This window comes from Mobula hypostoma, chromosome 5, assembly GCF_963921235.1.
Source record: "Mobula hypostoma chromosome 5, sMobHyp1.1, whole genome shotgun sequence".
NCBI lineage: Eukaryota > Metazoa > Chordata > Chondrichthyes > Myliobatiformes > Myliobatidae > Mobula > Mobula hypostoma.
In genome coordinates this window covers 135,737,259-136,022,866 of record NC_086101.1, presented here as the reverse complement: position 1 = coordinate 136,022,866, position 285,608 = coordinate 135,737,259, and the positions used below count along the sequence as shown (strand labels likewise).

At 41.7% G+C, this 285,608-nt stretch overlaps 2 protein-coding genes across 2 annotated transcripts; one reads left to right on the top strand and one right to left on the bottom strand.

Moving 5' to 3' along the window:
• The first annotated feature begins 25,369 nt into the window (after window positions 1–25,369).
• gng10 (guanine nucleotide binding protein (G protein), gamma 10) lies at window positions 25,370–42,230 on the top strand. Its single transcript, XM_063048981.1, has 3 exons — window positions 25,370–25,623; window positions 39,514–39,654; window positions 41,250–42,230. Exons 1-2 carry the CDS (start codon window positions 25,543–25,545, stop codon window positions 39,637–39,639), a joined length of 207 nt encoding a protein of 68 aa, XP_062905051.1. The 5' UTR covers window positions 25,370–25,542; the 3' UTR covers window positions 39,640–39,654; window positions 41,250–42,230.
• A 17,335-nt stretch (window positions 42,231–59,565) lies between these two features.
• Window positions 59,566–205,171, bottom strand: LOC134347004 (protein shortage in chiasmata 1 ortholog). The gene is made up of 28 exons (XM_063048979.1): window positions 205,071–205,171; window positions 203,857–203,942; window positions 190,619–190,748; window positions 187,610–187,700; window positions 185,708–185,901; window positions 178,034–178,196; window positions 176,087–176,189; window positions 172,679–172,829; window positions 170,809–170,928; window positions 160,663–160,789; window positions 158,189–158,283; window positions 153,655–153,897; window positions 151,726–152,040; window positions 149,947–150,066; window positions 145,954–146,130; window positions 142,974–143,081; window positions 137,780–137,964; window positions 136,277–136,349; window positions 134,165–134,231; window positions 128,185–128,369; window positions 126,665–126,782; window positions 119,799–119,910; window positions 110,592–110,713; window positions 108,844–108,937; window positions 94,803–94,934; window positions 93,556–93,705; window positions 76,820–77,999; window positions 59,566–60,713 (listed from the first exon to the last, which is right to left on the bottom strand). The coding sequence occupies exons 2-28, from the start codon at window positions 203,902–203,904 to the stop codon at window positions 60,613–60,615; spliced, it is 4,704 nt and encodes a 1,567-aa protein (XP_062905049.1). The 5' UTR covers window positions 203,905–203,942; window positions 205,071–205,171; the 3' UTR covers window positions 59,566–60,612.
• Between the last annotated feature and the right edge of the window lie 80,437 nt (window positions 205,172–285,608).

Below are 285,608 nucleotides of genomic sequence, written 5' to 3'. Positions count from 1 at the left end.
TCTTAAAGTGATTTCTCCACCTGACAGGGAATTTTGGTGTAGGAGTGTTATGATAAATATGGGTATAAGGTGGATGGCAAGTGTGAGCAGGAACAGTATTCTGGGATGGCTGTGTCTATGCCAGAAAGTATTGTGAATGTGGGCACTGCTGGACACTGAATTGCACTGACTGGATTTGCAATCCTTAGGCTCCCCATAGGGTGGTGCAGGTGATATGTGGTGCTGTATGTGGTGCCCTAGATGAGCACTTTGTCCATGCTGGTCAGCGTAGTATGATGGCTATTACAGAGGAAGGAAAGTTTTGGATGATAAACTGTTCCAGCATGGTATGGCCAGAGTGTCCCGGGAACTGATATCAATGGCCTTAGATTACCTGCTCACAAAGAAACGTGGCACTTGTGCGGTTATTGATCAAGAATGTTGCACCTATGTTCCTGACAGGTTGGGGAACATCACTCACCTGGCTGATCACGTCTGAGAGCTGGTGTATAAGATTAAGTGAAGGACCAGCTCATTGGCTATTACACTTCACAGGATGGCTAGTGTTTTTTATAGGGTGGTGGACTACTGTAGTACACTGGGGGGGTGTGACTATTAGGTTTAGAGTACGGCATATTGTGCTTGTGTTCTATACATAGCTTAGTACAGAGTTTCCAAGGATCATCCTAGTCTGACGTTCAAATTGTCATGATATTGCAACTTTCGAGGGGTGCAGTGTAATGTGGGGTTGTGGCTTATTTGCCCGTCGAAAGCCAGTCCGCTGTATTGATTGAGATTGGTGCATTTGAAAACTCCAGCTGCTCTCCCATTGGTTGGCTTGTGTGCCATGACACCTAATGTCCAGTTTCAAGCAACTCGGGGGAGTATAATAGATTCTGGAATGGTTTCAGAAGGCTGGAAAATTGCAAATGTCACTTCACTCTTCAAGAAGGGAGAGAGATAGAAGAAAGGAAATGATAGGCCAGTTAGTCTGACCTGTGATTGAGAAGATGTCGGAGTTGATTATTAAGGTTGAAGGATGAGGTCTCAGGGTACTTGGAGGTTCACGATAAAATAGGCTGCAGTCAGCATGGTTTCCTCAAGGGAAAATCTTGCCTGACAAATCTGTTGAAGTCTGAAGAAATAATAATCAGGATAGACAAAAGGAGAATTGATTAATGTTGTGTACTTGGATTTCCAGAAGGCCTTTGACAAGGTACCATACATGAGGCTGCTTAACAAGCTATGTTGGGAGCATGGTATTGCAGGAAAGATTCCAGCATGGATGAAGTAGTGGCTGATTGGCAGGAGGCAAAGAGGGGAATAAAGGGAGCCTTTCCTGATTGGCTGGCGGTGACTAGTGGTGCTCCACAGGGGTCTGTAGTGGGACTGCTTTTTACATTATACGTCAATGATTTGGATGATGAAATTGATGGCTTTGTTGCAAAGTTTGCAGGAGATATGAAGATAGCTGGAGGGGCAGGTAGTTGAGGGAATAGAGAGGCTACAGAAGGACTTAGACATTAGGAGAATGGGCAAAGAAATGGCAGACGGAATACAGTGTTGGGAAGTGTATGGTCATGCACTTTGGTAGAAGAAATGAAAGGGTAGGCTATTTTCTAAATGGAGAGAAAATATAAAAAAACGGAGACACAAAGGGACTTGGGAGACCTTGTGCAGGATTCCCGAAAGGTTAATTTGTTGGTTGAGTCTGTGAAGAGAAAGGCAAATACAATGTTAGCATTCATTTCAAGAGGACTAGAATATAAAAGTAAGGATGTAATGTTGAAACTTTCTAAAGCACTGGTGAGGCTTCACTTGGAGTATTGTGAGCAGGTTTGGGCCCCTTATCTCAGAAACGATGTACTGAAACTGGAGAGAGTTCAAAGGAGGTTTACAAAAATGATTCCAGGGTTGAATGGCTTGTCATATGAAGAGCTTCTGATGGCTCTGGGCCTGTGTTCACTAGAATTGAGAAGAATGAGGTGTGACCTCAGTGAAACCTATTGAATGGTGAAATGGCTTGATAGAGTGGATGTGAAGAGGATGTTTCCTATGGTGGGAGAGTCAAAGACCAGAGGGGACAGCCTCAGAATAGAGGGGCATCCTTTTAAAACAGAGATGAGGAGGAATTTCTTTAGCACAAGGGTGGTGAATCTGTCAAATTCTTTGCCACAGGCAGCTATGGAGCCAAGTCTTTATGTATATTTAAGGCAGAGGTTGATAGATTCTTGATTGGTTGGGGCATGAAGAGGAGACTGTGGATGAGAGGAAAATTAGATCAGCCATGATGAAATGGTGGAGCAGACTTGAGGGGCCAAATGGCCTAATTCTGCTCCTATATCTTATGGTCTTGTAAAGAATAGCATGTGTGAGAGGTTCTCTTTTTCCCTTTGGCTCTGAAGCATGCTTCACAGAACCATTGGGAAGGTATGCTTCACGCACACTTTTTAACTAAGCATCTGTTTGTTGAATATTTAGTTCTGTAGTTTCTGTAACTTAGAGGAACTTAAATGTTTGGTCTTTTTTTTGTTTTTATAAATAAATGATTAATATACATTCGCAGTCAGTGTTTTCTGTCTCACTCACCAACCCCATGAACCTGCTTTAATGTTGTAGTGGACCAGAGAGGATATTTCAAAAGTGGGAGCATCTAAGACCAGAGGGCCCAGCCTCAGAATAGAAGGACATCCCTTTAGAACAGAATTTCTTTCACAAGGAGGGGAGCGGGGTGAATGTCTGGAATTCATTGTCACAGATGGATGTAGAGGCCAAGTCATTGGATGTACTTAAAGTGGAGTTTGATAGTTTCTTGATCAGTAGAGGTGTCAAAGGTTACAGGGAGAAGTCAAGAAAATGGGGTTGAGAGGGGAAATAAATCAACCATAATTGAATGGCAGAACAAACTTGATGGGCTGAATGGCCTAATTCTGCTCCTATGTCTTATGGTCTTATGCCATCATAAAACAGGCTTTCTCGCTTTGAACAGTCACCTGACAGATATTTCTGGGAGTAACTAAGATCCTCTATTCAAGGAGGCTTTGAGGATATCTTTGAGTCTTTATCTTAGTCTCCTGGGTAATTCCTTCCAGGTAGACGCAAGAGCAGGTTCTTGAATCTAAGAATCCAGGCCATTACCTCCTCAAACAGGTCCAAGACAAGACATGATGGATTATACGTGTTACTGCATTCACCTCCTTTTCAATCTGCATGGCATTCATTGTAACAGTCCTCCTGATTTTTGGATCATCTAGTAGAGGTTGTCTAGAACAATTGGGATTCACAGGCCATTCCTTTCCAGGCTAAAGAAGATACTGAAGCGCTGACCTTCGTGTCTTATTCTTCAGTGATGTGTTTACCTTCAACCCTCTAGAAACCACATCTGCCAAGTTGCTTGAGGTGATTAACATGCCTCCATTGAGTTGCTTGTGAGACCTTGAGAATTTTGGAAACTCTGTTTGCAACAAAGATTTGGAACCTGGAAGTTTCATTCTTGATGTACTTCAGCACAATGGTACTATCAGTCCAAAACACTGAGTCTGGTGGCTGCATGTGCAACTCCTTCCACCACAGTGTGACCATACAGCTTGCCATCATAGTAGCGATGAGCTCCATAAAAGGGATGGAAGCTAGCTTCAATGGAGCTACCCTAGATATTCCCATGATAAAAACACTGTGCACCTGAGAATACGTGTTGTGCAACAGCAGCTATGTCACTGTTCCATAGCCACCTCTGCTTGCATCCATAAGGTGGTGCAACAGTGCGGTAGTAACATCTCCAAAATCCAAGGGTATCAAACATCTAGCAACCCTGAAGTCTTCCAGCTGGCAGACTTCTTCCAGTTGACTTGTTCACTCATGAGCAACTGAAGTGTCATCCCAGCCAAGCCCTTTCTTTCATAAATCTTTTAGGATCTTCTTAGCAGATGACATCACTGGACTCAGGATTCCTAGGGGATCATGGATGGAACTAACTGTAGAGAGGATCTCCCTTCTCGTGAGTGATCTAACTTGGATCGTGATCCTAAACTTGAAAGTATCAGGCTGAATGCACCATTGCACACCCAGTAGTCTCTCCACTGAAGGTATATCTTGATCCAAATTGAAATCCTTCATTCTTTTGCTCTTTGCACTTCTGGTATCACAACTACAATGCTTGCCACTTATCCACTTTGTGAGTCAAAAGCCACCTTAAGCACAAATGGAAACAAGGTCACGATAGAGAAACACCACTTCTTTCTCAGAGGACACTGACACAAGGCAGTCATCAACAGAGGTAATGCAAAATCTTATCACCATCTTGAGGCTAAGCAGTTCTTCACTATCTTTTGCATACTTCCTAAGCACAGTTCACTGATAAAGTTGCTGCAAAGAGATGTACCATCATTCCAAAGTCCACCAAATCACGGTCACCAGAGTAACCTCAGCAGATCCATATCTTTCATTAGTACTTTACCCTGATGAAACATTGATTCAATATCTGCCATGATCACCACTGGTTCTTTTCTGAATTTCGTTATGACTCCAGTCAGTGAGCTAGTAAGATCTGGTCCCTGTAAAAGCTAAACATTACAAGATATTCTCTGAAAAGTCACTGCACAGTCAAGTGAAGTTTCCATTTCCTGGGGTGGTAAACACCAAGATGTGGAACATACCAGACTTTACCAGCACTACATTCCAGGTCCTCTGCTGGCACACTTTCGGCATAACCTTTGGAGATGACATCCTTCATGAAAGCTCTGTAGCCAGTATGAGATGACAAATTCTTCATAAACCCCTTCCTTAGATTTAGCAATCTTCCTGTTATTTGGCACATTAACTTCATTCTTTCTCAAAGGTAAACTAATCTGGTAGTGGCTACCAACCCGTTTTGCAAAACTTGTAACCTGCTCCATGAATTTGTAGTCCTCTCTTGAGAAACCAGTTGTTCATCCTGACTGCATTCAGGAAGTCTGCCTTGAGCTGCTACTGCCAAAGCTCATCCAGGTTCAAAACTGAGATCCTGTTATCTGTCTCCTCAGGCTGAGCATAGGTTCTCCCAACACCATGGTCAACTTTCAGTGGTCTACTCACAGTCCAACCCAACATTGTTCTGTTTACATAGGGTCCATCATTAACACTGCAAATCACTTGCAACAATCCAATGCTTTAGGCACATTTGTCCCTATCAGCAGCTCAATTTCTGAATCAATCTCTGGCAATTGGACACGATTCAGGTGAGACCATCCCTGGAGATACCTCGGTTGTGGAATGTTTCCTTTGTGGACAGGTGTACTTTCCTGCATATAGGTGCTAGGTAGCTCACAATAGTTTTCACCATCAATCCTGAAACAATGTAGCTACTCACAGTCTTCTCTTGACCCATGGTGACCATAGGGAAGTGAATGCATGTTTTCTTCCCTGTGAGGTTCAGTTTGCTCATGAGGCCCACTGTGCTTAGAACAGCTATTTTGTTACATCACTAATTTAAGTTTTATTAGTTTTTATTGCTACAAGATTGCTCATCTTCTTAATAGAAACATAGAAACATAGAAAATAGGTGCAGGAGTAGGCCATTCGGCCCTTCGAGCCTGCACCGCCATTTATTATGATCATGGCTGATCATCCAACTCAGAACCCCGCCCCAGCCTTCCCTCCATACCCCCTGATCCCTGTAGCCACAAGGGCCATATCTAACTCCCTCTTAAACATAGCCAATGAACTGGCCTCAACAGTTTCCTGTGGCAGAGAATTCCACAGATTCACCACTCTCTGTGTGAAGAAGTTTTTCCTAATCTCGGTCCTAAAAGGCTTCCCCTCTATCCTCAAACTGTGACCCCTCGTTCTGGACTTCCCCAACATCGGGAACAATCTTCCTGCATCTAGCCTGTCCAATCCCTTTAGGATCTTATACGTTTCAATCAGATCCCCCCTCAATCTTCTAAATTCCAACGAGTACAAGCCCAGTTCATCCAGTCTTTCTTCATATGAAAGTCCTGCCATCCCAGGAATCAATCTGGTGAACCTTCTTTGTACTCCCTCTATGGCAAAGATGTCTTTCCTCAGATTAGGGGACCAAAACTGCACACAATACTCCAGGTGTGGTCTCACCAAGGCCCTGTACAACTGCAGTAGTACCTCCCTGCTCCTGTACTCGAATCCTCTCGCTATAAATGCCAGCATGCCATTCGCCTTTTTCACCGCCTGCTGTACCTGCATGCCCACTTTCAATGACTGGTGTATAATGACACCCAGGTCTCGTTGCACCTCCCCTTTTCCTAATCGGCCACCATTCAGATAATAATCTGTTTTCCTATTTTTGCCACCAAAGTGGATAACTTCACATTTATCCACATTAAATTGCATCTGCCATGAGTTTGCCCACTCACCCAACCTATCCAAGTCACCCTGCATCCTCTTAGCATCCTCCTCACTGCTAACACTGTCACCCAGCTTCGTGTCATCCGCAAACTTGGAGATGCTGCATTTAATTCCCTCATCCAAGTCATTAATATATATTGTAAACAACTGGGGTCCCAGCACTGAGCCTTGCGGTACCCCACTAGTCACCGCCTGCCATTCTGAAAAGGTCCCGTTTATTCCCACTCTTTGCTTCCTGTCTGCTAACCAATTCTCCACCCACACCAATACCTTACCCCCAATACCGTGTGCTTTAAGTTTGCACACTAATCTCCTGTGTGGGACCTTGTCAAATAAAGGATCAACTTAGAACTTTGTCATTGTGGATAGTGTCAACGCCCATGCTTAGTCTCTGAGCAGTTTTGGGTTGTTTTCAAATAACTGTTACCTTTCATCAACAAAAAATAGTTATACCAAATTAACACCTGTCTACAGCCAAGGATTGCCATGGACCTGTTGGCAAAATTGAAATCGCAGCTTTGAGAAGCCAGAACAGCTTGCGGCAAGTAACAACTTTTTGATGATTCGTGCCGTGTGTTGTGGTTTGAATAGAGTTTGGAATAGTCAGCACTGCATGTCCACTGGGGGCCGTTGCTCAATTATGTGGTGCTTGTTTTGTTTTATTGAAGTGCTGAAATATTCAGGTTGCTAACATTAGAATTGAATGCTGTCTGTTTGGTCTGGTTTAAGAGCTGTAGATATGCACGCAGTCTGTTGACTACATTAATTGAATTGGAATATTACAGGTGTTGTGGGCAAACAAAGAGTTAATTGCAAGTGGTGCAGCTAGAAAAAGTAACACAAGTGAATTGGAATTTGGAACTTCTTTTCAGTGACTCTCATATCAGGCCCTTCAAAAGAGAAATCAAACTTATTTAAAAGCATTAGCCGGTAGAATCCAAAAGTCTTCAAAAGGATTGTAAGACAATTCTGAGTAAAAGTAAAGATTTAAAGCCTTCAATTAAGGATATTATGAGAAATAAGGAAAATGCCTTAGAAGTGCAATCTTATCTTGAGGACTTGACTAGTCTCCATGAAGTTGTTGCTAAGCAACATCACGTGTTGTTGTCACTAATTCCCAACGCTGAACAAGCTAAACAAAACGAAAGTTTTGCAAACACTGAATGTCTTAGTAGTGCAGTCATAGGGGATGTTAAACAATGGTTGAACTAAACATGCACTATTGAAGGTCATATTGTTGAGACAAGTGAAAATGCTTCTCAAATTCCAAAGCTAGTTTTGACTACACATACAGTGGAGGACCCACAGGATGTGGGTGTCCGTGTGTCAAATGTCCGTGCTCCAAGTACTGCAGGCAGAGCATCTTCTGTACCTACTACCTCCTCTGTACACATTAAAATGGAGGCTGATTTAGCTGCATTAATTGCACAACAACAATTGCTGAAGGACAAATATGCTCTGGAAGTGCAAGAGAGCAGTTATGGAAGAAGAAGTTGCAAGAAGAAATGCCACGCAGATAGCCAAAGTTAATGAGCTAAGGTCTTCAAGTGAGGAGAGTGCTAAAGTTGCTCAAACAGGACAGCCTGTGGTGTAAGTTCGTATATTGATAAGGCACAGAGAAAAACAAAAACGCTCAATGTCAATGTCGATTCATTTGTTCCTCAGATGTCTGTGAAACATGAGTTAGACCTCCAAGCGGTTGTTCAGGGTGTTCGAAGGAGGAGGCACTGTGAAGCTATGTCATATCCACTAGCTCTGAATGCTCACAGGGACATTAACTTACAGCATGGAAACACTCCTGTTTTAGATGGTAGAGGTCTGAATAGTACAATGAATGTCATGAGGAAGCAAAATGAAATAACAGCCTTATTGGTACATCAGCAATGCATCTAATCTTTGCCTTTAAGAGAGATTCAAACCTGTGATGATGATCTATTGCATTCACGAGGGCTTTTGAAATAAATGTTGAAGGCAAGACTGACAAATATGGTGACTATTTCTACACTGGAGGTTGCCTAGAAGTTGCCCCTACGTAAGGATATCTAAAGACCAAGACTTTACTACAGGGACATTTTAGTAATGAACAGAAATTTGCATCTGCCGACATGCCAAAGGTCCTTTCTTGGATACCTATCAAATCTGAAGACATGAAAGCTCTTCAAGACTACAGTCTTTTTCTTAGAGGCTGTTGTAATGTCATGGAAGAAGTGCAGTACATGTGTGACTGCACATGCCTGCCAAAATGTTGATTGTCATAAAGACGTTGCTCTATCTGCTCCGGAATAAAAGGAGAATGGTGGTCTGTAAACTGCAAGATGGGTGCAACTGTAATACTACTTTTGCTGACATTGTTGATTTTATTGAAAGGCAAGTAAATATTATTACAAACAGAGTATTGGGGAATGAACAGGATGCTACATCACCTGCAATAAGCAAAAGTGTGAACAAAACTAAGTCACAACTTTGTTTTATGGATAAATTTTGCAGCTTTTCCACTACTGTGGCCACTATGAGAAGTAAAGCTAAAAGTGAACCTGGAGCTAAAGGAAGGGAAATGGGATTGTCTGTTCTGCAAGGGTGAACACAGATTGGATTCACGCCCTCAGCTGGAGAAAAGGGCTCACAACTCGCCCCCCTAAAGGAAAATGATGTCTGCTTTGGTTGTTTGTGTACAAGATACATCAGCAAGGATTGCAGGAAGTGTCTTTCATGCAAGGCAAGCAGTGTCAAACATCCCAGTGTACTTCACATTCACTCTGACAAAAAGAGTGCAGAATCGAAACAAGCCATGAAAGAATCAAACATAGCACTGAGTAGTGTCTTGGCATCTAAAGACCTTACAGGAGCTGGTGATTCATGCTTTTTAACATTCTTAAGCCTTGTGTGGAACCTTGTCAAGGCCTCCCGAAATCCAAGTAACTAATGTCCACCAACTCTCCTTGTACAACCTTCTTGTTATCTCCACAAATAATTCTAAGAGATTTGTCAGGAAAGATCTCCACTTAATGAAACTGTGCTGACATCATCCTATTTTATCATGTTCTTCCATGTCCTCTGAAATTACATCCTTTATAATGGACCCAAAAATGCTGCTCAGTAGATCAAAGGTTTGACAGTTTGATTATCAAAGGCCTCTTTCCTCAGAAAGCCAAATGTAGTGCTGCCACGATGAAGACCATCAACATCTGTCTTCACTGTGAATTAACTCCCAAGATATGGGAAATGGTTCATTATGTTGACTGAGGACCTTTGTTTCATGGGTCATTCTCCATAATGCCTCAGTGAATAAGTCTACAATGCTTGCAACTGGGCCTCCAAATATATGCAAGTATATGTGTCACCTCAATACAGCAGCTCCACTGTTAGGATTAAGGTGGAGGTAACTTGGATTAGACTGTTCCCCATGAGGCTTGAGTACTACGTAAGATTCTAGGCACCACACTTATGGTAGGATATATTGACAGATAGAATTTAATCTCGTTTTTCCAGAATGATCCCTGAACTTTAAAACTTTCAGAAAGAGATTGGCTAAACTACAATTGAAGGCCGAATTATCTAGAGTCTGGAGGACTCAGGAGTGATCCATTGAAGTTGGCAAGGTTTTAAGAGGAGGTGCTAAGTAGATGGAATGTAGATAATCCATGATTGGATTATTTATTTATTGATATACGGCACGGATTAGGCCCCTCTGGCCCTTTGAGCTGCGCCACCCAGCAACTCTTGATTTAATCCTAGCCTAATCACGAGACAATTTTCAATGACTGGACTGTGGGAGAAAACTGGAGCACCCAGAAGGAACCCAGGTGGTCACAGGGAGACATAAAAACTCCTTACACATAGCAGTGGGAATTAACCCAGGTCGTTGGTACTGTAAAGCATTGTGCCAACCATTACGTTACCGAGCCACCCCTGGAGGCCTGGAGAATAGGCTTTTCTGTGGTTATGTTAGAAAGCAGTTTTATATGCAGAAGATGGTGGAGATTTGTAGCATTCTTTTGTAAGTGATAATTTATGCTGGATCAATGTTAATTGTAAATTTGTAGCTTAGTGGATTATTTTAATCAAGATATTAGTGGATATGGATTTGGGTCTCAGATCAGCTAGGTTCTCATTGAATAGGGTAATATTTTAAGCAGAGGTTAAAATATAGGTTCTTGATTAGTAATGATATCAAAGGTTATGGGAAAAGGCAGGAGAATGGGATTGAGAGGGATAATAAATCAGCCAAGACAGAATGGCAGAGCAGATTCAATGGGCTGAATATCCCAGTTCTGCTCCTATGCCTTATGGTCTTATTAATACTACAGAATGGTTTCCATGAATGCATCACAACTTAATGAGTGTTTTAAATTTGCAAATTTAGAGCTAAAAGTTGAAAGATCTTTGGAGTTGTGCCATCAATTATTTTTGAAGCTCCATCCTAACTGATCTATCTGACAATTCAATACTTTTGTATGTGCTTTGATCGATTCTGTGGAATACTTTATAGATTTGTCACACACTCTAATAGTTAATAAATATCAACATTTCAGTGTGATTATGTACTTCTAGGTGTGTAAGAGGCTGTGATATTAAAAACTATCTTATGAACCGCTGCTGTGCTATACCAGTATGGTTGTGCTCTTCACGTTAACCTACAATCCACAATTCAAAATGGGCAACCATATCATCTCACAAGTGAAAATTTTGTGGATACTTATGTTCTTATGTTTTCTAAAAATAAACTATGGAATAATCACAATCATGTTGATTTTCTTCCAAGAAAATGATGTCTTCAATTCTGTTGCTCCATCGTAGAAGGATGTTGAGACTATGAAGAAGGTGCAGGAGAAGTTTTCCAGGGTGCCACCTGGATTAGGTGGCATGTGGTATAAGGAGATATTGGAAAAATAGTTGTTTTCTCCAGAGCAGTGGAAGCTGGGAACCTATAGGAGTTTATAAAATTATGAGAAGCATGGATAGAAGAATCATGGAGAGCTACAGCACAGAAACACACCTTTTGGCCCATTTAGAGAGTTGATAACTTTTTTTCCCAGTGTTGAAACATTGATACTATAGGGTATGCATGTGAGTGAAGTAAATTTGAAGGAAACAACAGAAATTCTGCAGATGCTGGAAATTCAAGCAACATACATCAAAGTTGCTGGTGAACGCAGCAGGCCAAGCAGCATCTGTATGAAGAGGTGCAGTCGACGTTTCAGGCCGAGACCCTTCGTCAGGACTAACTGAAGGAAGAGTGAGTAAGGGATTTGAAAGTTGGAGGGGGAGGGGGAGATCCAAAATGATAGGAGAAGACAGGAGGGGGAGGGATAGAGCCGAGAGCTGGACAGGTGATTGGCAAAAGGGGATACGAGAGGATCATGGGACAGGAGGTCCGGGAAGAAAGACAAGGGGGGGGGGGGTGACCCAGAGGATGGGCAAGAGGTATATGCAGAGGGACAGAGGGAGAAAAAGGAGAGTGAGAGAAATAATGTGTGCATAAAAATGAGTAACAGATGGGGTACGAGGGGGAGGTGGGGCCTTAGCGGAAGTTAGAGAAGTCGATGTTTATGCCATCAGGTTGGAGGCTACCCAGACGGAATATAAGGTGTTGTTCCTCCAACCTGAGTGTGGCTTCATCTTTACAGTAGAGGAGGCCGTGGATAGACATGTCGGAATGGTAATGGGATGTGGAATTAAAATGTGTGGCGACATGTCAGAATGGGAATGGGATGTGGACATGTCAGAATGGGAATGGGATGTGGACATGTCAGGATGAGAATAGGACGAGGGAGATGTCTTCCTTTTCTAAAGAAGGGGGCTTCCCTTCCTCCACTATCAACTCTGCTCTTAAACGCATCTCCCCCATTTCACGTACATCTGCTCTCACTCCATCCTCCCACCACCCCACTAGGAATAGGGTTGCCCTGGTCCTCACCTACCACCCCACCAGCCTCCGGGTCCAACATATTATTCTCCGTAACTTCCGCCACCTCCAACGGGATCCCACCACTAAGCACATCTTTCCCTCCCCCCCTCTCTCTGCATTCCGCAGGGATCGCTCCCTACACAACTCCCTTGTCCATGCGTCCCCCCCATCCCTCCCCACTAATCTCCCTCCTGGCACTTATCCGTGTAAGCGGAACAAGTGCTACACATGCCCATACACTTCCTCCCTTACCACCATTCAGGGCCCCAAACAGTCCTTCCAGGCGAGGCATCACTTCACCTGTGAGTCGACTGGGGTGATGTACTGCGTCCGGTGCTCCCGATGTGGCCTTTTATATATTGGCGAGACCCGACGCAGACTGGGAGACCGCTTTGCTGAACATCTACGCTCTGTCCGCCAGAGAAAGCAGGATCTCCCAGTGGCCACACATTTTAATTCCACATCCCATTCCCATTCTGACATGTCTATCCACGGCCTCCTCTACTGTAAAGATGAAGCCACACTCAGGTTGGAGGAACAACACCTTATATTCTGTCTGGGTAGCCTCCAACCTGATGGCATGAACATTGACTTCTCTAACTTCCGCTAAGGCCCCACCTCCCCCTCGTACCCCATCTGTTACTCATTTTTATGCACACATTCTTTCTCTCACTCTCCTTTTTCTCCCTCTGTCTCTCTGAATATACCTCTTGCCCATCCTCTGGGTAACCCCCCCCCCCCACTCCTTGTCTTTCTTCCCGGACCTCCTGTCCCATGATCCTCTCGTATCCCCTTTTGCCAATCACCTGTCCAGCTCTCGGCTCTATCCCTCCCCCTCCTGTCTTCTCCTATCATTTTGGATCTCCCCCTCCCCCTCCAACTTTCAAATCCCTTACTCACTCTTCCTTCAGTTAGTCCTGACGAAGGGTCTTGGCCTGAAACGTCAACTGCACCTCTTCCTAAATTTGAAGGAGATATGCAGAGTAAGTTTTTTTTACACAGAGGGTGGTGGGTGTGATGCATATATGATAGAGTTTTAGATAGTCACATGAATGTGCAGAGAATGGAGGGATATGGGTGTTATGTAGGTAGAAGGGAATAGTTTGGTTAGTGGTTGAATTACTGATTTAATTAATATGGCGCAACATCACGGGCTGAAGGGCCCATTCTTTGACTGTACTGTTCCAATCTCTTGAACAATGCAGGAATCAATACCATTGTTACTTGAAAAAACACTGGTGGTTTTGCAAAGCATTTAATCTTCTAAGTATGTAGATAGAGCCCATGTTGATGGTTAACAGCAATGTCGAACTGTAAGAAGAAAGGAAGCAGCTGTTAATTTTGTCACTGCAACCAGATTACTTAATATAATTAAAATAGATTGCAACCTTGTTGTCCCCTTCAGCAAAGGTTTCACCAAATATATTTGTTTTTTAAGTAGCAAGTAATATTCTTAAATATATGTTAAAAATAAAAAGAGTAGATAATATGAAAATATAATTGGTTTACTAAGCTGATAAGGGTTAGGAAGGGTAAAGAGATCAAATTCTAAATGATTGTAAGGGATATAAAGAGTAACACAGTTGGAGGAACTTAGCAAGTCAGGCAGCATATATGGAGAGGAATAAAGAGTCGACATTTTGGGCTGAAACCCTTCAGGACTGGGAAGAAAGGGAGAAGAAGCTAGAATAATAGGGGGAATGGGGATGGAGTACAAGCTGAAAAGTGATAGGTGAAGCCAGGTGAGAGGGGAAGGTAGGTGAGTAGAGGAGGGGGAGTAGAGAGAAGCTGGGAGATGATAGCCTGAAGAAGGAGGATTCCGATAGGTGAGGAGAGTGGACGACAAGAGAAATGGAAAGAGGAGGGGCACTAAAGGGAGATGATAGGCAGGTGAGGAGAAGGGAAGGGGTAAGAGGCGATCCAGAGTAGGGAATGGAAAAGGAGAGAATGAGAGGGGGGAGATATTACTAGAAGTTGGAGGAACCAATATTCATACCATCAGGCTGAAGACTACCAGATGGAATATGCAGAGCGACATACACAAAATGCTAGAGGAACTGATCAGATCATGTAGCATTTATGGAAATAAATAATCAGTTGACGTTTCAGGCTGAGACCCTTCTTCTGGAATATGAGGTGTTGCTTCTCCAACCTGAGAGTTGCCTCAACATGGCAGTAGAGGAGGACATAGACCAACATGTCAGAATGGAATTAAAATGGTTGTCCACCAGGGAATTCTCCCTGTTGTGGACAGTGTGAAGATGCTCAACAAAGCAGTCCCCAGTCTATGCAACATCTACGGAAAAGAATACAGTCAATGCTTCAGGCTGAAACATTGACTGTACTCTTTTCCATAGATGCTGCTTGGCCTTCTGAGTTCCTCCAGCATTTTTGTGTGTGTTGCTCGGATTTCTAGCATCTGCAGATTTTCTCTTGTTTGCGATTGGAGTCTCCAGTCTATGCCAGGTCACACTGATGAAGAGGTGGCTACAGTAAATTAGGGGACCACTTCGTTGAGCTCCATCTGCAACAGGAATGATTTCCTGGTGGCCATCCAATTTAATTTCACCCCCCCCCCATTCCGACATGTTGGTCCATGCCTCCTCTGTTTTCATAATGAGGCCACTTTTTAGTTTGAAGAGCAACACCTCATTCCGATTGGGTAGCCTCCATACTGACGGCATGAACATTTAATTCTCCAACTTCCAGCAATTTCTTCCCACTTCCTTCTCTCTTTTTCCATTGCTCATTCTGGCTTCCCTCATCCTTTCTCTGCTCCTCACCTCCCTATCACCTTCCCCTGGCACACCCCCCCCTTCCCTTTCTCCCATGGTCCACTCTTCTGTCAGATTTCTTCTTCAGTCCTGTGCCTTTTCCACCTATCACCTCCCAGCTTCTCAGTGTCACCCCTCCCCCACTCATCTATCTTCCCCCTCACCTGGCTTCACCTATCACCTCCAGCTTGTACTCCTTCCCCTCCGCCCAACTTCTTATTCTGGTGTCTTCCCCTCCATTTCCAGTCCTGAAGAAGGATCTCAGCCGGAAACGTTGACTGTTTGTTCTTCCTCATAGATGTTGCCCGACTTGCTGAGTGCCTCCTGCATTTTGTGTATGTTACTCTGAATTCCCAGCATCCGCAGAATCTCTTGTGTGTAAGGAATATAAATGTTATTTTTTATCCTCTCAGGAAGAACATTCTAGAGTTTGTATATTCATAAGCATGCCATGTTTTGCAGCAAGAATGAGTCAAATGATAAGTTTTATTAATTTAAGTTTACAGATAATATGTGTAGCCCCCTGGTAAGCCTCAGGCTCGCTCAGCTCGCTTTTGTCTAGGGGGAGCAGCCTTCGCCCCGCCAAACTGGGTAATCAAGTTTGTGTGGATGCTGTGTGATGTTCCCCACCACGCCAAATAACAGACAGTACATCATATATGATTAAATGATTACACATTATAAGTATTTACTGGAACTGTGTAATTAATAGAGATACAATATAAAAGGAAAGTAAAAGGCGCCAAACTTATCAAAGTTCAACCACTTCGTGTATAACCGTTGGAGCTCAATTAACGGGGTCTCCCTTTCCTCCAGTCGATGTCCTCCAAACTCCGCCAACCCTCAGTGATGGACCAAACACTCCACATAAGTCTGACCTCGTCTCCTCTCCTTGCCGAAGACCCTGGGCCTCAGACTCCCACACGGGGTCCAATCCGTCACCACGCTTACAGCATCACACCTCCTCTCTCTGTCCCCATCGCGCATTCTCCCCCAAAGCCCGCGAAAACAATAGCTTACAGACACACAAGGAAGAATAACATCTATCCCAATTGGTTAGCAAATGAATACAATTCTCGTTATCAGTAATTATAACCCAAATAAGCTGCTAGAGAGAGAACCACTGTCTCAGCAGTTAACATCACAAAGAAGCCATTTTATTTTTAACATAACAAAGAAGCCATTTTATTAGCCTTAGCAATAACATAAAAGAAGAAACCCCTTACATGTGCATGGGAAGTTACTGAGTGCAAGCTGAAAAAGTTGCAGTGAAGGAAACTGGCCACAGGAGGGTGGACTGAAGAAGGTGACCAAATGTTTTCCCTCACTCAACCACACCCTCCTAACATCTACGTATTCTCACTTCTGCCCCCTTTTTGTCCAGTCCGAATGAAGTGTCTCAGCCCAAATCATCAACTTTTTATTCCCCTCCATAGTTGCTGCCTGACTTGCTGAGTTCCTCCAGCATTTTGTATGTACTGTCTGTCAGTCGGACTGTTTGCCTTAGGTTCTGACTTAAGTCCAACCAATTGCCTGACATAATAGCCTCAAAATATTTTCAAACAGTGGCAGATGTTTGCCGCTTGCACACACTCCAGTGGCATTTGCTCTGCTCTTCACTGCACTGAGGCTGTGGCTATGGCCTGTTCTGGGCTTTATGACAGCGAGCTCTGCGATGTTCTGCTGCGCTGTGTGATGAACTGAGGCTGAGGCTTAGCTGTGGCCTGCTCCGGCTGCTCTGGGCTTTACGACAGCGAGCTCCGCGACGTTCTGCTGCCCTGTGTGATGAACTGAGGTTGCTCTGGGCTTTACGACAGCGAGCTCTGCGACGTTCTGCTGCCCTGTGTGATGAACTGAGGCTGAGGCTTAGTTGTGGCCTGCTCCGGCTGCTCTGGGCTTTACGACAGTGAGCTCCGCGACGTTCTGCTACACTGTGTGATGAACTGAGGTTGCTCTGGGCTTTACGACAGCGAGCTCTGCGACGTTCTGCTGCCCTGTGTGATGAACTGAGGTTGCTCTGGGCTTTACGACAGTGAGCTCTGCGACGTTCTGCTGCCCTGTGTGATGAACTGAGGTTGCTCTGGGCTTTACGACAGCGAGCTCTGCGACGTTCTGCTGCACTGTGTGATGAACTGAGGTTGCTCTGGGCTTTACGACAGCGAGCTCCGCGACGTTCTGCTGCCCTGTGTGATGAACTGAGGCTGAGGCTTAGCTGTGGCCTGCTCCGACTGCTCTGGGCTTTAGGACAGCGAGCTCCGCGACGTTCTGCTGCCCTGTGTGATGAACTGAGGCTGAGGCTTAGTTGTGGCCTGCTCCGGCTGCTCTGGGCTTTACGACAGTGAGCTCTGAGACGTTCTGCTGCCCTGTGTGATGAACTGAGGTTGCTCTGGGCTTTACGACAGTGAGCTCCGCGACGTTCTGCTGCCCTGTGTGATGAACTGAGGTTGCTCTGGGCTTTACGACAGCGAGCTCCGTGACGTTCTGCTGCCCTGTGTGATGAACTGGCTGCCCTGGGCTTCGTGTCCACGGACTCACTTTCATTTTGAACGCTGCTTGCTCACTTTTATCGGTTGCACAATTTGTGTCTTTTTCTCCTTTTGCGCATTGGTGTTTGTTAGTCTTTCTTTCAATGGGTTCTTTTGGGTTTCTTTGTTCTGTGGTGGCCTGTAAGGAGACAAATCTTAAGGTTGTATAAAATATACATACTTCGAAAATAAATGTACTTTCAATTTGAACTTTGAAATCTTATTTTCTATCAAAGACATTGATGTTCTGAACTTGTACTACCCGATTTGTTGATTTTCTAGCAGAGCTAATAATGCATTTTAGTAGGCAAAACAAGGGCAGGACACAGACAGTGAATCACATGGCTCTGGGAAGATAGAATGATAGATAGATCGATAGATAGCTACTTTATTGATCCCAAAGGAAATTACAGTGTCACAGTCGCATTACAAGTGCACAGATATATAAATATTAGAAGAGAAGTAGAAAGAACAAAAAATGAGTTACCTCAAACAGTCTAACAGTCATCACTTTGCCGGCTACAGATTGTCTCATTATAGAGCCTGAGGGTAACAATGACGTCGTATAGCGCTGTTTGGAACAGCGCCATTGTCTTGGTCTAAAAGTGCTCCTCTGTTCAGCTAGGGTGAAATGCAGAGGGTGAGAAACACTTTCCAGAATTGCCAAGTCATTGATATATAACGTAAAAGGAATCGGTCTCAACACAGATCCCTGTGGACAACACTAGTCACCAGCAGACAAGCAGACAAAGCTCCCTTCTGCCAATCATCCAATGCTCTATCCATGCTAGTGTCTTTCCTATAATACCACAGGGTCTTAACCTGTTAAGCAGCCTCATGTGTGGCACTTTGCTAAAGGCCTTCTGAAAATTCAAGTACACAACATCCACTGATTCTCCTTTGTCTATTTGGCTTGTTACTTCTTCAAAGAATTCCAATAGATTTGTCAGGTAAGTTTTTCCCTTGAGGAAACCATGCTGACTACGACCTATTTTCATTTGCCTCCAAGTACCCTGAAGCCACATTCTTAACGATTGACTCCAACATCTTCCCAGCCACCAAGGTGAGACTAACTGGCTCATAGTTTCCTTTCTTCTTCCTCTCTCCCTTCTTGAAGAATGAAGTGACACTTGCAATTTTCCTGTCTTCTGGAACTATTCCAGAATCTAGTGATTCTTGAATGATCATTACTAATGCCTACACAATTGCTTCAGCCATCTCTTATAGAATCCCATGGTGTACACCATCTGGTTCAGGTGACTAACCTATCTTCCCAAGAACCTTCTCCCCAGTAACGGGAGCTTCACTCACTTCTAACCCCTGACACACTGGAACTTTCACCATACTGCCAGAGTCTTCCACAGTGAAGACCGATGCAAAATACTTATTCAGTTTATCTGCCATTTCCTTATTCCCCATTACTAGCTCTCCAGCATAATTTTCCAGCGGTCTGATATCACTGTCGCCACTCCATTACACTTTATGTATCTGAAGGAGCTTTTGATATAGTCTTTAATATTATTGCTAGCTTACTTTTGTATTCCATCTTTTCCTTCTTAATGACTTTTTAATTGCCTTCTGTCAGTTTTTAAAAATTTACCAACCTTCTAACTTTCCACAATTTTTTGTTCTATTATATGCCCCCTCTTTGGCTCCTATGTTGGCTTTGACTTCTCTTGTTAGCCACAGTTGTGTCACCTTCATATCTGAATGAATACGTTATCCATGGTTGATTCACCTTTGTTTCTGAATGAATGTGCTGCAGTTGTCACTGACTTCATCAAAGCCAGCGTGGAGGAGTGTGTGCCTTCGAGGACATATCAGACATAGCCAAACAAAAGCTGCGGATGAACCAGGAGATTTGAATTCTGCTCAGAGTGCTAGATCTGTGGATTTCAAGACCAGTGATCCTGAACTATACAAGAGGCCCAGGTATGACCTATGGAAAGCTATCATCAGAGTGAAAAAGGAATTCCATGCAGTCAGAGACAGAATCCGATGCACATCAATTACAGCAGGGCTTGCAGGCCTTTACTTCCTGCAAGGTGAAATCTAACATCATAACGGCTGTTTTGCTTCACTGCCAGATGAATTCAATGCATTTTATACACGTTTTAAAAAGGAAAATAAAACTACACCTGTGTGGATCCCTGAAGCATGTGGCAGCCCTGTGATATCTGTCTCAGTGGCCAACGCCGGAGCACCCTCCAGGAAACCCTCACAAGGCATCAGGCACTGCTGGTGTACCTGGCGGGACACTGAAAACCTGTGCTAATCAACTGGCAGGCGGCCTGTAGTCAGAGGTTCCCACCTGCTTCAAAAGGACATCGATCGATACCGGTGCACAAGAAGAGAAGGGTGAAACTGTCTCAATGACTAGCACCCGTGGCACTCACACCTGCTATGATGAAGTGCTTTGAAAGGTCGTTCAAGGTTAGAATGAACTCCTGCCTAAGCAAGGACCTGGACCCGCTGCAATTTGCCTATTGTCACAATAGGTCTACAGTAGATACAACGTCACTGCCTCCCCACGTTCTGAACCACCTAGACAACAACAATACCTATGACTGACTGCTGTTTATTGATTACTGCTCAGTGTTTAATGCCATAATCCCCTCAATACTAACAACAAGCCTCAATGGCTGGATCTCTGCACCTGGGTCCTTCATTTCCTTATCAGGACACCCACAGTCAGTGCAGATCAGAAATAATATCTTCTCCTCAAAGAACGTATTATGTCTGATCAAAGATGTGGGCCTAGCCCATTGCCCTACTCTATCTACACCCAAACAGTCCTTCCAGGAGAGGTGGTACTTCACCTGGGTCATCTACTATATTCAATGCTCCCGGTGTTGTCTCCTGTATATCAGTATAGAAGTCGGCTTCATCGAGCATCTTCACTCCATCCGCCACAAAAAGCAGGATCTCCCAGTGGCCACCCATTTCAATTCTACGTCCCATTCCTCATATGGCATGTCAGTCCATGGCCGCCTCTACTGCTATGATGAGGTCACACTCAGATTGGAGGAGCAACATCTTATATTTTGTCTGGGTAGCCTCCAACCAGATGGCATGAACATTGATTTCTCAAACTTTTGACCCCCTCCTCCCCCCTTCACCATTCCTCATTCCTGTTTCCCTCTCTCACCTTATTTCCTTACCTGTCTACCACCTTCCTCTGGTGCCCCTCTCCCTTCCCCTTCTTCCATGGTCTCCTGTTCCTCGCCTATTAGCTTCCCCCATTTCCAGCTTTTTATCACTTTCACCAATCAACTTCATCCCTCCTCTCTCCCGGTTTCACTTACCACCTGCACCTTCCTCCCCTTCCCTCACCTTCTTATTCTGACTTCTCCCCTTCTTTTCCAGTCCTGATGAAGTGTCTCGGCCCAAAACGTCGACTGTTTACTCCTTTTCATAGATACTGCCTGGCCTGCTGAGTTCCTCCAGCATTTTATGTGTGTTGCTTTGGATTTCCAGCATCTGCAGATTTTCTCTCACCCCTTCTCTTCTCCTCCCTTGCTCTGATGACCTGCCCATCACTTCCTTCTGGTTCCCCTCCTCCTTCCATTTATTCCATTGTCCGCTGTCCTCTCCTGTTAGATTCCTTCTTTTTCAGCTCTTTACCTCTTCCACCTATCACCTACCAGCTATTCACATCATATCCCTTTCCCCACCCACCCACCTTCCCCATCACCTGGTGTCACCTATCACCTACCAGCTTGTATTCCTCCCCCTTCTTCCACTTTCTCATTCTGGCTTCTGCTCCTTTTCCTTTTCAGTCTTGATGAAGGGTCTTGGCCCGAAATGGCACCTGTTGATTTCTCTTCCTAGATGCTGCCTGACTTGCTGTGTGTGTGCGCGCACGTGTTACTCGATCTCCAGCATCTGCAGAATCTCTTGTGTCTCTATTACAATCTCACTGGCAATTTGATACTCTTCCACCTTCTAATGATGAGCACAGCTTCTTTGGTGAATATCGTAAATCTCTAATAATCCGCCATCTGATTATTCACAAATCTTTATGGTTCGGCAGAGTGTTTGTGGGTAATCCAAACTACAGGTATAATGTGTGGCTAGAGCTGAGGTCACTCTGGAACATACAAATTTAAACCTGCAAGCTTCAGGAATGCTAATAGTATTGTCAATGTTTAGGAACAGTGCCGTGCTAACCTTTCCCCTTTCTCTTTTCTACCTTCTGGGAGAAAAAGATTGAAAGCCCAGACAACCATTCTGTTGTATAATATGAAGGGAATCCATTTATGGTGAGAGGGGATAAGTTCAAAGGTGATGGACAGGAAAAAAGTTACACATAGAGTGGTTTGTAACTTCAGTGCATTGCCAGAGGTTGTAGTGGAGGCAAATACAACAGAGGGATTTCAGATATTCTTAGGTAGGCACATGAATGTACAGAGAATGGGGGAATATGTACACTGTGCAGGCAGAAGCAATTCATTTAGATAGTGGTGAGTTATTGGCTTCATTAGTTCAGCATAATATCTTGGGTAGTTAGCCGGCTGGATTTCGAGGCGGGTGGTCCAGGGTTCGAATCCGGCCGGCTCCTTGCATACTTTCCATCTGTGCTGGGTTGAGTGTCAAACTAGCAACTCGGCCTCATAAAAAAGATAAATCCTCAAAAAAACGGCAAGTTTGCTGCCACAAGGCATGGAGAGGAACAACAATATTATGGGCAGAAGGTCTTGTTGCTGTGCTGTAATGATCTATCATCTTCCCCACTGTTTTCAGACTTCCAAAACAATCACCTCTTTTACTCTCACCTCACAATGGTACTATCAAACTCATAATTCTACCTCTGCTATGCCTGCCTGTTACACCACTGGTGTTTCGGGCAGCAATGAAGGTCCTCTATCTCTGGCGGTGTTCAGGGCTTCCTTCATCATGTCAGTCTTCACTACTATTAGCCATGCAAGTCCAGAGTGGAGATTCAGGAACACCGTCGCACTCAGATGTAGAAGGATTCTTCGTTGCTGCTTCCATAGCAACTTTGTTTGACCAGTCAGGGTTGTTAGCCCTGAGCTGAACCCCGAATCTGGAAGACTGGTGGACCATTCTTGGTCTGGCCTCTACCCTTTGACTTGTTTGACATAGGTGACCCTACCAACAGCCAAAGCACAAGATCCCGACTCCAGCCAACATACGAAGCTCTCCAGGTCATTGAGGCATGCACACCTCCAAACCCTACAAGATTGTGGTCCTCTTGGAGGTGTTCCCCTCAGTTATTCTGTTACTGTCACTTTGGCATCTTTCTTATATTACTTCAGCCTGCATGACCATCTTTGCACTATTCTGTGTTTTGCACCTGTTGTTGTATTTATTATTACATACTGTTTACTCTGTGAGTTTTAACTAAGTGAGGATTTTCATTGCACCCTAGTGACAATGACAATAAACTTACCTGAATCTGAAATTTACAGGGTTCTATTTCCTTTATTGTAACATTTATTATACCGCTGTGTAATGAAAAAAGTGAAATGAAGGTCACTTTGAGTTGTTCCCTTTTCTCCCTCCCATCAGGCAGAAGAAATTAAAAGCTCGAGAGCAAGCATCACAGGCTCAAGGACAGCTTCTATTCCACTGTGATAAGGCTGTTGAACAGACCTCTCATATGCTACAGATGAACTCTCTTAAAAACACACACACACACACACACACACACACACACACACACACACACAGAAAAGAGCAGTGCAGGAACAGATCCCCTCAAGTTCTGGCTGCACCTCAGCCGCGTACTCCTGATGTATGGTCACCCAGAATGGAGGAGGGAGGGTCGCTCGGCAATCTACTAGTGGGGTTGCTCCTGGGCCTGGCCAAGATGACCGTTCACAGGTGCAGGCGGCAGGCAGTTGAGGGCTCAGCCCCAGCCAACTGCCTACCTCTCTTCAGAGGTTACGTTTACATACGGGAAAAGAAAGAATCTCCTATATTAACACACTTGATTGATCTATGGAATAAGATAAATGTTGATAAGGAAACACAGAAATCTCTATTAGCAAGGAGACCTTTGTTTCAAAACAGACTTATTCCTTTTACAATGGACAATCAACTTTTATATAATTGGTACCAAAAAGGGATTAAATTTATAGGAGATTGTTTTGAGCGAGGTATATTGATGTCATTTGAACAATTAAAGGATAAATATAAAATATCTAATAATACTTTCTTTTGTTACTTTCAGTTAAGGGCTTACTTAATAGGTAAGCTGGGTCAAACAATGCTTTTGCCAAAAGCTAATGAAATTGAAATTTTAATTCAAAAAGGGAAAATTAAAAAATGTATTTCTTGTATGTATAATTTGATTCAAGAACAGACAATTAAACAAGGAACCCATAAGTCAAAGCAAAAATGGGAAACAGATCTGAATATTAATATTGATGAAATAAATTGGTCAAGACTTTGTCTGGACAGTATGACAAATACAATAAATGTTCGACTTAGACTAGTACAATATAATTTTTTACACCAATTATATATTACACCACAAAAAATAAATAGATTAAATTCAAATCTATCTGATAAATGTTTTCGGTGTAATCAAGAAATTGGTACTTTTTTACATTCTACTTGGTCTTGTTTTAAAATTCAACCCTTTTGGATAAATTTAAGAGTCTTATTGGAACAAATTACTGGAATTCAACTTCCACATAACCCTGTATTATTTCTATTAGGTGATATTGAAGGGATAAAACCTAAACTTAAATTGAATAAATATCAGAAAGAATTTATAAAAATTGCATTGGCAGTAGCTAAGAAAACTATAGCAGTTACTTGGAAATCTGATTCGTATTTAAGTATGGATCGTTGGAATAATGAAATGGCTAGTTCTATTCCACTTGAAAAAATTACTTATAATTTAAGAGATAATTATGTAACATTCTTGAATATTTGGCGCCCTTATTTACAAAAGATAGGATGGCATATTTAAGTGCTCCGACAAAGAATTTGGTTACTTGGGGAAAGTAACGAATAATTATACCAAATTTATTTTGAATCCCATGGAGCGTGTGGAAACCTTCCAATACCCAGGCGGCTCTTTTTTTTTCTCTTTCTTTCTTTTAGGTAGGACTATATATATGGGGGGGGGTAGATTTTATCTTTTCATGTATTCTTTTTGAAAATTTAATAAAAATTATATTAAAAAAAAGGTTACGTTTTCACTTGAGTCTCCTTAGAAAGGAAGCATGCATGCGTCCACCATGGGTACGGGGGGGGGGTAGTTCCGAGAACAGTGCCCCCCACAGGGGGTATTTTAATTTGAAATTGTATCTAGTCCCTGATCGCTGTGTGAATTTTGTGAGTGAATAAACTTTTGTAGTTTAGTTTTTTAAAAAAAGGTCTTTCGGCCCACAATGTCTGTTCCAAATGCGACACCGTGGTGATCCATGTCCCTCCATTCCACATACATTCATCTCCCGATCTACCTTATAATGCCCTTGCACTTTATTTATCTGGCTGCACTGCACTCCCTGGAACTGAAGCCCTATACAGCATTCTGCATTTTTTTTTACTATCCTGATGTATGGAATAATCTGTTGCATGGCATAGCTTTGCACTTTATCTTGACACGTGTCACTATAATAAACCAATTTCAATTATTTTTAATAACATCCATTAATTGGGGGAAAAAAATTGGTACCACCAAGTCCCGAGTGAACTCTGGTACAGTATTATTGTTAAATAATTAACATCTCTTCCCCAAGCTTTCACTGCTGCAAACTTTGCAATCCGCCAGCAGGAGACAGAGTGAGCGCTCGTGTTGAAGTAGCTCAGCGCTGCCCCATCTTCCGTTCACTAGCAGCGTGGAACATTGCATTTTCTCTGGAAGTCCTTGCCCTGTGACATCAGTTCCGATAGCGGGAGCCTGCCCTGGGTGGAGTTTTTCCTCAGTTGCTGATCAAGAATCAAGACAGTGACATTTGAGAGGAAGAGGCAGTAAAGTGTATTTCTTAGTAGCTAATAGGGAGAGGGGAAAGTAAGCATGACTTCAAACTCGAACCTGTCGAGCTTGCAGCGGACGGTGGAGCAGCTGAAGTTTGAGGCGGGAATCGAGAGGATTAAAGTGAGTTGAATGGGGCGCGTGGACACAATGGATAAGTGGCTCCCGTTGTTGGGCTTCAATTCCCGGGATTGGCGCACCCTGAGATCCCCCGCCACCCCCCGGCTCCGAACCCCCCAGCCCGGCGGCTGCGAGACCTGCCCCCCACCACCGGCCCTGCGGCTCCGAGACCTCCCCCCTACCACCGGCTCCGAAACCCCCACCCCGCCACCCCCCGGCCCTGCGGCTCCGAAACCCCCACCCCGCCACCCCCCGGCCCTGCGGCTCCGAGACCCCCTCTCCGCCACCCCCCGGCCCGGCGGCTCCGAGACCCCCTCTCCGCCACCCCCCGGCCCGGCGGCTCCGAGACCCCCTCTCCGCCACCCCCCGGCCCGGCGGCTCCGAAACCACCCTCCCCGCCACCCCCCGGCCCGGCGGCTCCGAGACCCCCTCTCCGCCACCCAGCGGCCCGGCGGCTCCGAGACCTCCCCCTCCCACCGGCCCGGCGGCTCCGAAACCACCCTCCCCGCCACCCCCCGGCCCGGCGGCTCCGAGACCCCCTCCCCGCCACCCCCCGGCCCGGCGGCTCCGAGACCCCCTCCCCGCCACGCCTCGGCCCGGCGGCTCCGAGACCTCCCCCTCACCGGCCCAGCGGCTCCGAGACCTCCCCCCACCGGCCCTGCGGCTCCGAAACCGTCCCCCTCACCGGCCCAGCGGCTCCGAACCCCCCCTCCCCGCCACCCCTCGGCCCGGCGGCTCCGAACCCCCCCCTCCCCGCCACCCCTCGGCCCGGCGGCTCCGAACACCCCCTCCCCGCCACCCCTCGGCCCGGCGGCTCCGTACCCGCCACCCACCGGCCCCGTATCCGCCACCCATCGGCCCGGCTGCTCCGTGCAAATAAGTCCCAACGCACTTGTCTGGAAGGGGGGACTGTTATGGGTTGGGCGCCGGAATTAACGGATTCGCATTGTGCCGATGTAGGATCGCCCTTTACCCCTCTCGGGGCATAGGCCGTGGACAGCAGCTCGCCAGTCCTCTGTCCGCTAGGCGAAGATCCTTCGTCTCCCGGTGATGAGGTCTCTGGAACTTCTGTTGGCATTTCTGTAGTGGTGGGTTTTTTTTTACACGAGATGGGGTTGCTAGCACCATACCCAGCCCTCTTCCTTTCGCAGCCCGTTTTGGGACTGTCCACGGCGGAGTTACTGCGATGTACTGCCCTTATTAAATTGAGTCAGAGTATGTAGATTCAGATGTTCCGAAGTCGTAGAAAGTTAGCATCGCCAACGCAACCCGCGGTGCAGATAGAGTCAACTGGTTCGCAGTCTCTGCGTTTGGAAGCTATAGCTGGATAGGATACCAGTATAATATCGGTAAGATTAGCCGGGCTGATCCGAGCTGAATTCGGAACATCCCGGGGTTTATACAAGTGCACGCTTTCTTCCAAAAGTTTGTAACTTCATTAAGTAAGGATGTAGTAAAAAGAGAAACTTGCATTTGTATTGCTCCTTTCACAACGTAGGACGTTCTGTGATTCACGGAGCACTTCATACAGCGTGATGGTTGTTGCCCAGTCCTGTTTTAGAGTGATGAGCAGTTCTGGTTAATTGTAAATGATACAGGAACTGCGTAAGGAAGTCTTGGGGTTTAACCTTCGTCTGGAAACTTTAAAAAAGATTCAAATAAAGGCTTATAATGGAAAATTGAGCTGTTGGAGAATGGGTCGGAAAAAAATGGAGACACCAGCTTGAGGGAGCCAGATGTGCAAATGGCTCTGCCAGTTGGGACAGTGGTTTACATAGAGAATTTTTGTCCCAAGTGATGAGATAGCAGATGCTTACTACAGGACTGTGTGGGTGGAAAATTAAAACCCAGGTCCATTTAAAGTCAATTTGAGTTTATTGTCAAAAGCACAGTTAGAACTGCTAGAGACACAGGTTCAGACCCAATCTCAATTACTGTCTGTGTAGAGTTTGCATGTTCTTTCCATGATTGCACACGTTTCTGCCCACATCCCAAAGATGTGTGGGTCGGTAGATTAATTACCTGTTGTAAGTTGCCTGTAGTGTACAGAATCTGGTTGGAATTTCTAAGTATGTGTAAAGAATAAAAATTGGGACTAATGCAGGGTTGTTGTAGATGGGGGTGGGGGGAAAGGGTTGGCATGAATGTGGTGGGCTGAAGGGACCATATCTGTATTGCACCATTGTATAACTCGAGTGTGAATGGTTGGTTCATGGTCAGGGCAAATTTGATGGGCTGAAGGATCACCTATTTCCATACTGTGTCTTTCTATGAGATTTATTTATGTAGAGACATATCATGGAATAGGTCCCTTCAGCCCTTCTAGTAGTACCGCCCAGCAACTTCCAACAGCCCTGATTTAATCCTAACCTAATATTCCCTTGGTTCCTCCGCCCCCCCCCCCTTCACAACTGAAGACCAACCCTTTCAGTTTGGTTTACTTGGTCACGTTCAACAGTTTCCAGCTTGGAGTGTGCAGGTTCAAATCATTTCACAGGTGGTCCTTGATAAGGAGCACAATCTAAATATATGCATACATGTATCTGTCTGTCCTGCCACTCCTAAACACCCCATGCTCTCATTTGCCTGCCCCCCCCCACCCCACTTCCAGCTTCTTGGTTCATATGTACAAACTTTTGCATTGGAGTCAGCACTTAACTTGTGACAGAAACAGCTCGTATTAGCGGGCATATGTTGAGACTGCAATCCAGCAAGGGAAATTCTTGATTTGTGTGGTGCTCCAGAGCAGGGGTTCCTAACCTATTTTGATGCCATGGACCAATACCATTAAGCAAGGGGTCTGTGGACTCCAAGTTGGGAACCCCTGCTCTAGAAAAATACTGCAGCCGCTGATAATCTGAAACAAAAGCAAAAATTGCTTGAAATAGAGGCTCTGGCAGCTTCTAGACACTGCCTGCCGAGAAATTACAGCATTTCTTGAAGCCTATTTTTGTGTTGCCAGCATCTTAAAGAGCAGAGGTAGGATTTAGTTTTTACATAACTAAAGACCTGTAATAAAATCATGCAGAATAGAAAGCGGGACGTGGAATGTCTGTATTAAGTATTAAATTGCCAGTTTGGAATGTAGAACAAGAAGTAGAATGCCCAGAGCCTCAGCCCAAGCCGTGTTACTTGACACGATCTTGATGAATGTGTATTTGGTCTCTCCCTTGTTCTGCTTTGGGTTGGATAACCTTTTTTTCCTGGTACGTAATCTCGTTGTGTTTGTTTATCCTGTAAATCCAAACAGCAAAAGACGCTACAAATCCAGGTACTAAGTAGTTTATGAATGGTGGAAGTGAAAATATGTGCACAGACCACTCTCGGCCAGAATTGCAGCCTGGTTATCCACGCTCAGCATCTTCACTCCTGCCCGAGATAGCTTCATCTCCCCAGCCAGCTGCCCCAGAAAGGACCTGCCAACCAACCAATTACATAGAGGACCCTGTCACTCTAATATTAGACATTAATTTTCTAATATGCCATCCTGTGGGAATGTTGGTGAAATTTTTAGCTGCTGATTAAAATATCACCCAATTTGTGATGAGGGAAGCTCTCAGTAGGCCAGCAAGCTTAGAAGAAGAGAATTATTTCCAAAATTATAAGGTTGACTTGTCATGTCTCTTAGAGATACTATACCCACTTTTGGCTTACTAACTGGAGGACTCTTGAAATAGAAGCTGACCTGAAAACTAGGCATATGGAGAACGAGGCTTCCTGTGCATCTGTGCACTAGCATTGTGCATGTGACATTTTTGCATAACAAAACACTGGGACTGGGTTAACGAAAAAAATTGCGTTTCCTAATCAGCCATTTCATAGGAAATAGAAATATTTTCTGGCAAAATGCAAATACTTTGTCATTTTGGTGTTTTTATTTCTATTTTAGATTGGTGGAATTTTAATGTGTATATCAGGGGTTGACCTGGCTAGTGGCGTAGTGGCATCAGCGTCGGACTTCGGGATGAAAGGTCCCGAGTTCGAATCCAGCCGGCTCCCCTGCATGCTTTCCATCCATGCTGGGTTACAAGCTGGTGATCTCTTTGGAAACTCACCCGGCAGAAGGCAATGGCAAAGCACTGCTGTAACTTGCCTCGTATGGGGTTCCCCACTATGTCAGAGAGGTGTGGAGGGAAATCTTCCGCTAAATGAAGAAACTCCGGATGCAACGTACCTTTCCTTTTATATCAGGGGTTTAAATCCATACCGAGCACAAGATAGCTATTTTGGGCCTTTGTGTTGGTGCTGGAAATTTTGCAAGAGTTGTCCAATTAGTCCTGTTCACTGTTCTTCTCTTCCACCCCCCCCCCCCCCAATCCTTACCCTTTCATTTTTCAGCTTCTATTTGAAAAGTTATTCTGGAATTACTTTCCATTGTTCTTGCAGACAGCTCATTCCAGGTCAGTTCAGGAAAAATCTTGGCAATAATTCATATTACTCCAACTTGCCAATCCTCCTTCAAGGGATACTTTCTCCATATTTACACTTTTGAACACTTTTTTTCAGATTTTCCCTCACTTTCTCTGTTCTGAGCAAAACATTCTCAATTTCTCCAAGTGCTAAGCATGACTGAACCAGGTTTCGTTCAGTTAAACCCTCTGAGCCCTCTTGACAGCATTGATCTCTCTTCAAAAATGTAGAGAGTTGCTAACAATTTGTAAGCTTTAACTTAGTTAAGCCAAGAGTAGCAAAAGTGGCTTATAAGAAGGAAAGTTTAAAGGAGATGTGGTAAAGGTGCCTGGAATGTACTTTCACGGTTAGTACTGGAAGCTGCTAGAATAGCGGGATTTACAAGGCTTTAAGACAGGCACATGGACATGTGGGGAATGGAGGGATATGCATAACGTACAGGCTGAAGGGTTTTAGTTTAATTAGATATTGTGTTCAACACAGACATAGTCGACTGATGGACCTGTTCCTATGCTGTTCTGTTCTATGTAAGGCAAACTTGACCTGGGACTTTCAAAGCCTTGTGGATGGACAACAGCAAAATTAGTTCCCTTATTGTAACTGGAGCCAGAAACCCTAGTTGTACAGCTGGCTGAGATGAGAGAATCTTGAACTTTTGTAGTAGCTTTTGCAACTTCAGGTGCTCTCTATATGCTTCCCAGTCAATTAAGTATTTTTGAAGTGTGGTTATTGCTGTAAGGAAGGGAAGATTGCACTCCTACAGCGGGTAGTGTGTTTGTCATGTTGATTGGTGATAAACTTTGACGAGACATTATGGAAATCTGCCCTGCTCTTTGAAAAAGCAAGCAGGGATCTTTGCTCAGTTGGGAAATCTGGTTTAATGTCTCAATGGTTATCATCTCTGGTGTATCATAAAGTCTTGAAAAGTACAGCACAGAAACAGGGCCATCTAGTGTGTGCTGGACCATTTAAGCTGCTTACTCCCATTGACCTGCATTGGCCCCGTAGCCCTCCATGCCCCTTCTGTTTATGTACCAATCGAAAATTCTCTTAAACTTTGAGATCGAGCTCGCATGCACCACTTGCACTAGCAGCCCGTTCCACACTCTCGTGACCCTCTGAGTGAAGAAGTTTCCCTTAAACTTTTTACCTTTCACCCTTAACCCCTAACTTCTAATTGTAGTCCCAACCAACCTTTCACCCTTAACCCATGACTTCTGGTTATAGTCCCACCCAGTCTCAGTGGAAAAAGTCTGCTTGCATTTACCTTATCTATACCCCTCATAATTGTGTATACCTCTATCAAATCTCCCCTCAATCTTCTATGTTCCAAGGAATACAGAATATGTTCCTAACCTATTTAATCTTTCCTTGTAGCTCTGGCCTTTCAGTCCCAGCAACATTCTTGTAAATTTTCTGTGTACCCCTTACTTGCATCTTTCCTGTAAGTAGGTGACCAAAACTACGCACAATACTCCAAATTAGGCCTCACTAATGTCTTAAACATCATCAACATTACATCCCATCTCCTGTACTCAATACTATGATTTATGAAGGCCAAAATACCAACACTTACCTTTACAGCCCTACTTACCTGTGACGCCACTTTGAATGAATTATGCACTTGTATTCCCAAATCCCTTTGTTTTACAGCACTCCTCAGTGCCCTACCGTTCATTGTGTAAGACCTACCCTGGTTAGTCCTGCCAAAGTGCAACATCTTGTCTGTATTAAGTTCCATCTGCCATTTTTCAGCCCATTTTCCCAACTGTCCCAGATCCTGCTGTAAGCCATGATAGTCTTCCTTGCTGTCCACTACACCCCCAATCGTGGTGTCATTTGCAAATTTCCTGATTAGTTAACCACGTTATCATGCAGATCATTGATATAGATGTAAAGCGACAAAGGACCCAGCACTGATCCCTGTGGCACACCACTGGTCACAGGCTTCTCGTCAGAGAGGAAACCATCTATTACCACCCTCTGACTTCTCCCATAAAGCCAATGTCTATTTCAATTTCCTACCTCATTTTGAATGTCGAACGACTGAACCTTTTTAACCAACTTCCCATGTGGGACCTTGTCAAATGCCTTGCTAAAATCCGTGTAGACAACATCCACTGGATTGCCTTCATCAATTTTCCTGTTAACTTCCTTGAAGTTAGACATAACCTACCACTCTCAAAGCCATGCTGACTATCCTCAATCGGTCCATGTCTTTCCAAATACTCATATCGGATCCCTTAAAACAACTTCCAATAACTTTCAGGCTCACAGGCCTATAACTTCCTGGTTTATCTTTAGAGCCTTTCTTAAACAGCAGAAGAATTTGGCTCTCCTCCAGTTCTCCGATACCTCACCTGTCACTAAGTATGATTTAAATATCTCTGCTAGGGCCCCGGTAATTTCTGCACTTCCCTCCTGGAGGGTCTGAGGGAACACCTTGTCAGGTCCTGGGGATTTATCCACCTTAATTTACATCAAGATGGTAAACAACCTCTTCCTCTGTAATCTGTACAAGGTCCATGAAGTTGATGCTGCTTTGTCTCACTTCTGTAGACTCTGTGTCAGGCTCCTGAGTAAATACAGATGCAAGAAAAAAATCATTGAAGATCTCCCCCATCTGTTTTGGCTCCACGCTTGGATTACCATTCTGATCTTCCAGAGGACCGATTTTGCTCCTTGCAATCCTTTTGCTCTTAACAAATATGTAGAATCCCTTAGGATTCCCCTTCACCGAGTCTTCTTTTATTCCTCCTGATTTCTTTCTTAAGTGTTCTCTTGCATTTTCTTATACTCCATAAGTACATCATTTGTCCTACCTGCCTTTGCACCTTTTTTTTTTCTTAACTGGATCCTCAATATGTCTTGAAAACTAGGGTTCCCTAAACACATTGTCTTTACCTTTTATTCTGACAGGCACATACAAGCTACGTACTCTCAAAATTTCTGAAGGCCTCCCACTTACCAATACTCCTTTGCCAGGAAACAGTCCGTCCCAGTCCACACTTGCCAGATCCTTTCTGATACCATCAAAGTTGGCCTTTCTCCAATTTAGAATCTCAGCTTGCAGACCAGACTTATCATTTTGCATATTTACTTTGCATCTAGTCACAATGCCATTGGTTTCAAAGCGTTCCCCTACACAAACTTCTGTCACCTGCCCTGTCTTGTTCCCTAATTGTAGATCAAATATCGCACACTCTCATTGGGACTTCTATGTACAGGTGCACATTCCTTTATCCGAAATTCTGAAATCCAAAAAGTTCTGAAAACCGAAGTTTTTCTCACCAACAGCTGACGTCACTCAGGTGTGACGTGGCAGCACTAACAGAGGCCGCCAGACGTCAGTTGTGGCTCAGCGCTCGTACTGGTTACACATGCATTTGCTGTTTGCTGATATTTTGTGTTCACTGTTGACTTTGTGTTTAATTTCACTGTGAAAATGTCAAAAAGAGCTGCAGATACCCCTATGGGTACAATGACAAAAAGAGAAGGAAGCATCTATCATTATCAATAATGCAGAAAGTGGAGTTATTGCAGAAGCTTAATGGTAGTGTGTCTGTGCAGCGTGTTACTGAAGAAAATAGTGTCAGAACTACCACTGTATGTATGATTTAAATAAACAGAAGGACAAGTTACTGAAGTTTTGTACATTAAGTCATTTACCATGTGTTTGATTTGGTTTGTTTGAAGCTGTATATTTTTATGTTTTATTGAATGTTTTTGTTGGAAATAAAATTTCTTCCTGTCATTATTCCCTAAACAATACAGTATAACAATTATTTACATAGCATTTACTTTGTATTAGGTATTATAAGTAATCTAGAGATGATTTAAAGTATACGGGAGGATGTGCATATGTTTGGTGTGCCGCCGGGTCCTAAAGTCCACCACACTGAGACAGGTGTGGGACTTGAGCATACGTGTTTTTTTTTGTTTTGGGGGAGGGGGGTCTGAAATCCAAAAAATTCTGAATCCTGAAATGCAACTGGCCCCAAGGATTTCGGATAAGGGATTGTAGACCTGTACTGGTTAAGGAAATTTTCCTGAATACATTTGACAAACTCTATCCTGTATATTCCTTTTTACAGTATGGGATTCACAGTCAATATGTGGAAAGTTAAAATCACCTACTATAACAACTTTATGTTCATTGCAATGGGGTCTGTGATCTCTCTGTGAATTTGTTCCTGTAAATGGCTTGGACTGTTGGGTGGTCTGTAGCATAGCCCCATTAATGTAGTCATACTTTTCTCATTCATAACGCTTCACTAGCTGAGCTCTCCGGGCTGTCCTGACTGAGTACTGTTGTGACATTTTCCCTGACTGGTAGTGCCACCCATCCCCTTTAATCCCTCCTGCTCTGTTGAATACTGAGCTGCCCCTCCTGCAACCAAGTCTCACTAATGGCTACAATACCATAATTCCATGTGTCCATCCATGCCCAAAGCTCAGATACACTTCCTACAGCTCTTTTGTATTGAAATATACGCAGCTCTGGACATTAGTCACACCACGCTCAACCTTGTGATTCCTGACGACTTCTGAGGTCTTAACATTTTCTCCTGAACCTTGCCACAGTGTGTTCTGCCACTTTGCTTCCCATCCTTCTGCAACTCTAGTTCAAAACCCTGTAGGTGTGGTGATTCCTTGGTGCAGTGCTAGGGGGCTTAACTGTGTTTTAATGTCAGTCTTTGGAGTGGGGTATAAGATCTCTGAACCAGTCTGAAAGTAAGAGGTTGGAATATCAGCTGAGTCATGGCTGACAGCTGAATGTTTTGTGAAGAGATAATGCATCTTAAAAACAATAGATTGCAAGGAAAAGGTTCCTCTATCATATAAATTCCAGACTGTCGGAATCATACCACACTACATTTCAGCATGAACTAAGCCTTATAACCTGAGTACTATACATCTTTAGTACTGGTGTGATACTGTACTCTTTATAAGGCTGAAAAAATACACATTACAATTATTGCCTTGAAAGAGTTGAAAGAGCTCCCCTACACAACTTCACAAGTCAGATATTCAGATACATGGGCTATTTCACAGTCTTTACTGAGAGTCTCTGAGAGGACAGCATTAAGTGTCAGTTCTTAATGGAGAGGGAAGAAGTTGGTTTGAAGTTACATACAGACAAGACTGGATTTCTTTCTCTGAAAGAACCAGGTGGGTTTCCACATCAAAGCAGCAGTTTCATGAGTTTAAATTTGCATCTGGTGGGATTTTAGTGTGCCTCTCGGTTAGCCCAGGTCTCTGGGTAACCCGTGCTGTTGTCTCTCGGTTAGCCCCGGTCTCTGGGTAACCCGTGCTGTTGTCTCTCGGTTAGCCCCGGTCTCTGGGTAACTCATGCTGTTGTCTCTCGGTTAGCCCAGGTCTCTGGGTAACTCGTGCTGTTGCCTCTGGGTTAGCCCCGGTCTCTGGGTAACCCGTGCTGTTGTCTCTCGGTTAGCCCCGGTCTCTGGGTAACCCGTGCTGTTGTCTCTCGGTTAGCCCCGGTCTCTGGGTAACTCATGCTGTTGTCTCTCGGTTAGCCCAGGTCTCTGGGTAACTCGTGCTGTTGTCTCTCGGTTAGCCCAGGTGTCTGGGTAACTTGTACTGTTGTTGCCTCTGGGTTAGCCCCGGTCTCTGGGTAACTCGTGCTATTGTCTCTCGGTTAGCCCCGGTCTCTGGGTAACCCGTGCAGTTGTCTCTCGGTTAGCCCCGGTCTCTGGGTAACCCGTGCTGTTGTCTCTCGGTTAGCCCCGGTCTCTGGGTAACCCGTGCTGTTGTCTCTCGGTTAGCCCCGGTCTCTGGGTAACCCGTGCTGTTGTCTCTCGGTTAGCCCCGGTCTCTGGGTAACCCGTGCTATTGTCTCTCGGTTAGCCCCCGTCTCTGGGTAACCCGTGCTGTTGTCTCTCGGTTAGCCCCGGTCTCTGGGTAACCCGTGCTGTTGTCTCTCGGTTAGCCCCGGTCTCTGGGTAACCCGTGCTGTTGTCTCTCGGTTAGCCCCGGTCTCTGGGTAACCCGTGCTGTTGTCTCTCGGTTAGCCCCGGTCTCTGGGTAACCCGTGCTGTTGTCTCTCGGTTAGCCCCGGTCTCTGGGTAACCCGTGCTGTTGTGTCTCGGTTAGCCCCGGTCTCTGGGTGACCGTGCTGTTGTCTCTCGGTTAGCCCAGGTCTCTGGGTAATTCATAAGTTGCATACTCTCTGTCGCTCAGTTGGCCTTAATGAGCAGCATTTAGGGGATTTCATTATGAACATCTAGTGTAGTTCCTTCAAAGTAGTATAACACTTCAACATGTGTCATGGGACCAGTTAGTTAGGCATTTCACACCAGCCCTCGGGGCTGATGCTGGCTCGATGAAGGAGGTTATACGGAGCATCTCGCAGGAAGAAATAGTGATCGTAGTGGGAATTCTGAGAGCTGAAATCGCCTTCCTCCATTGAATTATTCTCATAGACCTCAATGATGAATTCCTAATGCTTGGGTTTGAGTTTGCGACTTTCTGTCCTCATTGCCTGTTGTAAACAAGTGTTCAAGTGATTAAGCAGCAAAGGTTAGCTTTATTTGTCAAGTACATCAAAATTTGTTATTTGCATTGAATCAAATCAGTGAAGATTGTGCTGGGCAAGTGTCACTGCATTTCCAGCACCAACGTAGCCCGTCCACAACTCAGTGATCCTACCTGCATGTCTTTGGAATGAGAGGGGAAATTGGAGCACCCCGGCCGTCACAGGGAAATGTGCAAACTCTTTACAATCAGTGGCAGGAATTGAACCCCGGTCGGTGATTGCTGGCTACTCTGATGCTCCGTGTGGTCCCTGTTGCATTGTAGAAAACTAGCAGTCAATTTGTGCATTGCATTGTAAAATTGCACAATCTGCAGTGTCCTAGTGCCTACCTCATCTGTGTTTGACCGTGGTGTTGGGAAGGACTGGCTTACTTCCAGATAGAATTGTGGGAGCTTTTGCATTGAGCCGAGAGGGGTTTTGCTAAGCGCCCACTAGTTCAGCAGACCCGTGGTGAGGTATCAGCCTACGTTTTGGCACTGGAGTGTCGTGGGAGGACCTGAACACAGGCGTTGGTGATGCAGAATTAGGAGGCTTCCTGTTGAGCCATAGCTGACTCTCTGGGGGAAGCAAGAACCCAGAAATGTCACTGCCAAGAACAAGACTGCCACAACTACTTGCTGAAGTTTAGTTTTGGGAAGTGAGTTGCTGGAGATGACTGGGATTTGCAATATTGAGCTTCTGAATGAAGAGATCTAATAGTTTCAGTGAATTATGCCAGCTCTGGTTTCTGAGAATTCCTGTAAGGGAAAGCAGAGTTGATCAGAAACTGACAATGTCAATTTACACTGCCTGCACAAAAAAATACAGTTGGAAAGTAAGTGGGACTGTTTGGATGTTCTACAATGGGCCAATTGTCAAAGAATGACCTTTACTTAAAAATTTCTTCACAAAATGTAAGTGATCGTAGACTGCTGGTAGTGTAAACAGTACCACAGGAAGAGATTGGCACATTACTTACTAACTCAGAAGGAGATTCTGACTCAGTATTTTCAGTGAATCCTGTTTTGTTCTGAAATTTATTCTTGGGCCACAAGTGGATTCCTCTTGCTTGCATGCTTTTATTTTACCAACAGAAGACTTTTTTTAAAACTTTGAAATGCAGTATTTTATTTCGCCTGCCGTGTGGGAAAGGTTGAAAACTAAAATCTTGGGATATGAATTTGTATTGGTTTTTTAAAAATAATAATGCCAACGTGAACCAGAATCCTATTGTATGCCTAATGGCGTGGTATGTCAACAGCTTTGCTTGAGCACTGCAAGGAAGTTTTGGCACAGCTCGGCACATCAGAGAAACCAGTCTCCCCTCCATAGAGTCTGTCTACACTTCCTGTTGTCTTGGTACAAGCAGCCTAAAGACTCCACCCATCGCAGACATTCCCTCTCCTCCCCCCACGCTGCTGGGCATAAAATACAGAAGCCTGAAAGCACCTACCACCAGGCCCAAGGACAACTTCTGTCTTGCTATTATAAGACCATTGAACAGTTCCCTGGTGTGATAAGACCTCACAGTCTACCTCGAAATGACCTGGCACCTTATTGTTTACCTACACTGCTCCTTCTTTGTGATTATGAGACTTTTATTCTGCCCTCTTATTGTTTTCGCTTGTACTATCTCAATGTACTGTTCTAATGAATTAAGTCCAAAGTACATTTATTATCATCAAAGGATGTATACTATATGCAACCTTCAGGTTCATCTCCTTATAGGCAGCCACAAAACAAAGAAACCCAATAGAGCCCATTTAAAAAAAAAGACTTGTCAAAACACCCAGTTGTTGGGTGGGTGGGGGTGGGGAAGGAACAGATCATGTGAACAAATAACACTCAGAACTGAACTTCACTAAAGTGAGCCCATAGCTGCAACGCCAGTCGTCACTGCCGCCGGTCCAGGAGGCCATTAGTTGCAGGCCACAGCCTCAGTTCAGCACAGAGATGAGAACCTCACAGAGCAGTGAACTGAACACCGGCCCGCGCTTTGCCTCTGGCCCTGACACCCTGACCTTTTCATTCTGGCCGGTGCCTAAATTGGCAAACCTCGGCTCATTCCTCACTCTTGGAATTGGGCCTGGGCCCCGCTACCTTGTCTGAGTTCTGCTGCATCAAATCACCTCCACGTCCACTCCAGCAATGGCCAAACATTGGCTCATTTCCCGTCCTCGGGCCCGGGCCCCACCGCCTTGTTTCGGCGCGTACGCGCCACGCTGCAACCTTCCTGCCCCTTCGAGACTTCAGTTCACGTGGCGAAGGTGCCAGGTTGTACAGATGGTTCAAAATGGTTTGCAAGGCAAGTTTTTTCACTGAATTTTAGTATGTTTGACAGTAATAAATCAACTTTACCATTTTACAATTTGCATTCTAGATTGATTTTGTCCTGGTGTATTCTCCTTCCACCCTCTTTCTTCTCCCTTTTTTCCTTTCCTAGTTCAATGACAAAAAATAGATGATATCCCGTATTTATACAGTGCCTTTAATGTGGTGTAACTTTCTGAGGTATCGTTACTAATATCAAAGGAATTTTGCCACTGGGTCCTGAAAAGAAATAGCAGAAAGCTGAACAAAAATTTGGTCAAAGAGGGTGACGTTTAAGGGAATCGGAGAAAATTGGTGTGGTTTATGGAAAGACTTCCCAGTATTAGCACTTCTGCAGTTGGAATTATGATTTACACTGGTAAAGCAAATGAAGTTGGGAATGTTCAATGTTTTCATACTGAGATTTCACTGTCAATGGTCTCAAAACTGCAACTTGGTTTCCCTCTCCACAGATGCTGCCCGACTTCCTGAGTGTTTCCAACGTTTTCTGTTTTTGTTTGAGGGATCAGAAATTTGTTGATACCTTTTCCACCCCAACGTTTTTTGGTTGGAGAAATTTGTATCGCTTGTCTGTCAAGCGCATCTTCTGATGAGAAAGTCTTTGTATTCAAATCTAGGTTTCACAGGCTGCCACTGAACTCCAGCAGTATTGCATCCAAAATGCCTGCAAAGATGCGTTGTTGGTGGGATTACCTGCAGGAAGCAACCCCTTCAGAGAACCTAGGTCCTGCTCCCTTCTCTAATACCAGCCGTACCAGGTAGCCTTTTGAAGTTAACTGTTTATGTGAAATTGTATTTGTCACTTGAACTATCAAATGGGAATGGCTGCCAAAGGATTTTCTTTGATTGGGGATTTCTCATTTCTGTTGTGTTTGGGAAAATTGACTGTGGGCCACTTTTCCCAACTCAGGAAGAAAAAGAGAAATTCCCGTCAGGCGAGAAACTTTGGCACTCTTGCACATGCAAATAATATGGCACCTCACCTCATTCAAGTGGTTATTGCTCACAAACGTCTTCCTTCAGTTGTAGCTTTGAATAAAAATCCCACCATGCAGAGCTGATTCACCACTGTAATCTCTACTTGCTCAGTCATCTGCTGGAAATGAAACCCATTTCCTGCACCTTAACAATCTCTCCACAACATTGATATCTTTAGTAATATTGAAAGCTTAAATCAGATGAATATCACAGCCATATCCTTCCAACAAATTGGAAAATGAGGTTAAAACCAGAGCTAGAAATTATTTGAGTTTCTCTTTTCTATTCATCTACAGCCTATAAGGAAATGGGGACTGGGGTGTTGTAACAAAATGGAATATAAAGGGTACATTGTCTTTCCAATGAAATTTCCCAAAGTCATGGATAACTTTGTCATTACTTAGTTGTCTTTGTAACGTGGACCAATGTGCTTTGTAGTAGACTCCCTTAGTGAGCTGTGCTAAATTAAATATAGTCCAGTTGTCTATCTCCATCTTCACTTTAGTCTATGCATGTGAATGCAGGACCTTTGAGTGATTGATTTCAGACCCAAAGGTGGACATAAAATATCTGTTTGACTCCTCTCCAAGTTACTGTTTCTATTGGTTATTTCTTCCAGAGCAGCATGCAACATTCACCATTATTTACAGTGTCTCAGGTCAAAAATATATGCATAAATTAGCTTGTTTGAATGGCCTTATTTTGGTTTGTTTCCCATGTGCAAGAATGCTTCACCGTTATTTTTGTTTAGCAATATAGCGCAGAGTTGGCCCTTTGAGCCATGCCGTGCCAGCAAATCCCAACAAACCCAATTAACCCTAACCTAATCACGCAACCATTTACAATGGCAATTAACCTTCCCAGTATGTCTTTGGACTGTGGGAGGAAACTGGAGCACCTGGGAAAGCCCATGCATTCCACAGACTCCTTATAGAATGGCTTTGAATTAAACTCTGAACTCCAGAATGCCCGAGCTGTAATAGCATCACACTACTGGGGCGTTTTCTTTTTAAGTTGACTAAAGTAGTGGAGCTTCCATAGAGGGCGAATGTGGCCAATTCTGGAGTTGCTGCTCCTTGTGGGAAGCCTCCATGTCTGCAGACGTTAAAGGCAGTCAATGACCAGGTATAGCACAGCTCAGTCCATTATATTTTTATAAAACGTGGTGTACAAAGCAAAATTTATAGATCACTTACTTTTACTGAAGTTTTCCAATAGGGTATGTTATTTAAAACTCCTACAATTTTTGAAATATAGTGCAAGAACTTTTTTGTGCTTGCAACCCACATTTTACCTAAAATTTGCCAGTAATCAATTATTTATTTATCTCCCTGGGATTTGCCATTTAGTTTTCATGATCTGTTTTGTTTTGCAGGATGTTGGCCAAATTTGAGAGAAACTTGACGACAATTAACGCTGCCTTGATATGAAGAACATTTTTCTGACACTGTCACTTTTCTTTTTAGCCAAAACAAATTTGTATTTATTAATTTCTTTATGATAGTTTCTCCCAGCTTGACTGTATGCTTCCTTTGGACAACAGGTTTGTGATGAATATTGTAACTGGGTTATGACCAGAGGACAGAAGTACTTAAAAATACTTCCCTGTTAATTAGCAGTATCTTTCCAATGTTCCTGGAGCAATATGCTCTTGTAATTTCTTGGGAGTTTGTTGTAACCTGAAACAAAACAAAGAAAATGCATGCATTTAACATTTTCAAGGTTATTTCTATTACACAGAGTTAAAATTATGTTTCCAGTGCCTAGTGTTTTGGCGAGGGGGAAGATGTTAACACAATGGAAGTTTCAGCCAGTGCTTATTTTGAGTTTCCATACTGAATTTTTATTGATAAAGTAATTTTCAAGATCCAGTGTTAACTTTACAATATTTTTGTATATATCTGCAATGGTCACCTTTTAAAAAGTTTGTTTCTGTAAGGAAAGGTGGCGCTATCCTTGAATGGCTCCCTGTTCTTTTGACAGTGAAGCACTGTTGATGATTACATTTGTATATTTTCCCCTGCTTCATTTTACTGTAATGGAACGAAAGTAGTAGTTCACAAGCTCAGCTTCATAGTATTTATTTTATGTTTCACCAAAAGTAAGAAAAGTGTAATTTTACATTTAAAAAATCATGCAAAATACTCAAATCGTCCTCAAAAATAGTAAGCGAATGCTGAAAAAGTAACTGCCACTATTTCTTCTGATTGCTTGTAAGATTAAATATTGTATAGCACACCTGGATGGTTTAATTAAATATATTAAAATGTACATTTTGAAAATGTCTATCCTGTTTGTATAGATTAAATGGCAGAAAAGTAAAGTTTGGCTATAAAGTTCTGAAATCTGTTTTGAATGCTATCTAAAGTTCTGTTGCATCTTCCTGTACATGGATGCTTCTGTGTGTGTGATAGCATAATAAGCTTACTGGATGGGTATCCAGAGATATAAGTTCAAACTCCACCACAGCTACTGGGAATTTAAAATCAAAATAATAAAAAGTAATGGTAGTGTGAATGTGCAGGATATCTGGAAGGTGATAGGTGAAGCTAGGTGGGTGGGAAAGGTCAAGGGCCGGAGAAGAAGAAATCTGATAGGAGGGAAGAATGGACCATAGGAATAAGGGAGGAAGGTGTGTCGGCGCAGGTGAGAAGAGGTAAAAGGTCAGGGTAGGGAATGGGGGGAGGGTTGGTGGTTAGTTTAATGAAAGGAGAAGTCGATATTCATGCCACCAGGTTGGAGGCTACCCAGATGGAATGTAAGGTGTTGCTCCTGCACCTTGAGCATGGCCTCGTCTTGGCATAATGGGAATTGAAATAAAAATGTTTGCCCACCAGGAAGTCCCGCTTGTGGTGGATGGTGCAGAGGTGCTCAGTGAAGTGGTCCACCAATTTACAACATGTCTCACCAATGTAGGGGAGGCCATATCGGCAGCACCGGACATAATAGATCTCCCCAGTAGATTCACAGGTCAAGTGTTGCCTCACTTGGAAGGACTGTCTGGGGCCATGAATGGAGGTGAGGGAGGAGGTGTATCAGCAGGTGTAGCACTTCTGCTTGCAGGATAAGTGCCTGGAGGGAGATTAGTGGGGAGGGGCAAATGGACAGGGATCACAGGGAGTGCAGAAAGTGGAGTGAGAGGGGAGGTATATGTTTAGTGGTAGGATCCCTTTGGAAATGGTGGAAGTTGTGAAGGATAATGTGTTGGATGCAGAAGTTGATGAGGTGCTAGGAAAGGACAAGAGGAACTTCAAATAACCCATCCTTGTTCTCCTGTTGTATTACAATGGACCTCACTTTGATAAAACTAAATTATCTTCAGAAACTATTGGTAATTCACTTAAATCTTTTATTTTAAGAAATAAACTTGCACTTACAGCAGATGCTTTACTTTTAAAACGACGCATCATGATTAATGAGCGGAGATTCTGGGTCTACCAGATGGATCTCAGAAGGGGTATATGCTGGAGTCCTGATAAAGGGTCTCTGCTTGAAGCCTTGGCTGTTTATTCCTCTCCATGGATGCTGCCTGGTGTGCTGAGTTCCTCCAGCAGTTTGTATGTGTTAATGACTAATGCCATATACCAGCGGTCCCCAACGAGGAAACGATATGAGTCAGCTGCACCTTTCCTCATTCCCTGTCAAGCACTGTTGAACTTGAACATAGGGTTGCCAACTGTCCCGTATTTGCTGGGACATCCTGTATATTGGGCTAAATTGGTTTGTCCCATACGGGACCGCCCTTGTCCTGTATTTCCCCCGCTAAAGTAGAGCGTTCCTATGAAACCTTTCGTGCCGAAATGGCGTGAAGCGAAGAAGCAATTACCATTAATTTATATGGGAAAAGTTTTTCAGTGTTTCCATACCCAAAAAATAACCTACCAAATAACACATAAAACCGAAAATAAATATCGCTAACATATAGTAAAAGCAGGAAGGATATGATAAATACACAGCCTATATAAAGTAGAAATAATCTATGTACAGTGTAGTGGGGAAGATGAAGGCAAAACCGATTTGTGGGGGGAAAAATCCGCATGTGCGCGCATGCGCACACAGGTGCCCGCGCAAGGCGTCATGATCATGGTAGTCTTTACAGGGGTAAAGTGTCCTGGGATTTGACTGCTACTTTTGTCCCTTATTTGGGTGTGAGAAAGTTGGCAACCCTAACTGTAAAAGACATGTTGAGGTGAGTTTAACCCCACTTAAGCTACAAACTATAAACCACAAATCGACACCCCCCCCCCACCCCGGTCGGTCGGTCTGCGGTGCAAAAAAGGTTGGGGACCCCTGCCATATACCCTTGCAGAGATCCATGTGTGTTGCTCATGATTTCCAGCATCTGCAGAATCTTGTCTTTATGAACAGCCATTAGCATGTTCATTGTATGGATTCAGACTGCTTCCTCAGTTTTATTTGACCTACCACTGTGTCCTTGGGTGCTGTTTGATTGTTTCTTCACCAGTCAATACTGTTGTGTTTTCCAGGATAGCTCGGTTTGAAAGTGGTACCAATTAAACTGTGGAATTCATTGACTAAATTGCACCACCGATGCTATTGCTTGGCTTAGAAAATATGCAAATACTAGACAGGTAAATATAGGAAACAAGGCAATCATTTTGCACACAAAGGTCCCAAAATAGGGATGTGGAATTTACTAGATAATATCTCTTGGAGATCTTGGTGAATCATTATTCTCTTAGATACCATCTGAGAGAGTGGGTGTGGTGTGTCACAGCTGCAAAATGTGAACGTTTTATTTCTCAATTTGTAACCATGCAACGGAACTTCAACCTCCACTTTGTGCTTCTGTGTTGGGATCAAGTTTCAAGTTTATTGTTAGAGGCATACATAACTCAGCTGTAAATGCAATGAGAATTCTTTTCTTTTGCAGCACAGTACATTACAGACAGTAGTTGCATGAAATTAAATTAACAGAAATTGTTTGTAACTTACATGACACAATAAACAAAATAGACATAATAATATTAGTCAAGTTGAGGAAAATATACTCCAAGGTAGAATGAGGTAAATTTCTCTCAACAATTTTTCTTTCAGCTCCTTCCACTTTTCCAAACTTGAGGGGTAGCTATGGACCCCAGCTATGCCTGCCTCTTCACTGGCGGCACAGAACAGTCCATGTTCTGAGCCTTCCCCGGTAATACTCCCCAGCTCTCCCTCTGCTACACTGACGGCTGCATTGGTGCTGCTTCATGCACCCATGCTGAGTTCAATTTCATCAAATTTGCCTCAAATTTCCACCTTGACCTTAAATTCACTTGATCCATCTCTGACACCTCTCTCCCCTTTCTTGATCTCTCTGTCTCCATCTCTGGAGACAAACTGTTAACCAACATGTTTTATAAACCTATCGATCCCCATTCCATCTCCTGAAAAAGAAAAGAAAAGGCAAGCTATTCCCCTTTCTCAGTTCCTTTGCCTCTGCCACATATGTTCCCAGGATACAGCTTTTCATTCCAGATTATCAGAGATGTCCTCCTTCAAAGAATGGGGGTTCCCTCCCTCCACTATTTATGCTGTCTCAACACATCTCCACCATTTCCCATACATCTGTGCTCACCCCATCTTGCTGCTTTAACAGTGATAGAGTTCCTCTTGTCCTTACCTACCACCCTCTAAGCCTCTGCATAGAAATATAGAAAATAGGTGCAGGAGTAGGCCATTTGGCCCTTTGAGCCTGCGCCGCCATTCAGTATGATCATGGCTGATCATCCAACTCAGAATCCTGTATCAGCCTTCCCCCCATACCCCGTGATCCCTTTAGCCACAAGGGCCATATCTAACTCCCTCTTAAATATAGCCAATGAACCAGCCTCAACTGTTTCCTGTGGCAGAGAATTCCACAGATTCACCACTCTGTGTGAAGAAGTTTTTCCTAATCTCGGTCCTAAAAGGCTTCCCCTTTATCCTCAAACTGTGACCCCTCGTTCTGGACTTTCCTAACATCGGGAACAATCTTCCTGCATCTAGCCTGTCCAATCCCTTTAGGATTTTATATGTTTCAATAAGATCCCCCCTCAATGTTCTAAATTCCAACGAGTATAAGCCGAGTCGATCCAGTCTTTCATCATATGAAAGTCCTGCCATCCCAGGAATCAATCTGGTGAACCTTCTTTGTACTCCCTCTATGGCAAGGATGTCTTTCCTCAGATTAGGGGACCAAAACTGCACATAATACTCCAGGTGTGGTCTCACCAAGGCCTTGTACAACTGCTGTAATACCTCCCTGCTCCTGTACTCGAATCCTCTCGCTATGAATGCCAGCATACCATTCGCCTTTTTCACTGCCTGCTGTACCTGCATGCCCACTTTCAATGACTGGTGTACAATGACACCCAGGTCTTGTTGCACCTCCCCGTTTCCTAATCGGCTACCATTCGGATAATAATCTGTTTTCCTGTTCTTGCCTCCAAAGTGGATAACCTCACATTTATCCACATTAAATTGCATCTGCCATGAAATTGCCCACTCACCTAACCTATCCAAGTCACCCTGCATCCTCTTAGCATCCTCCTCACAGCTAACACTGCCGCCCAGCTTCATGTCATCCGCAAACTTGAAGATGCTGCATTTAATTCCCTCATCCAAGTCATTAATATATATTGTAAACAACTGGGGTCCCAGCACTGAGCCTTGCGGTACCCCACTAGTTACTGCCCGCCATTCTGAAAAGGTCCCGTTTATTCCCACCCTTTGCCAACCAACTCTGCCAACCAGTTCTCTATCCACATCAATACCATACCCTCAATACCGTGTGCTTTAAGTTTGCACACTAATCTCCTGTGTGGGACCTTGTCAAAAGCCTTTTGAAAATCCAAATATACCACATCCACTGGTTCTCCCCTATCCACTCTACTAGTTACATCCTCAAAAAAATTCTATGAGATTCGTCAGACATGATTTTCCTTTCACAAATCCATGCTGACTTTGTCCGATGATTTCACCGCTTTCCAAATGTGCTATTATCACATCTTTGATAACTGACTCTAGCATTTTCCCCACCACCGATGTCAGGCTAACTGGTCTATAATTCCCCGGTTTCTCTCTCCCTCCTTTTTTAAAAAGTGGGGTTACATTAGCCACCCTCCAATCCTCTGGAACTAGTCCAGAATCTAAAGAGTCTTGAAAAATTATCACTAATGCATCCACTATTTCTTCGGCTACTTCCTTAAGCACTCTGGGATGCAGACCATCTGGCCCTGGGGATTTATCTGCCTTTAATCCCTTCAATTTACCTAACACCACTTCCCTACTAACATGTATTTCCCTCAGTTCCATCTCACTGGACCCTCTGTCCCCTACTATTTCTGGAAAATTATTTATGTCCTCCTTAGTGAAGACAGGACCAAAGTAGTTATTCAATTGGTCTGCCATGTCCTTGCTCCCCATAATCAATTCACCTGTTTCTGTCTGTAGGGGACCCACATTTGTCTTAACCAATCTTTTTCTTTTCACATATCTATAAAAGCTTTTACAGTCAGTTTTTATGTTCCCTGCCAGTTTTCTCTTGTAATCTTTTTTCCCCTTCCTAATTAAGCCCTTTGTCCTCCTCTGCTGAACTCTGAATTTCTCCCAGTCCTCAGGTGAGCCACTTTTTCTGGCTAATTTGTATGCTTCTTTGGAATTGATACTATCCCTAATTTCCCTTGTCAGCCATGGGTGCACTACCTTCCTTGATTTATTCTTTTGCCAAACTGGGATGAACAATTGTTGTAGTTCATCCATGCGATCTTTAAATGCTTGCCATTGCATATCCACCGTCAACCCTTTAAGTGTCATTTGCCAGTCTATCTTAGCTAATTCATATCTCATACCTTCAAAGTTACCCTTCTTTAAGTTCAGAACCTTTGTTTCTGAATTAACTATGTCACTCTCCATCTTAATAAAGAATTCCACCATATTATGGTCACTCTTACCCAAGGGGCCTCTCACGACAAGATTGCTAATTAACCCTTCCTCATTGCTCAATACCCAATCCAGAATAGCCTGCTCTCTAGTTGGTTCCTCGACATGTTGGTTCAAAAAACCATCCCGCATGCATTCCAAGAAATACTCTTCCTCAGCTCCTTTACCAATTTGGTTCACCCAGTCTATATGAAGATTGAAGTCACCCATTATAACTGCTGTTCCTTTATTGCACACATTTCTAATTTCCTGTTTAACACCATCCCCAACCTCACTACTACTGTTAGGTGGCCTGTACACAACTCCCACCAGCGTTTTCTGCCCCTTAGTGTTATGCAGCTCTGCCCATATCGATTCCACATCCTCCCAGCTAATGTCCTTCCTTTCTAGTGCGTTAATCTCCTCTCTAACCAGCAATGCTACCCCACCTCCTTTTCTTTCATGTCTATCCCTCCTGAATATTGAATATCCCTGAATGTTGAGCTCCCATCCCTGGTCACCCTGTAGCCAACACACCATTCTTCATAACTTCTATCTCCAAATGGATCCTACCTCTAAGTATATCCGTACTTCCCCCACCCCGTCGTTGCGTCTGCAAGGATCGCCTCATCCGTAATTCCCTTGTCTAATCGTCCCTTCCGGCACTTATCCCTGCTGGGGGCCTAAGTGCTACCCCTGCCCATACACTTCCTCCCTCACCTCCATTCAGGGCCCCAGACAGTCCTTCCAGGTGAGACAACACTTCACCTGCAAATCCACTAGGGTCAACTATTGTGTCCAGTGTTCCCAATGCCACTCTTCAGCATTGGTGAGACCTGCCATAAAATTGGGGGCCGTCAATGTTTGTTCGTAGCCAAACATTTTAATTCCCATTCTGATTCCCGTTCCAACATTTTGGCTCGTAGCCTCCTCTTGTGCTAAGATGAGACCACCCTCAGTGTGGAGGAGCAACAGCTTATATTCCATCCGGATAGCCTCTAAACTGAAAGCATTGTTATTGATTTCTCCTTCCTTTTTTGAAAAAAAAAATTCCCTCCCCTTCTTTCTCCCATTCTGGCCTTTTATCTTCTCACCTGCCTATTCCCCTGGTGCCCCTCCTCCTTCCCTTTCTCCTATTGTCCACTCTGCGATCAGATTCCTTCTTCTCCAGTCCTTGACCTTTCCCACCCACCTATCACCTTCCGGCTATCTCCTTCTCTCACAACCTTTTTAATTCCAGTGTCTTCCCCCTTCCTTTCCTGTCCTGAAGAAGGGTCTTGGCCCAAAACGTTCACTATTTTTTCATTTCCATTGATGCTACTTGACCTGCTGAGATCCTCCAACTTTCTGTGTATGTTGCTTTGATTAGGTTTGATCAAGAACCTGACGGCAAAGGCTGAACCATGAGTTGTGCATTTTCAGGTACCTGTACTGCGTGTCTAAGGGCAGCAATGAGGAGGGGGTATGGCCTGGATCGTGGGGAATCCCTGATAATGCATGTCACCTTCATGGGACATTCTGTAGCTGTTCTTGATGGAAAGAGTTGTACAGTACCACTAATAGGACTGGCTAAATCCGCTATTTTCTGTAGCCTCTTGCATTCCTGTGTTTTGGATTTTCAATACCAGGCTATGATGCAACCAGTTAAAATGGTTTTCCCTGTATATCTGTAGAAATTTGTCATACTTTTCACTGACATGTAAATTGCTTTAAACCTCTGAGAAAATTGAGACACTGTCACACCACCTGCATGATTACATCTGTGTTTGGCCCAGGATAGATTCTTGGAGATGCTGACACTAAAGAACTTGAAGCAGCTCACCCTTTCCACCACAGACTGCTCAATGAGGATTGAAAGGTGAATTGGGAGTAACCTGAGAATGCCCAAATTTATATAAGAGGTGTGTATGCAGTGGGAGGTGGGTAGGTAGCGTATTGACTGCCTGCATGCAGTTAATCTGAACAATATTTAAATAGCCAAAATAGAAGTTTATTTTCCTAGGAGGAGGATGTATTAATTTCTTGGAACTGACAAATATTCTGTCTTGAGTAAAGACTGGAGTTTCCTACGTATGACACATATATATTGGGGCTTCTTTTAACATGTTATGTTCTTTGGATGTGTCTCAACTTTCACACAATATCCGCTAAAGAAGGCACACTTTGGCTGAAAGTCCAGAGGAAGTGATCTTGTTTTTAAAGCCTTGATTTTGGCTAATCTACACAAGTAACTGGGAAATGAAAACAACTGGAAAGGAAGTGGCCTTGATATTACCATAACTATTCACATCCTTCTATGAAAAACCTGTTTTAAAGCAGATGATTTTCTTTTCTTACTTTGTCATTTAGTTCTTAAAAAGTGAGGCTTGTAATCTATGTGGCACATGTATAGGCGACTACCGAGATTTTTTTTTTAAAAAAAAGGCCAGCAGTGCTAGTCTATTCATTGACAAATGGTGAGAAAATATAGAAAATTCTGCCTTCAGCTCAAGGGTAACTTTGAGAAGTTCAAATGGACATTTGACACTGACACGGTAGTAATGGGGACTGTTTCTCCTGGCTAAGCAATGTGAAGTAGGGAGTCATAATCTCAACAAAAGCGGATCGCCATTTCAAACTGAAATTGGAATTCTCTGCTTAAGAGCTCCAAAGCCTCAATCACTGAATGCACTTAAACCAGAGGATCATAGATATATGAATATTAAAGGAGGCAAGTATTATGAGGGATAAGGCAGAAAAAAATGGTGTGTGAGATGGAATATCAGGTATGATTTTGTTCTCTGGAACACACAAGAAGGCAAATCCCTTACATCAGCTCTTATTTCTAGTGTTCTTTTGATGTTAAGGATACCCAACCATTGTCACAACCTGCTCAATTCATAAGACCATAAGATATAGGAACAGAATTAGGCCATAAGACCAATCGATCCTGCTCTACCATTCTTTCATGGCTGATTTATTATCCCTCTTAATTCCATTCTCCTACATTGTCCCTGCAACTTTTGACACCCTTACTAATCAAGAACTTGTCAACTTTCATTTTAAATATACCCAATGACTCGGCTTCTGCAGCTGTCTGTGGCAATGAATTCCACAGACTCACAACCCTCCAGCTAAAGGAATTCTTCCTCATCTCTGTTCTAAAAGTATGTCTCAGGCTGTGTTCTCTGGTCCTAGACTTGGCCACCATAGGAAACACCTGGAAAATGAAATTGAAGACCTCAGAGCAAGACTGCGGTACCAGAGGGACACTGGGGACTGCTGTATACTTGGCTTCACGGAAACATAGCTCGCACCTGCCATTTCAGACGCAGCACTGCAGCCCGATGGCTTCGCCATTCTCCACAAAGACAGGTCAGTTGAGTCTTTTAAAGGTGGAGGAGGGAGAGTATGCTTCATGAGTAACTCATCGTGGTGCAGAGACGTGATGGTTCTAACTCAGTCCTGCTCACCCAACCTGGAACATCTAGTGGTCAAGTGTCATCCGTTTTCTCTGTCGAAGGAGTTTTTTTGCCATCATCCTGACAGTGGTGTGCTTTCCACCTCAAGCCAACATCAGACAGGCACTGTAGGAGCTGAGCACCATGATCATCAGTCACAAAACAGTTCACCCTGGTGCCTTCTCTATCATTGCAGGAGATTTCAAACAGGCCAGCTTGAAGAAGTCTGAATAACTACCACCAACATATCACCTGTGGAACCGAAGGAGCCAATACGCTTGGCCACTGTTATACCACCATCAAGAATGCTTACTGTACCACCCCACGCCCGCACTTTGGAAAGTCTGATCACCTGGCTGTACTTCTACTCCTGGTATATGGGCAGAGACTAAAGACTGCAGCACCAGTGGTGAGGACCAAGAAGGTATGATCAAGGGAGGCAGAAGAGTGCTTACAGGAGTGATTTGGGTTGGTAGACTGGATGATGTTCAGGGGCTTATCTTCGGATCTGAAAGAGTACACCACAGTTGTCATCTACTTCATCAAGACCTGTGGGGATGAGTGTGTGCCTTCAAGATCACGCCGGTTATACCCAAACTAATAGCTGTGGATGAGTCAGGAGATTCACAGTCTGCTGAGGGATAGACCTGTGGCATTCAAGACTGGTGATTCAGAAATATACAAGAAGCCCAGAAGGCTATTTTAAGAGTAAAAATAAACAATTCCAATTGAAGTTAGAAATGGAATCAGATGCACGTCAGCTTTGGCAGGGTTTGCAGGCCATTATTTCCTACAAAAACACAAACAGTAGTGGATGGCAATTTAAGATGAAGTATCAAAACTTGTGAAAATAATGAGAAATGGTCTAACTAAAAATAGAAATTACTGGAAAATGCCATTGAATTACACTCATCAAGTTCACTCATAGAACACAGCAGAAGAACAGCCCTTAAGCTCATAAACTCTGTGCCATCCATGATACCAACTTAAGCTAACACCACTGGCCTACATATAGCCTATATCCTCCATTCCCTGCCTGTTCATGTGCCTATATACATGCCTCTTAAACTTTGCTATCATATCTGCTTCCTCCGCTTCCCATGACAGTGTGTTCCAGGCACCTCCTTTAAACGTTCCTCCTCTCACCTTATAGCTATCTCCTCTTGTATTTAACATTTCCATCCTGGCAAAAGACTCTGACTATCTACCCTATTTATGCCTTTCATAAGTTTATGTACTCTCTGCATCCAATACTTCTCTGTAAATAATCCAAGTTTGTCCAATCTCTCCTTAGAGTCATAGCCATAGAAAGGTACAGCACAAAAATAGGCTCTTTGGCCCATCTAGTCCATGCTGAACCATTTAATCTTCCTAACCACATTGACCTGCACCTGGACCGTAGCCCTCCATATCCCTACCATCCATGTACCTATCCAAACTTCTCTTAAATGTTGAAATCAAGCTTGCATGTACCACGTGCTGGCAGCTTGTACCACACTCTCATGACGCTCTGAGTGAAGAAATTTCCCCTCATGTTGCCCTGAAACATTTAACCTTTTACCCTTAACCCATGATGTCTAGAGTCCCACCCAATCTCAGTAGAAAAAGCCTGCTTGCATTTACCCTGTCTATACCCCTCATAATTTTGTGTACCTTTATCAACACTTCTCTCAATCTTCTACGTTCCAAGGAATAAAGTCCTAACTTATTCAGTCTTTCCTTAAAACTCAGGTCCTTCAGACCTGACATCTTTGTAAATTTTCTCTGCACTCTTGCAACCTTATTTACGTCTTTCCTGTCTGTAGGTCACCAAAATGGCACACAGCACTCCAAATAAGGCTTCGCCATTGTCTTATACAACTTCAACATAACGTCACATCTCCTTTACTCAAGACTTTGATTATAATATCCCTGTCTACATGTGAAGCCACTTTCAATGAATTGTGGACCTGTATTCCCAGATCCCCTTGTTCTGTCACATGGTTCACTGTGTAAGACCTACCCAGGTTGGTCCTACTGAAGTGCAACGCTTTGTTCTTGTCTGCATGAAATTTCATCTGCCACTTTTCAGTGCATTTTTCCATCTGATCCTGATCCCGCTGCAAGTTCTGATAATTTTCCTTGCTGTCCATAGGACCACCAACCTTGGTGTCAACCACAAATTTGCTGATCCAGTTAACTACGTTATCATCCAGCTCATTGATATAGATGACAAACACCAATGGACACAGCACCAATCCCTGCAGCACTCCACCAGTCACAGGCCTCCAGTCAAAGGGTCTACCATCTACTATCACTCTCTGGCTTCTCCAACAAAGCCAACGCCTAATCCAATTTACAAACTCATCTTCAATGCCGAGCGACTCAACCTTCTTGACCAACCTCCCATGCGAGACCTTGTCAAATGCCTTACCAAAGTCTATGTAGACAACATCCACTGCCTTGCCTTCATCAACTTTCTTGATAACTTCCTCGAAAAAACTCTTATAAGATTTGTTAGATATGACCTACCATGCATGAAGCCATGATGACTATCTTTAATCATTCCCTGTCTATCCAAATACTTATATATTTGGTCCCTCAGAATACCATCCAATAACTTTCCCCCTTCTGATGTCAGGCTCACTGCATATAATTTCCTGGTGTATTTTTTGAGCCCTTCTTGAACAGTGGAAGAACATTGGCTCTCCTCCAATCCCCTGTCACTAAGAGTGATTTGATTTAAATATCTCTGTTAGGGCACCGGGAATTTCTGCACTTCCCTCCCAGAGAGTCGGACCTTGTCAGGCCCTGGGGATTTATCCACCCTAATTTGCCTCAGGACAGTAAATACCTCCTTTCTGTAATCTGTACAGGATCCATGAAGTTGATGCCACTTTGCCCCACTTCTATAGTCTCTGTGTCAGGCTCCTGAATAAATACAGATGAAAAAAAATTTACTTGAGATCTCTGCCATCTGTTTTGACTCCACACATGGATTGCCATTTTGATTTTCCAGAGGACCAGGTCCCTTGCAATCCTTTTGCTCTTAACATATCTGTAGAATCCTTTATCTTGTCTGCTAGGGCAACTTCATGCCTTTTTTTTTAGCCCTCCTGATTTTTTTTTGTGTTCTCTTGCATTTCTTAACTCCAAAATTACCCCATTTGTTCCTACCTGCCTAAACCTGCTATGTACCTCCTTTTTTAAAATCTTAACTAGGGCTTCAATATCTCTCGAAAACCAAGGTCTCCTAAACCTTTATTCTGATAGGCACATACAAGCTTCGTAATCTCACAAAATTTCACTTCTGAAGGCCTCCCACTTACCAAGTACACCTTTGCCAGAAAACAGCCTGTCCTAATCCACACTTGCTAGTTCCTTTCTGATACCATCTAAATTGGTCTTTCTCCAGTTCAGAATCTCAACTTGCAGGTCAGACTTATCTTTTTGCATATTTACTTTGAAACTAATGGTATTGTCATCACCAGATGCAAAGTGTTCCCCTACACAAAGTTTTGTAACCAGCCCTGTCTCATTCCCTAACAGCACATCAAGTATCTCTCACTGCGACTTCTATATACAGTACTGATCAAGCAAATTTTCCTGAATGCACTTGATAAACTCTATCCCATCTAGTCCTTTCGCAGTATGGGAGTCCCAGTAAATATGTGGAAAGTTGAAATCAACGACTATGATACCTCATGTTTGTTGCAATGGGGCTGTGATCTCTCTGTAAATTTGTTGCTCTAAATCGCTTGGACTGTTGGTGCTCTGCAATATAGCCCCATTAATACCTCCGTAATGCCTCATGAGTTCTCCAGTCTGTCCTAAGCACTGTCGTGACATTTTCCCTGACTAGTACCGCCCACCCTCCTCCTTTAATCCCTCCTGCTCAGTCGCACCTAAAACAATGGAACCCCAGAATACTGAGCTACCAGTCCTGCCCCTCCTGTAACCAAGTCTCACTAAGGGCTCCAATATCATAAGTGCATGTGTTTATCCATGCCCTGAGCTCATGTGCCTTTCCTATGATACTACTTCATTGAAATATGCCGCTCAGTACATTCGTGGCACCATGCTCAAACTTTTGATTCTTGATTTTGTCTGAGGTCTTAAGAACATCTGTCTCCACAACCTCTCCACTAACTGCTGGCACTTTGGTTCCCATCCCCCTGCAACTCTAGTTTAAACCCCACCATGCAACACTTGCAAATCGTCCTGCTAGGATATTAGTCCACCCCCAGTTCAGGTGCAAACATCTCTTCTGTTCAGGTCCTATCTTCCCTGGAAGGGAACCCAATGATCCAATTATGCCTTCCCTACTACACCACCGCCTTAGCTTTGTGTTGAACTGTATAATCTCCTAGTTCTGGCCTCACTAGCATATGGCATGGGTAGCAGTCCTGAGATCACAACGCTGGAGGTCCTGCCCTTTAACTTAGCACCTAACTCCCTGAACTCACTATGCAGAACCCGTCACTCTTCCTGTCTATGTCATTGGTACCTACATGGATCACAGCCTCTGGCTGTTCGCTCTCCTACTTAAGAACACTGAGGACTCAGTCCAAGAGCCTGGCACTTGGAAGGCAACTTACAATCTGTGAATTTCGTTCTTGTCCACAGAACCTCCTTTCTGTTCTCCTAACTAATAAATCCCCTATCACCATAGTTCTCCTCTTCTCTCCCACCCCCCCCCCCACCCCTTCTCTTCTGAGTTGACAGCTATGACTTTCCTCTGCTAGGTATCCCCCAACAGTATCCAAAGTGTTGTACCTGCTGTTGAGGGGGATGGCCACAGGGGTACTTTGCACTGGCTCTTTAGAAACTTTCCCCTTCCTGTCACTCATTTTTCTGTGTCCTGCACCTTGGGTGTAACTACCTCCCTATATGTTTTATCCATTACCTGCTCAGCCTTTTGCAAGATCTGGAGTTCATCCAGTTCCAGCTCCTACTCCTTAATATGGAGCGTGAGAAGCTGCAGCAGGATCACTTCTTGTGGGTGTAGTGTCAGGGACACTGGAGGTCTTCTCTTTGCCTTCCCACATCCTGCAAGAGGAACATTCTATTGCCCTGCTGGCATCTTTACTGTTTTAGCTGTGCAAATATAAAAAATAGGAAGAACAATAAATTGTGGGTGGCAGGGAGATGGGGGGAACGAAGCCCTACCTACAGCTTATCCCTTTCGCTGACTGAAGCCTCTTCTTCAATGAAGCCTTGAACAGCTAAAGCCTCAAAAACCCCTTGCTAACTCCATCCACTCAAGTGATGGTTGCTCTGCTTACCCCTGCATTATTTCAATTTCTTCTTGCCAGTCAATCCCAGATGCTGATTGGGCACTGCTCAAAGCTCCAAACTGCTGGGAGTCACTGCTTTTACTATTCAATCAGTAAACCTGAGTGAACTACATCTCTCTGATTGGGTGCTGCTGAAAGCTCTCCTTGAGCTACAAACACTAACCTAGGCCCCATTAGTGAACCTTTATTGCACCCTCTCCAAAGTCTCCGCATACTTCCTGGAATGCAGAACTGCACACATTACTCCAAATCGAAGTTTTATATAGTTGCAACATGACTTCCCGATTATTAAACACAACAACCTGACCAGTGAAGGTAAGTATGGCACACACCTCTATTACCTTATCCACTTGTGTTGGCACTTTCAGGGAGCTATGGGTTTGGACTCCAAGATCTCTTTCTACACCCCTGCTCCTAAGGGTCCTACTATATGCTGTACGTCTTCCTCTTACATTTGACCTCCCAAAGTACAATATCTCACAATTGTCTACATTAAATACCATCTGACATTTCTCTGCCTGCATTTCTAACTGAATAATTTAACAAACTTTTCTTACTTCATCAATATTTTTGCATCATCTGCAAACTTACTAATCAGCCCACCTACACTTCTGTCTATCTGCATTACTGGTCCGTCTTTTACAGATGATGGGATCTGTAGAAATGTTTCCTTTTATTATTGATTGGTCCTGTTGGAAAAGAAACATTCACACCACAGTACGTAACAGCAGTTTTGTGTTTTGATACAAGATTGTTCACCTGAAATATTAGCACTATTTTTCTCTCCAGTGATGCTATCTGACCAGAGTATCTTCTATCTTCAGTTCCATGTTAGATTGTGCTGACCTAAATTTGAAACAATTCTCTTTCCTATTAAACCATAGAAAAATAGGGATGTGTGTTATCTTCTCCAAATGTCTCCTTGTTCTATCTATGCAATATTTGTATTCACATGTTTGAAATCTACTCTAATAGGTTAAGAATACATAGGAATGCAGGAATATGACAACTGTGCAGTGGAATGTGGCCTTTAAATATAAAGAATGTGGCCTTTAAATATAAGGAATGTCTTTATATGCAAGTGGCAAAACATTAATTATTAATACTGATTCAACAGATTTAACTTCATTAAAAAAAGTTCCAAAACTGAGTTGTGTGCAGTCAGGAGGTTTTAACACCCCCAAAAGCACACTTGCTTCCTTGTATGAGTCATACTACATAATCAAAGGATCTCAGCTTTGACAATTATTTTGCATCTTATCCGAATATTAGGAAGACATTTGCATTGAGCATGGTTAATTCTTTTTTGTCATTTAAAACACTGTAAAATATGTAAGTTTTTAAAAAAATTTGCCTTGTTCTAATTTTCACATGGATGATGTGCAGACAGATCGGATTCGTTTAATTTGGCGTCGTGATCAGCACAGACATTGTGAACCAGGTTCAGGAACAGTTGCTAACCCTCAATCTTCAGGCTCTTGATCCAAAGGGGATAACTTCACTCAATTTCACTTGCCCAATTGCGGAAATGTTCCCACAACCAATGGACCCATTTTCAAGGACTTCACCTCATGTTCTTGCTATCTATTGCTTATTTATTTATCTATCTATCTATCTATCTATCTATCTATCTATCTATCTATCTATCTATCTATCTATCTATCTATCTATCTATCTATCTATCTATCTATCTATCTATCTATCTATCTATCTATCTATCTATCTATCTATCTATCTATCCATCCTTTTGTAGTTGCACAGTTTATTGTCTTTTACATGCTGGTTGTACTCCCAGTTGGAGTGGTCTTTCATTGGTTCTATTTTGGTTATTGGATTTATTGAGTATGCCCACAAGAAAATGAATCTCAGGATTGTATATGCTGACATACATGTACTTTGATAATAAATTTACGTTGAAAAGGCTCATTCCTATGCTTTACTGTTCTAAGTTTTAAGTAAAAGTTTTTTGTTTGTGTAATTGTAAAGAAGAAAGTTGTTGCTTCCATGGACACATCGGATCTGAGTGCTAACCTCACTTGAATGCTTAATAGCTTAAATAAAAAATAACACTTTACACACCTTTTTCTTGCTTTAATGGTTTCTCACTTTAAGATATTATTGTTCCGATGTGCAGTTATCACTGCTGCAACCATTTTGAAAGTAGTAAAATCTCAAACAGCAATGGCTAATTCATTTTCTGGTGATGTTTAAAGAACAAATTCTGACTTGGGCTTCAGAACCCTGCTGATTCTGAAATGGTGTCATGTGTACTGTACTGAATCACCAGATTAGGCAGCCAAGTCCTCTCCATGACCTGAACAATGTTACCATAGCCTGCTGCAATACCACACCAAACTATCACCCTATGTTGGTGCTAATTTAAACAGACAGATAAGATGGAGTTGGAGTTTCAACATTTCACCAAGACTTCTGGTAGCATACATCTGTGCAGATGTTGGGCTTGACTTCACCCGCATTTGATCCAGAATCATATTACCTAAATGTGGATAGTGTTTACAGTAAAGTTTTCTATGTACTCAAAGCCAGACACTCAAGCTGACAGAAGGAGGAACTTGAATCATTCTGGTCTGGTTTTGAGTTTGGATCATAGACATACAGTGTTTGCCTCCCTTCCAATGTGACCCTCTTGTAGTTAAAATGCATCACTATCTCCTCTGAAGTCATGAGCATTGCACACCTTTACAGTCCTGATACCAGTCAAATGCTGCAAGCTCAATGTTACAGGTCCTGCCAGTTTGTCAAGTTGAAATGAAAAGTCATTCACCTGCAACCTTAACCGTACATTCTTCACAGCAGTTGGCTGACATGCTGTGGTTTAAGGCATTTCCTTTTGGCTGAGAGCGTTTTTTTTTAAAATGCTGTATTTGATCCTTTAAAACAAAATTAGAATTTCAACTCCTAGCAAAAATTAAGTTCTTCTTTAAGTAACCCAAATTAGTGAGTAACATGTGGCAGTCTCAAAAATGATAAGGATTCTTCATTCAAATGTTTTATTAGTATTTTTCAAACACTACCTTAGAACATAGTGACCAAAATACAGATACGGAGCTATACTGTTCAAGAACTGAAAGGAAGAAAAACAACGCATAGATAGTCCGAGAAATGCTGGGGAAGCATATAACAATAAATAATCGTTTGCACTGGAATCAGTCTATTTCTTATGATTGTTAAAGAGAATAATGATTGTGAAATACAGTGTAAGTCCTTCATTTTAATTTTGCAGAACATTCTTCATTTATGTGAAGGAAAAGGAATTGGTCATGAGGGAGGAGATCGGAATGGCATTTTTCCATGCAGAATTAAGATCAGAGGGTGGAAGGTCTCATGCTATCCATTGGAAGTAGGCTGCCGTGGGTTTATTGCATTCACTTTTCAGAAGTGGCTGTGTGACCTTGGCTTCACTAGAAGAAAGATCAAGTCAACCAGCAGGGCTGTAGCTGAGGCAGCAGAAAAAGGATCAGCATGGGTGTGGACCAAGTATGTCCAGAGGGGCAGATAGACAGTGTATACATATCTGCATATCCTTCAGTAGTTGCATAGACACCTGAAGAGCAGACTATCTGTTGGATGGAAGTGACCAACAACTCTGTTCGAGGCAGACACCAAGTTTTTAAGCTCACCAATGGGAGGTGATGCTTTAGCACTGCTGGCCCACCACCTCGAGGGAGTCTTGATCATAAGCGGGCCAAAACTCTTGAAGACAGGTGGCAGATCAACTGATCATCCCACTGGTGATAGCACAGGACAGTTAACATCTTAGTCCACATGTATTTTTAACTCTAACATCAACCTGTTTAAAGGAATTTGCAAAGCTTCACAATGGTAGGAAAGGAATAAGTAGTACCAAACAATCATGCAAGATTATAATTCATATGACATTTGCTTACATATCAACTGTAAAACTTCAACAATGTTCAATACAATGAATAAAAATGATAAATATCATGAAAAGGTTCAGCATACCGTTCAAAGTTAATCTAATATTTTAACTGATAAAACACTTTTGCATATATTTTGTTGGTTAACTCTCAATTTACATCGCATAACCATCATATTTAAATTAATCGAATCAAAACTGAAGTTTTCAAAAATTGTTCTAAAAGAATCTGAGGCGAGTCTGCCCATCAGTTCTTCCAGGAACTTTTTCAATTGCAAGTCTTCTTTTCTTCACTTCTGGTAAAATTCTGTATTTAAATTCTAATAATTGGAACAAAAAACAGGTCTGAAAATTATGCCAAAGGGTACCAAAACATAAATGCTTACTCCGTACTTCAGCACTGATATTAATCTATTACATAGTAAAAAGTTTACACCCAATCTACACTTTAAATATACCAGTCACCCCTCATTCACTTGCAGCAATTAGAACATAGAACAATACAACACAAGAATGGGCCCTTTAGCCCAAAGTATCTGTGCCAACCATGACGTCAATTAAAATTGATCCCATCTAACTGAAGATGGTCCTTATTCCTTGCCTGTTTATGTGCATCTCAAAATGCCCATTAAATGTTACTTTCATACCTGCTTCCACCACCTCCTCTGGAAGGCTGTTCCAGACATTTTATACCCTGTGAAGAAACAAAACTTGTTTTGCAATTCTCCTTTCCCCCCTTCAGCTCCCCTCCTCTCACTTTAAAGCACTGCCAACCTAGGAAAAAAGGTTCTGAATAGCTGCCCTGTGTATGCATCGCATAATCTCTCAGCCCAATGTGTCAGAGGAAATTATCCAAGTTTGTCCAACTTCTTTTAGCTAACACATTTTAATCAAGGCAGCCTTCTTGTGAACTTTTGCATCCCCTGCAAAGCCTCCACATGCATCCTGTAATGTGTGAACAGAACTAAACACAATTCTCTATGTATGGCCTAATCAAAATTTTATACAGCAGCAACATAACTTCCAACTTTTGTATTCAATGCCCCAGCCAATAAAAGCAAATATGGTATATGCCCTATCTTATCTACTTGTGTTGACAAGATACAACCCTACACGTTTACTTCTAAAAGTCTTTTCATTTATTTTATACTTGCCTTTCTCAATAAGTTGAGATAGATGCCATCAGGTCCAAGGCACTTATCCACCTCAATGCTTTTCTAAAGACCCAACATCTTCCCCTTCATTTCAATATGCCATTGAATACTGTAACAGCATATACCTCCTTGATGTCACTAGCCTCCATTTCCTTCAATCCAAAGGTCACATTTAGAACCTCACCCATTTCTTCTGATGCCAGCATAAATTTCCTCCTTAGTGTTCTTGCCCTCTCCCTGGCTACCCTCTTACGTTTACTGTAAGTATAAAAACCTTTGGGTTCCCTCTTACCTGGTCAAAAAGCCAAGTCTGATTTTACATTAACAATCTAACTTTGTTCTCTATCATTCAACAGCTTGGGGTGTTGCAGAGTTCGGAGTTCCATTCCGGCACTGTTCTGTGAAGAGTTCCTGTACATCCTCCCTGTGGAATGCATGGGTTTCCCCAGGTGCTCTAGTTTCTTCTCACAGCCCAAAGACATACCAGGTTGTTTAACTGGTCACTGTAAATTGTCCTGTGATTAGTTTAGGGTTAATTGGAGTGTTGTGGGGTTTCTGGGGCAGCATGGCTCGAAGGGCTGGAAGGGTCTACTCTGCGCTGTATCGCTAAACAAAAATAAATTCTGTGAGAGTTCATTTGTAAATCTCCTGTGCACTTTCTATTTAGTATCCACATCCTTCCTGTAAAGAGGTGACCAGAACTGAACATAGTACTCCAAGTGGGGTCTAACTAAGGTCATTACCTCAGGGCTCTTGAACTCAATCCCATGGCTGATGAAGGCCAAGACATCATACGCCTTCTTAACAACACTGTCAACCTGCGCAGCAGCTTTGAGTAGCCTATGGACATGGACCCCAAGATCTCACTGATCCTCCACACTGCCAAAAGTCTTTAATCTGGGTTGATTCAAAATTATTTACTTTTTCAATGTGCTATTAAAAATATGACGTGTCAAATATTTTCTATTCCTAAATCTAACAAGTTGTAAAAATAGAATAATAGACATCATAACATTTATAGCATAGGACTTGATTAAGGAAGATCAATATTTTGCAGAGGTGGGATGATAAGATGGCAGCACGCGCAGCTCTCCAGTGAAATGATATCGTATCTGTTAAATAGGGGCTGTGCACAATCCTGATTTGATGGAGACAGACGTGAGAAGCGCAGAGGAACATCTGGAGAAAACTTCTGAAATGCCCGGTTCGCTGCCGCTGCTACTGTGCGATCGAGAATCTCCGGAGGGAAGGCCCCCAAATCCCCAGATTTGCCTGCTGCTGGTGACTGAGGCTGAGGTCGAAGCGTTCGGATAGAGATGGTGCTCAGTACTCGGGGTCAGAGGGCTGATCAGAGCTCGAAGTTTTCGGACGACTCAGAGTTGGACTGTGGTCGGGCATGGCAGGGAGAGTTTTCTTCCTTCTCCCGTCTGCGTGAGATGTGGGACTTTTGAGAGACTTTGAACTTTTTTACTGTGCCATGGCCTGTTCTTCATCAAGTTATGGTATTGTTGCACTGTTGTAACTATACATTATAATTATGTGGTTTTTGTTAAGTTTTTCAGTCTTGATCTGTCCTGTGTTTCTGTGATATCACACCGGAGGAATATTGTATCATTTCTTAATGCATGCATTACTAAATGACAATAAAATTGGACTGCATGTCCTCATAATCTAATCTAATCTAAACTAACAATTATACAGTATGTAAGTACGGAATAAAATTTGTGTATTTTCTTTTGTAATGGAAATTGCTTTTCATTCCCAGTAAGATTGGTGCATGGAAATAAATATTCTGCTGTTCTATCATTATGACTAGGTCTCTATTTTATGTAATCTTGAATGCCTTTAATATTTACAGTCAAATTCTCAAAAGTCTAGATCTTGACTGGCTATTTTTACTTCAAACTTAGAACAAAGAACAGCATAATTTAGGAGCAAACCCTGTGCCCATTGTTAGACAAAGCTTTTCACCAGCTTTGAATTCTGGGCTGAATTTCTCAACTGATAATAGGTGAACTCCAGATATGGTTTTCAAAATTTTCTAACAGTTTTGAACAGATAGTTGAGTGAATAGATATAATCTCTTTAAATATTTAAGATTCTTTATATTTCCAATAAAACTGTCCTTATTGCCACTTAATAAGAAGAAACAGAGCAATTCAATGACTTCTGAAATGGCAATCAACACGAGGGGTAATTCATTGGTGACGCAGTGTGAGGTTTAAAAGGAGCTCGGGTGTATTTCAGCTTTTTTCTCTGCTGATGGCAATCAGCATGGGGCCAATAAAAAGAAAGGAGGTGTGAACAGAGCAGCCATTGTGTGAGTGAGCTTTGTTAGCGTGGTCTGGCTTTGGCTCAACAGGTTTAAGCAACAGGCTCGGGCAAGCACAGGCCGAGGTTCTAAGTAAGTAAGGGAGTAAGAAGATTTCTGGTAGTACATAGCTAGGTCGCTGAGAATGGATCCAGAGGTAGTGGTATGTCCCTTGTGTGAGATGTGGGAAATTTAAGGGATTTCCTGTCTCCCTGATAACTACATCTGCATGAAGTGCATCAAGCTGCAGCTCCTTAGAGACTGTGTTAAAGAACTGAAGCTGTAGCTCGACGACCTTTGGCTCATACAGGAAAATGAAGAGGTGATAGATAGGAGTTACAGGGAGGTCGTTGCCCCTAAGTTGCAGGAGACAAGTCCTTCAGTGACTGTCAGGAGAGGGGAAGGGACTAGGCAGCCAGTGCAGACTGAAGTGGTTGGGAAGCTGCTGGAGTCCATTATTAAGGATGAGGTTTTGAGGTACTTCGAGGCACATGATAAAAAGGCCAGGGTCAACATGGTTTCTTTGAGGAGAAATCTTGCCTGACAAATCTGTTAGAATTCTTTGAGGAAATAACAGGCAGAATAGGCAAAGGAGAGTCAGTAGATGTTGTTTACTTGGATTTCAGAAGGCCTTTGACAAGGTGCCACACATGAGGCTACTTAACAAAATAAGACCATAAGACATAGGAGCAGAATGGCCCATCCAGTCTGCTCTGCCATTCAATCATGGCTAATCCTTTTTTCTATCTCCTCCTCAATCCCAGTTCCCAGCCTTCTCCCCGTAACCTTTGATGCCATGTCCAATCAAGAATCTATCAATCTCTGCCTTAAATACACCCAAAAACCTGGCTTCCACAGCTGCACGTTGCAACAAATTCCACAAATTCATCACCCTTTAGCTAAAGAAATTTCTCCGCATCTCTGTTTTGAAAGGGCGCCCTTCTATCCTGAGGCTGTGCCCTCTTGTCCTAGACTCCCCCACCATGGGAAACATCCTTACCACATCTACTCTGCCTAGTCTTTCAACATTCTAACGGTTTCATTTAGATCCCCCCGATCCTTCGATTTCCAGTGAGTACACACCCAGAGCTATCAAACGTACCTCGTATGATAACCTTTTCATTCCTGGAATCATCCTTGTGAACCTCTTCTGGCTCCTCTCCAATGCCAGCACATCTTTTTTAAGATGAGGGGCCCAAAACTGTTCACAATACTCAAGGTGAGACCTCACCAGTGCCTTATAAAGCCTCAGCATCACATCCTTGGGTCTTGTATTCCAGACCTCTTGAAATAAATACTAACATGGCATTTGCCTTCCTCACCACCGACTCAACCTGCAAGTTAACCTTCAGGGTGTTCTACACAAGGACACTCAAGTCCCTCTGCATCTCAGATTCCTGGATTTCCTCCCCTTTTAGAAAATAGTCCGCATGTTTATTTCTACTACCAAAGTGCATGACCATGACCATGCATTTTCCAACATTGTATTTCATTTGCCACTTTCTTGCCCATTCTCCTAATCTGTCTAAGTCCTTCTGCATCTTACCTGTTTCTTCAACACTCTCTGCCCCTCCACCAATCTTTGTTTCATCTGCAAACTTGGCAACAAAGCCATCTACTCCATCATTCTAAACCATTTATATACAGCATAAAAAGAAGTGGTCCCAACACCGACCACTGCAGAACACCACTAGTCGTTGGCAGCCAACCAGAAAAGGATCCTTTTATTCTCACTAGCTGCCTCCTACCAATCAGCCAATGCTCTAACCATGTTGGTAACCAGTGGTGTTATGGGAAAGGTTTTAGAATGGACTGAAGATTGGCTGACTGGCAGAAGGCAAAGAGTGGGAATAGAGGGGGTCTTTTCTGGTTGGCTGCCGGTGGTTAGTGGTGCGCTCCAGGGGTTGGTGTTGGGACTGTTTCTTTTCACATTATACATTAATGATTTAGATGAAGGAATTGATGGGTTTGTGGCTATGTTTGCAGATGATACAAAGAAAGTTGGAAGGGCAGGTAGTGCTGCGGAAGCAGGGTGTCTGCTTAAGGGCTTAGATTGGGGGAATGGGCAAAGAAGTGGCAGATGGAATACAGTCTAGGGAGTGTATGTTCATGCACTTTGGCAGAAGGAATAAAGACATAGACAATTCTGTAAATGGGGAGAAAATACAAAAATGAGAAGTTTAGAGGGACATTGATGCTCTCATGCAGGATTCTCTAAAGGTTAACTTGCAGTTGAGTTGGTGGTAAGGAAGGCAAATGCAATGTTAGCATTCACTTTGAGAGGACTAAATACAAAAGCGAGGATGTAATGCTGAGGCTTTAGGGCATTGCTCCGACTGCACTTGGTGTATTGTGAGCAGTTTTGGGTCTCTTATCTAAGAAAGGATGTACTGGCATTGCAGACAGTCCAGAGAAGGTTCACGAGAATGATTCCAAGAATGAAAGGATTAATATATGAAGAGCATTTGATGGCTCTGGGTCTGTACTCACTGGAGTTTAGAAGAACGAGGGGGTGGATCTCATTGAAACCTATTGAATATTGAAAAAACAGGATAGAGTGAATATGGAGAGAACGTGGGAAGAGTCTAGGGCCAGTAGATGCAGCCTCAGAATTTGTGGAACATCCATTTAGAACAGAGATGAGGTAAAATTCTTTAGTCAGAGGGTGGTGAATCTGTGGAATTCTTTGTTACAGACTTCATTGCAGGCAAACTATTGGATATAGTTAAGATGGAGGTTGATAGTCTTTTTTTATATTAATCAGAGTGTCAAGTGTTATCGGAGAAGGCAGAGAATGGGGTTGAGATGGATAATAAATCAGCCATGATGGAATTGCGGACAGACTCGATGGGCCAAATGGGCCAATTCTGCTCCTAGGTCTTATGATGTTATGATTATATTTATCTGCGAAGATATCAATGAAACTCCTTGAATATACAGCTAGTGGTTAATATTGGACATTCTGCCCTAAAACTCTACCCTAAAAATTATAAAATTTAGAAAATTCTAAAATTCTAAGTTCCAATAACAACATTCCACGTGTCTTAACCACAGACTTTGAGCAACATTGTCTGCTGTAAACAATGAGCTATGAAATATTTTCATAAGGCAGCATTGTGGTTTCTCAAATGCAAAGTATGAAATTTAAATATGTGTTTGCATAGTACAGACATCACCATTCAAAGCCACTAATAAGTTTGACATTAGCATGTACCATATGTCTGGCAATATCAAAAATTGAAGAAACAGGAGATTGACAGCTCTAGCTCTGAGTTTGAAACCTAATTGTTAAACACTAGTTCTCGGGGACTGTATTGGTAGGGGACAATAGGCATTACTATGGTTGCATATATGAATCCAGGATGGTGATATATTGTTTCCCCGGTGTCGTGGTAAAGGATATCACTGGGGTAGAAGGGTAAATAGCCAGAATTTACGGTCCATATCTGTAACCAAAACAGGCAGAAGAGATGAGATCCATCAGGGATGCTTTAAGGAGTTAGGAAGGAGATTGAAAAGCAGATTCTCAAATATGGTAACTCCTGAATATCACCTGTACCGTGTGTCAGTGAGTATAGGTAATGGGAGGACAGGACAGTCAGATGCTGGAATTTCAACCAACACACATAAAGTTGCTGGTGAACGCAGCAGGCCAGGCAGCATCTCTAGGAAGAGCTATAGTCGACGTTTTGGGCCGAGACGAGTCTCGAGATGCTGCGCTCACCAGCAACTTTTACGTGTGTTGCTTGCAACAGTAGCATACTGGTTAGTGCAATGCCATTACAGCTTAAGGTTTAATAGTTTGCAGTTCAATCCTGGCGTTCACTGTAAGGAGTCTATACATCCTCCCCAAGGAAAGCATAGGTTTTCTTTGGGTGCTCCAGTTTTCTCCCATAGTCCAAAGGCATACTGGTGAATTGTCCCATGACTAGGTTAGGGTTAAATCGGGGGCTGATGGATGCTGCAGCTCGGAGGGCCAGAGGGTCTATTCCGTGCTGTATCTCTAAATAAATAAATAGAACAGAGGGACTGTGCAGAGTACAAGACCAAAGGAATCACGACAGAGCTTTATAAAATATTAGTTTGGCCACATCTGGAATAGCATGTACAATTCTGGGTGCCACACTTTACAGATGATGCAGAAGAAATTTATTGAAAAAGCCTAAGGGACTTTCAAATGTGGATAAACTGGAGGAACTGGGAATGTTTCCCTTGGAATAAAGGGGCTGTTAGGGGATCTAATCTACAAACGTAAGTATATGAATCATGAATGATTAGGCAGAGTAGTTAGAGAAAAACTGTTTCCAGTTCCCAGGAAGATTTAAGAAAGTGGATGTATGGAATGAAGGTGAATTGCTAAAAAACAAAAGTGACATGAGGAGAAGCACCTTTACACAATGTGTGACAATAATCTAGGATGCTCTGCTAGAGATCATAGCCAACATAGATTCAATAGCATTGTTAAGGAAGGAATTGCGTGAGTATTGAGATTAAAGAATTTGCAGAACAGTAGTAGGAGATGGGGTGAACTCTTTGCTCTTACACAAACCTGATAAGGACTCAGTAGGCCCTATGTCCTTTCTCTGTGCTGTATCATTCTCTGGTTCTATGACTTCAAATATTCAGATGGAAGTCTTGTTCATTCTTAACAAACCTTTAATTCCAGAACTGTAAAATTTTAGCAATAGTCACAGTTATATTACTCTATGTTCAAGACAATGACGTGTGCATTTTAAGGAACAGGAATTTGATCAACTGAGGCAAAGCTTAAGAGATTCTTGCTCAACTGATCAATAAAACACTGTTGTTCTATATCTCTGTTAATATACAATTCATTTATAATTATACTTTATTTTTCAAATTTGCTTAGAACTCAGTACTTCGTAGAAACTATAAACAGGTAAAAATTTAGACTTCAATGTTTTAAAAATCATTTTCAGATATGAGAACTGCTGGCATTTATTGGCTATAATTAATTCTCCCTTGAAAATATTTAGTGAGCTGCCTTAGTGAACTACTGCAGTCTTCAGATCTCATCACTGTGAAGAGTTATTGGATAGGGTTTTCCTGGAACTAGACCTAATATCAATGAATATAGGTCAATAATATTTCTATTTTACTAAGCTGCAGTTGGTGGTATCAATTGAATGCTGTAGTGGAAAAGAAAGTTTAGATATGAGCTGTCCTAATCAAGCTCCACATGCTGCAACTCGTTCCTTGCAGCCAACACAATGAAAAGTTGAATCTTACTTAGATCTGGCAAACTATCTACTGTTTTCATAGGATGACAACTCCTCTTCAAAATTCCATTAAAATCCCGAGTCTAGACAAATGATCAGTTTGTTCTTTTATTTCTATACATACAACAACCTGGATAACTGGGTAGGCATGTTTATTGGGCCTTCATACTCCTCTCAAAATCAGCCTTAAATGTTTTCTTAAAAAACACTGATATACTCCTTGTAAGTGCTTCTCATCATCTGAGGAAACCATCTGCATTTGCTTCTAGGAGTTGCATAGCTAAAGTGATATCTTGTACTGAAACAAGTTCCTTATGATGTACCTTTATCAGTCCTAACTGCTGTACGTAACATTTCTAAGTATGCATGTGAATCTTTTCCTTCCATACCTGTCATGCATTTCATAGCTGCCTTATCCTTTGAGTTCACTGCTTTAAATCAATATCTTGTAGACAGCTTCAGTGCAGTCTTTTTGCACATGAATGTTGTTAAGTTTGCTTATCGAGGTGGTCATTCCTTGGTAATTCTGTGGCATAAACTTTCCTCATCATAATCAGGCCATAACTTAATGTTGTTTAGGTTTTGCTGGACCCAGACACGGCTACTTTAATTTCTGAGAATTTGCAACCGGAATTAATCATTGAACTATTCTCACCTTGCAACTGATGTAGCAGCTGAAGATGATCAGAACTACACTGCTGTCCTAAGAATTTTTTACTGCGGTGTCCTGTGGCTGGAATGATTGTTGCCAACTAACTACATTCATCTTTCTTTGAATGAAGTAAATCATGTTTTCCCAATAGTACCTCCTCAGTACTACATGGTGAAATGCTACCATAATGTCAAGAACATTAATTTTAATTCTAAATACTTCAGAATAATATGAGTCGTGGCCCATAAGTCTTTGGTCCAATGCAGTTCCCAGTTTCTTACCAATTAAAAATTACTCTGACATATTTTAATGAAGTTTGCTGCAGTTGATTCCACAGCTTGTCACATTAGAATTCAGTCTTGAACAAATATTATAGCCTACACTTGTTTGCTTGTTTGTTCTGTGTCTCTTACCTCTAATCCAAATTCAAAAGACATTTCTAAATTCATGTGCTATTATTTCAGTTTAACTATTACCAAGTCTTCAAAAGTAAATATTGGATAACCAATGCAAACATTGCGGCTACAAAGGTAGATGAGGGGCTGAGTATCTTGTGGTGAGCGATTCACATCCATCCTGACACCCTGATATTTTTCCAACATCAATGAGGCACAGAAGTGTGATAAAATACTTTTCTTTTCTGGATGAGTGTACTCCTATGACACTCAAGAAGCTCAGCACCTTACAGGACAAAGCATGAACACAAGAGATTCTGCAGATGCTGGAAATCCACAGTACCATATACAAAATGCTGGAGGAACTCAGCAGGTCAGATGCTGCTTTACCTACTGAGTTCCTCCAGCATTTTGTATGTGTTACAGGACAAAACAACTTGCTTGAATAGTACTCCATCATCAATTTAACCTACAGACATGGGCTGAGAATTGGGTAACACACAGAAAGCAATGAGTGAGAATAAATGGGTCTGTTAATTTAGCTAACAGTGACTAACAAAATACCCCAGGCATGGGAACTTCAGCCCAGGCAATTTGATCTATACCAGCAATTCTGCTCATTTGCCAAGTTTGCTGACAACACAGAACCAGGTTGGATTTTCAGCAGGGAGAAGGATATTGACAAGCGAAGTATGTGGGCAACAACATGACAAATGAAATATAATGTGGAATAATGTAAGCTCATCCAAACAGTAAAGCAAGAATATTTTTAAACTGTGATAGATACAGACACATTGATGGTAAAAAGGCCCAGCTGTCCTTGTTTACAATTCACTAAAAGCAGACAGGCAGATGAAGCAAGCGACTGGAAGGTGGATGGTATATTGGCCTTCATTAAAAGAATATTTGAGTAAAAGAATTAAGAGGCTTGGTAGAGATTTGTGCCTGGATTTGGCTTCCCTACCTGAAAAAGGATATACGTGATCTCAAGAGATTGCAATTGTTCACCAGACTGGTTTCAATGATGGTGGGCTTGCCATAACAGGGTAGATTGAGTAGATTAAACCTGTGTTGTTTGGAGTTTGTAAGAATGAGAGACTATCTCAGTTTTGGACCACTTGAACAACAACAATACCTAATTTTAGGCTGCTACTTATTGATTACAGCTCAGCATTCAACACAATCACCTCCTCAGTACTAACCAACACGCTTCAAAACCTGGGCTTCTGTACTTCCTCTGCAACTGGATCCTTGGCTTCCTCAGCAGGAGACCACAGTCAGTGTGGATCTACAGTAAATAACATATCCTCCCTTCTGACAGTTAACACAGGTGAACCTCAAGGATGCATGCTTAGCCCACTGCTCTACTGTCTGTACACGATTGTGTGGCTAGACACAGTGCAAATAATGTCTATAAATTCACCGATGACACAAACGCTGTGGCAGAATTGCAAATGGCAATGAGGAGGTGTAGAAGAGCGAGACAGATTAGCTGGTTGAGTGGTATCACAACAACAACCTCACACTCAATGTCAGTAAGACCAATGAATTGATTGTGAACTTCAGGAAGGGGAAGTTGATGGAACACATATACCAATCCTCATTGCGGGGGTAGCAGTGGAAATTGAACAGTTCAAATTCCTGGGTATCAACATCTCTAAGGATCTAGCCTGAGCACAACACATTGATGCAATCATAAAGGAGCTGTAATTCATCAGTAGTTTGAGGAGATTTGGTATATCACCAAAGACTTCAGCAAATGTCTACAGATGTACCATACAGAGCATTCTAACTGGATGCATTACTGTCTGGTATGGAGGAGCCACTGCACAGGATCAGAAAAAACTGAAGAAGGCTGTAAACTCAGCCATCTCCTTCACTGGCCTTAACCTCCCCATCAGCTTCAAAAGGCAATGCCTCAAAAAGATGGCATCCATCATTAAGGACACATGCCACCCAGGATATGCCCTCTTCTCATTACTACCATCTGAGAGGAGGTACAGGAGCCTGAAGACACTTAACAATTTAGGAATAGCTTCTTCCACTTTGCTAAATTTATGAACAATCACTGAAATTATGAACATTACCTCACTATTCTTATTGTAATTTATAGCATATTTTACAGTGGTATGCAAAAGTTTAGGCACCCCTGGTCAAAATTTCTGTTACTGTGAATAGTTAAGTGAGTAGAAGATGAACTGATCTCCAAAAGTCAGAAAGTTAAAGAAACATTCTCTTCAACATTTTAAGCAAGATTAGTGTATTATTTTTGTTTTGTACAATTTTAGAGTGAAAAAAAGGAAAGGAGCACCATGCAAAAGTTTGGGCACCCCAAGAGATTTGAGTTCTCAGATAACTTTTACCAAGGTCTCAGACCTTAATTAGCTTGTTAAGGCTATGGCTTGTTCACGATCATCATTAGGAAAGGCCAAGTGATGCAAATTTCAAAGCTTTATAATTACCCTGACTCCTCAGACCTTGTCCCAAGAAGCAGCAGCCATGGGCTCCTCTAAACAGCTGCCCAGCACTCTGAAAATGAAAATAAATGATGCCCACAAAGCAGGAGAAGGCTATAAGAAGATAGCAAATCATTTTCAGGTAGCCGTTTCCTCAGTTCGTAATGTAATTAAGAAATGGCAGTCAACAGGAAAGGTGGAGGTCGAGTTGACTTCTGGAAGACCAAGAAAACTTTCTGAGAGAACTGGTCGTAGGATTGCTAGAAACAAGTCCTGTAGACTGATGAAGTTAAAATAGAACTTTTTGGCTGCAATGAGCAGAGGTATGTTTGGAGAAAAAAGGGTGCAGAATTTCATGAAAAGAACACCTCTCCAACTGTTAAGCACGGGGGTGGATCGATCATGCTTTGGGCTTGTGTTGCAGCCAGTGGCACGGGGAACATTTACTGGTAGAGGGAAGAATGAATTCAATTAAATACCAGCAAATTCTGGAAGCAAACATTCCACCATCTGTAAAAAAAGCTGAAGATGAAAAGAGGATGGCTTCTACAACAGGATAATGATTGTAAACACACCTGAAAATCCACAATGGACTACATCAAAAGACGAAGCTGAAGGTTTTGCCATGGCCCTCACAGTCCTCTGACCTAAACATCATCGAAAATCTGTGGATAGACCTCAAAAGAGCAGTGCATGCAAGACAGCCCAAGAATCTCACAGAACTAGAAGCCTTTTGCAAGGAAGAATGGGCGAAAATCCCCCAAACAAGAATTGGAAGACTCTTAGCTGGCTACAGAAAGCGTTTACAAACTGTGATACTTGCCAAAGGGGGTGTTACTAAGTACTGCCGTGCAGGGTGCCCAAACTTTGCTTCAGGCCCTTTTCCTTTTTTGTTATTGTGAAACTGTAAAAGATGGAAATAAAAAAGTAATCTTGCTTAAAATATTAAAGAAATGTGTCATCTTTAACTTTATGCCTTTTGGAAATCAGGTCATCTTTTACTCGCTTAGCTATTCACAGTAACAGAAATTTTGACCAGGGGTGCCCAAACCTTTGCATGCCACTGTATGTACGTATTGCACTGTACTGCTGCAACAAAACAACTATTTCACGACATGTCATTGATAACGAATTTGATTTTGTAACTTAATTTTCAGTTCTTACAGGATTGACAAAGTGGATTTAGGGAAGGTGTTTCCCATGGCTGAGAAGTCTAGAACTGGGGAGTTATCAGTGGCTCACGACTAACTCTTCAATGGAAATAAGAATGAATAATAAATGTAAACGCTGCCCGGCCTGCTGCGTTCCACCAGCATTTTTGTGTGCGTTGCATGAATAATAAACGTTGGCTTTGCCAGTAATGCCCATTTCCCGAGAAAATAAATTCTAAAAACCTTTTGAATGGAGCCTAATCAAAGGCCACATGGAAAGCACCAATCACCCTTCTTTTGTCTACCTTATCGTAGACTTCTTCAAAACATTTAATTAAATTAGACTCGTGGATTCTTTTATTAAAGCCACTCTAGTTCGGTTCAAATTTACACAAATACTTAGCCATTCTTTTCTTAATGATACAATCTACTAATTTCCCCATTACTAACAGACCTGTTCTCTAATTTCTTCCTCTGACTCTTCTTGACCACTGGAGAACTATCAGCAATTTTTCAATTCTATTTTGCCGATTTCTGAACAACAAAGCTCCTTACGGTGAGAACTAATGCTGGTACAATTTTTTTTTGATTTATAGTGCCCTAATTCTCTTGTAGCAAAATCACCAGGAGATTTTATCTGTCTTAAGACCCATTAATTTCTTTATTAACATTTATTTTTACTGTGAAAACGCATGTTCTTTCCATGGATTAACTTTAAATTTCTTTTTAGCACTTATATTTTATGTTCACCTCCTTTGACATACATACAGTTAATAAACTTCCCATCACCTTGCTTTTAATCATTATTATGTCTGTCTATCTTTAATAAGTCCATGATTCCCCAGTTGTATTCATACTCTCAATCTAATCATAAAAAAGACTGTCATTGTCAAAGATGGATTTTCAGATCTGCATTTGTAAACATAATACCTGTAATAGAGAATCTCCAATATCCTTATTTATTATACAAGAACAAGAGAATTATAAAACTATTACAGGGCTAAACCTTTAGTTGGTAGGGTCTGGAACTCACTGTCTGAGGTAGAACCATTTTTACATTTAAAGCTAGTTGGATGCATCCTAAATTACATTAAATATAAAGTGAAATTTAAGGGATATAAGGAGAGATCTTGCTGTATGATTCTTGTTAAGACTCTGCACAATGGATTGCCTCCTATTCTGTGACTTTTTTTGCTCATTCTATTAATGATAGCATGTAACACACAGGGCATTGTTTTTCTGTTCAATTTGAGGTTTGCATGCTCGTTTAACTGTTTGATTTCAAGTCATGTACAGACTAAAATTGATTTTTTAAAAAATATCAAAGCTTTCATACCTTTATTAATGAAAAAAACTAAACACAACCTATTTATAATCTATTAGTTGGTTGTAGGACATTATAGTTTGTGAACTTATTGTAATCATCTGCCCTACGTCAAAAGCAGCCAGCATTAACTCAACAGGATTATTCAATATAATAATTTTCCATTTATTCTTCTTCATGGACCCTTAGCTCCTAGTGGAGCATAGGCCATTGATGACCTCCTCTCTCCATCGTCTATTTTCCATTTACATGAACATTTAATTAAGAACAAACATTCCTCACTTATCCATGGAAACTAAAATATCATTACTTAGCAGGTGTGCAGTCTAAGGCCACATCACAAAAACAGTTGAAAGCTATCGAAATGAATTTTAAAAGCCACCTTACTTGAGAGCAATGCAGACAATCCTGGGAGTAAGCCAAGCCTTTGATAGCATTGCAGTGGGCCTGTTGAAGGGTGATTTTTTTGATATGCCTTTGTTAAAGAAGGATAGCTTGGAAATTTGGAAGAATGATAGATGACATATTGAAATACTGTACTGAACTTATTTTAATATGGAACAATTCCAACTGGATCTTGCAGCACTGTTTAGAATACCTATAAAAATATTTGCAAAGACTGAATTCAGAGTCTAATAATTGGTTCATACATGAGACCACTTCTGGTGACCTATCTATATCAAATTTTCTGTTTGGAGGCATGTCTTGAGAAAGAATTCTTAGATTAAGTATTAAGCCATGCTCTTTTCTTGCTGCTGCCATCAGGTAGAAGGTACAAGTGCCTTAGGACCTGCACCACTAGGTTCAAGAACAGTCACTACCCCTCAACCATCAGGCTTTTGAACAAAAACTACACTCATTCTATTTCTGGTGTTTCTACAACTGGTGGTCTCACTTTAAGGACTCTTTATCTTGTTATTTCATGTTCTTTTATGTCATACTCATTATTTATTGCTATTTATTTATATTTGTATTTTGCACAATTTGTTGTTCATTGATTCTGTTTGCAGTTACTGTTCTATAGGTTTGTTAAGTATGCCTGTAGGAAAAAGAATCCCAGGATTGCTATGTAGTGATATAATAAATTTTAGTTTTTGAACTTTGAAGCCACAGAATGAGGTGTGCCTGGAGGTCCAGGAGTGGTGGTAGAGACTGACACAATAGAGACACAATTCTTAAATACTGTAGGTACATGGATATAAGAAAAATGGATGGTTAAGGGCTGTGTACGAGGGAACGGAGTAGGGCCAAAGGGCCTGAACTGCACTGTACTATGTATTAGGCCCATTAGCCTTGTTGTTGCTGTTTGGTCATTAAATCAAGTCCAGCTCTTCATGATATTATGGAATAATAATATGGACCCTATTATGGACTACAGGGTCCATAGGGTTTTCATGGGAAGATAAGGCAGTAGATTGCCAGGCCTTCCTCCGCGCAGATACTGCTGCTGCTCAGATTGGGACATGGCTGGGTTTGTACTCAGGACTATCTGCCTTGAAGTCCAGTGCTGATGCCACGACACCACCAACTGGCCCAATATGATTAGAGCTGTGAAATAGGGGTTTTTCCATACTCCATGAAGCTTTCTCGTTTTGGTTAAAACTTTAAAGAATTAGGAATTTCAGTTCATGGTAAAAATGAAAGGAAAATTAAAAGTAATGTTTTTTTTAAAAAGATAATCACATTTTGCTTTAAAGAGTACATCAAAGTTAGCAGCTGGCATAAAAGTAAATGAGTAGTTACCTGGTGAACTTGCTGAATGTGGAAAAAATGCTTCAGTATCTGAAAAAGATTCTTCCATACTATTAGAAAGAGACCTTGTCCACTCATTCATAGTTGTTGCTATGTACTGTCTTTTCTGTCCTTTTCTTTTAACAGATTCTTGATTGAAGGTATGCTCTTCCGCAATATCATTGAAAAAATCACTTGCTTTATGGTGAAAATAAACATTGTTACAAATGTCAGGTTTGTCAAAACTAAGTGAGTCATAATCTGTAAACTTAGGTCTACCACTTGGCAACCGTTCAAGGTTAGTCCCTTTAGCTCTGTTCTGGTGACAGAAAGGTTCATTGAATGCGTAAAACGTATCATCCAAATGTTTTTTAGTTGAGAATGGGAAAACATGATTAGAGTTCATTGGATGATATGTCTCAGTCAATTCCTTATGCGTTGTTACAAAGTTATTAGACTTGCCATTCAACCCATGGGGAAGAACACCCATATCTTGCCGAGAAAAGAAGCCATATTGTGAATTATTGCCTGTGTCTTGTAGACTTTTCTCAAACTTATTTTCTTCAGTCTGTGTGTGCCCACCCATGTAAATACAATCCACTGGAGGCACATCAGTCTTTTTAAAATAAATGTCAGTATCCACAAGATCGGAGTTATTCTCTGATACTAAATGACTCAGTGGATCAAATAATTTATTGCTCAGTGAACCTAACTGGTGAGAGCTTGCAAGTGGAAGAATGTTCCTAGAGCTGGCACTGTTTCTGTGTTCTACCTCATCATTATTTTGCAAATTTTCAAAACAATGATGTAGGTCAACTTCGTCACTCACCAGGTTTACTGACATTTCCCTGCTTTCTGACTGCTTGCAGTTATTCAACCAGTAGCTTGGTGAAACGGTAACTGTGCTGGCTTTGAAAACTGAACTTAAGTTCTGAGGTGGTGCATCCAAGGAAATGTTATCAGATTCCCACAGATTCCTTGCTCCATGAGTACTAGAAATTTTCAGACCTTCTGATGCTTTAGGTCTCTCTTTGGTAGAGTAGATATTCTTCACCATTTCATTGTCTGGATAAAACTGATGGCCAGCCATTTCAGATGTGGAAGAGCTAAAGCATAACACATTTTGTTCAGAAGATTTTCTTGTTTCCTGGGATGAGCTAAAATGATGTAATGCAGTAATCTCGCTGAAAAGCTAGAATAACAATTGTCATTACAAAAACTCAACAAAGAATGGGCATCATGAAATTAAAATATAAAATGAAACCATAATTACAACATATGCTTTGTGGTCTTTCATTGGTTTTGTAATATTACTATTCGTACGTTTTAATTTAAAATTTAGTGTGATTATATTTTCAAAAACATGTTATATTCAAAATAGTAAAAGATCACAAGCAGAAAGAAAGTAGCCCATGTAATTTCAATAATCATCACTCATGTGCCTTGTGGTCTTTCATTGGATTTGTAATTTACTATTCATATGCTTTAATTTAAAATTTGGTGTGATTATATTTTCAAAAACATGTTATATTCAAAATAGCAAAAGATCACAAGTATGAAAATGAGGCCTATGTAATTTCAATAATCTTGACTCTTTCTATAGGAAGATTATTTTTCTGAAAATAAGGAATACTTTGAGTATTAGTATTAACAGCAGTTATCGTACCCCCTAATAGTTTATGCCAGTAAAATAAAACATCAAAACCGCCAAGTTATTATGGGCTGCAGTAAGGTGTTGCGTGTGTACAATGCTGCAAGTTCTAAACATTTTTAATTCATTGTCATAGTCATACTTTATTGATCCCGGGGGAAATTGGTTTTCGTTACAGTTGCACCATAAATAATTAAAAAGTAATATGTAAATTATGCCAGGAAATAAGTCCAGGACCAGCCTATTGGCTCAGGGTGTCTGACCCTCCAAGGGAGGAGTTATAAAGTTTGATAGCCACAAGCAGGAATGACTTCCTATGATGCTCTGTGTTGCATCTCGGTGGAATGAGTCTCTGGCTGAATGTACTCCTGTGCCCAACCAGTACATTATGTAGTGGGGATGGGAGACATTGTCCAAGATGGCATGCAACTTGGACAGCATCCTCTTTTCAAACACCACCGTGAGAGAGTCCAGTTCCATCCCCACAACATCACTGGCCTTATGAATGAGATTGTTGATTCTGTTGGTGTCTGCTACCCTCAGCCTGCTGCTCCAGCACACAACAGCAAACATGATAGCACTGACCACCACAGACTCGTAGAGCATCCTCAGCATCGTCCGGCAGATGTTAAAGGACCTCAGTCTCCTCAGGAAATAGAGACGGCTCTGACCCTTCTTGTAGACAGCCTCAGTGTTCTTTGACCAGTCCAGTTTATTGTCAATTCGTATCCCCAGGTATTTGTAATCCTCCACCATGTCCACACTGACCCCCTAGATGGAAACAGGGGTCACCGGTACCTTAGCTCTCCTCAGGTCTACCACCAGCTCCTCAGTCTTTTTCACATTAAGCTGCAGATAATTCTGCTCACACCATGTGACAAAGTTTTCTACCGTAGCCCTGTACTCAGCCTCATCTCCCCTGCTGATGCATCCAACTATGGCAGAGTCATCCGAAAACTTCTGAAGATGACAAGACTCTGTGCAGTAGTTGAAGTCCGAGGTGTAAATGGTGAAGAGAAAGGGAGACAAGACAATTCCCTGTGGAGCCCCGGTGCTACTGATTACTCTGTCGGACACACAGTGTTGCAGGCACACGTACTGTGGTCTGCCAGTCAGGTAATCAAGAATCCATGATACCAGGGAAGCATCCACCTGCATCGCTGTCAGCTTCTCCCCCAGCAGAGCAGGGCGGATGGTGTTGAACACACTGGAGAAGTCAAAAAACATGACCCTCACAGTGCTCGCTGGCTTGTCCAGGTGGGCATAGACACGGTTCAGCAGGAAGACGATGGCATCCTCAACTCCTAGTTGGGGCTGGTAGGTGAACTGGAGGGGATCTAAGTGTGGCCTGACCATAGGCCGGAGCAGCTCCAGAACAAGTCTCTCCAGGGTCTTCATGATGTGGGAGGTCAATGCCACCGGTCTGTAGTCATTGAGGCCGCTGGGGCGTGGCGTCTTCAGCACAGGGACGAGGCAGGACGTCTTCCACAGTACAGGAACCCTCCGGGGCCTCAGGCTCAGGTTGAAGACATGGCAAAGTACTCCACATAGCTGAGGGGCACAGGCTTTGAGCACCCTGGTAACTGACACCATCTGGTCCTGCAGCCTTGCTTGGGTTGAGACGTTTCAGCTGTCTTCTCACCTGTTCAGCTGTGAAGCCCACCGTGGTGGTTTCGTGTGGGGAAGGGGTATAGTCATGAGAGCAGGGTGGGGGACTGTGAGGTGTGGTAGGAGGGGAGAGTGGAATATGTGTTGGTTGGGGGTCGACAACAGAAGACTCATGTGGAGGATGGGCAGGGGCCACAAAGTCAAACCTGTTAAAGAACAGGTTAAGTTCGTTGGCCCTGTCCACACTGCCTTCCCAGTAATGGTCCTCATCCCACTCCAGACCTCTCTCATGTTGTTCTGCTGGAGTTTCCACTCAGTTCATTCATAGGCCATGGACATTGCAGACCTAGATTTTCTGCCTATCCGCCTTGGGCTCAAGGAAGTCTCCATGGGTGTCTCTTTGAACAATTGTAATCTTTGTAGAATGGTACTCTCACAATGCTTTTTGAGAGAAAATTCTATTAAATATCTTTAGTGTCTTAGGTGGTGGAGGTCACAGGGTTGCAAGGAAATCTTGGTTAATTGCAGCAGTGTATTATGTAGGTGGTAAGCCCTGCAACCACAATGGACCAAACAAATGTTTAAAATGGTGATGGATATTTTGTGGAGAATAATCTAACCTCTGCAGAATATCCAGCTTTTGAATTACTCTTGTAGCCTCAAGATAGAATTCTAGGCCTAATCATTTTGGCTGCTTCCCCAATGACTTTCCTTCCATCATAAGCACAGACCTGGGATGTTAGTGGTAATTGCACAATATTCAATTCCTTCACAACTCCTCAAAGTAGCTCATTCCTGCATGCAGACCAGATAACATTCAAATATAGGCTTCAAACATTTGCATTACACATGTGGCAGGCAGTAACGATCTCTAATTTCAGTGAGTCTAACCACCTAACTCTGACATCCAATGGCATTACTTTGCTAAGTCATTCCGACTTGCATCCTGGTAAACTCATTTGACCAGAAACTCAGATGGAAACATTTAAAATACTGTTGCTACAAGAACACGTCAGAGGCTGGTTATTCTGTACTGGATGACTCATCATATTCCAAATTCTTTCCACCATCCACAAGGTACAAATAAAGAGTTCAATGTGTCATACACAAATGCTGGAGGAACTTAGCAGATCTCGCAGCATCTATGGAGGGGAATAAAGAGTCAATGTTTTGGGCGAAGACCTTTCATTGAGACTCGGCCTGAAACATTGTCTCTTTATTCCTCTCCATAGATGATGTTACGCTGGATTTCCTGTATCTGCCAAATCTCTTGTGTAATATGCTTCTCACTTGCCTGGCTATGTTCAGCTTCAACAACACTCAAAAGATTCAAAGCAAATCCACAATGCAACTTGCTTGATTGGTACCTCATCCACCATACCATTTACCTACACCACTAGAGCACCGTGGCAGTAGTGTGCATTGTCAAGGCTACCTGAACAACTCCTCCCAATCATATAACCTCTCCTATTAAGACTAACACAAGCAGCAGCCATTTGGAACACCATCACTTGTAGGTTCCACTCCAAGTCACACAGCAATCTAAACTGGAATACTTTACATTAATAAAGTAGTATGCGGCCGTTCCGAATGATATCGTATGTGTAACTAGGGGCCGTGCACAATCCGGATTTGATGGAGACAGCCGCGAGAAGCGCAGAGGAACATCTGGAGTAACTTCTGAAATGCGGACTCGGAGTCAGACTGTGGTCGAATGTTTCCGGGATGCTGCATCGGCAAGTTGGCGGTGCTGGAGGTTTACTGTCTGCATGATATGATGGGACTTTTGAGAGACTTTGAGACTCTTACTGTGCCATGGTCTGTTCTTATCAAATTACGGTATTGCTTTGCACTGTTGTAACCATATGTTATAATTATGTGGATTTTATTAGTTTTTAAGTCGGTTTCTCATGTGTTTTTCATGCTATCATTCTGGAAAAACATTTTATCATTTCTTAATGCATGCATTACTAAATGACAATAAAAGGGGACTGCGTGTCCTCATAATCATATATATTAATATATTGTCTCATTGTCATTGTTACTGGGTGCAAAGCAGTCCTGAATGCTCTTCTCACAGCACTGTGGGAATACCATCAGAAGTACTGAAGCAGCTTAAGTAGAGCTTTCCTAAAGGCAACCAAACAGATATCCCATAAACTTAACAATAATTTCTAGTCAATAATGTCTGCCTCTTCACTGTTGATGTTGAAGGATTTAGCGATAGTAATGTCATAGGACCATAAGTTGAAATTCAAGTTTAATTATCATTCAACCATACATGAATACAGCCAAATAAAACAGCGTTCCTCTGGGGCCAAAGGGCATACAGTACCACACAGCACAAGGCACACAAAGCACATTCAAGACAGCAAGCAAACATAACAGTCATGAAAAAAAATATAGCCCAGGTCCCTGAGTGCCATAGTCTGCAAATTGATGGTGCATTTCCTGCCATTCTGCAGACAAATGCACACACACAATCCAGCTTGCCAATCCACTGATCAAACACTGGAGGGCAGCATTGATGGGTGAAGCCAACCCCCAACTGAGCATGAATTTTGTGCTTCACCACCTCCAGCGTCTCCACTCCTGGACTGCAGCAGCAGGCAAGCCCACGGCTTGAGACCTAGTACTCGCCACAACCAAGGACACATAGTTCCACTGCCACTGCTACGCCAACAAACAAGGGGAAAAGGCCTGCAACATCTGACATTATCAATGACATTGGAGCAGAATTAGGCCATTTGGCCCATCGAATCCGCTCCATCAGTTGATCACTGCTGATCCATTTCCCTCTCAACTCCATTCTCCAACCTTCTCCCCGTAACCTTTCATGTTGTGACATATCAAGAATCTATCAAATTCCGCCTTAAATACACTCAATAATGTGGCTTCCACAGCTACCTGTGGCAATGAATTCTCCACATTCTCCAACCTTTAGCTAAAGAAATTCTTTCTCATGTCCATTCAAAATGTACGCCCCTCTATTCTAAGGTTCAGCCCTCTGGTCCTAGACCGCCCCTCTATAGGAAACATCCTCTCCACATCCACTCTATCTAGGCCTTTCAACATTTGATGTTACAATGAGATTCCCCCCCACCCCCCTTATTCTTCTAAATTCCAGCGAGTATAGGCCAAGAGCCATCAAACACTTTTCATATGACAACCCTTTCAATCCCAGAATCATTTTGGTGTACCTCCTTTGAACCCTCTCCAATGTCATAAATATCCTATCTATTACCTTAAACAGCTGTGATGTTTCTCATGCTGGACTGTCGAGTCATCAGCTAGGTCCATGCGTCTTCAGACGTTTCATCCCCTAACCCGGAACATCCTCGGGATGGTGGGACAGCAGAGGGTGATCAGTCTTCTACCCCCAACAGTCAGACACCCAGCTACTGTCATCCCTTTGCAGCCAAAGCCAACTGGACGCTCTCTCTGCTGCTTGGGCCATGGTGTTAATGGCTCTCTTCCTGGTTCTCCCTTGTATCCCTAAAGCTGCCATCATCTTCCAGCATGACATGACGGGAAATCCTCTTGCCCTCACTTCAACAGGGAAGTTGCACGTCTGCCAGCCTTGCCATCCGCAGTCCACCACCAGGTCTTCGTACCTCGCAAGCTTCCTCTCATGAGCCTCTTGCATTGGGTCTCCCATGGTACTGTTGGTTCTATCACCACGAGCTTTGCACTCTCTGACAATAGTAGAACGTCTGGTCGAAGTGTGGTCTCTACTATTGGTGAGAACACCAGCTTCTTTTCAAGATCGACCTTCATCTCCCGGTCCTTTGCCATGCTCAGGATACTGTCTCTACGCTTGTTTGTTGCTGCAGCATGTTCCCCTGTCCTGATGAAGTTGATGAAGTTTGGTTAGCTGTCCTTTTTGCGGTCTTTTTTCCTCTCTGTCTCCAAAGTGTGGGCAAGTGCTCTCAAAACCTGGTAGTGTCTTCCATTTGTACCGTCCCTGGGAAAGGGCAACCTGGCATGAAGAAAGAATATGCTCTAGGTTGGCTGGTTTCTGGCACAGATGGCACGTTGGGTCTTCTGTTATTCTCCCAGTTCTGCAGGTTTGTTAGAGTTGGTAATACATCGTACACAGCCCTCAGTAAGAACTGGAGTTGGGAAGATGTATATTTCCATATGTCATCCCATGTCAACACTCTCTGTTCTGTTTCCCACTTTGTGCAGGCCCCTTGACTTCCCATCTCCACTGCTCGCACATATCTAGCCTCCTCCTCTTTCTTCCTTATCTCCTGCTGGACCAAGTGCCATCTGTCCTTAGGGTTGGCCTCCCTCCACCTTGATTGTTGACTCACATCCTGGGCCTTGTCTGCCCTTACACACTATTCTGACAATGTCTCTGTGGCGAAGTCGGGACTCTGCTTCTTCTACCGCCTCTGCTGCCTTCCATTTGCTCCCTGTCTGTATCTTGACTCCTGCTTCACGGACCTTGTCATCCTTGGAGTCTTTGAGGGTCATGATGAGGTGTGCTTTCCCTGCCTTAAATTCCTTTACAACTGAGGACAGGGGCAACCAGAGCTTGGCTGACTTGCTGTAGAGCCCTGTTGAAGAGAAGCACTGTGGTACTCCTAACCACCTTCTCAGATACCGGTTTATCTTCCTCTCCATGCCCTCGATCATTGACAGGGTGATGTCATACAGCATCATTGGCCACATTAGTCTGGGTAGGAGCCATGCCTTAAACTTTCCTGGTAAACCTGATCTGTTGACCTTTACCAGCCTTTCTGTTGTTTGTTGCTCCAAGCGTCTGCTGTTGTTGACATCCTTCAGGCTGTCATCATACCATTTCCCTAGGCAGTTGAAGGAGTTTCCTATGATAGACGGGATTTCTTCATCCTGGATCTTCAAGGTGAACTTCTGGGTAAGTTGGCCTTTCTTTATCACCAAACACCTTGATTTGGCAGGTTTAAATTTCATTTGCGCCCATGTGGCTGTCTCGTCCAATGCCTGGAGTACGCATCTGGCCTGGATATGTGTTGTAGTTGTAATTGTAAGGTCATCCATAAATCCTCTGCTTGGCAGCTGTCTGATATTAGTGCTTATCTTTGGCCCTCTGGTCTCTCTTTTCCCTGCCCCTATAAGTAGATTCATGGCCATGACGAAGAGGACTGCTGATATAGTGCAGCCAGGCGCAATACCCTTCTCTATTCGCTGCCATGATGTTACGTAGTCCTGCACGCTGAACCTTAGGTGAATCCCCTTGAAATAGCTTGCCAGGATCATGGTGACCTTCTCCAGGATATGGTAGTGTTTTAGTGCTGTCTCGATGAGCTTGTGTGGCACTGTGCCACTGTGCCACAGGCATTAGCTAAATCCAACCACACAACCGTCAGGTTCCCTTTGCTTGCCTTGGCCTCCTTTAACAGCTGGGATATAACACTTGTGTGTTCCACACATTCTGGGAATCCAGGAATCCCTCCCTTTTACACTGCCATATCTATATATTGGTTTTCTACCATGTATGATGTCATCCATCTTGCTAGAACAGCAAAGGAGATTTTTCCTTTGACATTGAGGAGGGAAGTGGTTCTGAACTGCTTAATCTCAGTTGAGTTTTCCTCTTTTGGCACAAAGCATCCTTCAGCGACTTGCCAGCAAGCTGGTATCTGACCCTTCCTCCAGATGACTCTCATCAGCCTCCACATCCTCTTGAGAAGCTTTCGGCACTTCTTGTAGACTTTATATGTGATCCCATTGGGCCGGGTGCTGAACCTGCCCTCGCCTTCTTGATGGTTTCTTACTTCCTTCAGTGTTGGCTCTTTCTCGCCTAGAGGTTTCTGCAGCTGTTGCACTGGCTCAGTCCTGCTGTTTTCCCCCAGTGGCAGGTCTTGTCTTTCATCTGAGTGTGTTTCCTGCAGGTATGCCTCCACTTCCTCTCTTGGTTTCCCCAGTTTGCCTGATCTTTCCCCTTCTAACACACTTGCAGAAAAACGATAAGGGTTCCTGATGAAAGCAGCCCTTTTCCTATTCTTCTCGCGCTTGTTCTTCTTTATCCTTTCTGCATTCTGAAGTTCTTTAAGCCTCCTTCTCAGGTCTTGTCTCAACTGCCTCAGTCCTTCTCTCTCTTCTACAATGCTTCTTCTGTACTTGTTGGAGAGTGTTCTAATTTCCCGTCTTATGCTGGTTATCTCCCTCCCTCGTCTGCTAGGCTGGTAAACTCTCTTCTCCTTTATCTTCCCCACCACACCAAATCGGTCTTCTCTGATGGAGTACACCAATCTGCACATATTCTCAAGCTTCTTCTCCACAGGACCTATGAGTATCGTCTCAAGGAGCCTGTCCATGTCCTCATTGAATTTCTCCCACTAACCACTGTTCATTGGGGGCCAGTTTATTCTCTCCTTCCTCTCCTCTAGAAGCCTCACACGGGTGTCCCCCAGCCCATCAGTTGATCCCCTCCTGTGTTCCTGGGTTGAAGCAGCAGGTTAAAGGTCCTCAGTACTATGGGGTTGTTCCTGACTGTGGTCCTTCACTGTCTCACCAGCCACTGCTGTGCGTTCCTCCTGCCTCTCACCAGTCTTACACTTGGATTTTGCTTGGTGGATCCTGAGTCCCCTGAGATTCTTATAGAGTTTGTCACAGTGGCATCTTGGCTGTGTCAGGGTTGTTCCAGTCAAAGTCCGCTGTACAAGCTGTGTCATTTCCGTTTGGTCTGTCCTGTTGGGTCTTTCATCCTCCCTCCCTCTCGGAAGACCCTGAGGGTATCCTCTTGTTTCTTTCTGTACTCGTAGCTAGTTGGAGGTGCCTTTTTCCAAGGGTGTCATGTCAGGTTGTTGGCCCTTCGTGCCTCGGTTCCAGTCTTTCCTGGATGTCATCTGTCTCTCCAGATGTCACCAGACTATTCCCAGTTGTCATTCAGTCTTTCCTGAACGTCACTGGTACACCAGATGAAGCATTACCTTAAACAGCTGTGATGTTTCTGCTGCTGGACCGTCGAGTCATCAGTCAGGTCCATCCGGCTTCAGACGTTTCATCCCCTAACTCGGAACATCCTCAGGATGGTGGGACAGCAGAAGGTGATCAGTCTTCTACCCCCGACGGTCAGACATCCAGCTATTGTCGTCCCTTCACAGCCAAAGCCAACTGGACGCTCTCTCTGCTGCTTGGGCCAATAAGAGGACAAAACTGCTCACAATACTCCAAGTGAGGCCTTGCCAGTGCCTTATAAAGCCTTACCATTATATCCTTGTTTATATTCTAGTTCTCTTGAAGTGAATGCTAATATTTCACTTGCCTTTCTCACCACTGATTCAACCTGCAAGTTAACCTTTAGGGAATCCTGTATGAGGACTCCCAAGTCCCTCTGCACCTCAGATGTTTGAATTTTCTCCCTGTTTAGAAAATAGCTCATGCTTTTACTCCTTCTACCAAAGTGCATGACCATACACTTCCTGACACTGTATTCCATCTGCCACTTGTCCTATTCTCCTAATCTGTCCAAGTCCTTCTGCATCCTCCCTGCTTCCTCAACACTACCACCCCCTGCACCTATCTTCGTACAATCTGCAAACTTCGCCACAAATCTATCAATTCCGTTATCCAAATCATTGACGTACAATGTAAACAGAGGAGGTCAGCGTAAAAGTAAACAGTAAGCTGCAGAGCATTGTAACTTAGTCAGCTCCATCATGAGCACTAGCCTCTGGAGTGTCCAGGAATCTTTGAGGAGTGATGCCTCAAAAAGGTGGCTTCCAACATTAAGGATCCTCATCACCCAGGTCATGCCCTGTTCTCACTACTACCATCAGAAAGGAGGTACAGAAGCCTGAAGGCACACACTCAACGATTCAGGAACAGCTTCTTCCTCTCTGCCATCCAATTTCTGAATGGACATTGAACCCATTAACACTACCTCATTACTTTTTTAATTTCTATTTTTGCACTACTTACTTAACTATTATATATATTTACTGTAATTCAGTTCTTTTCTCAATTATATGTATTTCATTGTGCTGCTGCTGCAAATTCAACAAATTTTACAACGTATGTAGGTGATATTAAACCTGATTCTGAAATGTCACTGCCACATAATGCGACAAGACTGAATATTGTTCAACCCATACCACGTAAGTGTACAAACCGTTTCACTATCTCAAAAATTGCCGGAAATTGAGCACTGGAATCATAATATTGAAGTTCCACCTGAGTACAACGCTCCTTTGGTCGACATCTTCTGGATAGATCATAAAACCACATATTTCACTTCTTTTATGTTTGTTTTTCATCTGGAAATGATGGAGCCTGCAAGTTGCTCTTTGGAGATCGTCTGGGTGTTCCAGTGCTCTGCAGTCTCCGAGAGGATTCTGGGAGGCAGAGTCAGCGTGCGCGAACCTCATGGTGGGCAGACTGCGGGCTGATGTTTGACTCCATTTCGCCAATTAAAGTTTCCATTGTTTGCCGATTAAAGCGACGAGGGAGATCGAAACATCAAGGTGAAGGTGGAAGCTTGGAGATCATTTGGGTGTTTCAGTGTCTGAGAGGATTTTGGGAGACAGAACAGTGTGCATGAACTTCATGGGAGAAGCTGTGGCTGTGCCACTATCGACTCCACTTCACTGATCAAAGCTTCCATTGTTCATTGATTAAAACAATGAGGGAAATTGAAGCAGCAAGGCAAGTGCGGAAGGTGAGCGTCAGCTGCCTGTCTTTTGAGGGAAAGGTCTGCTGTTGGACCTAGAGAATGTTCCCCAGATTCCTGCGTTTTGAATGTGGACTCAGACAATAGACTTTTGTTCAGTCTTATAGTTCTTCTATATTCTGTGTTTTTCGTCTGATCTTTCTTCTTTTTTTTTGTGGGGGGAGGGAGGTTTGGGGGTCGATGTGCCTATTCCATTTTGCTCGTTTTTTTGTGTGTGAGGAGGGATTTGGGGGTCAATCTGCCCGTTCAGTTTTTGTTCGTTTTTTGTGTGGGCAGGGGGAATTTGGGGGTTGATGATCATGCTGCCTTTCTTTTCTTTCTTGGTTTCGTGGCTACCCAGAGAAGAAGGTTTTCAAGTTGTATGCTTTGATAATAAATGAACCTTTGAACATGAACACTTTTGACTTTAGGATGTAACCAAGTCAGCCTGAGATGGTACAGCTTAGGACACGACCCTTGCAAATTCTCACATCAAACAACCAATCCCCTTTCGCAGAGTAATACCTTAAATGGATTTGAGATTTCATTTGACATATTAATCTAGTTCAGAAAGATATTAATATATATTTAGAGAGATTTTGTGGTGTCTGTTGGAAGACCTTCTGAAGGCTTTCAGACTATCATGCAAAAAAAGCCTATTATAGTCCAAAATTCATTCAGGTTTCAAGCAAGCCTTAACAGACTGCAAAGAGCCTTGCAGTCTTAATACTACTGAATTAAGTGTTTTCCAGAAATGGTTTATAATTCTGCATCAACAATGTCATCATCAGAGACTGAAACATTTCTATGCAGGCACATCACTATTTAACTTGCCTTCTGATAAACCAATTTTCAAAATCATGGTCATCTTGAATGACAATGGGACTCAAATTTACCTCTGAACCATTCCACTGCATTGGAGCTACAAATTGCTCATTTAACATCGATTTTTGGCTTGTTTAACATAACGTCCTCCATCTGGAGAGTGGTAAGATCACAGCCTTTATCTTCAGTCCTGAATATCAATCTTGTACTCTTATGTGCAATTCTAAAACCATGTTGATCACAATCTTCACTTGGAGAGAAGAGGAAACCTGACAGGAGGATATTTTGCCCCACAATCTTTACTTCCTACTAAATCCCGATACTGAACTAGTAACCTCTTATCAGGTATCATAAAATTTACTTATTACATTTCTGTAATATTATTCATTTCTGCCTTTATCTCATTTTATCCAATGGTGAAATCCATGTCACCTATGGGAAATGCTTCCATTTTCACCTGACCAACAGTTCATCCTCATAAGTCTTAGCTCCTCACAAGTCACCAAGATGATTAAAATCTGGTTATTAAATTCATTCTATCACATTTCCAAAGCTGTGAAAAGTCTGTATATTTGCACAGCCTTAACGTCTTCCCTATTTCCTATTTGTTTCCTTCAAAATTATTTTATTTGCTTCCAAATGTGTTTTTTCTTTAAACTGGTTAAATTAGTAAGAAAAAACAAATTCCCTCTTTAACATACTTTCTACTTATTTTAGTTCCTTGGTGATAAACCATAAGCTTAGATCATTTCTAATTGTTATGACAGATGACAGTAGCTAGATTGATCATAATTCATTCAGTGTTGTTTGAAAACAAGATTAATTGAAAATCACAATATTGCAGTACTATGTCTGTGTCTGTATAATGTGTTCCAATACATTTTTCATATCCCCCATCACATACTATCCTAAATTTGGCCCCGTGCAATGAGACAGGTAAAATTAATTATCTTGTAGATAGGGATCCTCTTGGAAAGAGTGATCACAATATGATTGAATTATTCAAACAAGTGAAGGATTCAATAATTGGATCAAAAACCAATGCATTATCCCTAAACAAAGGAGACTACAATAGGATGAGGGAGGAGCTAGCTAGAGTAGACTGGGAACACATGTTGGAACAGTGGTAGACTTTAAAAGAGATTTTTTGTAGTGCTCAACATAAGTATTGTACATTCCAGTTAAGTAAGGATGGGGACAGCCAGCCTTGGGTAACTACTGAAATACTTCATACAAAGTTGCCGAGAGTAGTGGGAAACTACTCAAGAGTAGGGAAAAATTGAAAAAGCAATGAAGAACCACTTAAGCAAGCAATAAGCAAAGGGAAGATAGAGTATGAAATTAAAAACAGACAGTAAAAGTTTTTATAATTATATAAAGTGAAAAAGGGTGGCTGTAATAGGTCCATTTTAAGATGAGAAGGAGAACTAATATTGGGTAATGTGGAAATGGCCGATGCCTTGGATGGCTATTTTGTATTGGTCTTCACGTCTAACATGCCAAAGAGAGATGCTATAGATGCAATAAGAGGTGAGGACTTTGATACAATCAATACAATTGCTGTAACTAAAGAGGTGGTGAAGAGCAAATTAGTGATTTAAAGGCAGAAATGTCCCCTGGTTCTAATGGGACACCTTCCAGGGTACTGAAAAAAATGGTGGAAGTTTTGGAGGTGCGTTTGTGATAATTTACTAAAATTCTCTATACTCTGGACAAGTTTCAGTTGATTGGAGGACAGGGAATGTCACACCACTGTTTAAAAAAAAGGATGTAGGCAAAAGGCAGATAACTGTAGGCTAGTTAACTTAATGCCCGTTGTGGGAAAAATTCTTGAACCTATCAGTAAGACAGAAATAATGAGACATCCAGATAGAAGTGGCTCCATTAGGCAGACACAGCAGGGACTCATGAACGGTAGATCCTGTTTGACAACCTTACTAATGATACAATGAGCTGTTACATACCTCATGGGTATCTTGTGACTGTCTTATGACCATGATGTAATTGAATATCTGATGAGCATGAAGCAATGGTCATGTGATGGTGGGTGATGTAATTTTCCCACCAGTGTGAGGTCACGTGATGACATGTTCACCACTGGTATAAAAGGGAGACCCCTGGTGTGACACAGTTAGTTTTTCCAGTTGAGTTTTAAGTTTAATTCGTTATTTAATTCGTCAGATACTCCATTATGCTGCGTATTCATCTTATGATGCAGTTTCGTTTTAAAGTGGAGTTCTACTTTCTATTGTAAGTAGTATTGGAGAGTGAAGACCTTACCAAAGTACAGGAATTCGCCAAGTCGAGTAAAGCTAATATCGTTTGGCAGTTTTGGAGAGGATCAACCTTTATTGAATCTTCATTCAAGAAATAGTGACCTGCATTTTGAGATATCCTCTGCTAAAACAGGAAGGATTGCGCAGCGTCTATTCTCCAGAGGAAAAGGTCAATTCCTTTAAACCGTTTTATTTCTGTCGTTGTGAATCCTGCGGAAAAGGCAGGTTCTGGCTGGGATCAGCAGTAATGTCACGTCTTCAAGGAATTCTTTACTTCAGGAAAGTCTCTCCTAATTGACTGTATAAATCTCTTTAACTTTCGAATTTACCATTCTAAGAACTGTGTTCGAATTTACTACTTTAAGAACTGTTTTCGCATTTACCCTTTTAAGAACTGTCCCAGAATTGCCATATAGCAGTTAACTTCTGGTTAAGTTAGTCGTTTAAATACATTTCGCTATTTTTGAGCAGCTTTTAATAAATGTTTGTTTTTATAAAACCTGACTCAATTCTATATTCATTGTTGCCGGTCACGTGACAGAGCGTAGTGAATAAAGGGAACAGTGAATAAAGGCAATGTTGTATACCTGGATTTCCAGAAAGCATTTGAAAAGGTACTGCATAAAAGACTTATCCATAAGATGAGGAAGCATGGAGTTGGAGTATTAGCATGGATAGAGGATTGGTTAACTGATAGAAGATGGTGAATTGGTATAAATGGGATTTTCCACTGAATCAGAATCAGTATTGCAGAGGGTGGTGTCCTTGATATAAATTAACAATTTGGAAGAAAGAACTGAGTATAATATATCTAAGTTTGCTGATGACACCCTCTTGAAAAGCAAATTGTGCAGAGGATGTACTGAGTCTGCAGAGAGATATAGACAAGTTAAATGAGTGGGCAAGGGTCTGACAGATGGAGTACAATGCTGGTAAATATGTGGTCATCCACTTTGGAAGGAAAAACAGAAGATCAAATTAGTATTTAAATGGTGAAAAATTGCAGTATGTTGTGCAGAAGGACTTGGAAATGCTTGTGTATGATTTGCAGTTGCAACAGGTTATCAAGAAGAGAAACGGAATGTTGGCCTTCATTGCTAGAGGGACGTTATGCTGCAACTGTACAGAGCACTGGTGAGGCCGCACCTGGATGCAGCTCTGGCCTGCTTTCTTGAGGAAAGATATACTGGCTTTGGAGGCTGTGCAGAAGAGGTTCACCAGGTTGATTCCAGAGATTAGACGTTTAGAATATGAGAAAAGATTGAGTCATCTGGGACTATACTTGCTGGAATTTAGAGAATAAGAGGGGATCTTATAGAAACATATAAAATTATGTAAGGGATAGATAAGATAGAAGCAAGGAAGTCGTTTCTACTGATAGGTAGGACTAGTACTAAGGGTCAAAACCTCCAGGTTCGAGGAAAAGATTAGGGCAGCAATGAGGGGAGATTGCTTTTCCCAAAGAGCAGTGAATCTATGGAATTCTCTGCTCAGGGAAGCAGTAGAGGCTTGCTCTCTAAATATATTTAAAGCACAGTTAGACAGATTTTTACATAGTACAAAAATTAAGGGTTATGGGGGAAATTGGAGCTGAGTTCATGTCCAAATCAGCCACGGATTTATTGATGGCGGAGAATGTTCAATGGACAGATAGCTACTCCTGTTCCCATTTCTTATATTATGTTCATTGTATTTGTAACTTTTTAAGAAACACTTAACTTTATTAACTCAAACTAAATAAATACCTGACCTTCAGAACTTTTTCTGGCACCTCGGGAAGAACATCCTGCAGTTCATTTAAAGATGCTGATAACAGCCACAACATTGATGGAGCTCTTCTCAACATTAATTGTGCCACAAGTGAATTTAAACTAGGGAAATTAAGCAGCTGCTTCTCATCCTAAAATAAGATGCATATTTAGGAATACAAAATTAACTAAGCAATAAGGAAAATTTCACAAAACACCATTTGTAAGATTCACAAACAAGAGAAAATCTGCAGATGCTGGAAATCCAAGCAACACACACAAAATGCTGGAGGAACTTTCAGGCCAGGAAGCATCTATGGAAAAGAGTACAGCTGATGTTTTGGGCTGAGACCCTTCATCAGGACTGGAGAAAAAAAAAGATGAGAAATCAGAGTAAGAAGGTGGGGAGAATGGAGGAAGAACCACAAGGTGAGAGGTGAAACTGGGGGGGGGGGCAGAGCTGGAAAGTTGATTTGCTAAAGAGATACAGGGCTAGAGAAGGGGGAATCTGACAGGAGAGGACAGAAGGCCATGTAAGAAAGAAAAGTAGGAGGAACAACAGAGCGAAGTGATAAGTAAGGAGATAAGGTGAGAGAGTGAAATGAGAATGGGGAATGGTGAAGGAGTGGGGGGAGGCATTACCAGAAGTTTGAGAAATTGATGTTCATGCCATCAGGTTGGAGGCTCCTCAGGTAGAATACAAGGTGTTGCTCCTCCAACCTGAGTGTGGCCTCAGCGCTGCAGTACAAGAGGCCATGGACTGATATGTCAGAATGGGAATAGGAAGTGGAATTAAAATGGGTGGCCACTAGGAGATCCAGCTTTTTCTGGCAGACAGAGCGCAGATGCTCAGCAGTTTCCAAATCTGCGTTGGGTCATGAATAAGATTAATCTTATTTATGTAGCAAGACCATAACATATAGAATAAAATTAACAGCTATATCCAGGAAAATAAATCTTTCATTTAACTCCTTAATTAAGATAGATATTTCACTATGATAAAGTCAGAGATAATGTTCCCATTTTAAAAGTTATTTCCCACCTTTTCCCAATGGGATAGCATGCCTTGATCATACCAATTGTGAAGAATAACCCATCACTGATGATTTATTTTAATTCATTCAGTGGACAAGGACATTGCAGGCAGGATATAATTTACTATCGACTATTAGTTACCATTTAGTAAGGGTAGTTTAGTTTCAGCCACAGTAGCAGGGAATATGCATTAATTGTAACAGAAAGCACAGACCTCAGATGGAACAGTGGAAAGCCATGATCTGTCAAGCCATATGAATGGATCTTGGTTGCTTGAAACCAATGTGAAATCTGCTATTTGGCAAACCAACTGGGTTGTCTCTGTAACTCCTGGTGAAATTACAACCTAAGAAAATGGAAAAAAGGAAATTACTAAAATTATAACCTGCTTAGTAAACTGTTCCTCACATTTATCACCAAAAATGGCTTTGCGACACTACTATTGGTCAAGCTTGTTGAGTCCTGAAATTCACAGTTTTGTGACCAGGTCTGTAGTAGATACTGAGAGAACTTATAAAATTATCACCTTTACCTGCAAAAGATACATCTGTCCATCATATCATTGGTAGGAATGATTACCATACAGTCTTTATGGATACAAGATACCCTATTATCTGATATTACTTTCAAGATTAAAGAGCATAGAAATAGCACATAAGTAGGCATCCATGAGTTGCATCTGAGGCTTCTGTAACAGCAGAATTGCATTTCACTGTGATCTGCAATCTCATACCCTGGTACCTTTCTCATTCTACCACTATATTAAACCAGGAAACCACCACTGGTCCAGTACAAGTGCAGAACAGTTAGAAATGTAAGGGGAAATAAGAGGCAGACCTAAAAGTGAGGTGTTCACCTGGTGAAGCTACAACGCAGGGCTCAATAGGTGCTAATCAGAAGAAGCAGCAACATCCAATGTCCAGCATATATCACAGTTCTTCCCTTCTGTTATATCCAGTTATGAATGGTAACCAAAGTACTGTAAGCTTCTCAATCTCAACAGTGAAGACATCTCAATCTCAATAGTGAAGGAGTTTAGCACACGAGTGGAAAAGACAGACCTGACGTATCTACAATCATAAAGCCATAAGATATAGGAGCAGTAGGCCATTCAGCCCATCGAGTCATCTCCATCATTCAATGGTAGACTGATCCAATTCTTCCAGTCATCCCCACTTCCTTGCCTTCTCCCCATACCCTTTGATGCCCTGGCTAATCAGAAACCTATCTATCTTTCCCTTAAATACACCCAATGACTTGATCTCCACAGCTGCTCGTGGCAACTGAGGGATTTATCTCAACCTCCTCCTGAGCTCCCCACCATTATAGAAGATCTGGACCACTCAAGAAAACCAAGTGTTTGCAGTACAGAAGGATGCCTGTGTGATATCTTTGTCCTACAAAATTCAGTTTGGATTCTATTTCCTGCCAGCAACAAAAAAAGAGTTGGTGATTCCCCCAGTCAAAGAATTTATTGTACAGTATTTCACCAAGGTTTAAGGCTTATAGATTCATTAATTCATAAAATTATACAGAAACAGACTCTTCAGTCCATGCCAATCAAGGTGCCTACTTCAGCTAATCCCATATCCCTCTAAACACTTCCTATCCATGTAACGGTCTAAATTCCATTGCGTGGGGCCTATCAGTGGCAGCAACTAAGCTCAACAGAGGAGTGCTTCTTGCAGGTCAGAGTCAGTGATTTACAATGGGAGCTTCATGGGCATTAGTCCATTGTGCGGGGCCTATCAGCAGCGGCAACTGAGCTCGATGAACTAAATAAAAGTACAGAAGGGATAAGTGGAGCGGCCATTGTCGGGAGTAGACCAGTGGTGAGAGTAGAAGCGACAGGCTTTTGTTCATTCAGGCTTTGGCGAAAGCGGGCTTCAGCAAGGTTAAGTGGGTAAGTGGACTTCGTTTTAGGTTTTTCTTTGCATTTTATTTTTGAGGAATAGTGATCATGTCGGCAAGGTTAGTTTTTTGCTCTGGGTGTGGGATGTGGGAATCCTGGGAATCTTCCAGTCTCCCAGATGGCCACATCTGCGCCAGGTGCACTGAGATACAGCTCATGAGAGACTGTGTTAGGGATGTGGAGCTGCGGCTCAATGACCTACAGCTTATTAGGGAGAGTAAACAGGAGACAGAGGGGAGCTACAGGGAGTTGGTTACCTCAAGGTTGCAGAAGTTAGATAAGTGGATGACGGTCAGGCAAGCGAGGGAAAGAGCTCAGATAGTAGAGAGCACACCTATGGCCATCCTCCTCAGTAATCATTATCTCGTTTTGGATGTGGTCGAGGGGGATGACCTGACAGAGGATGATCACAGAGATCGGGTCTCTGGCACTGAGCCTGGTTCCATGGTGCAGAAGGGAAAGAGGAAGATGAGGAATGCGCTAGTCATAGGGGATTCATAGTGAGGGGAACAGACAGGAGGCTCTGTCAGCCTGATAGAGATACCTGCATGGTATGTTGCCTCCCAGGTGCCAGGGTATGGGATGTCTCGGATTGGGTGCAGAGTATTCTGAAGGGAGAGGGGCAACAGCCAGAAGTCTTAGTACACGTTGGTACCAATGACATAGGTAGAAAAAGGGAGGAGGTCCTGAAGAGAGAATTCAGGGAGTTAGGTAGGAAGCTGAAAGGCAGGACTTCTAGGGTAGTAATCTCAGGATTGCTGCCTGTGCCATGTGCTAGCGAGTGCAAGAATAGCATGATGAGGCATATTAATGTGTGGCTGAGAGACCGGTGTAGAGGGCAGGGATTCAGATTCCTGGATCACTGGAGCCTCTTCTGGGGGAGGTATGACCTGTATGAAAAGGATGGGTTACACCTGAACCCAAAGGGGTCCAATATCCTAGCAGGCACATTTACTAGAGCTGTTAGAGAGGGTTTAAACTAATTTGGCAGGGGGATGGGAACCGGAGTGATAGGGCTGAGGAAGGTGAAAACAGAAGTAAATCAAAGGTAGTTGCAACAGAAATTATAGAAAGGACAGGCAGGAGATGAGGCTTAATCAAAGCCAGTGGCATGAGTTACAGGGTAATAGAGGCGTGGTGCAGTTAAAATAGAAAGCAACAAATACTGGACTGAGAGTGCTGTATTTGAATGCATGCAGCATAAGGAATAAAATGGACAATCTTAAGATTCAGCTGCAGATTGGCAAACATGACGTTGTGGCCATCTCTGAAACTTGGCTAAAGGATGGCTGCCATTGGGAACTGAACGTCCAAGGATATAAGGTACTGTATATCAGAAAGATAAGTTAGTAGGCAGAGGGGGTGGTGTGGCTCTGTGTATAAGAAATAATATTAAATCATTAGAAAGAGATGACATAGGATTGGAAGGCGAAGAGTCTCTGTCGGTTGAGTTAAGAAATGGCAAGAGTAAAAGAACCCTAATGGCAATTGTATACAGGCCTCCAAACAGCAGTTGGGATGTGGATTACAAATTACAGCAGGAGATAGAAAAGGCATGTCAGAAAGGCAATGTCATGATAATCGTTGGGAATTTTAACATGAAAGTGGATTGGGAAAACCAAGAGAGAATTTGTAGAATGTCTAAGGGATGGCTTTTGAGAACAGCTTATTGTTGAGCCCGATAGGGGATTGGCTATGCTTGATTGGGTGTTGTGCAATGATCCGGAGGTGATAAGAGAGCTTAAGGTTAAGGAACCCTTAGGGAACAGTGATCACAATATGATCGAGTTCACTTTAAAATTTGAGAGGGAAAAAATAAAATCCAATGTGTTGGTATTTCAGTGGAATAAAGGAAGTGGCTGAAGTTGACTGGAAAGGGACATTTGCAGGAAAGACAGCAGAGCAGCAATGACTGGAGTTTCTGCGGAAAATGAGGGAAGTGCAAGACAGATATATTCCAAATAAGAAGAAATTTTCAAAGGGCACTACCGTGGCTGACAAATGAAGTCAGAGCCAAAGTAAAAGCAAAAGAGAGGGCATACAAGGAAGCCAGAGCTAGTGGGAAGATAGAGGATTGGGGAGCTTTTAAAAACTTGCAAAAGGAAACTAAGTAGGTCATTTGGAAGGAAAAGATGAATTATGAGAGGAGGCTGGCGACTAATATCAAAGAAGATACAAAATGCTTTTTTAGGTATATAAAAGGTAAAAGAGAGTTGAGGGTAGATATAGGACCAACACAAAATGATGCTGGAGATATTGTAATGAGAGATGCAGAGATGGCAGAGGAATGGAATGTGTATTTTGCATCAGTCTTCACAGTAGAAGATGTTCGCAGTACATTGGACATTCAAGAGTGTCAGGGAAGTGAAGTTTGTGCAGTGAAAATTACAACTGAGAAGGTGCTCAGAATGCTTAATGGTCTGAGGGTGGATAAATCTCCTGGACTTAATGGAATGCACCCTCGGGATCTGAAGGAAGTAGCTAGAGGGATTGCGGAGGCATTAACAATGATCTTTCAAGAATCGATAGATTCTGGCATTGTACCGGATGACTAGGAAATTGGAAATGTTACTCCGCTATTTAAGAAGGGCGGGAGGCCACAGAAGGGAAACTATGTCAATGATTTGGACTACAGTATTAGTGGATTTGTGGCTAAATTTGCTGATGATACAAAGATAGGTGGAGGAGTGGGTAGTGTTGAGGAAACAGAGAGCCTGCAGAGAGACTTAGATAGTTCAGGGGAATGGGCAAAGAAGTGGCAAATGAAATACAATGTCGGAAAGTGTGTGGTCATGCACTTTGGTGGAAGAAATAAATGGGCAGACTATTATTTAGATGGGGAGAGAATTCAAAATGCAGAGATGTAAAGGGACTTGGGAGTCCTTGTGCAAGATACCCTAAAGGTTAACCTCTAGGTTGAGTCGGTTGTGAAGAAGGCAAATGCAATGTTGGCATTCATTTCTAGAAGTATAGAATATAAGAGCACGGATGTGATGTTGAGGCTCTATAAGGCACTCGTGATACCACACTTGGAGTACTGTGTGCAGTTTTGGGCTCCTTATTTTAAAAAGGATATACTGATATTGGAGAGGATTCAGAGAAGATTCATGAGAATGATTCCAGGAATGAAAGGGTTACCATTTGAGGAACGTCTGGCAGCTCTTGGGCTGTATTCCCTGGAGTTCAGGAGAATGAGTGGGGATCTCATTCCAAATGTTAAAAGGCCTGAACAGATTAGATATGGCAAAATTACTTCCCATGGTAGGGGATCCTAGGACAAGAGGGCATGACTTCAGGATTGAAGGACGTCCTTTTAGAACTGAGATGCGGAGAAATTACTTTAGTTAGAGGGTGGTATATCTGTGGAATTTGTTGAATGGCCTACTTCCGCTCCTATATCTTATGGTCTTATCATTTCTTTGGCCCCTTTCTCAATTGATCAATATATTGTTGTAACCTTTGCCAATTTTCTTCACTATCTACTATACCACCAATTTAGGCATCATCTACAAACTAATCAAGGCACCTACATTCTCATCCAATCATTGATATACATGACTACCTTCTGTCCACACAAGCCAGGGAGTGGTAGTAGATAAGGAAGTGGAAGGGTGGGTTTGTAAGCATGTAGATGACACAAAGGTTGGTGGAAGGTTCATGGACATTGAAGGATGCAGAGCTGGGCTGAGAAGTGGCAGATGGAGTCCAACATGTTAAAGTGTGAAGTGATGCACCTTGGAAGGTCAAATTAGAAGCCAAAATACAGGATTAATGGAAAGATTCTTAGCAGCGTGGAGGAACAGAGAGATCTTGGAGTCCATGTCCATAGATACCTCAAAGTTCCAATGTAAGTTGATAGGTGGTTAAGGCGGCGTATGGTGTGTTGGCTTTCATTAGCTGGGAGTCGAGTTCATGAGCCAATAAGTAATGTTGCAGTTCCATCAATCTCTAGTTAAACCACACGTGGAATATCCTGTTCACTTCTGGTTGTCTCATTATACATTAACCCTTTCATTCCTGGGACTGTTGTTGTAAACATCCTCTGGACCCTCTCCAGTGCTAACACATCCTTTTTGATACAGGGCCCAAAACTACTCACGATACTCTACATATGTAGTCTGACCAATGCCTGTCTGCTTTGTAAAACAAGATAGACAAAGAAGACGTGAAAGTGAAAATGGGACTGTGAAATAATAGATAATTATTAATATCCTAAATAAGCAGGGAGGCTGACTCACAAATGGGCAAGTCCAATGGGAAGAGCAGAAAGAGATAAGAGGGAAAGCATGAGGGGGCTGGTAGACTTAACTACATTTACTTTAATGCAAGGAGCCTCACAGTAAAATGGATGAGCTGAGAGTGTGGATTAAACAAGGTATTATGATATAGTTGTGATTACAGAACTATGGTTCAATGTTCCAGAGTGAAGATGTTTCAGGCAAAGTGTGGTGCCAAGGAGGCAGGAATGTTACACTAATCAAGGACAGCATTACAGCAGTAATCAGGAAAGATAGCCAGGAGTGTGACCAATTGAGGCTATATGGATAATATGAAAGGACTGATCAAGAAAGTACTCTGCTCAATATATCACAAGCACATCCCTCCCCTCCATTGTAAGTCTCTGCAGGAGGCAGTGTCAAAGATCCCAACCATATGGACCAAGCCATCTTTTTGCAATTACTATTGAACAAGAGTTATTTCCACCGTGCACTATAAAATGGACTTTTTTGCTCTAATTATATTCTTCCTTGTAAAAATTGTGTATAATTCATGTATAATTTGTGTTTTCTTGTGAATGCTGCATATCTGCTGCTATGTGCCTATGATGCTGCAAGTAAGTCTTTCCTTACACCCGTGAATACATGTACTGTGCACGTGACAATAAACTCAACTTTGTTGCTATTCTACAACAGTCCTCCAAACAGCAGAAATTATAAGATCAGAAGTGTAAGCAGATTGCAGAAAAGTGTGAAAACAATAGAGTTGGAATAGTGGGGAATCTTTGGAAAGTGCCTTATTGCAAAGGGCTTAGTTGGAGTGAAATTTGTAAAATTCATCCAAGAATATGTTTTGAAGCATAACATAGAGAGACCTACTAGGGAGGACTGTACTAAACCCCAACTTACAGAACAAAGGATGGGCAAGCAATAAAAGTGTCTGTCCAGGAAGACGTAGGGAACAATGACAATAGCTTGATAAGCGTCAAGGTAGTCATGGAAAAAGATAAGGTTGGTCCTTCAGATGGTGCCCTAAACTTGGGGAAGGCAGCTTTCATTAATGTAAGACAGAACGTGTCAGAAGTAGATTAGGACCAGCTGCAGGAGAGGAAAAAAACATCCAGTAAATGGGAGGCATTTAAAAGTAGAATAGTAAGAGTTCATAATCTACCCTGTAAGGGTATGAAACAAAGATGGTATGTTTGAATTTGAGAGGGTTGAGAGCTTCAAGTTCCTAGGGGTAAACATCATCACCTATCCTGGTCCAACTACGTAGATGCTATGGCCAAGAAAGCTTTCCAATGCCTCTACTTCCTTGGGAGGCAAAAGAAATCTAGAATGGCCTTCCACCCTTACCAATTTTTAATCGATGCACCATAGAAAGCATCCTACCTGGATGCATAATGGCTTTCTTTTAGCAACTGCTACGCACATGACTGCAGGAAACAGCAGAGCATTGTGGACACAGCCTAGCCACATCACAGAAACCAGCCTCCCCTTCAGGGAATCTGCCTCCACTTCCCATTGCTTCGTTAAAACAGGCAGCATAATCAAAGACCCTACCCAGACTAGATATCTTCGTTTCACCCTCTCCCATAAAGCAGGAGATACAAAAGCCTGAAGGGATATACATCAGGCTCAAACACAGGATCTCGCCTGCTACAGTATCACCGAATGGTTCCCTAGTGTAAGATGGACTCTTGACCTCACAATCTACTTTGATATGGCTTTGTATTATTACCTACTGCATTACATTTGCAACTGTTACACTTAATTCTGTATTCATTATTGTTTCACCTTGTGCTACCTCAAAGCCCCAGAGCAAAGAATTGATCCGTATGAATATGCAAGACACGCCTTTCACTGTACTTCAGTACATGTGATGATAATTAACCAATTTCAATACCTTAGAAGCAGAAAAGGTAACTAAAAATAGAGTCGGTCTCTTGGGCATAAAAAAAAAAGTAATCTATGAATGAAGTCACAGAGTATGAACAAGGTCCTGAATTAGTGCATTGGTATTCACCAGAGAAAAGGATGTGGAGAGTTAGGGGTACATTGATAATCACACATGTATCAGGTAGGAGGCAATGTTAGAAATATTGGCACATATTAGGGCAGCTGATTCCCCAAGGCCTGATAGGATCCAACCTAAGTTGTTAAGGGAAACAAGGGTGAAAATTACTAGGGCAATCCTCGATCGCCTTGGTTGAGGTACCAGAAACTGGAAGATAACTAAAGTTACCCTCAATTAAAAAGGGCTGTAGGGATAAACCTGAAAACTACAGGCTAGGGAGCCTAACAAACAATGATAGGGAAAATTCAGACAAGATTCTGAGAGGCAGGCCTTATTTTGAACTTGGAAAGGCAGGGACTGAATAGGAAGAGTCAGTTTTGTGCAAGGGAGAGCATGCATCATTAAACTGAATGACATTTTTTGAGGAGGTAACAAAGAAAATTGATGAAGACAGCATTGTAGATATGGTTTACATGGACTTAGGAAAGGCTTTTGACAAGACCCTGCGTGGCAGGCTGAACTAGAAGTTAACGATCAAAATCTCCAGGACTGGCACTGTGATAGGAGGCAGAAAGTTAATAGTGGTGGCTGAGCTTTGACTGGAAGCCTATAACATGGTGCACTTTAGGGATCTTTGTTGTTTGCAATCTCTAAATTATTTGGTTGAGAATGTAGGTGGCCTGATTGCTAAAGTTACAGACATAATGAAAGTTGGTGGAGTCGTAGATAGAGAAGCAGTTGTCTAAGGATACAATGGGACATAGACCAGCTGGAAAGTTAGATGAAACAGTGGCAGATCAAGTTTAATCCACACAGTGTCAGGTAATTGTCTTCGGGAAATTAAATTCTGGCAGAAGCTTACAAACACTGATGCTCAGAGGGACTTTGTGGTGCAAGTCCATAGCTCCCTGAAGGTGGTGATAATGAAAGGGGCAGTGAAGAACACATTTGGTATAATTCTCTTCGTAAACTGAGGAAGCGAGTACAAGAGTTGGGACATCATGTTGCAGCAATAAAAAACGTTGGTTAGACCGCACTTGGAAAATTGTGTACAGATCCGGTTGTCACACAACAGAAAGGACATGGTAGCAATAGAGAGAATGCAGAAGTGAGTCACTGGAATGTTGCCAAAGGAGCATGTAATTATAATAAGAGATTGTATCATATGAGTTTATTGTCACTGGAATGTAGGAGTTGGAAGTTGGGGGTGGGGGTGTGACCTTAAGAGAGGTTTATGAAATCCTGAGGGACATAAATTGATTAGATAGTCAGAATCCTTTTCCCTAGAATATCTAGCAAAATAGGACAGGTGAGAGGGGAATTATATATATTTTTTTTGAAAAAGGGGATCTGAGGTGGAAGCTCTTTGCATAGAGGGTGTTGGTTACCTGGAAAGACCTACCAGATAAGGTGGTTGAGGCAGACTAAATTATAAAGTTGAAAAGGCATTTGGAAGCAGCTGTACATAGATAAGAAATGCATAAAGGGAAATGGGTCTAATGTGGGGAGATGGGATTCAGGTAGGTAGACATTACGATAATCATAGATAATTGTGCCAAAAGGGCTGTCTTGATGCTGCATCATTTTATGATCCTACATAATAGTAAGTTAACATCTGGTGTTTTTGAAGGAATTTCTCACTCTGGGGCTCTTTTGCACGGTAACATGTTCTGTCCTAATGACAAACACATTCTGCTGATGCTGGAAATCCAAAGGAACACATACAAAATGCTGGAGGAACTCAGCACATCAAGCAGCATCTATGGAAATATATAAACAAAATTCAAAGTAAATTTATTATCAAAGCACATGTATATGCTCTACTGGGTATGAGGATAAACTACATCCGGCTGTGGAGCATTTGCTTTGGGTAATGAGGTTACCATTAACCACAGCTACCTCCAGGTTACCCTCAGGCAAGGTGTAGCACCTGTTAGCCTCCCTACTTGGGTTACAGTGAAGCCACAGAATGCAGGTGGTGGATGAAGCAGAAGGCAAGTTGTGAGTAACACAATCAATGGTTCCTGTTTCTCAGACACTGAGCAGATGATCCTTTTAATAGGACAATGTTCAGGGTCACCCGTCTTGTAAAGACACTGCATTGCAAGCAAGCAAGGGGAAGCTACTTCTTGTATTTTATCCCTAGTACAACCATGGTTAATACATACACAAATGTAAAAGACAACAGCGTAAATGGCAGCCCACTTCCAAATAGTGCGGACACCTCGCTCGGTACGGGATGTCATGTAAACAGACAGGTGAGCCCGGATCGTCATACCACTACTGTCTGCAAGAACAAGAGACTGCGAATTGCCACTTGGAAGGTTAGAACCCTGCACTAAACTGGTAAGTTAGAAAATGTAAAATTAGAAATGAAGAGGCTAGAAGTCAGCATCCTAGGCCTAATTGAAATAAGATGGAAAGGCACGGGAGTATTCCAATCAGGCGACAACAAGATGATATACTCTGGTGGAGATAAACATGAAAAGGGTGTTGCAATCATCTTAGACAAAGAAACATCCAAAAGCCTGCTAGGATGCTGGCATATCTCAGGCAGAATGATGCTAATCAAACTAAAAGGACAACAAAACAACATCTGTATCATCCAGGTATATGCACCCACAATGGAAAGCTGAGGAAGAAACTGATGCCTTCTACCACTCCCTAGAAGAATGCAAATCACAAGAAGCCATCATAGTCATGGGCCACTTCAATGCAAAAGTTGGTGAGGGAAGAGAAGACCATATTGTTGGAGACCAGGGATTGGGAGAAAGAAATGAAAGAGGAGAAAAGCTTATATCATGGTGTAAAACAAACAATCAGATAATCACCAGCACTTGGTTTAAACAACATCCAAGAAGGAAATGGACATGGAGAAGCCCAGATGGGAACAACAAAAATCAAATTGACTACATAATAATCAATAACAGATTCAAAAACTCGATAACTCAATCTAAAAGCTACCCTGGAGCAGACTACGGAAGCGACCACATACCAGTCATTTGCAAAATCAAAATAAAGATGAGAAAATTAAAGAAACCAAAAAGATCACAACCACTGGGTTATCAACAACTACAAAACAATAAAAAGAAAATGCAGAGAAGCTAAAGACAGATGGCTAAATGAGAAATGCTCAGAGATAGAAATGCTGCAAACCCATAACCCTGGAACAAAGTTGATGCACAAGAAGATTAAAGCACTAACGGGGAAATTACCTTGCTCAGCAAGTGGATATATCAAGGCAAAAGATGGCAGCTTAATTATGAACAAAGAGGAAATCCTAAACAGATGGACAGAATATACAAAAGAACTTTTTGAAGACCAAACAGGAGAAAAACCGAACATAAAGAAGAATCTTGAAGGACCTAGCATTCTAAAATCAGAAATTCGAGCAGCCGTAAATAAAACAAAACATAACAGAGCAACTGGGCCAGACAACATCGCTGTTGAAATGATACTGGCCTTAGAAGATTTTGGAATAGAAAAAATAACAGAACTAGCAAATTAAATCTATGATCATGGGGAGATACCGGATGATTTACGTAAGTCAGTGTTCATCACACTTCCAAAGAAAGAGGGCGCAACAGAATGTGAGTTATATCATACAATAAGCCCGATGAGCCACAAAATATTCTCAGAATAATCATGATGAGAGCAAGATGCTGTATAAAACCAGAAATCAGTAAAGAACAATGCAGCTTTGTGGAAAACACTGGAACCAGAAATGCAATTTTCATGCTACGGATGATCTGTGAACGAGCCATCCAGGTACAAAAAGATATCTACCTATGTCTCATTGACTATACAAAAGCTTTTGACACTGTCAGACAGCAAGATCTTCTGGAAATGCTTCAAGATCTTGATATAGATGGGAAAGATATACGTTTGTTAAGAAACTTATACTGGGACCAGGCAGCATCCATCAGAATAGAAGGAGAAGTGAGTGAGTATGTGAATACCATGAGAGGAGTCAGGCAAAGTTGTGTCTTTTCGCCAGACTTATTCAACTTGTACAGTGAAAATATCTTGAGAAGTATCAAAGACATCAAAGGATTCACAATTGGAGGCCATAATATAACTAGCGCCACCTAAGCTGATGACATGGTACTAATAGCTGACTCAGAAACAAAACTTCAAGAACTACTCAGTATAGTGGCAGCAGAAAGTAATTGCAGAGGCCTCTCAATCAACACCAAGAAGACAGAGAGCATGGTCATCTCCAGAAAGACAAACATCCCACAATGTGTGACCAAGATCGGAAATACAAACATCAAACAAGTCAACAAATTCAAATATCTTAGCAGCCTAATAACAAGTAATGGTAGGTACGACATAGATATCAAATACAGAATAGCAATGGCGAAAGAAGCTTTCCAAAAAATGAAGACCATATTAACAGACAGAAAGATGAGCACATAGACTAAAAACAGAATACTGCAGTGCTATGCTACATTTATTCTATTCTGACTTATGGAAGTGAATGCTGGACCATTTCTCCAGCAATGGAAAAAAGACTAGAAGCAGCTGAATTATGGTTCTACAGGAGAATGTTAAAAATATCATGGACCATACACACATCAAATGAAGAAGTTCTCAGAAGAGCCCAAGCAGTTCGATCACTCATACAAACAATAAGGGAAAGACAACTCAAATTCCTAAGTCATATCATGCAGAAAGATGAACTAGAAAAACTCATACTCTCTGGAAAGATTGAGGGGAGTAAACCTAGAGGAAGACCTCTTTGTACATCAAAAGCATTGCCAGGTGGCTACACATCGAGGAAATGGAAGTCATCCAAAAAACGTAGGATAGATCTATATGGAAAACCACGGTCACCAAAGTCCGCATCAGATATGGTACCTAGACAGACAGACAGACATATATATGTCACCATATAAAATCCTGAGATTCATTTTCCTGTGGACATTCACAGTAAATACAAAAGACACAATAGAATCAATAGACTGTACTCACAGGGCGGACAATGTGCAAAAGACAACAAATTACAAATACAAAAATAAAAAATTTAAAAAAAATATCAAGAACATGAGATGAAGAGTCTTGAAAGTGAATCCGTAGGTTGTGGGCACAGTTCAGTGATGGGGAGAGTGAAGTTAACCCCTCTAGTTCAAGAGCCTAATGGTTGAGGAGTAATTACTTCCTGAACCTCCCGGTGAGGGTATCGAGGTTCCTATACCTTCTTTCTGATGGCTGCAGTGAGAAGTGAGCATGGCCTTGATGGTAAGGATTCTTGATGATGGATGTTGCTTTCCTGTGACAATGCTCAATGTAGATGTACTCAATGGCATGGTGGGGGTGGGGGGCTTTACCCATGATGGACTGGGCTGCATTCACCACTTTTTGTTGGCATTTCCATTCAAGGATATTGGTGTTTCTGCACTAGGCCGTGAGGCAACCAGACAATATACTCTCCATTGCACATCTGTAATAGTTTATCAAAGTTTTAGATGACATGCTAATCTTTGCAAACTTCTCAAAGTAGAGGCACTGCCATGTTTTCTTCATAATGGCACTCAAGTGCTGGACCGAGTACAGATCCTCTGAAATGATAAGACCGAGGGATTTAAAGTTGCTGACCCTCTCCACCTCATAAAGACATTATGTCATAATGAATCAACGTTAACTGAGTATGAGAGTAATTGACAGAGCTAGCCTTTGAAAATCACAGGGCTCCCTTAACAAGTTGTGGGGATGGTCAAGATCAAAAATAATTAACAAAGATTATCTATATACTTGGAAAATATTGTGACCTATTATTACTCTGTATGCACCCTGTTAAAGATACTGCATATTGCTCTGTTTGGTTGAACTTACATTTATTGCTACAAACAATACTGTTGGATTCAAATAGCTTATAATAATAATGTGCAGCTTGATCCATCCAAACTGCACAGGGTTTGCCCAACATATTAGCATTAACTTAATTCAAAGTGCTTCTTAAAATCCCAGAAAAATTTGCGTTCATGATAAACACCCATTTATCCAGGTTTCTGTGCTAGTTGAATAGGAGAACCATTTTGGAAATTTCTCTTGCACAATTAGAGAAAAAATAATTTTATTGCAAATTCTTCATCATCTACTGTTGTACCTTAATTTCAGTTTCCTCAGATTTCAGCACGAATAGTACTAATGCTGCGTAGATCAAGGTAACATTGTGAAAAACGTTCTCATTCAAACAGTACCTGGAAAGAAAGAAAATAACAGGCTACCAGAAGTACTTCAAAAAATTAAAATCAAATAAACAGTTACCACCATAGTTTCAACAGGCTCAACTACCAAATGGAATCTCATTCCTGGATGGGTAATTTGTCATGAATTTATTGCAAAAACCTGATTAAAAACAATTTTTACTTGCTTTCTTATGAGTATCCTATAAAGATAATGATGTAGAAATGAGTGTACATTGAGCATATTTTCAATGCATGAGAAAGAAATGGATGAGTACAAAAATCATACCACCAGGAAGAGAATAAAGATTTCCCTGCTGCTTACACAAATGTTGACATTTCAAACAATTTATTATATTGTTTAACTGGCAGTTTAAATTTATGTGTCAGGCCTGTGTGGACTTGGACCTGGGTCTTGGGCCTGGAAGTCCAGAACTCTATCACTGTACCCAAGAGGCTGAGTAAGAAATGAAACCAAGTGCAGAGATCATACGGGAGGCCAAAATAAATATTCAGACAGGTATTTTACTGGATATTTTGCTTTTTCAGCACAGTTCCAATACAAAGACAATAATCCAAATCAGAAGGCTGGGCAGTGGTTTGATATAACAAAATCAGGACTCAAAAATGAGCAGGCAAACAATTCCAAGACACAACAGACTGAATCCGAAGTTCTAAAATAAAAAAGGTCAAAAATACAAAATACAAGGCAAGGGCAAAACAATACTCAAAAGGAATACAGCACTGGATTACAAGATGAGCACCCTATCAAACACTTGCTCAAAGACTGAGCAATGAACAGTACAACTCACATAGCTTAAATACTCAGAATAACTAGGCACAGGTGTAGTCAATTATCATACAAATAACATAGCCAGGCTAGAATGTTTGAAAACCAAAAGCCACTGAGGGCTTCTAGTGGCCAACTGTGGGATAGACCCCAAAGTATTGACAATATGCATCAGATCTGCAAACAGCATAACAAAATACAAGAAGACTACAACATACATACAGAATGAGCAATAATTGCAAATGAATTTCTATCTAAATGAGTATGAGCACATTTTTTGATACAGGGTATAATTACGGGTCAAGGATCTAAAAGAATTTGAGGAATAAATGGATTCATGCCATTAATACACTAATCACTAACAGTAGTTGTACAAGCTAAGAGAGTCTTAAAATTACAAGCCAGACATACAATAGCAGATGTCCATTTTTAGAAAGACGGAACCATAAAGCAAGGGCTTTATTAAATTTTGACAGCACTTTGATAAACGACACTTACACTAAACAAGTCTGGTTTCCACTTTATAGAGGTGTTGGAGAAGTTAGGCTGCCACATAAACTGAGAGAATATAATTATCAACAATAACTGTGCAGACTGGTGTTTTCACTTTTGCAAAGAGAAGTGTGGGAGATGACATGATAGGACTTCTAAAGTAAGAGAGTAACTTCTCACATCCTCTTTGGTACAGGAAGTAGTATATAACAGTTTACTCACAAGTTGAAATTGTCTGATACGTATTAGAAGGTCTGACACTGAATTGATGTCATGTATTTTCATTATGGTAGAATACAACTATGTTGCAAAAAATACACAAATCCTTTTATCCAAAAATAATAACTGCTAAATTTGCAACATATTGTAATATAATGTTCTACTCACTGTGTGTCTAGGCTTTGTTTTGGATAGAAAATAAGCCAGCAACAACTGTACTGCAGTGCCAGAGTTGTGAGCCTTTGAACAATAAAGTCTGATGCTTTTTCAGTAGTCAGCTCTTCAATATCCTAATAAATATAAACAAGTAATGGACTTGAAGTATTATTAATTTAAAAGCAAATGTCTAAAATATGTTATTTATCTGGCAAGTTTTGCAATTCACATATAGTTTGTTCCAGAATTCATTACATCTTAAATGAAAATTGTTTTCTAATTTTAATTCAGAATGGTACGCTCTAACTTTATGTACCTTGACCAAGGTTATCTTGACAGAGAAACTAGATTTTGTATTCAGATTATCAAATCATTTGATATTTTTAGATACCTCAGTTACATTAACCTTCAGTTTTCTGAAATCCCCATATCTGAAGCCTTTATGCCCTACATTAGTTTTGGTAAATTAATATTTTACTACTTCTTGATCCTGTCTTTCTGTCCTGAATAATGGTGCCCAGTTTAAATGCAGAATTTCGAATGAATTCTAATAAGTAATTCTGCACAACCAAAGCATTTCTTCCTGCATTATATTGTCAATATTGTATTAAATTCTTTGATAACATCTTATGCCTGAACACTAATCTTTGTTGATTGTATATCAGAATTCCCAAATCATACTGCTCTGCTACATTTCCTGTCGTTTCATCATTAAGCACATTTCCCTATTTTATTGAATCTAATATCAGACCCATCTTAACAGGTTATTGTTTTCTAACTTGCATGTCATTTGGAAATAATCCTCTTCCAACTCAGCCAATTAATCAAAGATCTGAAAGAAAATTCTGCCACCCTTGAAAATTCTTTTCACTTTGAATTCTCTGTGGTTTTATTTTTGTATCTCTTGTAAGGACATTCATTAAATACCTTCTTGCACAGGATTATTTTCTGGTATCATGACATTAAGCAAATCTGTCATCCTTTAGTGTACATTTATTTGAATGTTTAGTTACCATGTCCCTATAACAGATGATGTCAGTTATCCTCAGATAATAATCAAACAAGTTGGCAGTTTTTTAATTTCTTACTTTTATTTAGAGATACAGCACGGTAACACATCCTGACTCAGGGAGCACACACCACCCAATGACCCCCATGTGATCAATTAACCTACTTCTCTTGTTTCATAAGTAATGGAGGCAGATTCATCATTTTTTGGCCTGAGAGCACAATTTCAGAACCTAGAGGCCTACGGATCTAAATGCTGGCTTATTGTATTTGAAACAGAGAGAACTATAAATTCTTGTACATTTGTCCATCGTAAATAGAGTTTTTTTTCCTCTATTACCATCTTTTAAAAGTCTTATTGAAACATTCATGCACTATCTTAGTTTTGTTATTATGTTGATTCTTTACTACGAACATGAATGCTAATATTAAAAAGGTCTGGCATTCTACTGTCATCCATTATAGTAACACTTTCATTTTTTTAATGCAGTTTTGACTGAAACCAAAGAATTCTCTCTCAAGATACACATACTTCACTGTTAACCTTAATATCATGATGAGCTAACAGGAAGACGAGTGGAGAAATGGGAATGTTGGAATTGCTCTGAGAGCTGCTATAGACTTGAAAGGCTGAATGTTGTATGTGCTATGTTATATGAAAATCCAGATGACCTACTGGAGTCTTGTATACTTTGGCATTTCAACAGTGGAACAGCTACTGCCTCATAGCCAGTGATACAGATTCTTTCCTGATCTCCATTGCAGTACATATGGAATTTGTACATTTTCCTTGTGACTACATACAATGGTGCTCGAAAGTTTGTGAACCCCTAGAATTTTCTCCTTCTGCATAAGTATGACCTAAAATGTGATCAGATCTTCATGCAAGTCCAAAAACGAGATAAAGAGAACCCAATTAAATAAATAACACAAAAAACATTACACCTGTTCATTTATTTGAGAAAAATGATCCAATATTACATATATTTGTTGAAAAAAAGGATGTGAACTTTTCAGTAACTGGCGTGACTCCCCTTATACAGCCATAACTTCAATCAAATGCTTCCAGTAACTGTTGACCAGTCCGGCACATTGGCTTGGAGGAATTTTAGGCCATTCCTCCTTACAAAACTGCTTCAACTCTGGGATGTTGGTGGACTTCACTGCATGACCTGCTTGATTCAGGTCCTTCCACAATATTTCTATAGGATTAAGGTCAGGACTACGACTCAGCCATTCCAAGCAAAGATCAGAGGGGTCTATTGAGGAATATAGGGTAGCAAGAAAGGAGCGTAAGAAGGGGCTGAGGAAAGCAAGAAGGGGGCATGAGAAGGCCTTGGCGAGTAGGGTAAAGGAAAACCCTAAGGTATTCTTCAATTATATGAAGAACAAAAGGATGATAGGACTGAAGATAGGACCGAATAGAGATAAAGGTGAGAAGATGTGCCTGGAGGCTGTGGAAGTGAGCGAGGTCCTGAATGAATACTTCTCTTCGGTGTTCACCAATGAAAGGGAACTTGATGACAGTGAGGACAATATGAGTGAGGTTGGTGTTCTGGAGCATGTTGATATTAAGGGAGAGGAGGTGTTGGAGTTGTTAAAATGCATTAGGATGGATAAGTACCCAGGGCCTGACAGAATATTCCCCAGGCTGCTCCACGAGGCGAGGGAAGAGATTGCTGAGCCTCTGGCTAGGATCTTTATGTCCTCGTTGTCCACGGGAATGGTACCGGAGGATTGGAGGGAGGCAAATGTTGTCCCCTTGTTCAAAAAGGGTAGTAGGGATAATCCGGGTAATTATAGACCAGTGAGCCTTACGTCTGTGGTGGGAAAGCTGTTGGATAAGATTCTTAGAGATAGGATCTCTGGGCATTTAGAGAATCATGGTCTGATCAGGGACACTCAGCATGGCTTTGTGAAGGGCAGATCGTGTCTAACAAGACTGATAGAGTTCTTTGAGGAGGTGACCAGGCATATAGATGAGGATAGTGCAGTGGATGTGATCTATATGGATTTTAGTAAGGCATTTGACAAGGTTCCACATGATAGGCTTATTCAGAAAGTCAGAAGGCATGGAACCAGGGAAGTTTGGCCAGGTGGATTCAGAATTGGCTTGCCTGCAGAAAGCGAGGGTCCTGGTGGAGGGAGTACATTCAGATTGGAGGGTTGTGACTAGTGGTGTACCACAAGGATCGGTTCTGGGACCCCTACTTTTCGTGATTTTTATTAACGACCTGGATGTGGGAGTAGAAGGGTGGGTTGGCAAGTTTGCAGACGACACAAAGGTTGGTGGTGTTGTGGATAGTGTAGAGGATTGTCGAAGATTGCAGAGAGACTTTGATAGGATGCAGAAGTGGGCTGAGAAGTGACAGATAGAGTTCAACCCGGAGAAGTGTGAGGTGGTACACTTTGGAAGGACAAACTCCAAGGCAGAGTACAAAGTAAATGGCAGGATACTTGGTAGTGTGGAGGAGCAGAGGAACCTGGGGGTACATGTCCACAGATCCCTGAAAGTTGCCTCACAGGTAGATTGGGTAGTTAAAAAAGCTTATGGAGTGTTAGCTTCCATAAGTCGAGGGATAGAGTTTAAGAGTCGCGGTGTAATGATGCAGCTCTATAAAACTCTGGTTCGGCCACACTTGGGAGTACTGTGTCCAGTTCTGGTCACCTCACTATAGGAAGGATGTGGAAGCATTGGAAAGGGTACAGAGGAGATTTACCAGGATGCTGCCTGGTTTAGAGAGTATGCATTATGATCAGAGATTAAGGGAGCTAGGCTTTACTCTTTGGAGAGAAGGAGGATGAGAGGAGACATGATAGAGGTGTACAAGATATTAAGAGGAATAGATAGAGTGGACAGCCAGCGCCTCTTTCCCAGGGTCCACTGCTCAGTACAAGAGGACATGGCTTTAAGGTAAGGGGTGGGAAGTTCAAGGGGAATATTAGAGGAAGGTTTTTTTACTCAGAGAGTGGTTGGTGCGTGGAATGCACTGCCTGAGTCAGTGGTGGAGGCAGATACACTAGTGAAATTTAAGAGACTACTAGACAGGTATATGGAGGAATTTAAGGCAGGGTTTAAGGGTCGGCACAACATTGTGGGCCAAAGGGCCTGTACTGTGTTGTACTATTCTATGTTCTAAAACATAAATTTTCTTCTTTTTAATCATTCTGTTGATTCATTATTGTCTTTTTGATCATTGTCTTGCTGCATTACCCAACTCCTATTAAGCTTCTGGTGATGGACTGCTACCCTGACATTCTCCTGTAAAATGGCTTGATACAATTTGAATTCATTGTTCCCTCAACGACTGCAAGCTGTCCAAACACTGAGGCAGCAAAGCAGCCCCAAACCATGTTGCTTCTTCCAACATACTTCACAAGTTGGGATGAGGTTTTGGTGTTGGTGTGCAATGCCCTTTTCCCTCCAAACATAGCAGTGTGCACTTCTGTCAAAAAGTTCAACTTTTGTCTCATCTGTCCACAGGACATTGACTCTGAAGAGTTATAGAACATCCAGGTGGTCTTTTGCAAACTTGAGATCTGTAGCAATGTTTTTTTTGGAAAGAACTGGTTTCCTCCGTGGTGTCCTTCCAGGAACACCACTATAAGAAAAACACTGAACAAGAATGGACACGTGAACAGAGACTTTAGGAAGTTCTACAGATTTCTGCAGGTCTTTTGATGTTACACTTGGGTTCTTTTTCACCTCCTCCAGCACTGCATATTGTGCTCTTGCTGTGATCCTAGGGAGAGCAGCAATGGTACTAAGTTTCCGCCATTTGTAGACAATTTCTCTTTCTGTGGACTGATGAACACTCAGGTCTTTAGAAATGTTTTTGTAGCCTTTTCTAGCTTTATGCATCTCTACAATTCTTCTAAGGTCCTCTGAAAGCTGTTCTGATCGAGGCATAGCGCATATAAATAGATCTTTCTTGAGAAGAGCAAGCTCTGTCAGTAACCTGACTTTGTGTGCCTTTTTTTTAAAATATACAGCAGGGCACTTATACAAACCACACCTCCAATCTCATCCCATTCATTGGAACACCTGACTCCAAATAGCTTTGGTAGAAGGATCACATAAATTTTCCGACAAATACATGTAATATTGGATCATTTTTCTCAAATAAATGAACAAGTATAATGTTTTTGTGTCATCTACTTAATTGTGTTCTCTTTATCTAGTTTTAGGACTTGCATGAAGATCTGATCACATTTTAGGTCATCACAAGATCTCAAGCCAAAGGAGCAGAACTAGGCCATTCGGCCCATCGAGTCTGCTCCACAGCTCCCCCATGAGCTAAACTATTCACCCATCTAGTTCCAATTTCCAGCTTTTTCCCCATATCCCTTGATACCCTGGCTAATTAGATACCTGTCGATCGCCTCCTTAAACACCCTCAATGATCGGGCCTCCACAGCTGTACGTGGCAACGAATTCCACAAATCCACGACTCTGGCTAAAAAAATTTCTCCTCATCTCCGTTTTAACTGGGTACCCTCTAATTCTAAGACTATGGCCTCTTGTCCTGGACTCACCCACCAAGGGAAACAACCTTTCCACATCTACTCTGTCCAACCCTTTCAACATTCGAAATGTTTCTATGAGATCCCCTCTCATTCTTCTATACTCTAATGAATACAATCCAAGAGCCGACCAACGCTCCTCATATGTTAGCCCCTGCATTCCAGGAATCATCCTCGTAAATCTTCTCTGAACTCTCTCCAACGTCAGTACATCCTTTCTAAGATAGGGGGCCCAAAACTGCACACAGTATTCCAAATGAGGTCTCAGTAATGCCCCATAGAGCCTCATCAACACCTCCTTACTCTTATACACTATTCCTCTTGAAATGAATGCCAACATAGCATTTGCTTTCCTTACTGCCGATCCAACTTGGTGGTTAACCTTTAGGGTATCCTGCACGAGGACCCCCAAGTCCCTTTGCACTTCCGATTTTTGAATTTTCTCCCCATCTAAATAATAATCTGCCCGATTATTTCTTCTTCCAAAATGTACAACCGTACATTTGTCAACGTTGTATCTCATCTGCCATTTCTTTGCCCACTCTCCTAAACTGACTAAGTCTCTCTGCAACCTTTCCGTTTCTTCAACATTTCCTGCTCCTCCACCTATCTTGGTGTCATCCGCAAACTTAGCCACAAAAACATTTAATCCATAATTCAAATCATCAATATACATCGTAAAAAGAAGCGGCCCCAATACCAACCCCTGCGGAACACCACTAGTAACCGGCAACCAATCAGAATAGGATCCCTTTATTCCCACCCTTTGCTTTCTGCCTATCAGCCAATATCTTTCCCATAATTCCATGGGCTCTCATCTCATTAAGCAGCCTCATATGCGGCACCTTATCGAAGGCCTTTCGAAAATCCAAATACACAACATCCACAGCCTCTCCCTTGTCAATCTTATTCAAGATTACCTCAAAAAATTCCAATAGGTTGGTGAGGCAGGATCTTCCCTTCATGAAACCATGCTGGCTTCGGCCTATCTTGTCATGCACCTCGAGGTATTTCATAACCTCGTCCTTGAGGATTGACTCCAATATCTTTCCAACTACCGATGTCAGACTAATAGGTCTGTAATTTTCTTTTTGCTGCCTCCTTCCTTTCTTAAATAGCGGAACTACATTTGTGACCTTCCAGTCCTCCGGAACCATGCCAGAGTCTATTGATTCCTGGAAGATCATTTCCAATGCTTCTACAATCTCCAAAGCCACCTCCCTCAGAACCCTTGGGTGCACCTCATCCGGACCGGGAGACTTATCTATTCTTAGTCCACTTAGCTTCCCAAGCACGTTCTCTCTAGTAATCTTGACTGTACCTAATTGTATTCCCTGATACCTCTGGCTATCAGGTATATTGCTCATGTCTTCCACTGTGAAGACTGATGCAAAATACTCATTCAGTTCCTCTGCCATCTCTTTGTTAACCATTAGAATTTCTCCAGCATCATTTTCAATCGGTCCCGTATCTACTCTTGTCACTCTTTTACTCTTCATATATTTAAAAAAACTCTTAGTATCCTTTTTTATGTTAATCGCCAACTTCCTTTCATCTTTTCTTTCCTAATGACTTTCTTAGTTTCCTTCTGTAAGTTTTTAGAAGTCTTCCAGTCCTCATTTTTCCCACTAATTTTTGCTTCCTTGTACGCCGTTCCTTTTGCTTTTATTTTTGCCTTAACCTCTCTTGTTTGCCACATTTATGCCATTTTTCCACTCATGATTTTCTTTTTACTTGGAACATATTTTTCCTGCATTTTCCTTATTTCTTGTAGGAATTTCATCCAATTCTGCTCTGCCGTCCCTCCATTTAGCTTACTTTTCCATCGACTTGGGCCAGTTCCTCTCTCATACCACTGTAATTTCTCCTGTTCCACTGTAATTTCCCCTGTTCCCGATACCAGCTTCTCCTTTTCAAATTTGAAACTGAACTCAATCATATTATGATCACTACTTCCAAGGGGTTCCTTTACCTCCAGCTCCCTAATCGCCTCAGGTTCCTTACACAGCACCCAATCCAAAACAGCCAGTCCTCTGGTGGGCTTCTCGACAAGCTGCTCCAAAAAGCCATCCTGTAGGCATTCTACAAACTCCCTCTCCTGAGATCCATTACCTTCCTGACTTTCCCAATCCACTTTCATATTAAAATCCCCTATAATTATCTTGACATTTTCCTTCCGACATGCTTTTTCTATTTCCAGCTGCAACTTGTAGTCCACATCCCGGCTGCTGTTTGGAGGCCTGTATATAACTGCTATTAGTGTCTTTTTACCCTTGCCATTTCTTAATTCTACCCATCAGGATTCTACCTCTTCTGATTCTATGTCTCTTCTATTGATTTGATATCGTTACTTACCATCAGGGCCACGCCACCCCCTTTACCTACCTTCCTACCTTTCCTATACACTGTGTATCCTTGGATATTCAGCTCCCAATCACATCCATCATTTAGCCATGACTCGGTGATGGCCCAGTATCATATCTTTTAACCTGCAGCTGTGCAGCAAGGTCATCCACTTTATTTCTAATGCTGCGTGCATTTAAGTACAATACATTTAGATCAGTATCTGTTGCCGATTTTGCTATATTTCTATTTTGCAGCAAATTATCCTGTATATTCACCGGCCTGTCCTTCTTGCCATCTTTGCTGCACAGTATTTTTGACTTATTTCCATTTTCCTCTTCCTCAACCCTAACACCTTGGTTTCCTTCCCCTTGCCAACTTAGTTTAAACCCTCCCTAACAGCTATATTAAACAATCCCGCCAGGATATTAGTACCTTTTGAGTTCAGGTGTAATCCATCTTTTTTGTACGAATCATACCTTCCCCAAAGTAGATCCCAATGATTCAAGAATTTGAAACCCTGCCCCCCTGCACCAATTACTTAGCCACACATTCATCTGCTTAATTCTGCTATTCTTACCATCATTAGCGCACAGCTCAGGCAGCAATCCTGATATTATTACTCTGGAGGTCTGGCTTTTCAATTTTCTTCCTAGCTCCCAGTAATCTTTCTTCAGGACCTCCTCTCTTTTTCTGTCTATGTCATTGGTACCAACATGTACCAAGACTTCCAGCTGCTCGCCCACTCTCTTCAGAATACTCTGGACTCGATTTGAAACATTCCGTACCTGGGCACCAGGGAGGCAACACACCATCCGGGCATCCTTGTCCGGCTCGCAAAATCTCTTGTCCATCCCCCTTACGATGGAATCCCATTTATGTAGAGAAAGAAAATTCTACAGGGTCCACAAACTTTCTAGCACTGCTGTATATTTTTTCAGGTTTTCCCGCAACATTCCAAGAAATGAGGGTTCCTAGGCTAATTACCCAATGTAAATTGAGCCTAATGTGTGAGTGCTGGAGTCTGTGGACAGTTGAGTGGAATATGGGGAGGTTAGTGTAAATGGTTGCAACTGACTCAATGGGCCAAACTGCCTGTTTTCAGGCTATATGACTGACTATGACTTTTCTACATGCATCTATTCATATAGTGTTTTGTTTGTTTTTTGAAATAACTCTCCCATTCTACTGGATTTTTGCTTTTCTAGGACTTTACACTGCCTGCCGATCTGAATTATAGCCGCTAGACCACAAAAATCAACACCTCAGGTGATCAAGCTAAAGAGAACATTGTGTTCTAAAATTCTACAATTCGTATTTACTAACAATACCAATTTTTCATACCTGCAATATTATTGCTGTGCGTTCATCCACGGTTATAACAGCATAGTGATCAGTTCCCCCACATAAGCGTAACGTTTCATTAGTGGTTCTCTCCAAAAGAGTGATATTGTACCTGTAATGTCAAATAATATCAGTAATACAGTTAGATTCATCAATCCAGGTTATATTTCAAGTAACCATTGTAACTATTAACTACTGTTCAAGATACAAAGCATGTTAAATTTTCATTTGTGAATTGTATGGCACTGCCTATTTATAGCCTGTAGCTATCAATTACAGATAAAACAAATAAATAACTAACCTTTTTCATTATTCAAAAATAAAACTAAACAGGCACTGTTTCTTATTTCTATTAAAATAGAAAATAATTAAATTTGTGAAGTTATTGTGTATTTGAAAAAAATACAAGCACAAAGCTGTAAATTATTACGTTGGGGATTTATCAATACAATAGCAAAGTTGATAGTTTTAAGCAAGAGACGTTAACAAAGATTTACCATATTCTAGTTGAACTAATGTTCTTCCACACTGTAGACAGGGAGATGCAACATGAACTACATCATGAAATCTGCACTTCTGCTCAGTGAACTTCTTGGCATTGGAAAGAGATCAAATAATTCTGACTACAGATTGTTTGCTCATTAATTATTTGAACTTATCTTTCCTTAATCACCACAACACTGAAATCTAGATATATGTTTCTATTAACAGTTGGCAGTTGTAGGATTTCAACCAGGCAAGAGATTGCTAAATCAGGATTGTGTGCAACTGGAGAGAATCTACAGGTGATGGTGTTCCCTTGTGTCTGCGGTCCTTGGCCTTCTTGGTTGGAGAGGTATAGCTTTGTAAGGTGCAGTCAGAGTATGTAGGCGAACAACCACAATGCACTCTATAGGAGGTTAGCTGTTTGGAAAAAAGTGCTATTCAAGCAGACTGTGTCGATTCTAGAAGATGCTGACCAAGAGTTGTTTGACTTATAATCATGATGCGCTTTGTAGACTTTGCAATGTCAGGAGGTAAATTACTTGCTGAGATCTGCAGCCACAAAACCAGTTCTTGTAACCGGATACTTTGAGTTTATGTTTAATATGGCTCACAAGGATGGCACTGATGAGGGATTTAGCAATTTAAAAAAATGCGACAAGGGAAAATGGTCAGAATGTCTCTTGTTAGTAGTAATTCACCAGAACTTCTGTTGCACGAATGATACTTGCCATTTACCAGCCTGTACCCGAGTGTTGTCCAGATCTTGTTGCATGTGTTTTTTTGAGGAATTACAAAGAAATGACAGCTAGAAATTACAGCATTTCCCATAACTACTGAACAGGTCTTGTAGTAAGCTGCTGGCTGGCCTTTGGATAAAGGGTGGGAAGAATGGGGCTAAAAGTTAAAGACTATTATGAGGGCATGAAAGCATAACTAGTTAAAGTGAACTGGTAGATCAGGTTAAGGCATTCATTAATCAAGATGCAGAGGCAAATATTTCAAGGCCTTTCTGTGACACAGAATAGATATTTTCAAAAGAGAAAGAAAAGATTGAGTGGAAATAAGGGTATATATAATACTAGAGGACATGCATTTAAGGTCAAACGAGTTGTGTGGGACAAATTTATTTACACAAAGAGATGGATGCCTAAAATGCACTGCCTTCACCATAAATGCCTCTATTGTATTTGCCAGGAGTGATGGTACTCTTAAATAGGCACCTGAAAATGCAGAGAATATAGGGATATGGACCTTGTTTAAGCAGAAGTAACTTAGTTTAGTTATGCACTTAAGTAATAGTTTATTTCGTCTGGCACAAAATTTTGGGGTAAAGGGGTCTTTTCCTATGCTATACTATCCTATGTTTTGAGTGTCAGGTCCAGCAACCTTGGCTAAATGCAAAAGTTGCAGATTGTATCAGATTTAAAGAGAAAACATATTGTACAATGACCACTGGTAGGTCAGAAGGTTGAATAGAATCTGAAAAACAGCAAAGAATGACAAAACATTAAGGAAGGGAAAAAAAGATAAAGCTAGCGAGAAGTAGAAAGGCAGATAGCAATAGCTTCTATAGGTACTAGTAAACTGAAATATAAAATAAAGCTAGTCAGAAATATAAAAGCAAATAATAAGTCTTTTTATTGATATCTGCAAAAGTAAAGAATTAAAGTGAACTTTGATCCAAAAGAATTTGAGTCTGGAGAATTAATGAAGGCAAACAAAGAAATGACAGATAAATTACAAATATTTTGCACCAGAGTTTAACGTGAAGGATACAAGTAACATCCTAGAAAAAGTTGCAAATCAGGAGCTGGAAGAAATAGAAGAAGAAACTCAGGAAACTTACGATCACTGGGGAAGTTGGACTGAGTAAACTGCTGGAGCTGCAGGCTGACAAATTTACACATCAACAAATCTCCAGATCCTCATGGACCTCCAGATTTGGGCAAGAGTTTATGAGATTAGAAAATAACAAGTGTTGCTCTTTTATTACAAAAAGGTAGGAAACTTTAGGCCAGTTACCAGTACAGTATTGGTATTCATATACCAAGAAATAATGAAAAGCTTTTGCTTGACTGCCATTAAGACATATCATTCCATATATAATGTACATTAAGGTAGAAAAAAAGAAAACAGAAAGCATAATATAACATTGCAGTTACAGGGAAAGTACAGTGCAGGTAGACAAGTAAAGGGTAGCAAAAACATGGGGATACAACCACCTGGAAATTACCTTTCTAAAGGCATTTGATTTGATACCTATTGTAATTAAAAGTTATGAGAAAATAAATGTTCATAACATAGCTTGTCAGAAAGAAAGAGTGTACGAATAATTGGGTCTTTTTCTGGCTAGCAAGATGCATTCATTGGTGTTTTGCAGGGGTCAATGCAGGGGCCTTAACACTTAACAAATAATATAAATGACTAGGATGAAGGAACTGAAAATTTTGGTTGCAACATTTGCCAATGGCACAAAAAAAAAGGAAGGAAAACAAATAGTGAAGGTTATAAACGGATATGCACTCAGTGGCTACTTGATTAGGTACACCTGCTCATTAATGCAAATATATTATCAGCCAAACATGCAGCAGCAACTCAATGCATAAAAGCATGCAGAAATGGTCAATAGGTTCAATTGTTGTCCAGAACAAACATCAGCATGGAGTAGTAATATGATCTAAGTGATTATGACCATGGATTGATTGCTGGTGCAGGACATGGTGGTTTGAGTAAAAAGAAACAGCTGATCTCCTGGGATATTCATACACAGCAGTCTCTAGAGTTTACAGGTAATGGTGCAAAAAAACAAAAAAAATCCAGTGAGCAGCGGTTCTGTTGGTGAAAATGCCTTGTTAATGAGGTCAGAGGAGAATGGCCAGACTGGTTCAAGCTGACAGGAAGGAGACAGAAATCTCAAATAACCACACATAACAACAGTGGTGTGCAGAAACACATCTCTGAATGTACACCACGTTGAACCTTGAAGTGAATGGTCTATAGCAGTAGAAGACCACTCCAGGTTCCACTCCTGTACTTAATAAAGTGGCCACTAAGTGTAGATATGATAAATGAATGGAGCATAAAATTGGAAATTGCAAAGCTGTCCATTTTGACAGGAAAAATAAAAAATAAAAATAATTCTCTAAATGTTGGGAGGTTGCAGAGCTCTTAGAGGAGGCAGGATTTGTGCATCCTAATACATGTTTCACCTAAGACTATTATGTAAGTACACTGAAATCTCTGCCCTTCACTCTACTGTACACTACTATGTCTAAATGTGCTGAGGGCTACAAAAATGAAGTGATTAAAGTGATCGCAATACTGCATGGCCGTAAGGAGTGATCCACAAAGCCAAGATGTGATGACTGCCTGTGATATCTGGTGTAGGATAGGTTGGGGCAACAGTGCAGTGCATCTGAACCCACCCCATCCACCCACAGCCATAACTTCCATCATCTTCAACAGGATCCGATCACTAAACACATCTTTTCCTCCACCCCACTCTCATTTTGCCACAGGGATCACTCTCTACATGACTCTCTTATCCACTCGCTCCCCTTCCCTCCCACTTATCCCTGCAAGCGGGACAAGTGCTGCACCTTCCCCTACATCTTCTCCCTCTCTACCATTCAGAGCACAAAACAGTCCTTCCAGGTGAGGCGATACTTCACCTGCATTTCTATCAGGATCATCAATTACATCTGGTGTTCCCAGTGCAGCTGCCTCTATATTGGTGAGACCCGATGTAAGTTACAGATTGCTTCGTCGAGCATCGCCACCCTGCTTACTGATTTTAATTCTACTTCCAATTTCCATTCCAACAACAGAAGCCTTCTACCTGACAGCACGGACATGGATTTCTTTAACATAAGAACATAAGAAATGGGAGCAGGAGTAGGCCATCTGGCCCATTGAGCCAGCTCCACCATTCAATAAGATCATGGCTGATCTGACCATGGACTCGTCTTCATTTACTTGCCTTTTTCTCATAACCCTTATTACCCTTACTATGCAAAAATCTATCCAATCTGGTCTTAAGTATATTTACTGAGGAAGCCTCCACTGCTTCATTGGGCAGAGAATTCCACAGATTCACCACTCCTTGGGAAAAGCAGTTCCTCCTCATCTGCCCTAAATTTACTCCCCCAAATCTTGAGGCTATGTCTCTTAGTTCCAGACTCACCTACCACTGGAAACAACTTTCCTGCCTCTATCTTATCTACTCCTTTCATAATATTATATGTTTCTATAAGATGTCCTCTCATCCTTCTGAATTCCAGTGTGTACAGTCCCAGGTGACGCAATCTCTCCCCATAGTCTAATCCCCCATCTCCGGAATCAACCTGGTGAACCTCCTTTGCACAACCTGCAAAGCCAGTACATCCTTCTTCAAGTAAGGAGACCAGAACTGGACACTGTACTCCAGATGTGGCCTCACCACTATCCTGTACAGTTGCAGCCTAACCTCCCTGCTCTCAGATTCAATCCCTCTAGCGAAGGCCAACATTCCATTTGCCTTCTTGATAGCCTGCTGCATTTGCAAACCAATCTTTTGCGATTCATGCACAAGCACTCCCAAGTCCCTCTGCACAACAGCATGCTGCAATCTTTTACCATTTAAACAATAATCTGCTCTTTCATTTTTCCTTCCAAAGTAGATGACCTTGCATTTATCAAAATTGTACTCCATTTGCCAGACCCTTGCCTACTCACTTGACCTATCTATATCTCTCTGCAGACACTCCGTATCCTCTGAACAATTTGCTTTTCCACTCAATTTTAGTGTCACCAGCAAACTTAGATACACTATATTCGGTCTCTCTTCCAGATCGTTACTGTATATTGTGAACAGTTGTGGGCACAGGAGCTGTCTTTACTGAATCCATGCTGCATTATGGATCCATTACTTTCCAGATGCCTCATAATTTCTTCTTTAATGGTAGCTTCAAGCATTTTCCCAACTACAGATGTTAAATTAACTGGCCTATAGTTAGCTACCTTTTGCCTACATCATTTTTTGAACAGTGGCATGATATTCACTTTCTTCCAATCTGCCGGGACCTGCCCAGAGTCCAGAGAACTTTAGTAAATTATCACCAAAGCCTCTACTATAACCTCTGCCATTTCTTTCAGTACCCTGGAATGCATTCCATCAGGACCAATTTGTCTATCTTTAGGCCCATAAGTTTGCTCAGCATTACCTCTTTAGTGATAGCTGTTGTATTGAGGTCCTCACCTCCCACTGCATCTTTAGCATGTTAGACGTGTCCTCCACCGTGAAAACTGATACAAAACAGTCATTTAAAGCCTCGGCCATTTCCTCATTTCCTAATATCAATTCCCCTTTCTTGTCCTTCAAGGGACTTATCTTCACTTTAGCCACCCTTTTCCACTTTATATAACTATAAGAAGTTTTACTATCCATTTTTATACTTTGTGCTAATTTCTCCTCCCTTTCCCTTCTCTTTTTCTATTCCCCATTCTGACTCCACTCTTACCATTCCTCTTCACCTGCCAACACCTCCCTCAGTTGTCCTCCTCTGTCCCTTTCTCTCATGGTCCCCTCTGCTATCCTATCAGATTCCTACTTCTTAAGCCCTTTTATCTCTTCTACCTATCATCTCCCAGATTTTTGGGTCATTCCCCTTCCCCCATCCACTTACCTGCTTCATCTACCTCCTGCTAGCTAGTAGTCCTTCCCCTTCCCCCACCTTATTCTGAATTCTTTTCCCTTCCTTTCCAATCCTAATGAAGGGTTTTAGCCTGAGAAGTCAACTGCTTATTCTCCCCATAGATACTGCCTGACTTGCTAAGTTTTTCCGGTATTCCGTGTGCTAACAGTGTAGCTGTTTGGCACAGAATTGTGGGGCTTCTGTGGGTAACCTGTTAGGTGTGTGCCATCCTTGAGGACCAGCACCAGGTTATTTTATGCCTTGATAGATGCTGGGTCCCTTCTCCCTGCATCTCCCCATCTGCCACCAAACCCAATTCCAAAAGCCTCTCCCATCATTTCTTGCTGGATGTGGTGGGAGCTCCTGTCACCCTCCCCCCCCCACTCCAACTCGTATCCCTCAGCCCTCCTTATGGTCACAAGCTCCATGACCACAACCAAAATATCAAAACAAACAAGTGAAAAGTTACTATGTCTAGACTAGATTGCAGAGCAGAGGTTATAATCAAGTTAGTTGTAATGTTATTAAGTGACAGAGCAGGCTCAAGGGATCAATTAGCTTACACCTGCTCCTAATTCGCAAATACGTATATAAAAGGATCATGAAGGTCCAAAATCCCAGAAAGTGGAAAATAACCAAATCTATTAGAAATCTTCCACAATTCCGATCTAAGTATTGCATTAGTCAACAACTGGTCAAGAGAACTACCTTGACTCTAGAATTTGGAGCACGGTTGGAGAATTCAACAAGCCTTCAGATATCAGGAATGTATGAGGAATGTGAAGCTCCAGCAGTGAGAACTCAGAGTGAATGGCTGACATATTTCCTGAAGAACAAAAAGGAGTGTTATTCATTGAATTATAGGAATGTACTATACAGAAGGATATCTTTTAACATTAAGTTCAGTAAAAATCAGCACCAAGCTATCATTTCAAGCTGAGAAGCTGTAGTTATGAAATGTCCTGAGAGCAGATTAAGAACCAGGTTTGAAGTGAGAGGGCAAATAAATGTTGGGACGACTGGTGAACATTCTGGAATTATGTAAATAATAGTAGGTATTAATTCAAATAAGAACCAGTTCTTATTATAAATTGTAAATTGCAAGCAGTAAATTGAAGTTAAAAGCACACCTTTGCAAGTAAACAATACTGGTGGAGCACAAGCTGACCCACAGACTAAGAAATATAGTTTGCAAAATGGTGACCATGTTATATTTGCATATGCACATTAAGACAACATGGTTGTGTTCATTGGACTGCATTAATCCAGGCAAACATGGGTTTAAATAATTTACATCATTGTAAACAAGTTCAAGGAAGCTTGCAGATGAGACTGACACTATCACTGAGCACATCAAATAGCTGAACTACTGTATACTGAGGAAGCACAAACACTGATCATGGGCGTCTGGCTCTCTGTCATTAACCGTAACCGTAACTGTCTGTGATTCTAAGGTGGTCATTCTCAACATATTCTGCCCATACTAGTCTAGTCAAGGATGCCAGTTTTATCTTGCTTTCCATTTTTTGGTCAATAAGGCTTACAGATTAGTATACTCATGCACAGATCTAATACTTTATAAATGTGATGAAGGATTGAGCCTCCACCACGTTTAAAGCAGATGAATTTCATACGTCCACTGCTCAAGCTAAAAAAAAATTAAGTATATACACAGAAAATGTGAGATATCTGTCCCATTATTGACACCTCTACCTGGGAATTAAGTCTTCCTTTCCTCTTCATACTTAATGAAGCACCCAGGGGAATAGTAGACCTTCAATAGAAACTCCTCTTATTTTCACTTACAAAGATTGACCTCAGGCAACAAACAGAAGCCAGAACCCCACGAAACGATACAGTGCAAGACCCCACAGAAATGTTACCAGAAGGGGCACTGCTTGACAGACGGAAGTGGTGCACTCTCAACAGAGCGAGAGCGGGAGTTTGTAGGACGGAAGACAATATGGTGAAGTGGGGTTTAAAGACCAGGGAAACCTGTGAGTGTGCAGAAAGGATGCAGAACATTAAACATGTTCTGCGCAACTGCCCACTCTCACCTGATTTAGCTGACACTGCTCAACATCAACCAAACAACACTAGAGTGGTTGGCTCTCCGGTGTGACAAGCTATGATGATGACTTACAAAGGTGAAATGAGGGAAGATTGATTTAATAGTGTACAAATTCATTCACAGAATTCTAATAAACTTTCTTTACAGAAATTATTACCTGTGTCTGGACCTTTGGGTACTATAGTTTTAAAGATGATATGATATACATTTTGTTGCTTGCAGAGCTCAGCCCAGCTTGAGTTCTCCATATAATCATACTCTACCACCAAAGAGAACTGAATCCAAGGAAAATCTGCTCCAATGTGATGACTATAAACTACCAAACAGGAATAATTTTCCAGACTGGAACAGAATAAAGTAGGTAAACATGACATAGCAAAGAAGAGTGAACAAATGAGCATTTAAATTAGGAACCCACTTCTCCATTTGCAACGTTCAAAGTAAATTTATTATTAAAGTATGTATATGTCACAATATACCACTTTTAAGAATAATTTTCTTGCAGGCATTCACAGCAGAACAAAGGAATACAGCAGAGCCAATGAAAAACTACACGCAAAGACCAACAAACAACTAATGTGCAAAAAAAAGACAAATAGCATAAATAAAAATAATAAATAAAACTGAGAACTTGAGTTATAGAGTCCATGAAACTGAGTCCATAGGTTGTAGATCAGTTCAAAGTCGAGGTGGGTTAAGTTAGCCACACTGATTCAGGAACCTGATGTTTGAAGGGCAATAACTATTTCTGAACCTGGTAATGTGGAACCTAAGGTTCCTGTGCCTCCTTCCTGATGACAACATCAAGAAGAGAGCAGGGCCAGGATAGTGGGGGGTCGTTGATGATGGATGCTGCTTTCTGATTGTAGCATTTCTTAGAGACTTGCTCAATAGTGGGGAGGGCTTTGCCTGTAATGGACTGGGCTGATGTGACTATCATTAACTCCACATTTCCTTCTACCTGTGGTACCTTTCACTCCCATATCTACATCTGCTCTAAAAAAAACATACAATGATGTTGCCTTCACTGTGCGTTTACGGAGAAAGTTCCAAATACTCACGATTATGATTTTATCTCATTGCTACCTTAAAAGAGCAATCACTTGTTTTTTTTTAAATAATAACCTGTAGTTGTAGATCCTCCCACAAAATCACCCTCTCTACATTCATCCAGTAAAGGTCATTCGGGGTCCTACATATTTCTCACTCTTCAGTGGATACAAGCTTAGCCAATATTTCCTGATAGTGAACTTGCACCTTCCACTTACTAATCTCATAACCATTCAATGAACTGTTTACAATACACTAACATTTGCCTTGCACAAGAAGGCCAATACTATATACAGTACTGTATCTCTGTATCTTTATTATCTTATACTTATAACAACATAGAAGAAAACCATTCAGCCAGGAACTCTTTCTTAAAGGGTCCTTCTTCTGCCCAAAAAAGCAATCCCAATAGTTCCTCTCCCCCTTTATCCCTGCAATTTCCACATGCCCATCAACATCTGTTTGATTATTTATGCTATTAACCTACCAGAACACCTTTGGGATAAGTGAGGAAACTGGAAAACCAAGAAAATGTATAAATTCCAAACAGATAACACCAAAATCAGGATAAAACCTCTGTTCATGGAACTGTCAGGCAGCAACACTAACTAGTGTTGCACCATGATGCCGTCAGTATTAATAATTATAATTAATAAAGTACACCTCATAAAAGAAATGGATTTAAGGTTTTTTTATGGGATCACAGTGATAATAGCTGCTATTATCTATATTCTCTGTAACCATAAAGAATTATTTCTGCTGGTTGTGCAGCTGAATTAAGAAGTTTTTTGAGCAAAGTTGTTACTGTGAACGTGAATTGCTTGGTATCTGGGATTTATCTAACCCTTTACACTCTGGATCTTTGAATTTCTCCATTTTTCCAATTTAAACAATTGCTCCTCCCCTTTCATTAATCACTTCTCCAGTGGCAGCCATAACTTTGGCTGCCCTAGTCGTAAATTCTATAACACCTTTTATAAATTTCTCCCAGTCTCCACTCTAGGCATTGCTTTAAGAAAGTTACCTCTTGAAAACTAAGCTTTTACTCACCTTCCTAAAATCCATCCATGAAATTCAATAGCAAATTTGACTGGATACACTGCCCTGAAATGCCTTGAAATATTTTACTATGTCAAAGGGACAATACAGATTTTATCTATTACTGTACCTATTGATTTCTGCTTTGCTGTTAGCTATGCTCTCAAATAATACATCCCTTCTTCCCACCCTGCAGACTGGGACAGTAAAATTTTGTTTAAATCATTTCATTCAACAACACAAGATGCCTCTTGTCAGTAAAGTAATTTGGTATCAGAATCCTGAACAGCATGGTGCTCGTTGCTTTTTTAGCTACAGTAGAACCACAAAAATAAAACAGCTTATGTCTGAAGAATATGTGGATAATGAATTGATCCATTCTATCCAATTCTTCCATCTGCAAAACAGAAACAGACCATTCGACTCATCAAGCTCCTACCAACATCTCATTAGTTGAATCAGCTCATCCAACACCCCGACTTCCCCAAGTCCTGCAAATCCTTTTGCAGCCAATCACCATCATTCCACATCTCCTAGTTAATGATCCTTCTGCTAACTGGGAGTAGCTTCTCTTTAACTACTTTGTCTGTCCCCTATTAGATTTCAACACCCTCCCAAGCCCCACAATCTCAACCATTCCAAAAACAACACCAGCCTTTAAAGTTCATTTAAATAACCTAAGCCCTTCATCCATTAAATCATTTTAGTCAACCTTGTCTGAACCCTCTCTAAAGTCTTTACATCTCGACACATCTGCACCAGGTGCGACTGGCTGCAGCTCCTTAGGGGCCAGGTTAGGGAACTGGAGATGCAGCTCCATGACTTCGTCTGGTTAGGGAAAGTGAGGAGGTGATAGAGAGGAGCAATAGGAAAGCAGTCATACCGGGGCCTCAGGAGACAGATAAGTGGGTAACAATTAGGAGAGGGAAGGGCAGGAGTCAAATACTAGAGAGTACCCCAGTGGCTGTCCCCCTTAACAATAAGTACTCCTGTTTGAGTACTGCTGGTGGGGTGGGGACGGCCTACCTGGGGGAAGCAACAGTGGCACAGAGTCTGGCCCTGTGGCTCAGAAGGGTAGGGAAAGGAAGAAGGCAGCAGTAATAGGGGACCCTCTAGTTAGGGGGTCAGACAGGCGATTCTGTGGACACAGGAAAGAAATGCAGATGGTAGTTTGCCACCCAGGTGCCAGGGTCCGGGATGTTTCTGATCGCATCCACGATATCCTGAAGTGGGAAGGTGAACAGCCAGAGGTCGTGGTACATATTGGTACCAACGACATAGGTAGGAAAAGGGAGGAGGTCCTGAAAACAGACTACAGGGAATTAGGAAGGAAGTTGAAAAACAGGACCTCAAAGGGAGTAATCTCGGGATTACTGCCTGTGCCACGCGACAGTGAGTATAGGAATAGAGTGAGGTGGAGGATAAATGTGTGGCTGAGGGATTGGAGCAGAGGGCAGGGATTCAGATTTCTGTATCATTGGGACCTCTTTTCGGGCAGATGTGACCTGTACAAAAAGGACGAGTTGCACTTGAATCCGAGGGCGACCAATATCTTGGCGGGGAGGTTTGCAAAGGCTATTGGGGAGAGTTTAAACTAGAATTGCTGGGGGGGTGGGAACCGAACTGAAGAGATGGAGGAAGGGACTGTTGGCTCACAAATAGAGAAAGCTTGGATACAGTGTGAGAGGGAGGATAGGCAGGTGATAGAGAAGGGATGCGCTCAGACCGATGGTTTGAGATGTGTCTATTTTAATGCAAGGAGTATTGTGAACAAAGCGGATGAGCTTAGAGTGTGGATCAGTACTTGGAGCTATGATGTTGTGGCCAACTACAGAGACTTGGACACCTCAGGGGCAGGAATGGTTACCTAGAGTGCCAGGCTTTAGATGTTTCAGAAAGGACAGGGAGGGTGGCAAAAGAAGTGGGGGCGTGGTACTGCTGATCAGAGATACTGTTACGGCTGCAGAAAAGGAGGAAGTCATGGAGGGATTGTCTACCGAGTCTCTGTGGGTGGAAGTTAGAAAGAGGAAGGGGTCAATAACTCTGCTGGGTGTTTTTTTTTTATATAGACCACCCAATTGTAACAGGGACATTGAGGAGCAGAGAGAGAGACAGATTGTGGAAAGGTGTAATAAAAACAGGGTTGTTGTGGTGAGAGATTTTAATTTCCCAAATATTGGTTGGCATCTCCTTAGAGCAAGGGGCTTAGATGGGGTGGAGTTAATTAGTGTGTTCAGGAAGGTTTCCTGACACAATATGTAGATAAGCCTACAAGAGGAGAAGATGTACTTGATCTGGTATTGGGAAATGAACCTGTTTGCCTTATTCAAGAAAGGAAGTCGAAATAGCCCAGAAGTTATAGACCAGTGAGTCTTACTTCAGTGGTTGGTAAGCTGATGGAAAAGATCCTGAGAGGCAGGATTTATGAACATTTGGAGAGGCATAATACGATTAGGAATAGTCAGCATGGCTTTGTCAAAAGCAGGTCGTGCCTTACGAGCCTGATAGAAATTTTTGAGGATGTGACTAAATACATTGATGAAGGTAGAGCAGTAGATGTAGAGTATATGGATTTCAGCAAGGCATTTGATAAGGTACCCCATGCAAGGCTTATTGAGAAAGTAAGGAGGCATGATGATCCAAGGGGACTTGCTTTGTGGATCCAGAATTGGCTTGCGCACAGTGGCAAAGAGTGGTTATAGACAGGTCATACTCTGCATGGAGGTCGGTTGCCAATGATGTGCCTCAGAGACCTGTTCTGGGTCCCCTTCTCTTCATGATTTTTATAAATGACCTGGATGAGGAAGTGAAGGAATGGGTTAGTAAATTTGCTGTTGACTAAGGATGGGGGTGTTGTGGATAGTGAGGAGGGTTGTCAGAGGTTACAGTGGGACATCGATAAGATGCAAAACTGGGCTGATAAGTGGTAGATGGGGTTCAACCGAGATAAGTGTGAGGTGGTTCATTTTAGTAGGTCAAATATGATGGCAGAATATAATATTAATGGTAAGACTCTTGGCACTGTGGAGGATCAGAGGGATCTTGGGGTCCGAATTCATAGGACACTCAAAGCTGCTGCGCAGGTTGACACTGCGCTTAAGGCGGCATACGGTGCATTGGCCTTCATCAACTATGGGGTTGAGTTTAAGAGCTGATAGATAATGTTTCAGCGATGTAAGACCCTGTTCAGACCTCATGTGGAGAACTGTGCTCAGTTCTGGTCACCTCACTACAGGAAGGATGTGGAAACTATGGAAAGGGTGCAGAGGAGATGTACAAGGATGTTTCCTGGATTGGGGAGAATGCCTTATGAAAATAGGTTGAGTGAACTTGGCCTTTTCTCCTTGGAGCGACGGAGGATGAGAGGTGACCGGATAGAGATGTATAAGATGACGAGAGGCATTGGTCTTGTGGATAGCCAGAGGCTTTTTCCCAGGGCTGAAATGGCTAGCATGAAAGAGCACAGTTTTAAGGTGCTTGGAAGTAGGTACAGAGGAGATGTCAGGACTAAGTTTTTTTATGCAGAGAGTGGTGAGTGTGTGGAATGGGCTGACGGCGATGGTGGTGGAGGCCGATACGATAGGGTCTTTTAAGAGACTCCTGGACAGGTACATGGAGCTTAGAAAAGTAGAGGGCTATGGGTAACCCTAGGTAATTTCTAAAATAAGTATATGTTCAGCACAGCATTATGGGCCGAAAGGCCTGTATTGTGCTGTAGTTTTTCTATGTTTCTATCTTTTCTAAAGTATGGCACAAAGAAGTTGGCACAACTTTCTATCTAACCCTCTGTTCCTGCTCCCAATTTGGAATTGTACTGTTTAGTTTCTATTACCTCTTTCCATTCTTCCTAACAAAACTAAGTTCCATGTACCATCTATCAGTATATCCCTTTGGGAAGCTGCTTGCCTCAACCCACCCTTGTCAACCAATTGTTTTCCTGATGCTATCCCACCCCCCACCCAGAACATCGTACCCGCAGTCCTTCTGCATCAGACTAACACAGCCCAACCAGGGATGAAGAATAACAACTGAAATAAAATTTGACGAACCAGTTTAAAACTTTCGGGCAAGTCAAAGTGGCAGTTTCTTCAGGAAGAACTACAGCAGGTTTTAAGTCTACAAAACAGAAAGTTCATGTGTTTCAAAAAGCAAGCACATGAGCATTATGAGATCTGAAAGTAAAAATGATGTAAAAATCATGGAAAGGCTATCAGTGTTTATTATACTGAAAAAACTTCACAATAACTTTTGGAACATACAGTATAGAGCAACAAATAATCTGCTGCAGGAACTTGGCAGGTCAAGCATCATTTGTGGGAGAAAAGGAATTGTCAATGTTTCAGGTAAAAATTTTGCTTCAGAACTGGTCCTTTCCTGCTACAGGTCCCGCTGAGATCCAGCAACGGATTCTCTGTTGTTCCAGATTTCAGAACCTAGGGTCTCTTTAATCTCTTTTGGAATATATAAGAGGAAAATCCATAAGATTCATTCAATGATTTTGTGCTTGAAAGGGGATATCATTTTAATAACTTCTGCAATATAGTGGGCAGAGATTAAAATGTTGTGTTCCATCGCACATGTAATATTTTTAATGGAATACTATGCCATAATTACAGATTAACAACCTGTTTGGTCCTAAAAATCTATATTTTATATTGATTATTATTTCTCAAAAAAACCCATATGTATAAAATATTAGAAACTTGTTTTTAAAAGTTCATTTACTATACTTCAGAACATTTCCCTACATTTGTTCTAATCTTTATTTTACATTTGCAGAATGTTTAAAGAGTTAGTAAATCTGATATTTTATTTCTATGTAGTTTGCTAGCTCAAACTCATCACGTTTACTGGTTGTGAAACGTACTTGATTTCCACTGTTGGGGAAAATAACAGAACCCTCAAAGCTAACATCTGAAATGAGAAAAAGAGTATAACAATGCCAGGGATCACTACATCTTTTGGGAAGCTTCCTGATCAGGTGAAAACTGTTGACTCCAAAAGACAGCACACTACAGTTTTTTAGAAAGTAATGAGCAATTCATTGCTGCAAAGGAAAGGTCACTTGTGAAAAAATACCAAATACTCTTTGTTGAGTTGAAAAGGATCCTTCATATGCAAACACGAGGAAATCTGCAGATGCTGGAAATTCAAGCAACACACATCAAAGTTGCTGGTGAACGCAGCAGGCCAGGCAGCATCTCTAGGAAGAGGTACAGTCGACGTTTCGGGACGAGACCCTTCGTCAGGACTAACTGAAAGAAGAGCTAGTAAGAGATTTGAAAGTGGGAGGGGGAGGGGGAGATCCAAAATGATAGGAGAAGACAGGAGGGGTAGGGATGGAGCCAAGAGCTGGACAGTTGATTGGCAAAAGGGATATGAGAGGATCATGGGACAGGAGGCCTCCAAGCTGATTGTGACTCAGACTGAATACAAGGTGTTGTTCGTCCAACCTGAGTGTGTCCCAGCCACACTCAGGTTGGAGGAACAACACCTTATATTCCGTCTGGGTAGCCTCCAACCTGAAGGCATGAACATTGACTTCTCTAACTTCCGCTAATGCCCCACCTTCCCCTCGTACCCCATCCGTTTTATATATATATATATACACATACATACACACACACACATTCTTTCTCTCTCTCTCTCTCTCTCTCTCTCCGTTTTCCCCCTCTGTCCCTCTCACTATACCCCTTGCCCATCCTCTGGGTTTTCCCCCCTCCCCCTTTTCCTTCTCCCTGGGCCTCCTGTCCCATGATCCTCTTATATCCCTTTTGCCAATCACCTGTCCAGCTCTTGGCTCCATCCCTCCCCCTCCTGTCTTCTCCTATCATTTTGGATCTCCCCCTCCCCCTCCCCTTCTCAAATCTCTTACTAGCTCTTCTTTCAGTTAGTCCTGATGAAGGGTCTCGGCCCAAAATGTCGACTGTACCTCTTCCTAGAGATGCTACCTGGCCCGCTGAATTCACCAGCAACTTTGATGTGTGTTGTTTCATATGCAGCTACCTTTTGAAGCTAATTCTGTTCGGAGGGCATACATGAATAGGTTTTTAGAAGCAAAGTTATATTTTGTGCAATCTATGCATATTTAGCTCAAATAAACCAGTCAGTATATGATGAGAATTCAGAAAAATCTGACAGACCTGAACCCAATGTCTCACCTTCTATGTTGCTAAGGGTGTTCATCAGCATAGCTCTACCACAGTCTGAATCCATCCTAATGATGATTACTACCTGCTCAAGAACAGTTATATTTAAAGCTGGATGTACTTTAGAAAAGTTCAGATGCATCAACATTAGCATCTCGAGTAAATACTATAATGAATGAAAATCTCTGAATTTCTGCTTGTGTGAAAAAGGTTCAGGAAATGTTTGAAACTTAACATCTTTATATAGCCTTTCTCATTAACATTCTCAATAATAAGTTGACTGAAATTGTTTTATATCAATATTTTATATATTTTGCTTTAAAGTCAATTTACTAAGAAATAATCTTATCAATTGATTATTCACAATTGATATGAACTACAATAGAATCTCAGGTTACCATCTTATAATAAGAATACCTATCATCAACTCTAAACATTTGGGTCTAGCAATTCATGGTACACAGCACTAAGTAAATGACAATTCACCTTTCTCAATGTCTTGGTGGTTTGTCGGTGAGCTTGGGAGATGTATTGGTTCCTGTTGGATCTTAAACCAGTGCATGCCAATTTTAAGTGTAGAATGTAGAGATCTCACCATCACATTTCTGATAAGGTCATCATGATACTATACCTTCATGGCTCTGTTATTTTTGCTGTGTAGCTCCTAAAGATGAGCTCTTCCACCACCTCCTGCCTTCTGGCTGAGCTGGCACAAAGCAATACACTGCTTGGATATCCTCCAAGAGGATACTGAGGTCTCCAAATTCATACAGCTTGCACCCATCCACTTAGTTTCTCCTTCTTCCTATCTTGTGATTAACATCATTTGCAAATGTTGTGTGTCTGTAGCACGAGTCTCTAAATACATCAAATCTGCACAGAGTTCCACTGGAGGTATTAATTAAGGTGCACTACTTTCCAAATTAGGATTCACTTGAAATAAAAAATATGCTTGCGCTCTCACACTAGAATTACAGTCCATTGGCATATTTTATAAAATATAGTGCAGGGTAAAATATTATGCACTTTCCATGCATCTATTTGAGAGCAAATTGATCTTAAGATAACACACATCAAAGTTGCTGGTGAACGCAGCAGGCCAGGCAGCATCTCTAGGAAGAGGAACAGTCGACGTTTCAGGCCGAGATCTTTTGTCAGGACTGACTGAAGGAAGAGTTAGTAAGAGATTTGAAAATGGGAGGGGGAGGGGGAGATCCAAAAGGATCTTAAGGTCTCATTTTTCTTAACGCAATTGTTTGCACAAAGTGCAAATTAAAAGGATTAAGCCAGGAATACAGAGGAGAAAATGAAAAAGCCAGTGACTAATACTCCGTAATAAATGCTTGCTACATGTAATATTTGAGCAGGTTTACTTAAAGCATGATTCACTATTGAAAATCATCATTGCATTTTGTGTAATCAGATTCTGACATAAATGACAAAATAGTACTGTAAAGATCTTTATGTTACCTCATATTTTAAATTAATGGACAACTTCTAGAAATGGGTTCCTACCTTGTGTTGACTCATGTGAGAGGCATGTAACCATTTTACTATCTGATTCTGAAGTTCAGCTACTTTGGGGTAACTTTCTTGTTTATTCTGACTTACATATTGCACAATGCGGAGTTTCTTCCAGATATCATCTAGACGTGCACCTAAAGTGCTTATATACATTTCTTTTGCTCTGAATAAGTAACCTGTAAATCAGGTATAAAATATTTCAGTAAATATACAACATGGTGAGTATTAATTTTTAATTCCAAGTTTAGGCCTCAAAGTTTAAAAAAAAAGACCGCTTTATGGTGCATAAGGTAGTCATGGTTGTGCAAAGGCTTAAGAATTAATATTAACAATGCCTTATGTCAGTTTTGAAGGAAGACTTGTTTCTCTCCACAGAAGAATTCTGGATTTAAGGATTTCAGGATCTCTAGTATTTTCAATATTTATTTCTACTTCCATGATCTGCAGTATCTTGGTTTTATAAAACTTTACAAAATTAGCAACTTTTATGGCAAAATAACTTAGAAATCTGATGCTTCAGAATCAGAGCAGGTTTAATATCACCAGAATATGACGTCAAATTTATTGTCTTTGTGGCAGCAGTACAATGCAATACATAATAGTAGAAAAAATGTAAATTACAGTAAATTATATATTGATCTCTCTCTCTCTATATATATATATCTCCATATATATGTATCTATATATCTAAATATACACACAATAGTTCAATTAAATAAGCAGTGCAAAAATAAAAAAAGGAGTGAGGTAGTGTTTATAAGTTCAATGTCCATTCAGAAATTGGATGGCAGGGAGTAAGAAGCTGTTCCTGAATTGTTGAGTGTGTGCCTTCAGGCTTCTGTACCTCCTTCCTGATGGTAGCAATGAGAACAAGGTATGTCCTGGGTGATGGAGATTTCAGGATGACAAGTGAAAACGTACCTATTATGGAGTGAGAAGTGATTAAAAACTGTTTCTAGCTAACTTTATGTCCTTCACTGTATGCTTTGCACCATGAGTGACACCTCCATATCTGACATGATTTCCACATTCAAATCAAATAACATTATTCCCCATACAAGGCTTCTCCTGGAGTAATAGCATAAAATGAATCCATGATACCTTGAAAGTGACAATTGTTGGTAACTTCTGTAGCAAAAGTGTTTACCAGCACAACACTGCACGTTGACTCCACTAAACTAATTTCACTCCTAGCTTCTCCAAACCACTCACCTTTCTCCTCCGACCCATTGTTCTTCCTTCAATCAGCCTATCTGACTCTCTAACTAACCAAGGTCCTAACCCCTATGATCCTTATCAACTCTTTTTGCCCATTAATCTTCTCAACAACTTTCCTTCTAATTGTCATTGAGGTACTTAATGAATACTTTATACTTTATTGTCGCCAAACAATTGATACTAGAGCATACAATCATCACAGCAATATTTGATTCTGCTCTTCGTGCTCCCTGGAGTACAAATTGATAATAAATATTAAAAATTTAAATTATAAATCATAAATAGAAAATAGAAAAGGGAAGATAAGATAGTGCAAAAAAACCGAGAGGCAGATCCAGATATTTGGAGGGTATGGCCCAGATCCAGGTCAGGATCCGTTCAGCAGTCTTATTACAGTTGGAAAGAAGCGGTTCCCAAATCTGCCCGTACGAGAATAGAGGTACTTAATGAATACTTTACTTTAGTATTCACTATGGAAAAGGATCTTGGTAATTGTAGTGATGACTTGCAGCTGACTGAAAAGCTTGAGCGTGTAATTATTAAGAAAGAGGATATGCTGCAGTTTTTGGAAAGCATCAAGTTGGATAAGTCGCTGGGACCAGATGAGATGTACCCCAGGCTACTGTGGGAGGCGAGGGAGGAGATTGCTGAGCCTCTGGTGATGATCTTTGCATCATTAATGGGGACGGGAGAGGTTCCAGAGGATTGGAGGGTGGCAGATGTTGTTCCTTTATTCAAGAAAGGCAGTAGAGATAGCCCAGGATATTATAGACCAGTGAGTCTTACCTCAGTGGTTGGTAAGTTGTTGGAGAAGCTCCTGAGAGGCAAGATTTATGAACATTTGGAGAGGTATAATATGATTAGGAATAGTCAGCATGGCTTTATCAAGAGCAGATCATGCCTTATGAGCCTGATTGAATTTTTTGAGGATGTGACTAAACAAATTGATGAAGGAAGAGCAGTAGATGTAGGGTATATGGATTTCAGCAAGGCATTTGATATGGTACCCCATGCAAAGCTTATTGAGAAAGTAAGGAGGCATGGGATCCAAGGGGGTATTGCTTTGTGGATCCAGAAGTGGCCTGCCCACAGAAGGCACAGAATGGAGGTCGGTCACCAGCGGAGTGCCTCAGGGATCTGTTCTGGGACCCTTACTCTTCGTGATTTTTATAAATGACCTGGATAAGGAAATGGAGGGATGGGTTAGTAAGTTTGCTGACGACACAAAGGTTGGAGGTGTTGTGGATAATGTGGAGGGCTGTCAGAAGTTACAGCGGGACATTGATAGGATGCAAAACTGGGCTGAGAAGTGGCAGATGGAGTTCAACCCAGATAAGTGTGAAGTGGTTCATTTTGGTAGGTGAAATATGATGGCAGAATATAGTATTAATGTTAAGACTCTTGGCAGTGTGGAGGATCAGAAGGATCTTGGGGTCCAAGTCCACAGGACGCTCAAAGCAGCTGCGCAGGTTGACTCAGTGGTTAAGAAGGTGTACGGTGTATTGGCCTTCATCAATCGTGGAACTGAATTTAGGAGCCGAGAGGTAATGTTGCAGCTATATAGGACCCTGTTCAGACCCCACTTGGAGTACTGTGCTCAGTTCTTGTTGCCTCACTACAGGAAGGATGTGGAAACATAGAAAAGGTGCAGAGATTTACAAGGGTGTTGCCTGGATTGGGGAGCATGCCTCATTAAAATAGGTTGAGTGAACTCGGCCTTTTCCCCTTGAAGCGACAGAGGATGAGAGGTGACCTGATAGAGGTGTATAAGATGATGAGGGGCATTGATCGTGTGGATAGTCAGAGGTTTTTTCCCAGGGCTGAGATGGTTGCCACAAGAGGACACATGTTTAAGGTGCTGGAGAGTAGGTACAGAGGAGATGTCAGGGGTAAGTTTTTTTTACTCAGAGAGTGGTGAGTGCGTGGAATGGGCTGCCAGCAATGGTGGTGGAGGCAGATACTATAGAGTCTTTTAAGAGACTTTTGGATAGGTACATGGAGTTTGGAAAAATGGAGGGCTATAGGTAAGCCTAGTAATTTCTAAGTTAGGGACATGTTCGGCACAACTTTTTGGGCTGTAAGGCCTGTATTGTGCTGTAGGTTTTCTATGTTTCTATAACCACATAACCATTACAGCATGGAAACAGGCTATTTCAGCCCTTCTAGTTCTGTTATGTCTCAAACCTCCTAAGCCACAAAGCTCCATTTAGAGCCAGGATTTTTATCCATCCCTCCATCTTACCTTCAGCTGTTCCCCTGAACACTATCTTCACCTTTTTTTAGGCACTTGTCTCCCCCCAAATCAAAACACAACCACTTAACTAACTGCTGTTCCACTTACATTAAGCCTTGATCTGGTCAAAGACCACTGTCCTTCTCTTTCCACATCCCAATATCCCCCAACTCAACCTTGGGGTGAGCGCTATGCTTCAATTCCTGAAAGATCCAAATCCAGCCCAATATCCAGCAAGGGCTTAGATGGTAGTTAAATTTGCAGAGATGGCCATAATCCCAAAGTGTATTCGATGTGTTTAACCCATACATGCACAAAAACTTAAAGGCCAAGACTCTATCACATGATGCGAGTTACACTAATTTTTCTGATGTCTACATATTAAAATGCATTTTCTCAATAACAGGAGTAAAGCTTCCCTGCAAGAAATATGACAGAAAACATAGAAATATGAAAAAGTGCAGACAGTATTCACATTTAAATAAATCCTTGGTGCATTGAGTTCTTCTAGTTATTGACTAGATAAGAACATGAAACAGTACAGCACATGAAGAGGCCATTTGGCCACAATGTTGTGCTGAACAAACTAATTTAATAATACATACAGCATGCCCCATCAAACTAGTCCCTTATGCCTATAAAATGTCCATATCGTTCCATTTCCTGCACTTTCATGCCCCTATCTAATAGCCTCTTGGCTCCATCACCTCACCAGGCATCACATTCCAGACACCTACCACTTCCTCTGTGTAAAAACTTGCCTTGCACGTCTTTTTTGAACTTAACCCCACCCTCCCAACCTTAAATGCATGTTCTCTTGTATTTGACCTTTCAATACTGGGAAAAAGATAATGGCTGCCTACTCTACCTATGCCTCTTATAAATTGCTATCAGATCTCCCCTCAGCCTCCACACTCCATAGAGTGTCTAATCTCTCTTTATAGCACATGCCCCCTCATCCAGACAGCATCCTGGTTAAACTCTTCTGCACCCTCTCCAAAGCCTCACGTCCTCCCTATAATGGGGTACTAATATAATACTCTGGATAAGCCTAATTATTGCACATTGGCAAATTATTGTGTATATTACTATTCTGTACTTTATTATTAGTTAAGTCTGCACCCTGCTAAGTGTGTTTACAAATTGCTGTTGTAATGAAAGAACTTCCCACTCAGGATCAATAAAGTACTTATTAATATTAGAGTTTTATAAAGCTACAATACAACTTCCTCATTCTTGAACTCAATTCCTTGACTAATAAAGACAAGCCATACCAAAAATGCCTTTTTTACTCCCCTACCAATCTGAGTAGTCACTTTCAAGATGCTAAGGACTCCAAGATCACTCAGCACAATAATAGGGTCTTGATATTAGCAGTCTTTCTACATTTGATTTCCCAAATTGCAACACTTCAAATTTGGGAAGTTAAGTCATCTTGAAACAAATTAACAGCATCCATCCTTCTCAACATATAGTGTACTTAATGTTAACAATTTCATAGTTTATGTAGAACTATCATAGAGTTTAGAAGCTTGTAGTTGGCCTTTTTTGACAGCAGTTAGTCTTTTAAAGTGTTTTTGTTTCAAAATAATTTAAAACAATCATATGCAAGAATGAAATTCATATTCACAAGTGTACTAGTCACCTTCAGGAATAATGTTCTTAATTTATCTCAAATTACTCTTCCATCTTGACTCAGTTACAGAAATGGACTTTTTTTTGCTGTGTACATACCTATTGCTGTGTCCAGGTCACACATCAATAGAAGATCACGAATGGTCACTAATAAATGAAGAAATGCTGCAAGCTTGTACAAGTGAATTTCATTTTCATTATGCTTATCTATTACAGAAACAAAATGAAATTATTATATGCCACTGAATATCCACTTTAAGTGTTGATGCATTATATGCCACTGAATTTTAAAAACTTATACAAGTTACTTAAGACTAATATTCCAGAGCAGTAGATTATGAAATTTAGCACATGAGCCTCCATTGTTAGAGGGTTAGAGTATAGAAATGAAAATGTCTTACTATAATTTTGTTGGATTTGGTGAGACAACACCTAGAGTATTGTGTAATTTGTTTAAAAATGATATACTAGAGGGAGTGTAGTGAAGGTTCACAAGACAAGTCTATGTGATGGCAAGTCTGACGAATGGGAAGAGATTTTGTGGCCTATGCCACTATACACTGGTGCTTAGAAGGTTGAAAGATGACTTTTTGAATCATACAAAATTCTTCAAGGGCTCAACAGGATAGATATAGGAGAAAGATTATTCAGCTGAGGATTCCAAATTAGGGGGAATCACAGTTATTTAAAAAAAAGGAAGGCCATTTAGGATTTAAATGAGGAGAGCTGTGAATCTTCGGGATTCCCTAGCCCCGAGTTCCAGGGAGGCTTAAAGTTCAAAGTAAATTTATTATCAAAGTACATACATTGCCTATGAAATGTATTTTACACTCTTGGAAGTTTTCATGTTTTATTGTTTTACTTTTTGACACTGATCAACAGAAAAAGACACTTTTGCGTCAAAGTGAAAACAAATTTCTACAAATTGGTTTAAACTTATTGCAATTATTAAACACAAAATAATTGACTGAATAATTACTTACCCCTTTGAAGTCAGTATTTAGTAGATGCACCTTTGGCAGCAATTACAGCCTTGAGTCTGTTTGGATAGGTCTCTATCAGCTTTGCACATCTGGACACTGCAGTTTTTTCCCCATTCTTCTTTACAAAACTTCTCAAGTTCTGTTGTGAGTGAACAGCCCTTTTCAAGTACAGCCACAAACTCTCAATTAGATTGAGGTCCGGACTCTGACTTGGCCGCTCCAAGACATTAACTTTGTTATTTTTAAGCCATTCCTGTGTAGCTTTGGCTTTATGCTTGGGGTCATTTCCTCATTGGAAAACAAATCTTCTCCCAAATTGTAGTTCTCTTGCAGACTGCATCAGGTTTTCCTCCAGGATTTCCCTGTATTTTGCTGCATTCATTTTACCCTCTACCTTCACAAGTCTTCCAGGGCCTGCTCCAGGGAAGCATCCCCACAGCATGATGCAGCCACCACCATGCTTCACTGTAGGGATGGTGTGTTTTTGATGATGATGGGTGTTTGGCTTACACCAAACATAGGGTTTAGTCTGATGGACCATAGAACCTTCTTCCAGCTGACTTCAGACAAACTCTAGTCGAGATTTTGTGTGAGTTTTTTTTCCAACAGTGGCTTTCGCTTTGCCACTCTCCCATACAGCTGCGACTGGTGAAGCACTCAGGCAACAGTTGTTGTATGTACAGTCTCTCTCATCTCAGCCACTGAAACTCGTAACTCCTCCGGAGTTGTTATTGGTGTCTTGGTGACTGCCCCTCACTAGTCCGCTTCTTGCACGGTCACTCAATTTTTGAGGACAGCCTGCTCTAGGTAGATTTACAGCTGTGCCATATTCTTTCCATTTCTTGATGATTGACTTAACTGTACTCCAAGTGACTTGGAAATTTTCTTGTATCCATCTCCTAACATGTGCTTTCAATAACCTTTTCCCAGAATTGCTTGGAGTATTCTTTTGTCTTCATGGTGTAGTTTTTGCCAGGTTATTGACTCATCAGCAGTTGGACTTACCAGATACAGGTGTATTTTTACTACATTCAATTGAAACACCTTGACTTCACACATGTGATCTCCATTTAACTAATTATGTGGCCTAAAACCAATTGGCTGAACCAGTGATGTTTATTTATGTCATAATAAAGGCAGTGAATGCTTATACAATCACTTTGTGTTTTATATTTGTAATTAATTTAGATCACTTTGTACAGATGTTTTCACTTTGACACGAAAGGGTCTTTTTCTGTTGATCAGTGTCAAAAAAGCCAAATTAAATCCACTGCAATTCAATTTTGTAAAACAATAACACGTGAAATCTTCCAAGAGGAGTGAACACTTTTTTTGGCACTGCATGTTTCACTTTTAAGTGCAGCAATTTTACACAACAGAATGCACACACTTCATTAAAGCAATCTAAGAAAATGTAAAATTGAACCAGTCTCTGGGCTTTAATATTCACATAACATTAAAGAAGCACATATTAATATGTGTTTTATTTTCATGTCCTATTAGTAACATAAACCTTAAGCAGTAAATAGAAATTACTTCATTTCTTTGGTCATTTTATCATATTGTAAGGTCATGGGAAACACTATATAAATGCAAATTGTTTTCTGTATAGATTCATCACCAAGTTATTTTCCTATCCAATTACTTCATATGTACATAAAATTTTCAAATAGAAAGACATCCTTTAACTTTCATTTAGATGTTTTCTATAAATATTTAGAACCAAGACATTAACAACACTTGAAGAATGACAGATCTACGTAGGTGTCTACCTTGTATAATATTGCCACATTTATGAAGCTAAAATCAATCGCACTTCATTAAATGATAAGATTATGTGGTATCTATAACATTTTTGCTAATAATGTTGTTCTTTTGTTAGAATAACAAATCCTTTGTTGAATCCTAACAGTAGGTGTGTATTTTAAAGTACATTTGATACCACATTATTCAGGACATACACAAGGAATGAAGTTTTATATTAAAAAAATAATTGTTAAGTGAAATCCATATTTTTCCACATTCGTATTATTTATAATATTTCTTAATTGGGATTTCCAGGTATGTTTCTTAAGTGAGGAAAGCTGAAGTCTGACCTTGTTTAACGTTATCACTCACTAGCTTCTCCTGGTGCTTTAGGAAAAACCTAGTACGATCAAAAGCAAGGGAAGTAAATGTATCTGTCACAGCCACAAAAACAACACAGCCTTTCAGGTCTTTCAGTACAGGGATTGCTGCAGCCTCCAACAGATGATAAGCTTGACACTGGCTGGCTGCAAGCAGAAGAAAAATGTTTCTCGTCAGCAATATGATAAAATTACAATGGTGTATTATTAAAATAAAGAACAGAGAATGCTAGAAACATTTAGCATCTCAAGCAGAATGTGGAGAGAGAAACAGTATGAACATTTCAGGTCAATAACCTATTATCAGAACCTGAAAATGTTGGAAATAAAAAAAGCTTTTAGTCGCAGAGAAAGCAGGGTGGAAGTATGGTGGGAACAAAAGGGATGATCCATGATAGGCTGCAGAGTAGGAGAGACCAAATGACACAGGTATCACATAAAAAATGTGATAAAACTCTGTCTCAACACAGTACAACTAGGAAGAGACAAATGAGATTTGAAACACTGGGAGTGAGAAAAACTGACTATTGAATATGTCAGACAAAAGACAAGGTTTGCTGAATACCTGAAATTCAATATTGAGTCCTGAAACACATACCAGAAGATGAGCTGCAGCTTCTTGAGTTTATGTTAGTATTGTTGGAGTAAATCAAACAGATATCACAGTGGAAATTGGATGGAGAATTAAAATGTCAGGCAACTGGAAGCTTCAGATCGTTGATTAAACAGAAACATCCTCAAAATGGTTACCAAATCTGCATTTTGCTTTCCACTACAGAGGAGAGCGTGTTATTTTCAAATGCAGTGTGACGAATTAGAACTAATGCTAAACTTGTCACAATGGGGGCGCTGGTAGCGGATCCAAATGCAAGACACAGACACTGAAGTACAAAGAGCAAGACTTTGACTAGAGTAGGGGCGTGACAGGATACAGACAAGGAGCAGGAACAAGAACACAGACTAGGGCTAGGACATGGACTAGACAGGGAACCTGGACAAGGAATTATGAACTAGGGGCCTGTGCTTGAACCCCGAGCTAGAGACAGGACAAGGACCCAGAACCTGGGTCTTGCCTCGGGCTCGGGCGCCAGAACCAGGCAAGGACATGACATGACTGCAGGACAGGACGTGGCTGGGGTCGAGTCTTGAACTTGGAGACAGGCTGGGGTCTTGGCTCCTGAACTTGGAGACAGGCTGGGGTCTTGGCTCCTGAACTTGGAGACAGGCTGGGGTCTTGGCTCCTGAACTTGGAGACAGGCTTGGGGTCTTGGCTCCTGAACTTGGAGACAGGCTTGGGGTCTTGGCTCCTGAACTTGGAGACAGGCTTGGGTCTTGGCTCTTGAACTTGCAGACGGGCAGGGGTCTTGGCTCTTGAACTTGCAGACGGGCAGGGGTCTTGAGGCTTGAGCTTGGGGACGGGCAGGGGTCTTGGCTCTTGAACTTGGGGACGGGCAGGGGTCTTGGCTCTTGAACTTGGGGACGGGCAGGGGTCTTGGCTCTTGAACTTGGGGACGGGCAGGGGTCTTGGCTCTTGAACTTGGGGACGGGCAGGGGTCTTGGCTCTTGAACTTGGGGACGGGCAGGGGTCTTGGCTCTTGAACTTGGGGACGGGCAGGGGTCTTGGCTCTTGAACTTGGGGACGGGCAGGGGTCTTGGCTCTTGAACTTGGGGACGGGCAGGGGTCTTGGCTCTTGAACTTGGGGACGGGCAGGGGTCTTGGCTCTTGAACTTGGGGACGGGCAGGGGTCTTGGCTCTTGAACTTGGGGACGGGCAGGGGTCTTGGCTCTTGAACTTGGGGACGGGCAGGGGTCTTGGCTCTTGAACTTGGGGACGGGCAGGGGTCTTGGCTCTTGAACTTGGGGACGGGCAGGGGTCTTGGCTCTTGAACTTGGAGACAGGCATGGGTCTTGGCTCTTGAACTTGGAGACAGGCACGGGTCTTGGCTCTTGAACTTGGAGACAGGCAGGGGTCTTAGCTCTTGGCTCTTGAGGCTGCAGGCTGGGAGCTGGGGTCTTGGAATGCGGAGGCTGATAACTCGGAGGCCGGAGCTCAGAGACAGACTGGGAACTGTACATCAATAGAGAGCCAGGACCTATCCTTCGAAAAGCCGGGACTCATCTTTAACTCGACACTAACATGAGACTGGACAGTACATAGACATAGAGCTGGGACTCATCCATAAACAAGCTGGGACTCAACTTTATCTCCACACCAAGGTGGGATAGAGCCACCTGTTGGGTAATGGCAAAAAGGCCAGACTTACCCAACAGAAGCAAAGACAAGACAGATTCCCCCTCCCCTCCCCCACCCCCACAGGGCAACGGCAGAACGGCCTGACTAACCCCACAGAGGCATGGACAAGACAAGACAGATCCCCCCCGCAGGGCAACGGCAAAATGGCCTGACTTACCCCATGGAGGCGAGGACAAGAGAAGACAGGACCCCCCGCAGGGCGACGGCAAAACGGCCCGACTTACCCCACAGAGGCGAGGACAATAAGAGACAAACACCAAAGAACGACAGACAGTTCCATCTCTGCTTCAGGGTAGCTCCGAGTCTCAGTTCGGCTAGCAACCTCAGCTGGCTACGGAAACAGCCGGATCCCTACCTAGCTCGGAGTGGCTGGCAGCCACTCAGCTGGCCCGGGAAACAGCCGAATCCATACCGCAAAGACAGCTCCGACTATCGACAGCAAGGCTCCATGAAGCGATGGTTCTCCAACACGGCCTAAAGATGACAAGTGGCCGCTCTAGGCTTCCACCAGCAGGTTGCTCCCAGGGGATCCTGACAAAACAAACCAGCAGCCCACACTCAACCCCAAGGCTACTTATATTCCAAGCCCCAAGATGGGAATCAGGTGCCTATAATTAACTCAATCGAAACAACATTCAGCTGGAAGACCCGGAGTTCTGAGTCCACAGACCGGACCGTGAACCAGAATGCGGACTTCACAGACTGGACCATGACAAAACTGCCAATTTATGTGTAAAGAGTGTTTGCATCCCTCTGTCATCCCCTCTTTCCCTGCAAAACAACAACTTGTTTTATTTCTATTCTCAGTTCTGATGAAAGGTCATCAACTTAAAATATTTGCCTTCCTCAGATGCTAGAGCATTTTCTAATTTTATTTCAGGTTTCCAACATCTGCTGTATTTTATATGGTAACTATTATTCATCAATTTGGAAACTGGCTTTTGTTGTTTGTCCTTATGCTGGATTCATTATGTTCCACTACAAATTTTAATTGTACGTGGCTTTGGACAGAGAACAGAGTGACCTAAGTCTCTTGGCAAGAAGAAATATCTCACTTTTGAAGCGTTGCTAGAACAAAGTGCTTTTTTAAAATAGAATGATGAGCCTGACTTCAGTTGCAGGGAGGTTGTGGGCAGGAATTCTGAGGGATAAAATCTACCATCCCTCAGAGAGTCAAAGCCTGATCGAGAATAGTCAGCATGGTTTTGTGCATGAGAGGTCATGCTTGACAAATCCCTTGTAATTTTTCCAAAGACGTGACAAAGGGTATAGAGGAAGTTAGGGTAATGAATGTTGTCTATACATACTTCAATAAAGTATTTGATGAGGTCCCACATGGCAGGTTGATCTTGAAGGTTAGGTCACATGGAATTCAGGGAGAGCTAGCAAGGTAGATTCAGAATAGGCTCAACAATAGGAAGCGGGGGGTGATGGTTGATGTTTGATTTTCTGACTGCAAGCTTTTGATGAATGGGGTACCTCCAGGTGTCAGTGTTGGGACCTCTGTTATTCACTACTTCACTGCAGTGGTCAGCATGGACCAGTTGGGCTGAAGGGCCGGTTTCCATGTTGTATTATTCTATGACTCCAATTACAGCATGCTCTACTCCCAAGACAGCTATTTTAATGTTAATGGTAAGACGAAAACAACCACTTTTACACAACTTGATGACTACTTTTATATTAAAATGTCAAAGAAATTTGAATACCTGATGCTTGAACTTCTATCAAACTGCTATTTAAATTTTGCTGGCCACTTTCCTGCACTGAATCTGTCCTTGGTGACACTAATTCACTGTTTACATCAATGTCATGAACACTTCCGCCAACTGAAATAGAAAACCAATTTTTTCAACTGCTGACTATACAGGAAGTTAATATAAGAGCCCTTTCCAATAAATAAAGAGCAACACAATTTGCAGAAAAAAGTACAAGTCAAATACACTGAAATCCACAAACAGCTGCATCCCATTTTTATACAAATTCTAGGTTTCAATGCTATGCCATTTCAATATACTGCTCATACCTCAGACTAGGAAAGAAAAAATTGGTGGTGACTTTAAAACTTTACAATCAAAAATGACAAAATGCTAGTTTACGATATTGGTGAATTAATTTTTAAATTGTTTTTTTTTGTAGGGCCCCACTAGGTTCCATAAACCCTGTGGGGTTCCTGCTACACTGAGACAATACTAAAAATATTCTATAAAAAAAAACCTTCCTCCTATTCAGATGCTGGGTTTGCTGTCCAGTATAGCAAAGTTTTTGGCATATATTCAATCATCAGTCCGAACTCAAAATACAGTAGCCCTCTTGTAGGAAATGAATTGAGTAGAGAGGCAGTTACCAGCTGGTTGGATTAATACCACTTAGGCATTGAGAGCAGAGTGGAGGAATGGAATAGGATGGAGAGTGGTGGTAAAAGCACAAAATCTCTCCAAGTTACAATTCCACATTAACAAGTTGCATTTAAATAATGCTCTTTTATCAGGTGGCACAGCAGTGCAGCTAGCAGAACCACTGCCTCCTAGCAGCAGAGAAACTAGGTTTAATCCTGACCTAGGGTCCTGTGCCTTTGTAGTTTGCATATCCTTCTTGTGACTATGTGGATTTCCAGGATGCTCTGGTTTCTTCCCACATCCCAAAAATGTGCCAGTGGGTAGCCACTGTAAATTACCCCTACTATGTAGGTGACATGTAGAATCTGCAGAGAAAATGTAGAAAATGATAACAATGTAGGAAGAATTTTGAAAATGGGATTGATATAGGGATAGTTTAATGGTTGAGGCAGACTCAGTGGCCGAAGGACCTGTTTCTGTATTGTATGCTGATAAAATAATAATTCTCACTATCTGCAAAACCCTGAAAAATATGGAAATCATCCTGCTGCCACTGGTGATGCTGAAATGTATGCTAAAGGGTTTGTGGTGAAGTAGAGTTTGAATTATTTTCTTAATGCAGTAGAAGCTGATAAAAGAGATCAATTTCTCTACCATTTTCTAATCAATATCACTGCATAAATGTTGCATAAAAATAAGCCTCCGTGACTTTAATGCTGTGGGAATGGAAATGCAAAATGCAAAACTTCAAGAATGAAATGGTGCCTCTCACTTACAAACTCTGTTGAGCCAAAATCTCAACAATACAGTTTTAATTCTAAAATGTTCAATTAGACATGAAGTGTTGCCCTATGATTGAGGAGGATAACGAGGGTAAGTAACATGGCTATTTGGTATGCCTAAATGGCAAGGACCATTATTCTGTCAATATTCAATTAGAAACTGACTGACTCTATTACACAATGTATTTGTGAATCTGAGATACCTTTGGAATGTGAGCTAATTTGCTCTGGGAAAATGAGCATTTTCTTATTCTTTCTTAGCTTTTGCTAAGCTTCCTGCAACACCTTTAAAGACAGCTTAAAACAAACAACTATTTAATAAATAGTCAAAATTGAAAATTATAGTGGAGAGTTTGTTGAAACTTACTGGAAGCAAATTGATTTTCATTGTCTTTATTTGTCTGACAAATTGCTGGTACCTTCTTGGATCGTAACATTATGAAGTTGCTGAGAGGATCGCAGTTTTCCTGGTATTCTTTTGTCATGAGTCCACATTTATCTTCAGAATTAATGGAACTCATCTCAGAAATGGTTGTTATATTTTGTGATTGTAAAGGTAATGCATGATTTCTAATATTTATATCTTGGTGTGTTTGAGAATATGATGTTTCCTCATCTTCAGAATATGTTTTAATGGTGACATTATTATTCTCATTAAGTAAGGTGGGGCTTTCAAAACATTCTGTTAAACAAAGTGGGAGATAAGCATTATTACTAGAGCTTTTAAATTTTATTTGTCCAGACTAACAGCCTTTTTTATAAATTTGTGGCTTAAGTCTTTTCTAAAGTGGCCAGAATTTTTACGTAATATAGAAATGTCATGCAGTAGCTGAGGTTACATTAACTCTACGAGAGTACCACAAAGTACAATGTGGCTTTGTTTTCTCACTGATGCTAAATTTGTACTCAAAACCTAATCTAACCCAGAATTCAAATACTACTACAGTAGTATAAATACCCATTTAACAATTCAAAGATGACTAGATTGTGTTCACTCGGGGTTAAGATAAATGAAAATATGATTCAATCACATTACTGGATCAAAATACGTATCAAAGTATGGTTCAACTTACATAAAACTTGTGGCTGACATCCTCTTCACTCTAATAACTTTCCACAATCTATATAGATCATGTTAATTCAATTCAAGTTTAATTATCAATCAACCATACATGAATACAGCCAAATGAAACAGCGTTACTCTTCACTACCATTGTGCAGAAATATACCAAACCAGCACTCAAAATACTGCGCTCCAAAAGAAGGTATATCTTGTTGCATCAAAACTTTTCCCCCATCTTCAAGGCAGATCAGGAGCTCCTCTCTAGCCTCAATCAGAACAGTTTTAAAGATACTGAAGAAATTCAACATCAGCCAAGACAACCATCTTGATTGTCACCTCATGCACCACACTAAGTATTTATTCTTTTTACCATTGCCCACTGTGATTGCCATGTATGCCATGTATTGCATTAAACTGCTGCTGCTAAGTTAACAAATTTGACATCGCATACTGGTGATAATAAACCTGATTCTGATCTACAAAATGTACACACCTTATTTGGCTGGGCTACTCTAACAGTATCTCCTAAACCTGTAGCCTCTACCACTAGGAAGGATAAGGGCATAGGTACTGGGGAACATTATCATCTGAAAATTGCCACTCAAGACACACACATTCCTACATCACCACCTTGTCTAAATCCAGTAGCTCCCTAGTTAACATCACCTGACTTTACCCTGCCTTAATTTATCTCATGCCGAAATCCTCATCATGACTTTATTACATTTAGATTTGATTGTTTTTACCACCTTTAGTATGACTGTGAGGTCTAGGGAGTCCTGTCACTAGTAGGATGGTAGGGGTTCAAACTAGCAGCTCACCACAACCTTCTCAAGGATAACTAGTATTATAAATGTCATCTTGCCTGTGTGACCCACGTTCTATAAATTGAAAAGTTTTTTCAACACCATAAAGACTTTAAAATATACAATTGTAACTAAATTATGTTTGTTGATAGTGGAGTATCTGTATCATTAACTCCTAGTGAAGTTTTCCTTAGTCACCAATTATGAGAATCAAATTGCACCATTTCTATGATATACTTTAAAATTATATCATATGCAAGTAATATGGTACATTACCATGCAAAGTTTATGGATTTCTAATCACTGAGAAATCTAATGATAATAACCCTTAATTAGTCTATACAAATGCAAAATCATTCTTTTTCCACCATGGTGTGATTATACACATTTTAGTGATACAAAGGAAGTCGCATTTCAGTGAACATACTTTCCAAGTGAACTGTGGTAACCGATGAAAATTCTTCCAGTTTAGTAGCTGGTGATGCTTTTGTTTCAACGTGATCCAAGTGTAGTTGCTCCATTACACCAATCTGAAGTACAGCTATTTTCGTGTATTCTTCCCATAAACTTTTTACCTCAGCACTTACGAGCTCCTCTGGGGAGGCTTTTAGCAGATAAATTAACTCTGAAACTGGTTTATGATGCAAGGCATGTTCTTTTATCTGAGGTTCTAAGTAAAATAAAGAATAACTATTAATGATGTATTAAGGAAAGCAATAAGAAATTACTCTACATAAAAACTGATTTTCTATTTCCATTATTTCTTTCCCTGAATTTTTTAGTTTTCCTATTTTCAAGATTAAAAATTAAAACTATATTCAATAAATCTTACACTCCAAGAATACATCGAGATATTTTGTCTCCCAAGGTACTGTACTTTATTATCAATCCAGATTTGACATCAAATCAGCAAAAAAAAAAGAGCTTGTCATTGTCCTTGGAAAGGGGCTGATGCACACACATTTGCTTACATCAACGGTGCCAAGTTGAGAGCTTCAAGTTCCTAAGAATGAACATCACCAATAGTCTGTCCTGATCCAACCATGTAGACACCATAACCAAAAAAGCACACAGTGTCTCTACTTTCTCAAGAATCTAAAGCAATATGGCATGTCCCCTTTGACTCTTAACAATTTTTATAGATCCTGTCCAGATACATCTGGGCTTGGTACGGCAACTGCTTTGCCCAAGACCACAATAAACTGCAGAGAGATGTGGACACAGCTGAGCACATCACAGAAACCAGCTTTCCCTCCACACACACTGTGTGCATTTCTGACACTTCAGCAAAGCAGCCAACATAATAAAAGACCCATCCACGCTGACACTCTCACTTCTCCTACCCCTCCCTCCCCCAATCTACTGGCCAGAAGCTACGAAAGCCTTAAAGCATATACCATCAGGCTCAAGGATAGCTCTGTCCTGTTGTTATAAGAGCACTACATGATCCCCAGGAATGATAAAATGGACTCTTGACCTCACGATGTACCCCATTATGGCCTTGCAACCTATTACCTGCCTGCATTGCACTTTCTAATACTTTATTTTGCATGGTTTTTGTTTTCTGTTATACTACCTCAGGGCACTAATGTGATGAATCAATCTGTACAAAGGCAGAACAAAGTTTTCACTGTATCTGTCAGCTACTAATAATAAACCAGTTTACCAAGAAGGTATCAGAGTAGGCAACAAAATTTTTTGTCAAAATTAATTGTTAAGCATCTTAAAGAACAAGAGAAAGACAACAAAATTTGGTGAGGGACAGCTGGTACTGGGCGCGAGGGAAATGGTGTTATTCTGAGTTTAAGGCAAAGGCAAAGATTAATATTGCGGATTTGGAAAGGTCATAATGAGAAGAACAACAGATCTTGAAGAGTTTGAAGTGTGATGACATGAGGGGATCTGCAAACATGGATGGAAATTTAAAATGAAGTGCTGACAAACCACAAGCCAAAGCAGGTTAACAAACTGAGGCAATAAGTGAAATGGCCATGATGTTAGCGAAGATGTAGACAAAAGAGTTGGCTAAGGTTGGCAAATGAAGGATAACAATAAAATTGTCAAATCTTGGGGTAATAAAGCCATGAAAAGCTGGTGGGAAAATTAAGTCAAACATAACACCAAGGTTAATAACACAATGATTTTGTAAGCCATGCATGAATTTCTGATGATGTTAATTTAGAAGACATTCTATCTCATTTCTGCTTCCTAAAATCTTTCACCAGCCTTGTCTGCTGATAGTCTCTGCACTGCCAACAACTACATCTTCACTTTCCTTATTCTCACCCGAGGACATGCCATCACACAGACAAATGGGGAAATAAAAGTTATGAGCTAGAGCAATACTTAATCATACTTAAAACCTCATCATGTTATCAGCAGAAAACAAAAAAGCTCTTAAAAGCAATAAATAAGCCACAACCAGCAACGAACAAAAATAACCAACTCCCATCTCTTATGGAATCAACCATCAAACCAGATTCAAATTTACTCTGACTCACAATCTATACCCTACTTTACTAAACTGATGTTATATCTCGTGATCTTTCCTCCACCTAATGTACCCTTTTTTCTCCTCTCTCCTCACTTCCTTTCCCATTGTACCTATCTTCTCTCCATTGTCTTGCTTTTAAATTGTCCCATTCTTCTGCTTTCCTCCATTGAGAACGAGTTTTCTTAATGACTTCTGAGCATGAAGATGAATTCAATATTTGATCCCGAAGCATCATTTTCCTACTAATGCAAACATTATATAGATACACAACTATGACTGTCTGGCTAAGTACAGCTATAGACAGGTTCGCTGATGATACCACTGTTGCGGGCTATATCAAAGGTGGTGATGAACCAGCATATAGGAGCGAGATTGAAAATTTGGCTGAGTAGTGTAATAACAACAACCTCTCACTCAATGTCAATGAGACCACGGAACTGAATGTAGTCTTCAGGGATGGAAATAAGATGACCATAAGCCAGTGGTCATTGGAGGATCAGAGGTTGAGGGGGTCAGTAACTTTAAATTCCTGGGTGTCACTCTCACAGAGGACCTGTCCGAGAACCACCATATAATTGCGAAGAAAGCACAACAGTGCCTCTACTTCCTCAGGAGTCTGCAGAGATTTGGCATGTCATCAAAAACCTTGGCCAGCCTTTAGGGATGTCATGGAAAGTTTGCTGATTGGCTGCATTACGGCCTAGTATGGGAACACCAATGCCTTTGAGTGTAAAACCCTTCAAAAGGTATTAGATTCAGCCTAGTACATCACGGGTGAAACCTTGCCAAATATTGAGCATTCACTGTCAAGGATCCTCACCATCCAGGCCATGTTCCTTTCTCGCTGTTGCCATCAGATAGAAGGTACGAGTGCCTCAGGACTTGCACCACCAGGTTCAAGAACAGTTACTACCCCACAGCCATCAGCCTCTTGAACAAAAGGGGATAACTACACTCATGTAAGGACTCTTTTAGCTTGTTGTTTACTGCTATTTATTTATAACTGAATTTGCACAGTTTGATGTCCATTGTTTACACTTATTGCTCAATAGATTTGCTAAGTATGCCCGCAGAAAAATAATTTCAAAGTTGTATGTGGTGACGTGTGTACTCTGATAATAAAATTTACTTTGAACTTTTCATCTCTCAAAGTTCTGTTTTCCCTAATTAATGAAAAGCTTTACAGGATGATTCTGACCCATCCACAATTATGAATATAGAAATTAGAAACAGAATCAAACATTCAGTCGCTTGGACCATTCAGCAGAATTATAATTAATCTGGTTATCACCCGAACTCTACATTCCCAGACATCCCACCCTGCAAAAACTCATTTCAGAGAAGGAGCACCGTCAATTTGCAGGAGACTCCCGGAACTTCCGGGAGAGGTGGGATGTCTACAATAGAGTAGCTCCTTAGCAACTAGCCAGCTAGTTTAAATATCATTAGCTATGCTAATGAATGAATGACACCTGTTAAACTCACCTCAACATGTCTTTCATAGTCTTAACCCACTATGGGCAATAGAAAAGTCACTGTTGCAAACAGTGCAGCGAACAACACTGTCATTATTTTTGACCCCTATAAGGTAGGGGTACACTTTAGTGTAGTCTGGGATGAAGTGCGTTATATATTTTCTTTTTTTGAAACACTCTGCCATGGCGGTGCGGGACACTAAATTGAACTGATGGAGAGACAGAGGTCGACTGTAAAGCCTGCCCAAAGAGAGAACTGATTGGTCTACTTAGCACAAAGAGAAACCAATCAGGATGCTCACTCTCGCTCCCGCTCTCCCAACATTTCCGGGATATTGTATATAATTTGAGTGCATCAGGGAGCTGCTATTAATATGTGGGAGAATCCCGGAACATCCGGGAGAGGTGTGATGTCTGCATTCCTGTCTACACAAGTAACTTTTAAAGGCATGGTCATCAAGTATCTAGCTACCTCTGCTTTAAAAATATTCAAAGACCCCTGTTTTCCATCTCTTTTGAAGAAAATTTCTAAAAAGTTACCACATTGAGAGAAAACAAATGAATAATCTTAAATGGGTGACTGTTTTAAATTTTGACACCATCTTCTCCATATCATCCTCATCAAGACCTCTCATTAAGATCCAGGCAAAATGAACAGTTTACATTAAGCATGGCGAACAGTTCTGGACAAGACTTTATTTGAATATCACTGGCAAGATGCTCTACACACAATTATTTTATGAACATACTTAAAAATTCTACACTAATTAGTGAAATCATGAAATGGCACAATCATAACCTAATTATGAAAGTGGTGAAAGTTTAGTTATTTTTCAAGCTAGATTTTGCCTTTTCTAGAGACCTTTTATTGAGGGCATCAACTTTAAATATTTGTATGAAACCTTTAGTTTCTCTGCATAGAATACCCATCTTCCCCAACATTATGGATTCAAAAATATGAGTCAAATATAATTATTATTTGTAAACCTTACCTCCTAATCTCAGGGATGGAAAAGAACTGTAGAAATTTTCTGATTGCCATATTTGAAACTCCAAAAAATCCATTGTTGTGCCTGTTAAAACGGCACTGAAAAAGTGAAATACAGCCAAGCCTTAGTCCAATTATTATGTTACTAGCTCTTATATTGACCAAAATATTAGATCTAAAAAATGCAGAATGCAATCATGAACTGCTTTACACTGTACAAAATGGTTAATTTATATATACAACAAATGTCAGAAACATTTCAAACAAATCATTTTAAAATTTCCAAAATTTTACAGAAATTCTTTGACTGCAATCCAATAACACGTGAGTAAAAAGATCATCTTCAGTCCACTGTTCCCATCATTGAATCACAGCAGAAAGGTAGGAAAGAAATCAATCATTGAGCACAAGAAATTGTCTTAAATAGTTATGTGGATTGAAATTTTTATTCAATGCACACAAGCTTCCAACTCAGTGACACTTCCAGTCCTTCACCAGAGGGGGTTGCATAATAACCTTCAGTAGCATGAGAACATTTAGATTTCATTGGAACTTAAGTCAACTCATCATCACCAGCCCTTTAAAGAAATGCTCAATTTCTAACTTCATTGATTTGGGCTGTGCAAGTTAAATACCAGAATACTCTTGCCCCAAATTGAAAAAGTGTGTTACTATGAAACAAAGGCAACAACATGAAAGAAAGTGTTACTAAAGTTAGAAAATTCACTATTGAATCTAGAAGCCCACACAGAAGATGAACCACTGTTTCTGAAGCTTATGGTGGGCCTCACTGTAACGGTACAGGAAGCCACAGACAACAAGATCAGAATGGGTATAGGATGGTGAATTAAAGTGGTAGGCAAATGGGCAAAACAACAAACCTGCACTTTGCTTCCGTAATGCAGGAGAACTCCCAGAGTAAACTGAATGCAGTACACCAGTAAAGTCATGCATGTGAATAGCTGCATCACCGAGAAGGGCTGTTTAGGTCTCTGGATCATGGGAAGGGAAGTGGGGAAAGAACAGGTGTTGCAATTCATGCAAAATTGTCTGGGCATTTTATAAATGCACTATCTTTCCATTTAGCCATTTCTGTTTGTCAATATTTTGTTTTATTCTTGTTCATCTAATCTGCCCTGCTGGGCATGAACCACAAGCTAGGAATTTACAATGCATTACAATACATACTGCAGAGAAAGTGGCTGAATATGCTTGTAAATGCCCTCCATTAATCCATTTGGGCTACTCGATCAGAAATTGGACTTCTCTATCAGATTTGTTCTACCAACTCCACTGCACTTTCTCTTCTCCCAAAATTTAATTCACCTTCTCTTCATTCCCAGTTATGATGAAAGATCCATGACCTGAACCACTAACTGTTTCTCTTTGCACCCATGCTGCCGATCAGCTGAGTATTCCCCTCATTTTCTATTTTAATTTTATATTTAAATATAGCTCAGAAGTATGTGGATGTAACATGTGAAGGATTTAATTCTAGATTACTTGCACCCCACAAAAACTAAATGAGATTGAATACTTCCTGAATAATCACCACTGTTGTCTACAACAAAAGCAGAAAACATGCACCAGGTCAAGCAGCAGTTTTCATCTGTGGAAAGGGAAACAGAGTCAATGTCTCAGGCTGAAGACTTCAGAGGAAAGAAATCACTTCTGATAAACTGTATTCAACCAGAAATATTAAGTCTATTTCTATTTCTAAGGATACTACCTGACCTGCAGACGATTTCTAGCATTTTCTGTTTTTGTTTCAGATTTCCAGTATATGCATTCTTTTTTTTATTTTCAACCAATGCTGTCCAGCTTCGTTGATCATTATCACCTGCTCCAATAAATTTATTTGCACTCTGAATCAGTTAGTAGAGAAACCATTGCAGAAGTGGAAGAAGTCCCAAGACAGGCCGAGAAGAAAATGGTAGTGTGTACTTGCTCCTAAATAGTCTTAGTGTCAAAAAGGGTCAAATGAGAGCACTGAAACACAACAGTTGATCTCAGTACTCTTAACAGATCAGCTTCAAGATGTTAGCTGAAAAATATACCCTCACGTGACATTCTCCGCAATCACTCATTCAACAAATGTCAAGTTAAAGAGAATTAAACAAGTAAGAGAATGAAGCATTTATATATACCGTGTGTGTGTGTGTGTGTGTGTGTGTGTGTCTATATAGATATATATATATATATATATATATAAAAAAGCAAAATTGTTCCCATTTGGCTTTTCTGTGTGATTTGGCATATCGAGGTTGGGAAAAGAAAAATGATTCACCGTAGATGGTAAAATACCTATGTTATTCATTTCAGGTTAAAAAGTTACTATAAAGTAGTTGCTATCAATGTCTGTTTGTTTATTATATTTAGTACTTAAGAATTATAAAGATGTTTATACAAAAGGAAGTCTTCAAATGCTACATGTATAAACTGATTGAGATTAACAAATGAAGAATACTTTATGCTCACTTAAATGTTGATGGACAAAGTCCTTCCACATGTAGTTCCTTTGTTGATAAAGTAATTTCTGCATAATTTGAGTATGGAGGAGTCAAAGGAGTTTCTATTTCCACACTTCTATAAATGTCGCAGCAAACTGTAAATATAATAAAATATATTTTAATTTTATTCAATTATTTCAGTTAAATGCTATTATTTTTTTCTCTCTCTTTTCAGCTCTGAATGTGATGAGTCACACTTAGCTAAAAACCTACAAACGAAATGCTCAAAGAACTGGAGAAGTCTCACAATGATGCCTCCATAACATGCTTATTTTTTTCAGTGATACATCAGAGCAACAGGCCCTTCTGGCCCAATGAGCCTGTGCCACCTAATGACACCAATGTGACCAATTAACCTCCCAATTTGCACACCTTTGGAATGCATGAGGAAACTGGAACATCTAGAGGAAACCCACATGGTCACAGGGAGGATGTAGAAATTCCTTACAGACAGCGGCAGAATTGAATCTGGGTTGTTGGCACTGTAAAAGCATTATACTAAATGCTACGCTACAGTGCCGCCCTGTAATCTTCCAAAAATTACTAAATAAGGAGGAAAATCAACAAGTATCAAATCTGATAGATAGATACATAGACATATTTTATTGATCCTGAGGGAAATTGGGTTTCGTTACAGTTGCACCAATCAGGAATAGAGTATAAATATAGCAATATAAAACCATAAATAATTAAATAATAATATGTAAATTATGCCAGATGGAAATAAGTCCAGGACCAGCCTATTGGCTCAGGGTGTCTGACCCTCCAATGGAGGAGTTGTAAAGTTTGATGGCCACAGGCAGGAATGACTTCCTATGACGCTCAGTGTTGCATCTCAGTGGAATGAGTCTCCGGCTGAATGTACTCCTGTGCCCAACCAGTACATTATGTAGTGGATGGGAGACATTGTCCAAAATGGCATGCAACTTGGACAGCATCCTCTTTTTAGACACCACCGTGAGAGAGTCCAGTTCCATCCCCACAACATCACTGGCCTTACGAGTGAGTTTGTTGATTCTGTTGGTGTCTGCTACCCTCAGCCTGCTGCCCCAGTACACAACAGCAAACATGATAGCACTGGCCACCACAGACTCGTAGAACATCCTCAGCATTGTCCGACAGATGTTAAAGGACCTCAGAAAATAGAGACGGTTCTGACCCTCTTGTAGACACCCTCAGTGTTCTTTGACCAGTCCACACTCGGTCAACTCCCATCAGCTACATCAACAGCAACAGGCATTCTACTCTGAGCTCCTTCATAGCTAGTGAATTTCAACAGTTCAGAGAAAATGCTTTAGATACACTCTAAAAGCATATTTGAAAAACAGCATCACCTATTCAAAGGAATCTTTAACCCATGATGACTCAAATCAGTGAAGAGGCATCTCAAGTTCAAGTTCAGTTTATTGACATTCAACTACACACATGTATATCACCAAACGAAACAAGGTTTCTCCAGACCAAGGTACACAACACAGTACATATAACTCACATACATAACACAAAATATTACCACTAGTGAATTAACAAATAATAAGGTGTACTTATGACAACTTTAAACGGCATAACACTATCAGTTCTTCATACATGATGGATGGTGACAGGGAGTTCAATAGTCTTACAGCCTGGGGGAAGAAACTGTTTCCCATCCTAACAGTTCTTGACCTAATGCTACGATACACCGTGCCTGATGGTACGAGGTTGAAGAGATTGCTGGATGGATGAGAGGGATCATTGACAATGCTCAGGGCCCTGCATACCCAGTGCTCCTGATAAAACTTCTCTGATGGGTGGAACAGAGACCAATCCTTTGTATGGACCTTTGTGGGAAAACCTAGCACTTTAGAGTCTTTCCAATGGAAGTATGTAAAGTTCAAACACAAAAAGCAGAGGGAACATAAAACAATCTAAATAACTCAGCCACCTGTGTTGTTTCAGCCTTTAGCAACATTGCCTTTCCAAGAATCTTTTTTTGATCAGTGTGTCTTTCTTCCACTCAACAATGCCAAAATTGCCTCATTAATTCACACTGTATTACATCTGTCACCTGCTGTTTATCAAGGACTCAAACAATTTGCTTTTTGCGTTTGTGCTTCTAAGCTACTTAGTCTTATTTAAACTCTGCAAGGTTCAAGTTTAATTATCATTCAACCCATAAATGAACATAGCCAAATGAAACAGTGTTTGTGATAGCAGGGATGGGTGCAGTTCTGGTACTCCTTTTCAACTCATCAGGATACTCAGTTCTTGGGTTTCCTTTGAAAAATACTGGGGATAGTCTCCCTTTAAACTAACCAACACCTAAGTCCTGCCGAAGGGTATCAGCCCAAAATATCAATTGTACTCTTTTCCATAGATGCTGCCTGGCCTACTGAGTTCCTCCAGCATTTTTGTGTGCATTGCCTCTGTGTTCCATGCTCCCTTTAAAATGATCAGGGCCCTGTTTCTCCCAGTCCTATTCAACTTACTAGGTTCATTTGGATGGGGAGGGAGGGAGGATAGTTTGGATGAGTCTTTAATTATGCCAACTGTTTTAATGAGGCAACAAGAAGTATAGACATAGTGTACAGAGTGCATAGAGGGGAGGCTGGCTTCCATGATGCTGAGCTATGTTCATAGCGCTGCAATTTCTTGTGGACACAGGTAGAGCAGTTCTTATACCAGCCATGAAGCATTTGTACAATGTGTTTTCTATGGTACATTGATAATATTGGTAAAAAGAGACTCCACTCTCCCTTCTGGCAGAAGATACAAAGGCCTGAAAGTACACACCACCAGGCTCAGGTACAGCTTTTCACCCACTGTTCTTAGATTGCTGAATGGTTCCTCCGTATGATAAGATGGACTCTTGACCTCACAATCAACCAGATTATGAACTTGCACCTTATTATCTACCTGCATTGCAATTTCCCTTTGGCTGTTGAACTTCATTCTGCGTTGTTTAGTCTTGTACTTTCGCAATGCACTGTGTAATGATTTGATCTGTTGAACACCATGCAAGACGAGCTTTTCATTGTACTTCAGTAGGTGTGAAAATAATAAACCAATTCCAATTCTACTGTGTTAACATCTAAAACAAAATAGTGAATTAAAAGCTTGGAGTATTTACAGAATAATATCAATAAACCAATTTCCCCCGGGATTAATAAAGTATGACTATGACTATGACAATGATAACCCAGTAAATCTGCTAACCCATCTCCACTAATGTGCTGAATGTGCTCAATAATCAGAGTTTACTGTATCACATTTGACACTGAGAAGAGTTACAAACCAAGTATCCACACCAGCATTAAAACCATTTATTTCCACTTCCATTAAATTGCCCGAGTTTTTTTTAAATCGCATTGCTCTCAAGTCTTATCTTCAACTGCCTTGGTTTTGTGTTCCAGAATTCACTCCTTAAACGTCTTAGGTTTTGTTTAAAACCGAATTATTTTTACTTAATTTTGATTAATAAGTTAATTTTACCTAACATAATCTGGAGTCCAATTTTACTTGAAAACATTCTAGTGAATTGTTTGGAAACAAGTTAAGGCTGCTTTGTATATTTAAATTGTTATTAAAGCCAAGTATAGCGAGTCAAGTTGTGAAGTGAGAGGAACAAAAAGAGAAATGAGCTCTCAACAGGAGGCCACATTTGGAGTGCCATGGTAAGATAGCGGTTAGCACAATGCTATTACAGCACAGGGCATCGGAGCTCCATCCCAAAGTCCTCTGCAAGGTGTCTCTGTATGTTCTCCCCATGGAATGCGCAAGTTTTCTCTGGGTGTTCTGGTTTATTGCCACAGTCCAACAAGTAGGTTAATTTGTCATTGTAAATTGTCCTATGATTAGGCTAGGGTTAAAATCTGGGTTTTTTGAAGTTGCTGGGTGGCATGGCTTGAAGGGCCTAGTCTGTGCTGTATCTCTAAGTAAATCAGAAAAAAATCAAAATTTTCAGAATGTCCAGACAGTACAGATCTATAGACCATAAGACATAGGAGCAGGATTAGGCCATTCAGCCCAACGAGTCTGCCCTGCCATTCCATCATGGCTGATCCCGGATCCCACTGCCCTGACTGATCAGGAAACTATCATCTTCCACCTTAAATACACCCATGGATTTGGCCTCCACTGCAGTTTGTGGCAGAATATTCCACAGATTCACTACTCTTGACAAAAAAAAATTCCTCCTTACCTCTGTTCTAAAAGGTCCTTCCTCAGTTTTGAGGCTGTGCCCTCTAGTTCTGGATACCCCCACCACAGGAAACATCTTCTCCACATCCACCCTATCTAGTCTTTTCAACATTCAGTAGGTTTCAATGCGATCCCCCGCATTCTTCTAAATTCCAGCGAATACAGGCCTAAAGCTGCCAAACACTCCTAGTATGTTAACCCCTTTATTCCCCGAATCATCCTCATGAACCTTCTCTGGAATCTCTCCAATGACAACACATCCTTTTTGAGATATGAGGCCCAAAACTGTTGACAATACTCCAAGTGTAACCTATTTTCTTATAAAGGCTCAGCATTATCTGCTTGCTTTTATGTTCTATTCCCCTTGAAATAAATGCCAACATTGCATTTGCCTTCTTAGCCACAGACTCAACCTGTAAATTAACCTTCTAGGAGGCTTGCATGAGGACTCCCAAGTCCCTTTGCATCTCTGATGTTTGAACCTTCTCCCCATTTAGATAATAGTCTGTACTATTGTTCCTTTTAACAAAATGCAGTATCTTACATTTCCCAACACTATATTCCATCTGCCACGTTTTTGCCCATTCTTCCAATTCATCTAAGTTCTGCTGCAATCATCTTACTTCCTCAGCACTACCTACCCCTTCACCTATCAGTAGCAGTCCCAATACTGACCCCTGAGGAACACCACTAGTCACTAGCAGCTAACCAGAAAAGGCCCCCTTTTTTTTCCACTCCCTGCCTCCTGCCTATCAGCCATTCCTCTATCCATGCCAGTATCTTTCCTGTAACGCCATAGGATTTTATAATGTCAAGCAGCTTCATGTGTGGCACCTTATCAAATGCCCTTTAGAAATCCAAGTAATTGACATCCACTGCCTGTCCTTTGTCCACCCTGCTTGCACCTTCCTTGAAGAACTCTAACAGATTTGTCAAGCAAGATTTCCCTTTACAGAAACCATGCTGACTTTGACTTATTTTATCATTAGTCTCCAAGTACCCCGAAACCTCATCCTTAATAATAGACTCCAATGCTTTCCCAACCGCTGAGGTTAGGCTAACTGGGCTATAATTTCCTTTGTTTTGCCTTCCTCCCTTCTTAAAGAGTGGAGTGACATTTGCAATCCTCCAGAATGGATTGCCCTAGAATGTCTTAGAAGCTCCTTTGCACATTGATATCTAAATCCATCATGGTAGCAAACTAAGATTTCATGGCAAGCATGAGTTTCCACTGAAGTATAAAGCAATGGTAGCTAAAATATTGGCCATCAAATTCTGCATTGTGGTTAACTCCATATGAACATTGATAATCTGGTCAAGATGGTGCCAACATACAATGCTCCCTTAGTTGACATCTTCTGGATAGACCACAAAACTATTTCACTTCTTTTATAAAACGCAAACAACAGGAATTCTGCAGATGCTGGAAATTCAAGCAACACACATAAAAGTTGCTGGTGAACGCAGCAGGTCAGGCAGCATCTCTAGGAAGAGGTGCAGTCGACGTTTCAGGCCGAGATTCTTTTATGTCTATTTTTTATCTTGAATGTGATTCTGGAACTGTTGGAACCTATGATTTGCAGTTTGGAGATCGTTTGGGTGAGCCAACGCTTTGTTATCTCTGAGAGGATTCTGGGAGGCACTGAGCACAAGCCTTGAGGAGGCTGCTGGACAGCCGCAAGTCGATGTTTAACTCCATTTCACTGATTAAGGCTTCCATTGTTTGTAGATTAAAGCAATAAAGGAGATTGAAACACTGAGGCAAATGAGGAGAGCGTGTGCTGACTGCCTGCCTTCTGATCGCTCTGCTGTCGGATAGGGGAGCCTGTATGGCCTATTGCTGTGACCGGCAGGTAAGCCTCTGGGACTCTCTCGTTCAAAGATGTTGGAGGATGTTACTGAGGTTTTCTGCGTTTATGGATTTGGACTGTGGACTTTTTTATCAGTCTTACAGCTTTTATATTCTGTTTTTGCCCATTCTTTTCGTTTTAATTTGAGGAGGATTTGGAGGTCGATGCTCTTGTTGCGATTTTTGTGCGGGGAGAAGATGATTTGGAAGCCGATATTCTTCTTGCATTTGTGGGGAGTGGGGGGTGGGGAAAGGGTTTGGGGGTCGATGTTCTTGTTGCGTTTGTTTTTGTGTGGGAAGAGGGAGATTTGGAGGTTGATGTTCCTTTTTTTAATTTATTCATTTACAGGATGTGAGCATCACCAGCTAAGCCAACATTTATTGCTCATCCCTAGTTGCCCTTGAGAAGGTGAAGATGAGCTGTCTTTTGCTCTTTACAGCTGGGGACTTTAACCAGGCCAACCTCAGAAAGGCGCTGCCAAAGTTATACCAACGTGTCTCGAGCAAGGATGGTGGCAGAGCAGCAATGGCTGGAGTTTCTGGAAGGAATTTGGAAGGCATGGGATAGACATATTCCAAAGAAGTAGTAGTATTCTAAAGGCAGGATGATGTAAGATAAGTCAAAGCCAACATAAAAGCCAAAGAGAGGACATTGAATAGTGCAAAAATTAGCAGGAAGATAGAGGATGAGTAGAGGTTTTATTTCCCAACTCTCTCCACCACACTCCAGTCCAGTTGGTGGTGGTAGTGCACCTTTAAATTGAACAGCCATCTTAAAAGTCAGAAGGTGGTGGCACAGGTCTCTCAGGACTTGCACCACCAGGTTCATCAAGAACAGTTTGTCATAGTCCGGTCCGTAAAGTCCTTGTTCCGGTTCACGGTCCGGCCCATGTTCCCTTGTTCCGGGGTTTCTGGTTTTCCCCAGTTTCTGTTACGGGCACATGTTTCTCATTTTGCAGCTGAGACATAAATACCTCTGCAAACCAGGGATTGGCTGCTGGACTATTCTGTTCCCCTCCCTGTCTTTTCCCCCCTTGCCTGACTCTCTGCCTGGATATCTTTCCTGACTCTCTGCCTGCTCACCTAGCCTGTATTCCCTGCCTGTATCACTGAAGTTTTACCGCCAGAGCAAGACCGGAACCTTGTTAGGTCAAGATAAGGTTTAAAGTTAAATTGGATAGATATATGGACAGGAAAGAAATGGAGGGTTATGGGCTGAGTGCAGGTCGGTGGGACTAGCTGAGAGTAAGAGTTTGGCATGGACTAGAAGAGCCGAGATGGCCTGTTTCCGTGCTGTAATTGTTATATGGTTATATGGTCTCCTGCCCCACTAGAGGCCCAAATATACTTGACCACTGCTACACGGTAGTCAAGGATGCCTACCGTTCCATCCCACGACCTCACTTCGGAAAATTGGACCATCAGGCTGTACTCCTCCTCCTGGCTTACAAACAGAAACTGAAGCGGGAGGTCACGGTGACAAAAGTAGTGTCGTGTTGGACGGAGGAAACGGATGAGGTCCTCCGTGACTGCTCTGAATCGGTGGAACTGGTTAGTATTCAAAGACTCGGCAGCTAACCTCGATGATTATGCCTCACTGTCATGGACTTTATTTGGAAATGCACGGAGGACTGTTTGTCTCGCAAGACGATCCGGGTATTCCCTAACCAGGAACCTTGGATGAATTATGAGGTCAAGTCCCTTTTAAAGGCTAGAGCTGCGGCTTTTAGGTCCAGGGATACCAGTCGCTACACGGAATCCAGGCCTGAACTCCGGAAAGCCATTAAGGGTGCCAAGAGGCAATATCGAGCCAAGTTGGAAGCCCAGGCTAACCAGAGGGATGCCAGTAGACTATGACAGGAACTAAATGAGATCACTGGGCGCGAAGAAAAGGCTGGAACTATCAATAACTGTGGCGCTTCTCTTCCTGACGAACTTAACGTATTCTACGCAAGATTTGAACAGAAGAGGAGCATCCCGCTCCCTCCGGATGAACCGGACCTGGTGGCATCGAGATTCATCGTCACTGAGGAAGACGTTAGAGAGGCCTTCCTGAAGATAAATCCAAGGAAAGCGACGGGTCCAGATGGCGTCCCGGGATGGGTTCTGTGGGCCTGTGCAAGCGAGCTAGCTGGAGTGTTTGCTGACATTTTCAACTGCTCCTTGCTTCAGTCTAAGATCCCCTTGTGTTTTAAGAAGGCAACAATAATCCCAGTGCCGAAGAAGAGCAAGGTGGCATGCCTGAATGACTATCGACCTGTGGCTCTGACATCAATTGCTATGAAGTGCTTCGAGAGATTGGTTATGGCACACATCAACCACAGCCTACCGGCCAACCTCAACGCTTTGCAATTCGCCTACCGGAGCAACAGGTCAACGGCAGATGCCATCTCTCTGGCCCTACATTCCTCCATAGAACACCTGGAGAATAAAGACGCATACGTAAGGCTCCTTTTCATTGACTACAGCCCTGCCTTTAATACCATCATTCCAAATAAACTGATTCCTAAGCTCCAGAACCTGGGCCTTAGCACTCAGATCTGCAGCTGGATCTTCAACTTCTTCACAGACAGGACTCAGGCTGTAAAAATAGGGGACAAGTTCTCCTCTACAATCACTCTGAGCACCGGTGCCCCACAAGGCTGTGTACTCAGCCTCCTGCTGTACTCACTGTACACCCATGATTGTGTAGCCAAGTTTCCATCAAACTCAATATATAAGTTTGCTGATGACACAACAATTGTAGGCCGTATCTCGGGTAAATGATGAGTTTGAGCACAGAGAGGAAATTAAGAACCTGGTGGCATGGTGCGAAGACAATAACCTATTCCTCAACGTCAGCAAGATGAAGGAATTGGTCGTTGACTTCAGAAGGAGTAGCGGACCGCACGACCCAATTTACATCGGTGGTGCGCAAGTGGAACAGGTCAAAAGCTTTAAGTTCCTCGGGGTCAATATCACAAATGACCTGACTTGGTCCAACCAAGCAGAGTTCACTGCCAAGAAGGCCCACCAGCGCCTTTAATTCCTGAGAAAACTAAAGAAATTTAGCCTGTCCCCTAAAACCCTCACTCATTTTTATAGATGCACCATAGAAAGCATTCTTCTAGGGTGCATCACAACCTGGTATGGAAGTTGTCCTGTCCAAGACCGAAAGAAGCTGCAGAAGATCGTGAACACCGCACAGCACATCACACAAACCAATCTTCCGTCCTTGGACCCACTTTACACCGCACGCTGTCGGAGCAGTGCTGCCAGGATAATCAAGGACACAACCCACCCAGCCAACAGACTTTTCGTCCCTCTTCCTTCCGGGAGAAGGCTCAGGAGCTTGAAGACCCGTACGGCCAGATTTGGGAACAGCTTCTTTCCAACTGTGATAAGACTGCTGAACGGATCCTGACCCAGATCTGGGCCGTACCCTCCAAATATCTGGACCTGCTTCTCATTTTTTTTTTGCACTACCTTACTTTCCATTTTTCTATTTTCTATTTATGATTTATAATTTAAATTTTTAATATTTACTAATTTTTACTATTTTTAATACTTAATATTTGTAATCCAGGGAGCAGGAAGCGCAAATCAAATATCGCTGTGATGATTGTATGTTCTAGTATGAATTGTTTGGCGACAATAAAGTATAAAGTATACTGGTAGAACTTTGGCAGGACTGCTTTTAAGTTGGCATGATTGAAGTCATCAGATGCTATTCCATACATAGAAATTCCACTGCTTTCTGTCAGGAGTTTCTCCTTCCTCCCTGTTATTGTGTGGGTTTCCTTCGAGTGCTCCAGTTTCATCCCACATTCCAAAGACGTACAGGTTAGTTGGTTAATTGGTCACATTGAGGGTAACTGGGCAGTACAGATTCATTACACCAGAAGGGCTTGTTACCATGCGTTTCACTAAATCAAATAAAATAAATGAACCCAGAGAGCTTAGGAGGAGTGTGGAAAATGAAGTTTGAGAAATTTAAAGGGAGCATAGGGAATGGAGGTCCTGGCAAGTTTAAAATACTTGCGGAAGCTAACTTAAACCTTCAATAAATATACCGTTTCAGATAAAGGCAGTATACAGTAACATTACCTGGATTGTTAACTTCTGTAGTGAATTCATTGGCATCGATCTTGTTTTCATTCAATGAATAGCTCATATTTTCACAGTGTTCAAATGTTTCTAATTTTAGCATATATTTACCTTTAAAATCTATGGGAAGAAAAGTACATTTCAATACAAAACCATTTATCAAAGATTATTTGTCTCTTTATATATAATGGAACTACTGTTTGGGTTTTTATATCATACTACCTGAAGCAGTCTGTTCTGCTTTCAGCATGTTTGGGTTTGAGCTAAAGATAAGGGGTTGCGATGTTCATGTTTAGGAATGTAGTGTCATCCAATCAGGACTGTGGAATTCGGAGAAGGTTCTAGAAAACACAGGGTGGAGAGGTTTTTGTGACAGACACTGGTGTGAATCTAGATCTGTTTGGTGGGAGCTGAGAGAAGACAAGAGGGACAATGGTAGAGGATGCCATCCTTTTTGCACAAGATGCTTTGTGCAGATGGAAGGACCAATACTCCCATGGGGGAGTCTCTTTGAGATGGATTTCAAGCGACATTCGGAAGGTGGTGTGTGATTTCATGCAGACCGTGGGTCCAGTGCGCAAGGTAGACAACTTCAATATGAGCTCCAACTTATGTACACATTTGGACTGAGTTAACTGTAATGGGCCCTTTTTATGCTTTTTCTTTTCCTACTAACTGCTCAATAAAGCTTAAATTTATAAATTTACTTTCTTCATAATTGCATGCAGTGAACGATCTGTTATTTCTTGCTGACAGTTAATTGCAAATGGCAGCATTTGCACAGTATTCATTTACATTGGGGTGCAGGTGGTTGAAACATCCCAGCTTTCCCAGTCTGGTGAGACCCAAGTCATATCGATCCTAGATGTACGGAATTCGAGAATGGTGGTTTTCTCAACGCTGAGTCCAATGGCTTGTTAGCAAGGGGCTAACCAGTCATGTTTCCAGAGACGCCCAGTAAAAAAGGGTTTCATAACCATTAAAACACACACCTTTCAGCCAACAAGATAAAATTATTCAATAAAATCAGAAAATACTGGAAATATTTTAACCTGAAACCTTAATTCTGTTCATCTTCCCACATGTGGCCTGACCTGATATTTCCAGCATCTTCTATTTTTATATTAGATTTCCAGCCCCTGTATTTCTTTTCATCTTCACAGAATTACCCAATAAACATTATTTTTGTTTTGACATGATTTGAGGAAACTGTACATACTGTATCAGATTGTGTTTACTCCTTGATGCTTCAGTATTTATTTTGACATTAAAACAGCAAATAAATTAATCTTTTCTTGCCAATTTCCCTTTCCCAATTTTCTCACTTCTTCTCCAAAATATGTAGTGACACAGCTGGGTACAGATTTTGCATGTGACCATTATCTTTTGTGTGACCCTTAACTGAAAGCATCAGTAGAGTGTTACACAGCAATGGAAATCATAAGCAGCTTAATTCTGACCTCAAGCAATATCCATAAACATGTACTTCCAGTAAACAGATCAAAAGGAAATGTAGGCAATTGTCTTCTTCATAATTCAGATAATCCAGCAGTTCCCAACTAAGTGGGTAGTTAATTTCTAACACCAGATAGCAACATTACATTAAGTTCACAAGATGGTGTTTATGCATTTTACATACCCCTTAGTAAAACACTATAATTGTATCAGGAATCCAAAGTGCATTATACATTACATATGCACCCAGCTACTGAGCAGAATACCTCTCACAATTTCCACACCTACTTCAAAATCAGAAAAGCCTCAATATGGGTAGGACTAGATGAGTAATAACAACATTATTTTTCCCCTGCTAGCATTTACTACTAAATAGAAAATTAATAAGTCTAAATGTTCCCTCAATGCAACTTACCATTGTTTGTAACAGTGACAAGATCAACATCCATTGTGTCTTCTATTGTCAACGGTAAAAGTGATTTAATTTCTAAAAGTGGCGAGAAGCCTTTAGTCCAGCTCAAATCCACTATACTGTTGATAGTCAGTTCAACAGGTAACATCAGAGACTGTTAAAAAGTACATTGTAATATTACTATTTTCCTCCGTTCTTTTAACATAATCTTAAGGAACAAGCTAATCCTCATTCTCCATTAGATCCAACTGTCAGAATATTACTTGATAGAAATTCAGAATAGTAACTTCTAGTAATTTCTGAATAATTTCTACACAAGTTAATCTAGAATGTTTTAAAAATGTGATTATCACCATCTCTGCTTTATTCTTTCTGCATTCGTCCAAATAACCATTTTCTTTTGCTCTACGTACTTTCCTACTTTCTCTGAAGGCCTCCAAATTATGACTCATGTTTCTTGTCCCTCACCGGTGTCTCTCCAAATACCTTTTAACCCTTTGAATTTTTCCTCCAGCAAGAGTTAGAGAATGTTTCCAACCCAGGCTAAATCTCCAACTAGCCATCTATCCACCAATTTGAAACAAGAAAAGAGATACAGTAACCCTGAAAGATGGAGAAAAGTAAGTGTAGGTATTAAAATTTAAAAATACAAAAGAAAGTGAAAACAAATATAAAGAAGCAAGCAAAGAAAAGGATAAATGCACAATAATCTGACATATTTAAGTGAAAGGGAAATTACAGTTGACTCCAGGACAAGTAGAACTTGTAAAATCTTTGCCAATGTTTCTAATACTCTAGTTCTGTAAGGAATTACTGACAAGTCATTGGTCAATTTTCTGCAAGGCCTTTTCCTAATCAAGAGAGGGCAGCAATGCCCAATAAGTTCTTTCATAGAATACCAAAAGCATTTTCTCATTATTTATTCCCAACTAACACTCTGGCATTCTGTCCATCATTACTACTTTGCAGAGCCTTGCTATGTGCTGATCAGAACCAGAATCAGAATCAGGGTTAATATCACCGGCATACGTCATGAAATTTCTTAACTTAGCAGCAGCAGTACAATGTAATAAATGATAATATAGAAAATGATAAATAAGTAGATCAATTACAGTAAATATATGTATGTATATTAAATAGTTAAATTAAAAATAATGCAACATCATTAATAATAATAAAACAAAAAGTGAGGTAGTGTTCATGGGTTCAATGTTCATTTAGGAATCAGATGGCAGAGGGGAAGAAGCTGTTCCTGAACCACTGAGTGTGTGCCTTCAGGCTTCAGTAGCTTATTTCTGGCGGTAGCAATGAAAAGAAGGCATGTCCTGGGTGATGGGTGTCCTTAACAATGAACAATGCCTTTCTGCATCACTGCTTCTTGAAGATATTTTGGATAATACAGAAGCTAGTACCTGAGATGGAGCTGACTAGTTTTACAACTTCCTGTAGTTTCTTTCGATCCTGTGCAGTAGTGCCCCCTCCCATACCAGACAGTGATGCAGCCTTTCAAAATGCTCTCCATGGTATGGGAGAAGTTTTCAAGTCTTTTAGATGACAAACCAAATCTCCTCAGACTCCTAATGAAATACAGCTGCTGTCTTGCCTTCTTTATAGCTGCATCAATATGTAGGGACCAGGTTAGATCCTCAGAGATCTTGACACCCAGGAACTTGAAATTGCTCACTCTGTGAGCATTGGTTTGTGTTTCCTCATCCTACCCTTTCTGAAGTCCACAATCAGCTCTTTGATCTCACTGATGTTGAGTGCAAAGTTGTTACTGCGACACCACTTAACTAGCTGGTATATCTCTCTCCTGTATGTCCTCTTGTCTCCATCTGAGATTCTGTCAACAATGGTTGTATCAACAGCAAATTTATAGATGGCATTTGAGCTATGCCTATCCACACAGTCATGAGTATAGAGAGAGTAGAACAATGGGCTAAGCACACATCCCTGAGATGTGCCAGTGTTAATCGTCAGCGAGGAAAAGATATTATTACCAATCCGCACAAATTGTGGTCTTCTGGTTAGGAAGTCAAGGACCCAATTGCAGTGGGAGGTACAGAGGCCCTCCCTCTGTTTGCCAAGTTAATTTACTACATTAGTGTCTATACTGTGAAAGTAATTAAGTGACTAAAGTGCTTTGGGACAGAAAAGGCTGTGAAAGGTGCAGTTTAAATTCAGATCAGACTTCCTCTACAGACCCATTGATTTTCACTTTTACCATCACCTCCTCTCTTGACATACCTCCCCATGTTCCTGACTGACTCTGGGTCACCAGCTCCAGGTCATAGCCATTACTACGTACCTGCACACCAGCAAAATGTTGAAAAGGCCATTTGCCAAATCAAACAATAAAGACCTGGAAGCAGATAACATTCCTGCTGTAGTTACAAAATAACAAAATAAAGCAGTGGGAATTTCAGTCATAAATCCCTAACTTTACTGTCAACATGTGGAAAGAAGATATGACAGGTGAACACAGAAACACCTTTGTGACCATCTTCAAGAAAGGAGACAACTTAACTGCTGTACCTGCTGTTTTCCACAGGGAAAATCATATCTGCCTATTTCATTTCGCACATTTTTTTTTACAATGAGGATAGAGTCCATGCTGGCTCGTAGAGAAAGACCATCGATCCCATTCTTCCATTTATTTTTCCTCAAATTGATCTGATCACAAAAACTAATCTGTTTCATGATGGAATATAAACCATGATTCAAACCAGCAGGCTCAAACAGAACCATCGCTGTCAAGCAAGGCAGTATCATCACCCAAAGTTTTTTCAATCTTTTTCACTGTAATGCTGCAACTCATCTCCAGCAGCTCCTTGTCTTCAATGGAATTAATCTACCTGGCTAATGAGATACTTCCAATACACCTCCTCCTTTCCAGAAGCAAAGACACCTAAACCTCAGCAGTCAAAATGCAATATGCAGACAATACTTGTAAATATTCAGAAGCTCACCCCGATTGTCAACTCATTCACTGATATATAGGAAGAATTGACTTTACCCTGAACAACTGTCCCATAACTTTACAGCAACCATATGCTAAAGGAATGCTTCTTGTTAGAGGTATGGTTTGTCTAATCAGGTGAAGAGCATGCACTGTTATTACAAATCCTCCAAGTCTGGTTCCCTCTCCTACACATACACACAACCTTTCTGTAGGAGGACAGGACACAGAACTCTGCTGAGCTTGGAATAATGGCAAGAAAGAGAGACAGATGCAAGAAAGAATCCGAACCTTTCCTGATCTATTTTGTTTACATATAATAACTAATGCTTAAATATTACAACACTAGGATAATTTTTAAGAGAACTGGGTGTTTTCTTCTAGCAATGCTGAAGTCACAACACCCTCTGAAAGCAAATTACTGTTCTAATCATATTTAAATACTATTGTACCTCATCGTCCAGGTGTGAAAATGGTTTATAATCTTCCTTAATCAAAGGTTCTTCAACTGCTTTCGCAGTAACATTCTTCTTTGAGGGATAGGCCATGCAGGAGCTGAAATAGCAAACCACTTAGTCAAAACAAGAAAATGTCATACAATTCTGCAGATGGTGGAAATCCACGGCAACACATACAAAATGCTGGAGGAACTCAGCAGATCAGACAGCGTCTTTGGAAATGAAGAAATAGTCAATGTTTTGAGCCGAGACCCTTCTTCAGGACTGGAAAGGAAAAGGAAAGATGCCAGAATAAAAATGGTGGGAGGAGGGTAAGGAGGACTATCTAGAAGATTTAGGTGAAACCAGATGGATGGGAAAGGTAAACGGCTGGATAAGAAGGGATCTGTTAGGAGAGTGGGCCATGTGAGAAAGGGAAGAAGGAGGGGCACCAGAGAGAGGTAATAGGCAGATGAAAATAAGAGAGAGGAAGCCAGAGTGAAGAATAGAAGAGGTTAAGACAGAGGGGTAAAAAGTTACAAGGAGAAATCAATATTCATGCCATCAGGTTGGGGGCTACCTAGATGGAAAATGAGGTGTTACTCTTTCATCCTCAGAGTGGCCTCATCATGGCAAAAGAGGCTGCCATGGACTGACATGTCGGAACAGGAACGGGAATAGGAATTAAAATGTTTGGCTGCTGGGGAACATTGCTTTTGGCAGATGGAGCGCAAATGTTCCTCAAAGCAGTCCTCTAACTTATGTCGGGTCTCACCAATATAGATGAGCCCGCATCGGAAGCACTGGATACAATAGACAACCTCAATAGATCATAGTGCCTCATCTGGAAGGACTGTTTGGGGTCCTGAATGGAGGTAAGAGAGGAGGTGAATGGACAGGTGTAGCATTTCTGTCACTTGCAGGGATATGTACCAGGAGGAAGATTATTGGGGAGGGACAAACAGATAAGAGTATCATGGAGGGAGTTATCTTGTGGAAAGCAGAGAATGGGGGTGGGGAAGGTAATGATGTGTTCAGTGATAGGATCCTGTTGAAAATGGCGGAAGCTGCGTAGAATGATGCATTGAATGCAGAAGCTCATTGGTGAGGACAAGAGGAACTCTATCCCTGTTAAGATGGCGAGAACATGGAGTGAACGTGGATGTCTAGGAAATGAAGGAAATGCAGATAACGACAGCATCAATGGTGGCGGAATGGAAACCTCATTCTTTGAAGAAGATGTCAGAGACGTCCTCCTCAACCTGGGCACAGATGTGGCGGAGACAAAGGAACCGAGAAAGGCAAAAAGCATTTTTACAGGAGACAGAATACAAGGAGGTATAGCCATGTTAACTGTGGGAATCAGTAGGTTTATAAAAGATGTCAGTAGACATGATATCTCCAAAGATGGAGACGAAGAGATTAAGAAAGGGGAGAGAGGTGTCAGAAATAGACCAAGTGAATTTAAGGGCAGGAAGGAAGTTAGAGGCAAAGTTGGTGAAATTGATGAGTGGTGCATGAAATACCACCAATGCAGTCATCAGTGCAGTGCAGGAAGAGCTGTGGAGCATTACAAGGGAAGGCTTGGAACATGAACTATTCTACGTAGCCAACAAAATCATAGCTGAGGCCCACGCAGGTGCCCATGGCTACCCCTTAAGTTTGGAGAAAGTGAGAGGAGCCGAAGGAGAAATTGCTGAGGGTGAGGACCAGTTCAATGCCATACATATTACTTTTGCATCATAAAAGAAACATTAAGCATTCAAGTACAAAAGCCTAGACATTGGGGTTCACTAACTTTTGGGTATGCTAACATGTGCTGTATATAATGCTCATGCAATCTCGGATTTCCTGAATAAGGCTGTAAAATTGAATAAAAGCAAGTTTGGTTGTTTTTTTGCACTTTAAACAATCAACCTAATCTGTAAATCTTAAGTTCCACATAAAATTCTTTTTTTTTACCTGAAAAACATTGCTTCGGTCAAAGGTTCTCCTTTGGAATTTACAAAGGTGTCTTTCATGGTAATTACTTTCAATCTGCAACTAAGATTATGCAATTTTGGCAGCTGCTTACAAAACTCTGAGAGGTAATCTGTAAACAGCATTTCATCATGCAGAAAAAAATCTATAAAGAAATTTAAATGTAAATTACATAGAACAACTTTGAGCAGAATTTCAACAAAACCAGTCAGATCTTTAAGTTACATTTCTATTTAACAAAATGAGTAAATGAAATTTACTATACCTAAAGCAAATGATTTAATGACCCATAATATTAAATGTTCCCTGTTTTACTGCTTAAAATATACAGTATAAATTATTTTTCTTGTAATTCTAATCATTTTTAAAATCATACTTCTTAATCCTTCAAGAAATCTTTCCTTTGCTCAATCTTAGTTTTACTCCAAGGTGATAAATTTAAAGTATTCAAAGTATTTTGGTTGCAACCAGCAGAATATTTAAGAATGCACCAATGAATATGTTGTACTTGCACATTCAGAAGACCTTTGTTAATGTGTCATGCAAGAGATTAGTAAATAAGAGCATATTCAATTCTTCTTCTTCTTCATGTGCCTCGCGTGTTACACGCTTGGGCAATCATGGCTCTCCACATCAAACGATCCCTCGCAGCGTCAATGATACCTTGCACACTTAGATCTGTTAGTTCTTTCACAGTGTCCATATATTTTCTTCTTTGCTTTCCTCTGCTGCGTTTCCCAGGCATACGGCCTTATAATGTAAGGCATTCTATTTCTCCCTTTCTGATGACACGGCCCAGGAATTTAAGTTTCCTCTCATTTAATGTTCTCATTAAAGATCTTTTTATATGGGCACGATGGAGTACTGTCTCATTAGTTACCCTATCTCTACATGATATTTTCAGCATTGTTCTAAGAAACCACATTTCTGTTGCTTCTAAGTTTCTTTGGAGTTCTAGTGTTATAGTCCATGTTTCGGAAGCAGACAGCAAGATTGACCAGATGTAACATTTTAGTAGCCTAAGCCTTGTTGTCAGAAATGTGTCTGTTGGTAAAAATGGGTTTCATTTTTTGGAAGTTGGTTTTAGCAATGGCAATTCTTCTTTTTGAATTAGGAATAATATATTGACAGACTGAGAATAGTTAATGGACAGAATTTAGAGAGTAGCAAAATAATCTGCCATTTTTTGGGTTGGGAAGCCATAACTAGTAGGGTACCAAAGGAGTCAGTGCTAGGCTCTCCTGTTTACAATCTGAATCAGTGATAAAATGAAATTACTGAGTGAAATGCAAAGGAGTCAGTGCTAGGCTCTCCTGTTTACAATCTCAATCAATGATAAAATGAAATTACTGAATGAAATGCAATTAAGTTCACTGGTGACAACAATCCAGGAAAGTTCCAAGGGGATACTGACAAGTTAAGTAAATGGATGAGGACATGGCATAATGAAGAACTATATAAATCATGCACATTGGTAGATAAATATAGAAAACCAGAATATTTTTGAATGATAAGAAATTGAAAAGTATTCATTTTCAGAGGATTCTATGCATCAGTGTACGCAAATCACAAAGTAAATAGGTTGCTAAAGTAAGCAATTAGGTAGGCAAAGAGTTTAGTATACTTGTTTTTATTTCAAATTATTTGAGTACAAGGATAAGGGAAACTTACTACAATTATTCACATCCAAGATTGTTTTATGTCATTTTCTGTACACAACTATAAGGAGAACAAAATAACTGTTACTCCAGATCCGATGCAGCACAAAAAATACAAACGATAAAGAACACAATAATAATAAAAAACACACAATAAATATAAATACATAAAATAGCTTATTTACATAGATTGATCGTACATCATAAAGTGACGCTAGACCGATGGGAAATAATAAAGTAATGGTGGAGTTAGTGGGTGGAGGTGTTGATCAGTCTTCTTGCTTGGGGAAAGTAATTGCTTTTGAGTCTGGTGGTCCTGGCCTGGAAGCTACGTAGCCTCCTCCTTGATGGAAGTGGGACAAACAGCTCATGAGTGTGAACCGTCATGATGTTACTGGCCCTTTTCTGGCTCCTTTCTGTATATATGTCCTAGATAGCAGTTAGATTGGTGACAGTGATGTGCTGGCAGTTTGACTATCCATTCCAGAGCCTTCCTGTCTGCTGTAGTACAGTTTCTGTACCAAGGCGTGATGAAGCTTGTTAGGATGCTCTCTACTGCACATCTGTAGAATGACTTGAATATGAGTATGCAAAGTCCACCTCACTTCAACCTTCCCTAAAAGTAGAGGTGTTGGTGAGCTTTCTTGACTGTGTAGGATGTGTTCTGGGATCACGAGAGTTTGTGTGTGCTATGCAGTACCAGAAGCTTGAAATTGCTTAAGGTTCCACTGCTGTGATGCTGATGTAAAGGATGGGTGGTGATGAGTGGAGCAATTCTTCTGAAGTTGATAACCATCTCTTTTGTCTTGTGACATTAAGGAAGAGATTATTTGCCTGGTACCAGGCCTCAAGCTCTTCCACCTCCTCTCTTTAGGCCATCTCATTGTTGTTAATGATGAGTCCCACCACTGTCATGTCCTCAGCCAACTTAACAATGTGATTGCTCAGGTGTTTGGCTGTGCAGTCATCTGTGAGCAGAGTGTACAGAAGTGGGCACAGCACACAGCCCTTGGTGGGCAGCCATGTTGAGTAGGAGGGGAGGGAGGAGCAGTTGTACATCCTGACTATCTGAGGTCTGTTAGTTAGGAAGTCCAACACCCAGTTGCACAGTGGTGTATTTATACCAAGGAGTAGGAGTTTGTTCACCAAGGTCTGTGGGACAATAAGTGTTAAAGAGTAAGGAGGGAGGAGAAGATAGCAGTGTGCCGCGCGCGCAGCTCTCCACTGTAAATGATATCGTATTTGTTAAATAGGGGCTGTGGATAATTCTGATTTGATGGAGACAGACGTGAAAGCACAGAGGAACATCTGGAGAAATTTCTGAAACGCCGGTTCACTGCTGTTGTTGCTGCGCAATCGAGAATCTTTTCGGAGGGAAGGCCTCAAAATCCCCAGCTTTGCCTGCTGCTGGCAACCGAGACTGAGGTTGAATCGTTCAGATAGAGATGGTGCTCGGTACTCGGAGTCGGAGGGCTGATCAGAGGCTCGAAGTTTTCGGACGACTCTAAGTCGGACTGCGGTCAGGCATGGCAGGGAGAGTTTTCTTCCTTCTCCTGTCTGCGTGAGATGTGGGACTTTCAAGAAACTTTGAACTCTTTTACTGTGCCATGGACTGTTCTTCATCAAGTTATGGTATTGTTGCACTGTTGTAACTACATGTTATAATTATGTGGTTTTAGTTTTTTCAGTCTTGGTTTGTCCTGTGTTTCTGTGATATCACACCAGAGGAATATTGTATCATTTCTTAATGCATGCATTACTAAATGACAATAAAAGAGGACTGCGTGTCCTCATAATCTAAAAAAACACTGAACTGAAATCCAGAAACAGCATTCTTGCATAAGTGTCCTTGTTTTCTAGGAGTGTCAATGCCAGGTGCATGACAGATGCTATGGCATCCGTCATAGAGCAGTTCTATCAGTAGGTGTATTGGTGAGTCTCCAATGTGCAGGAATAGGGTTTTTGGTATGTACCATTATCAGCTGCTCAGAGTACTTCATAATGATTGATGCAAGTGCACTGGGCGGTAGTCATTTAGCTATGAAGGTGCAGAGTCCTTTCATACAGGGATAATGGTAGCTGATCTGAAACATATGGGGACAACAGCCTTGATAAGTGAAGTGCTGAAGATGTCCGTGAAGACATCAGTGAGCAGGTGTGCACACTCCCCCAGTACCCAGCCTAAATGTTGTTTGGCTGCCTTACAAGGGTTGACGAAGGGTTCCAGCCCGAAACATTGACTGATCGTTTCCACAGATGCTGCCCAACCTGCTAAGTTCCTTCAGTGTGTTGTGAGTGTTGCTTTGACCCCAGTATCTGCAGAGTACTTTGTGTTTACAAGGGTTGACTCTCTGCACAGTCCTTCTCACATCTACCGGTATCATAGACAGTGGCTGCTCACCTGGAAGTGGGGTAGCTTTCATGCCCGGCATTGTTGCTGACTCTTTGGAGAGGAGGAGGATGAGAGGAGACATGATAGAGGTATACAAGATATTAAGAGGAATAGATAGAGTGGACAGCCAGCACCTCTTCCCCAGGGCACCACTGCTCAATACAAGAGGACATAGCTTTAAGGTAAGGGGTGGGAAGTTCAAGGGGGATATTAGAGGAAGGATTTTTACTCAGAGAGTGGTTGGTGCGTGGAATGCACTGCCTGAGTCAGTGGTGGAGGCAGATACACTAGTGAAATTTAAGAGACTACTAGACAGGTATAAGGAGGAATTTAAGGTGGAGGGGTTATATGGGAGGCAGGGTTCAAGGGTCGGCACAACATTGTGTGCTGAAGGGGCTGTACTGCGCTGTACTATTCTATGTTCTATACCTCGAAGTGTGCATTAAAGCTGTTAAAAGCATCTGTATATTTTTTTTTAAGTGAGGCAGTGTCCAAAGATTCAATGTCCATTTAAGAATCGGACGGCAGAGGGGAAGAAGCTGTCCCTCGAAGCTGTCCTCCAACCTGATGGTAACAGTGAGAAAAGGGCATGCCCTGGGTGCTGGAGGTCCTTAATAATGGACGCTGCCTTTCTGAGACACCGCTCCCTAAAGATGTCCTAGGTACTTTATAGGCTAGTACCTAAGGTGGAGCTGACTAGATTTACAACTTTCTTTAGCTTCTTTCAGTCCTGTGCAGCAGCCCCTCCATACCAGACAGTGATGCAGCCTGTCAGAATGCTCTCCACGGTACAACTATAAAAATTTTCGAGTGTATTTGTTGACATGCCAAATCTTTTCAAACTCCTAATAAAGTATAGCCGCTGTCTTGCCTTCTTTATAACTACGTTGGCAAGTTGGGACCAGGTTAGATCCTCAGAGATCTTAACACCCAGGAAATTGAAGCCGCTCACTCTCTCCACTTCTGATCCCTCTATGAGGATTGGTATGTGTTTCTTCATCTTACCCTTCCTGAAGTCCACAATCAGCTCTTTCACCTTACTGACGTTGAGTGCCAGGTTGTTGCTGCGGCACCATTCCACTTGTTGGCTTATCTCACTCCTGTACGCCTTCTCGTCACCACCTGAGATTCTACCAACAACGGTTGTATTGTCAGCAAATTTATAGATAGTATTTGAGCTATGCCTAGCCACACAGTCATGTGTATATAGAGAGTAGAACAATGGGCTAAGCACACACCCCTGAGGTGCGCCAGTGTTGATGTCAGTGAGGAGGATACGTTATCACCAATCTGCACGAATTGTGGTCTTCCGGTTAGGAAGTCGAGAATCCAATTGCAGAGGGAGGTACAGAGGCCCAGGTTCTGCAACTGCAAAATCAGGAGATATTCAGCATTGAAAGATTTGAAAGCCAGGGAGTGACGTACTATAAAAGCGGAAGTGATGAAGTTGTATTCTTGTTCAACTGTTGAGAAATTCAAGAGATCTTCCCTTAATTTACAAAACTGTTAAAATTTGCAAGAGGTTTGTGCAAACTAGAAGGGTATGCTTCAAATCGTGACCACTTCCAGTTTGAAATAAGCATGGCTTGTACATTCAATGTATCATCAATATTCATACTCAGTGCCATATTTTTGTCCACACCAGCTACATAAACAGCAGTCAATTTTATACACATTAACTACATTGAAGTTAAAAGCGATGAATGGCTGAAATTTCTTCTGTAAATTAGGAATAGTTTTAGAGTTTATTTTTAAAAGCAGTAGGCAGGAGAAAATTCTAATCTAACTAGTGGTAAATAAGGCTTTGTGACTGAGTTATATGTGAATGGTGTACTTATTAAGTAGTATTAAAATAATTTGTTCCTTAGTAATATATCTTTCACATTGAAATGTTCTCTAAAGTCAGAATTCCATTTTTTGAATTATAAATCAGCTCATAAGTTTTTACACCAGTCTAAAGGAGAACATTTTTGCATGCAACACCCAAAGTTTTTTTTTGGCAATGTATTAAACATGTACTATTATAAGAACACAAACACGAGGAATTCTGCAGACGCTAGAAATTCAAGCAACACACATCAAAGTTGCTGGTGAACGCAGCAGGCCAGGCAGCACCTCTAGGAAGAGGTACAGTCGACGATTCGGGCTGAGACCCTTCGTCAGGATCAACTGAAGGAAGAGCTAGTAAGAGATTTGAAAGTGGGAGGGGGAGATCCAAAATGATAGGAGAAGATAGGAGGGGGAGGGATGGAGCCAAGAGCTGGACAGTTGATAGGCAAAATCAGGGTTTTTTTTTCCTCCCCTCCACCTTTTCCTTCTCCCTGGGCCTCCTGTCCCATGATCCTCTCATATCCCTTTTGCCAATCACCTGTCCAGCTCTTGGCTCCATCCCTCCCCCTCCTGTCTTCTCCTATCATTTTGGATCTCCCCCTCCCCCTCCCACTTTCAAATCTCTTACTAGCTCTTCCTTCAGTTAGTCCTGACGAAGGGTCTCGGCCCGAAACGTCGACTGTACCTCTTCCTAGAGATGCTGCCTGGCCTGCTGCGTTCACCAGCAACTTTGATGTGTGTTACTGTTATAAGAACATACCAGTTTCAAGAGTTGCTATTTTTTTAAAATTGCTGTCTTTTATGCTTTGAACAAAATATCAAACATGAATAGGCCTATAAAGAATTGTTTTTTGTTTTTATATTGATAAAACTCTACCGAAGTACAAACGTACATTTTGAACTCAAATATACTTCAGGAATGTAATCTTTAAAATATAAATATTATTCAGACAAATTGCACTTGTATGTAGGCAATCAGTAAAATAGAGTCATGAGTGATATAACTGGTTAACTTGGGAGTTTAGTGAAGAGAAGAACTGGATTAGTAAAAATATTGATGGCAACAGACAACTTTGCACAGATACAGGTTGAGTATCCCTTATCCAAAATGCCTGGGGCCAGAAGTGTTTCAGATTTTAGAATAGCTGAAATTTAGACATCCTAACTGTACCACCAAGATCCACTTTTCCTACCCCTTTAACTTCACCAAGTAGAGCCTCGGATCAACCCATTTACTGCCAAATCTCTCATCCATGCACTTGCCAAATCTGTAGGTCACCCTTCCAGTGCCCTTCCACCCAACTTGTTTCAATTATAAACATCACTATTAAGCCACAAAATCTCCTCAAAAATGACCAAAGCACAAAATTCTTTCAAGAATCTGCTTCTTCCAAAGTTGTACTGTACCACACAAAAAGTCGCACCTTGTCTCCTAGAGGTAGGCCCTTTTGGTCAGGAACGTTAAATGGTTATCATGTATAGGTTACATTTCACAATTCCAGCAATTGTGCATCCACGGTGAGGTGCAAAATACAGTGGCCACCGGGTATATTGCATCAAGGAAACTATCATATCAATATCTTCATATTTGACATCCACACCAATAAGACCCAATGACAGAAATCATGTTAAATATCCAATTAAATCAATTTCTATCCAAACACATCATATTTTAAGTCAATGACGTTTCAAGGCAGCTTATACACTAATAAAAATATTCAGACATTATTGATTTGATTTTTATCAAAGCAGTTGGATTCAATGTGAGCATATTACCTGTTGCAATTTGTGAATTTACATGTTCAAGATCAATAACCTGAAATTTCTCCTGCTTATCTTTGGCAGGGTGCGGAACATCTCTCCTTAAAAATGAGCTAACATCTTCTATAATCTGAGAACTTGGATTTGAACTTGGCACAATCTCCAAACTATCAGTTCCAATTTCAGGTGACATGGAATAAATATATACTCTAGAAAAACAAAAAGGTTAATAAAAAGATATGAAGAATAATATGCAAACAAAACTAATGTTGTCATATGTTTTATGAACAGACAAAAATCAGTTAAAGCAGACTACCTTTATGTCTTCCTTTTATAATTTCTTATGCTAATATCTGTCTGTAGTCCAACTTCCCCCAGAAGAAATAGCAATCAACATAATACTTCGAGTACTGATATAGGGCATTTGATCTGAAACATTAATTTTCCACAGAAGCTGCTAGTCCTGCTGAGATTTTCCAGCATTTTCTGCTGTTATATAAGTAATACTTTGACCCACAATTTAAACAGACTCAGAGAGATATCACAAAACTAATTTCTCTAACCAAGAAATTATTAATATTTTCCCTTTCAAGTTTTGTACAGGTGACCCCCATGTTACAGCAATTTGGGTAATAAAAATATGCCCTTCCAGAATTCACAAATTACTATTCCAAAAATTAGAGATATGGAGTACAATTTGTTTCACTCTCACAGGATTTAAGTAATAGAAGTAAATAAACTATTTTTGTTTCAACCTGATTTAACTGAGGCAAGCACAGATAACATGACTCTATATTACCAAAATTCACAATACAGGCCATTTTCTAGGAATACAGCCCTCTCCACCATCAGACCCCCACCCTGTAATGAAGGAGTCACCTGTATTCTATATGTATTTGTGAACTAGAGAGATGAGCATTTGTAATTTTCTTATTTTTTCAGTGCTGATTTTTTCAATAGCATGCAATTCCTTCAGTTTTGCATTTATGCTCAAATGCACCAGGTTCACACTGTTAATTTGAAAATTATTAGGAGCAAAGCAGTCAGAAACAGGATATTTGCTTTTGAATTCCATTTTACCACCTAAATTTCATATCTCTTCCTACCTTGTCTAACAGAAATCGACCTATCCTAGTTTTCAAACTTTCTACTGAACTGTAGGCTCAGAGTGCAGTTCAACTGGAAAAGAAGATGAGCACCATAGAATCCATTACCCTCTGGGCGAATAACTCCTTTCCCTCCTTTCCCAAACTTCATAATTTGGATACACACAAAAAAAGAATAGTTTATGTAAACCATTGTTTACTGAAATAATTGATAATTTCATAAAATGGTAGTGCTCAAATTCTCTCCTTGATTCTTCAAAAGAAATGTTTTCCAAGCTACTGGCAATCACCAAAATAGACAGTATATGCAATTCCCCTTAATAAGAATGAAAATGAATCTCTAAATTAGGAAGAAGGAAAGAAAAAGGAGACTGAGGAATTGATGTGGAAAGGGAGAAAGAAACAGGGCAGTGGGAGAACAGAAACTGCAAGACAGAGAAAATAGAAGAAATGACAAAAGAATCCCATCTACCTATTGACAATTCTGACTTCATCTTATCATATTGACAGTGTACATCATATGATTTAACTTTCCAGTTCCATGGAGTACATTTCCAATACCACGTCACTTCAGTCCTGAGGTAGGTCTTAACCATCCAGCTGGTTCCATTCCAATATTTTATTGCATCACTCCCTATAAGCAATAGACCTAATCCCCTGTGTTGTTCCTCCCTCATCCTTTATACTTAATTATACCTCCGACCTCTGATCTTATTTTACCTGTCTTCACTTGTTCAAATTTCTCCAAAGACAATGTCATGACTAGCTATTTTTCAAATACATAAATGAGAAATCAGCATTTGGTTATTACCTCTCAAGAAAATTTTCCAAGCTGATAGGTTTTCTCCATTCAGTAAGTACAAAGTTACAACTCGTCAGCTTGCATGTAGAAAATATTTTCCCTGCCATAAATAATTTAGAATAATATAATGACAATTTCCATTTATATTACACTGTTAACATTGCAAAATTAATCCAAAGGCTGCAAAGGAAAATGGTTGAACAATGGTATAGCAATTAAACCCGGGGATGCTGTGAGAAAGAAAACTGGAAGAGTGGGTGAGGAACTGGGGATATAAAAAAAATCATTTTGAACCTATGTAACCTCTGGCTAAAAGAATAATTGGGACTGAATAGGAATTTTTGAATCAAAGTAAACTCTGTCTTCAGCAGTTAGCTAAAACCGGCTTATACTGTACTAGCTCTCCCTTGGTTTGTAAAGAAACATTGAGAGCTTGATAACATTGTACATTGTACCCTCGTTTGAGTAGGGGAGAAGGATTCACCGATAAGGACAGGAATGAACATCCATCTGTAATTAAGTCAGGGCCTAGCAAAGGGAATAACTAATAAGGACTGCACAGCACATCCATCTGTAATTAAGCCTTGATCTAACAGACTCTCTTATCTATAACTAAGTTTCGCACCAACAGACTTGGAGGGCATACGAGTTCAAATGACATCTTGCAACAGTAATGTATGGGACTTACTATGTATAAATATATTGCTGTAACCAGAGAGAGTGGGCCCACTTGTCGGATGGTGGCAGTACTTATGTGCCTTCCCTTTGATAACTGGGTCTCAAACTCCTGCAGGAGGGTGAGCAATAAACTGTGGTAACTATAAGAAGCTGGTCTCCCGAGTTTTATTCAGATTCAACTTTAACATGGGCATATCTCAAAGGGCTAGGGCAGATAACAAAAATAGGGAGATATGAAATCATAGAGATATTTAAAAAGAATGAGAACTTTAATACTGAGATGCTGCTTAACAGAAGGCCAGAACTGATCTGGATAAACAGAAGTAATGGAGTAATAGGATTTAATACCAGTCAGGAAACAAACTTTAGGATGACTTAAGAAAAATCAAGTGAGAGAGGTCAGCCAAGATTGTGTTCAAATAGATAAGTCTGTAACATAGTAATGGCATAAATGAAGGTTTCCTACAAACATACAAATTAAGTACAGTGGGTTGCTATTTGACCGCTTGAGGCTAATTTACCATTTAATATGCTCATGGGTGATTTAACAGTAATCTAAACTTCACATTCCCATCTATTCTGTGGTATCTTACACTCACTTGCTAATTAAGCATCTAACTCTGTCTTAAATTTATTCAAATGCTCTGCGTTCACTAAGAGAATTTGAAAGACTCATGATCCCTTGGAGAAAAGAATTGTCTTAAATGGTTTGCTGCTTCATTTTAATAGAAGAACCCCTAATTCTAATTTGCTTAAATTGTTCCATAATTGGAAATATCCTCTCCATATCCACTCCATCAAAAACCCTCAGGCTCAAGTAAGCTTTAATCAAGTCCTCTTTCACTTTTCTTCAGCAAATCCAACCTTTTCTTGTAAGAGAGCTCACAAATTCCATGTATTAGTCTAGTAAGTTTTCTCCTAACTGCTTCCAACACATTTACATTCTTTATTTAAATAAGGAATTCAATATTATGCACAGTACTCCAGATGTAATCTCACCAGTCCCCTATACTACTGATGTATAATAAGGTGCGAAGACTGTTAGAACTCAAAAAATTAAACAGAAACTATGAGGTAATTCAGGGCGAACAAAAAAATTATCTTCTAGAATTTTCACTAAAAAGAAAAAAGAATGCTTTTTATTCAGCAATTATAGATGACCTACCTGAAAATATAAAAAATAAATTCTGGAGTTAATATCTCAAATTAAAGAAACCAAGTAATAATGATGATAAAGTCCTTGAGTCAGACACTTTATATTTTAGTGCAACAAACATACTGGGTTTCTGAAGGTTTGCACACAGTATTGGAGATTGTGTAAATTATGCCCTGGGTATGTATGCCCATGACAATATACTTGAATTTAAATCATTTAAGGATCAATTTGACTTATGGAACCAGAGGACATTCACTTAACAATAAAATAATACATAGAACACAGAACCTAGAAATTTACAGCATATTAAAGGCCCTTTGGCCCACAATGTTGTGCCAATCATGTAACCTACTCTAGAGACTGCCTAGAATTTTTCTAGCGCATAGCTCTCGATTTTTCTAAACTCCATGGACCTATCTAAGAAGTTCTTAAAATACCTTATTGTATCCGCTTCCACCACCACCGCCAGTAGTGCATTTCGCGCACCCACCACTCTTTGTGTGAAAAACATACCCCTGTCATCCCCTCAGTACCTATTTCCAACCACCTTAAAACTATGCCCTCTCATGTTAGCTATTTCAGCCCTGGGAAAGAGCCTCTGGCTATCTACACAATCAATGCCTCTCATCATTTTATATACCTCGATCAGGTCACCTCTCATCCTCCGTCCCTCCAAGGAGAAAAGGCTAAGTACACTCAACCTATTGTCATAAGGTACACCCTCCAATCCAGGAAACATCCTTGTAAATCCCCTCTGCACTCTCTCTATAGTATCAACATCCTTCCTGTAGTGAGATGACCAGAACTAAAATAATGTAAACAATTCATAAACCAGATGAATGCCTGTACAGCAATGGGGTACATCAAACAGTCAGGAGCAATTTGAATCCATCAAATACACATCTTACCCACTAAATACAAATCAGAACAGTAAGAACGAACAAAGAATGCCATTTCTTGAAAACAAATTGAGACTAGAATTGAATGTAGATGAGGGGCAGTCCAGACTTCAGCCAGAAAGGAAGCCTGGTGAAAATACAGATCAATGCAGTGCCCTGAATGGAAGAACAAAATCAGTCAGCACATTGGAAGGAATTTTGTTTTGTTCTTCAACACATTTCTAGGTTCTTTTCCATCTAGTGAATCAATAAAGGAGAGAGATAAGGAGTAGATATGGTAGTTACCTCGAATCCATGGCCTCCTGTAAATATCATTGCTGAGTCTATCTTGGTAGTAGTACTTGTCGGAAAGATCTGTATTATGAGGTGCTGGAAGTAGCAACCAATTTACTGTCAGCTTCCGTTTGGTCAAAATCTATACAGGTAACAAATTATTATTAACATGAAATACAATTGATTTTTCAAAGAGTATGCAAACAATACAAAACAGAAAGGTGAAAGAAGCATTCATGCAAAGATCCAAAACAAAATGGCCTCCTATCACACTGCAGAACATCCTGAAGCATTTAACAATCATTACTTTTTAAAATGTGGTTGCTGTTAAGTACCCATTTCTCCTAAGCTTGTGATTAAAATTGGTTTCTTTTTTTTTTAAATGAGTTTCTACATTTCTACATTACAACAAAAAAAACCACCAACAAAAAGGAGATTTATACAGTGCAAAACCAACATGTCTGGTCTACAATTCATAACAGTAAAGATAAAGCACCCAAAATAAAATCATATAAAGGTTAATTTCCTCCCCATCCACCATGCTACTACAAGCCAACCATTACGACATAAAGAAAAGTTAATCAGAGCTTTTGTCACCACAGAGTTGTGAATATTAAAAAAAGTGTATTGCCTACTACCTAAACTGTAATGTATTTTACATCATTAAAAAAAACCGTAAAAGTTAACCAGAAAAGAAAGCTAGATGTAAGGGATTAAAGTACTCAAAGAAAAAGGAAGATAAACCTTTAATCTAAAGAGGAGTTATGAAAATATTCAAGAGAAGGTCCCCACACCTTATGGAACTTTATGTTCGAATTAAGAAGTGAATAATGAATCTTTTCAAGGTCTAAGCAGGACATAATGTCTCTAAGCCATTGAGCATGAGTGGGTGGGGCAACATCTCTCCACCTAGGAAGAACTAAACGTCTAGCCAAAAGAGAGGCAAAAGACCATGTTTGACGTTTAGTCGGACTCAAACACATGTCAACTTCACCCAAAATGCTAAAAAGAGCAATCAAAAGGTTAGGTTCTAAGTGGCAATTAAGGATATGGGATAAAGTTAAAAAGACGTCTCTCCAAAATTTCTCCAAACTAGGACAAGCCCAATACACGTGGATAAGAGGAGCCTTGCCCACTTTACACTTGTCACAAAAGGGACTAATATCAGAATAGAACTGCGATAATTTATTTTTAGACAACTTTGAACTGCAAAAGGCAGTGGCGAGCACATAAAGAGGTTGAGTTAACTGAGTTAAGAATTGAATCCCAAACCTCGCTGGACAAAGAAATATTTAAATCATGCTCCCAGGCAGTTCTAATTTTATCAAAGGGGGCATGCCTCAAGGTCGCTAACTTATCACGAATACTAGATATTAAACTTTTACCCAATGAGTTTATACAAAGAAACAAGTCCACAACATTTTTTTGGGCATCTCAGGAAAAATTGGCATTAAAGGGTCTAATTTGAAGATATTTAAAGAAATGAGTATTAGGTAGGTTAAACTTTGCAGACCGTTGTTCAAAAGTTGCAAAACAATTGTCTATGAAAAGATCTTCAAAACACCTGATGCCCTTTTTGTACCAATCATGAAATGGTAAGTCTTGCATAGAAGGTCAGAAAAGATGATTATGAAAGATAGGACTATTTCATAACTTCCCTTTTAAAGTAGTACATAATCAATTCACTTACCTCGGTATTACTGTAACAAGGAACTTTAAGCATCTTTTCTGAAAAAATTTTACGAATCTTTTAAATCATACAAAACAGAGTTTGGCACACTGGTCACCCCTGTCCATGTCTCTGGTAGGTCGAATTAATGTTGTTAAAACGTATATCCTTCCTAAATTTTTATACTTATTCCAATCTTTACCAATTTTCATTTCTAAAGCTTTTTTTGATCCGTTAGATTCTATTACTTCCTCCTATCTATGGAAGGGCAAACGTCCCAGACTTAATAAAGTTCACCTTCAAAAACCTAAGAGGGAAGGTGGTATGGCCTTGCCCAATTTTCATTTTTATTACGGGGCAGCCAATATATGTTGCCTTACTTTTTGGTCTTCCTTTCATAATCAGTCTGACTGCCCAAAATGGGTGGCAATGGAGTTGAACTCTCATAAGGATTTCTCCATTTCCACACTTCTTGGATCTGCACTTCCTTGTCATTTGCCTAAACTAATTGTTAATCCTCTCCATTAGACATAGTCTGAGAATACGGGCTCAGTTCAGAAAACATTATGGTCTTCAGGGTTTCTCCCTCTCTAGTCCTAAATTGGATCCATTTTAAAATATTCATCCCTATTTTCAAATTCCACCCTGGTCTCACTCACTTTATTCAAGTAATCTACGCCAACTTTAACTCTGAGGTAGTTGCTACTTCTCTGATTTTGGTTTCTTGATCAACCTGAGTTTTAATTTCTTCAATACTGGTATAACAGCCCTCAAGAGTTCCAGAACCCAGAGATAAGGAATTCTTTTTCTAAGCAATCTTAATTCTCAATCTCACTTTCCACCTTTAAGACACATTAGAACTAACTGATTGATGTAACTTTTGTGCATATGGTCTTTATACCTTCTTTCACATTAATATTCTTGTGAAGTACCTTGAATGTCTTACCTTATAACCTAACTTTCTATATTAACCAATTTGGTCGGAGAACCTCTACAACTTATTCCAATGGGAACCGTCACCTCACCTTATCATAATTAAGGTCAATGTCCTCCTTACCTTCTTGATAATTTAAAACTAACATGTCTTTCCTTGCTTTATCAGCTCCAAAGGGACTTTGATCTGAAATGTTCACTTTGTTTCTCTTTCCACAGATATTGCCTGATGTGCTGACCAGATTTTTTTCCTATTTTAATTTCAGAATCTGCGGCAGGAGGACAAGATGGCGGTGTGACGCAGCTCGCAGCGGCCACTCCGGTGGTGATGTCTGTTATTTGTCAAGTAGAGTGCCGTGCACAATCCTGATTTGATGGAGACAGATGTGAGGGCACAGAGGAACATCTGGTGAAATTTCTGAAATGCCTGCTTCGCTGCTGCTGCTACTGTGTGGTCCAGAATCTCCGGAGGAGAAGACCCCGAGTCCTCAGCTTCGCTTGTTGCTTGGCGGCTGGGGCAGGGTCGAAGCGCTCGGCAGAGGATGGTGCTGGGAGAGGCTGTGTCGGAGGGGCTGGTCAAAGGCTCCAAGTTTTCGGACGGACTCAGAGTCCGCTGCAGTCGGGTGCTTCCAATGGTGCTGCATCGGCAAGTTGGCGGCGCTTGGAGGTTCATGGCAGGGAGAGTTCCTCCCTTCTGCCACCTGCCTGAGATGATGAGTCTATTGGGACTTTGAGACTTTTTTTTACCGTGCCCATGGTCTGCTCTTTATCAAGTTATGGTATTGCTTTGCACTGTTGTAACTATATGTTATAATTATGTGGTTTTGTCAGTTTTAGTCTTGGTTTGTCCTGTACTTTCTTGTGATATCATTCTGGAAGAACGTTGTATCATTTTTTAATGCATGCATTTCTAAATGACAATAAACGAGGACTGAGTGTCCTTATAATCTAAATCTACAGTGTGTTGCATACAGAATACAAATCCATCAACACATCCAGAGCTTGGTCTTAAATACTTCTTGTTTGGGAGATTAAACTTCCTTTGACCTACACAGAAAATAGTTCATTATGTAAATGAGAAAATTATTTCTGCCTCTTTTTCTGCTGATTGATGTTCCACTTTATAGTAAATTTAGGTTCTTGCTGTGAAATCATTGAGGTTGCTGTGCAAGAATGATGGGACCTGGAGTGATAGAGCAGTGAAAGGAGTGCATGGAGTAAAGCCAGATCTAACATATAGGGAGGCTTTGAGGAAAGAGAAGCAGAATAAAGGGTGTAAAGGTAGTAAGGTAGAAGGGCTAAAGTGTGTGTACTTCAATGCAAGAAGCATCAGGAACAAAGGTGATGAACTGAGAGCTTGGATACATACATGGAATTATGATGCAGTGACCATTACAGAGACTTGGCTGGCACCAGGGCAGGAATGGATTCTCAATATTCCTGGATTTCAGTGCGTTAAAAGGGATAGAGAGGGGGAAAAAGGGGAGGAGGGGTGGCATTACTGGTCAGGGATACTAGTACAGCTACAGAAAGGGTGGGTAATGTAGCAGGATCCACTTTTGAGTCAGTATAGGTGGAAGTCAGGAACAGGAAGGGAGCAGTTACTCTATTGGGAGTATTCTATAGGCCCCCTGGTAGCAGCAGATATACCGAGGAGCAGATTGGGAGGCAGATTTTGGAAAGGTGCAAAAATAACAGGGTTGTTATCATGGGCGACTTAATATTGATTGGCACCTGATTAGTTCCAAGGGCTTAGGTGGGGCAGCGATTATTAAGTGTGTCCAGGATGGATTCCTGTCACAGTATGTGGACAGGCTGACTAGGGGGAATGCCACACTAGATCTAGTATTAGGTAACAAACCGGGTCAGAACACACATCTCTCAGTGGGTGAGCATCTGGGGGACAGTGACCACCACTCCCTGGCCTTTAGCATTATCATGGAAAAGGACAGAATCAGAGAGGACAGGAAAATTTTTAATTGGGAAGGGCAAATTATGAGGCTATAAGGCTAGAACTTGCGGGTGTGAATTGGGATGATATTTTTGCAGGGAAATGTACCATGGACATGTGGTCGATGTTTAGGGATCTCTTGCAGGATGTTAGGGATAAATCTGTCCCGGTGAGGAAGATAAAGAATGGTAGGGTGAAGGAACCATGGGTGACAAGTGAGGTGGAAAATCTAGTCAGGTGGAAGAAGGCAGCATATATGAGGTTTAAGAAGCAAGGATCAGATGGGTCTATTGAGGAATATAGGGTAGCAAGAATATGAGTGAGGTTGATGTTCTGGAGCATGTTGATATTAAGGAAGAGGAGGTGTTGGAGTTGTTAAAATACATTAGGACAGATAAGTCCCCGGGGTCTGACGGAATATTCCCCAGGCTGCTCCACAAGGCGAGGGAAGAGATTGCTGAGCCTCTGGCTAGGATCTTTATGTCCTTGTTGTTTACAGGAATGGTACCAGAGGATTGGAGGGAGGCGAATGTTGTCCCCTTGTTCAAAAAAGGTAGTAGGGATAGTCCGGGTAATTATAGACCAGTGAGCCTTACGTCTGTAGTGGGAAAGCTGTTGGAAAAGATTCTTAGAGATAGGATCTATGGGTATTTAGAGAATCATGGTCTGATCAGGGACAGTCAGTATGGCTTTGTGAAGGGCAGATCATGTCTGACAAGCCTGATAGAGTTCTTTGAGGAGGTGACCAGGCATATAGATGAGGGTAGTGCAGTGGATGTGATCAATATGGATTTTAGTAAGGCATTTGACAAGGTTCCACATGGTAGGCTTATTCATAAAGTCAGAAGGCATGGGATCCAGGGATGTTTAGCCAGGTGGATTCAGAATTGGCTTGCCTGCAGAAGGCAGAGGGTCGTGGTGGAGGGAGTACATTCGGATTGGAGGGTTGTGACTAGTGGTGTCCCACAAGGATCAGTTCTGGGACCTCTACTTTTCATGATATTAATTAACGACCTGGATGTGGGGGTAGAAGGGTGGGTTGACAAGTTTGCAGATGACACAAAGGTTGGTGGTGTTGTAGATAGTGTAGGGGATTGTCGAAGATTGCAGAGATACATTGCTAGGATGCAGAAGTGGGCTGCGAAGTGGCAGATGGAGTTCAACCCAGAGAAGTGTGAGGTGGTACACTTTGGAAGGACAAACTCCAAGGCAGAGTACAAAGTAAATGGCAGGATACTTGGTAGTGTGGAGGAGCAGAGGGATCTCGGGGTACATGTCCACCGATCCCTGAAAGTTGCCTCACAGGTGGTTAGGGTAGTTAAGAAAGCTTATGGTGTGTTAGCTTTTATAAGTCGAGGGATAGAGTTTAAGAGTCGCGATGTAATGATGCAGCTCTATAAAACTCTGGTTAGGCCACACTTGGAGTCCTGTGTCCAGTTCTGGACACCTCACTATAGGAAGGCTGTGGAAGCATTGGAAAGGGTATGGAGGAGATTTACCAGGATGCTGCCTGGTTTAGAAAGTATGCATTATGACCAGAGATTAAGGGAGCAAGGGCTTTACTCTTTGGAGAGAAGGAGGATGAGAAGAGACATGATAGAGGTGTACAAGATAATAAGAGGAATAGATAGAGTGGATAGCCAGCGCCTCTTCCCCAGGGCACCACTGCTCAATACCAGAGGACATGGCTTTAAGGTAAGGGGTGGGAAGTTCAAGGGGGATATTACAGGAAGGTTTTTTACTCGGAGAGTGGTTGGTGCATGGAATGCACTGCCTGAGTCAGTGGTGGAGACAGATATACTAGACAGGTATTTAGAGGAATTTAAAGTAGTGGGTTATATGGGAGGCAGGGTTTGAGGGTCGGCACAACATTGTGGGCCGAAGGGCCTGTACTATGCTGTACTATACTATACTAAAACAGTACAGCACTGGAAAGGCCAATATCCTCCAACTCTGTATCATCCCTATCCCTCTATTCCCTTCATAGTCATGCCCCTATCTAAAAGCCTCTTGAACTTCACCAAACTGCCAGGTTCCACTACCACAACTGTTAACCTGTTCCAAACAGCCACAAATCTTTGCATAAAATTTAAATTGCCCCAAGTCACCTTCAAAGATCCCTGCTCTAACCTTAAAAAAAATCTCTGGCGTTTGACATGTCTGCTCTGAAGAAAAAAAAAATTACTAACTTATTTATGCCTCTCATAATTTAAAAACCTCCATCAGGTTTCCTCTCAGCCTCTGACACTCTAGGAGAGCAACACAATTCTGTCCAACCTTTCCGTACAGCTCATATCCTCCAATCCAGGCAGCATCTCAGCAATCCTCTTCTGCACACTTTCCAGTCTCTAGAACTTTCCTATTAATGGGGCAACCAGATTTTCACACAATATTCAAAGTAGGGTATGACTAATGTTTTATAAACTGCTAACTCCCCTGCCAATGAAGACAACCATGCCATATGCCATCCTTACCACCCTTATCCACTTACATGGCCACTTTCAGCGAAGTATGGACCTGCACTCCAAGATCCCTCTGTAACCCAATGCTAATACTGGGCCCACTTTTGACTTTCACTTGACATCCCAAAGTGCAACACCTCACACCTGCCCAGATTAAACTCCATCTGCCACTTCTTTGCCTATATCTACAACTTCTTAAAAGAGAGATTAGCTTAATATGTCACATTGGAACATATAGTGAAATTTGTTTGCATCAATGACCAACACCTGAGAATTGTACTATGGACAGCCCACAAGTGTTACTATGCTCCCGGCACCATCGTAACATGCCCACTACTCACTAAACCCTAACCATAAGTCTTTGGAATGTGGGAGGAAACCAGAGCACCCAGAGGAAACGAACACTGTTATGGAGAAAACATACAAACTCCTTATAAAATGCAATGGAAATTGAACCCTGATCCATAAATGCTAATGCTGTAAAGCATTGCACTAACTGCTACACTACCGTGGCTGCCCTATCTATATCCCCCTGCATTCTTTTAAAGTCCATTATATTGTACACAACTCCACCAATCTTGGTGTCATCACAAATTTGTTAATCCAGCCATCTATATTTTAATCCAAGTCATATACAACAAAGATAGCACAGATTTTTGAGGAACACCACTGATCACAGACCTTCCAGCCAGAATAACAGTCTTCTACCCCTACCTCTTCTATGAGCAAGCCAGTTCCAAATCCAACTAGCAATTTACTCTGGATCCTATGCACCTTTACCCTTTGAATCAATCGGACATGAGGGGCCTAACCAAATGCTTAGTAAAGTCCAAGTAGAATACATTCACTGCCTTACCCTCATCAAGCACCTTTGTCATCTCTTCAAAACACTCAAGTTTGTAAGGCATGCCTGCTTTTCCAAAATACCCATACATTCTATCTTTCAGTGTTCACTTCAATAGCTTCCCTTCCACTGATGTGAGATCCACCAGCTGTAATTAACTGAATTACACCTATTTCCTTTCTTGAACAAAGGCACGACATTTGTCACTCTCCAGATCTCACCTGTTGCTAGCAAGGACACAAAGATCTTCATTAAAAACCCAACAATCTCCTTACTTGCTTCTTTTAATCTTCTGAGATACATTGCATCAAGCCCTGGGGACATATCCACCTTAATTCTTTTCACAAGACCCAGCACTTCAGAATCAGAATCAGGTTTGATATCATCAGCATATGTTGTGAAACTTGTTATTTGCTGCAACAGTACAATGCCATACATAATAATAGAAAAAAACATGAATTACAGTCTCTATATGTGTGCCTGTGGGCGTCAGTACCTCCTTCCTGATGGCAGCAATGAGAACAAGGCATGCATGGGTGAAGGGGGTCCCTAATGATGGATGCCGCCTTTTTGAGGCATCGCTCCTTGAAGATGTCATGGATACTACAGAGGCTAGTGGCCATGATAGTCATAGTCATACTTTATTGATCCCGGGGGAAATTGATTTTTGTTACAGTTGCACCATATATAGTAATAAAGTATAAATAATTAAATAGTAATATGTAAATTATGGCAGGAAATAAGTCCAGGACCAGCCTATTGGCTCAGGGTGTCTGACCCTCCAAGGGAGGAGCTGTAAAGTTTGATGTGGCAGGAATGACTTCCTATGACGCTCTGTGTTGCATCTCGGTGGAATGAGTCTCAGGCTGAATGTACTCCTGTGCCCAATCAGATGGAGCTGACTAAGTTTATAACTCTCTGTGGGGTCCTGGCAGGGAGAGAGGGGGGTCCCAATGGAGAGGGAAGGGGAGAGAAAACATAGCAGGCAGAAAGCTCAGGTTTGTTGGGGTGTATGGACCAGGGTTAGTGTGGTTGTGTGGGAGAAGTGTGGTTGTTAGGGTTAAGGTGTGATCATGCAGGCAGTGGGAAAAATATCCCCTAGAGTTTGTAGATCTCACACTGGAGATGCCATATCACTTCACCCTGCCATGTTGTTTTTGGCCCACATCTTCATTTTCCAGGTCCCCCACTTGCCTTCATTGGGATCTTTCTCCTCATTAAATCCATTTTGAAGTTAAAGGTTACCGATATGTTAAAGTGATGGGATTATCATTCATGTTTAATGTTGGAGGGGTTTTAATGTAGGGAATGGGTGCTGTGATTTGGAGGTTGTACACCAACTTGTGGGGGTGTGGAGGGAAGGGGCAGGAATGAGGATAGGGTTGGGCAATAGAGGTAGAGGTTTCACAGCGAAGGGAGGGGGTGGACTGGCAGTGTGGGGAGGGTTTGTGCGGAACTCAGCAGTGGAAGGGGGTGGGGGAGAGGAAAAGAACTGATGGTGCTATGGGCTGAACTTGGTCCTCTGGTGGGGAGAGAGCTCAGGTTTATGGGAATGTGTAGGAGGAGTGTAGATATTAGGTTTAGGGGTAGAGTTAGGAGATGGAGATGCAGGCCTAACCCGTCAGGAGAAAGAGGAGTGAGGATGGGACCTGGTGTTAAAGTAAGTTTGTTTTGTGGGGTTGTGGTCAGGATTAGTCAGGGTGTTGTCCGGGTTAATGGGGGTGTGTGGGCTTTTGAATTAGGGTTAGGGGTTAAGCGTAGGGTTGGGGGATGGAAGTTAGAGGCTGGAAGAGTGAAGGTGTGAAGTTTTTGGGGGGAGGGGGAAGAGGAGGTGCGAGGCTATACCCAAGTCTAAGACATAGCTTCCCTATTTTGTAGTTTTCAGTGATCTCTCTTGTAGTTCCTCCTTAATCTCAAAATATTCCAGCCCACTAACATGTCCCATTTTGATTTCACAATGCTGCAAATCCTTCTCCTTGATAAATACTAACACAAAATACTCATTTAGTACCTCAGCAACTTGCTCTGACATTAAGCACAAATTCCCTCTATCCTTAAGTGGACCTCCCCTTAGTTGTCCTTTTTTTTTGTAATGTAAGTGTAAATTGCCTTTTCAATCTCCTTGATCCTGTTTGTCAATACTATTGCATGGTCCCTTCTGGCCTTCCCAATTGTCTGCTTGAACACTTTCCGGCTATTTTTATATTCTGCGAGGGCTCAGCCTGATTTTAGCTTACAAAACATTACATATACATCCTTTATCTTCCTGACTAAATTTAGCATCTCTTGGGTCATCCAAAGTTACCTTACCATTCCTGTCCTTACTCCTGACTAGAACATGCCAATCCTGAACGCTGATCAACTAGACTTTAAAAAATTCCCATGTCAGATGTGAACTTTCTGACAGCAGCTATTCCTAATCAATACTCCTTAGCTCCTGTCGTAATTTGCCTTTCCACAAGATCCAACTATATCTTACTCATAAATACCTTAAAACACAAAGTTATGGTCAATATTCATAAAGTGTTCACCCACTATCAGCTCTGGCTCATTTTCCCAAATCTAGGCAGACATCCCACCCTGCAAAAACTGATTTCAGGGAGGTAGCACCATCAATTTGCGGGAGACTTCCGGAAGAGGTGGGATGTCTGCAATAGAGTAGCTCCTTAGCAGCTAGCTTAAATAACGTTAGCTATGCTAATGAACGAATGACACCTGTTAAACTCACCTCAACATATCCTTTACAGTCTTAACCCACCATGGGCAATAGAAACGTCACTGTTGCAAACAGTGCAGCAAGCAACACTGTCATTATTTTTGACCCCTATTAGACAGGGGTACTTTAGTGTAGTCTGGGGTGACATACATTTTATATTTTCTTTTTTTTTGGAACACTCTGCCATGGCGCACTCTCTCTCCCTCTCGCAATCGCTCGCGTGCTCTCTCGCACTCTCTCTCTCGCGCTCTTGCTTGCTTGCTCTCGCGCTCGCTCGTGCGCTCTCTGGCTTGCTTTCTCTGGCTCGCTTACTCTCAAAAAATTGATTATCATGATATTGTATATAACTTGCAGGCATCAGGGAGCCACTATTCATATGCGGGAGACTCCTGGAACTTCCAGGAAAGGTGGGGTGTCTGTCTAGGTGCTATATACTTTCTCTTCTGGTTAGATTTTCAACATACTGTTTCAAGAAGTACTCCAGGAAGCACTGAAAATAAAACCCAAAATGCTGTAGTAATGTTTTTTTGAAAGCAAATTTTACCTTAGGCCCAATTTATGGCTGGCTAAATTTCATTTTCTCTACTCAGTGGAAGTACAGAATTAACAATTTAAAAATACAGTATGGCATTTATTATTGTTTCTGCAGTCATTTGCATGTACAATTTTTTGATAGGCTCTTGAAATAAATGGCCATTAATACTTCACATTGAGCAATCTAGGCAGCCATTAAGAGGAAAGTGAATCGGAGGTTTATAATTATTTTTAATGGTGGTCAAATGGAGCATTGAACTAAAATGTAGTACAGTACTCTTTTTCAATACTCAAGACAGGATTTTTTCTCCCCTCTAATCTTTATCAGTTGCTGGTGGTATATGCAAGAGATCCACCAATAAAAAACCTTGCATTTTTTAAAAACTTAAGGATATGTCAAAGTGCTTTACATCCCAGGAAATTATTTCTAAAGTGTAAACCCATGTAGATTGGCTATTGCATCAGCATATGCAATAGACAATCTACATGCAGCCCGTTTCCACACTGGACAGCAATTTTTTTCTAAAGTGTTGGTTCCTCAGTAATGTTCTGTGATTACGATAGAATGATTGAAGCTGAACACAAAATATAATTTTAGACTACTTGTATCACATAGGAATTTGGAGAAACAAAAAATTAACTTTTATTGAATATAATGCACTTAATTGCACAACAGCACTAACACTTTGCAATAGTTCAACTAAACTAAAAACGTTTTGTTGATGATTTTCATTTGTATTCTGTGTCTGAGGCTTCTCGCAAGTATCCAACAATCAGTCAGCATTTGTGGATTCCAGTTTCTCTGATACCATTTCTCCATGACCGCAATGTCCTAGTGAAACCTTTCACTGACATCAGCAAGATTTGCAGAGAAGTAGTTTAAATGGGAATGCAGAAAATGAATCTTCAGTGACATGTCACACTTCATGGTTTTGTGTGCATGAAGCATGCTGTCAACCAGCTGCACATAGTTTGGTGCTCTGTAGTTGCCAAGAACTTTTTAAACAACCTAATTGAATGACTTCCGTGCAATTTTCTCTAGCTCCAAATTGCACTGATGACCTGCTTGCTTTGTGGACAAATACAACAGCTTCCTTAATCTTGGCATCAGTTATTCTGGGAAACATCTGTCTCAAATACCAAAATCCTTCACCTTCCTTGTTCATCACTTTCACAATTTTTTTTCCATAAGCCCTGGTTTTATATGAAGAGGAGGCACAAATATCTTAGTTGAGCCTACAAGCGACTATCTGCCACACTTTTCTGCCCTAGAACCAACTGCTTATGGAGTGGCCAATCCTTTTAATGAAATGAGAATCTTTAGCATGGCTATCCTATTCACAAATGAAACAGTACTGGATGTATCCAAGCTCCATTCCTGGTAGCAGCGTTACAACTTTAGATCACTAGATATTCCAGTTGTAGTTGCTGTATTTCCAAATGTCAGTCTCCTCTCATGTGTACTGCACAGAAGATTGGTATTGAAGGTTGGACATCGCCACGGTGTAGCAGCACAGCTTTCAGGCTTAACACTGAAGAATCAATAAAAAGACACCATTGCGGTGGGTCTTGCTGGCAACCCAAAGCATGCTCAGACAAAACAGAAAACTTTTCTGCTTGCATTGTGGCTAACATTTTAATTGACTTGAATTATGAATTGAAATAATAAATACAGGTGATTTCAAAAAAATGGTGCGTGATAAGAAATTTCATGGTGATTTTCACAGAAATCAATGATACCCCCAAAATTATTCAGGAAACAATATCTTTGTTCTCTGTAATCAGCAACATGAGGGGGCCAAGCAAATCTGCCTTTTTTTGGGATGTAATAATTTTGAGTAATAAATTTTGCACAGAAAATCAAATAAAACTCTGTTGTGAAATAATCAAAACATTAGACTCCTTCTAATGTTGAAGATGCTCCTGTTGGTTCATTTGGAAAAAAAATGATTTTGACTGGTAGGGAACCTACCTGCATTGATTTTCATAACTGTTATTAAGTTATGAAACTTCAAATATTAGCTCATTGAACTGACTGAAGGCACACAATTTAATTTCTCTAGAATGCAGATTTGAGTATGCCAACACTTCAAAGCACCCGAACTTCCTACATATAAATCACAACTGTGCTTTCCCTTTACCTGGTGAAGATAGTCTATGGCATGGTAATTAACCGCTGTAAACATCATGAAACTTCTATCAGTTGTCTAACACTTCTCTTGTATTCCTGCATTACAGGCAGAAAGAATTAACATTTAATGGTGCTAAAAGTGAAATGAAATTGCCATTTTATCTCAGACAAGAGAAAATCTGTAGATGGTGGAAATCCAAGCAACACACACAAAATGCTGGAAGAACTCAGCAGGCCAGGCAGCATCTGGACTCTTTTGATATTTCAGGCCACGTCATCAACTGGACTCTTTTCCAAAGATGCTGTCTGACCTGCTGAGTTCCTCCAACATTAAGTGTGTATTGCTTGCCATTTTATCTGGCAAGCTTTATTTTTATATATAATATAAATTAACTGTGTGCATGTTAGAATTCTATCTTATTAATATATTCATTATATCACAGTTGTTAATTCTATGTTGAGCACTACAGAAAACAGAAATATAATGAAATGTTAAACTCAATATTCCATTTTTGCCTAACATGGGGTTCAAAAGTTTGATAAAAGCAAAACAGCAAATAATTGAGAATAAACTTGGATTATCTATTCTGTACAATACTATCATAGCAAACCAAAACCAAGAGTCAGAAAGAAAAGATCCTGTCTAGAAAGCCTCTCAAGTGGGCTATGAAAATTCCTGAAATGACGTTCAACTTTAAAAGGTCTGACGCACAAAATTAAATTAAATAACAATAGGTGGAATTCGGGATTAATTTTGGCAATGGTTACAAATCAACTAGATTTTAAAAGAAAGGGGAACTGGCATAACAAAGAGCAGCAGAGAGAAGCTGACAAAATGGTTATAAAGTTAGCAAAAGGATGTGGGCTGAATATTACTGAACGGCATGCACAATTAATTAAAGAATTCTTGCATTTCTTTAAATCATTTCCACATCTTTTTTGAATATTTCAAACCCTACAACCGAAGTGCTTTTGAAGTACAAACACTGTTTCTGCATAGAAACACCTAATTTCTGCACAAACTCCCATAAGTAGCAAAAGTACAAGTAATAATTTGAGAAGAGGAAGAATATATGCATTAGGGAAAAATGCATCCTACGCGCAAAACATGGTGGAATATTTGGAGGGGTTAAAAATAACAAAGAAGCCCAATACTTTGAATGAAAAATTCACGAAGCAATCAAAAATTTAATTAGGACGGGAGAAAATGTTTACTCACTATACCGTTTTACATTATAGCTCACAGTTTTTTTTCCCGTGGATGTGAGTATTACAATCGATAGGGTTCCTCGAATCGTGAACTTCAACCTAATGGCGATTCCCCGCTAGCCTAACTGTCGGCGCAGGCGCTGAAGGAGTGAGAGAGATCCTGGGCCCTCCGCCGTGTCCAAGGCAACGCGATTGCCTTCGAGTGAAGTCGGCGGTTGGTTCATTTATCGCTGCTGGTCGTTGGGTTGTGGCATATCACGGCTTTATATATATATAAACTTTGCTTTGCAGCGCAGAATACGGCTATTAGCCCCGTCTGTCAGATACGCTGCTGTTCTGGAGTAAAGGAGGCCATGTGGCGGTTCAATAATACTTATATAGATGCTGTAAATAGAAATTCTATGAGCAAAACGACAGTCCTGAAGCAGGTTTCCACCCGAAACACCGGAATCCCACAGATACTTTTAGACGCTCAAAGTTCCTGCAGCAGATTGTTGCTCCAGATTCCAGCATTTGCGGTATTTAGTATATCCGAGAAATTGGTTTCTGCCATTTACGCCCCTTGTGGAACACATTTTCAGATTTACAGTATCTGCAGTTCTTGATTTGTTTTATTTTTAGTCAGGCTTTCTTGGTCCATTACCACCCTCTTTCATCCTGCACCACAATGGCCAATAACCTACGAACCAAACAGTTTTCGAATGTGAGAGGTCTACACTGATAGCATCAAGATCTGAATTCAATCTGAGTTGATGGAGCTGAGAGTTAGCAATTATATTTAGTGGCCACTTTATTAAGTACACCTGTACACCCTGCTCATAAATATGAATATCTAATCGTCCACTCGTGGCAGTAACTCAATCCATAAAGTATGCAGACATAGTGAAGACATGTTGATAAATGTAAAGGAGTATTAAATATTCTCAGGTGTTTGGGTATTCTTAAGGTGCTGCACGAAAATCTTCATTGACCATTTATATATGTTTAATTAGATCTGTTCTTGATTATGGCTGTGTGGCTTATAGATCAGTTTATAGAACAGATTAAAAAGAAAACCGCCATATCCAGTGGGCAGCGTTGGTGCGGGCTGCAGAGTGAGAGGGTGCAGGGTGAAAGGGCTTTAGCTCAATGGGAAGAGGCTTCCTGCGACAGTTGAGTCTCATAGTAATGGAGTAAGTTACAGTATTTTGGTATTTAGTACAAACAGTAGCATTAGAGGTATGCATCTAGGATTAGTGTTGTGCTTGGAGTGCCAGATGTGGGGACCCTGGGAGACTCCCAGCCTCCCCAAGGATTACATCTGCACCAGGTGCATTGAGATGAGGCTCCTGAAGGACCATGTTAAGGAGCTGGAGATGGAAATTGATGACCTTCGGCTAATTAGGGAAAGTGAGGAGGCGATAGATACTACCTATAGAGAGGTAGTGGATAGCACTCCTGTGACAGTCCCCCTCAGAAATCGATATATCGTTTTGGATACTGTTGAAGAGGCAGACCTGACAGAGGAGGACCACAGTGAACGACTCTGGCATTCTGCCCAGTGCTGAAATCAAGAGAGCAAGAAGAAATGCGGTAGTTATAGGGGATTTCATCGTAAGGAGGACAGACAAGAGATTCTGCGAGCCAGACAAGGATACCCGGATGGTGTGTTGCCTCCCTGGTGCCCAGGTATGGGATGTCTCAGCTCGAGTCCAGAGTATTCTGAGGAGAGAGGGCGAGCAGCCAGAAGTCTTGGTACATGTTGGTACCAATGACATAGACAGAAAAAGAGAGGAGGTCCTGAAGAAAGATCACTGGGAGCTAGGAAAAAAATTGAAAAGCCGGACCTCCAGAGTAATAATATCAGGATTGCTGCCTGAGCTGCGCGCTAATGATGGTAAGAATAGCAGAATTAAGTAGATGTGGGAAGTCAGGGAGCCCTCCGGTGGCCCTGACAACGACACCTGCAGGAAGTGCATCCAGCTGCAGCTCCAAACAAACCGCGTTAGGGAACTGGAGCAGGAGCTGGATGACCTGCGGATCATTCGGGAGAATGAGGAGATTATAGATCGTAGCTACAGGGAGGTAGTTACGCCAAAGGAGCAAAGGACAGGAAATTGGGTCACTGTCAGGCGAGGGAAGGGGAAAGGGCAGGCAGAGCAGGGTTCCCCTGTGGCCATTCCCCTCAACAACAAGTATATCGCATTGGATACTGTTGGGGGGGGGGATGACTTACCTGGGACTAGCTGCAGTAGCCGGATCTCTGGCACTGGGTCTGGCTCTGCAGTACAGAAGGGAGGGGGGAAAAAGAGGAGAACGGTAGTGATAGGGGACTCGATAGTTAGAGGTGCAGATAGGAGGTTCTGTGGTCGTGACAGAGAATCCAGGATGGTTTGTTGCCTCCCAGGTGCCAGGGTCAAGGATGTCTCTGATCGATTGCATGACATTCTGAAGTGGGAGGGTGATCAGCCAGATGTCGTGGTGCACATTGGTACTAATGACATAGCCAGGAAGAGTGAGGAGGTCCTGGAGAGTGAGTATAGAGAGCTTGGTAGGAAGTTGAAAAGCAGGACCTCGAGGGTGGTAATCTCAGGATTGCTACCTGTGCTACGTGCCAGTGAGGGTAGGAATAGGATGCTCTGGAGGATGAACAAGTGGCTGAGGAACTGGTGTAGGGAGCAGGGTTTCAGATTTCAGGATAATTGGGACCTCTTCCGAGGCAGGTGGGACCTGTACAAGAGAGACGGGTTACACTTGAACTACAGGGGGACCAATATCCTTTCAGGGAGGTTTGTTAATGCTATTGGGGGGGCTTTAAACTAGATTTGCAGGGGGATGGGAACCACAGTACCAGAGCTGACAGTGTGGCTGGGGTGAAAATAAATGATGTTAAAAGTTCAAGCAAATCCACTAATAGAAAGGTTGTGAGTGGTGGTAAAAATCTTCTGAGGTGTATATATTTCAATGCTAGGAGTATTGCGGGGAAGGTGGATGAGTTGAGGGCGTGGATTGACACGTGGAATTATGACGTTGTGGCAATTAGTGAAACTTGGCTACGGGGGGGCAGGACTGGCAGCTTAGTATTCCAGGGTTCCGACGTTTCAGATGTGATGGAGGCAGAGGAATGAAAGGTGGGGGAGTGGCATTGCTTGTTAGGGAAAATATTACAGCAGTGCTCAGGCAGGACAGATTAGAGGGCTTGTCTACTGAGTCCTTGTGGGTGGAGCTGAGAAACAGGAAAGGTATGACCACATTAGTGGGATTGTATTACAGACCACCCAATAGTCAAAGAGAATTGGAAGTGCAAATCTGCAGAGAGATAGCAGGCAACTGCAGGAAACATAAAGTTGTGGTGGTAGGGGATTTTAATTTTCCATATATCAATTGGGTCTCCCATACTGTTAGGGGTCTAGATGGTTGAGAGTTTGTAAAATGTGTTCAGGAAAGTTTTCTAAATCAATATATAGAGGGACCAACTAGAGGGGATGCAATATTGGATCTCCTGTTAGGAACCGAGTTAGGACAAGTGACAGAAGTCTGTGTAGGGGAGCACTTTGGTTCCAGTGATCATAACACCATTAGTTTCAACTTGATCATGGACAAGGATAGATCTGGTCCTAGGGTTGAGGTTCTTAACTGGAAGAAGGCCAAATTTGAAGAAATGAGAAAGGATCTAAAAAGTGTGGATTGGAACAGGTTGTTCTCTGGCAAGGATGTGATCGGTAGGTGGGAAGCCTTCAAAGGAGAAATTTTGAGAGTGCAGAATTTGTATGTTCCTGTCAGGATTAAAGGCAAGGTGAATAGGAATAAGGAACCTTGGTTCTCAAGGGATATTGCAACTCTGATAAAAAAGAGGAGGGAGTTGTATGACGTGTATAGGAAGCAGGGAGTAAATAAGGTGCTTGAGGAGTATAAGAAGTGCAAGAAAATACTTGAGAAAGAAATCAGGAGGGCTAAAAGAAGACATGAGGTTGCCTTGGCAGTCAAAGTGAAGGATAATCCAAAGAGCTTTTACAGGTATATTAAGAGCAAAAGGATTGTAAGGGATAAAATTGGACCTCTTGAAGATCAGAGTGGTCGGCTATGTGCGGAACCAAAGGAAATGGGGGAGATCTTAAATAGGTTTTTTGCATCTGTGTTTACTATGGAAACTGGCATGAAGTCTATGGAATTAAGGGAAACAAGTAGTGATTTCATGGAAACTGTACAGATCGAAAAGGAGGAGGTCCTTCCTGTCTTGAGGAAAATTAAAGTGGATAAATCCCCAGGACCTGACAGGGTGTTCCCCCGGACCTTGAAGGAGACTAGTATTGAAATTTCAGGGGCCCTGGCTGAAATATTTTAAATGTTGCTGTCTACAGGTGAGGTGCCAGAGGATTGGAGAGTGGCTCATGTTGTTCCGTTGTTTAAAAAAGGATCGAAAAGTAATCCGGGAAATTATTGGCCAGTAAGTTTAACGTCGGTAGTAGGTAAGTTATTGGAGGGAGTTCTAAGAGACAGAATCTACAAGCATTTGGATAGACTGGGACTTATTAGGGAGAGTCAACATGGCTTTGTGCGTGGTAGGTCATGTTTGACCAATCTATTGGAGTTTTTCGAGGAGGTTACCAGGAAAGTGGATGAAGGGAAGGCAGTGGATATTGTCTACATGGACTTCAGTAAGGCCTTTGACAAGGTCCTGCATGGGAGGTTAGTTAGGAAAATTGAGTCGCTAGGTATACATGGAGAGGTGGTAAATTGGATTAGACATTGGCTCAATGGAAGAAGCCAAAGAGTGGTAGTAGAGAATTGCTTCTCCGAGTGGAGGCCTGTGACCAGTGGTGTGCCACAGGAATCAGTGCTGGGTCCATTGTTATTTGTCATCTATATCAATGATCTGGATGATAATGTGGTAAATTGGATCAGCGAGTTTGCTGATGATACAAAGATTGGAGGTGTAATAGACAGTGAGGAAGGTTTTCAGAGCCTGCAGAGGGACTTGGACCAGCTGGAAAAATGGGCTGAAAAATGGCAGATAGAGTTTAATACTGACAAGTGCAAGGTATTGCACATTGGAAGGACAAACCAACGTAGAACATACAGGGTTAATGGTAAGGCACTGAGGAGTGCAGTGGAACAGAGGGATCTGGGAATACAGATACAAAATTCCTTAAAAGTGGAGTCACAGGTAGATAGGGTCGTAAAGAGAGCTTTTGGTACATTGGCCTTTATTAATCAAAGTATTGAGTATAAGAGCTGGAATGTTATGATGAGGTTGTATAAGGCATTGGTGAGGCCGAATCTGGAGTATTGTGTTCAGTTTGGGTCACCAAATTACAGGAAGGATATAAATAAGGTTGAAAGAGTGCAGAGAAGGTTTACAAGGATGTTGCCGGGACTTGAGAAACTCAGTTACAGAGGAAGGTTGAATAGGTTGGGACTTTATTCCCTGGAGCGTAGAAGAATAAGGGGAGATTTGATAGAGGTATATAAAATTATGATGGGTATAGATAGAGTGAATGCAAGCAGGCTTTTTCCACTGAGGCAAGGGGAAAAAAAACCCAGAGGACATGGGTTAAGGGTGAGGGGGAAAAAGTTTAAAGGGAACATTAGTGGGGGCTTCTTCACACAGAGAGTGGTGGGAGTATGGAATGAGCTGCCAGATGAGGTGGTAAATGCGGGTTCTTTTTTAACATTTAAGAATAAATTGGACAGATACATGGATGGGAGGTGTATGGAGGGATATGGTCCGTGTGCAGGTCAGTGGGACTAGGCAGAAAATGGTTCGGCACAGCCAAGAAGGGCCAAAAGGCCTGTTTCTGTGCTGTAGTTTCTATGGTTTCTATGGAATGTGTGGCTAAGTAACTGGTGCAGGGGGCAGGGCTTCAAATTCTTGAATCATTGGGATCTATTTTGGGGAAGGTATGATTTATACAAAAAAGATGGATTACACCTGAACTCAAAAGGTACCAATATCCTGGCGGGATTGTTTAATATAGCTGTTAGGGAGGGTTTAAACTAAGTTGGCAAGGGGAAGGAAACCAAGATGTTAGGGTCGAGGAAGAGGAAAATAGAAATAAGTCAAAAATACTGTACAGCAAAGATGGCAAGAAGGACAGGCCGGTGAATATACAGGATAATTTGCTGCAAAATAGAAATATAGCAAAATCGGCAACAGATACTGATCTAAATGTACTGTACTTAAATGCACGCAGCATTAAAGATAAAGTAGATGACCTTGCTGCACAGCTGAAGGTTAAAAGATATGACATTGTGGCCATCACCGAGTCATGGCTAAATGATGGATGTGATTGGGAGCTGAATATCCAAGGATACACAGTGTATAGGAAAGATAGGAAGGTAGGTAAAGAGGGTGGTGTGGCCCTGAAGGTAAGTAATGATATCAAATCAATAGAAAGAAGGGACATAGGATCAGAAGAGGTAGAATCCTTATGGGTAGAATTAAGAAATGGCAAGGGTAAAAAGACACTAATAGCAGTTAAATACAGGCCTTCAAACAGCAGCCGGGATGTGGACTACAAGTTGCAGCTGGAAATAGAAAAAAGCGTGTCAGAAGGAAAATGTCAAGATAATTATGGGGGATTTTAATATGAAAGTGGATTGGGAAGGTCAGGAAGGTAATGGATCTCAGGAGAGGGAGTTTGTAGAATGCCTACAGGATGGCTTTTTGGAGCAGCTTGTCCAGAAGTCCACCAGGGAACCGGCTGTTTTGGATTGGGTGCTGTGTAACGAACCTGAGGCGATTAGGGAGCTGGAGGTAAAGGAACCCTTTGGAAGTAGTGATCATAATATGATTGAGTTCAGTTTCAAATTTGAAAAGGAGAAGCTGGTATCAGATGTATCGATATTTCAGTGGAACAGGGGAAATTACAGTGGTATGAGAGAGGAACTGGCCCAAGTCGATTGGAAAAGTAAGCTAAATGGAGGGACGGCAGAGCAGAATTGGATGAAATTCCTACAAGAAATAAGGAAAATGCAGGAAAAATATATTCCAAGAAAAAAGAAAATCATGAATGGAAAAATGGCACAAATGTGGCTAACGAGAGAGGTTAAGGCAAAAATAAAAGCAAAAGAAACGGCGTACAAGGAAGCAAAAATTAGTGGGAAAAATGAGGACTGGAAGACTTTTAAAAACTTACAGAAGGAAACTAAGAAAGTCATTAGGAAAGAAAAGATGAATTATGAAAGGAAGTTGGCGATTAACATAAAAAAGGATACTAAGAGTTTTTTTAAATATATGAAGAGTAAAAGAGTGACAAGGGTAGATACAGGACCGATTGAAAATGATGCTGGAGAAATTATAATGGATAACAAAGAGATGGCGGAGGAACTGAATGAGTATTTTGCATCAGTCTTCACAGTGGAAGTCATGAGCAATATACCTGATAGCCAGAGGTATCAGGGAATAGAATTAGGTACAGTCAAGATTACTAGAGAGAAAGTGCTTGGGAAGCTAAGTGCACTAGGAATAGATAAGTCTCCTGGTCCGGATGAGGTGCACCCAAGGGTTCTGAAGGAGGTGGCTTTGGAGATTGTGGAAGCATTGGAAATGATCTTCCAGGAATCAATAGACTCTGGCATGGTTCCGGAGGACTGGAAGGTCACAAATGTAGTTCCGCTATTTAAGAAAGGAAGGAGGCAGCAAAAAGAAAATTACAGACCTATTAGTCTGACATCGGTAGTTGGAAAGATATTGGAGTCAATCCTCAAGGACAAGGTTATGAAATACCTCGAGGTACATGACAAGATAGGCTGAAGCCAGCATGGTTTCATGAAGGGAAGATCCTGCCTCACCAATCTATTGGAATTTTTTGAGGAAATCTCGAATAAGATTGACAAGGGAGAGGCTGTGGATGTTGTGTTATTTGGGATTTTCAGAAGGCCTTCAATAAGGTGCCGCATATGAGGCTGCTTAATAAGATCAGAGCCCATAGAATTATAGGAAAGATATTGAAATGGGTGGAGCATTGGCTGATAGGCAGAAAGCAAAGAGTGGGAATAAAGGGATCCTATTCTGATTGGTTGCTGGTTACTAGTGGTGTTCCGCAGGGGTCAGTGTTGGGGCCGCTTCTTTTTACCATGTATATCGATGATTTGAATTATGGATTAAATGGTTTTGTGGCTAAGTTTGTGGATGATACCAAGGTAGGTGGAGGAGTAGGAAATGTTGAAGAAACGGAAAGGTTGCAGAGAGACTTAGTCAGTTTAGGAGAGTGGGCAAAGAAATGGCAGATGAGATACAACATTGGCAAATGTACGGTTGTACATTTCGGAAGAAGAAATAATCGGGCAGATTATTATTTAGATGGGGAGAAAATTCAAAAATCGGAAGTGCAAAGGGACTTGGGGGTCCTCGTGCAGGATACCCTAAAGGTTAACCACCAAGTTGGATTGGCGGTAAGGAAAGCGAATGCTATGTTGGCATTCATTTCAAGAGGAATAGTGTATAAGAGTAAGGAGGTGTTGATGAGGCTCTATGGGGCATTACTGAGACCTCATTTGGAATACTGTGTGCAGTTTTGGGCCCCCTATCTTAGAAAGGATGTACTGATGTTGGAGAGAGTTCAGAGAAGATTTACAAGGATGATACCTGGAATGCAGGGGCTAACATATGAGGAGCGTTTGTCGGCTCTTGGATTGTATTCATTAGAGTATGGAAGAATGAGAGGGGATCTCATAGACACATTTCGAATGTTGAAAGGGTTGGACAGAGTAGATGTGGAAAGGTTGTTTCCCTTGGTGGGTGAGTCCAGGACAAGAGGCCATAGTCTTAGAATTAGAGGGTACCCGGTTAAAACAGAGATGAGGAGAAATTTTTTTAGCCAGAGAGTCGTGGATTTGTGGAATTCGTTGCCACATACAGCTGTGGAGGCCCGATCATTGAGGGTGTTTAAGGAGGAGATTGACAGGTATCTAATTAGTCAGGGTATCAAGGGATATGGGGAAAAAGCTGGAAATTGGAACTAGATGGGTGAATAGTTCAGCTCATGGGGGAGCTGCGGAGCAGACTCGATGGGCCGAATGGCCTACTTCTGCTCCTGTGTCTTGTGATCTTGTGATCTTGTGGTCTTGTGATCTTCTGATCACCTTTATCTTGAACTTTAAAATGTTTGGATGTGATACAAGTGCAGGCTTTAAGACTGTTGTGGTGCAATAAGGTTGTCTCCTGTTGCAGGTTTACTAGTTGAAATGGGACAATTACCCTTACAACTGCGAAGGCTGAAGTTGATGTTAACATACTGGATTAATTTGAGGGGGCAAAGAAATAATCAGTCTGTTAAAGGTGTGTTAGAGAACTGTTGGGAATATCACAAGAAAGGTGTTTTTATTTTTGAGTGGCTGGGCTCTTATCATACTAAGAATATGGATTTGTTGGATTATGCAATATATCTGTAACTGTAGCTTTCTTGGAAGCCCCTCAGTTTTTTTAGATGTCTTTTGTTGATTTTAGGTTACATGATTTAATAACGTCCAAGGATTCTGTTATGTCTGAGTGTCTGTTAGTTCATCAATCTGTTAAGGAAAATTGATTTGATATGTTAACCATTTTTACAGATGGATCAAAAGATTCTGCTGGGAAAGTTGCTGTGGCTATTTCTCTGCCTGAATTACAAGAAATAATAAAGAAATGTCTTACAAACCATTTATCAGTATATACAGCAGAATTGGTTGCCATCATTTTGGGTTTACAGTGGGTGGATAAATTTGTCCTTGCAAAGTTGTAATTTATTTAGAGTCCTTTTCGGTTTTGATGGGTCTTAAAACAGGTCTTTCTAGCAGAAGGTCAGATTTACTGCTGGAAGCTCATCAAACATTATTTCATATTCAAAGTATTGGTTTACATATTTTTTTCTTATGGATCCCTGCACAGAGCTGTTGAGGGGAATGAGCAGGTTAATTGTTTGGCTAAAAAAGCCATTGAAAGGTCAACAAAAGTGGATGGAGAATGTCACTGAGCAAATCAGAAGCTAAGGGGTTGTTAGGGTTAAGAATTAGGGGATTATGGCAAAATTTGTGGGATAATGGCATAAGGAGAGACACATTCACAGAATATATAAAACTTTGGGTTTATGGGAGAAGGGGGTAAACAAGAAGGGAAGAAAATATTTTGACACAACTTAGAATTGGGTATACTATGCTTAATTATTCCTTTTATCTTATTGGAAAACATCATTCTGGGTTGTTTAGGTTTTGACATCATTATGAAACAGTTGAATGTATATTATTACAAAGTGAAGTATATAAGGTTGAAAGAAATCAAATGCCGGCTTCATTACAATCTTCGGGGGTTGATAGTTTTCATTTTAAAGCTTTGAGTTATGGGAGTGACTTTAATTCAATTCATAGTATTGTCTTTCGCTACTTACCATCTATAGGGCTTTTGGGGGTAATTTAGCTTGAAAAGGAAGTAGCAAGGGTTTTTCCCCCAGTTCTCTACACCACACTCTGGTGGCAATAATGCACCTTTAAGATGAATTACTAACCGCCATTAAAATTCAGAAGAAGAGGGAGCAGAAGAAGAATGCATTAATTCACATAGTCATGCATTACGACATTGATGTGCAAAAGAGCATCTCTGAATACACAACACCTTAAAGTGGATGGGCTACAGCAGCAGAAGATGAATATACCCTCAGTGGCCATGTTAAGTAACTAGAAGCACAGCTGTGCCACCTTGAGCACTGAATCCATTCAGCTCCTTACCCCCAAAATTACATAATGAACACTGACAGATCAAAGGAAGTGCATCTAAAGTAGACTAGTAGATTTCCTTGGATGATACAGTCGCCCAATGGGGAAGTTTAAAAGAATGTGTCAATTATCAACTGAAATTAATGATTCCCTTTTCCCTCCAGATGCTGCTTGACCTGCTGAGTCTTCCAGCAGACTGTCTGTTGCTCCAGATTCCAGCATCAACAGTTTCTTGTGACTTAGAACTTTAAAGTTCCTGGTTCAGGCTTGCTTAAGCATTAAGGACTTAAAGGCATTGTTTTTTTTTGGTTAAAGCGAAACAAGTTTTGAGTAACATATTGGATCGTGTCTGAACTAATAAATTAAACCTTTATCTTTTCTGATGCAAAGGGAGTGTGGTCATCCATAAATAAAACATTTGCTAATAATCAGAATTGGGTTTAATATCACCGGTATATGTCGTGAAATTTGTTGTGACAGCACTACAATGCAATACATAATAGAGAAAAAACTGGATGACAGCAAATAGATTAGTTAAATTAAATAAGTAGTGCAAAATAGAAATAAAAAGAGTAGTGAGATGGAGTCCATTGGTTCAATGTCATTCAGAAATCAGATGGCAAAGGGGAAGAACCTGTTCCTGAATTGTTGAGTGTGTGCCTTCGGGGTTCTGTACTTCCTCCCTGATGGTAGCAATGAGAACAGGGCATGTCCTGGGGAGTGGGGGTCTAGTGGGGGTCCTTAATGTTGCCTGTCTCTTGTTGAAAATGATCTGTTAGGAATTTCCTACAGTTATTCTGCAAACACACATATCAAAATATATTCCTTTTCTCAGGATAGAAAATGATGTTATAGCAATTAGTGAAACTTGGCTACGGGAGGGGCAGGACTGGCAGCTTAATATTCCAGGGTTCCGATGTTTCAGATGTGATCGAGGCAGAGGAATGAAAGGTGGGGGAATGGCATTGCTTGTTAGGGAAAATATTACAGCAGTGCTCAGGCAGGACAGATTAGAGGGCTTGTCTACTGAGTCCTTATGGGTGGAGCTGAGAAACAGGAAAGGTATGACCACATGAGTGGGATTGTATTACAGACCACCCAATAGTCAACGAGAATTGGAAGAGCAAATCTGCAGAGAGATAGCAGGCAACTGCAGGAAACATAAAGTTGTGGTGGGAGGGGATTTTAATTTTCCATATATCGATTGGGTCTTCCATACTGTTAGGGGTCTAGATGGTTGAGAGTTTGTAAAATGTGTTCAGGAAAGTTTTCTAAATCAATATATAGAGGGACCAACTAGAGGGGATGCAATATTGGATCTCCTGTTAGGAAACGAGTTAGGACAAGTGACAGAAGTCTGTGTAGGGGAGCACTTTAGTTCCAGTGATCATAACACCATTAGTTTCAACTTGATCATGGACAAGGATAGATCTGGTCCTAGGGTTAAGGTTCTTAACTGGAAGAAGGCCAAATTTGAAGAAATGAGAAAGGATCTAAAAAGTGTGGATTGGGACAGGTTGTTCTCTGGCAAAGATGTGATCGGTAAGTGGGAAGCCTTCAAAGGAGAAATTTTGAGAGTGCAGAATTTGTATGTTCCTGTCAGGATTAAAGGCAAAGTGAATAGGAATAAGGAACCTTGGTTCTCAAGGGATATTGCAACTCTGATAAAGAAGAAGAGGGAGTTGTATGACATGTATAGGAAGCAAGGAGTAAATAAGGTGCTTGAGGAGTATAAGAAGTGCAAGAAAATACTTGAGAAAGAAATCAGGAGGGCTAAAAGAAGACATGAGGTTGCCTTGGCAGTCAAAGTGAAGGATAATCCAAAGAGCTTTTACAGGTATATTAAGAGCAAAAGGATTGTAAGGGATAAAATTGGTCCTCTTGAAGATCAGAGTGGTCGGCTATATGCAGAACCAAAGGAAATGGGGGAGATCTTAAATAGGTTTTTTGCATCTGTATTTACTAAGGAAACTGGCAGGAAGTCTATGGAATTAAGGGAAACAAGTAGTGAGATCATGGAAACTGTACAGATCGAAAGGAGGAGGTTCTTGCTGTCTTGAGGAAAATTAAAGTAGATAAATCCCCGGGACCTGACAGGGTGTTCCCTCGGACCTTGAAGGAGACTAGTGTTGAAATTGCAGGGGCCCTGGCTGAAATATTTAAAATGTTGCTGTCTACAGGTGAGATGCCAGAGGAATGGAGAGTGGCTCATGTTGTTCCGTTGTTTAAAAAAGGATCGAAAAGTAACCCGGGAAATTATAGGCCAGTAAGTTTAATGTCGGTAGTAGGTAAGTTATTGGAGGGAGTACTAAGAGACAGAATATACAAGCATTTGGATAGACTGGGTCTTATTAGGGAGAGTCAACATGGCTTTGTGCGTGGTAGGTCATGTTTGACCAATCTATTGGAGTTTTTCGAGGAGGTTACCAGGAAAGTGGATGAAGGGAAGGCAGTGGATATTGTCTACATGGACTTCAGTAAGGCCTTTGACAAGGTCCCGCAGGGGAGGTTAGTTAGGAAAATTGAGTCGCTAGGTATACATGGAGAGGTGGTAAATTGGATTAGACATTGGCTCAATGGAAGAAGCCAAAGAGTGGTAGTAGAGAATTGCTTCTCTGAGTGGAGGCCTGTGACTAGTGGTGTGCCACAGGGATCAGTGCTGGGTCCATTGTTATTTGTCATCTATATCAATGATCTGGATGATAATGTGGTAAATTGGATCAGCAAATTTGCTGATGATACAAAGATTGGAGGTGTAATAGACAGTGAGGAAGGTTTTCAGAGCCTGCAGAGGGACTTGGACCAGCTGGAAAAATGGGCTGAAAAATGGCAGATGGAGTTTAATACAGACAAGTGTGAGGTATTGCACGTTGGAAGGCCAAACCAACGTAGAACATACAGGGTTAATGGTAAGGCACTGAGGAGTGCAGTAGAACAGAGGGATCTGGGAATACAGATACAAAATTCCCTAAAAGTGGCGTCACAGGTGGATAGGGTCATAAAGAGAGCTTTTGGTACATTGGCCTTTATTAGTCAAAGTATTGAGTATAAGAGCTGGAATGTTATGATGAGGTTGTATAAGGCATTGGTGAGGCCGAATCTGGAGTATTGTGTTCAGTTTTGGTCACCAAATTACAGGAAGGATATAAATAAGGTTGAAAGAGTGCAGAGAAGGTTTACGAGGATATTGCCGGGACTTGAGAAACTCAGTTACAGAGAAAGGTTGAATAGGTTAGGACTTTATTCCCTGGAGCGTAGAAGAATGAGCGGAGATTTGATAGAGGTATATAAAATTATGATGGGTATAGATAGAGTGAATGCAAGTAGGCTTTTTCCACTGAGGCAAGGGGAGAAAAAAACCAGAGGACATGGGTTAAGGGTGAGGGGGGAAAAGTTTAAAGGGAACATTGGGGGAGCTTCTTCACACAGAGAGTGGTGGGAGTATGGAATGAGCTGCCAGATGAGGTGGTAAATGCGGGTTCTTTTTTAACATTTAAGAATAAATTGGACAGATACATGGATGGGAGGTGTATGGAGGGATATGGTCCGTGTGCAGGTCAGTGGGACTAGGCAGAAAATGGTTCGGCACAGCCAAGAAGGGCCAAAAAGCCTGTTTCTGTGCTGTAGTTTCTCTGGTTTCTATGATAGCAATTGACAGTAAAATCCAACAGGGCATCACACTGCATTGAACTAAACTGGCAGGAAAATATCCTGCAGAGAATGATGTAAGTACATGCATTTGAAGCTGTGTGTTACCTGGTTATAGAGCAAGCTCAACTCTAGCTTTATTTTCCTAGTTGCCAGCCATCTTAGTTTGTGTGCTTCAACTTCATTGTATTTACTGAAATTGTCTTGGTGGTCGAAGGAATAATAATGCAACTTCCATTAGACGTTTTCAATCTATACTGTCTACAAGATTTTGTGCTTTGTCTTGGATTTCTGGAATATTGTGAAATGAGGCAGCACACATTCCGAGGAGCGTGATGATTATTTCATAACTGCAGTTCTAAGCTATGACTAACTCCACAGCTAGTTAGTAGAACACAGACAAAGTGAAATTTCTAAAGCTGCAAATTCCTCTGAATTTGTACATGCGCCACGTTGATAATGTATAACAATGCTCCAAAGTGATTATCAGGAACATAAATGATGTCTGAAGTTTGATCAAATATGCAGCTTTTAAGAAATGCCTTAAAGCAGAAGAACATGAGAGAGGAAGAGAGGTAGTGATAGGAATTCCATAGGTTAGGCCCCCAGCAACTGAAGTTGTGGAATTCCCTCTCAATATCTCTGTTATTACCAATGGTGGGTAATGGAACCTGGGAATTCCTGCCTCAGTAAGGACCTGGACCCATTGCAATTTGCCTAACGCCACAATAGGTCAACAGCAGATGCAATCTCAATGGCTCTCCACACAGCTTTAGACCACCTAGACAACACAATCACCTAAGTCAGGATGCTGTTCATCGACTATAGCTCAACAATTAATGCCATCATTCCCATAATCCTGATTGAGAAATTGCAGAACCTGGGCCTTTGTACCTCCCTCTGCAATTGGATCCTCGACTTTCTAACTGGAAGACCACAGTCTGTGCGGATTGGTGGTAACATATACTCCTCGCTGACGATCAACACCGGTGCACCTCAGGGGTGTGTGCTTAGCACACTGCTCTACTCTCTATATACATGTGGCTGTGTGGCTAGGCATTGCTCAAATACCATGTACAAATTTGCTGATGATACAGCCATTGTTGGTAGAATCTCAGGTGGTGATGAGAGGGCATACAGGAGTGAGATGCCAACTAGTGGAATGGTGCCGCAGCAACAACCTGGCACTCAACGTCAGTAAGGCGAAAGAGCTGATTGTGGACTTCAGGAAGGGTAAGACGAAGGAACACATACCAATCCTCATAGAGGGATCTGAAGTGGAGAGAGTGAGCAGCTTCAAGTTCCTGGGTGTCAAGATCTCCGAGGATCTAACCTGGTCCCAACATATCGATGTAGTTATACGGAAGGCAAGACAGTGGTTATACTTTATTAGAAGTTTGAAGAGATTTGGCATGTTGACAAATGTACTCAGAAACTTCTACAGTTGTACCATGGAGAGCATTCTGACAGGCTGCATCACTGTCTGGTATGGAGGGGCTACTGCACAGGACTGAAAGAAGCTGCAGAATGTTGTAAATCTAGTCAGCTCCATCTTGGGCACTAGCCTACAAATTATCCAGGACAACTTTAGGGAGCGGTGTCTCAGAAAGGCAGCGTCCATTATTAAGGACCTCCAGCACCCAGGGCATGCCCTTTTCTCACTGTTCCCATCAGGTAGGAGGTACAGAAGCCTGAAGGCACACACTCATTCAGGAACAGCTTCTTCCCCTCTGCCATCCGTTTCCTAAATGGACATTGAAGCTTTGGACACTACCTCTCTTTTTTTAAATATACAGTATTTCTGTTTTTGTATGTTTTTAAAGGTCTATTCAATATATGTAATTGATTTACTTGTTTATTTATTATTGTGTTTTGTTTATTATTTTTTTCTCTCTGTTAGATTATGTATTGCCTTAAACTGCTGCTGCTAAGTTAACAAATATCACATCACATGCCAGTGATAATAAATCTGATTCTGATTCTGAAAGTCCATGTGGCCAGATTCAGCAAATGGCAGAGATTTTTGAAAAGGAATAGAATAGAATAGGAGATCATAAAGTGAGATAAAAGAGAGTATATTGCATTGTAAAATCTGATTCTAATTTCATCATTGATTGAGGATTGTTCTGGCTTCACTGATGTGGTTGTCCAGACAAGGTTTTAAGTGTATTAGAAGAGCCTGAAGTCATTGGATTTACTTCTGTTTTCTTATTTTGAATAGAATGCAGTAAATTGTGTCCTTTAATATATGCAGTCCAATCACTTAGTTATTGAGTTTTCCGCTACATCTGCTGTTCTGTGATCAAAGGAAAGCAGTGTTCTAAAATAATGAAGAGTATTGGTTGTTGGGAACTATTACAAGGCAGTCAGTTCACCAGATTCAAATGACAATTAAATCATCAAAGGTTTTATTTTAATTATTCCTCTTTTGTCATCTAACCTTCTTGTATTATACACTTCATAGAACCTCTCTTCTGTTATTGCCTCCACCTTTCCTTTCCTCTGCAACCTACAATCTATTTACCTCTGATTCCAATTTAGATGAAAGATTGGTGACTTAACCATAAACTCAGATTCTCTTATCATAGATGTTGACTTGCCTTTTGAGAATATTGTGTTTTCTGTTTCATTTCAGATTGCCAGTATTTGCTGTATTTTGCTGTTGTAAAATTGTTTCATCCATCTTGCAATTGTATCTTTGCCAATAATTTATAATCTGACATGCCTCGCGAAGTCCAGCCCTATTTCCCCATTGTAAGAGGTGGAAACAGGTAGAGTGGATTTCAGAAGTGTTTATGAACTCCAACCATACCATCGACTTCACAGGATGATGGTTATCGGTGGCCTATGCCGCACTGGGAACTACGGGTCCAAGTAAGTTAGTAAGCATAATCTGATATAACTGACATATTACTTACTTTATGAAAAACTGGTTAAACAAACAGAAGCATTTCCTGGGCTCTTCAATACAGTACTTTTAATTTGGAATGTTATCAAAACAATGAGTTTTTTCATTAAGGTTTTCAGAAAAGAAGAAATGTGAAGTCGCAAGGTGACACACAATTATACTGCTCCCTCTATTTTATTTTGCCTTTCAATGCCTTCTCTATTAAAACAAAAGACTGCTGATGATGGGAGATCATTTGTTCTGTTCCTTTATGCTGCAAACAAATCATCTGATCGTACTGTTCCAAGTAGGGCAATCCAGTTAGAGCTATTGTTGCACTGGGTTTCAAGAGCTAGTGTTGCACCAATAACAACAACTTGTATTTGTAGTATCATCTTTAATGGAGTAAAATATCCTAAGGTACTTTGTGGCAATACTGACAAACCAAGGCACATGTTAGGCAACTAATGGTTTGCTTAAAGAAATATACCTTGAGGAGCATCTGAAAAGAAAACAAGAAATTTAGGGATGTAGCATGGTTTAAATGAGTCATTTAACGCAGGCATGACCAGTGATAACTGAATGACAGAAATTGAAAATGTCTAAAAGGCCAGAATTAAAAGAATGGAGAGAACAAATTCCTGAAGAAGCTCAAAAATAATATTACAAAATATCTGACATACTCATGATTTTTGAATTTAACCAAGAGAGGTCAGTGAGCAAAGTTCTAGTGGATCAAACAGTGGGAGTTCAGGTGGTTCAGAACCTTCCAAGATAAAGTAGAAATCTGGTAATCTAGCTGAACCATGTTCCAGCTCTTACAGTACCTACACTCCTCGGACTTCAACTGCTGCACAGAGTCTTGTCATCTTCAGAAGTTTTCAGATGACTCTGCCATAGTTGGATGCATCAGCAAGGGAGATGAGGCTGAGTACAGGGCTACGGTAGGAAACTTTGTCACATGGCATGAACAGAATTATCTGCAGCTTAATGTGAAAAAGACTAAGGAGCTGGTGGTAGACCTGAGGAGAGCTAAGGTACCGGTGACCCCTGTTTCCATCCAGGGGATCAGTGTGGACATGGTGGAGGATTACAAATACCTGGGGATACAAATTCACAATAAACTGGACTGGTCTAAGAACACTGAGGCTGTCTACAAGAAGGATCAGAGCCATCTCTATTTTCTGAGAAGACTGAGATCCTTTAACATCTGCCAGATGATGCTGAGAATGTTCTACGAGTCTGTGGTGGCCAGTGCTATCATGTTTGCTGTTGTGTGCTGGGGCAGCAGGCTGAGGGTAGCAGACACCAACAGAATCAACAAACTCATTTGTAAGGCCAGTGATGTTGTAGGGATGGAACTGGACTCTCTCACGCTGGTGTCTGAAAAGAGGATGCTGTCCAAGTTGCATGCCATCTTGGTCAATGTCTCCCATCCACTACATAATGTACTGGGTGGGCACAGGAGTACATTCAGCCAGAGACTCATTCCTCTGAGATGCAGCACAGAGCGTCACAGGAATTCATTCCTGCCTGTGGCCATCAAACTTTACAACTCCTCCCTGGGAGGGTCAGACATCCTGAGCCAATAGGCTGGTCCTGGACTTATTTCATAATTTACTGGCATAATTTAGATATTACTATTTAACTATTTATGGTTCTATTACTATTTATTATTTATGGTGCAACTGCAATGAAAACCAGTTTCCCCCGAGATCAATAAAGTATGACTATGACTATGACTATGACAAGCAAATTGACACTGCTTAGAATCTGAGCAAATGACTTCTGGAGATTTTTGCATCATCAATATTCCCTTGATTACTGATGCCATTAACAACCACAAGCAGCGTCATCATTATCCATAATGTATAACCATTGCCAAATGTGAAAATCAAATTCCAACAAGAAACTGTGATTGTATTCTTAATTCTCCCTCATTCTTGCATAGTTTATTCAAATTTGTTGTTCATTCCTTTTGCTTTAACTTTTGCCTTTTTGGAGGATTTTGACTTTTTATTACATTTAATGAAGATATTTATAATAATGTTATTTTGTGAAGTATATCATTCTGTTTAAGCATACTACAGCAGCAGGATTTGAGTCAAACTATTTACTTGACAGCTTATATACTGTACTGTGCAAAAGTCTAAGGCACATGTATACATATTGAGAGAGAGCTAGGGTACCTAAGACTTTTCTGTAGTACTGTAGTAATTTTATTTATTGCGCTTTGCTGCTACTGCAAAAGAAAAAACAAATTTCATGATGTGTGAGTGATGATAAACCTGATTCTGATATGGGTTTCTCGTGTGGACTCAGTGTGGGAAGGGGGCAGGGAAAGGGGAATCATGGTTCAAAAAAGGGGAAGGGAGAGAGGAGGGAGCGGGAAGCACCAGAGAGGCAACCTGTAATGATCAATAGAGCAATTGATTGGAATTGCGACCTTGCCTGCTGGCTCAAGACTCAGTTTGTTTGCACCTGAGCCACCCCCTTCCCCTGGCACTCTTTCTCTGTCACCTGTCTCACACCCCTCCTGCAGTGCTCCACCCTTGCCATTTCCAAGATGCTTTGCTCCTGCCAGATTTACATACCCCCACCTGCTCCTTGCTGACAAATAAAATACTGTGCATAAGTCTTAGCTACCCACCTGTTGCACCCCCCCACTGTTGTTTTGCCAAGAGTAAACAAATTACTTTTAATTGTTTTCATTTGTGACTCAAAACTACTCCATGTTGTTTAAATTCTCAAAGACATTCTATACCATCCCTATCCAACTAGGGAGGAGGCAGTCCATGGTGTTTGTAGGAACCATGTATTCTGTGTTGCACATTTATTATGTGTATTAAGGTAAATAGTCACATCAGTGGGGGCATGATAAAAGCAAAGGGGATAAATTACCTATTCATGCTTATTTCATGGCAGTTTGTAGCTTGGGACCACGGTGGTCATATCTTTCCTGACTGCTGAGATAACGGTCAATAATGCTGAATTGTACATTTGCTAATTGCTAGTAAAGGATCGAAATATGAATTCAACTCTGGAGCAATCATTGGAGCTGTGGGCATGTTATGCAAGTATACCAGCTCTGTGGGGTTGCAGGCTGGTGGCAATTGTTTTGTTTTGATTTTGGATCAAATTTTTGCTGCACATTTTGTCAGCAAAGATTTTGACAGTTTTACCAAATGAACATCAGCACTTGGGTGTGATCTAGAAATTGGAGGCACCAGCCTAGAATGGCCAGTGGCAAGTATTACCTGTTTCGTTGTTCACGCCGTGTGTTTGGTTTGAAACAGTTTCGAAGTGGTCAAATGTTGCTGGCCAACTGGGTTGGACTGAAAAGCTGTAATGGTGGTTGCCTGTAGTGTTCGATCCTTGGTTCTGTTTGAAATGCTGAAGAATTAAAATAATTGATTTGCTTCTATCATTGAAAAGCTGAAATGAAACTACCATTGTTTTGTCTCGTCTGTGCACTTGGAAGATAAAATGATTTCAGCTAGAAGCAGTAACCTTGAAATTAAAGGAGAAATTAAACAACATGTGAAGGTCAGATCCCTGAGGGAAATGAAAATATTTACTAAGTCAAAGAAAAAGCTATGACAACTAATAAGTTACAGGATGACGTACGTGCAGAGGACATCATGTCTAATGTGCATGGAGCACATTCTGTTACTAGCAGATCGATGTCTCATGTATCTGATACCACATCGGTACACATTGGAATGGAGGCTGAATTAGCTGAGTAATATGCAAGACAATAGATTTTGAGGGATGAAAAGGCAGAAAAGTTTTGAAGAAGCCAGGAACAACAGAAGGAGCAGATTCACAGAGACCAGGAACAGCTTCAGAGACCAGGAAGAACAGGCAGAGCAACTTTGAAGACAGATGGAACAGCTTAATCTGCAAGAAGAAATTGCAGCCAAGATGGCCAGAGTTAAAATGTTAAGTGCTTCAAGTGCCATGAGTACTCAACGAGCTACAGTTGAGCAGTTCCTTGGTGAGAGTTCCTATGCTGACATGGAACAGAGAAAATCCAACATACCTCATGTCAAGGTGAATACATTGTGCCTGAGCCACGAGTTTGAACCTCAAGGGGTAGTTCGCTCTCAGCCTGCACCAAAGTGGCACTCTGAACCTATGTCATATCCAATAGCGCAAGGTGCTTCTTTTCTTTTTCAATATTTTAATTAATTTTCTACATAGGAAAATATAAAGTTCAAGAAAAAAGAAATATATCAAATACATTATACTGAATCGCACATACAAACTCCTTACTCTATATTTATACAAATTGATTGATTCATAATATTGAACTATAGTAAATTTATTATATGGAAAAAAGTCTAACCCACTACCAGGACCGAAGCTGATTAGTAAAGAAGAAAAAAGAAAAAAAAAGTATATTATTAGCCATCATCTGTGCTTTAACAGCAAATCAAAGGTTTTGAAAATAGTTCAAAAAAGGTCCCCACAATGTTTGTAACTCTTGATTAGATTCAGAAATTGAACACCAAATCTTCCCTAAATTTAGACATGACATCATATCACGCAGCCATTGAACATGAATGGGCGGGACCTCATCTTCCATTTAAGCAAGAGTGCCCTCCATTTAAGAGAATCAAGGTGCTTCTAAGAACATTGAGTTACAGTATGATGACACTTATGTCTCAAATCTAGATGCCCTGGAAGACATGCAGGCCATGCATGAGTTGAACATGCCCACTAATATGACAATTGCAATGATCCAGTGTGTGGAAGGAAATACAATGCTATATACCCAGCAGTAAGTAAAGGTGTGAACAAAACTTGATCCCACATTAGTTCTCAAGCTAAAGTAGCTTCACCGCTACTGTGGAAAGTGAAGCCAAGTGTGGAACTGATGAACAGGGTGCAGATTAGAAACAAGCTATGAATGAAGCAAACACATTCGCGAATATGCCCTGGTATCTTGTGGTTTTACGGTGGCTGGAAAACCACTAGATTGATTGTAAAATTCCTATAATTCCAGTTCGAGTGAAGTCTACAAAGAGTAACGTGGTAGTGGTTACATGCTTTCCAAGATCAAGGAAGGGCAGCACCTAGCCTCATGAGCAAGCTCAACCTGACAGGAAAAGGAACACATATTCTCTTACGCACCATGGGTCAAGAGAACACAGCGAGTAGCTACGCCATTTCAGGAATAGAAGCGACTGGCTTGGACAGTAAAAACTACTGTGAACTGCCTTATAACTACACACAGGAATGTATGATTGTTCACAAAGGGTACATTCCTTTTCAGAGAGATTTTCAGGAACAGTCTCACCTGAAGTATGTTTATTTGCTGGAAATTAATTCAGAAACTGAGCTGTTGATAGGGATGAATGTGCCTGCAGCATTTGAGCCGTTACAAGTGGTTTGTAGTGTTAATTATGGGCCCTATGCAATCAGAACAATGCTGAGTTGGACTGTAAATGGACCGTTGAAAGGAGACCGTGATGGTGGAAGAAAACCACGCTCAGCCAGAGATAACAGTCTTCATTTGGATCTTCAATGGGTCTTCAGTTTTGCGCTTGGCTGAGCTTTGTCAGCAGCGCTTCAAAACAGATTTTCCAGAATGCAGTCAAGAGGGACAACCTGGTTTGGTGGGAGAGGAGCACAGTCCAGGACAGAGTGCTTACCAAAAAGAACATCTATGTAGATGTTGAGATTTCATGTCTCCTCTGTCTTAGTAGCGTACAGTTATAATTATTATGTTATAATAATTAGGGGGCAGGAATGTAGGGACCACATATTCTGTGCTGTGCAATTACTATGTATTATGGCAACTAGTCACGTCAATGGAGGCGAGGTAAAAGCAAAAGGGATAAGTTGCCTATTCATGCCTATTTCGTGACAGTTTGTAGCTTGGGACCGTGAAGGTCATCTCAACTGACCAGTCAATAATGCTTAATTGTAAGTTTGCTAATTGTTAGTAAAAGATCAGAATAGGAATTCAACTCTGGAGCAATCACTGGAACTGTGGGCATGTCATGCAAGTTCAACAATTCTGTGGGGGTCACAGGTTGGTGACAATTGTTTTTATTTCAGATCAAATTTTTGTTGTCGCAGTGTTAAACATATGTATTCCCCCTCATTAGTTCAAGCCACTTTTCCTCCACAATGATCTCCCACCATTTCTATCACATCCTCTTTTTTCAGTCAGAGTTCTTCCTTGTTTGCCAAGTTCAGGCTGCTATTTTGATCCTTATTCCAGCACATATTTAATTGAATGTTATCATATCTTAGCATATCCAAAGAATTATCTTCCATGTCACCCAGAAACTGCATTTCCTGCTTTCTCTTCACAAATATCTCAGAAATTAACATCCACAGGAATCAGAATGATCCACTGATTTGAGTTGTATTTAGCACTTATAAAATTTCTCAGAATGAAACATTCTGTGGTTATTTGCAATGAGACATGGGATAACACAACCTTTCAATACCAGCATGCTGTATGGGGCAGTGCACACCATCTACAAAATGCATTACAGCAACTTTCCAAGGCATAGAGTCATATAGCAAGTTAATAAGCTCTTCAACTCACTATGTCTATGCTAACTTATATTAATCCCATAGGAATTTGGGAAATAGATTCCACTTAACATTGATTTTTAAACTCTGAATACCTAGCCGTATTTTGGTTTCTGGACTTCTGGAGCCTAAACTCCCAACCCTTTAAACACCTTCAATCTGTGATATATCCTATTACCCATTTACCCTGTATTCTCTGACCTCTAGTAACATTCCATCCTAAGCACATCAATTTCAATATTCCTATCTTTATCACATTCTGTTATTTGATGTAACTTAATATCTTTAATATAATAAAATAGCATTGCTAACAATCTAAATTTTCCTAGTGATTTTTTTTTTAAGTTGCCGGTGCTAAAAATCAAAATGTTGGAAATAGATCTTCCCACAGGTACTGGTTAGGCTATATATGTGGAAAGATTTGTCAGGCCACACTCTATTTCTCTTCTTACAGATGTGACCTAACCTGTTGAGTATTTCCAACATTTTCAGTTTAAATTTTCCTGCTGTCCATCTTCATCATATTCACTGCATTCCATCACACCCTCAACTCCAATAAACTTGCTGTGTTTTGCACAGTGATAATCAGCATATTCATGTAGAAGTTTGATCCTGACTTTGAATTCGACAAGAATGTATGTTTCCAGATGTTGAGCAGTTCTGCAAAGCTTTGGAGGGAGGAAGAAATGGATCATTTAAATGTCCTAACTTGCTACGAAACTCAGTCCAGAAGGCAGCCATAAAATTTTAATAATTTTTGATAAATTTTAATAATATTTAAATAATTTTATGAGATATAATGGAGCAACTTTACAAGAAAATCAAAGGTCTCTATTTCCATTGGTATGAATTAAGAACACTTTAGTCCCTATGATCAGATGAGCTTGAGATCAGTCGGCAATTATAAATGCATCTGAAAACCCAATGTTAATCCAGCGATTTCTGTGTTCCAGTATGTCAGAATACATACAGGAAAGTACCTTAATAGTGAAGGAACATACATCAAAGTTGCTGGTGAACGCAGCAGGCCAGGCAGCATCTATAGGAAGAGGCGCAGTCGACGTTTCAGGCCGAGACCCTTCGTCAGGACTAACTGAAGGAAGAGTGAGTAAGGGATTTGAAAGCTGGAGGGGGAGGGGGAGATGCAAAATGATAGGAGAAGACAGGAGGGGGAGGGATAGAGCCAAGAGCTGGACAGGTGATAGGCAAAAGGGGATACGAGAGGATCATGGGACAGGAGGTCCGGGAAGAAAGACAAGGACGGCGGGGTGACCCAGAGGATGGGCAAGAGGTATATTCAGAGGGACAGAGGGAGAAAAAGGAGAGTGAGAGAAAGAATGTGTGCATAAAAATGAGTAACAGATGGAGTACGAGGGGGAGGTGGGGCCTTAGCGGAAGTTAGAGAAGTCGATGTTCATGCCATCAGGTTGGAGGCTACCCAGACGGAATATAAGGTGTTGTTCCTCCAACCTGAGTGTGGCTTCATCTTTACAGTAGAGGAGGCCGTGGATAGACATGTCAGAATGGGAATGGGATGTGGAATTAAAATGTGTGGCCACTGGGAGATCCTGCTTTCTCTGGCGGACAGAGCGTAGATGTTCAGCAAAGCGGTCTCCCAGTCTGCGTCGGGTCTCACCAATATATAAAAGGCCACATCGGGAGCACCGGACGCAGTATATCACCCCAGTCGACTCACAGGTGAAATGATGCCTCACCTGGAAGGACTGTTTGGGGCCCTGAATGGTGGTAAGGGAGGAAGTGTAAGGGCATGTGTAGCACTTGTTCCGCTTACACGGATAAGTGCCAGGAGGGAGATCAGTGGGGAGGGATGGGGGGGACGAATGGACAAGGGAGTTGTGTAGGGAGCGATCCCTGCGGAATGCAGAGAGAAGGGGGGAGGGAAAGATGTGCTTAGTGGTGGGATCCCGTTGGAGGTGGCGGAAGTTACGGAGAATAATATGTTGGACCCGGAGGCTGGTGGGGTGGTAGGTGAGGACCAGGGGAACCCTATTCCTAGTGGGGTGGTGGGAGGATGGAGTGAGAGCAGATGTACGTGAAATGGGGGAGATGCGTTTAAGAGCAGAGTTGATAGTGGAGGAAGGGAAGCCCCTTTCTTTAAAAAATGAAGACATCTCCCTCGTCCTAGAATGAAAAGCCTCATCCTGAGAGCAGATGCGGCGGAGACGGAGGAATTGCGAGAAGGGGATGGCGTTTTTGCAAGAGACAGGGTGAGAAGAGGAATAGTCCAGATAGCTGTGAGAGTCAGTAGGCTTATAGTAGACATCAGTGGATAAGCTGTCTCCAGAGACAGAGACAGAAAGATCTAGAAAGGGGAGGGAGGTGTCGGAAATGGACCAGGTAAACTTGAGGGCAGGGTGAAAGTTGGAGGCAAAGTTAATAAAGTCAACGAGTTCTGCATGCATGCAGGAAGCAGCGCCAATGCAGTTGCCGATGTAGCGAAGGAAAAGTGGGGGACAGATACCAGAATAGGCACGGAACATAGATTGTTCCACAAACCCAACAAAAAGGCAGGCATAGCTAGGACCCATACGGGTGCCCATAGCTACACCTTTAGTTTGGAGGAAATGGGAGGAGTAAAAGGAGAAATTATTAAGAGTAAGGACTAATTCCGCTAGACGGAGCAGAGTGGTGGTAGAGGGGAACTGATTAGGTCTGGAAGGTGGTAGAGGGGAACTGATTAGGTCTGGGAATAGTGAAGGGTTGGCAATTTCAACATGGCCATCATTCATTAAAAACTATATTAATAGCATTGGAAAGATAACTGAGCATGCACAGGTTTTCTTGAACAGCTTGAAAATTGCCAGTAAAATAGCCAGAGCACAGTGGCATTGTCTATGAACTGAAAGATTAACAAGCGCTTAGGAGTATATATACTGCAGCTTCATTGTGCTATCTTGGGTGACTCTGCAAAAGGCTCGCTTCAGAGAAATTATATTGGGTGATGGTGTAACAAACTTTGGAGAGATTTTGTTAGTATTTGAACCTAGATATGTGAATTTTACTGTTAAGTTTCCAAATTTTGATAGCATCTGTCAGGCCTGCACAGGCAGGCACCTCCCAGTCTCCACCCAACTAACAGGAGTCAACTGCTACTTGCTTCCAATTAATCACCTGCAGCCTACTTTGATCCAGCTCTCTGCCATAGTCCTTTGTTCACTCATCAAACCAGTCAGCTCAGTCATTTGCTCCTTGCCTTATTGCCTATGGAACTTAGTACCTGTTCTCTTAGTTTGCAGCTGCTTTTGGCTTATTATTTTTGCAGGTTATTATTAAAGCTATCACTTACTGCTAAATTGTCTCCACTGCTCTGCGTTCGGGTCCAGTTTCCTCTACATTTCCTAACAGGATGGGTGAATCAATGATTGACCCAGCAGAGTATGTTTGCCTAAAGGAAGTTGTCCGTCAATAGGAGCACGCGATCTTGAAGCAGCAGGAAACCATTGACCATCTGCCCTCCACTCTCAATCAGCTCTTCATTTTGGTACAGCAACCCCACACCAGTCAACCTCTTCCTTTGGAGCCCCAGAACCTGGTGCTCAAACATCTTGATGGATTCCGCAACTTCCTGCCCCAGTAAATCTTACACTTTGAGCTCCGATCATCTCTGTATTCTACGACTGAGCCAAGATTCCCTTTTGTCATCTCTCTCCTGACTGGGTGAGTTCTGATCTGGGCCACCGCTAACTGGGACATTAAAACTTCCATTTGCAATAAATAAAAGTTCAGAGTTCAAACTAAATTTATTATCAAGGTACATATAGGTTACCAGATATAACCCTGAGATTCATTTTCCTGTGGGCATACTCACCAAATCTATAGAATAGTAACTACAACAGGATCAATGAAAGATCAACCAGAGTGCAGAAGACAACAAACTGTGCAAATGTAAATATAAATAAAAGGCAATAAATAATGAGAACATGAGGTAATAAGAGAATCCTGAAAGTGAGATCATTGGTTGGAGGAACATTTCAATGATGCAAGTGAGTTTAGTTATCTCCTTTTATTCAAGAGGAGGAGAAGATGGCGGTGCAACGCAGCGCGCAGCAGCCACTCCGGTGAATGATATCTGTTATCATTTTGTGCCGTGCACAATCCTGATTTGATGGAGACAGATGTGAGAGCACGGAGGAACATCTGGAGAAACTTCTGAAATGCCTTCTTCGCTGCTGCTGCTAGTGTGTGATCCAGAATCTCCGAAGGAGAAGGCCCTGAGTCCTCAGCTTTGCTTGTTGCTTGGCGGCTGGGGCAGGGTCGAAGCGCTCGGCAGAGGATGGTGCTCGGGAGGCTGTATCGGAGGGGCTGGTTGGAGGCTCGAGGTTTTCGGAGGGACTCAGAGTCGGCCGTGGTCGCGTGCTTCCAATGCATCGGCAGTTGTCGGCACCTGGAGGTTTATGGCAGGGAGAGTTTCTCCCTTTTGGCGCCTGCTATTGGGACTATCGAGAGTCGATCAGAACTTTGAGACTTTTTTTTACCGTGCCCATGGTCTGCTCTTTATCAAATTGTGGTATTGCTTTGCACTGCTGTAACTATATGTTATAATTATGTGGTCTTGTCAGTGTTAGTCTTTGGTTTGTCCCTTTTTTGTGATATCACTCTGGAGGAACATTGTATCATTTCTCAATGCATGCATTTCTAAATGACAATAAACGAGGACTGAGTGTCCTCATAATCTAATCTGATCTAGTGATGGTTGAGGGGTAGTAACTGTTCTTGAACCTGGTGCTGTGAGTTCTGATGCTCTTGTACCTTCTACCTGATGAGAGCAGCAAGAAGAGAGCATGACCTGCGTGGTGGTGGGGGGGGGGGGGCTTTACCCATGATGTACTGAGCAATATCCACTACCTTTTGTAGGGCTTTCCGTTCAAAGGCATTGGTGTTTCCATACCAGGTTGTGATGCAGCCAGTCAATATACTCTCCACTACCCATCTATAGAAGTTTGTCAAAGACTCCTAAGGAAGTATAGGCACTGCTGTGCTTTCTTCGCAATTGCACTTGCATGCTGAGTCCAGCAGAGATTCTTTGAAATCGTAACGCCCAGGAATTTAAAGTTGCTAACCCTCTCCACCTCTGATCCTCTGAGGACTGACTCATTGTCTTCTGGTTTCTCTCTCCGGAAGTCTATAATCAGTTCCTAGATCTTGCTGACATTGAGTGAGAGGTTGTTGTTATGACACCACTCTGAGGCACTCCAGTGGGCCCACTCCTCACCCCTCTCTGGGTATCCAGGTGCATGACAGACTCTGGTTTTCTGTGACTCTGGTTCTGGCAGCCCACTGTGATCGTAGATGTGTGCAGGTTTGTCGCTGCCTGCCCTCAATGTGCCCAGTCCAATTCCTCCAACCAGTGGCCTTACTGGTTCCCAATGCCCATGGCCTCACATCGCCATGAATTTCATCACAGGTTTGCCATCTTCCAATGGAGCCATAGTGATGACAGTGGTGGACTGGTTCGCCAACGTGGCCTACTTTATTGCCTTCCCCAAACTTCTTTCAGCCATGGAGATGGTGGACCTATTGTTCCAACATGTGGTTTGCCTCCACGATTTCTCTCAGGACCTTGTGTCAGACTGGGGCCCACAATTCATCTCCTGCTTCTGGCAAGCCACCTGCTCTCTTTTCCACACCTCAGTGAGTTTGCCCTTTGGCTATTATTCACAGACTGATGGTCAATCAGAAAGAACCAATCAGCAAATGGAGAAGTTTCTGTGATGATTTGCGGCCTCTAACTCTTCCATATGAAAGACGTATCTGCTCTTGGCTGAACTGACCCACAATCTAGATACTTACTCTGCCACAGGTATGCCCTCCTTTTGAAGTGCTTCATGGCTACCAACCTGCATTGTTCCCCACTAAGGAGCTATCAGTAGATGTTCTATTCACCAGGGCCCTGGTTTACTGATGCCAAAATTTTGGAAGAGGACACTGAAGGCCACCCAAGCAGCCATCCATGCCTACTGCCACCAGACCAACTGCTGGCAGCACCCAGCCAGACTTCTCCATCCTGGAGAGAGTGTCTGGCTGTTCACCTGAGAGCTACCCCTCAGTTCATTGGTCTCTTTAAGATTACCCATTGCATCAACCAGACACTTGCCACCGTCCATCAGGATCACAACTACCTTCTACGTGGCTTGCCTCAAACCTGTGTTCCATGGACCACTCAACACATCTGAGTCTCCACCTCAGGCCCTAGTGTGGTGGAAGATCGTCCAGTGTACATGGTTTGATAGTGATGGATTTACATCATCGTGAACGGGATGTGCAGTAGTTGGTTGACTCGGATAGGTAGGGTTCATCTTGCTCCTTGCCTTCAATGATTTTGTTGCTTGTGGAGTTCAGTACCTGTTCTCTCTTGTTTCATGACCCTTCGTGGCTTATTATCTTATTGTTAAAGATTTTGCTCACTGCTAAAATGTTTCCGCTGCCCTGCTTTTGGGTCAAGGTTCCTTGACATTTCCTGACAAGTGCCAACTTTCAAGCCGGTACGTTACCCTGTGAAAGTGTTGTACAAGATCCATGGCTTGTTGGTAGGATCTTCATGAAGTACAACAAGAATCTTAACAACAGTGGTAAGTTGTTCCTCACATACCTGTAGCATTTCAGGAGAGATGGAATAACCAGAAGGTTCCAGCTGAAAGAGGCCTTAGACTGGTGAATGTTGTACAAGCAGATGACTTAGGACCACTCTCTGGGGATGAAATTCTGGAATGACTTTCGATACCATAACAATTCATATATTTGAATCAAAGTGGAAAAAGATCAACTACCCTTTGTATCTACAACCACCCATAATCAAAGTTATCACTATGAATCAACACACATCAAAGTTGCTGGTGAACGCAGCAGGCCAAGCAGCATCTATAGGAAGAGGCGCAGTCGACGTTTCAGGCCGAGACCCTTCGTCAGGACTAACTGAAGGAAGAGTGAGTAAGGGATTTGAAAGCTGGAGGGGGAGGGGGAGATGCAAAATGATAGGAGAAGACAGGAGGGGGAGGGATAGAGCCGAGAGCTGGACAGGTGATAGGCAAAAGGGGATACGAGAGGATCATGGGACAGGAGGTCCGGGAAGAAAGGCGGGGGGGGGGGTGACCCAAAGGATGGGCAAGAGGTATATTCAGAGGGACAGAGGGAGAAAAAGGAGAATGAGAGAAAGAATGTGTGCATAAAAATGAGTAACAGATGGGGTACGAGGGGGAGGTGGGGCCTTAGCGGAAGTTAGAGAAGTCGATGTTCATGCCATCAGGTTGGAGGCTACCCAGACGGAATATAAGGTGTTGTTCCTCCAACCTGAGTGTGGCTTCATCTTTACAGTAGAGGAGGCCGTGGATAGACATGTCAGAATGGGAATGGGATGTGGAATTAAAATGTGTGGCCACTGGGAGATCCTGCTTTCTCTGGCGGACAGAGCGTAGATGTTCAGCAAAGCGGTCTCCCAGTCTGCGTCGGGTCTCACCAATATATAAAAGGCCACATCGGGAGCACCGGACGCAGTATATCACCCCAGTCGACTCACAGGTGAAGTGATGCCTCACCTGGAAGGACTGTTTGGGGCCCTGAATGGTGGTAAGGGAGGAAGTGTAAGGGCATGTGTAGCACTTGTTCCGCTTACACGGATAAGTGTCAGGAGGGAGATCAGTGGGGAGGGATGGGGGGGACGAATGGACAAGGGAGTTGTGTAGGGAGCGATCCCTGCGGAATGCAGAGAGAAGGGGGGAGGGAAAGATGTGCTTAGTGGTGGGATCCCGTTGGAGGTGGCGGAAGTTACGGAGAATAATATGTTGGACCCGGAGGCTGGTGGGGTGGTAGGTGAGGACCAGGGGAACCCTATTCCTAGTGGGGTGGTGGGAGGATGGAGTGAGAGCAGATGTACGTGAAATGGGGGAGATGCGTTTAAGAGCAGAGTTGATAGTGGAGGAAGGGAAGCCCCTTTCTTTAAAAAATGAAGTCATCTCCCTCGTCCTAGAATGAAAAGCCTCATCCTGAGAGCAGATGCGGCGGAGACGGAGGAATTGCGAGAATCCCCTTCCGAAAACCTTGAGCCTCCAACCAGCCCCTCCGATACAGCCTCCCGAGCACCATCCTCTGCTGAGCGCTTCGACCCTGCCCCAGCCGCCAAGCAACAAGCAAAGCTGAGGACCCAGGGCCTTCTCCTTCGGAGATTCTGGATCACACACTAGCAGCAGCAGCGAAGAAGGCATTTCAGAAGTTTCTCCAGATGTTCCTCCGTGCTCTCACATCTGTCTCCATCAAATCAGGATTGTGCACGGCACCCTACTGGACAGATAACAGATATCATTCACCGGAGTGGCTGCTGCGCGCTGCGTTGCACCGCCATCTTCTCCTCCTCTTGAATAAAAGGAGATAACTAAACTCACTTGCATCATTGAAATGTTCCTCCAACCAATGATCTCACTTTCAGGATTCTCTTATTACCTCATGTTCTCATTATTTATTGCCTTTTATTTATATTTACATTTGCACAGTTTGTTGTCTTCTGCACTCTGGTTGATCTTTCATTGATCCTGTTGTAGTTACTATTCTATAGATTTGGTGAGTATGCCCACAGGAAAGTGAATCTCAGGGTTATATCTGGTAACCTATATGTACCTTGATAATAAATTTAGTTTGAACTCTGAACTTTTATTTATTGCAAATGGAAGTTTTATTGTCCCAGTTAGCGGTGGCCCAGATCAGAACTCACCCAGTCAGGAGAGAGATGACAAAAGGGAATCTTGGCTCAGTCGTAGAATACAGAGATGATCGGAGCTCAAAGTGTAAGATTTACTGGGGCAGGAAGTTGCGGAATCCATCAAGATGTTTGAGCACCAGGTTCTGGGGCTCCAAAGGAAGAGGTTGACTGGTGTGGGGTTGCTGTACCAAAATGAAGAGCTGATTGAGAGTGGAGGGCAGATGGTCAATGGTTTCCTGCTGCTTCAAGATCGCGTGCTCCTATCGACGGACAACTTCCTTTAGGCAAACATACTCTGCTGGGTCAATCATTGATTCACCCATCCTGTTAGGAAATGTAGAGGAAACTGGACCCGAACGCAGAGCAGTGGAGACAATTTAGCAGTGAGTGATAGCTTTAATAATAACCTGCAAAAATAATAAGCCAAAAGCAGCTGCAAACTAAGAGAACAGGTACTAAGTTCCATAGGCAATAAGGCAAGGAGCAAATGACTGAGCTGACTGGTTTGATGAGTGAACAAAGGACTATGGCAGAGAGCTGGATCAAAGTAGGCTGCAGGTGATTAATTGGAAGCAAGTAGCAGTTGACTCCTGTTAGTTGGGTGGAGACTGGGAGGTGCCTGCCTGTGCAGGCCTGACAGATGCTATCAAAATTTGGAAACTTAACAGTAAAATTCACATATCTAGGTTCAAATACTAACAAAATCTCTCCAAAGTTTGTTACACCATCACCCAATATAATTTCTCTGAAGCGAGCCTTTTGCAGAGTCACCCAAGATAGCACAATGAAGCTGCAGTATATATACTCCTAAGCGCTTGTTAATCTTTCAGTTCATAGACAATGCCACTGTGCTCTGGCTATTTTACTGGCAATTTTCAAGCTGTTCAAGAAAACCTGTGCATGCTCAGTTATCTTTCCAATGCTATTAATATAGTTTTTAATGAATGATGGCCATGTTGAAATTGCCAACCCTTCACTATTCCCAGACCTAATCAGTTCCCCTCTACCACCTTCCAGACCTAATCAGTTCCCCTCTACCACCACTCTGCTCCGTCTAGCGGAATTAGTCCTTACTCTTAATAATTTCTCCTTTTGCTCCTCCCATTTCCTCCAAACTAAAGGTGTAGCTATGGGCACCCGTATGGGTCCTAGCTATGCCTGCCTTTTTGTTGGGTTTGTGGAACAATCTATGTTCCGTGCCTATTCTGGTATCTGTCCCCCACTTTTCCTTCGCTACATCGGCAACTGCATTGGCGCTGCTTCCTGCATGCATGCAGAACTCGTTGACTTTATTAACTTTGCCTCCAACTTTCACCCTGCCCTCAAGTTTACCTGGTCCATTTCCGACACCTCCCTCCCCTTTCTAGATCTTTCTGTCTCTGTCTCTGGAGACAGCTTATCCACTGATGTCTACTATAAGCCTACTGACTCTCACAGCTATCTGGACTATTCCTCTTCTCACCCTGTCTCTTGCAAAAACGCCATCCCCTTCTCGCAATTCCTCCGTCTCCGCCGCATCTGCTCTCAGGATGAGGCTTTTCATTCTAGGACGAGGGAGATGTCTTCATTTTTCAAAGAAAGGGGCTTCCCTTCCTCCACTATCAACTCTGCTCTTAAACGCATCTCCCCCATTTCACGTACATCTGCTCTCACTCCATCCTCCCACCACCCCACTAGGAATAGGGTTCCCCTGGTCCTCACCTACCACCCCACCAGCCTCCGGGTCCAACATATTATTCTCCGTAACTTCCGCCACCTCCAACGGGATCCCACCACTAAGCACATCTTTCCCTCCCCCACTCTCTCTGCATTCCGCAGGGATCACTCCCTACACAACTCCCTTGTCCATTCGTCCCCTCCATCCCTCCCCACTGATCTCCCTCCTGGCACTTATCCGTGTAAGCGGAACAAGTGCTACACATGCACTTACACTTCCTCCCTTACCACCATTCAGGGCCCCAAACAGTCCTTCCAGGTGAGGCATCACTTCATCTGTGAGTCGACTGGGGTGATATACTGCGTCCGGTGCTCCCGATGTGGCCTTTTATATATTGGTGAGACCCGACGCAGACTGGGAGACCGCTTTGCTGAACATCTACGCTCTGTCCGCCAGAGAAAGCAGGATCTCCCAGTGGCCACACATTTTAATTCCACATCCCATTCCCATTCTGACATGTCTATCCACGGCCTCCTCTACTGTAAAGATGAAGCCACACTCAGGTTGGAGGAACAACACCTTATATTCCGTCTGGGTAGCCTCCAACCTGATGGCATGAACATTGACTTCTCTAACTTCCGCTAGGCCCCACCTCCCCCTCGTACCCCATCTGTTACTCATTTTTATGCACACATTCTTTCTCTCACTCTCCTTTTTCTCCCTCTGTCCCTCTGAATATACCTCTTGCCCATCCTCTGGGTCACCCCGCCGTCCTTGTCTTTCTTCCCGGACCTCCTGTCCCATGATCCTCTCGTATCCCCTTTTGCCTATCACCTGTCCAGCTCTCGGCTCTATCCCTCCCCCTCCTGTCTTCTCCTATCATTTTGCATCTCCCCCTCCCCCTCCAGCTTTCAAATCCCTTACTCACTCTTCCTTCAGTTAGTCCTGACGAAGGGTCTCGGCTTGAAACGTCGACTGCGCCTCTTCCTATAGATGCTGCTTGGCCTGCTGCGTTCACCAGCAACTTTGATGTGTGTTGCTTGAATTTCCAGCATCTGCAGAATTCCTGTTGTTTGCGTTTATCACTATGAATGTTCAATAACATTTACTCCGGATCATATCTTTGTCCAGTTGAAAATGAACAGGTTTCTCTCCCAGAAGTCCTGCCGAAGGTTTCGGCTGTACTCTTTTCCTAGATGCTGCCTGGCCTGCTGAGCTCCTTCAGTATTTTGTGTGTGTTGCTCGGATTTCCAGCACCTGCAGATTTTCTCTTCTTTCTTTCTCAGTTTCCTATTTTATACTTACGTGGGATGGAGGGGAAAAAAAAACGAACAGCAATCCAAATCAGAATCGGGTTTATTATCACCAACATATGTCATGAAATTTGCTGTTTTGTGGCAGCAGTACAGTGCAATATGTAAAATGTACTATAAATTACAAGAAGGAATATATATTTATATAAACTGAAATAGTGCACAATGAGACCGAAATAGTTAGATAGTGCTCATTGGTTCAGAAATTCAGCAGCACCCAGGACATTCTCACTGTTACCATTGTGTAGGAGATACAGAAGCCTGAAGGCACACACGCAGATTCAGGAACAGCTTCTTCCCCTCTGCCATCCGATTTCTAAATGGACATTGAACCCTTGAATACCACCTTACCACTTTTTACTTCTGTTCTTGCACTAATTATTTAGTTTAACTATTTATATTTTTATTTATATATATATATATATATACACACACACACACACGTGTGTGTGTATGTGTACTTGCAGTAATATACAGTTTTTATATATATTATCATGTATTGCATTGTACTGCTGCCACAAAGTAAACACATTTTACGACGTATGCCGGTGATATTAAACCTGATTCTGATTCAAATCTGATGGCAGAGCGGAAGGAGCTGTTCCTAAAATGTTGAGTATATGTCTTCGTGTTGCTGTACGTCCTCTCTGATGGTGGTAATGAGAAGAGGGCATATCCTGGGTAGTGGGGGTCCTTAATGATGGATGCTGACTTTTAAAGGCATGGCCTTTTGAAGATGTCCTCAATTGTGGGGGAGTATAGTGCCCATGATGGAGCTGGCTGAGCCAATCATCATAAATGTGAAATATAGAATTACATTATGTTTAATTGACATAGTGAATAGGGTCTTGGTTCAGCACAACATCTAAAATGTTAGATTCTGCAAACAAGCTTGTACTCCAATACCATTTTAGATTAGATACCCAAGTCTCTGGAGGAAAAATTAAATTATTAACTTGCTGACTCAGAGGCAAAGCTGGCATTGTTACTTAACCTGCACTCCACCTAGTATGTCATAACAATTAATTGCTTAAAAACAAACTAAAGCAAGTTCACTTAAGTAGTTGATTTCAATAGTATTACATAGTGCAGTATTAAGTAGAAAGTACATTTAGTTTCAGGGTGGTTTCAATCAAGATGATGATATCTGCAGTATTTCTCAAACATGTTCAGTGAATGGCTTCTCAAACCAGGGAGGACCATTCTTCCCAACAAAGCAACATAAAAATATTCAACACTGATGAAAGAAGAAACAGAGTTGTACATTAACCTTCACTTCCTCAGCAGTGGACACTGAAAAATATATATATTGAAAATTGACTTTATAACAATGACCAATACAGGAGAAAAATAATTGACTTGAATTCCATCCACAGTCATTAGTGCTAAATGTTCTGCATGATAGTCACAAGTATATAGTACATTTAATTAGAATGAGATTTATTATCATCAATATATGACATAAAATTGCAGCAGAGCAAAGACATCAACAGTTAGAAAAATGTATTAAGAGTGCAAAAGAATAAAAGCAATTTTGGAGTAGTGTTCATTGGTTTATGGACTGTTTTGAATCAGTATCAGGTTTATTATTGACATACAGTGCCTATAAAAAGTAATCAACCCCCCCGCAACTGGAAGTTTTCATGTTTCATTGTTTTACAACATTGAATCCCAGTGGATTTAATTTGGCTTTTTTTGACATTCTTCGACAGAAAATGACTCTTTTGTGTCAAAGTGAGAAACAATCTCTACAAAATTGATCTAAATTAATTACAAATGTAAAACACAAAGTGCCTGATTACATAAGTATTCACCCTCTTTAATATAATACACCAAATCATCACTGGTGCAGTCAATTGGTTTTAGAAGTCACATAATTAGTTAAATGGAGATCTGTTTTTGGAGACCTGTGTGCAGTCCCCATGTTTCAATTGATTGTAGTAAGAATACACCTGTATCTGGAAGGTCCAACTGCTGGTGAGTCAGTATGCTGGCAAAAACTATACCATGAAGACAAAAGAACACTCCAAGCAACTCCGCAAAAAGGTTAGAGAAAAGCACAAGTCAAGAGATGGATATAAGAAAATTTCCAAGTCACTGAATATCTCTTGGAGTACAGTTGTCAATCATCAAGAAATGGAAAGAATATGGCACAGTTGTAAATCTGCCCAGAGCAGACTGTCCTCAAAACCTGAATGACCGTGCAAGAAGGGAACTAGTGAGGGAGGTCAAGAGTCCTATGACAGCTCTGGAGGAGATACGAGCTTTAGTGGCTGAGATAGGGAAGCCTGCGCGTACAACTGTTTCCCGAGTCACATAATTAGTTAAATGGAGATTTATGGCTTTATGGGAAAGTGGCAAAGAGAAAGGAACTATTGAAAATAACTCACATGAAATCTCAGCTAGAGTTTGCCAGAAGGCACTTGGAAGACTTTGAAGTCAGCTGGAAGAAGGTTTTATAGCCATCAGACTAAACGCTTTGTTTGATGTAAGCCAAACACTGCACATCATCAAAACACACCATCCCTACTGTGAAGCATGGTGGTGGCAGCATCATGCTGTGGGGATGCTCCACTGCAGCAGGCCCTGGAAGGCTTGTGAAGGTAGAGGGTAAAATGAATGCAGCAAAATACAGGGAATTCCTGGAATAAAACTTGATGGAGTGTGCAACAGAACTGCGACTTGGGAGGAGACTTGTTTTCCAGCGAGAACATGACCCCAAGCTTAAAGCCAAAGTTATACAGGAATGGCTTAAAAACAACAAAGTTAATGTCCTGGAGTGGTCAAGTCAGAGCCCAGACCTCAATCAAACTGAGAATTTGTGTCTGGACTTGAAAAGAGCTGTTCACTCATGAACCCTATGCACTCTGACAGAGCTTGATCAGTTTTGTAAAGAAGAATGGGGAAAAATTGCAGTGTCTAGATGTGCAAAGCTGAAAGAGATTATTCAAGGCTGTAATTGCTTCCAAAGGTGCATCTACTAAATACTGACTTGAAGAGGGTAAGTTATTATTCAATCAATTATTTTGTGTTTAATAATTGTAATAAACTTAAACTGATGTGTAGAAATTTGTTTTCATTTTGACATGAAAGAGTGTTTTCTGTTGATCAGTGTCAAGAAAGCCAAATTAAATCCATTGTGATTCAATGTTGCAAAACAATAAAATATGAAAACTTCCAAGGGCGCTGAAAAGTTTCACTGCTAATGTAGTGGCCTCTCTGAAATGTTTCACTGCTAAGGCTAAGGTAATGGCTTCTCTGTAGCAGCAATGTTTGCGTTATGACGAGAGATAACGGGGTATGTTAGCCAATGAGCGGGATGTTATTCTTTCTTGTGTGTCTGGGAGCAGGGATTTTGCAGTCTTGTCGGGGAGAGATGAACAGAGAGGACGCGAATGGAAAGAGTTGGTAGACCAGTGGATGGAGTAGACTGAGGACCGAGGGTCTGAGGGTCGGCTACGCTTGTAGGAGGATGACGGGAACAAATGGATGACACTGTGAGCTCCAACGTTCGCGCATTAGACTGTTTCATGAGAAAGGGCCCTTCTTTTTGTTTCTTTATTAACCATATAGTCAAATTAAGAATTATAAAGCTCATTCATTTAATCGCATATTGTGTACTGTTTGTTATTTCGGGGTACTGATTTGTAACAGAGGACACATTGCATGGCATCCACCCAAACGAGATTTCTTAAATTTGGTTATCATCCCCTAGATTAAGCTGCTAGCCGAACCGTCATGTAAGCAAACAAAAGAATCCTTATTTCACAATACATTTACAATGTTACTTCAATATTATTGAAATATTAAATACACAACAGTTCCTAATAAAGAAGAGCCGCTGACATGCCTTCTTGATTGTATCATTGTGTTGTGCCCACAACTGTATTTCTGATACTGTACGTTTACTGTATGTTCTTTATTCAAAGGGATATCAACCAAATGCAGGCAAATGGGGCTTTCCTGAGCTAGCCCCATTTGCCTGCATTTGGTTGATATCCCTTTGAATCTTTCCTATCCATCAACCTGTCCAAATGTCTTTTGAACACCAACTGTACTCTTTCAAAATATAAACACTAATTATCCACACCTAAAAGACTTCTGCTGGCAGCACATTCCATATACGCACAACCCTCTCATCTTAAATTGATACATTCTAGTTTTAGACTTTCAGACCCTGGGAAAAAGACTGTGATCTTTGCAGTAATGTGAACAAAGTCACTGGAGAGACGCAGCTGGTAGCTATAAAAGCAGTCTTTTATTCAACAAAATTAAATACTGTCTGGAGGAAAAGGCCTCTTCAACCCAATATTACATAGCATTTTATATGCTAAATATCAAGAGACAATTCTATAGTTACAATGTATCTACATTGCTTCATTGGAATTACATAAATTTTCACACCTCCTTCTTTGCACCCACACTGCAGACACCCAAAATGAATGTTAATCAGTTCCCCTCTACCACCACTCTGCTCCGTCTAGCGGAATTAGTCCTTACTCTTAATAATTTCTCCTTTTGCTCCTCCCATTTCCTCCAAACTAAAGGTGTAGCTTTGGGCACCCGTATGGGTCCTAGCTATGCCTGCCTTTTTGTTGGGTTTGTGGAACAATCTATGTTCCGTGCCTATTCTGGTATCTGTCCCCCACTTTTCCTTCGCTACATCGACGACTGCATTGGCGCTGCTTCCTGCACGCATGCAGAACTCGTTGACTTTATTAACTTTGCCTCCAACTTTCACCCTGCCCTCAAGTTTACCTGGTCCATTTCCGACACCTCCCTCCCCTTTCTAGATCTTTCTGTCTCTGTCTCTGGAGACAGCTTATCCACTGATGTCTACTATAAGCCTACTGACTCTCACAGCTATCTGGACTATTCCTCTTCTCACCCTGTCTCTTGCAAAAACGCCATCCCCTTCTCGCAATTCCTCCGTCTCCGCCGCATCTGCTCTCAGGATGAGGCTTTTCATTCTAGGACGAGGGAGATGTCTTCATTTTTTAAAGAAAGGGGCTTCCCTTCCTCCACTATCAACTCTGCTCTTAAACGCATCTCCCCCATTTCACGTACATCTGCTCTCACTCCATCCTCCCACCACCCCACTAGGAATAGGGTTCCCCTGGTCCTCACCTACCACCCCACCAGCCTCCGGGTCCAACATATTATTCTCCGTAACTTCCGCCACCTCCAACGGGATCCCACCACTAAGCACATCTTTCCCTCCCCCCTCTCTCTGCATTCCGCAGGGATCGCTCCCTACACAACTCCCTTGTCCATTCGTCCCCCCCATCCCTCCCCACTGATCTCCCTCCTGGCACTTATCCGTGTAAGCGGAACAAGTGCTACACATGCCCTTACACTTCCTCCCTTACCACCATTCAGGGCCCCAAACAGTCCTTCCAGGTGAGGCATCACTTCACCTGTGAGTCGACTGGGGTGATATACTGCGTCCGGTGCTCCCGATGTGGCCTTTTATATATTGGTGAGACCCGACGCAGACTGGGAGACCGCTTTGCTGAACATCTACGCTCTGTCCGCCAGAGAAAGCAGGATCTCCCAGTGGCCACACATTTTAATTCCACATCCCATTCCCATTCTGACATGTCTATCCACGGCCTCCTCTACTGTAAAGATGAAGCCACACTCAGGTTGGAGGAACAACACCTTATATTCCGTCTGGGTAGCCTCCAACCTGATGGCATGAACATTGACTTCTCTAACTTCCGCTAGGCCCCACCTCCCCCTCGTACCCCATCTGTTACTCATTTTTATGCACACATTCTTTCTCTCACTCTCCTTTTTCTCCCTCTGTCCCTCTGAATATACCTCTTGCCCATCCTCTGGGTCACCCCCCCCCGTCTTTCTTCCCGGACCTCCTGTCCCATGATCCTCTCGTATCCCCTTTTGCCTATCACCTGTCCAGCTCTCGGCTTTATCCCTCCCCCTCCTGTCTTCTCCTATCATTTTGCATCTCCGCTCCCCCTGCAGCTTTCAAATCCCTTACTCACTCTTCCTTCAGTTAGTCCTGATGAAGGGTCTCGGCCTGAAACGTCGACTGCGCCTCTTCCTATAGGTGCTGCTTGGCCTGCTGCGTTCACCAGCAACTTTGATGTGTGTTGTTTGTTAATCAGTATTGTCTGGTTTTCAATTAACTGACGTCTACAGTTCCTGGAAACTATTTTCCAGGGCTGCATTGTAAATTTAATCTACAATCCATGTTCAGGTCTAAAGATTGGTGGCTGAAGTTAATGTTTACTATATACCCTATCCCCGTTATATGCGTCTTCAGACAATGCCTTTCACAATTGTGCGTCGAACCTATTTCTACCAACTTCTCCCTAAATGCATCCAAAACTCACAGTTATGCATGCATGTGCAGTGGAGTCTGTGAGGCTGTTGGCCGACCAGTATTGCGTGGGACAAGACGCACCACTTTCCCGCCAATAACAAGCCACGCGCGCAAGCCTCGCAGTCTCACTCCCGCTGTCTCGCATTGGTAGTGGCAGCATATGGATATGCAATCTTGCACTCTTAACCTTTTTAAGATATAACACTCTTAATCTCCCAGTGGCCACACATTTTAATTCCACATCCCATTCCCATTCTGATATGTCTATCCACGGCCTCATCTACTGTAAAGATGAAACCACACTCAGGTTGGAGGAACAACACCTTATATTCCGTCTGGGTAGCCTCCAACCTGATGGCATGAACATTGACTTCTCTAACTTCCGCTAATGCCCCACCTCCCCCTCGTACCCCATCTGTTATTTATTTATATACACACATTCTTTTTCTCTCTCTCCTTTTTCTCCCTCTGTCCCTCTCAATATACCCCTTACCCATCCTCTGGGCTTTTTCTCCCCTCCCCCTTTTCTTTCTCCCTAGGCCTCCCGTCCCATGATCCTCTCATATCCCTTTTGCCAATCACCTGTCCAGCTCTTGGCTCCATCCCTCCCCCTCCTGTCTTCTCCTATCACTTTGGATCTCCCCCTCCCCCCCCACTTTCAAATCTCTTACTAGCTCCTCTTTCAGTTAGTCCTGACGAAGGGTCTCTGCCCGAAACGTCGACTGTACCTCTTCCTAGAGATGTTGCCTGGCCTGCTGTTCACCAGCAATTTTTATGTGCGAAGCTTGAAATTCCAGCATCTGCAGATTTCCTTGTGTTTGCGCTCTTAACCTTTTGTTGTCATTACCTACGGTGCAGTGATCTTGTGCTTGAAATATTTAACCATGCCTCCTAAGCATCCTATGTCAAGTCCTGGGCCATCAGCCAAGTGGCAGAGAAACGCTTTAACACTTGAAAAAATGTTGGAAATTATAAACAGGGCTGTGTCAGGTGATGGTAACACAGCTCTGGGACGCTACTTCGGCCTGGCTGAGTCCACGATCAGGAACATATTAAGAAAAATGCTGAGAAAATAAAAAGTGCAGTGATTGATTCACCTCAAGTGTCTTCAAAGATTGTTACCAAAGTGCGTCACCCGATTATGACAAAAATGGAGAAAATGTTGAGTTTGTACATTAAGCATGAAACAAAGAAAAATACAACACTCAGTGCCGATCATCTTCGTGTGAAAGCTTTGGAAATTTATGGTTGCCTTTGTTCAGAGGCTAGAGAGGAAGTGTCAAGTGATATTGTTAGCTTTAATGCAAGTAGGGGTGGTTTTTTAAGTTTGTTAATCGTCAGAGGCTTCACAACTTGGCTGTGCATGGTGAGCAGGCTAGTGCTAGCCACGAACCTGCTGGACGCTACCCTGTGCAGTTGCGGGCTATGATAGCTGAGCTAGGCATCACACCAAAGCAGGTGCTTAATGCAGACGAGACTGGGCTTTTTTGGAAGTGTGTGCTGAAATGCACTTACATAAGTAAGGATGAAAAGACTGTGTCAGGTTTCAAGGCAGCAAAGGATAGGTTGACTTTGCTTATGTGTTCAAATGCTGAAGGAGACTGTAAGATGAAGCCTCTCGTAGTTTACCATTCACTAAACCCCTGTGCTGTTAAGGGGTTGAGTAAGAATATGCTTCCTGTCCACTGGGCAGCTGACAAGAAAGCATGGGTCACTGGTCAAGTCTTTGAAGATTGGTTTGCTAATCATTTTGCTATTGAGGCTGAACGCTACTGCTGGGAACAGAATCTTGCCTTTAAAATTCTTTTGTTGCTTGATAATGCGCCAGCCCATCCTAAACATTTGAACAGCATTCATCCTAACAATAGTTCGTTACCTGCCGCCTAACGCAACATCGCTGATTCAACCACTCAACCAAGGTGTGATATCCACGTTCAAGGCATATTTTTTATGGCAAACCATCTCTCAGATGCTGCAAGCAACAGATGATTTTGAAAATCCCGGGAGATTACCAACGGTAAGATAATGGTGGAAGTCCTCCAACATCAGACATGCCATCAACAACATTGATGAATCCTGGAAAGAGGTCAGGTCTTCCACTCTCAATGGAGCATGGAAATCAATTTGGGTGGAGTGTGTGCACACCTTCAAGGGGTTTCCTGCCTTCACTGCAGCTGTCCGGGGTTGTGTGGCCCTGGGCCGTAAAATTGGTGGGGAAGAATTCTCAGATCTTGAGATCTGATGTGGTAGAACTACTCGATTCTCATGATGAAGAAATAAGAGTGGATGACCTTCTGCGTTTAACTCAGACTGAAGGTGATAATGATGAAGAAGAAAGTGTGGAGTTGGAGGTGAAAGATTTTATGGTGAAGCAACTGGCAGAAATTTTTAAGGCTGGGGAACACTTGGCACAAATGGCGATGGACATGGACCCAAGTTTAGAACGGAGTCAGCATTTCAGTTATTCCCTGCAGTCAGTCCTTCTTCCCTACAAGCAAATTTATGCTGAAAAACAAAATGCTGCCAAGCAAACAACCCTTACCACTTTCTTCAAACCGGTGTCATCCACACCAACTCTACCTCCACCTGAGCACTCCACACTTGTCGCATCTCCTGCTACGGGCAGTTCTGAGAGTTCCACTAACTTGCCAGAGAGTTCTGTGAGTCTTCCTTCACCCCTTGCTATCCTTGATGATCCTAATGACCCACAACCATCCACCTCATCCATGTAAAGCTGCCCAGCACCACTGCACAACTACTCATCTCCCGGAGCCTACACACCTGCCACTGTTGGTGAGTACTGTACACCCTAGTATGTTAACTTTCTATGATTTGTTGAATTATATTGAATAGATAGATAGATAAACTTTATTAATCCCGAGGGAAATTTGGTTTCGTTACAGCCGCACCAACCAGGAATAGAGCGTAAGTATAGCAATACAAATAAACCCCAACAGTCAAACAACAAAATGCAAAACTATGCCAGATGGAAAATAAGTCCAGGACCAGTCTATTGGCTCAGGATGTCTGACCCTCCACGGGAGGAGCTGCAGGTTCGATGGCCACAGGCAGGAACGACCTCTTGTGCCGCCAAGTGTTGTATCACGGTGGAACGTGGCCAAAGTCCAACAGTAAAAAGTTCAATATCCAGTCTGCAAACACGTTCCTCGATCGTAATATACCCCGGATTGCACCATCCATTGTTAGCCAGATCAGTAAGCACCCCAAACCTTCACGCTTACCGCTCTCAGTGCACTTCCGGTCAGGCGGAACGGTATTACCCACCGAACTCCTCTTCTCCAAAAGTCTCTGTTGTCTCTGTTGTATAATATTACCTTATATTGATGAAATATAATATGAATGTTGCCTTGTGTTACTGCTTTTGTGTCGTACTGGTATGAAAATGTGAATAAATTCCAGATAAGATATATTTAAGAAGCCCTCCAGAATGCATCCCTATTTTCTCTATTTAAATAATTATTCACATATGCATTTTCCATACTGTGTGTCGACTGCAAGGAATGTATCCCTCGCATATAACGGGATTAGGGATATAGCCTAATTCCAGAATATGTCCTAACAATCTTATCTATGTCTCATGACTTTATTTAAACTTCTATAAGTTTAAATAACTTCAGCCTCCTTTGCTTCAGGGAAAACACCCACAACCTATCTAGTGTCTCCTTATAACTCAAGCCCTCTTGTTCCACCAGTATTCTTGTGAATATTTTCTACACCCTCTCTATCTTAATCACATCCAAATCTTGTGATTAAAGACCTTGTTTAATGAGGGAGATGTCAAAGATCACGTCATACATTTTTGTGTAATATTTGACTGTTTTCTGCTCTGTGTTTATTAACAAATATCAAGAATTTGAACTTCCAAATTGTGCTTCACTCAAGGCTGTTCAACAGAGTGAAACTAGATGCTTGGTCCTTGTTCTCAGTTACAGAGCAAGCTCATTGTCAGGACAGGTGGCACTACATCAACAATTGTAACTGTAATACCTGCCCCACAGAAGTTTGGTAATCCACGATGTCATTGTGAATTGCATTAAAATTGGTCTTTTCACCATGTGACCATTTTTAGAAAGCTGATTAATTTCCTTCAATGGTCAATAACTGTTTACTCCCATGATAGGCAAGACATAGACAAGATAGGAAGAGTTTTCAGGTAGATTGGGAAGAGGGCTGACATATTTCAGGTTCAGATCTCACCATGTTTACTGCCAAATCAAAACTGAATTTCCTTTTCTTTCTTCCAACTACAGGAACTGCACCGTGGATCAGGCAGAGTCTGTATTGAGAGCAACAGAGTTCATGAAGTTGGTGACCTTCCATTGGAATGCCTTCTCCTTCCACAGAGGCCACCTAACCTACTAGAAATTTACAGAAACAACAGGAATTCTGCAGATGCTGGAAATTCAAGCAACACACATAGAAGTTGCTGGTGAACGCAGCAGGCCAGGCAGCATCTCTAGAAATAGGTGCAGTCGACGTTTCAGGCCGAGACCCTTCGTCAGGACTAACTGAAGGAAGAGTGAGTAAGGGATTTGAAAGCTGGAGGAGGAGGGGGAGATGCAAAATGATAGGAGAAGACAGGAGGGGGAGGGATAGAGTGTCCAGCTCAGCTCTATCCCTCCCCCTCCTGTCTTCTCCTATCATTTTGCATCTCCCCCTCCCCCTCCAGCTTTCAAATCCCTTACTCACTCTTCCTTCAGTTAGTCCTGACGAAGGGTCTCGGCCTGAAACGTCGACTGCACCTATTTCTAGAGATGCTGCCTGGCCTGCTGCGTTCACCAGCAACTTCTATGTGTGTTGCAGAAATTTACAGAATTTTCTTTTTTTTATTTCCGATTACCAATATTCTTAGTATTTTGGTTTTATATTGTAATAGTCTGCATAATATGTGAACATATCTTTGCACTATATTCAGAACATGTGATACATTGATATAACATAATTTACAATGTTCAGCATGACAGCGCTCATGTCCATTTTCCTGCTCATTAAATGTCATTGACATGTTAATGGTTTATGGCAATTTTACATTTTAAGTAATTCCTTCTATAGCCAGTAGATAGAAAACTAAGTTTTAAGAGAAACTTTATTAAAAGTAAGATATTTTGCACTTTAATATAAATGAGGTAACTTAGGAGCAGGAACAGGCCACTCAGACCATCAAGCATATTTCATCATTCAATAACATCATGGCTTTTTTTTATTGTGATTGAACTTCATATTCCCACTTAGCATTCAAATCTTTCATCCCCTTTGCATTTCAAGAGTTTTTCTAATTCTACTTTAAAATATTCAAAAATGCAATAAAAAGAAATATTAAGTTTCTCCTGCTCTTCCATAACATTGCCTTTGTTCTCTCTACCTCTCTCTCTTCTGTGCATCTTAAAAATTTAATTTCTCACTTTCCCTATGTCTGCTGAAAGGCAGGAATTGACTTGGAGGTCGTGTAATGAAGTAATGAGTCCTCTAGAGAGAGCCAGTTACCATAAAATTTGTATGTCCATTTTGTAGTGTACATATAATTCACGTGATGATGTTTATTTCATTTGGACTTTATGTTGTCCTTCTGAAATAATTAAATCCTGCTTCGAGCATTCTATATGGTTATGAATGTAAATGCTCCTTTCAATAGCGCTATCACCTTATTTATCAATTCTAAATCAATCATCTGGAACACAAACAAGGATAGTCAGAAGATATCAACTCTGGTACCATTCATCGAAAGAGAACATTAACTGCCGTAAAATAAATTGTTGGTTAGTTTATTTGGAGATCCCCACTATAAATTTTGAGTGGTGACATAGACTGACTGTGTTATCAATCATCACTTTGATCACTGATCTTGGAGATGATTGTTGGGTCGCCATCTTCTGCCTGCCATAAACTTAAACTTCATCAAAGGTTCTGCAGCTGTTGTGCTAAGTCACATCAAGCCCCATCCAACTATTACACAACTTGCAGACCTATTTTGGCTCCTACATTACCAATGCATTCTAAATAATTCTGCCTCATTATCACCCACTTCTGAATCAGGTTTAATATCACCAGCATATGTTGTGAAAATTGTTAATTTTGTGGCAACAGTACAATACAATACATGATAATATAGAGAAAAACTATTAAGTACAGTATATATATTAAATAGTTGAATTAAGTAAGTAGTGCAAAAACAGAAATGAAATGTAGTGAGGTAGTGTTCATGGGTTCAATGTCCATTTAGAAATTGGATGACAGAGGGGAAGAAGCTGTTCCGAAATCATTGTTCATTCAGGCTTCTGTAGCTCCTTCCTAATGGTAGCAATGAGAAGAGGGCATATACTGGGTGGTGGTTGTTGTCATTGAGTGCTGTCAAGTCACGCCGACCCTATAGTGTAGTTGTCCAAAGGCAAGATACGGAAGTCGATTGTCAAGCCTTTCTTCTGCACAGATACTGCTGCTGCCCAGGTTGGGACCCAACCGGATTCGAACTCAGGACTATCTGCCTTGAGGTCCAGAGCAGATGCCACTACACCAGCATCCTAGGTGGTGCCTTGGATTCTACAGAGGCTAGTGCCTCTGATGGAGCTGACTAATTTTATGACTCCCTGAAGCTTATTTAAATCCTGTGCAGTAGCCCTCTGCTAGCAGATGGTGATACTGCCAGTTAGAATGCTCTTCACGGTACATCTGTAGAAATTTTCTTCACTCATAAGAAGCATTTAGAATAAATTTTTTGACCAAACTCTTGATGATGTATTCTGATATATTCTCCCATACCAGAGTACAGTATTATAGTGATTACATTGCCAGTCTAGTTTAGAACTATGATCAGAGACTTGATCCCAACATGGATTCAGGAAATCAAACCTGTTAATTGAATAGAATCTGGGATGATAGATTTATTTTCTCATGGATTGTTAAAAAGCAGGAACACATAAGTATGAAAGAACTCCTGGCTTTCTTGAGAGCAAAGCATCATCCACAAAGTATATCATCTTCATTCAGATCCTGAGCACTATACAGAGAAAAAGGAAAGGAAGATTTTCTATTGAACCTTTCACTACATCAGAATCTTGCAGCACTTAAAAGCTAATAAAGTACTTTGCTGCAAATTTGTACATTGTATTTTCCAATAAATAATAATGTGATATTATTATTTATAGATAATAAATAATTATTTATTATAATTTTTTTAAACTTGGTGGTTGATGGATTAATATTGGTTAGTATACTGTGCTTTAGACCCTGGTTCAGAGAAACATCTCATTTCTATATACATTACAATGTTATATACATTATATACATGTATATACTTAAATGACAATAATCTTGACTTGACTATACTGGGGACAACCTCACCATTCTTTAGGAGACTTGACCACATGAGACAGCACCTTGTGTTGTCCAGAAAGAATTAAAATCTGCAAAACAGCTAGCAAGACGAATGAGCCAATGGCAGTAGAAGCAGTTGTTCTTACATGGTAAGTTGTTCTTACCATGTGATAGAGGGAATGGAGACTGCCATTTTTTGTGACTACATTTGTGGCCACCATTTTGTGAACTGGTTTTTGATCAGAGGTGGCTTGATCAGAGCAATTGAAAGTGAACACTAGGAGGTCCCTGCTGATGATCTGCTAAATTAAAATAATTCCTACATAATAAACTATTTAGTTAGGTAGAAATGGCAGGCCTGACCTTGCTAGACTGAATTGAACTAGTCTTTCTCAGGGAAAACAAAGGAAGTCACATAAGGCACAAATCTGCTGGAAGAGCAATAAAGTAATACTCTTGAGAGCCATATCCAATGAGAGCTGACACAGGCTAGTCAGATAAGCCTGAGCCAACGAAATCAAAACACACTGGTTCAATCTGATAAAAAGGAGGATAAGAATTGAAGATTTTGAGAGTAGAAACAGGGAGAGCTCTAGAGACCTACCACCGCAGAAGTGGATGACTCTACATTGGAAATGTGGAGATTACATTGAGTTCAAGGGGAATGCCTGGCCAGCATAAACTCCTATTCCTGGGTATTACCTTTTCTATTCTTTGGCTGTTCAGGGAGGGTCAGAGAAATCTAGTGGATGTGTGCACAGATATTTAGTTCTGAATGACTTACGTGCTTGTCATTAACCAAATCAGTAAAGGTATTTTTCAGTGAATACAGATTCTCCCTGTGCCCAACTAGGCATAGTGTCGTGGGTGATTACAAACAACACTTGGTTTAATGCCTCATCACAACAGTGCATCTAACAGCCTTGTCTCCATTCAAGACTTTATAGTGTAAACATCAGGTCTCTAGTGGCAATATTTATGCTGCCAGGAAAATCCAGAAGTATTTTTTGGTATAACCCTTAGGGACTCTCCACAACCAATGTCTACTACAGTACATATGAGTCAAAACATTGAGTCAGCTGTAGAAGCAGACATAGATCTGGTGAAACTTGTTTATTGGTATGTCCACGTTCCACCATGTTTTTCACTTCTGGCTGTAAGAGTTCTTTGACATCAGTACATTGAAGAATTCTCTAATTCCTCTTCACTACATTGACATTCCTTCAAATCTTCAGGATTGCACTCAGTCTATTTGCAGGGTTCCAGAAGAAGCACACTGACTGGCTGTCAAGTACTACTAAGCTCTTCCTTAACAAAATTATAGAAAAAAATCACAATGAAATTTATGAAGTCTACTAAAAATATTGGTATACTGTACATTCTATTGCACCTCTTTTTCCCTTATTAGGGAGAGAGAGAGAGAGACTGTGGTTTGTCAAATTACCGGGTGAACGAGTAGCTTTTGGGGTACTAAAAGTCTGTGTCTTTACTGATGCTTTGCTGCGTGCTTGAGTGCTCAGTGGGGGGGGCGGGTGACGATGCTCTTTTTTGCTGGTGGGGGAGGGAGATTGTTGCTTTGCTGCCGCTTATGTGTGGAAGAGGGAGCTGGGAGGCTTTGGGGTTCTAACATTTAACTGTCATTCATTCTTTGGGGTACTCTTCTGTTTTCATGGATGGTTGTGAATAAAAAGAATTTCAGGATGTATATTGTATATATTAAGTGTACCTTTGAAACCTATGAGTTTGCTGAGTTGACTTCATTGTGAAAGATGGCAGCTCACAAACAAGAGAAAATCTGCAGATGCTGGAAATCTGAGCAACACACACAAAATGCTGGAGGAACTCAGCAACCTTGGCAGCATCTATGGAAAAGAGTACAGTCGACACTTCGGGCCAAAACCTTTCAACTGTACTCTTTTCCATAGATGCTGCCTGGCCTGCTGAGTTCCTCCAGCATTCTGTGTGTGTGCTGTGCAGTAGGAGTGGCACTTATGAGAGGAAAGGAACTATTGATGTTTCACGTCAAAATCCAGCTCCGGGACTAAGAGTTTTGAGGGAAGATAACCAGTATAAATAGGAGAGGAAAAGTGGTGAGACAAGTACCAATGGATCAAGAAGGTATGAAGGATGAAACACATACAAAATGCCGGAGGAACACACCGGGTCAGGCATCATCGGTGAAAATGAATTAACAGTTGACATTTCAGGCAGAGATCTTTGTCAGGACTGGAAAGGAAGGGAAAAGAAGCCAGAATAAAAAGGGTGGGGGGGAAGGGAGGGAAGACAAGCTAGAAGATAATAGGTGAACAAAAGGAATTCTGCAGATGCTGGAAATTCAAGCAACACACATCAAAGTTGCTGGTGAACGCAGCAGGCCAGGCAGCATCTCTAGGAAGAGGTACAGTTGACATTTCAGGCCGAGACCCTTCGTCAGGACTGGTGTAGCTAGGTGGGTAGGAAAGGTAAAGGGCTGGAAAAGAAGGAATCTGATAGGAGAGGAGAGTTGGAATGGCCGCAGGGGCAGGTGAGTTTGAGAGGAAAGAGAGTGGCCAGAGTGGGAAATGAGGGGGGAAGGAGGAGGGGAAAAGAAAAAAAAAGAGGAAAACATTGCCAGAAGGAGAAAACAATGGTCATGCCATCAGGGTGGAGACTACCGAGACAGAATGAGGTGTTGCTGTTCCACCCCGACAGTGGCCTCATTGTAGCAGAAGAGGAGGCCATGGACTGACATGTCGGAAATAGGAATTAAAATGATTGACCAAAGGGAAATTCTGGTCTTGGCAGGAGGAGTGGAGATGCTCGACAAGGCTGTCCCCCAATTTACATAGAGTCTCACTATGTAGAAGAGTGGCATCAAGAGTACCAGATACAATAGATGACCCCAACTGCTTTGCAGATGAAGTGTTGCCTCAGCTAGGTCTATTTAGGGTCCTGAATGGATGTGAGGAAGGAGGTGGATGGGCAGGTGTAGCATTTCCCTCACTTGCAGGGATATGTGCCAGAAGGGAGATTAGTGGGAAGGGATGAATGGACAAGGGAATCACAGAGGGGATGATCCCTGCAAGAAACTGAGAGTGGGGGTAAGTAAAGATGTGTTTGGTGGTAGGATTCCGTTGAAGATGGTGGGAATTGCAGAGAATGATGTGTTGGATGTGGAGGCGCATGGGATGGTAGGTGAGGATAAGAGGAACTCTATCCCTGTTAAGGCAGCAGGAAGATGGGGTGTGCGCGGATGTTCGGGAAATAGACGAGATGTAGGTAATATTGGTGGAGGAAGGGAAACCCTGTTCTTTGAAGAAGGAGGACATCGCTGATGTCATGGAAAGGAAAGCCTCATCCTAGGAACAAATGCAGTGGAGACAAAGGAAATGAGAAAAATAAATACTATTTTTACAGGAGACAAAGTGGGAAGAGGTATAGTCAAGACAGCCATAGCAATCGGTAGGTTTATAAAAGATGTTGAGAGAGAGAGAGTTATCAGAAATGGAACAAATGAATTTAAGGGCAGGGTGGAAATTTGGCAGGGGAGGCAAAACTTGTAAAATTGGAGTGCTCAGTATGGGTGCACGATGCAGTAACAATTCAGGTGTCAATGTAGCACTTATAGGGTTGGGGAGCATTACCAGCAGAGGCTTGTAACGTGGACTATTCTACATAGCCAATGAAAAGACAGGCATAGCTGTGGCCCATATGGGTTCCTATAGCTACTCGTTGAGTTTAGAGAAAGTGGGGGGAGCCAAAGGAGGAATTGTTGAGAGTGAAGACTTGCTCTGCCGGATGGAGAATGGTGGTGGAGGGGAACTAATTGGGTATTTTGTCGGAAAAGAAGCAGAGAACTTTATATCCTTCTCGATGGGGGATAGAAGTGTTAAGGACTGGACATCCATCGTGAAAAAGAGGAGGTCATAGCATGGGAATTGAAAGTTGTTGAGGAGATTGAGAGCATGTGAAGTGTCGTGGTTGTAGGTAGGAAAGGACTGATTCAAGGGGGATAGAATAGAGTCAAGGTATGAGGAAATGACTCCATTGGGGCAGGAGCAGACCAAGCCAATGGCCTACCTGGACAGTCAGGTTTGTGAATCTTGGGTAGGGTGTAGAAACAAGGGTAAGGGAACTATAAGTTTGATGGTGGTGGATGGGAGGTTAGTGATGGTGCTGGAGACATTGACCTGCTGGTCTGGAGTGGGGTCCTCTACAAGAAGCAGGTATGAGAAAGTGCCTGAGAGTTGACTCCTGGTTTCAGCAAGATAGATATTAGTCTACCAAATTGCAACAGCACCCCCCTTTTCTGCAGGTTTTATGGTAAGGGTGGGATTGGTATGGAGAGAGTGTGAAGGATGACAGAGAAATCAAGCTAGGACAGGGAGGAGGAGGGGTGGAGTTGAGTTACAGAAGCAGGTGACTGATAGATGAAGGCAGTGAAAAACTAAGGCAGGTGGAGCCAGGCCAAGGACAGAAGGATATACAAGAATCTTTGAATATTTTTTCAATGAATCAGAACCAGATTTATCATCACACAATTCTCCTCCATTTCCCAAACATCCACGTTCACCCCATCTTCCCAACGCCTTAAGAGTGATAGAGTTCCTCTTGTCCTTACCTACCACCTTATGAGCCTACGTATCTTACACATCATCTTCTACAGCTTCTGCCATCTCCAAAGGGATCCTATCATTAAACATATCTTTACCTCCCCCCTCAGTTTTCCTCATGGATTGCTCCTTCCATGATTTCCTTGTCCTTGTCCATTTGTCCCTCCCCACTAATCTCTCTCCCAGCACTTATCCCTGCGAGCAACATAAATGCTAATCTCCTCCCTCACCTCTTTGAGGGTCCCAAACAGTCCTTCCAGCTGAGGCAACACATCACCTGTGAACCTGCTGGAATTGTATGTTGTGTCCGGTGCTCCTGATGCAGCCTCCTCTACACTGGTGAGACCTGTTGTAAATTGGGGGACCACTTTGTCAAGCACCTCTGCTCCATCTGCCAAAAGCAGAACTTACTGGTGGCCAAACATTTTAATTCCTATTCCGACATGTCAGTCCACGGCCTCCTCTTGTGCCAAGATGAGGCTATCCTCAGGTTGAAGGAGCAACACCTTGTATTCTGTCTGGGTAGCCTCCAACCTGGTGGTATGAGTATTGATTTCTTATTCTGGTAAAAAAAATTCCCTCCCCCTCCCCTCTTTTCTATTCCCCATTCTGGCCTTTTCCCTCTTCTCACCTGGGTCCCCTCCTCCTTCCCTTACACCTATGGTTCCCTATATCAGATCCGTTCCTCTCCAACCCTTTACTTTTCCAACACACTTAGCTTCGCCTATCTCTCTCTAGCTATCCTCCTTCCCCTCCCCCCACCTTTTTATTCCATTTTCTTTCCCCTTCCTCTCCAGTCCTGAACGTCGACTGTTTATTCATTTCCATAGATGCTGCCTGACCTGCTGAGTTCCTCCAGCGTTTTGTGTTGACGTGAAATTTGTTGTGTTGCAGTAGCAGTACAGTGCAAAAGAATAAATAGTGAAAAACAGGAAAAATAAGGTTGTGTTCAAGAAGTTCATGGGCTGTTCAACGGGGAAGAAGCACCCCCAAATTGTTGACTATGGGTCCTCAGGCTCCTCCCTGCTGTTAGTAGTAATGAGAAGAGGGAATGTCTCAGATGGTGAGGGCCCTTAATGATGGATGCCACCTTCTTGAAACACTGCCTCTTGCAGGAGGACAACTGTGCCCATGATGGAGCTGGCTTTGTAGCATTATTTTTATCCTGTGCATTGGAGGCTCCATACCAGGCTGTGATGCAACCAGTTTTAATTCCTTGTAAGAGTCTTTGGTGGCATACAAAATCTTCTCAAACTCCTAATGAAGTGGAGCTACTGATCTGCCTTCTCTGTGATTACATCGATACCTTGGGCCCAGGATAGATCCTCTGAGATGTTGACACCCAGGAACTTGAAGCTGCTGACTCCTCAATGAAGACTGGAGTCTGTCCTTCCGCCTCTGCCTCCTGAAATCCCTAATCACTTCTTTAGTTGTGCTGGCAGTGAGTGTGAGGTTATCATTGTAACATCACACAATAAGTTGATCTAGCTTGCTCCTGTAAGTCTCCCTGTCACCACCTAAGATTCTACTAACAATCGTGTCATCAGTGAATTTATAGATGGTTTTTGAGGTGCGATTAGCCATGCAGTCATAAGTGTAGAGAGAGTAGTGCAGTGGGCCAAGCATCCATCCTTGAGGTGAGCATGTGTTCATAGTCAGTGACAAGGAGATATTATACCTATCTGGACTGACTGTGGTCTCCCAATAAGTAAGTCAATTATTAAGTTGCTGAGGGAGGTACACGGGCTCAGATTTTGAAACCTAGTGATTAGTACTGAAGGAATAATGGTGTTGAAGAACAAAAAGTATTATGTTTGCTGTCTGGAGTCATGACTAGCCGCAGAATCAACATATGCAAATTGGGAGAACCCTACCCACTCTGTCCCCCACTCCTATCCATCCAAGTACCAACCATCTATGATAATAATATGTATACTTCGATGTCCAATAAAGGTAAGAATTCTTATACGTTCTCCTTCAAGCCCCAGCAAATTTACTTTCCATGCACACCTCTGATTATGTAGTCATTTTCGCAGGATTGTTCCTGAGACGTTGTTGGCTGTTACATTCCTTACAGAAGTGATTATTCGGCTCACCTCTGTTTTAAATCAGGTCCATTTATTTTTAAACAATAATGTTGAGTTCTAAATTCTCCCACAAAGGAAACATACTCTTCGCATCCACCCTGTCAAGGCCATTCAGGTATCATAAGCATCATCTCATAATACTAAACTGAGGAATCACTTTCTTCCTTGGCTGACTAGTACTAGCCCCCAATTCAGAATTAATTCATTTTCTCAGGTACATCCATGCTTCATTGGAATAATGCAATGTTTTGGAACTTTGATTGTATGGGCAATGGTTCATAACAACCATAGGAAAGAAAGACATAAGTGCATTTATATAGCATGTTTCGAGTCATATAGCAAAGATACATGCCCTTTGGCCAAACAAGCCCTTGCTAGCTTTGGTGCCTAGCCATCAAGTCCTGATTTCCTAGACCTGACTCATATCCCTCTGCAGAATCTCTTATGTTTATCATATCCCTCTAAACCCCATCTCTGCAAATACCTATCTAAATGTTTCTTTGATGACATTATTACACTTGTTTCCTCAGCTACTTCCTCTGGCAGCTCATTCCATAGATTCATCGCTCTTTGTGAAAATGTTGCCTCTCAGTCGCCTTTTAAATCTTTCCTCTCTCACTCTATATCTGTGCCCTCTAATTACTGATGAAGGGCCTCAGCCCTAAATGTCGACAGTTTATTCATTTTCATAAATGTTGCCTGATTTGCCGAGTTCCTCCAGCATTTTGTGTGTGTTCCTCTGGATTTCCAGCACCTGCAGAATCGATTGCATTTATGATTTGCTACAAAGTCCCTTCGAGGGATGCCCACCCTAAAGAAGTTAAAATTTTCTTTTCAACAGGAGTGAGATCCTCTCTCATTTCCCCACCCCACCCCCGTGATCTCTGCTGCCTCTTAACTCTTCAACCACATATTCACCCAGACCTGCTATCACAGCCATGTATCCTTCCTGGGAACTTGTCCTCTAACCCGAAGGCATGAGCATCGATTTCTCCTTCCGGCATTTTTTCCTCTATTTTTCTTTTCCACCCCCCCCTTTCCCTCTTCTTCTATTTCACACTCTGGCCTCTTACCTCTTCTCCTCACCTGCCTGTCACTTCCCCTTAATGCCCTTCTTCTTCCCTTGCTCCCATGATCCACTCTTCTCTCCCATCAGATTCCTTCTCCTCCAGCCCCTTACCTCTCCCACCCACCTGGCTTCACTTATCAGCTTCTAGCTTGTCCTCCTTCCCCTCCTCCCAACCTTTTTATTCTGGCATCTTCCCACTTCCTTTCTAGTCTTAATGAAGGGTGTCGGCCTGAAACTTATACTGTTCACACATTTTCATTCATGGTGCCTGAACTGTTGACTTCCTCCAGCACTTTGTATGTGTTGCTCTGGATTTCCAGCCTCTGTAGGATCTATTGTGTTTGGACTCCCTGCCCTAGGGGAAAAACTGATACTGTGCACCTTATCTGTGGTCCTCATGATTTGATAAATCTCTATAAGGTTCACCTATACTCCAAGGAATAAAGACCACGCCTGGCCAATTTCTCTCACTAAATCAGGCCCTCTCGTGCTGGTATCAACCCTGTAAGTCTTTTCTGCACTCTTTCCAGTTTAACCAACCCAGCTAGCGACGTGGTGGCATCAGCGTCGGACTTCAGGACGAAAGGTCCTGAGTTTGAATCCAGCAGGCTCCCCTGCATGCTTTCCATCCGTGCAGGGTTACGAGCTGGTGATCTCTTTGGAAACTCACCCGGCAGAAACCACTTCTGTAACTTGCCTAGTACGCGGTTCCCCATTACGTCAGAGAGGCGTGAAGGGAAATTGTCCGCTAACCAGAGAAACTTCAGTTGCAACGTACCTTTCCTTTTCCAGTTTAACCACATCCTTCCTATAACAGGGTAACCAAACTGTAAGCAGTACTCCAAGTGTGCCCTTACCAATGACTTATACTAATACTATATAATGTCTCAATTCCTATACTCAGTACCCAGACTAATGAAAGCCATACCATTTACACCACTATGCCTACCTGTGACATCGCTTTCATCAAACTATGCACTTGTACTCCTGGGTCCCTTTGTTCCGTTACACTCCCTAGTGCCCTATCATTCACATTATAAATCCTACGCTGGTTTGACTTTCAAAAATATTTCACTTACAGTTATCTGTATTGAAATCCATTTTCCACTCTTCCACCCAATTCCCTAACTGATCCTGTAATTTTCAATAACTCTGTTCACTCTCAACAGCACCTCCTAATTAGAAACATAGAAACAAAGAAAATAGGTGCAGGAGTAGGCCATTCGGCCCTTCGAGCCTGCACCGCCATTCAGTATGATCATGGCTGATCATCCAACTCAGAACCCTGTACCAGCCTTCCCTCCATACCCCTTGATCCCTTTAGCCACAAGGGCCATATCTAACTCCCTCTTAAATATAGCCAATGAACCAGCCTCAACTGTTTCCTGTGGCAGAGAATTCCACAGATTCACCACTCTGTGTGAAGAAGTTTTTCCTAATCTCGGTCCTAAAAGGCTTCCCCTTTATCCTCAAACTGTGACCCCTCGTTCAGGACTTCCCCAACATCGGGAACAATCTTCCTGCATCTAGCCTGTCCAATCCCTTTAGGATTTTATACATTTCAATCAGATCCTCCCTCAATCTTCTAAATTCCAACGAGTATAAGCCTAGTTCATCCAGTCTTTCATCATATGAAAGTCCTGCCATCCCAAGAATCAATCTGGTGAATCTTCTTTGTACTCCCTCTATGGCAAGGATGTCTTTCCTCAGATTAGGGGACCAAAACTGCACACACTACTCCAGGTGTGGTCTCACCAAGGCCTTGTACAACTGCAGTAGTACCTCCCTGCTCCTGTACTCGAATCTTCTTGCTATAAATGCCAGCATACCATTCGCCTTTTTCACCGCCTGCTGTACTTGCATGCCCACTTTCAATGACTGGTGTATAATGATACCCAGGTCTCGTTGCACCTCCCCTTTTCCTAATTGGCCACCATTCAGATAATAATCTGTTTTCCTGTTTTTGCCACCAAAGTGGATAACTTCACATTTATCCACATTAAATTGCATCTGCCATGAATTTGCCCACTCACCTAACCTATCCAAGTCACCCTGCATCCTCTTAGCATCCTCCTCACAGCTAACACTGCCGCCCAGCTTCTTGTCATCCGCAAACTTGGAGATGCTGCATTTAATTCCCTCATCCAAGTCATTAATATATATTGTAAACAACTGGGGTCCCAGCAATGAGCCTTGCGGTACCCCACTAGTCACTGCCTGCCATTCTGAAAAGGTCCTGTTTATTCCCACTCTTTGCTTCCTCTCTGCCAACCAACTCTCTATCCACATCAATACCTTACCCCCAATACCGTGTGCTTTAAGTTTGCACACTAACCTCCTGTGTGGGACCTTGTCAAAAGCCTTTTGAAAATCCAAATATACCACATCCACTGGTTCTCCCCTATCCACTCTACTAGTTACATCCTCAAAAAATTCTATGAGATTCGTCAGACATGATTTTCCTTTCACAAATCCATGCTGACGTTGTCCGATGATTTCATCGCTTTCCAAATGTGCTGTTATCACATCTTTGATAACTGACTCTAGCAGTTTTCGCACCACCAATGTTAGGCTAACCGATCTATAATTCCCTCGTTTCTCTCTCCCTCCTTTTTTAAAAAGTGAGGTTACATTAGCCACCCTCCAATCTTCAGGAACTAGTCCAGAATCTAAAGAGTTTTGAAAAATTATCACTAATGCATCCACTATTTCTTGGGTTACTTCCTTAAGCACTCTGGGATGCAGACCATCTGGCCAATTAGTGTCGTCCACAAACTTATTGATCAAGCCCTGTGCATTCACATCTAAATCAAATATAAATAATGAATAACAGTGACCCCTGTAGCACTCCACTTCACTCTGAGAACAAACTTCACCGGCCACTCTCTGCTTCCTACCTCTGGGAGAATTTCGAATCCTCTGAGCTAGCTCTCCCTGAATTCCATGACGCTTAATCTTCCATCGCAGACACAGTGTTTCACAACTAATAAAGTCAATTTTGTAATTAAGAAATGTGACTGTTGGTCAAAGAACATTGACTCCCACAAAAGCACAGTGATCATGAACAGATGAACCACATTCAAAGTTTTTTTTTGCTGGAAGTTTAATATTGGCCCTAAAACACCACTCTCCTCCTCAACCTCAGAAAAGTGCTTTGCAAACTTTAATGTTCATATGAGAGAAAAAGCAGAGTTTCAGTTTAACAACTCATCTGGCAAATTAACTTCCAATCCCACTCCCTCAACACACTCATTTCAGACTAGATTTATGTGCTCAAATCTCCAGAGTGCAATCTGAGCCATTAATCTTCTGACTCAGAGAAGGGACTTAAACTAAATTGAAGTAACTGAGACTTGCTGATGGTTGAGTAACCCCACAGGGTGGCAAATAAGAATTAAGTCTATTCCAATAAGATAGGTGGGCTGGCATTTTGTTAAGTGCTTTAGCCTGCTTGAGCAATACTTCATATGCTTAGACAATCTGAAAAATCCATTATGGGTTCTTCTGAAAAGGTGGTAAAACCATTAGGTGTTGTAAATTGCACAATATCATCAAAGATAAGTGATTCTGATATTTATTTAACATTAGCAGCAGCCATCTACAAAGAGGGTAAAGAGAAGGAATGTCCGACTCATAATTTATTTTCACTGCAGTCTGACATACATAGGCATCATCCCCCTTCATTCTCGCGATCCAACGGCATTGTGGGAGAGCATTCGCTACATTCACTGTAGCAGTTCATAAAGGTTGTTCAGCATCATTTTGTGGGGGGTATTGCATATAGGAAATAAATGCTGCTCTTGCTAGCAAGCCCAAAAGCTCTACTGTATATAGATAAAAATGCATAAATCCTTGGCTGATATTATTTACACCAGTCATTAATATTCCTCGATATTTTAAAAACTGATATTATCACATTCTTAGATACCACAGTCAAAAGCTGCCTTGATGTCACGAGTAGTCATTCTCAACTAAATTCTGGAATCCAGGCTTTTAGCAATACTTGGATAAAGGCTGTAATGAGATCTGGTCTGGACTTACAACTAGATTAAAGTCTTAGGGGCAGCACGGTAGTGTAGTGGTTAGCACAACACGCTACAGTACATATGACCCAGGTTCATTTCCTACTGCTGCCGGGAGAGAGTTACACGTTCCTCCCAAACGTGACTTGAAGTGCGTAAGGGCCTATTCTGCGCAGAACCTCAATCAATAAATAGAAATATAGAGGAGGTACAAATAGTACACTGTTTGTTGAAGGCAGTAACACCCAACCAAACATCAAACCACGTAGTACCACAGTATCACACTAACCACTCCCGATCTTCTGTTTGTGACATTTAAACTTAAAGCACGATGTGAAGCTCAGCTAAGTTTGCTACGGGTTAAAGAATTCTGCAGCTAATGTGAAAAAACCACACATCCACAGGTGGTTCTGGTGTTTCCAATAAGGGTCTTCGATTTTGTGATTATCAGAGTAGATCCTGCATGAGATATAGAACATAGAAATCTACTGCATATTACAGACCCTTCGGCCCAAAATGTTGTGCTGACCATGTCTTTTGAAACTGCCTAGAATTTCCCTAGCGCATAGCCCTCTATTTTTCTAAGCTCCATGTACCCATCTAAGAGGCTCTTAAAAGACCCTATTGCATCCGCTCCCACCACCGCTGACAGTGCATTCCACGCACCCACCAATCTCTGTGTGAAAAACTTACCCCGACATCCCCTTGGTACCTATTTCCAAGCACCTTAAAACTGTGTCCCCTCATGTTAGCCATTTCAGCCCTGGGAAAAAGCTTCTGGCTATCCACACAATCAATGCCCCTCATCGTCTTATACACCTCTGTCAGGTCACCTCTCATCTTTTCTCCAAGGAGAAAAGGCCAAGTTCACCTAACATATTCTCATTAAGGTATGCCCTCTAATCCAGGTAACATCCTAGTAAATCTCCTCTGCAACCTCTCTATAGTATCTACATCCTTCCAGTGGTGAGATGACCAGAAATGAACACAGTACTCCAAGTAGGGTTTGATCAAGGACTTATATAGCTGTAACATTACCTCATGGCTCTTGAACTCAATCCCACGGTTGATGAAGACCATCACACCATACACCTTTAACACTACCAACCTGCGTAGCAGCTTTAATGTCCTATGGACACGGACCCCAAGATCTCTCAGATACTCCACACTGCCAAGAGTCTTATCATTAACATTATATTCTGTCTTCAAATTTGACCTACCAAAATGAACCACTTCACACTTATCTGGATTGAAGTCTATCTGCCACTTCTCAGCCCAGTTCTGCATCCTATCGATGTTCCGCTGTAACCTCTGACAACCCTCCAAACTATCCACAACACCCCCAACCTTTGTGTCATCAGCAAACTTACTAACCCACCCTTCTACTTCCTCATCCAGGTCATTTATAAAAATCACAAAGAGGAGGGGTCCCAGAACAGATCTCTGTGGAACACCACTGGTCATCAACCTCCATGCAGAATACGAACCTTTGCCTTCTATGGGCAAGCCAATTCTGGATCCACAAAGCAGGGTCTTCTTGGATCCCATGCCTCCTTACTTTCTGAAGAAGCCTGGCATGGGGAACCTTATCAAATGTCTTACCGAAATATCGAATAGCTCTTTCCAAGCAGTAGTCATTAATACAACAAGTTGTGTTTTCTTAGCTTAGAAAGACTGTGAACAAAGGCAGACCAAATCTACATGGCCATTGATTTAGTAGAGGTAAAATTGAAGGTCTACAGGAAGTTGAGGTTAGAAAAGGTCTGAGTTATCTGTGTGACAGAGATAATGGTAAACAACAGCCCAATCTCCTTGATGTACTGACCTGGGTGAAGCAAGGTGTCATCTGAAGTCTCCAGTGATCATTATTGTTGTGTCTGTGCACAACTACATATCAATTAAATAGATGCATGCATGCAGGAGATGGCTTTAACTGGTGTATTCACATTGTAGTGAGAGAGAGATAGATAGAAAAAGAGAAGAGAGAGAACAATGTGCATGCGTAGACAACAGCTCATGTGCAGACAACAGATCAAAGATAGTTCCAAGGGGGACATTGAAATAGATCCACACATTACACTTACTCGCCATTTAGATTAATGCAATGTAAAACTGCATATGTACAAAACAATAAATTTCCTTTTCATAAACCAATATTCCAAATAAACAGGTTTTCACAATAACAGTCCATAACTAACTTCACAGTTCTAAAAGTTCAGTCTTTTGGGTGGCGCTTTGTTTCTTTCAGGATAGCGCCTCTGGACCTGCGGAGTGGCATCAGGTTTGGCATGTGTCCTGTCAATGATAACATTCTCGTCGCGCCTCTGAGCCTGTGAAGTGGCACCGGGTTTGGTAGATGTCTTGTCTAAGACAATGTTCTCAGTTTTCCATGACACATTGCTGTCAGTGACATCATCACTGAGATGTAGGTCTGGTAACTGTAATGTATCCATCTTGTTGGATACAATCAATAAGGTGTGTTCTTCAGTTGAGGGTCCAATATCTGATCCACATGCTTGATCTCCAACATCCACGGTGTACATCGGTGGTCCAGTTCTTGTAGCTATTCTACTAGGTGTCCTTTGTCTTCTCAGTAATCATGTGCTAGGACTCCTGCCTAATCTCAAAGCTCCTTGCTACTTCTCTTGGCAACTGGCTAAACTGTTTATTCTTCACTTCCCTCTGTCGATCTGGTTTCAGGAAGTCTATGCAAGATCTCAGATTCCTGTTTGTGAAAAGCATTGCAGGTATTTGATTTGTCATCGCATGAACACAGTTCCAATACACAAAAAGGAAGTTGTCCACCTTGTCTGTAGAGAAATGTCCTAGGCAATTACTTTAATGGACTTTATGAAGGTTTGGATAAACCTTTCAGCTCACCCATTCATTGCTGGGTAGTGAGGAGCTGACTTGAAATCTCTGATGCCAGTTTTCTTCATGAACATTCGGAATTCTTCAGACGTGTATTGTTGTCCGTTGTCACTCACAATTTGTTCTGGTAAACTGTTTCTTGCGAAGATAGTCCTCAGGGTGGAGACAATTTTCGCTGAGGTGGTTAACTTCATTGGTATAACCTCCGGTCACTTCGAATGAGCATCTACAGCAATCAGGAACATGGAATCCATGAATAGCCCAGAAAACTCAATATGTACTCTTTGCAGTGATGATGACAGCCACTCCCATGAGTATAACAGGGCCTGTGGGGATGCATTTTGGCATCCCAAACAGCTTTTGCTCAAGTCTTCAATCTGTTTATCTATTCCCTGCCACTATATTTAGATCTGGGTGAGACTCTTCATCTTGACTGTGCCCAGGTGTCCTTCATGCAGATTCTCTAACACTCTGGTATGCAGTTTAGAGGGAACCACAACACGAGCACCACACATCAGCGTTCTTTGACATACCAACAGTTGGTCTTGTCTCACTGAGAACTCTGGAAACATAGGGTTACCATGGGCTGGCCATCCTTGCGTAGTGATTTCATAGTTTGACAATGTTGGGTCATTCCTTGTTTCCCTTTTGTATTTCAGAATTTCTTACTGGCAGTTGATCCACCAATGCGGTGTGGAACATCTCTGCTGGATCACAGTATGAAGACTTTTTCTCTTCAGTTGCCAATAGTGGAAGATGTGACAAGCCATCAGCATTGTTACTGTGTTGTTTGGTACCCTTGAACTCTATGACATCAGAGTGGGCTCATAGGAACAGTGTCCAACGTTGTAACCGGGTAGCAGTCATCACTGGAATTCCCTTCCTGGGATTGGAAATGGACACAAGGGGCTGGTGATCTTTCACTAGCATAAACTTCTGTTCATAGCGGTAGTGGTGGAACTACACTTAGGCCTCTCAGTCAATCTGTGTGTGGTTGTATTTTGTGTTCGTCAGTGATCTTGAAGCAAACACAGTTGGACATTCAGATCCCTCTTTCATAAATGTGTGACAAAATGGCTCCAATGCCATAAGGGAATGCATCACACACCAGTCTGATGGGCAGGGATAGGTCATAATGAGTGAGCAGTTCATCAGATGTTATTTGTCTCTTTGTTTCCTTCAATACTCTTTCACAGCTTTCTGACCATTCCCACTTTGCTCCTGTCTGTAACAGTGCATTCAATGGCTGCAGCTGTCATAACGAGGTGGCTAGGAACGGACCCAAGTGCAAGACACAGGCACTGAAGGACTAGGGACAGGACTAGGATACAGAGTGAGATCAAGGACATGGACACGAAAACCGGGAACCCAGAGCAGGACTGGACAAGAGAGCTAGGAGCCCGGGCTTGGACTCTGAGCCAGAGACTGGACAAGGACCCAGTACCTGGGTCTTGCCTCTGGCTCGGACCCCAGAGCTAGGCAAGGACGAGGCTTGGCAGGCAGGCAGGACGAGGCTGGAGTCTTCAGGCTTGAGGCTAGAGATTTGAGGTGAGGCTTGGCAGGAGGCAGGAGGCTGGAGTCTTCAGACTTGAGGCTAGAGACTTGTGGTGAGGCTTGGCAGGAGGCAGGAGGCTGGAGTCTTCAGGCTTGAGGCTAGAGGCTAGAGACTAGAGGTGAGGCTTGGCAGGAGGAAGGAGACGAGATTTGAGGCGAGGCTTGGCAGGAGGCAGGAGGCTGGAGTCTTCGGGGTTGAGGCTAGAGGCTAGAGACGAGGCGAGGCTTGGCAGGAGGTAGGAAGCTGGAGTCTTGAGGCGAGGCTTGGCAGGAGGCAGGAGGCTGGAGTCTTCAGGCTTGAGGCTATGCAGGAGGATGGAGTGTTCAAGCTAGAGGCTAGAGACTTGAGGCGAGGCTTGGCAGGAGGCTAGAGGCAGGAGACTTGAAGCTTCTCCTGGGCAGGGCGTGGTACTCCTGGGCAGGGTGCAGATCTCCACCCGATGGAGGCAAGGGACAGGAAGGGACAGAACCAACCGTAGGTGAGAGCAATATGGCCTGGCTTACCCGACAGAGGCAGGGGACAGGAAGGGACAGAACCAACCACAGGTAACAGCAAGACAGCCTGGCTTACCAGACGGAGGCAAGGGACAGGAAGGGAGCTAGGTACGGGGTGGCTCCAGGACAAGACAGCTAGACAAGGCAAGGCTTCAGGCAATACAAGGCAAGACAGAACTTCAGGCGAGGCGAGAGTTACCGGCAAGGCTTCAGGTGAGGAAACGGAAGGCAGAGGAAGGGATACAAGGAGTAAGGACAAAAACAATCCAGCAGCCATGCCCTGGTCTCTGAAGGTATTTATGCAGCCAGCCCCAACGAGCATCAGCTGCCTCAATTCGAGCTCAACAAGAACAGAAACAGGGTAGACAGAAAAACCTGGAGCAAGGGCTGATGGACCAGACCGTGAACCGGTATACAGACTTTATGGACCGGACCATGACAGCAGCACTGTAGCAATGTCTGGGAGAAACTGGTGGTAGTAGTTTACAAGGCCCAAGTATGACCTGATTTGTGACTCATTTTCCAGTCTGGGTGCCTGTAACACTGCTTCAATTTTCTCTTGTTACTTATGTAAGCCATGCTTGTCAATGATATGTCCACAGTATGAGATTTCATCCTGAAAACTCACATTTCTCCCCCTTTGCGCACAGACCATACTCACTCAGCCTGGTAGGCACTTTACCAGGTTCTGGAGGTACCCTTCATCATTCTTGCCAGTCACAATGATGTCATCAAGGTAACATTGTGTTCCTGGGATATCTTGGAGCACTTGGTCCATTGCTCTTTGCCAAATTGCTAGAGCTGATGCAATGCCAAAAGACACGATGATTATACTAGAACAGTCCCTTGTGAGTGTTAATTGTGAGCAACTTCTTGCTCGACTCCTCAATCTCCATTTGCAAATAGGCTTGTGACAAGTCAATCTTTGAAAACCACTCCCCGCCTGCCAAAGATGCAAAAGTGTTTTCTATTCATGGCACACAGTATGCAGCCCCTGGTTGACGCTCTCCTTGAAATCCCCAAATATGTGAACGGCTCCGGCCTTCCCTTTCTTGATCACCAGGACAATGGGAGTGGCCCAATCATTCCACTCCACCTTGGAGAGAACTTCAGAAGTTTTTCAGGGTGAAATCTAATATTGTGGACATATCATTGACAAGCATGGCTTACATAAGTAACAAGAGAAAACTGAAGCAGTGTTACAGACACCCAAACTGGAAAATGTGTCACAAATCAGGTCATACTTAGGCCTCGGAGAAAGTTCAGCATCCACTTTAGGACGCAGTGTGTAAGGCACTGTACGTATTTTTTGGAATCTTGGTGTTGCTGTTACATCCAATTCAATTCTGGTCTTCATGCCTTTGAGTTTACACCTTCTCATTAGCATTAAGCAACTGTGCCAGTCTCTGGTTAGTGCTACCATTTGGGCTGCCAATGCCTGTTGATGCCACACTGAGGGCTGTGACTGAGTGCCAGTCTAGTTGGATTTTTCCCAACTGTTCACGTCTGAAAAGTGCAGACCCTCCACTTTTCAATCCATAAAACTTTAACTGTTGAGTTTGGCCTCCAGATGTCACATAACTTTCAGTTTGCTGTTGGGAGGCACTTTTTCACCTTTGTAAGTGTTTAGCATCACTGAGGTCTTCTTTAATGGTATCTTAGAAAACTATCTGTTGTAGCCAGTCTCTGAAATTATTGACAAAGCTGACCCTGTATCCAGCTCCATTTTCAGTTTCACACCAGACACATCTACTGTGATCCAGATGATTTTGTGATCTGTTTCAGTTACACTATGCAGTTCCAGGCATGACACTTCACCTTTGTCAGACTCTATGTTGATTGATTCTGTTTTACATTTGGTAACTTTATGAACTTGTTTAGTTTTGTGTTTGAGACTTCTTGCTCGGTTGTGCTTTTTGTCTGCCTTATACACTCTCTCTATGTGACCTTGTCTGTGACACTTTCTGCAGGCTTTTTCTTTGAACTAACACTCATTTGCATCGTGGGAGAATTTGCCACATCGATAAGATCTTTGGCTCGTTGCATCATTTAGGGATATTTTGTGCATTTCACATTCTAACCTCCTTTTCTGTAGTTCTGCTGAATCCTTTGCTGCAGTCTCTAACGATATTGCAATGGTCAATACCCACTCTAAGGTTAGGTCTCTTTCAGAGAACAGTCTCTTTTGACTACTTTGACCATGCATGCCACATACAAGCCTGTCCCTTAAAGCATCAGAAAGTCCACCTCTAAAGTGAGGGTACAGGTTTCCCCCCTATCCGAAGGTAGAGCGTTCCAATGAAACTGTTCATAAGCCGGAATGTCGTAAAATGAATAAGCAATTACCATTTATTAATATGGGAAAAAATTTTGAGCGTTCCCAGACCCAAAAAATAACCAACAAAATCATGCCAAATAACACATAAAACCTAAAATAATAGTAACGTATAGTAAAAGCAGGAATGATATGATAAATACACAGCCTACATAAAGTAGAAATATTTTTCTGCACTGTCTAGCGCAGCGAACATCTCACGGCAGCACTCTCGACAGAAGCGCTCTCGGGAGAAACACTTCCTCCAGTAACCTTTAAGCTATGAAGCTGCCAAATCATACCAAATAACAAAGCATACCAAATAACACATAAAGATACACAGCCTATATAAAGTAGAAATAATGTATGTACAGTAGCCAAACTCATTATTGCCGTATTTATTGTTGATGGTTTGAAGCCTTTAAAATTGTTCACCGCTTCGGGACACAGTTTCCTCCAAACACCATTCCTCATCGAGACTGTTAGCCTAGCGAGAGCATCTCCAATGTTGGCGATTTGCCAATTTTACTTTGTATTCTTTCCAGATCTCTTGCAAAGACGCTTCGGAGTTGCCCTCTCTGTCAATGGTACTTACAATAAAACGCATCACATTTTGCGTAGAGTAAGCCTTAATTGTGACTATTAGCTCTTGGTCGCATGGCTGCAGCAACGATGTTGTATTCGGCGGTAAGGACGCAACACCAATGTTACTGCCATATTCGGTAATGTCAGGTGGATGAGCAGCACAATTATCGACAACTCAAGACACCTATTATCGATGAAGGGTCTCGGCCCAAAACGTCGACTGTACCTCTTCCTAGAGATGCTGCCTGGCCTGCTGCGTTCACCAGCAATTTTTATATGTGTTACACCTATTATCGAGGTTATTTTCTCTACAGTATTTTTCAACAAAAGTACTAATGTATCCACTCATGTACTCAGAAAAAAAGCACTTGGGTATTCCAACCACTTGGATGTGAATAGAACACAACAGGAAGTGTTTTCTTATCAACGCCTTTAAGTGGCCTCAGATTTTCTGAATGGTACGTTAGTAGAGGCTTAAGGACAGTATCACTAGTGGCGTTAATAATAGGCATTAGGGTAAACCTGTCCTTTGATGCCTTGTGTCCCTTAGCCTGCTTTTCTTCTTTCAAAATAAATGTGTTGCTCGGCAATTTTTTCCAATAAATTGCAGTTTCGTCACAGTTAAACACTTACTTATACGAATAACCACCTTCTGTAATTATTTTCTTCAGCTCTGCTAGGAACTTTTCGGCAGCTTCAGTATCAGCTGAAGCACTCTCTCTGGTAAACGTTAAACTACGAAGCTGCCCTCGCCTCAGAAACCAATCAAACCACCCATGACTACCTTCAAATTCCACTTTCGCAACACCTTTGTCACCATCATCCAGTGCTTTCTCTTTCAGCTTATTAAAAAGACTGACTGATTTTTCCTTAAGTAGAAGAAAGCTTAACGGAACACCACGCTTTGTACGCCCATCAATCCACTGAAGCAATAGACGTTCCATTTTATCCATTATTGGATGCCAACTAAGAGAGACACTTTGCTATGAGCATTTCCAACAGAACATCAGCAGCTTTCAAAATTCTTTCTCTCTGCATGTAAATAGTGCGAATGGTGGACGCAGGCAAGTTCAATGCGCGGACAATGTCCTTACTTCGTTCACCATGATCGAAATGCTTAATTATGTCTAGTTTTACGCTAAGTGTAACACCCTTACGAGCTCTTTTAGGCTTTTCAGATACCTTAGAATTCATCCTGTGAACGGATGCACAAAATAAATCTAGATAAAGCATGTGTTTAAGCAATGGCAGCTAGAATGCAGTTCCGGGGGAGGATCTTGTCTGTTAGGGCGCGCGCGCTGCCTTTTCTCGTAACAGTGAAAACACCTTCTGTTAGCGAAAACAGGTAACTAATGTAGGTCTTTTCTAACAGCAAGGTGTCGTAAAGCAAACGTTCAGAAAACGGGGGCCACCTGTACTGGGAAAGTTTGCGCATTTCTGTAATGTATTCAGAAAGGCTTTCACTTTTTGACTGAAAAAGATAAAATCTAAATCTCTCAGCTATTGCCAGCGGTTTAGGACTCAAGCAATTTTGTAAAATTGTAACTATTCGGTTGAATGTTTTCTTTGCTGGCTTTACTAAGTTGTGTATGTTCTTGGGCCCATTAATCTAAGAAGTGTAGGGGCTTTCTACTGCTCCTCCACGTTGTTCATGTTACAATGTAGTTCAACCCTCTCAATATACGATTCCAAGCCTTCATTAGTAATATCAAGTTTGCCAACTTTCCTGACTGAAACCATTGCCACATTATTTTCACTTTAAATTCAGTGCATCTTTCACTATTACCCACATGTCTTTCAGCTTTCTTGTGCTGTTTAATTCACGCTGTTTCGTCCTGTAACCGTCAGTGCAGTTGATGCTGTTCTCTGACATTCAGGTTTGTACTCGTCACCAATTTGTTGTGTCTGTGCATAACTATATGTCAATTAAATAAAACCACACATGTGGGAGACAATGCGCATGCATAGACAACAGATGAAAATGTAGACAAGAGAAAATCTGCAGGTGCTGGAAATCCAAGTAACACACACAAAATGCTGGAGGAACTCAGCAGGCCAGGCAGCAGCTATAGAAAAAAAAGTACTGTCGACGTTTCGGGCTGAAACCCTTCGGTACAACAGCAAGTCTCTTCCACGGATGCCTACCCTGAAGAAGTTTAAATCTTACCTTTGACAGGAGTTCAGTGAAACTCTCTCTCACTGCTCCCCTGCTGTGATCCCTGCTGCTCTCCAACTCATTGACCAAAGTCCTGCCGAAGGGTTTCAGCCCGAAACATTGACTGTACTTTTTTCCACAGATGCTGCTTGGCCTGCTGAGTTCCTCCAGCATTTTGTGTGTGTTGCTTAGATTAATATGTACAGCTAAGGGGGGCGGGGGGGGGGGGGTCTAAAAGAAATAGAACTATACATTGCAACTTTAGTCAAAGAAATCAAACAAGGATTGTCTATAATTAAGCACTAGAAAGAAAAGAACACCTAGGAAGGCAGGAAAGAAGAGGCAAATGGAAGATACAATACTTGCTTCTGGGGATTCCAGAGGCTAAGGGTTGTGAGCTATACAGTATATCAGAATTTTCTATTTAATAAACTCTGATTTTTTACACACACTGCTGGTTACTGCTGATATTTTTTTGTTGAAGAACAATTCCAAACTTATACTACATATATGTTTTAATTAGCTTCAACACTTGGCACTACATTGTGTAGATGTTTATCTGTGGGTGTGTCCTGTGACTAATCTTCAAACTATCCATTGGCTGTAAACGGCTTTGCCTGTGAAAGTCATGTTTTTCTTTAATGCAACAAAGCAGAACTGTGAAGCAACACACGCGAATCTCCAGCATCTGCAGATTTCCTCGTGTTTGAGAATTGTGAAGTGGAATCTTTAGAAGAATATATTCTTTTTGTTGTACAATCAAAATGAAAATCCAAACCACCTAATGAACAAATAAGACAAATGCATTGTATCCTTTTATATGCAGTATATAGAGACAGTAAGGTTAAGCAAGGGCATTGTGAAGACTCTGGCAAATTAGAATTTGAACGAAAGTGTGAATTTAGTGCAAAAGGCAAAAGAGGTGCTTTGTTTTTCTGTTAAAAGTTGTAGAGGCTGCAGGCAGTAAGTGGAGGAGGGGAATTAAGCAGCATCTGGGACTTGCCACAGTGGAACCAATTTGAAAATGCAGAGCATCAAACAATGGACAAGTACAGGAAATAAATTTAGGGATGTCATGATCATCACAGAAAGTGGTTGGGTTACAAGGAAGTATCACGGCTACTGGCAAAAGTTAAAGCACTAACTGCATCTCTGTTTTCAGTAAGGGAAGAGGGCAACATGTTGGACCTCCAAAGAAGTTAACATAGAAACTTTTTCAAAGAAGTGAGTGTCTCACCAGAATTAATATGGACAATAAGCATAATGATGAATATAATGACACTATAGAGGAATAAAGTCACAGCACTGGTCTTATCCCAGGATATTAAAGATAAATTCCAAACTATAATGTTCTAATGTTTTCTTGGTTCAGAAACTGTTCCTTTGGAACTGAAATTTGTTCATCACCTTTATTAAGAAAGAAAAAGAAAGAGCCATGAGCCTAGCATTTATCTGTGGGAAATAATTAATAGCTAAATACTGTGAAAAGTTCCTACTGATTAAAAACAGCCAGGATAGATTTGCAAAGGGCACATCATTCATGACAAATGTAATTGATTTTTCTTTTGAACAATAGTGAACAGGAACAGGAATGTATGTTATTTATACGGACTTCCAGAAGGAGTTCTAATAAATCCCTTTTAAGAGATTGTTAGCTGAGATTGAAGGTCATGAAGTTGAGGCAAATTATTGATCCAACTGAGGAAATGAACTGAATGGTGTAGGACAGAAACTAGGCCTAAAAGACAAGTATTTAATGATCAGGATATGGATAACTGCATCTTGTAAATAATGTGTTAGGACTTGCAGGCATAGGGTACTTTCTAATGACTTAGATGATGCAATAAAGAACATGTAACCAAGTTTCACACATCAAAGTTGCTGGTGAATGCACCAGGCCAGGCAGCATCTCTAGGAAGAGGTACAGTTGACGTTTTGGGCCGAGGCCCTTCGTCAGGACTAATTGAAGGAAGAGCTAGTAAGAGATTTGAAAGTGGGAGGGGGAGGGGAGATCCAAAATGATAGGAGAAGACAGGAGGGGGAGGGATGGAGCCAAGAGCTGGACAGGTGATTGGCAAAAGGGATATGAGAGGATCATGGGACAGGAGGCCCAGGGAGAAGGAAAAGGGGGAGGGGGGAAAAGATCCCAGAGGATGGGCAAGGGGTATAGTGAGAGGGACAGAGGGAGAAAAAGGAGAGAGAGAGAAAGAATGTGTGTATATAAATAAATAATGGATGGGGTACGAGGGGGAGGTGGGGCATTAGCAGAAGTTAGAGAAGTGAATGTTCATGCCATCAGGTTGGAGGCTACCCAGACAGAATTCCTTGTGTAACCAAGTTTGCTGTTGACACATAGATCGCCAGCATTTTATAAGTAGTATAGATGAAAGCATAAAATTAGAGAGAACTATTATAGAGACTGAATGACTGGACAAAACAATGACAATATATCATTTTCCACTTCAGATCTAAAAATGATAGAACAGAGCAATCTTTATTTCATGAAAAACTATAAATGATGCTCCAAGAGAATAAGGAGTCATTATACACAGAGTATTTGAATATAGTATGGGCCCAGAAAGCAATAAAAAGCTGAATAAAATATTGGCATTTAACTATAAATGACGAAGAGTACCGAAAGAGAGAAGGAACCTATGGTGCATCCATACTGTTAAGACGACATTTGGTATATCATGAGCAGTGCTGGGCATCAGGTTTTGAATAGGATGCAAAAACCTCAGTTGGAGTTCAACAAAGATATACATGAATGTAACCTGAGCTCACTGGTGTAATTCCAAGGAGCAAGTACAGACATGAGGACTTCACCCCCTGGAATTTATGTTCTTCAAGATATCAAGGGGAGCTGCTGCTTTTTGGCAAATCTGTAAGGGAGAAACTTAATCTAAAGTTTAAAACAAGATGTTACAGGTGTGAGGTGGAAAAGGTAAAGCTCAATGCACCAAATGGCTTTCTTCCGCACACTGTAACTATGCTACCATTTTTTGAGATTTGGATCTCTCTTTAACATGTAGCATCAATCAATTTGTTCATCTTCTAGCTAAATTTGAAGATTTTCAAAGTAAAGCTATTAAGAGATATATGGCAAAACCAATTACGTGGATTCCGATTAATTGCGACACTTCAGAAATTTTGATCTGACTGAGGAAATGAACCAAATGGTGGTTAGACAAGGACTAGGCATTCAGTGCATGCCTAGTTTAGTCAGTACATTTTGGCCCAATTAAGCGGCTAGCCTAATTAGCCAAAGTTTCATGGAAGTAGTTAAAAAGGTATAAAAAAAAGACAAACCGGGTAACAAGTTATAGAAACATAGAAACATAGAAAATAGGTGCAGGAGTAGGCCATTCGGCCCTTCGAGCCTGCACCGCCATTTATTATGATCATGGCTGATCCTCCAACTCAGAACCCCACCCCAGCCTTCCCTCCGTACCCCCTGACCCCTGTAGCCACAAGGGTCATATCTAACTCCCTCTTAAATATAGCCAATGAACTGGTCTCAACTGTTTCCTGTGGCAGAGAATTCCTTATGTATTGGAAGGAAACACAAAACAAATTACAACACTACCAATACCACAAAACTGTGTATATTAGTTAATAGTTATCAACAGAGAAATTCATCCAGTGTATTCTTTTGATTGATTATAAATGAACAAAATCAGTGCAAATATGGACTGCTTTTATACAATGCTTTTGATTATTGCATCCTCCAAATCTTCATTTGCATTGTAACTTTCAAGATGATTGTTGATAACATAAAATTCTTCATAGTTTCTAACTTGCTGAAGTAACAAAATTGTTTAATTTTCACTTCCAGCCATTTCTCGCATCTCTAAGTCTGAATGCTCAAAACCACAGTGAGCAAAACAGTTCTGTATGCTTATTTCTCACCAACTATCACTGACAAAAATCACTACTTTTTGAATACAAGCACATGTAACTGATGCTGTTTAAAAACTATTTGCTCTAGAAACAGTGTAGTGTCCAATGACCACACAAGTGCACACAACTGACACTAGTTAAAAACTGTTCGGCAACAGTCTGCTGTCCCAATAAAGTGCCATAGTGACTCAGATAAACAAATATTATCCCAGCAATTTTCTTGATTTTTGTTCTTTAAGAGTTGTCCCAAAATAAGTGATTGTCCAATTCACTGGAATCCACTGTATATGTCCATAGTTGCATTGAGTGGTGGGCAGGCTCAGAGAACTAAATGATCTCCTTCCATTTCTCTGTATTACAACTATGATAAATGGATTATGAATTGTTTCTATTTAGAGTGATAGAAAGACTATTTTGCAGTATGGTTATCAGAATCCCAATGCACCAATATCAGTCCCAGAAGTTTCTTAAGATGCTCCAAAGTGGCAGATCTATGTCCCACGTGCACTGGTGTGTGGCATTTCGCATAGTCCAAGAAAAATCAGATACAATTGCTCCCTATTTAATAGTTTGGTTATTGTGATGTTAACAGTTGCTATGACCACAAGTATATCAAGGACCAATAAGCAACAGTCACCCATAGACCAATGACAATACTGGAAATAGTTATGTTAAGGTTAAGTGAAGCAGATGCCTGCAACTTTGATACTGTAATAAGTCAAATCTGGCTTATGAAAAAAACCACATTTCTTAAGAAAATAGGAAAGCGGGGATAAGCTATAAGTTGCTTTGAGCTTGCTATAGTATTTGATCAGTTCATAGCTATTCTGTAGTTCATTTTATTACAGTTGAAAAGAGCAAGGTCTATACTGCTGCTAATGCTGAGGTTTCAGTTTTATTAATGTTGGGGGAGCTTTTTTTTTGCTGATTAGAACCTACCTTCACTGGTCTTATCTGAAAGCCTCATTACCTTTTCATAGTCATAGAAATACCTGTCCTTCAGCCTACCTTGTCCATTTAATTTAATGTGTTCTTCCTCAGATCCCATTAAGAAACTGTACCCCTTAAACCTTTGTCCTCTAGTTTTAAACACCTCTGCTAAATTTCTTATTATCTAACCTATCCAAGCCCTCCTAATTTTATACATCTTAATCAGCATCCCCCATCCCCAGGCATCTTACACTCCAAGAAGAACTACAGCCTATCCAGCCTCTCATCCTAGTGCAGACAACCTCTCGAGTTCCTATACTGAACACAGTATTCCAGCTAATACCCTAACAATATTTTACAAAGCTTGTAACCCTCCTGCTCTTATACCCCAGGACACGGCTAATGAAAGCAAGTATACTGTACGCATCTTAATTACTGTATTAACTGGTGCTGCTACCTTCAGGAATCCTTGGACATCAAGGTTCTGCTGACATTTCTCCAGGCTCGACCACTCATACCCCTTGCTTAATCTGTCCTCTCAGAATGCATCAAAGCACATTTATCATGATTAAATTCCATTTCCCATTGCTCTGACTATATTATCAACTCAGAAAAACACCCTCATCACTGACCACCTCAATAATTTTCATGTCATCTACTAGCTTATCAATTATACCTCCTATGTTAATATCCAAATAACTAATGTATTAATTTATATAACAAACCAATCCTCTGGTCGCTAAAAACCCTCTACCATCAACCAATCATTCACTTTAAGAACTCATGGAAAAAAAATTTAAACTGGTCAGATGGGATCTTCTCCTAATAAATGTTAGATTTACAGGCCTGTTACCTCATGCACTTCTTGAATATAGGTACCATATTTGCTTTTCTCAATTCGTCTAGGCCAGTGAGGATCTCATCAGGTTCCGGGGTTTGTATCCTCCTTTATGTCTGCTAAGAGGTCATCAATACATCACCAGTGGCCTAGCCTGTTCCAACCATGAGGATGCCACAGCCAAGAATGCTCACCAGCACTTCTATATCCTCAGGGGGCTCTCTGATTCTCACCAATTTTTATCAATGCACCATAGAAAGCATCCTATCCAGATGCATCACAGCTTGTTTTGGAAACTGCTCTGCCCGTAACTGCAAGAAACTGCAGTCACTGACACAGCTCCGCACATCGCAAAACTCAGCTTTCACTCCATGGAATCTATCTACTTTTCTTTCTGCCTTGGCAAAGCAGACTGCATAACTGAAGATCCTACCCCCACCCCTCCCCTACCCTCGGCCATTCTCTCTTCTCCTCCTTCCCATCAGGTAGAAGATACAAAACACTGAAAACACATTTTCACCAGGCTCAAAGACAGCTTTTACTCCACTTTTATAAGAATAGCGAATGATGAGATGGACTCTTGTCCTAATAATCAACCTCATTATGACCTTGCACCTTATTGTCTTCCAGCAATGTACTGTCTTTGTGAATTTAATGCTTTATTCTGTATTCGGGTTTTATTTTACCTTGTACTACTTCAATGCACTGTTATAATGAATGGATCTGTATGAACAATATGCAATACAAGACTTTAACTACACCCTAGTGAAAGTGACAATACTCAGACACTTTATTGGTAATGATCTAGAATCTCCAAGCCATCTTATGAATTCTTCAATAAACAAGTTCTCCTTAGTGAACAGAGGAGAAGCATTCCTTTGAGACCTCACCTATAACCTTCAGCTTCAGGCATGGATTTCCCCTATCGTTCCTGCTACATTCACTTGCCTTTAATATATTAACAAAATGCTCATTGATCTCCATGATCTTTCACTGCCAGGGAAAATTTGTGCTCAATTTTCCGTTCTCATTTGTTAAATATCCCCTATACTTTTCATACTTCTGTCAGACCATCCTTGTTTTTAATTCTGCTGCATGCTTTCTTTTTTTCGCTTCATCCAACCCCCCTGACATGCCTTAACATCTTTACAGGTGTTGTCCTTACCTCAAGGCTACATGTTGACCTCAAATTGCCACTTCCACTTGTCAGGTGTAGATTAAATCTTATTTTTCCAAGAAGCTGACCCTATGGTTTCAGTCTCTGATGTGAGAGCATCCTTCAAAATGGCGAACCACAGAAAGCATCCATCACAGATGGGGTACCTAGCGGAGTGCTAAAGACCTGTACTGATCAGCTGGCTGAACTGTTCATTGGTATCTTTAACCTCTCGCTTTGCCAGTCTGAGGTACCCACCTACTTCTAGCAGGTTTCAATAATACCAGTGCCTAAGAAAAACTTGGTGACCTGCCTCAATGACTATCATCCATTTGCACTTACGTCCACAGTGATGAAGTGTTTTGATATGTTGGTGATGAAACACATCAACTCTTGCCTGAGAAGTGAGTTGGATCCACTCCAATTAGCCCACTGGCAGAACAGGTCCAATGCAGATGCCATTTCATTGGATCTTTACTCAACCCTGGAACATCTGGACAGCAAAGATGCATACATCAGGATATACTTTATCGACTACAGTTTGGCATTCAATACTATCATCCCCTCAAAACTAATCAATAAGCTTCAAGAGCTTGGCCTCAATACTTCCTTGCACGATTGGATCCTCAGTTTCCCCACTTGCACTCCCGAGTCAGTTCCAATTGGCAATAACACCTCCTCCACGATCTCCATCAGCACAGGTGCACCACAAGGCTGTGAACTTAGCCCCCTTCTCTACTTGCTTTACACCTATGACTGCACGGCTAAGCACAGCTTCAATGCTATACTTAAGTTTGTTCATGGCACTACTCTAATCGACAAAGACCATAAGACATAGGAGCCCCATTCAGCCCTTCGAGTCTGCTCTGCCATTCCATCATGGCTGATCCTGGATTCCATTCAACCCCTTGCACCAGCCTTCTTGTCACATCCTTTGATGCCCTGACTGATCAGGAAATGAATACCCTCCGCCTTAAAATATACCCATCGACTTGGCCTCCACCGCAGTCTATGGCAGAACATTCCACTGATTCACTACTCTCTGGCTAAAAAAAATTCCTCCTTACCTCTGTTCTGTAAATGTTGCCCCTCAATTTTGAAGCTGTGCCCTCGAGTTCTGGATATCCTCACCATAGAAAACATCTTCTCTACTACATCCACCCTAACTAGTCCTTTCAACATTCAGTAGGTTTCAATGAGATCCCCCCACATTCTTCTAAATTCCAGTGAGTACAGGCCCAAAGCTGCCAAATGCTCCTCATATGTTAACCCCTTCATTCCCAGAATCATTCTTGTGAACCTCCTCTGGACTCTCTGTGACGTCAACACATCCACTGAAATATTGGGCCCAAAACTGTTGACAATACTCCAAGTGCAGCCTGACCAGTGTCTTATAAAGGCTCAGCATTATCTCCTTGCTTTTATATTCTATTCCTCTTGAAATAAATGCCAACATTGCATTTGCCTTCTTTACCACAGACTCTGCCTGTAAATTAGCCTTTTGGGAGCCTTGTATGAGGACTCCTAAGTCCCTCTGCACCTCTGGTGTTTGAACCTTCTCCCCATTTAGATTGTTCCTTTTACCAAAATGCATTATTGTACACTGTATTCCAACTGCTACTTTTTGCCCATTCTTCGATTGTCTAATCCCGCTGTAATCGCATTGCAGCCTCAGCACTACCTACCCCTCCACCTATCTTCATATCATCCGCAAACTTTGCCACAAAGTCATCAATTCCATTATCCAAATCATTGACAAACAATATGACAAAGATGGTGACGAATCAGCATATTGAAAATCTGGCTAAGCGGTGCCACAACAACATCCTCTCACTCAATGTCAGCAAGACCAAGGAGCTGATTGTTGACTTCAGGAGGAGGAAACAGGAGGTCCATGAGCCACTGGGGGAGGGGTCAGAGGTGGAGAGGGTCAGCAATTTTCACTCCCCAGAGTTGTCCTGGCCCAGCTCATAAGTGTTATGAAGAAAGCACGGCAGCACCTTTACTTCCTTAGAAGCTTACGAAGGTTCAGCATTACATTTAAAACTTTGACACATCTCTAGATGTGTGGTGGAACAAGTCATAAAAAGTAATGGATACAGCCAGATCTACCAAGGGTTAAGCCCTCTCTGTCACTGAGCAGATCTTCACAGAGCACTGTTACTGGAAAACAGCATTCATCATCAGGGATCCCCACAACCCAGGTCATGCTCTCTTCTCACTGCTGCCTTCAGGAAGAAGTTACACGAGCCTTGGGACTCACAACCCAGGTTCAGGGATAGTTGTTACCCTCAACCATCAGGCTCTTGAACCAGAGGGGATAACTTCACCTGCCCTATCACTGAAGACAGAACTGTTCCAACAGCCTATGAGTTCACTTTCAAGGACTCTTTATCTCATGTATTCACTGCTTATTTATTTATTATTATTTCTCTTGTATTTGCAGAAATTGTTGTATTTTGCATATTGGTTGTTCTTTTGTCCTGAAGGGTGCAGTCTATCATTGATTCGATGATGGTTCTTAGATCTACTGATTATGCCCACTCCAAAATGAATCTCATATATGTACTTTGATAATAAATTTACTTTAAACTTTGAAGCTGTACAGTTACAATTTTCCCCGCGGAATGTTGACTAGCAGGCAAAGCATCTGATTCAAGATCGTTTGAATAACGCACAGGTTCATTTATTTCATTTACTTGTGGGTAAATTACAAGCTCCCGCTAGTGATTGGAGCTTGGACACTTCCTTCTTAATGCTAATATCCTGGATAGTGTTGAGCCCTGAGTGGGAGAGGGGTTTTTAATCAGCATTTTCTGTGTGTTCTTCATGTCCTGAGAGATGGAATCGGATCTCTTAATCCTGGGTC

Coding starts and splice junctions, on each gene's coding strand:
- gng10 (XM_063048981.1), top strand. CDS start 25,543: ATGACTTCAAACTCGAACCTGTCGAGCTTGCAGCGGACGGTGGAGCAG. Junction 25,624..39,513: donor CGGGAATCGAGAGGATTAAA/GTGAGTTGAATG, acceptor ATTCAAATCTAG/GTTTCACAGGCTGCCACTGA.
- LOC134347004 (XM_063048979.1), bottom strand. CDS start 203,904: ATGATGTTTACAGCGGTTAATTACCATGCCATAGACTATCTTCACCAG. Junction 78,000..93,555: donor TGCCAGAAAAAGTTCTGAAG/GTCAGGTATTTA, acceptor TTGTTATTCTAG/CTTTTCAGCGAGATTACTGC. Junction 60,714..76,819: donor ACATTCAGCAAGTTCACCAG/GTAACTACTCAT, acceptor TCCAATTATTAG/AATTTAAATACAGAATTTTA.